The sequence below is a fragment of the Periplaneta americana genome, chromosome 3 (genome assembly GCF_040183065.1).
Source record: "Periplaneta americana isolate PAMFEO1 chromosome 3, P.americana_PAMFEO1_priV1, whole genome shotgun sequence".
Taxonomy (NCBI): domain Eukaryota; kingdom Metazoa; phylum Arthropoda; class Insecta; order Blattodea; family Blattidae; genus Periplaneta; species Periplaneta americana.
The window spans coordinates 53,266,484-53,554,841 of NC_091119.1; the positions used below are offsets into that span (position 1 = coordinate 53,266,484).

The following is a 288,358-nucleotide window of genomic DNA, read 5'->3' on the forward strand; positions in this document are numbered from 1 at the left end:
GAATAATATTAAAATGGATTTGAGGGAGGTGGGATATGACGATAGAGACTGAATTAATCTTGCACAGCATAGGAACCGATAGGGGGCTTATGTGAGGGCGGCAATGAACCTCCGGGTTCCTTAAAAGCCTTTTGTAAGTAATTAAGTTGTGTCATTGAATATGTAAAGTTAACATTATTACTGAAAAATAAACATGATGTTCTGTCTACGTTAGTAATAAGATTTATTAGAGCAACACCATTTTTAAATTAACAAATAGTATTAAGTAATTTTCAGTTTACGTAATACCTATTTGCGAAACAGGAACAAGATGAAGTTAAACTTTTATCAAGATTAACCACACTAATACTTCTATATTATTAATTTATGCAGTGATAGGAGAAGTTGTGAAACAATATAAAGGAAAATTCGTAAAATGAATATAATTTGTTGAAGTAATAACTATAAGATTGATAGAATTCTGAGAAAAAAGTTTTAACTTCAGGTTTTTATATTCACGTGGAGTAGGGGGCACACAGATAGGCATAGGATAATTTCGATTTTTCTACGAGAGCCCTTTGAGTCTTGGTGTCCCTGAGTGAAAATATGTGTAACAGAGCTCACATTTGACGTAAACGAGAAGAAGACTTGTGAAGATTCTTTTATGTGTTGTGCACTTATCTTTGGACTGGCACTAAAGACAGGTAAGCCTACACGTTGCAAGTCTCTTGATGGTCAGCATAACACACAACTACTGCTCAGACACTTCCTATGGGCTATGCTTTGCAGAGTTGTCCAGTATTATATTACACTGTGTAACATGAATACTGGAATGATCTTACTCTCGACTTTCTATATTTGTTGAGCACTCCAGGAAAAGTAGTTAAAATTACAGCACTTTTCATTTCCAAGACATCCATTGAAGTTACACGAAAAAGCTAAGCAGACTGAACAGGAGCTATGAAGAGCGAACAGCCCATCTCAACAAAATCATAATAAAAAAGAAACGCTACGAATTCTCATATATACTGAATGCTTATTTTTCTCGAAATTCTTTCATGAAGCAAGTCTTGATGGGAGTCCACCTGTATGTAGGTAACAGTTTCGCACGGCTGTACACAAGTAGCATATATATAGGGGCTCATATTTACTTTACATGCGTAGTGTGCTGTAAGCGAATCTTATACAATAAAGGAGCTCCAATTTTTTTTCCGTTTCTATACATACCAGTAGATCTGTGGTTAATACTTTTGTACGCGGTTTGTAACAGTTGGTGTTGCCTAAACCCAAAGACACAAAACCTTATACGGAAGAACGTGGTGTTTTATCGTCGTTATAATGAAAGTGGCCGGCCTCTTGAGCAGTGAAAATTTTCTAAGTCCCTTCGGGTGAGCGGCCGCTTTAGTTAACTCCACAATACAAGGCGCTGATTTGGGCTACCTCCACAGCATGCTTCGAATCTCTGTAGAGAATTTTTTGTTTTGTCCTTTCTTTTATTTTTACAACTCGTTTTAGTGTAGGCCCTAATATAATCAAATAATTTTGCTTATGTCACTTCATGTTACTTAGGCCTACAGATAATTATTACAAAATTGGTAAAAGTTTCTCGTTATAATTCTAGGAAATCAGGATATATTTTGTCATCAGAATTATGGTTTTTCTTCTTCACGGATTTAGGTTAGTATAATAATCATATTCCCTGTAGCACAACTTGCAAATTAATTATTGCCAATTATTTAGCTGTCAACATATTTATTGAATGGACCATTCAATAGGCAATAGCGTGCAAAGCAGCAGGGATTAATAAAATAATTAACATAGCACTTGAATATGAAAGCCCCTAATTTTCGTCTTTAGTGTTACTTCTATCTAGCGTCAAATGTTTCTGTTAACATGAAAAAAAAATAATAAAGCGAAAAGTATTCTAAGTATTAAAAAAAACGGAAGCCTGTTATATTTTGACTGATGCATTTAAAAAAAAAGTTTAGTAACTCCACGAATATTTGAACATGCACCCTCATGAATTCTTAGCTATCGCTCTACAAACTACTCTAAGATGTTTACTGCAGTCAGAATGACATTGTAACGAGCAATGGTCATACTCTACTTGAGAACCTGTTATACAGTAGGCCTATGTAGTGTTTGTGTTACAATATTCACTGTTTAAACACTCTGAACGATCCGTCTGTTTTAAATCTCGTATATGAATTATTTTCTCGGAAGATTTTAGTCATGAATAGTTGTGCTTCCTATTATAACTATGAATATACGAAAACTTTCGAACAAAGCCTGGCTGTCCCGAACGCTCACGGAAATACCCGATTTGAACTTGGTATTTCGGACGCCGGCTATTTTCATTTTGACGGAGTATTTCCACACATTCGAACATGCAAGTTATCAAAATCTCTGTATAAGCTAATGGCTGCGTTCAGCCGGGCCAGCGCTGTGGTAGTGCTGAAATAGCGACAGCACTGAACGCCTTGCTGGCCGACAGCGTCGAAATAGCGGCCGCCATTTTTCGTAGCAAAATTTTTTTTCGCTGCAAGCTTGCTGCTAGGTTAAACTATAAAACGTCTTTGGCTGATAGCCAGCGAAAGTGGAGGGGGTAGACATCAACCAATGGTGTCGGAGTAGACAGAACAATGGCGTGTTTCTTTCATAGACTTACTAAATACTTACTAAATAACCACTAGACCGCTCACTGGCGCTAGTGTTATGCTCCCAAATTGAACAGCCGACGGGCGGCCATATGCTTGGTTGAGATGAATAAGTACAGGTTTAGTTCGTGTGCTATTTTTAATTGTAGCAATGCACACAGATGTAAAGATAAAGAAGGAAGGAATGTTACATTTCACTCATTAGTTAATCTTTAATTTCTACAATATTTTTGGCCCGTATTATGTTACAGAAGACAAACTATTGTACTTATACGGCTGTTTGTGCTTCAGATTTCCTCTGAGTAAAGATTCCCTTAACCGAAAATGGATAGGTGCAATCCGCAGAGAGAATTTCTACCCTACAATGAATCATTCAGTGTTTCAACTCATTTCGAAGATAGTTGTTACCTCTCAAACTACGTTATTACCGTATACATTGTTATTGTCCTTCATCCACTCCATATCCTTCCCTTTCTTCAAACAGCTGTTGTTTCAGTTCATACATGAATAATAAAATTATTCGCCGAATTCGAAGATACAGAATTAATAATAATAATAATAATAATAATAATAATAATAATAATAATAATAATAATAATAATAACAATAATAACAATAATAATAATAATAATCCGTGGCGCTACAGTCCGTGAAGGCCCCAGACCGACCAGCCGGCTGCTGGCCTCACGCCCACATGCCGAAGCAGAGGTGGACGATCATCCAACCAGAATAGAGGTATCGTGTGGTTAGCACGATGATCCTCCCAGCCTTTACAGCTGGCTTTCGCAACCGGATTTTGCTACCTATCGTAGCTCCCCAAGTGCATCACGATTCTGGATGGCACCGGTCCCATACAATGGCCGAAATTTCATGACAAAATTTCTTCCCCATGAGGACTCGAACCAGCGCGCATTCCGTAATGCGAGTCCTAGGCAGTATGCCTTAGACCACCACGCCACGGCGCGGGACGGTAGAAATAGATCCTGTTTAAAAAAAAAATATATATATAAACAAATTTCAGAGCCTAAAAGCTGAAACATGTTCATTAATATTGCATGTACTAACCACTCATTAAGTAATGGCATAACACATTTCAAATTCATCTCCCAGAACAAGTATTAGGCCACATAGCCTGTTAGAGGAAGGAATTTTCACACCATCGTTCCTTTGGACAATTCAACAGAAACTGTATAAACTACAAAAAGTTAATTTTTTAATATCCCTGATTGAAAGTAACTCTTGTCTTAGTTACGGATTAATGAAACAGTTTTTATACTACTGCTACTGCTGCTGCTGCTGCTCCTGCTACTTGCTACTACTACTATTACTACTACTACTACTACTACTACTAATAATAATAATAATAATAATAATAATAATAATAATAATAAATAATAATGCTTTTTGATTTTATACAACAGTTTAACCTACAGATTAAATTAAAAAGTAGACATTATTAACCTTGGTTATGAATATTCACATTCGGAGTTCTTATGAAAATGATGCAAGTCTGACAGCCTGGTTGAATCCCGATAAAGCGGATCGAGATTGATAAAAATTCCGATTTGAGGGATAATAGCCTAGAACGCAATTTAAACAAGTTAGTCTGCATTTCCTATTATCCGATATTTTTATTTATATATTGACTCAGATGATTACATTGTAAACATAGAGGTAACCCGCGGAAATTTAGTAAGTCTGTGAGGTAACCCAGCTGATTGCTGTAAGGTAACTCTACTCGCAAGATAATAGTTCCCCTAGTTCTACCACATTGTTGATTAATCCGTTTCGGTACCTAGTTGCTGTTCTCGCAAGTAATCAACATTGTGTATTTTAGGTGCGTTGAGTGCCAAAAAAAAAAAAAAAAAAAAAAAAAGAGCGTTTTGATATCGTATTTTACACTAATAACAGACACATACAATTGCTGCGTTTTGTAGTGCAGTGAACTATGTTTAAACATGGACTCATCGTCGATGTACTGTTGCAGTACCGGTTCCGAAAAAGAAAAGTTGCAAAGTTAATTTAGTAGCGAATGGTTAAAACATATTCATGGTTAATAAAAGAAAAAACGATTAGCCTGTAGTATTCACTGTAGCCTACTGTGTGTCTTTCGTATTTTAGTGTTTCTCAGGGAGGTGAATATTACATTAAAAGCACGCGAATACTACTTTGCAGAAGACAACTATAAATCTCTTTGATAAAGTGATGATAAATATAATGTCTTAAGTTAGCTTCTGATATCCCGATTTCCCTCGCAGAAAACCTAGCAACTCTGCTGACAGGAGAAACACGTTATTAAAGATATATCGCAAAGGAAGTATTGTTCCTTTAAACAAGAACATTTAGCTTTCGGATACGCAATACAACACGTATTCAAATAGCGGTTTCGAAATCCCGCGCGTTTTCTAACAAACAAATGGCGGCTTTCTGCTGCTTCAATTTGGGAACATATTTCTCAGTTCTCCGCTACAGAGTGGTAGGGGCTCGGTTTCTTTGTAATCACAGCGGACATTTTGCAGTCTGGTCGTTCAGCCACTAACAGCTGCTGTAACTCAGCAAAAATGAATCGCTAACCCAGCACTGTTCCGGCTGAACGCAGCCAAATTTCAAGTATTAAGGAGAATTGCCCGTTCAAGACGATCGAAAATGCAATAATTTAACATGAATATTTCTCAAAGCAAAAGCCTTATACAGCATTTCTAGAGGTAAATAATCTTAATCCCTCAGTTTGCTGCTACTGCAATACGCACCAGGAATAGGCCTACTGATGGAGTAATAGTTCATGCTAATTTTTTAGTAGGTTATTTTACGACGCTTTTTCAACAGCTTAGGTTATTTAGCGTCTGAATGAGATGAAAGTGATAATGCCGGTGAAATGAGTCCGGGGTCCAGCACCGAAAGTTACCCAGCATTTGCTCATATTGGGTTGAGGGAAACCCCCGGAAAAAACCTCAACCAGGTAACTTGCCCCGACCGGGAATTGAACCCGGGCCACCTGGTTTCGCGGCCGTTACTCCACAGGTGTGAACTCATGCTAATTCAATTCTTGATGAAAGCCGCAAGGTCTTACCTTGTTAATTCCATTAGGTGTCCCATTCCTTTGGCTGGTATCCTGATGTTCGGCAGGCTCTCACCGCATGGGCTGCATGTCATTCTCTGCGTCGATGCCTTCCCACTGCATGGACTGCTGTTGTTACTACAAAATTTCGGAAATGTGGAATAATAAATGGTAAAATTTTAATGGACTATGGAGAAAATTTAAGGATCATAAATTCCGTAATTTGGCTCACTTTAGAACAAAACTAAGTGGGGTGTCTCATGATGTAGATTGACGCAATTAAATTAGTCTTATTCTTGAATGAGTGGATTCTATTAAAGATTTAGAGTTCATTTTCTCTGTCGCAAGTAGATGTCTCTGTAGACTTACTGTAGGCCTACTGCAAGAAACTTGGATGATCGAATCAGTGAATTACATGTAGGCTAGATTCCTGGAATTATTTCGAAAGTTTTGAAAGACTTGTAAATGGCGCCTAAAATTTTCGAAATGCTTGGAATGTAATTTAACACAGCTAGTGATAACCGGCGTACATGGAGTAGGGAAAGGGACTCGTGTGCTGGGGATGTGAGTTTGATTACACTCCGATTGATTGATTATATGTGCATATATTTTTTCTTTCCACGCTCTGGGAGACAGTGCCGAAAATGCAGTACACAGTGCAGCTTTCCACATTCGAACGTGGAAAGATCAAATGTAAGCACTTTTTTTTCTTTCTGGCAGCTTGTAAGTCTGTTATTTAACGAGGTCACTCAGCGTAAGTGGAGGTAATATTAAGGTAAAATGAATCGATGAAGAGCTATGGGAATCAATATATTTCAGTTTCTTTCAACGTTGAGACTGCTTCGATAATAGGAACATCATAGGAAAGATGAGTTCATGTCAATTTAGCTGTTATTCGAGGGACATGTGATCAGTTCGTGGCCTCTAATATTTTGAATTCATACCGTGGGTGAATGAAAAATTACAAACATTTCGAAGCAGTTGTTAATTCGTATACTACATTACTGTTAAATTATATATAAGTTACATGAAGATTTTCGTAACAGTTACTTGAATTTGAATTAAATTTAATAATAACTGTAAACATATTGTAATACGTTGAGCCAGTGTTTCTCAAACTTCTCCATTCTGATTACTTTTAACACATTGTACAAACTTGGAATTCTTGTAGTCTGTTTTTATATTGTTTTCATTACTATATGATTATTATTATTATTATTATTATTATTATTATTATTATTATTATTAGTATTAGTATTACAGATTATAATTTCAATGAAAGACGGGAAGCAAGTTGGAAATTTATGAAATGGAAAACCAAAATGAGATAGGAACAGATACTAAGAATAAAACATTAGACATTTATATAAGGCATAAAGAATTTAAGAAAGAATATCAGACAAGGGTAGACGCTATCAAGAATGAGAACGGTGACTTGCTTACAAACTCTCATTCCATCCTGAACAAATAGAAAGACTATTTTGGGAAACTACTAAGTCTATATAGGCCAAATAGAAACGATCGAAATGATATTCAAATACAGTATAAACTTCTGAGCCATTTATACCCGATCCCAGATTTTCTGAAGTCTAAATTGCGAAATAAAAGTTGAAAAAGTACAAGTCTCCAGGTATCAATAAAATTGAAGCAGTGAGATCAATAATCACTCAAGTCCATTTCTGGCTATTCATTTTTTGTAAATTTGAAATTAAATTTGAGATATTTCCACAAGTGTTACGACTTTAAAAGTTGGTATACCACTTTGTCTTGACCTCTAAAACAACCAGAAATATTATGTGCAAAAATAATAATTAGGTAAGAAAAAAGTTTTTTTTTTTTTTTTTTTTGCATTTTTCTCGAAACTTGTGTGAATAGACTTGAATGATTATAGATCTCACCGCTTCAATTCCATTGTGCAAAATTAATGGAAGAGGGCGTAACACATTATCTGATGAAATAAGATTCTACTTGCTATTTGGAAAAAGAAAATTGTACCAGAACAAAATAATGGAGGAGTCCATAACTGTACTTTTCTTTAAGACTAACTGTAATAACTTTCTAGGAACACCACATTTATTAACGTCGTACAAAATTGTGTCCAATATTCATTCTTTTGGGAAGATTAAGTCCGTATGTAGATGAAATGACTGGGATCATAAAGTGTGGTTTTAGGCGCAATAGATGGACTACTGATCAGATGATTTTGTATTCGACAGATATTGGAGGAAAAAATGGGAGCATAAGGGCACAGTACATCAGTTAGATATAGCCTAGCTTTAAAAAAAACATATGACTCGGTTAAGAGAGAAGATTTTATATTATATTCTAATTGAATTTTCTATTCCCAAGAAACTATTTCGTTAATTAAAATGTGTCTCAGTGAAACGTACGGCAGGGTCCGTACAGGCCAATAATTGGCCAATTATTTCTGTCTGAGGCTTTTTCAAGTCATTGCGGGCTAAAACAAAGCGCTGCACTGTCACCTTTTCTTTTTAACTTAGCTCTAAAATATGTCATTTGAAAAGTCCAGGAAAACACAGACGGTTCTGAATTGAACGGATTACATTCGCTTCTTGTTTATGCGAATGACATGAATATATTGATAAAAATCCACGAAGTGTTAGGGGAAACATGGGAATTTTACTTGAAGCAAGTAAAGAGATAAGTTTGGAAGTAAATTCCGAAACAATAAAGTAAATGATTATGTATCTTGACCAGAACATAAATTAACACGAAATGGAAATATAAAAATGTATAAAAATTACAAATTTATCCTTTGAGTAGTCGAGCAACAATAACAAATATAAAGACACTCTCGAGAAAATTAAATGCAGAATAAATAATGGAAATGCCTGCTATTATTCGTTTGAGAATATTTTTTCGTGAAGTCTACTTTCAAAAAAACTGAAAGTTTGATTTTATATAGCAGCTATATTGCCGGATGTTCAGTATGGTTGTGAAAATTGGACTCTCACTTTGAGAAAGGAACAGAAGTTAAGTCTGTCATAGAATAAGGTGCTTAGAAAAATATTTGGGGCTAAAAGGGATGAAGTTACAGAGAATGGAGAAAGTTACACAACGCAGAACTGCACGCATTGCATTCTTCACCTAACATAATTGGAACATTAAATCCAGTTGTTAAAGATTGGGAAGGGCATGTAGCACGTATGGGTGAATCCAGAAATGCATATAGAGTGTTAGATGGAAGACCTGAGGGGAAAAAGACCTTTGGGGAGGCTGAGACGTAGATAGGAGGATAATATTAAAATGGATTTGAGGGAGGTGGGATATGATGATAGGGACTGTATTAATCTTGCTCAGGATAGGGACCGATGACGGGCTTATGTGAGGGCGGCAATGAACTTCTGGGTTATCTAAAAGCCATTTTTAATTATTATTATTATTATTATTATTATTATTATTATTATTATTATTATTATTATTATTATTATTATATTGAAATTTAGTAAAATTTAGTAAACTATTTTATGTGGAGCAAATGGAGTTTAAGTACCTATACATTACCGCGAATCACCCAAATATGTAATTAAGTGATAAAATACTTGTATGTTTACCTTACCCTATAATTAATATGTAGCTAGGCTACCATCTGTATATTTGAATCGCACCTTTTAGAAGGGAACTAAGTCAAAATTTGCAATTTTTACTCATGAAGTGATTAATACTTCCATCAAGTATTGATTTGCAAAGAAAGGAATTTAGTCAAACCTTTCCCTGTATCTCTAACATCAAGTGGATATTTATTGTACGCGACTGGTATATTCGTATTTAGCCTATTCATAAAAATAAGTTTCTTTGCTCTCCTGAAAAGTAGAAAATTTTGACTTAGTTCGTTTTCAAAGTGTGCTATTCATTTATAATATTAATACATTTCTCACTTTCATTTGTTTATGAATTAACGCAACGCAAATCTGATAACAGGCCCATGTGTCGTATGGGAGGATTTCGAAGTTTCATTGTTGTTAGAATTATTATTATTATTATTATTATTATTATTATTATTATTATTATTATTATTATTATTATTATCATTATTATTATTACTATTATTATTATCACTATTATTATTATTATTATTATTATTATTATTATTATTATTATTATTTATTATTAGGCCTACACATTTATTCAAATGGGATGTAACTGTAGAATTGAAACTATGTTAATAATGCACATACATTGTCAAAACCTTCCATTTTCAATTGAGTTTAAAGTGCACATGCCCTATAATCCGTAGGCTTACTATGAACTTTTATAAGATCTTTAAAAGAATAAAAAATCAAAATAATATTTGCTATAGGTACAAATGTTAATATAATTTAGTAGTATTTAATAATACTACATACATACGTAATTATATGTAATCTAGTACTTAATTGTTCAGTTGGGTGGGATGAATTATGTTCCTTTTTAAAGGGTACACTTTTTTGTATAATTATCTGGTTTTAAGGCGAAAAACTGTGGCCTCATGTCTGCTTCTGCATTTAGCATATTTCTGTAATTTATTTTCATGGATAAATACGTAGAGAATCCAGGTATGAAACTGATTAAAATTGTGTTTATTTTTAAGTCTTTAATAGTAATAATAATAATAATAATAATAATAATAATAATAATATTTATTATTATTATCATCATTATTATTATTATTATTATTATTATTATTATTATTATGGATAATAATTACACTAGTCTGCGATGAAATTACTGCCTCCAAACTTTGAATGTTGATAGGGTATTTTTAGTATGCTGAAATCAAATTCAAAGCGATAAAGTTCCTATCACGTACCATTTTTTTGTAATTTCAATTTTCTTATTATATAGGCCTATTATGACAATTTATAGGATAATTATTTAAACTGTAATACTTTAACAAGTGTAGTTTTAGTATGTTAGGATATGAAAACCAAATGTATTCAGAATATTTTCAAGGTGTTATATTAAAAACCGAGGCCACCGGATGTTTCTTAGCTAATAGGGGAGCAAGCGCATAAGGAAGTTAGAGCGAAATAACGTGCAGCCTTGGCATTGTGGGAGATAGAAATGTCAGCCACTCCTTGGTGAGAGGCTCAACTCAACTCGTCTAGTTCCTCTCATTTCATTAGTCTGTGTTTCATCTGGAAACAAAACGAAATCAGTTTGAAACTTTATTATGGACTAGGACAGGCGTCCTCAACTGACCGTGGCTCTAGTTACGTGCAACGTTTCGCCTGCTGTGTAGCGGTATCTGTGCAGGCGCACGGACATAGTTCGTTCTCTGTAGTACACAGTGGCGGAACAGAAATGTCAGAAGAAGGGATGTCCGATAGGCCATCCAAGCCATTGATTTTGTTATTATGGGAAGAGTCATTTCTATTTGCTGAAAAGTCGGGAGTGCCCACGTGTTTGGTTTGTGGTAAAATTCTGAATAACAGAAGGAATTTCAACTCACAACGATATTATTCGTCCTATCACTCAAATGATTATGAAAAATATAAGGGAGAAGAACGAACCACTCTCATCCAAAAATTACTAATAACTAATGTGTATAATAATAATAATAATAATAATAATAATAATAATAATAATAATAATAATAATAATAATAATAATCAACTAAACATTACACATTCTTTCCCTAACTCTATCGGTACAAAAATAACTAATTTTTGCAATTCGTTATCTTAAAGTACGTTTAATAAGCTTATTTGGCATTTACTATGTTTCTAGGAAGAAAAAATATTTGTTAGATATAGTGTACAGGAAACAATTCTCTTATATAGGCTGTAGTTTGATGGAGAATAAGTATTGAATATAGTTTATTAATTTTTATTAGTTGTACATATTTGTGGCCTTTATTTTCATGTAATAATTTAGTTTACGGCTGTTGGAAGAAGGAATAATTTAAGTTAAACATAAAATTGAAGAACTGTTTCTATCTTTAGGAACAAAATGAGTCATTAAACTCAATATATTATTTGGCTGATTTCAGTATATTTAATGTGCTCTGTTTGTTTACTAATTTGCCAGAAGAAATTAATGATTGTATGTTTCAATTTCGTTAAGTTTACAGGATAAATATTATTACGTATATTTCAAATAGAAACACATGGAATGGTGCATAACCAATAGCTATAAGAGTATAAGAGATACGGATAACGCTTGAATGACTGAACTACAGCGAACGCAACTGACAAGTTTGTGATTATTTCAAAGTTCTTACTATGTTGCTCGATCAGTAATCTGGTTTTACCAAATTTCCATGCTTTTTATGTCTGTGGGATAGCAGGGCACAAGTTGATCACTGAAGAAGTTGGTGCGCCAAAGCCTTGTGAGTCGTTCTAAATTTGTGTTGCCACCTCTCCACATTAAGCTTGGCTTAACGAAATAGTTTGTAAAGGCTTTAAATAAGGAAGGATACTGTTTCACGCACACATGATAGAGATTTCCACTACTATCTGAAGCAAATTAAAAGAAGGTAGGCTATGTATATTTAATGGTCCTGACATAAGAAAACTGATGTCTGATGCAGCATTTAAAACACTATGGATGAAAAGCAGAAAAGAGCATGGATATCTTTCTGTGAAGTTGTTTCAAAATTTCTTGGTAACAACAAGGATCCTAATTACCGAAACATTGTGGCTAACATGCTTGAAGCATACAAGGAACTTGGTTGTAACATCAGTATCAAAATTCATTTTCTGTTTTCTCATCTAGATTATTTCCCCGAAAATCTAAGACATTTTAGCAAAGAGCAAGGCAAACGATTTCACAAGAATCTGCAGAAGTTCGAAATGAGGTACCAAGGACGCTGGCGCATCAGTATGCTTACTGATTATTTTTGGATGTTAAAGAGTGAAATACCTGAAGACAAACATAAAAGAAAGAGGAGCAGGAGGACTTTCTCAATTAAGGAGCAAGTGGTGTAATTTTTTGTGTGATACATTGTGATAATTTATATATCCAATAGTGAAGTAAACAAGGCAAAACAAAGTAAAAACACTCTAGTGACATGTATGAACAACCACACACATAATTTCAGGAAGTTGTGTTTTTTAAATTTTGTTTTTCCATTTGAAATAAAAAAAGTGAATTGAAAAAGTTTGTGGAGAAATTCACGTAATTATACAATACAATTAAAGTGATTCCACAAACAAACCTGACGTGATGGAAGTAAACTGATTGAAAATTCAGATTCAGCATATAGACATTATATAAAATCATATTATTTACTTTAGGTAACAAACACAAAGTTGAAATTCGCAGGCTAGTATTATTAATATTTATTTGATAATATTATGATTATATCATAATAATAATAATTATTGTGAATGCTCAAGTTTATTCATTCGTATTTTCGTGACTTTGTATACAGTTTGCAGCATTCTCTAAATTTAAAATACTATTTAAATACAACTTACGTTTCACAGAATTCCACACTTTCAGAAGTGCTGCGTTATACGCATTATGCGATTAATATTTTGTATTTATTGATAATAACATAATATTTTAAAACCATAAAACCTCTTTGTCCTCATTAATTTTTAATTGTGTCGCGCGTTAGGTAGTGTTTTTGAATATGTGTGTCCAATCGAGGCTTAATTATCAGCCCAAATATAAACATTTATTCCTAGAATCGTCATTGACCCTACAAAACGTAAATGCTTTTACTCCCTACTTACTGTTGCAGTTTTCAAGTAGGAAGCGTAAAATAACATAGAAAACTTACCTCAGTGGGAAGAGGTTCATCCTGGTTGTCCCATGGGAATCGAACCGAGCTTTTCAATACACATACTCTCCATAAAGCGCTATCTTTGCTTGCTTTAATCGAAATCAAAAATCATCATGGCGGTCCAATATGTCATTTGCATTGTTGAAGACGGCCTTGTTATGCGCACTGCTTACGCAGTCATAAGATGCGATCCAGCAAGCAATGGTTATGCGTCGAGCGATGAACGCGAATTCCATAGAGAATGAAAACATGGATCTAGCTTCAGTGAGTAGAAACTGTGTAGATAAGAAAATTGATAGTACTTGGGTTGAGAACTTTTTAAAATGTAGTGAGTCGGCTGCAAGAGAATTTAAATATTGTCGTTTAACGTATGTTTAAGTTTTCTGAAGAAATTGATAAAACTTAACGGGCATTTTATGATGCAGTTATGTATTGCATTTCTACTACTTGATTTTTATCGGTATGAAAATCACAAATCTTTACTTTTTCCGAGAATATTAATTTCAAAATTCTTTGACTTAGAGATCTTCTTCTTATTCTTATATTAATTTTGTAGCTGAAACTTCATTATATACTATGTTGGTTGCGTTTTTATAATAGTTAGGAGATGGTTTTTAAAATATTAAATTTCTTTGCATGTGTCCCTATTTTCTCTGGAACAAGTGAAAGTAGACAGTTGAAATTTCACACTTTTTTTTCATAGCCTACTACATTATGTCAGTCATGTGGTATATTGATTGAAAATATGTTGTTGTTTTCTAATGCCAATCGTTTGACAATAAATTCATTTGATCTCTTGCACTCCAATATTTTTCAAAGATATTGTCACGGTCAGCCACTGAAGCACAGATTTTGAGGTGTTCTGAATTCATTTCTTGGTTTGAGTTGCACAATGGGCAGTTAGGGGACTGATATATTCCAATTCTATGCAGGAGTGAAAATGGCAAGTTGTAGCCCATTTAAGTGAACACCATTAAAATACGTTTTGGTGGCTACTTCATCCACACACAACCCCCAGAATGTCTGGAGGACCACACCTGCTGTTGGTCGATGGGTCCATTGGACCTAGCTGGGAGATCTTGTTGATCACCAGCTTTCCCTCCTTAAGCCACTGGAGGACGATTTTAGTGCCATAGCAGGTCAGCACTAGGAACAGAAAAGTAGAAAGAGGAGGAAGGAAAGTGAAATGAACCCCTAGGCCTTGAATGCTCTAATGCCATCGGGGTCGAAGAAAGTAAGAGTTCACTCAGAGAACTGGATAGGAAAGGGTAAAGAGGGAATTAGGTATTGAATAGAGGAAAATTATACCAAATTCAGTCATTAACTCATCAAGCTGACCAGTGCTAATTGATGAGTAGCCCCTTCCTTTAGTTCAGCTTATAAAATTATGCTTACTAACAACTGCACCGCGGGAAGGTAGGGATGGGACATTGGGTATTTGTCCAGGTTGGTTTCTTAAAGCCTTCAATGGGAAGGATGAATGGCTCTCCCCCTGTATCTGACAGATACCCTTTTGCAGCCTGATTGAAAATATAGATTAGAAACGTCCACAGAAGTCAAAACTTTTTCAAATAATAATACAATAGAAATAGGTTAATTCGACATTGGATAATTGGAATAAATATCTACTTCCCTAGTAATTACTTTTAAAAATAATGTTGATAATTAAGATTGCATTCTAATTTTCGAAGATTAAGTGTGTGACTGTGGGGCTGTGTTAAATTACGCATTCATCTGAAAACATGGCCTTTGCTTGCTGGGCCATTGTTGGAAATTGTTGCAGCATTACAACATAAGTGTCCACACAACTGTCCATATCAGATTCATTAATTCATTAACTTTCAGTGGACGCAATATTTCACTTGCAGGTCTGATTTCATGTGTTTTTGCATGGCTGAATCTGGTATTACCAACTCAGCAGCACATTTTCGCGTGGGTTTGAGGATTGTTGGACAAATTCAGCTTCACTTGCACAGCATTAAAGCCTTGTGAATGCCTTTCCACTTTTCGCATGTCATGAACACTGTCCATTGCAAAACAATTTTTTTCATATTGCAACATCATCTTCGTTAGTGCTGCCTTCTCAACCTCTCAATGAAATCGTCAAGTCGTCCGTGATATTTTTCAAGAGGTGCCGTTAATTTGACGCCCATGCACTCACACAGCAGCTACCAAGCACTTCTCGATAATGCAATCACTTGTGTCAGACATTGCTTCGCCTTTCATCTGCTGCCACGCATTGAGCTTTGAGTGTCAAGAGGGGGCAGCATCTACGAAAGTAGAACTTAGAGACAGTGGGAAAACACGTGCGAAAGTCGTGCCAATGTTCACCAGCACAAACGTGGTGTGATTACTCACGTCATTTTGTCGTAAATATAGGGGTATACAGACTTTGTGCGCACACTGTATATCTTCTGATGTAACTGAATAGTATTCAGATTTTATGCTACATGCTTCACAGAATACAATTTTCTTTCGTCCATTATAAAATACAGCAATTTATCAACAACTATCATAAAACAGTGAGGTTTCCACGGATTTTATGGTCATGGTGATTCAATGCTTGCGCGTTGGACTTATAAGCCAGGGTGCCCAGGTTCAAATACTGTTCTACACCCTGAATTCAAAACTTATGTTGGGAAACTCCATGGTCCAGGCAACACAGGAATTCTCTGCGACATCCCAACAATTCTCAGTCATTCTTTATGATGTAATGTAGATCCACTGCCTTTGGTGCACTCTGGATAATCTCTGACGAACTAAGTGGTTATGCTTCTCAGCACTAACAACATCTGTGAGCTTGTTCTTAAGAGTCTGGATAATAATGGCTATTGGGTAAAAATAAAAACAAATCGCATTTAAGTTACACTATGTTGCTGTATTAATACTTCATTCCGGATGACGTGAATATGTTAGGAGAAAATCTAAAAACGAATAGGGAAAATGCTGAAATTCTAGTTGAAGCAAGTAAAGCGATTGGGTTGGAAGTAAATCCCGAAAAGACTAATTATATGGTTATGTCTCGTGACCAGAATATAGTACGAAATTGAACTATAAAAATTGGAGATTTATCCTTCGAAGAGGTGGAAAAAATCAAATATCTTGGATCAACAGTAACAAACATAAATGACACTCGGGAGGAAATTAAACGCAGAATAAATATGGGAAATGCCGTTATTATTCGGTTGAGAAGCTTTTGTCATCTAGTCTTCTGTCAAAAAATTTGAAAGTTAGAACTTATAAAACAGTTATATTACCGGTTGTTCTGTATGGTTGTAAAACTTGGACTCTCACTTTGAGAGAGGAACAGAGATTAAGGGTGTTTGAGTATAAGGTTCTTAGGAAAATATTTGGGGCTAAGAGGGATGAAGTTACAGGTGAATGGAAAAAGTTACACAAGACAGAGCTGCACGCATTGTATACTTCACCTGACAATTAGGACCATAAAATCCAGACGTTTGAGATGGGCAGGGCATGTAGCACGTATGGGCGAATCTAGAAATGCATATAGGGTGTTAGTTGGAAGGCCGGAGGGCAAAAGACCTTTGGGGAGGCCGAGACGTAGATGGGAAGATAATATTAAAATAGATTTGAGGGAGGTGGGATATGATGGTAGAGACTGGATTAATCTTGCTCAGGATAGGGACCAATGGCGGGCTTATGTGAGGGCGGCAATGAATCTCCGGGTTCCTTAAAAGCCAGTAAGTAAGTAAGTAAGTAAGTAAGTAAATGTGGAAAATTTAGTTAATTTCAACGAAAATAGTGTCCATTCTGGAATTCAAGAGGATGTTAATGGAATGTCATTACTTTTCCTTTTAGCTATAAAACGTTATCCTTTAGTACAGTAATTCATTTTATTTTTTAAGAAAAGAAATGTAATTTTTATATTGTACTAGCTAAATGCACCCGGCGTTTTCCCGGGTTTTCCGTTTTGCTTCTATTTTTAATTAAATTGGTTGACAGACTTTTTAGAAATCTCGGAAACTCAACTATAGACACCAAAACGAATTGCCTTTACTAAGCTTTTTTCATTCATAAAGATGAATCTTTACATATTTATATTTGTTTGATGTGGTATAGTTAAGCCAACAGGCCGTCTGTTCCACACCACCAGAAATACGAGCGTATAAATAAAATAATAGAAAAAATCAAACTATGAGTATAGCCTAAAAAGTAAAAAGTAGAAAGGCTACAGTCACAAAAACTTTAATTTTTTTTATTAACAAATCACATATACATTTCTAGCTAGACAAATTAATTGGTATAAACAATATACAGTACTGAAAACAATTCACATGTGCATTTCAAGCTAAACAAATAAACTGATATATCAGTATGCAGTACTGAAGACAATTCACATGTACATTTCAAGCTAAAACAAATAAACTGATATAAACAGTATGCAGCACTGAAAAACAATTTCGCATGTATAGTAATGGCAAAAAAAAAAAAAAAAAAAAAAAAAAAAAAAAAAAAAAAAAAAAAAAACCGGACCGACCCTTGTAGCTGATTTCAGACCTTTGTTCACTACAGAGCACGATAGACTGGTAATTAAGACTTTCGTGGTTCGAATCCTGCCCGGGAAGGAAACTTTTTTTTTTTTTGGTTCCTTATTCAGATTTATTCCCAATACTTTTCGATTGCTGGTAAAATTCATGTTCTGGGAATAATCCGTTAATTAAGTAGTAAAATATCGCTGCAATCGAAAAGTATTGAGAATAAATTTGAATAAGGAACAAAAAAAGTTTCCTTCCCAGGCAAGATCGAACCACGAAAGTCTTAGTTACCAGTCTATCGTGCTCTGGAGTGAACAAGGCTCTGAAATCAGCTGCAAGGGTCAATCCGGTTCTTTTTCTTTTTTTTTTTTTTTTGCCACTACTGTACACTTCAAGCTAAGCGAATAAACTGATAGAAACAGTATGCAGTAGTGAAAACAATTTCCATGTATACTTTTTTTTCTGTAAATAAAAATGTTTAACCATGTAAATAAATGTTAACCATATAAATTAAACTGACTTGCATTATTAAAATTAATTCCTTCACTCTATAAACAATACGATAGATACGCATTCATTCAGTAACAAGAAATCATTCACTCCGGGAGGAACCACTCATTTTGTAATCAAAACGAACTTTTATTTTATTAATACAGAGTAAAAAAAAAAATATGTATGTAAATATGCTTGAATTTTCATATTATGGAAAGTTTTGTACTATCAAAATATAACTAATCTAAGTGACAGAGAAAATTCCCAAACAAAAGGTCCCATTTTCGATAGAATTTTCTGTTCCTTCTAGCCTGGTTAATATAGGCTATATAATTTATTTTAAAGGTATTCTCTTGGTTCCGAATAAGAAAGGTTACTGTATGACCTATCAACCATAATGCAGCGTTTTGTCTTTGCTTGGCCTGAAATTGATGACTACTAATTGAAATGTCGTAGGATGAAGAGTGCCTTTGCCAAATATATTATTGTCTTTCACGTACTTTCCAAATTGTTCTCGTATAGAAAGGATCATTGTACAAGTGTTAAGACGATGATGCAAGGAGTCTGTTTGTTGACAATATTATTGTCTGCTCTGTTTATTTTAAATAAACGTTCTTTTGTTGCAATTATGTCATGAATAACTGTATACTACACAGAGCGCATTGTCACTGGAAGTAGGCTACCCGAGAACTAATATTCTTTCAATGTAGGGTGAAATTTGTATTCTCTGGTACAATACGCTGAATGCGTAAAGGAGCAACAGAAACAGTTGGTACTACTGTATTGTAAATCGTCTTTGATAGACCTTTGTGTACTAGGAACTGAAGGGGTTCTAGATAACTCCATTCTTGTATATAAACCCAAAGGTACCTAAGATAACGTGGCACAGCACGTAAATCAGGAGAATTTCGCAAATCACTTGCTGTCGTCCAAAACTATAGCCAGAAGGCGGGAAAACACGATAGAGTATAGGCTACTGTATTTTTCTTCCACGACTTAAAAATAAAATAAATATTTAGTAATCCTATCCCCTCTTCATTGGGTTGGAGATACAGAGTTGACAAGGGCACACGAAAAGTAGTTCCTTCCTATAAAAATCAAGAAACTGCACTCGTTATTTGCCTTGGAGAGGTAATTGTTATTGGAAGCAAGGTACCAACATTTCGATAGTAGAAAAATGTGCACTATCCAACTTCTCCTATAGACAAACTGAGTTCGCGATTAGAGTCCTGCAAAACCGGGTTTCAATAATTTTTATTATAGACTACTGCACAACGACACTGAGCGCCTACGGTGTAGGCAATATGCAAACCTCTTCCACCACGCGGACTGCCTTATTATTCGATTCACCGAAGGCTCGATTTGTTTCGCTCTCTTTGTGGGAAGACAGTTGCGACTTTTGGATATAAAAGGCAGATCATGTCATTGAGCCATCCAGATATTACAATTATCTATCTTCAAAAGCAACAATTTACAAAGTAAAACTACATCCATCAGGAATTATATTCCTTCTTAAAACTGGCATTCTATCTTCAGAAATTACTTCTTAATGACATAATACTGCATGTGTAGTTACAATAGTTAAAAAGCATTATATATGGATAACAACTTCTTTTTAGGTATACATTTTCATTTTACTAATAAACTATGTACAATATAAAGGTTATACAGGACGTATACACCATTGGAACGTAAAACGTACCTAATATATATATATATATATATATATGAGTTGTAAAATTATACATGATAATCGTTACACAACCTATCATCCTAGTATAAGCCATGCACAGAAGGACAAGATGGCCGACTCCATAAACAGCTGACTGTTTGTTTCCTGACTTATTTTTAAAAAAACTTAACTAAATATCTCTTGTAGAGAAAGTCATACAACCGAAATGGAAGATTTAAACGATTATTTAATAAGTACAGAGGACATTGAAGACTCGTTTTATCCATTTAAATTTAATGATAATTTTAGATTCACCAAGAAATTGTTGCTGATATTGTAAAAGAAGATTTGAACCTGATGGATCTATCAGTGGCGGCTCGAAACCTCAAAAGTTGGTGAAGCTCTTTTATTAAGAGACATGATGTAAGACTTACCTAATTTTTGTAGATTAAGTTGATTCGTCTGTCTCTATGGAAGGAGAATTGTCACTGATGTCATGAAATGGCTACTTCTCAATCAGATCATGTAGCAAGTTCTTATGAATGGAGATGCACGCCAATGATGTTAATCTCCCTTGTGCCATTGAATTGCGAAGATTTGCCTTTATGCGGTTGAGTGCAGAAAAACTTCGCTCCACTGAAACGCTTGTTGACGGGTATGTCACAGTAGGCCTAAGGAAAAAGAGCCTATAGGTTTCTTCAATACGTCTTTGTTTTCTCTTACAAGTTTTAGTGCTTGTATCAGGGGAATGTTCTGGTACACATGATCTGCATAGAGAAGCTCTAGTTCTGTTTTCAAACGACTTAAATTGAACAAATTTGAGAAAGTCTTTTGTAGAGTGGTAAAAGCATTAGAAGGAAAAATATTTGAATACTGAAGAAATTTTGAAGTATTGGCAAAAAAGCAAAACTGAAGCTGTTCAATGTCTTGATATCTAGTGTTAATTTTCATAAAAATGACGTCAAGTATTTCAAAAATAAATTGTTTGTACATCTGAAAAAGTTCGCCTTCTGACAGCTTAAAATATTTTCGCTCTGAAAATTCACCCCTTTCTTTAGCCTTTAAAAAAAAAAAAAAAAACTGATAAAAACTTCATCTGTTTTCACAAAATCAATCCGAGTTCCATGCCGATTTTTTATTCCAACTAACAAACAGGGCCAACAAAACAATTTTTCCAAATAAGAACTACCGCACAGCCATTGATATTCACTGTACCACGCACTTTTAAAATGTTTGGTGTAAGATCTTGCACCTTTCCTTTTCAACTTTTTTCCGATATATTAATAAAAAGTGTTGGTTTCCCCGCTAACATTTTTTTTTATATTTTTGTCGGTTATTTAACGACGCTGTATCAACTACGAGGTTATTACCGTCGATGAGATTCGTGATAGTGAGATGGTATTTGGCGAGATGAGGCCGAGGATTCGCCACAGATTACCTGACATTCACCTTACAGTTAGGGAAAACCTCGGAAAAAACCCAACCAGCTAATCAGCCCAAGTGGGGATCGAACCCGCGCCCGAGCGTAATTTCAGACCGGCAGGCGAGCGCCTTAACCGACTGAGCCACGCCGGTGGTTTCCCCGCTAACGGTACATCTCTTTCATCACCTTCAGTCCATCGTGAAAATGGTGTCAGTAACACGTTACACACTATATCGCTTATAGGATACGTTCCTTGTTAATAAAAATATTTGAGTCACCACTTTTAAAAATAATTATAAAACTATCACTAAAAATAAATAACTGCTTAGTTAACTTAATCTTCTAATACCGGTATATCGTTTTAGCAACAAGACATAGCCTAATACAGTCAGTCTATTCACACGTCTCACAAACTGAAATTAACATTTATTATTGATTACAATTGATTACAAATCTCACGGCAAAATAGCCTACATATTACAATTTATTGTATAAATACAATGTAACTGGGTCACACCCAAAAAAGCAAGATGCTTGAGGTCGGGTGTGGCCAAGAATGAAAACTGGACAGAAGAAAAAAATAAAATATAAAATTTTAATAATAATAATAATAATAATAATAATAATAATAATAATAATCACAACTGTGATTAAATTGTTAAATGTAATTACACATAAAGTTTAAAAAGAATAAGAATAAAAACAAAAACAAACCAACGGTACCATAGCCTACAGTGTACATAAACATACCAGGTTAAGGATACAACATTGTTAAAGTGACAAAAAAATAAATGAAGAGTAAGAATTTACATGATTATAATTTTAAAAACAGTTCAAGCACTTGTTTTTTTAATAATTTATTGTTTAATAATTTTAGTTTAGGATTCTAGGATTCCTCTTTATAAAATCATTATATAATCTTGGACCGTAATTATAACTGTGCCTTAGACCTGCTTCAGTCTTACATTTTGGTTCAATGAGCGGGAGCGAAATTTGCATCTTCTCGTGTTGTGGCCATGATCGGATGATATACATTTAGCAGGTACAAAGAAGTGTGACTACTGTGAAAGACAAGGAATTTTATCTCATTCTATTCGCGTGCCGTTATTTTTCTTTCACAAGATCCAAGCTATAAGCTATAAGCTGTTTGCAGCTACAAGAGGAATGTTTTGTCAGCAATTCAAGTACCCTTGCAGACAGGATCTATAGAAATCTTACAAGTGTTCGTTGCCATGGTTACCCGTAAACAAATCCGCAAACTGACAAGCTCTACCTCTGAAAGAGGGATATAGCTGCAATTGTCACCCTTCCCCACTCTGCACCAACCAGTAGTGACAATGAGACTAGTGTTCCATAATGCAGAATACCTACGTGCAGAACATAATACAATGCAGAACGTAAAAGACAAAAGTGAAGTGAAATAAAATAAAATATTAAAATACTTGTAAATAAGTGAAGTTGCGCTTAGTAAACAGGTGAAGTGCCGCTTCACGAGCTTCACCCGAAGAACCGCCCCTGGGATTTATAAGTTCTGAACTGCAAATTTTAATATCACGTCGAAGTCTTCGCACATGGGGAAGAAATGAAGTATTGACTTAATTTTAAATAGGCCTAGATCTATGAATGCGGTTGCTATATTATAATTATATTCTGTGTCCGAATTCGGAAAAATGAATGAGCCATGCCTTTTTTAAATATATTCTTCCCTGTCCTGTTGGGGTAGAGAATGGATTAAAGCACTCTTGACTTTCATTACTAAATGCACTCGCCACTAAATTGAATAATTAAAAATAATTATCATAGATAATTTGAATCAATATTTTTTATAATTCTCTGCGAAAGCTATACCAAAGAAGTCAAAAAAAGGTGTCAAGTTTTCATTAATATAAGAAAGCAGGGCTCTGGCACGAGTGGAAATCTAAGTGCTTATAACTGTAAATTTAGGAGTTGAATATTATAAGTGGTTAAATGTTGTTTCCTTCAGTATAAAGGAAACAAAATTTCTGTTTGCAATAAATTAATAAGAAAAAACTTCTCCCTTTCAGTAACCATTATTTAAACTTATATCTGAAGTTCGACTAGTGTAATATGTAGCTAGTCGGCGATGTATTCAATGGAGGGGGAAAAAGAACTAGCCATCCTACCCCATTATCTCCTGACTTAGTTGCCTTATAAAAGTAGTGCCCTCTTGGTATCACTTGTGAGGTTCGGACATGTCTTCGTACAGTTCATTAAACCATAATCTACAATATCTCATTTTTTCCTTAAAAATAAGAATAAGTACCGCATTTATCTCGTCCTACTTACGACCAAAACATACGTTCATGGTACTGTAACATATTAGCTGAGTATTCTCATGGCTTGTTAATATAATGCCTACCTATTATGAAAGATGTTTATTAATATACATAATGACGTATTAAAGTAGCCTACTGTATATGGTACTTAATTTTTCTGTATTGTCCCAATTTGAAGATCGTATTTTCTTCCCCTTTCCTATTTCTTTCTGTGTGAGATTTGTGCTCTAAACCAGGGGTCGTCAGCACAGAGCACGCTGGGGCTAGCCTCTCTTACCCGCGGAAAACGCAGTGCACTTGTAGTTGCTATTATAGCGGATATGCTCTCTATCTCTCCCTGTTGCACGACAGTGCACACGGGACGGCACCGCGTATACCCATTGCACATTCACTGCTCTAAACCATCCGCAATCTTACATAATATGTAATATCGATTATCGGGTTATACAAATCGAACGAGATTCAGTCGATATGTGACGAGAAAGAGTTACGACATAATAAAATTATGAAGTTAGCTATATACCGTTTATTGGTAACAAAAATACTGGGTGTTCAGTTCAAAGTGTGTCATGGCTTGTTGTATGCCGTCATGTGGCTAGCCGATGAGCCTAGAGAATTCAATCTTCCTACACTTCCGCAGAGGTGTATAACCTATGAGGCAGAGAAGTTGCCTAGCAAGTACGGCGTTCATTCTGAAGAGTACGTACCGATACGTACGGTAACGCCGGTAGTGGCAGGAATGTGAACTGTTTGGAAATACGTACTGTCGGGATATGGGGAGAGGGTTAAGACGATTACTTACGTATTTGTTGACATTAATTTCGACGGTGAACATGGACACGGAGCATTTGATTTGTGTTGTGGAATGTTACCGTACGCAACCGATGATAACAAATACCCTGCGTACGACTTGCCGGCGCAAAACACAGTTCGAAAGAGGTTATGGTAGCACACAGACCGTACAGACCGCCATCTGTTGCTACGACGTTCAAGTTATACCGTACACGTTCTCAAGTTCAGATTGAAGAACGCCTTAAATAATAGGCAACTTCTCTGACATATAAGCTGAAACTCGCTTCAAATCGGTGACCCAACAACAGTAACGTCATGACACACTTTGAAATGAACACCCAGTATACATGGCTTATGCACGTCTTGTTTAGTGTAAAATTATACCGTTGTTTAACACATCTACAAACAACTTTTATTAATAAGATTGTAAAAGTTAAAAATATAAACGATACTTATGACGTTACTGCAAGTTCAAAATAATAAAGAAAATATATGGTGTTATAGTGTCGAATCAACTGTAGAAGTACTTGCAAACACTTTTTCTAAATAAGACAACGTAAATTTCCTTCAATTGTTATTCTGATTGTGTACTCGAAAAAAAGTCAGTTTCATGTATGATTAAGTGCGCCTGGTGTTCTGACTAGCCTGCAATACATCAGGAGTAACCGTTTGAAAGTTGAATGAATATTCGGTCGGACGTTCAACCTAACCGGTTGTAGCTCCAACCAGTCGAATCTAAACCGGTTGTAAGCACTATTTTGCAGCTCTCTGATCACGATAATAAAGTTTTTGAGCGGTAATTTTAATTGTCTGGGAAAAAAATATCCAATTTTGTTGTTGCATTTCGATAATTGATGGTGTGAATAAAATACCTAGGATTTTTAACGATGTAATTGTTCTGAAAGGAGCAACTTGAGATTGAACATCTCAGGGACCAAGAGGTAATATATGTGATTTGTAATAGTTTAGCGTTAGTCCGGACATCGCAGAATATTAGTGTAAAGATTCCTTCATGTGCTGAATAGCCTCGTCATTTGCAAGGACGACGCCACCACAGATAAGTGATAATTATTAAAACATACACCAGTGATATTTTCATTTACCTTCAGTAACAGAGGATTTAGAGCTAAGATAAATAATGTCATGGATGCTGGACAGCCCTGACGAACTAATTTAGAAACAGGAATCTCTGGTGTATGAAAACCATTAATTTGAATGACTGATACAACATGAGTACCGGTATACAAGGTCTGAATATAAGATATAAACTTCACACTAAAACCATACCAACGCAACAGTGAAACAGGTATTTAGAGCTAATATTATCAAATGCCCTCTGAAAATCCAAGGAGGTTATAAGATATTTGGTTCGTGAATGATGAGATCTCTTAAAGAGCACAGGCTATGCCATCAAATATGTTACGTCCTATTATTCCACAGTGTTGTGCTGAATGCAGGAGCTGGCTAAGAAGTGGTTGCATCCTGTTGGTCAGTACCTTAGCTAACAATTTGTAGTCTTAATTGAGGAGACTAATTGGTCTATAATCATTCACATGATCATGTCCGTTTCTCTTTTTAATAAGGACCACCACGCCCTATCACCACGCCATGTATTGTGGGTCCCTGTCACCACGGCATGGCGCATCCTCAGGTTGCGGATAGAGGAGACGGCCTCCAGATACGCAGGGTAACTGCAAATATATTGAATAAGCAGTCGTGGACAGCCGATAAGGGGTAGTCCTCCAGCATGGGGGTGGGCGAAGGGCTAACAACCCATCTCCGTAAAAAACAGCTTGTTACGAAACCATACAATAAGCCTCAGAATAGGACTGATTCTCTAGCACGACCACAGCAAAGGAACAGGATTATGAGATTTGGTACTTGGAATGTAACTAGTCTTTATAGAACAGGAGGGGTAACAATAGTAGCAAAAGAACTAGCTAGATATAGAATAAACTTCGTGGGAGTAGGCCTACAAGAGGTTAGGTTAGATAGGAATGACATATCACAAATAAGAGGAAACGATAATCACAATTAGAAACAGGACCCTTTGTTCATAAAAATAAAATGACACTCGGAAGGAAATTAAACGCAGAATAAATATGGGAAATGCCTGTTATTATTGGGTTGAGAAGCTTTTGTCATCTTGTCTGCTGTCAAAAAATCTGAAAGTTAGGATTTATAAAACAGTAATATTACCAGTTGTTCTGTATGGTTGTGAAACTTGGACTCTCACTTCGAGAGATGAACAGAGATTAATGGTGTTTGAGAACAAGGTTCTTAGGAAAATATCTGGGCTAAGAGGGATGAAGTTACAGGAGAATGGAGAAAGTTACACAACGTAGAACTGCATGCATTTTGTTCTTCACCTGACATTATTAGGAACATTAAATCCAGACATTTGAGATGGGCAGGGCATGTAGCACGTATGGGCGAATCCAGAAATGCATATAGAGTGTTAATTGGGAGGCCGGAGGGGAAATGACCTTTGGGGAGGCCGAGACGTAGATGGGAGGGTAATATTAAAATGGATTTAAGGGAGGTGGGATATGATGATAGAGACTGGATTAATCTTGCACAGGATAGGGACCGATGGCGGGCTTATGTGAGAGTGGCAATGAACCTCCGGGTTCCTTAAAAGCCATTTGTAAGTAAGTAATAAGGACCACTATCCCACGTTGTTAAGATGTACAAAGTCACTGTCTAGTAATAATAACATTTAGAATTTCTGTGCTATCATTGCCTATTAGGTCCCAAAATTTAAGGAAAAATTCATGTGAGATTCCGTTACTGCCAGGTGTCTTGGTTTTTTACCTTGTAAAACTTCTTCCTTAGTGATATGTTGCTTCAAAATTTCGTTTTCCATATCCGAAACTCGACAAGGTACAGGTCCAAAAAAACTGTCTAGGTTAATATGTCGAACTGTTTTGTTATTAAACAAGCGACTATAATGTTCATAAAACACATGACTAATTTTATTAAAGGTTGTGTACTATATTTTTGTCCATCGTCATTATAAATTTTCAGGATCATACTTTTAGAACGACGTTTGTGGTCCGCCAATAGGTGATACAGACTCGTTTTTTCATCTGACACATTTAGGGCCACATGACTGCGTATTTTGATTCCTTCAAGTCTCCTCCGATATAATGCTTGTAAATTTAGCTTTGATGGGACTCATATCAGATCGACTTTTCGCCATAGGCACTTAAAGCTTCTGGATATCTGATAAACATCGGAAGTAAAAGTTTAAATTATTTTCCTCTTTATGATGTTTATTATACGAACATTGTTTGAAAAGATATTTGATTTTGGGTTTTAAAAGTTTTTCCCAACATTCAGCTAGCCTATATCAGGGTATCAGGTTTTTTTAAGAGTCCACACTTACCAAGATTGTAGTAAATGATTTATAAGATCTGTATCATCCATATAACTTACGTTCATTTTCCAATATGTTCGACCCATAGGAATGAAGTAGGCATTCAATGCTATACGAAGTATAACAGCTGCGTGATCAGAAAGGGGGATGGCTAAAGTTTCTACACGACAGTGAGGACAACGTGACACATAGCGCGGTAAACTGCACCTAACAAGAGTTTTGTACTTCAACACGTGGTGTAAGTCGTAAGGATTATTCTCTTGGTTGTTGCATACATTGTCAGAGAAATGTGGAATTGTTTGTTCTGTGTTCTTCTGTAAGGCGTCAGATCTTTCTTCAGATTTTCAAAAGATACAGATAGGTGAGTGAGTAGTCATGTAAACACGAGTAGCCTATTACTTTCCTGCTCCAAAATTATGATTATGATTATTGTTATTATTATTATTATTATTATTATTATTATTATTATTATTATTATTATTATTATTGCAGTAGAGAAGACAGTAGACAGACTTGTCCTGTGGCCTTATCTTGAGTCGTGGCTATATCACCAATGGATATGGAGGGAGAAGATAAATTTTAGTCTGACAAGCAAAACATTCTGATAGTGGCAGATAAAAAGTTAAATTTTTTTTCTTCCACCATGTTAATAATGTCAAAAAAGTGCGTATACTAATTTTGGCCACTCGATCGCGATTACGAGGGCCGTAAAAAAATAAGTTCGCCAGGGGCCATTAACAAAAAGACAACACAATTTTACTGGAAAAATTTATTAGAACAGACACAGCAATTGTTGAGCTATTTTCCAACATATTCCCCACCGAAATTGAGACATTTGTCATATCATGGGATCGACAGAGAGGTGTACGAGTATATGACTGATAAACGGTGACTTCTACTTCTATCAGCTGACTTCTTTAGGGAGAACTACTTCCTCCCAATTCATCACATTCCTACTGTCTGCTGAAGTGCTCAACAAAATCAGACACCTTCCAGTAATTTCTTCATTCCTACAACCAAACTATTACAGGATATTTGAACCATATCTACCCCATGACATTCGAAACGTTCTCTTTCATTGCTATACGAAAATTTAAAAATATATACGTAACAAATAGAAATAGGTAATTTTAAACCTTAAACCTTAAAAATAGGTCTCAAAGGGCAAAACGGCATTTTAAGCACCATAAAACCGATTTCAAACATTAATATTTTATATAAAATGTGAAAATATTTAACTATGACATCCCAAAATATTAAAAATATTTGTTTAAAGAAATCCATAGGCATTTTACATAATAATTTATCTAATGTTTAATATTTAAACTTTCTAAATTGCATATTGTACTATGATTACTACCTATTGTATTGATATATTTCTTATTTGTCTCTATTCTATAGCCTATATGTATTTTTCTGAAATTATTTTCCGGACCTTTATGGCAGGCGGATTTTAAATTATTAGTTTATCCCTACAGAAAAAAAATAGACATTTAATCTAAAATCCGAGGTCTATACCTGTTTTTTTTTTAAAGCTGGGACATGACAGTTAAGCAGCTGAGCTTGGAACTACAGTGCTGTGTTGTAAATATAGACTACCACGCTGCCAGCCGAGAGTGGCGATCGCGCCATCATCTTTGAAACTTTTGAACCTATGTCCGCCATGTTTTAACTGGTCAACAAGTGGGAGTGTTTCCTATAGGATAATACGGAAAGTGACTATAGAACATGTTGCATCTTATGAAACTTATTTAATATCGCATTAACCCATATATTCCATTTTACTAACACTTCTTTATTTTAATAGCTGACAACCATGCAGCAACAGTTTATTCCATACATCTTATGCTAACATCGAAGCTTAAAGATCTGGATACAGTGGACGTGGTTCCTATAGGATGAGTCATTGCCCAGGATGCGCCATAAGAGGCTAGTCTACGCAATGAGATGAGATTATGGAGATTTGCTGAGAACTGGAACTCCCAGAGAAAACCCCTATGTTATCTCGAACACTTAAAAAAACACTATATTTCTATAAAAGATTCAAACTTTTTTTTATACATTTCGTACATCAAAGTAACTAGCCATACGGTGTCAATTTTAATCTAACATTATTTCTTAAAAGTCTATTCGCAGTAAAATAATAAATAATACTAGTAAATTGGCCGGTTAAGGTGTTTTATAAACACTTGTTTCTCTTAATCCTTATATCGTACAGGTTTAACTCAGTGCTCATTTTAAAGCTGAAAAAGAGGATTTCCACGTTATATAATACATATAAGATGCAATGAAATTAAAGAAAAATAAATTTTAGATGTTTTCAACATTAATTTTGAAAATAGGAACTTGAAACAATATGTTAAAAATCTGAAGAAGAAAAAAAATACTAGCGTTTTTCTTGTTATTTGTTCTAATGGCCACCTAAGTTTTAAAGTGGAATTCCTTTTAGAAGTATAATGAAATAAATATTTATCTGAGATGCACCGCTCTGCGCTCCGAAGTAAGGCTTATTGTGTAACGGCAAACTGCTCGTGGCCTGACTCAAAAGGGAGAGACAAAGACCTTGAAGTATTTATGGCCTTCTTGTTGGAAGAGCGAAGGGAATGAAGAATCGGAACTAAGAAAGCTCAGCGTTTCATGCATTGTGTTAAGTTTAAATCTCACTTCGTAGGGTACAGTATTTGTGAATAGGCCTACTCAGAGAAATAAATAAATAACAAGTGACGCAAATAGAAGCCGGTACTAATAAATAATCTGATTAAATACCTTGAAGAAATGTTTGCTGCGGATGATATACGTTAGGGTGACCAGATTTCCAAAATAGAAAAACGGAACACTTCTTGAAGTTGACATTAATCAACATTTTAGCTAAACATTCATTATTACTTGTGTTTATATGTCAGTGAGCAATAAGGACCAGTTTTATTTATTTTAAAGTAATAAATACTACACTGTTTACAATAACTAACCATAATTAACGACGGCTTAGTGTCAAAGGACACTAACTCCAAAAATCGACTTTTTGAGTTATTTATAGTATACTGTTGTATAAAATAGCCTTTATATAGTGTGAAAGTAATATGTCTCTACAAATAATAGTTTTATTTTATTTTCTTTTGGAGATAGTGTTGTGTTAATTTACACATGCTGAGTGTCAAACAACACTATCTAGACTTAGTTTTCTTTGACAATAACAAATTATAGACTAAAAGAATACTAAGTCGAGATAGTGTTATTTGTCTCTAAATTATTTAACATTTCTAAGATTTATTGATGACACTGTCTCAGAACATACAACCAAGAATGTAATACACTCACCATACTGTTCATTGTTAGAGAATTGATAATTTTTTAATTAATAGAACAAGCATTCTTAAATCAATCCAGTTTGTAAGAAGTTTATAGTTTGTAAGAAATGCAGCATGGGATTGCTCTGATAATTTGATACTCTTTTATTAGAGCTAAGAAATACTCAGTTCGAATACTAGGGGCAGGTTAATGGTGAAGTTGGCTTTAGGGACATCTAAAATTTCACAAGGAATGAGTGATGAAGCTAATAAGAGCTAATAAGATACCCGGCCCCGGAACAATTTTTCCCTTGAAATTATTCAAGAGCATAGCTATTAGTGGTCTATATCCAAGGCTGGGTAACAGGGAAAGCCCACAAGTCCTTAAATAAGTTAGTGGAAAGAAATTACTGGTAAAAAAAGTTCTAGACAAAGATTGTACAAAATGTCCCCTTAAATGCAACCTCTCATTTAGTGCTGAATATAGACATGAAATTCTTAAATAATATTGGAATACTGAGAATAACAATTTGAAGCGGCAATTTTTGATGGGCCTTACGGAAGTGAAGGAAATCCAAATCCAAAAAGGATGAATCTAGAAGGCAAAACATCATTTTTTTTCTGATGAAAAATAAAGATAAGATAAGTTGTGGGTATGCAGGGTTTTTTTTCTCGCCGTCTTTGATATATCCAACACAATAACAGAACATATTTTGAAAAAAGTGACAATAACATACCTACTGATCGAAGAGGAAAGCATGAGCCCGGAGTAAAGAAATCTGAAAGTACTCGTGAGTATATAGTGAACCACACTGCTTCATTTTCAAGAGTACTGTCCAACAAGAGTACAAGAAACGACACTGCAAGAGAATATTAGTCTTGTGATTTAAATTTACAAAAAAAAATGTGTGAATTGTACAAAGAAAAATTCAGATTTTGAACCGTGTTCTATATTTGGACTGTATACCTTAATCAAGGTAACAGGACTGATGAATCGGTATTAAATTATAAAACAAAGGTAGCGCAATAAGCCTAAGGCTGCGGTGAGTCCAGAGCAATGACGGTTTTTCAAAAATAATTTTAATATAGCTTTTCATAATCCCAGAAAGGATCAGTGCGATAAATGTTATAAATGTTGTTGTTGTTGTTTTCCAATGCCAGGCATTTGACAACAAAGTCATTTGACCTCTTGCACTCCAATATTTTTCAAAGATATTATCATGGTCAACCACTGAAGCACAGATTTTGAGGTGTTCCGAATCCATTTCTTGGTTTGAGTTGCACAAAGGGCAGTTAGGGGACTGATATATTCCAATTCTATGCAGATGTTATAAATATGATCACGTGTCTGAACGTAAGAAGATAGAGATGGAGGCAGTTCATTAGTCCCAGATTGAAAGAAAGGAAGCAGCTCGTCAAGTAAAAAAAGATTACAAAATTTAGAGCATCACTAAACGATCTTTACTCTTTTAAATTTGATTTCGGAGCTGTGTGCTACAGTCGAAATATTAAAACGGAATGAGTGTTTTATAAACGTAGATTAGCTGTATATAATTTGACCATGTATGATGTAGCCAACAGAACAGCAGAAACTTTTTTATGGAACGAGAGAATTGCAGAAAGGGGAGCTGCAGAGGTACCATCATGTCTCTTTGCTCAAATGAAAAAAAACTGCAGAATGGTAAAAGGTTTTGTTTCAATTCCGATACCTGTGAAGGAATATGCTTATATCAACCATGCTCCTCTATGCTGTGAATGTTTTGGACGTACCACTACCTCAAATTGAACATATTTAAGTAACTGATTAAATGGCGATCTTACTCGTGTTAATTATGTAAGCATGTGTGGCTTACAGCTGTTTCGGTGCTAGTTGACACTATCATCAGAGTCTTCAGGGTCTCGGCTCCATCTCGACATCTCTGCCTGTTGTGTGGGTGCATTCGTGTGATGAAGAGTTGAGTCAAATAGTGTGTGTGTTCTGAAATTGATCTGTGTAAAGGCTCATTCACAATGAAAATTAAACATAACGTAAGTGTTAACTTAATGTTACAGTAAAATCAAGAAGTCATACCATCATTCACGATGGGAACATAACAGCAAACATACTTGGTAACCATGGAAACATAACAACGACGCCATTTCCTCATATTCTGTCGTATACTTCAGTGCTCCACGATTGTGTTCTGTTTGCAAATCATGTAAGCATAAGCATGTTATGTGAATCAATGTGATCCCATTTGGTAGCCTGGGTGCAAACTTCTGTGTCTATGTTACGGTTATGTTTAATTTTCATTGTGAATGGGCCTTAAGATCGCCATTTAATCAATTATTTATATTCAAATGTTAAAAGTAGTGTACGAAAGATTCAAAATGGATGAACATATTTTTTTAACCAGGACATTCACAAATGGACACAGCCCACGCGCACGTTGAAAAAAACAGCAAAATATACAGAAATATTTGATCCATCAGGGTGGTATACTATAGTTAGAGCTGTATCAAAAATAAAAGTGGAACAGAATGATGTAATGATGTAAGAGAAATTCAGAAGACATTAATAAAGAACAAGAAAGTTGACACTAATAGAAACATTGTAAGATGGCTGGATATAGTGTGGCTCCAGTATCGGAAAAGTGACAATGAACACGTATTTTTTAAATGCAACTATGATGAAGAATTCCATAAATTCAAGGTACAGAGGAAGATTACACTTGGATTTAAGCTGGATAATCTTCAGCTTAAACCAAAGCATCATGGGGCACTGAAAATATACAAGATTAGAAAATGAAAAATGTATAGCAACTGTGTAAACAGAACATTATACCAGGAAATTGCCATTTCTTTTACAACAGTTTAAAAATGAAGAACAGGAAATCGTAGTAGAAGATACTCAAAATGAAGAGCAATGAGTGATTATAAAATGAAGGGACATTTTAAATTTTTATATGAGAGGTGTGGATATTGATACTATTCAAAACATAAAATACTGAATTAAATACTATTATAGTCACAATCATGCCATGGTATGAAAGAAAAATTTCACAACCTCGAAAATACTGAATCAAATAAAATATAATATAAGCTTATTCAGATTACAATTTTATTCAATGTCATTTAGGGCATAAATGCTGAGTTAAGTGTGTGTTTTCTTTTCATTACGTGCAGACAGACTTTTAAATCAACTGAATTTGTAGGCTTTACCAATTTTTAAAATACTAAAGTAGTTAAATAACTTTTTCGTCCAAACTCCTCATCAGCTGTGGTACATTAAAGTACCAGTAACATTAGCAACTATTTAAAAATACTGTTGTTCTAAAATGCAATGTAAAAATGAAGATAACTTTGCTCTTTTATTATTTTATAAATGAGGACCATTTTTGCAAAACTTGCTAACTGAAAAAACTAAATTTTACAGGAGACACAAAAAACTGAATGTAGACAAATAGATTATAGGTGCAACCATCACATTTTAACACACTACAATGAAGAGAAATAACTCAATTTTACTAAGATAACTTTAACATCGTGTAGAGGCCTGCTTTACTGTATGTTAACGAATCCACCAAAATCTCAATTTTGCAGTTAGCAAGTTTTGCAAAAACGGTCCTCAATTGCATTGTTAAAATTATTATTTCGAAATTGATCTAATAATGATAATATTATGCTTTTATGCTTTATAAATAATATTAACTGGTACTTTTATAATAATACTGATATGTTCTGAGTTTAGACAATGTTCCTTTATAAAGAAGAAGAAATATGATAATCGCTGCTCACCACAATAAGTTAAATTTATTAATTTGCATTGTCAAATAGATCTATAATTTTTTATTAAAGTGTTTAAATTCAATATTTTGGCATTTATTTTTAACACTATCTATCGGTACTAAATCGTGTTAGTAACAAAGAACATTATCTCCAAAATGTGTTAATTTTTAAGACAATATTAAATATTTCTAGAAAATATGTATTGTATTGTCTTTAGGGTTATATTCTATATATGTGGTTTAAATTTTATCAATATATCTCTTAAATTAAAGCAGTAACATAAGAAAATGTACACAATTAAATGTTTCTTGCCTCTTCTTGGTTTTGGAGTTAGTGTTCTTTGATATTAAGCCGTCGATAATAGAGTAGCATGGATACTTGGCTTAAGTCATTGTTGACAATTTTATATTGCAACTAGTCTGGATTAATTAAGTTAACTTATCTGTTTAAAAATAATTCAGGTTAATTGAACCTTACATCATATCCATGTTACTATATTCTGAACTTATTTCATAACAAAATTTTTTGTCTCATATCACCTTTTTAACATTCTCCATGAAGATCAACAGTACAATCTGCATCATATTTCTTTGATGACTGAATTTTCTCTAAAAGTATTGGCCTTTCCTTCAGGAAAATATAGAAGTCCATGCAGAACACATTTTTAAATTACATTTTGTGATTAATATGGCCTGATTCCTTTCGTCAGAACAAATTGAATTTAATAATGAAAACACTCTTTCTGATGATGCATTACAATTTGAATTTTGTTTGTAAAACTAATATCTTTGTCTCTTATAATTTGTGATGTTTCAGTCCAACTCTCTGTAATTTTAACATCACACTTCTTCCAATGTTCAATTTTTGCGCCATTTATGTTCTTCGCATGATTCACTTCACTGAATAGGTCATTTATCACTGTTAAAATATTAGTGTCAATTTTGGCAATAACTTGAAAACATTTTTGAACTTCAGACCAAAAAACTTTTGATTATCGATCTAAGTTCTGAGGTATCGATTTATCAAATTGAATTCAGTACAGTGACATCTGATGGAAACAGTACAGAATTAAGTAAAATAAAATAAAATGAAATAGTTCAACAATAATTTAGGAAAACGGGATGCCATTTAGAAAAAAAAAAAAAAAAAAAGGACATTTGGCGTCCTAAGCATACTTTTCTCAGAACAAGGGACAAGAAGCTGAAATCTGGACGACAGAGATAAAATACACATTGCTAAACTTAAAGTAGTAGGATTAATATTTGAGGAGAAAAATTCGCTCTGGCGCTGGGGATCGAACCCGGATCCTTGGTTCTACGTACCAAGCGCTCTGACCATCGAGCTACGCCGAATTCAATCCACAGCACCGGATCGAACCCTCCTTCTACAGTGTCCCTTTTGTGGCCTGACTCCTAGTTGGGCATATACGTTGACTTTTTTTTTAAATTTCAAGTCAACTGCCATTATACAAGGAGCGCACTCAGCTGAGTGAATAATGGCCGGGATTCCGCAGTAATGTGCACAGCAATCTGTACAGAATTATGCACGGCTAGCTAGACGAATTTAAAAATGGCAGTTGACTTGAAATATATATAAAAAAAAGTCAACGTATATGCCCAACTAGGAGTCAGGCCACAAAAGGGACACTGTAGAAGGAGGGGTTCGATCCGGTGCTGAGGATTGATTTCGGCGTAGCTCAGTGGTCAGAGCGCTTGGTACGTAGAACCAAGGACCTGGGTTCGATGTCCGGCGCCAGAGCGAATTTTTCTCCTCAAGTATTAATTGTCACTGTAACAGATATATTCTGTTGGACCAATTAATAACATCTTTAATAAATTAAAGTAGTAGGAGCGGCCACTGAATTTCTACATTGCCATTCTGTCAGATCCTAATTATACGTACAGACAATTTCCCTTTCTGTCAAGAACCTAATTTGTTTTAACTTCAAACATTTAAGAACAGGTTCTACAAACTGCGACAAATTCGACAAGTGAATCAGGTGACTGATGTGAACTGGCTGAATGACACCACTGGATAAATGCCCTATTCTCTACCAATAAGAATTCAAGTCTTCTGAACTTGTGCACAGAGTACGTCGATATCCAGAGTATCACATTTATGCCGGAAATGCCGACAAATTATCCATTTGTATTCCAATGCATGCTATTTGCTGTACACAGTTGTATAGGGAATGAATGTGGCCTAAATTGAGTTTTACTTCAAATGCTACTATCCCAAGCGTGTTGAAATGGAATAACAATGACGGCCGACTAGCTTATTGCACTACTCTGAGTATCCACGGATTCTGCTTGTGTACAGCTGAAAGCGCCACTAGCTTAGAATTTAAAGAGCTACTGTACTTCTGTATTTCGGGGTTCCGGTAAGAAAGATGAACCTCTAGCTCCCCATCTTCCTCTGCCACTGCTTCATGGTACTCGTCTCCCACTCGGCGTACTGGCTGCTGGGTTGCTGCTCGAGGTCTGGGTGGCTGCATGTACCATCATCGGCTTTGCCCGCTTACATGCAGTTGATTTATGTCGACCTAAAAGACAGTGTAATTCTGAGTTGAAATCTTCACAATACATTGATTGCTAACTATGAAGAGGATAAATAGGTAGGCTACTGCCCAGGTGAATGGTTATGTCGCATCCTGGTTTGTCCCACTCGTTTCTCCTGTCATATCTGCAAGGGCTAATGGCTAAACATACTGGCACCTACATAATATTGCAATATTGTAAATTTGTAATAGTAATTAATGTATCACTGTCTGGTGGATGCTGACTACCAAACTTTTTATATCATTTATATCATTTTATGTATATCTCAATAATGTATATGTTAAAGGCAAAAGACATTCATGTCTTGATACTTTTCAATGAAGTGAAGTATATGAAAAAAAAAAACCTCAATGATCCATGAATGAATTACATGTAGATTTCCCGAATTGTTTCGAAAGTTCTGAAAGATGTGTAAAGCTGCCTAAAATTTTCAGAACGCTTGGAATTTAATTTAACACAGCTAGTGATAACCAGTATGGATGGAGTAGGGAAATGGGACTCGTGTGCTGGGGATGAGTTTGATTACACTCCGGCTCATTGATTATATGTGCATATATTTTTCTTTCCATGCTCTCGGAGACAGTGCCGATAAATGTAGTATACACAGTGCAGCTTTCCACATTCTAACGTGGAAAGATAAAATGTATGCACGTTCTTTTTCTTTCCGGTAACTTGTAAGTCTGTTGTTTAACGAGGTCACTCAGCGTCGACTGAATTGGAGAAATGGAGGTGGTATTAAGCAAAATGAATTCATGATGAGCTACGATATTATGCGACCCAAACAAGTGATCAGACCAAGTGGGCTCAAGCAGTTATGGGAGTCAATACATTTCAATTTCTTTCAACGTTGAGACCACTTCGATAATAATAGGAGCAGAAGCGAAGAAAGATGAGTTCATGTCAATTTAGCTGTTATTCGAGGGACCTGTGATCACTTCGTGGTCACCTGTAAGACCTCTGACATTGTGAGTTCGTAACATGGATGAAAAATTACAAACATTTCGAAGAAGTTGTTCATTCGTACAATATAGTTCTCTTAAATTAGAGATAGATGAAGATGTTCGTAACAGTTCCTTGAATTTGAATTAAATTTTATAATAACTGTAAACATATTATTGTAATACATCTTGCCAAAGTTTTACAACTTTTTTTCATGGGGGATCACTTTTAACGTATTGTATAAACTTGGAATTCTTGTAGTTCATTTTTATTTTGCTTATTATTATTATTATTATTATTATTATTATTATTATTATTATTATTATTATTATTACACATTTCTTGATGTGTGTGTAACTGTAGAATTGAATAATGGAATGGAGAAAAATTCTCTCCGGCGCCGGGATTTGAACCCCGGTTTTCAGCTCTACGTGCTGATGCTTTATCCACTAAGCCACACCGGATACCAGCCTGGAGTCGGACAGAATCGTCTCAGATATATATATATATATATATATATATATATATATATATATATATATATATATGTAGAATTGAAACTATGTTAATAATACACATACATTGTCAAAAACTTGCATTTTCAATTTAGTGTAAAGTGCACATTCTCTGTAATCAGTAGACCTTACTTACTTACTTACAAATGACTTTTAAGGAACCCGAAGGTTCATTGCCACCCTCATATAAGCCCGCCATCAGTCCCTATCCTGTGTAAGATTAATTCACTCTCTATCATCATATCCCACCTCCCTCAAATCCATTTTAATATTATCCTCCCATCTACGTCTCGGCCTCCCCAAAGGTCTTTTTCCCTCCGATCTCCCAACTAATACTCTATGTGCATTTCTGGATTCGCCCATACGTGCTACATGCCCTACCCACCTCAAACGCCTGGATTTAATGTTCCTAATTATGTCAGGTGAAGAATACAATGCGTGCAGTTCTGCGTTGTGTAACGTTCTCCATTCTCCTGTAACTTCATCCCTCTTAGCCCCAAATATTTTCCTAAGAACCTTATTCTCAAACACCCTTAATGTAATAAGTAGTACTAGAATGTTTATAAGATCTTTAAAAGAATTTAAAATAATAATAATAATAATAATAATAATAATAATAATAATAATAATAATAAAAACACTCCTCGATTGAGGTTATGGCTGTCAGGCAGTATATTTCACTTGATGATATGAGTCAAGAGGAAGAACAATTGTTTGTATGTATCTGAAGTCTGACTGGTGTAATGTAGCTAGTCGGCAATGTATGCAATGGAGAGGAAAGAAACTGGCCACCTTACCCCATTATCTCCTGGCTAGTTGCCTCATAAGTGATGCCTTCTTGATATCACTTATAAGGTTCAGACCTATCTTCGGATAATTGACTAAACAGTAACAGTAATAATTCTTGCAATCCAAATGTTAATATATATATTAATAGGAGTTAATAATCAACACACGTAATTATATAAAATTTAGCACTTAATTGTTCTGGTGGGTAGCATGAATATGTTGTTCCTTTTTAAAGGCTACAAATGTTTTGTATAATTATTTGGTTTCAGTGTGGAAAGCTGTAGATTCATTTCTGCTTCTGCATTTAGTTTACGAGTATTTCGGTAATTTGTTTTCATGAATAAATATGCAGAGAATCCAGATATTAAAACGATAAATATCATATTTCTTTTTAGATTTTTAATAGTATTAATGATATTAATAATTATTATTGGTGATGTTTAATGTTTTATTGATTCTTATTTTCGTGGCTTTGTATACATTATGCAGTAATTATTCTTCAAATTTAAAATACAATTTAGGATTCACAGAATTCGAAACTTTCAGAAGCATTGCATAATACGACTTATTTTGTTTGTATTTATTGATAAGGAAGGATGGACATAAAACAATGTAATGTATTAAAACAATAAAACCTTATTGTCCTCAATAATTTTTAAATTGCCTCGCACGTTCGGTAGTGTTTTTAAACGTACCTGCTTATCAGCCCCCAATATACACAATTATTCCTAGAATCGCATTGACGCTACAAAACGTAAATTGTTTTACTCCCTACTTATTATTGCAGTTTTCAAGCAGGAATCGTAATATCTAACTTAGAAAGCTTACCTCATTGGGAAGAGGATCATCCTGGTTGTCCCATGGGAATCGAACCGAGCTCCTCAATACATATACCACTGCACATACTCTCCATAAAGCGCTATATTTGCTTGTCTTAATTGAAAACGAAAATCATAATGGCGGTCCAATATGTCATTTGCATTGTTGAAGACGGCATTGTTACGCACTAGACAATGAAAGCAAAGTCCATAGAGAATGAAAAAATGGAACTACTGTTAGTGAGTAGAAGAAGCACAGTCCGATATTGTGAAAAATGTTCAGACCGAAATTGTTATAATTTTAACAAATCACAAAAGAATTAAACGTTTATAACTATTTGATTGTCCATTTTGAATCTTGCGTACACCACTTTTAACACTTGAATATAATTAATTGATGAACTAGTGGACTTACTCGTGTTAAATATGTAATATTTGTCCGGCTTACAGCTGTTTCAGTGCTTCACGCACCTACTAGTTGACTCGTAGAAAGGTCTTGATAATCCATTTTGAATCTTGCGTGCACCACTTTTAACACTTGAATATAATTAATTGATGAACTAGTGGACTTAGTACTCGTGTGAAATATGTAATATTTGTCCGGCTTACAGCTGTTTCAGTGCTTCTATTAACTTAGGAAAATAAAAGCAATAATTATTGTAAGACACAACAAATCCTCAACTTTCAATAATATGAAAGACACTCTCAGTTTTCCCAATAACGGGACTGCCTCGTTGGACAAAGCATAACTAACACGCAGAGTGAAAACAAAACTGATCACAAAAGAGAAATCTAGGAAACGAACAAAAAAGGGAAAATTAAGGACAGGAAGGATAATAGCATACATATAACAGGCCTAAACATAGTAAACAAACAGATTAGACATTCAAACAAAAGTTCTTCCTTTTCAGAAAACAAAGTACAGGTGGTATTTTAAAATGACAAGTGATCCTCAGATAGCAGTAAGGAAAACACCACGAATGAAGTCGTTGTTCAGCTGGAACTTTTTGCAGAAACTGACAAAGTGACGGAAGTATTGTGCCTCTAGCGCCAACCATTAGCCCAACTACTTCAATGGAGATGAGGTGATATTTCTCCAAATAGAATGGAACTGTGGGCTCATAAATTCTGCATTTTTCTGCGTGGACTTCAGAGGACTGTTGTTCCTGTGCCTCGAACCTGACTATCGGGTCGATAATGTAGGCGGAGGAAGAGCCTGGCGGAGTGGCAAGCATATTCTCTTGAGAGAATTCGAATTTCGCGGTTGCCAACAATGAACTCCCCGATTCTTTTCAAGCTTTTTATTACAGTGTTGCCAACAATTGTCACCTCAAAGTCGCCAAGTAAAGTCTCAAATGACGCTAAATTCAATTTTACAAGTAAAGAAAAAGGCGTATCTTCGTATCTAGAGAAACGGGAGACTGACAATAGCAAAAATATATCGTAACTCGTAGTCACAAATCATCCACAATGCTGGGTAACTTTCGGTGCTGGACCCCGGACTCATTTCACCAATTGAAAAAAGAAGTGAAGTAGACTCTGAAATATGAATTTATGGTTAATAATTGTCAGCGACAAATATGTTGTGCTAGATGCTGGTAAGGTAGCATTACACGAAATGTTAATTTGTATGTAGAAAGTAAATTATATTATATGTGTGGATATAATTATTTGACTAAATCGTTATGGGTAATAGCTATGTATGTTGAATTTATTATAACACCAAGCTATAAGTATGCGTCATAACCACAGAATGCTTGTGGAATGATGTTTGGGTTTGATTCAACCAGGAGAAATGTTTTCTTGTTAATGTAAATGGGGAAAATTTCGGATCTCAATTTTATTTAGTGTAATGTGTGTATAAGACCCCTTCACACTTCTTATTGCATAATATGTTGCAGAAATAATTACAAAACTGTGTTATTTTAATATGAACGGAGTTTTACATGGTAACATAACCTGGTTGCATCAACATTTTAAGTTTGGAATGGAAGCTATTTAGAGATTTAATAAAGAAGAATTATTTTTATTGTGATTTTAATTTAGCACATCTACCTTCCTTACTTGTAGGTACAAAATTTACCACAGTCCCTCCTATGAAAATAGTGTATGTACAGTTGTGTGTTAATCTGGTAGGTTAGATCAATATAATTCATTACAACCCAGCATAGTAGGGAACAAATAAATAATACAATTAAATTTTTATCCAATGTAATATGTGCATAAGTTCCATTTATTTGTTGCATAATGTGGCAGGAACAATAAATAAAACTGTGTTATTTTTAGAGAATTTACCATGTTAACATAACCTATCTGCGTCAACATTTTAGGCTTAAGTTGAGAACGAAAACGGTTTTGAGATTTAATAAAGAAGAATATATTTTTAGGATAAACTTCAGAACACGGTTACCGTCCTTACTTATAGGTAGAAAATTCACCACAGTCCCTCCTATGAAATGTACATACGTTATATTACTTAGTAGCGCTGAGGTATAGTTCCGGTAATTTCTGAACTGAAAACAGTTGAATTTATTTTTTGTGGAGATGCATTTGATCCTATAAGCAAGGCATATTAAAATCCTGAACGAACCGAACTAATTTGTATGTGCAAGATGTATGAATACGAAGGGAACTACCTCAGCGCTAGTTTAGCCCTAGTAACATATTAAACTAATCAGACTTCAGACTGGAGTACCGTATGAAACGAATAAATACAATTGAAGTGTAGACAAATTGCATTTATGAGTTATACGTAGCGTTATGCTTAATTATAATGCATAATTGCGAATATGGAAATAAGGCAAGTACTGATAGAATAAACATAACCTATAACTTCAACACATTAAAATATGCGTGCGATGCAACTGAAAATTGTTGAAACGTGCATAAATGAATGTGCAAGAATTTCGTAATGAAGCATGAGTGCTTTATTTCAACCAATTACAATTCCAGATACTGTAACAGTAATGGAAACTATAGGGTATAATTTTTTTCTAATATACTATATGTATCTGGAATAACTCTTCTCGGGTTCTCAGCCAGGTGAGTTCGTCCCTGAAGAAGATGGCAGAGCTAGCCGTCGAAAGCTTGGAAGCTAATCTCCAACTCACCTGGCTGAGAACCCGAGAAGAGTTATTCTACATCAAACGCCGGGAAAGCCTCAAGTCATATATGTATCTCGTTTTTAGTTCAAATTGTGTATATTATCAAACGTCGTATTATTTACTCGTATAATGTAGGTTATTCACAAATAAAAAGGGCGCAATAATTTAAATTTAATAAGACAAATACGGTAAACTAACAATAATGGATTAGACAAGAGTAACATCGGTAACGCTGCACTTAGGCCTAATCACAACTTACTTTACATGCCAGTCAATGTTTCACTTTCACGTATATATTATTACACATATTTAACCTACTGTTTATAAGACCAAAATTTCACTTAACCACATAAGGGCGCAATATTTAATCGAAATAAAGGCAGGTATTACACATACGAACTTTGCCTGCAACAACGAAATTTTCACACCAAAAATAATATTATACCTTAAATTGCAAGTAAATTGTGTCTCAAGCGTCTCACAATCACTGTTTAAAATTTTACTGACGCAATTACACTGCATTTCAGAGAAATATATGTTATTCTTCATGCACTGCAACTAATTCATATGGTTGAAAGACCGCCTTTCGCGATCAGCTGTTAAGCGAGTCACGTGGTCTGCCTTACGGCCTGTATTAGATCACGATGGCAGTGATGTGTAAGGTACATATCCTATTTAAGGCGGGTTGGATGGGCGTACAGCTGTCCCAGTGATCACATCAATTTCTAATAATCAATACTATAAATCCAAGGAATTTTAGCAAGTTGTTATAGTGACCGGGACATATTTATAATTTACTTGATAGTTTGAGTTACTGTAACAGCATGGCGGAAAAAGAAGAAGCAGAAAAGGTAAAGGTGGAGGCACCTGCACCCTCGGTGATCTCGGACCACGAAAAGGACTGGGCACAGGCAGCCCTAACGGACTTTAACAGAGCCAGCTATGCGTCTTGTCTGCAGTTGCTAACAAAGCTTGAGACGGCACGCCCCCAGGACACCAAAGTGGCTCACAACAAGGCCATTGCTGAGTACTACAAGAGTGACCTTAAGAAGACAGACCAGTTCCGCAAGAACATGAACCTCGTCTGCAGCGAGGTGATACATTGAAAAAATATGGGAATAGGCCTACTTTTCTTTCTGATTGTCACCCTATTTAGATAGCACTATAACCATTGGTCGGAAAAAAATTTTACACTCATCCCTTCCATCACTAACTTATGCAGTCGTAACAATTTAGCATTCATACTGTAAAGAAACGTGGCATGTAGCAACTATTTAACATTATGCTACTGTCTAAAGTAGGCATTTGTGAAGTGGAAAAATAACGCAAGTGAAACACATTGAAGTAAGGGTGATTACATTGAAATCAAAGTAGGAAGATTGTCCTTATCTAAGTGGCATGCTGTTTTCAGTGTGTCCAGAATTCATGATAGCTCGACTTTTTTTCTCGCTTTCTCAAAATTTCACAACCTCTAGAAATTTGCCACCCTCAGCCCAGGCCCATGTGTAGGGCGTATCGAAAAAAAAATTCCGAAATTCAAAACATAAGGTTGTAAAAAAGTTGCTTCGTATTCTCTATTACAAGCAGTAAAAAACTAGATCTCTGATTACATTTTTCACTGAGCCGCAGGAAGTCTAAAGATTAGCATAGCCTATAAAGTAAAATTTGTATTTATTTATTTTTTTTTTTTTTTCATAATTCTATGGTGCATAGTCAATGGGGCTGAAGTCACTTGTTTTTTTACAACTTTTAGTTCTGAAAAGCTATTAAAAAGAAAAATTTCAGTTTTCGTTGGTATTATGGGCTTGTGTCTGTGTGGAATACAAGTCATAATACAGTAAAATGATCAATTTGCCTTTAGTCTTATTTTCTAACATTTTGTCGGCATTAACGGTTTATGTTAGTATTATCGCTATATGATGTACTGGAGAAATATTATGTTCACTATTTAAGATTTTTATGCCTCTGTATTTAAAGTAACATGTGTCAACAGTGTATTAATGAGGAAGCTTATAAGATTTTTTGTTTCCAGTGTTGTTACTTTTTAGAATATGAAAGTATAGTAACTTATTAATATTAACAGGTTATTGAAAATGTTAAGATGTTCTATACATACATACGTGTTCTTTCACTGCAAACCCAGTATTCTCCAATCTTTCCTATTTTCTGCTGTCCTTTTAGTCTCTGCATATGATCTACTTAATATCGTCTATCATTTGATATCTTCTTCTGCTTCGAACTCTTCTCCTGTTCACCATTCCTTCCAGTGCATCATTCAGTAGGCAGTTTTTCCTCAGCCAGTGACCCAATCAATTCCTTTTTCTCTTTCTGATCAGTTTCTGCATCATTCTTCCTTCACTCATTCTTTCCAACACAGCTTCGTTTCCTATTCTGTCTGTCCATTTCACACGCTCCATTCTTCTCCATATCCACATTTCAAATGCTTCTATTCGCTTCTCTTCACTTCATTGTAATGCCCATGTTTCTGCCCCATGCAATACCACACTCCACACAAAGCACTTCACCTGTCTCTTCCTTGGTTCTTTCTCCAGAGGTCCGCAGAAGATGCTCCTTTTTCTATTAAAAGCTTCCTTTGCCATTGCTATCCTCCTTTTGACTTCCTGGCTGCAGCTCATGTTACTGCTTATAGTACATCCCAAGTATTTGAAGCTGTCTACTTGCTCTACTGCCTCATTTAGAATTCGCAAGTTTATCTTCTGTATTTTCTTCCTATGACCATGGTCTTCGTCTTATTTGCATTTATCTTCATTCCATACTCCTCACAGCTGTCATTTAGCTCCAGTACCATATCCCTTAGTATCATCTCCTCTTCTGCTAACAACACCATATTATCAGCAAATCTCATGCACTTTATTCTTCTTCCTCCTATATCACTCCTCCCATGTTCTGAAAACAGTTCTTCACCAAATCCTTCAAGTAGGTAGATGATAAAGGGCATCCTTTATTTTCTTTGCTGTGTTTTTAACTTAGGCGATGAAGCAGGTAGCCCAGTTATCCACATTGGGGAAAGAGAAATTATTGCAAACATAATCAAGTAATGTGAGGATATAATGTTTGTCTCTTGATAAAATGTGTCAAATAGCTGCTAGATATTCTGTCAAATAACTACTAAATATTCTGTCAAAAGCATTAGCTCTGTGAAGAAAATAAAAAAAGGTTAAATTACAATCAAATGAAGCTCGCACTACTTCAGAAAGAGAGGTTTGATAAAAAGTAAAGTCGACCTGGTTGGCGAGTTGGTATAGCGCTGGGCTTCTATGCCCAAGGTTGTGGGTTCGATCCCGGGCCAGGTCGATGACATTTAAGTGTGCTTAAATGCGACAGGCTCATGTCAGTACATTTACTGGCATGTAAAAGAACTCCTGCGGGACAAAATTCCGGCACATCCGGCGACGCTGATATAACCTCTGCAGTTGCGAGCATCGTTAAATAAAACATAACATTTAAAAAGTAAATGTATATATTCTAAAGTACACACACCTTCATCTCAAACAGCAGTAATAACTAAAATGCTCTCTCAATTAATAACACTCAATAAAAGAATTGTATTCCAATGGATACCATCCCATTGTGGAATCCTGGGAAACTAGAATGCGGATGCTTTAGCAAAGAAGGGCAACACTGCTACTTACAGACCTGTTACTAAATCTACATATTACTCTGTGAAAAGATTTATTAAATTTACATACTTAGACTTCAACAAACAAAATTTGATAAAACAACCTTAAGGGAAAAAATGAAACCCTCTGCATTATAAATCACAGTTAATTCCCGATTTACCACGCAAATCGTCTGTAGCTGCATGACTGTTTGGCCAAACACCTGCATAGAATTGGAATATATCAGTCCCCTAACTGCCCATTGTGCAACTCAAATCAAGAAATGGATTCGGAACACCTCAAAATCTGTGCTTCGGTGGCTGACCATGACAATATCTTTGAAAACTATTGAAATGCAAGAGGTCAAATGCCTGGCATTAAAAAACAACAACAACAACATATTCTAAAATTAGAAGTTACAAATGTGATTGTTTTTTTCGAATGTAGGCTTTTCTTTGAATGTAGGCTTTCACGGACAGTGTCAGTGGGGTTAGAGTTTTCCGGGCTAATAGGCCGTGGTCTACTGGCGATGTAATGACCAGACATTTCGTCTAAAACTGCAACAGACATCATCAGTGGTGAGGTACTCCAGGGCGTAGCATTCTCTTCAGCATGCCAGGCATACCAGTTGTTCCTGGCATGCTGAAGAGAACACTACACCCCAGAGTGCCTCACCACTAATGATGTCTGCCGCAGTTGTAGACGAAACATGTGGTCATAACATCGCCAGTAGACCACGGCCTATTAGCCCGAAAAACTCTAACCTCTGTGATTGTTTTGTTCGGTATTTTATTCTCTGAAATAAAATGTATAATGTGAGTAGCATAATGGTTATTGCTGTTAATTATTATTTTGTCATTTCTTCTTCAAAACGGGATCCGAACCCATGACAGAGTTGAAGTAGATGTGTTTGAGCAGCACGTTATTTGGGATACCAGTGATACCATAGCAGAATTCTATCTTGTTAAAAAGATGGTAGGGGATTCGTAGAATCTCTATGATTGCGAGAAAAGTGGCTGCTCAAGCCTTTAGTAAAATCTTGAATGTAATACCTGTACAATGCGATGATATTCAAACTTCATTAATTTTTCGAATAATGAGATGCTGTGGGATATTTTTCTCGAACACGTGCCCACTTAAATGTTCCACATTAAAAAAAAAAGTTATTTTGACCATTAAAATGTGGTACCAGTAGCTTAAAGTAATTTGCCATACCCAGAATGAGAGTTGTGAGTACATGAATACATACCATAGTGCTCATTGTAGATTAATTAAAATCTATTGCAAAACTGTATTTTTCTGTCAAAATGGTAATGCAATGAGAAATAACACAATTTCATATCTTTAAAGTATAAAACTAGTTAGGAAAAGGAAATAATGTTTTCTGGTGTAACCTTGAGGAGTGACATGTATGTCTGCATGTCATTCTGTTACATTGACATGCTGTGAGAAGCCATTTGAGAGATAGGACTAGGAGATGAAGGTTTCAATAAAACTTGTGGTTGCAGCAAATGTATGGCCACTAGAGATGAACAACGATCGAGGAAGCAAGACTAACAGGTCCCACAAAGCCGAAAACCCGCACAACTATGTTGTATATATCACGTCATTGATGTAAAGACTGCTTGTTGAGTGTTTCGAGACATCGAGATTGATCACTCCTGAAGTCCTGAACATCAAGCAGCCTTGAATCGCCACAGTTGTTTATACCTGACAGAACTTTTATCCACTTATATATGTATAAACAATCAACTAGCCTATTTGAAACATCATCTCTACCTTTTACTGTATAATAATCTGTTCTCCAGTCTTTATTTAATTACTAGGCCCTTACTAAAAGGCTAGGAATTTTCTTTTCATATGTTTAAGATCAAGTGTGCAATCTCAAGTAAAATGATATTAACATTATATTTTATATTTCTTAGAAATGCAAATTTATTCAAGAATTGTTATTTTTTTCTATTTATATAACCATTGTAGCTCAGTTGGTAGAGCAGCTGGCTACAGACTGGAAGGTCCGGGGTTCGATCCTAGGTGGTGACAGGATTTTTTCTCGTTGCCAAACTTTCAGAACGGCCCCGAGGTTCACTCAGCCTCCTATAAAATTGAGTACCGGGTCTTTCCCGGGGGTAAAAGGCGGTCAGAGCATGGTGCCGACCACACCACCTCATTCTAGTGCCGAGGTCATGGAAAGCATGGGGCTCTACCTCTGTACTCCCCAAATGCCTTCATGGCATGTTACGGGGCTACCTTTACCTTTTACCTTTTTATAGGTAATATCATATAATAGAACTAGAACATTTTGATAACTAAGATACTGTTCTGTTTTGTCTTTTTGTCTCACTTAAACATTTATAATGTTATTTATTTCAATGATGTATGTTATTCAAAGTTACGAAATCTTTCCACGTGGACCAAATGCTATTTCGAAAATGATGAGCGAGACTCGAAGTGCACGAAAATGACGAGACGAGACTCAAAAGACAAACGCAACGAACACAGCGAGCGAGAGCGGCAGTTAGTTTTGTTCATCTCTAATGGCCACTTGTATTTTCATATTTATTCTTCAATTTTACATTACCAGATGGCATGTAATTTAGCTATAGTTCATGACAATGGACTTTGGCACTGACAACTGATAATAAAGTTAAGTCTCAAAATGAAATGTATTGTAGAGATGATTTTGATTTGCGTGCTTTGTTCAGGCCCATGTGAACATCGAGGACTTGGATGCACTTGAGGATGTGGAGCATTGTGTCATCTACTACAACCAGGCCGTGCTTCTGTATCATTTAAGCAGTACAGCACAGCCCTTAAAATCATGCAGAAGATTTTCTCCTTCATTGAACCCATGGGTGAGCATATTAAAAAATGAAGGGGTGAGAATGAGAATGTCCAAAACCACACTTTTAACAAAAATTTTTTATTATTTTTTTTTTTTGTGAGTTCATTTCTAACACGTATGAGGAGGTTGCTAGTAAAGTATTGTAAAAATTACTCAAAAAATGACGTAAGTATACACTGAAGAAATTATGATACCACACCTAATGGCATTCGACTCTAAAGCTTTAATAAACTCCTCTAAAATTTTGTCTGTGTGGCTTAGGACTATATCATTCTCATCCCTTCAAATAATAATCATCTATTAAGCCTTCAGGCTTTCTTCTAGTCCCATGAAATTGCTATATTTTGAAATTGTTCCAACATCTTTCCATTGATTCTCGTCTCTTCTTATTTTGTCCCTTAATGCAAACATTTTTAGTTTCTTCATGATATCTTCACATTTATTTGTCTCCTAATGTTGTAGCCCTCAACATGTCGTAAAAATCTAATTTCTTATTTCTTCACTTTTGGTCATGGATATCTTGGTTCAGAAGCTAGAAGCATATAATAATATAGTGGAACCCCTATTTTATACATATACTATAATTTTACATCATCCATTGGAACCATATGATTTCACAGTACTGCTGATTACTTGACAAATAATATATTAAGAATGTCGTTATAAAACCAGTAATAATTTGTAGTATCCTATATGTTGTTACTTTTAAATGCCAATTTTAATAAATGACAAAATAATACTACATTAGAAGTTATTACAATATGTTGTTGTTTTCTAATGCCAGGCGTTTGACAATAAAGTCATTTGACCTCTTGCACTCCATTATTTTTCAAAGATATTATCATGGCCAGCCACTGAAGCACAGATTTTGAGGTGTTCCGAATCCATTTCTTGGTTTGAGTTGCACAATGGGCAGTTAGGGGACTGATATATTCCAATTCTATGCAGGTGTTTAGCCAAACAATCATGGCCTGTTGCCAATCTAAATGCAGCTACAGACGATTTTCGTGGTAAATCGGGAATTAGGGGAGAGTAGGGTAGTATCGGACATCGGGTAGTATTGGACAGTGCGTTTCTTTCATCTACCACCATATGGTAGTACCTGAATGACATGGTTACGTTTCTCTATGCGACATCACAGAAACGTAACCATGTCAATCAGGTACTATCATCGTGTGGTAGATGAAAGAAACTCACTGTCCGATACTACCCGACTCTCCCCTAACTGTGGATTTTGATGCAGAGAGTTCCATTTTTTCCTTTGGGATTGAGTTATCAAATTTTGTTTGTTGAAGTCTAAGTATGTAGATTTAATAAATCTCTTCACAGAGTAATACGTAGATATAGTAACAGGTCTGTAAGTAGCAGTGCTGCCCTTCTTTGCTAAAGCATCCGCATTCTCGTTTCCCAGGATTCCACAATGGGATGGTATCCATTGGAATACAATTCTTTTATTGAGTGATATTAATTGAGAGAGCATTTTAGTTATTTCTGCAGTTATTACAATATACCAAATTTTCTCGAATACCCTGTGCTCTTAAATATGCCGTAAACCCCACTTTTGAAAGGGGGGAAAAGAAAAAAAATACAAATATAAAACTTTCAACAAATGTTTTTACGATAAATTAAAAACAATTACGCACAAATACAGTTCAGTTAACAATAAATTTTATCCTGGAACAGGACACATTTCAGACTCATCCTATGTGCGTGCACTGCATGAGTCAGTTGTTTTGCTTAATCGGCCGTTTACATGATATCTTGCAACATTAATAGCACATGTCATTAAATGAACTACCTTTATTTTGTACGATACATATGTGGTTTGTTATAATAAATACGTACCTGTCTTCACGATTAACTTCTTCATTCTGCGCTGTTTTCATCATCATTCCTGGTTGAGTGTAAGAGAGGGCCCTACGGCCTTTAACTCTACTCTGTCAGGTTAAATATAGCCATTATTATTATTATTATTATTATTATTATTATTATTATTATTATTGTCTGGGCATTTGTCTTCACTTTCACTTCTCCATACACAATCATACTCTGTTCCTTCTAGCTGATTGAAGATGCACAAGAGGGAATGATATGCATGCCCACACATAACGAATCCATTGAAAATATAAGACCCACAAACCATACGCTTATCACTAGGGGGCGGATGTTGATGACCTAAAATTCTAATGCCTTTAAAGTGATGGAAAAAGGACATAAATTTAAAAGAAAACGACATTTAAATATTATTCGAAGTAGGTACTTGCACTACAACTTCTTAAAAATTGGTCACCTTGTTTGAATGAGTGCATATTGAGTTTTAATTTTAAAGAAATAGTTAACTCTTAAATTCATGGGGTTCAATGAAGGAGAAAATCTTCTGCATGATCTTAAAGATTTGTGTTAGTGGAGTATTTGAACTAGATTATCACATCATCAGCGGGACTGATGTGTTGTTATAAGAAAAAATAAAGAAGTAAATACAATAAATGAAATGTAAAGAAATGCAATCAGAATATTACGTATTTTGTACACTATTGTAATTTGTAATTTTAGATAGGCCTACAGTACTACAGCTTTTTAAAATTCTTTACACATTCTTGTTTTTATTATTATTATTATTATTATTATTATTATTATTATTATTATTATTATTATTATTATTATTATTATAAAAGTACTCTGCTGAGTTGTAGAAAATAGTGAAATTCTGAGTAAAATACAGTAAAATCCCTCATAACCGGCAATATCAAAACAACAGCACTTTTAGCTAGGCCAAAAAGTAATAATACTAAAGTTTAAATCTGCCACATTGCATAGTCTAGGCCATCAGTTTTGCCACATTAGAAAGTTCACATGAACTTTCATTTTCAGTGAAATATTCGAAGCTAAAATTAGTGAATTATTTGTGTTATGTGATGTGTTGTAATAAAGTAAATCCACACAGTTTTTATGTTTATTTAGTTATGTTCGGGCCGTCAGTGTTGCCACATGAGGTAGTTCGCACGAACTTTAATTTTTAGTGGTTATTCGAACCTAAAATTAGTGTATTATTTGTGTTGTGTGATGTGTTTTAATAAAGAAAATCCACACAGTTTTTATATTTATTTAGTTACATTCAGGCCATCAGTTTTGCCTACATTAGGAAGTTCGCACAAACTTTAATTTTCATATATATCTTGATTACACAACTTTTAACACTATATCACTTCAGAATATGTATTATATGTCTTTCTTGTGTTAAATTCTATTGTACCTGGTTAACATGTTTCGGTCTGTTAACCAGGTATGATAGAATTTAACACAAGAAAAACATAATATGATACGTATTCCGAATTTAAAATTTTCAGTGAATATTCGAACCTAGAATTAGTGTATTATTTGTGTTGTGTGATGTGTTTTAATAAGGAAAATTCAAACCGTTTTTATTGTTATTTAGTTATGAGTAAGTAATAGAGAAATAACTTTTTTTTTTGTATACACCTGTATTTATTCAATTATCCGGCAAAATCTCGTATCTGGAATTAGCCTGGTCCCTTTGGTGCCGTATAAGAGGGATTCTACTATACTATAATGTACTTAAAGTAATTAAAGTACCTACATACCTTACACACAATTAAGAAGGTGGTTGGAAGAAATCTGTAATTTAATTTTTTGCTGCTTCTATTTTGCAAAATACTGCACCTACAAATCATTCTCCATTCTTCCTTAAACAAACCAAATTCACGACACACATTACCCTTCTTGATTTGTTTTGTCTTTATCTTCCTTGCTCTATTGTACTGTATGTAACACCTGTTTGCAAATTGAATGTCTGAAGTTACAGTCTGAACCAAATGTTTGGATTACAGTATGGTATACACCTTAGTCTGCTATTGTTTGTAAAGAGTCGTTGACATGACAGAAGAAAGAGTTTTGGCTACTCCACAGTTTATCCTCTTTTCTTAGAATTTTAGTTCTTAACCCATAAAATGCTTTTGTCACAGTAACTGAAAATGATATTGGTCACTAATGACTAGAGACGAGAATTCCATCAAATGTATATATAGGAACACAGGAGATAGCTCAAACTTAGTACTTATCCATTTCATTACTTTCTGGTTCCAAATATGTGTACTTTTTCCGTGCATATTTGCATGTTTTGGCCTTTTTGGGGATAAAAACATCCATAATGCATATTTAAGCAATTTTTAGCTTAATAATGCATTTAATATACATTATCATCATCATCATCATCATATCCCTCACGTATTAGATCCTACAGGATCTGTTACGGTCTCATGCCAGCGCTTGCGTGGTCTTCCCAATTTCCTCTTTCCTCTTGGTACATAAGTAAGAATCTGTTTAGGCCATCTTGTGCGATCCATCCTTTCGACATGTTTTTTCCACTGAAGTCGATGTTGTTGAACAAAATTAACTATAGGATCCATGTTTAGTTCCTGCAATATGTCCACATTTTTACGGTGTTCCATCAAAGAGCATCCCGCTGTTCGTCGCATGAACCTCATTTCAGCTGTCGTCAGCCTTTGCTCATCAGCTTTTCTGATTGTCCATGCCTCGCTACCGTAAGTGAGGACCGGTCGAGCTAGTGTTTTATATACCTTTAGTCTTGTATGTTTCTGAACATGGGAGGATTTGAAGACGGTGTTAATTACGCCAGTGATTTTTATAAATTTAGATATTTTGTTTGACATATCTTCATCAGTGATGTAAGAGAGGTTATAACGTAAATAGTTAAATGAATTAACACGTTCAATTAAAGCATTATTTATCATGATCTTACTTGGAATTGGGTTCTTTCCCGAAAATGCCATGACTTTCGTTTTCTCTTTTGAGATTTCCATATTGAAATCTGGGGTGATTATTTGCAAATTATAAATGGCTCTTTGTAAAGCTTCCTCTGTTTGAGCGATAATAATCTGATCGTCGGCAAACATTAGTGTATCGAGACTGTGTTTCGATTAATTTGAATTCCAGCATGATGACTTTGTCTCCAAATGTATAAAATATGGTTCATATATATAATAAACAACAGAGGGGAAAGACCGCATCCTTGTCTAACACCCTGGTTGATGGAAGTCCAGCTAGTAGTTCTGCGTTCAGTTCTTATGGCAATTTCATTTTGTTGATATAAATTATAAATGGAGAGAATGATTTGGTTTGGCACATTATCATAGCGTAAAATCTCTAAAAGTTTATTTCTATCAACTCTATCAAAAGCTTTTATGAAATCAATAAAAGCTAAGTGGGTTGGAATATTAAATTCTCTGTGCTTTTCAATTAAAATCTTCATGATGAAATAGCTGTCACAACATGATCTTCCTTTTCGGAATCCATTCTGTTCTTCAGTGATTTTGTCTTCGTAAAGATGTGATAGTTTATTTTTGATTATGGCTGTATAGATCTTGTATCCAGAATTGAGAAGACTTATACTCCTGTAATTTTCACATAATTTTTTGTTTCCTTTCTTATAAATAGGTACTACAATGGCTTTTTGCCAACTTTCTGGGGGTTGTGATCCTGCCCATATATTGTTTAAGAAATATAAAAATCTATAGGTAAATTCTCCAGCGTATTTAAAAAGCTCGAAATTTAAATTATCTTCGCCTGGGGCTTTCCCGTTTTTAAAACGTTTATATACTTCAATGAGTTCATCATAAGTAATAATATCTGTTGTGTTGTTGTTGGAAGTCTTTAATGTAAGAGAGATGTTTTTGTGAAACCATATATTTTTAAAGTAATCAAGTAGAAATCCGTTAGGAATAGGGTTTAAAACAACATTTTCTTTTATCTCCGAATTTATTTTCTTTAAAATTTTGAAAGCTTTGGGTCTTGGTAATGTTGAATCTCTTTCTAATCTTGAGACGAAATCATTCCATTTCTCTCTATGAGTATGTCGCTTTCTTGTTTCCTGTTTTGCAATTGCTCTCTTTCTTTTATAATCAATTTCATCTTCAAGTTTTTGTGTTTGTAAAAATCGGAGATATGCTTCTCGCTTATCATTTATCACCTTCTTGATATCCTCATCCCATTTCAGTATGCCTCTTTTTCTCTTCTGCTTAATAGTTTTTACGCCAATACTTTCAAATGCAGCCTTTTTTAAAATATCTGTTAAGTTGTTCATTCTTCCTCTATATCATCCGAGATTTCGATTTTTTGAAGATATTTCTTTATTCTACATTCATATAGCCATTTAATACTATCATCTCTCAATAAGTCTACTTTAAAAATAAGCCTATTACTTTCTTGCTTGGAATTTTTTATATTTCTTTTATGCCATGGTGCTGGTATTCTAATAGGGGATACAATTAAATAATGATCTGTCTCTAATTCAGGACCTCTACAAGCTTTGACATCTAAAACGAAGCTAAACAATTTTTGATTACAAATGACATAGTCAATAATAGATTGTGATCCTCTTGCTTGCCATGTATATGTGTGTATATTTTTGTGTTTAAAGAAAGATTCATTACTTTTAGATCATTGTAAATCACAAAATCTCGTAGTCTTTGTCAATTATTATTACAAGGTGTTTCGCCGTGTTTTCCAATGTGCCCTCTAACTTCATTATTACCAATTCTTGCATTGAAATCCCCTAATAAATGTAACATGTCTGATTTATTAACATTATATTCAGTTTAAATGCATGTTTTAATGGTTTTGACTCATAAGTTCCTCGATTTTTATATCCCTTATTGTAGCTTCAGAAATAGAATTGAAGGAGGGAAAGAAAAAAAACTAAATAACAGAAAAAGGTTCATTCAAGTTTGCACCCATAACTTCTTGCGATGTAGAGAGGTCATTCTCTGCCTACAAAAACATACGTATTGACTGACAAGCACAGGAACCTCAAGAAACCAATTTAGAAATTATTGTTAGTTGTTAACTGTGCAAAAAAAGTGAAATGAAAAGAAATTTGAAAAAAAAAAATGAAAGTGCTTATTTTAATGTATTTTTTGCTTGATCGTGCATGTTTCATAGTTTTATAGTGCATGAATGCATGCATATTTTGGGATTTTATAGTGCATGAAATTCTCGTCTCTATTAATGACATTACTGGTTACCAGCAAATTCCTCTCAATGACAATCTCCGTTACTGTATGTAGAACATGATTTTTTTTTTTAAGTATTTACGCTTCTGCTAAATGTCGCTATAAACGAGTTATTTATTAAAAATTCGTCGTTTCAGAAGTAATGAATCACATTTGTTTAATACAGATAAAAACCATACTTTTAATGACTGTCGCTGTAGCTGAGATGTCGGATACAAATTGCAGTTGCTATAACCAAGTTTGGTAAATTTTAAGATGCGATGGAAAGGTATGATGTCATTGATGATGTCAGAAGGTAGTTATATTAGTTATATACTGCCATGGGTTTTTAATTCACGATTTGGTTATATAATATAGAGTTAATGCAATTAAATTAAATGTATATAATATTTAGTACTCACCATTCTATTTATTCAACATTCACTTTGACTTTTCGAGTAGTATAAACTTTTGAACTTAATTTCTGCTTGTCATATCTTGGGTACACTTTGGCAATATCTTGTAAGAAACACATATTCATACGGTAACTATGCTTAAGTTACTTTCACTACTAGTTATTAGTAAATAAATTTCATGAAGGCAACAATATATAAGAACGATGTTCTGCAAAATTGAAAATTTACACTCTTCAAACCAAGTATTTCTTGACGATCGTTGTGAATTTTAACTTTCAGTTGTTTTTCACAATGCACATAATTCTTTGGTTCTTCTGATGGAAGTAAGTTACATTCTCTACAAAACTGAACACTTTTTTTTTACACTTTCTAGTGATGATATAATATCTATCCACGTTAATCTATTGTATATTTTCCTCGCGTTGAACTATTATTGGCTTTGGCTTCCATAGTCGAACTAATGTGTTACGAATTTATAACCTGTCAACGTATTTAGTTTCCACTAGGGATCTTATTGAAGAGAGAAAAACATGTTTAAATAGCCTTAAATTAACTCCTGCTAAATCTTTTTTAAATAATCGTGAACATTTTGTGGACTCTCGAAAATTTAGAGACGCTTTAAGAGAAAAAGAATTTGAAAATTGGTGTACATTGCAACAAAAGGGTAAAGGAGTGATTCTTAACAAAGAGTTCCCTCCAGCAAACAGCTGGATAAGAAATCACAAAGGTCTAACCCTCTCGGAATGGATAGATGCCCTTAAAATGGTAGGCTATGTCGCTCCGGTCCGAGCTGTACCAGGTAGAAGCCGGGATTGTACCCGCTGTAGGCACTGTCTCAGCGAGATTGAAACTCTTCCCTATATCTTTGGCTTCTGACCCTATAATGAGGCCCTTCGCAACATCTGTCACCATGCTGTACATTCTATGCTGGCCGAGGCAATGAAGGAAGTAGGGTTTACAGTCCATCAAGAGGTGCAGGGACTAGCCACACAAGGAAGTGTTCGGCGAATTGATACCATTGCCATTAAGAACAACTCGGCATACATTCTCGATCCCACCATCAGATTTGAGACACATGCAGATCAACTGCATGAGGTGGACAGTGAAAAGAAACGAATCTATGAACCAACAATCCCGTTCTATAAAGATAAATATAGCCTGTCCCACATTGATGTAATAGGTCTGATGGTGGGAGCACGAGGTACCTTACCCTCCTTCTTTGCAAACAAATGTAAAAACCTGGGGCTAACACACAATATTGTGAAGGAAATAGCCGTTAGTGCCCTCAAAGGATCGGTTCAGATATTGAGAAATCACTTGTACGGGAGTGATAATGGAAATTTCAAGTTATCTTAACCGATGGCTGTTGATTGGTTTAGATATCAATGCTAATAAATCGGTACTATTTTTTTTCTCGCGGTATATGGCATTCAAATCATTCTAACCTATCTGATGATATTTTTTTCCCCTTTCTTAACTGTAAATGAGGACAAACGCTACTTCGGTATAAATTTTTCTGACATTTTGTATATTCGATTCCCTAACCGTTTCAAATGTAAATCATTTTATCTCTTAGGTGTGTTTCCAAATTATATGTAATACGCTTTGTCAAATCTGGCAACCTTTTCATAAGGAAAGCTAAATTTATTATTATCATTATGTTATGCCATCTATTGTTTTGTTTATAGACTATTATCATAGAAATAGTCGTTACAATTCTACAGATAGTTGATTTTGATGGTTGATTTGTAACTTGTCTTATTGGCTTAATGGCTAAGGCGTTGGATAAATAATTAGATGTGAAGGTTCCTCGATTGAATCCCAAGGTCGACAATGGTGAGTAAGTAAATTGTAAAATTGTAATATATAGTGGAACTCCACAAATAGACGCTCATTCTCGTATACTTCACGATACAAGGTTAGTCAACGCACCCTGTCCCACACTGCACAGGGCTAACCAGTTGAACCAGTGCAGTAGTGTGCAGGAAACAAAAAATGTGTACTTACGTTGAAGCAGAAGTTACAAATATTGGAAGGGTTTAAAAAAGGTGAATCAATCAGAACCATCGCTCAAGAATTTGACATTTCGATCAGAACAGTGCATGCGATAAAACAAAATTCATCTAAATACGAGGCATTCTGTAGTATTTATAAGAAGCTTTGTTATTATCAGTTGACTGTGGGATGAAAACACAGTTTATTTTGTGTAATTTCCGAAATTTAATCAAAAGGGATGATTTATGTTCTCTCTTGAACGGTACATACCATTTTAAAATAATTTAATACACAAACACAGCTATTACAAGAAATGCTCAATAAGTTTTTGTAGCTTTATTCTCTTCAGCTCTAATCAACAATAACAATAATCTAGGTTGCCAGGCGATGATATAAAAGAAAGATGCGAAAACAAATGAACGTGGTGTATATTTAACAATTGAATGTTCTTTCATGTTTAAATATAAAAATATAGGGGTGCCATTTGAAATTTCAAAGTGGGAGTGGCTGGGGGTGGGAGGTGAACTCTAAAATGCAATTGAACTGGGTTTAAGACTTCCCTCCCAATATCTAAATTTACGTGTTTTTTTGTTTAAATTGAATTCACTTTAATTAACTAGTTATTTAGAGTGGGAAGTTTTGAAATGAAAGCCCTGTATGTAGATACATTTAGAGAGTTTTTCCTCCAGAAGTTTGTTTTATGTTTCAGATGTATCACGTATATATATTACACTTAATCTATATTTTGCATATACTACAATATATTATTTAGAATTATGTACGTTAATTATTTATGTTTCGGTCCGCGTGCCATAAAAACATTGTACAGCCCTTATGTTTATCAATGTCCACAGTACTCCGTAGAAAGACAGAGTTCGTACTTCGTCTCACACATGGACCATTGCTGTGTCTATTTGTGGAGCTCCACTGTAATGTATGTGATATATATAAGATTAGAGTGTAATTGTCGATATGTAAAGATAGAGAAGAGAAAGATAGAAGTAAAGGGAAGAAAGTAAGTAAGTAGAGAAGGACGAGGGAGAGAGGAGATAAGAATAATTTTAATTAAGTACTTATATTTCGGTAGTAGTGACATCATCAGTGACATCATACCTTTCCATTGTATCTTTAAAATTACCACAAGTTCAACTGTAGTTACCTTTTGGATGTGTGCATGAAGAAATGAACTATAATTAAAATGATTTCAGAGGAGAGCCTAGCACACTGTGTATGCCTGCAGCTGTGTATGTACCAGCCTGACAAGACACTGGCACTCATTGCCTACATAGAGAACCAGTTTGTCGTCTCCACTGAGTCAGTCATCTCATCTGAGAAGGACATGAAGCCTCTGGAGAAGGAGCACAAAGAAAAGAAGGTGAACTTTATTTATTTACTTATGAATGGCTTTTAAGGAACCTGCAGGTTCATTGCCATCCTCACATAAGCCTGCCATCGGTCCCTATCCTTTACAAGATTAATCCAGTCTCTTATCATCATATCCTACCTCCCTCAAATCCATTTTAATATTATTCTTCCATCTACGTCTCGGCCTCCCCAAAGGTCTTTTTCCCCTCTGGTCTCCCAACTAACACTCTATATGTATTTCTGGATTTGCCCATACGTGCTACATGTCCAGCCCATTTCAAACGTCTGGATTTAATGTTCTTAATTATGTTAATTATGTCAGATGAAGAATACAATGCGTGCAGTTCTGCGTTGTGTAACTTTCTACATTCTCCTGTAACTTCATCCCTCTTAGCCCCAAATATTTTCCTAAGAACCTTATTCTCAAACACCCTTAATCTCTGTTCCTCTCTCTAAGTGAGAGTCCAAGTTTCACAACCATACAGAACAACCAGTAATATAACTGTTTTATAAATTCTAACTTTCAGATTTTTTGACAGCAGACTAGATGACAAAAGCTTCTCATCCGAATAATAACACGCATTTCCCATATTTATTCTGTGTTTAATTTCCTCCTGAGTGTCATTTATATTTGTGACTGTTGCTCCAATATATTTGAATTTTTCCACCTCTTCGAAAGAGAAATCTCCAATTTTTATATTTCCATTTCGTGGAATATTCTGGTCACAAGACATAATCATATACTTCGTCTTTTTGGGGTTTACTTCCAAACCTATCGCTTTACTTGCTTCAAGTAAGATTTCCGTGTTTTCCCTAATTGTTCGTGGATTTTCTTCTAACATATTCACGTCATCCGCATAGACAAGAAGCAGATGTAACCTGTTCAGTTCCAAACCCTCTATGTTATCCTGAACTTTCCTAATAATATATTCTGGAGCGAAGTTATACAGTAAAGGTGATACTGCATCTCCTTGCTTTAGCCCGCAGTGAGTTGGAAAAGCATCAGACAGAAGCTGGCCTATACAGACTCTGCTGTAAGTTTCATTGAGACACATTTTAATTAATTGAACTAGTTTCTTGGGAATACCGAATTCAATAAGAATGTTATATAACTTCTCTCTTAACCGAATCATATGCCTTTTTGAAATCTATGAATAACTGATGTACTGTACGCTTATACTCCCACTTTTACTCCAATATCTGTCAAATACAAAAACTCTAATACCAACAGAAGCAGAAATAGGAATTAAGTACTAAAATAGTACTGCTCGATCCAGCTGACCGCTTGAAAATAGCAATGGTACATTTAGCAATATTGAATATTTTATTTTGAATGATGTGGTGTTTGTACTTGGTGTTTTGGCTTTCGTCTTATATTCTTTCTTTCAATAGAGGATCCAAGTTGCCCATAAGTTCCAAAAGTTCAACACAATTTTCCTTATTTTGCTGCTTTTAGATTCATTGTGGCCTCTTTGAGCTATACCTTGTAACGCTGTGTAACGTAAAGCTTCAATATCAGTGCCAAATGCAGTTTATTTTCTATTACTTGAGCTGCATAAGTTTCACCAGTGATGATGGGCACTGAAGCTTCTCCTTCCATATTTCATGGCTTGAATGATTCCCATGATACCTGGATAGTTTTTTGTGTGTGGCTGTTGTCATGTTTCCAGAAACCAGAGTCCTTGTCCAGAGCTTTTCTCCATTATGCCCTGCTTTGGTGAATGTAGGGGCAAGTAATCTTTCTCTATATTATATTCTAATCAAGAAAATATTTTGTGTCGGTCGACTTGAAAGCTTCTTTTCAGATTTCCAAACGATGTCTGTGAAAGAGATGCAACATAGATTGTTTCTGTCCATCACTTGGTGTTGAAATCATAATACATTGTGTTTGTTCTTGTTTTATATCACACTCACTGTCTTCATATGGATGTGTATCAACTGGGTTATCTATTGAAACCGCAGTACTGTGATCATATTATTCACTAACGTCACTGTGATATTCTTCCTGCCCTATTATGATCATCCACTTCTAGGCACACTACTGAACATTTTTCACTCTCTTAGGTTTCACTTTGTAATTTGATACCCCTGTTTAGCAAACATGAATCCAACACATTACCACACATATTACTACTTTTTTTTTCCTATGGTTGTGGAAAGTAATCTGATATGGAGCATATACCAAACATGACACTGCAGCTATTATAAATTTAATTTCACCTCATATGGCAGTATTTTGGAAAGAGAGAAGACTCTTCAGTAATCATTATATGAAACTGGTCAAAGTCAGGATAGAAGAAGAAATGTCAGAATGAAGTGAAATTGGGAGAGGAGTATGTCAAGGTTGCCCTTTATCATCTACCCCCTGTTCAAAATCTATTTGGAGGATTTGATGAAGAACTGTTTTCAGAACATGAGAGGAGTGATATAGGAGGAAGAAGAATAAAGTGCATGAGATTTGCTGATGATATGGTGTTGTTAGCAGAAGAGGAGATGATACTAAGGGATATGCTACTGGAGCTAAATGACAGCTGTGACCAGTATGGGATGAAGGTAAATGCAAACAAGACGAAGAGCATGGTCATAGAAAAATACAGAAGATAAACTTGCGAATTCTAAATGAGGCAGTAGAGCAAGTGGAGAGCTTTAAATACTTGGGGTGTACTGTAAGAAGTAACATGAGATGCTGCCAGGAAGTCAAAAGGAGGATAGCAATAGCAAAGGAAGCTTTTAATAGAATAAGGAGCATCTACTGTAAAGTGCTTTGTATGGAGTGTGGCATTTTAGGGGCAGAAACATGGACATTACGACGAAGTGAAGAGAAGCAAATATAAGCATTTGACATGTGAATATGGAGAAGAATGTAGCATGTGAAATGGACAGACAGAATAAGAAATGAAGCTGTGTTGAAAAGAGTGGATGAAAAAAGAATGATGCTGAATCTGATCAGGAAGAGAAAAAGGAATTGGCTGGGTCACTGGCTGAGAAGAAACTGGCTACTGACGGATGTACTGAAAGAAATGGTGAACGGGAGAAAAGTTTGGGGCAGAAGAAGATATCAGATGATAGACGACATTAAGATAGCTATATGGATCATATGAGGAGATAAAGAGGAAGGCAAAAAATAGAAAAGATTGGAGAAAGCTGGGTTTGCAGTGAAAGACCTGTCCTTGTACAGATCACTAAGTGAATGTATGAACGGCAGTATTAATGTGTAATTTTAAATGTCACATTTGTAATTTTATTATAATTATAATATAAATACAAGTACTGTACTGTAAACATGCGATTCAAAGCTTAAAAATAAACTGTCAGAATGTCAGCAGTTGTGCTGCTGACCACTAAATAAAACGACTTATGACAAACGCAGCTCATAATTTCAAACGAAATTAGTAAAAGAGACTGTATTTGTGGCAGGCATGGAAGTGTCGAGTTGCAATAATACAGTCGGCTTTACTGGAAGAGAGGCGATATAAACTGACTCAATGCCTTTTAAATATGTTCTTTTAGATTGAATCAGAAAGATTCTTAACAGAGACATACTCTTGGAAAGTTCATTACGGAGTCATTATGCACTATTTTAAACAAATATTTTGCCACGAAATTGATGAACAATATATAATAATTCATATGACATTCATTTTCTTATTGGGTGGGGTTAAGGGTGGGCTTATTAATTTTGGGTGGGTTTCAGCCCATCAAAGCTCTCCTGCGGTGCTTTCTCTGCATCTACTTGGAGGAGTTAGCGAAGAACTGTTCTCGAAACATGGGCGGGGTGATAGTAGGAGGAAGAGGAATAAAGTGCATAAAATTTGCTGATGATATGGCGTTGTTAGGAGAAGAAGACATGATACTAGGGGATATGCTATTGGTGCGAAATGATAGCTGTATGCAGTATGGGATGAAGATAAATGCAAATAAGAACAAGAAGTTAGTGAAACACGTGGACAGCTTTAGATATTTGGGGTGTACTATAACTAGTACCATGAGCTGCTGTCAGGAAGTCAAAAGAAGGATAACAATGGCAAAGAAAGCTTTTACAGGAAAAGGAGTACTTTCTGCGGACCTTTGAAAAAATAACTAAGGAAGAGACTAGTGAAATGCTTTGTGTGAAGTGTGGCATTGTATGGAGCAGAAACATGGACATTCCGCGGTATTGTGCACCTATTGCTCAGAAACGCTAAACAAGAACCTTATCTGTTGTTACGTGCAGTCTCTAGACTGCTGAGTGCTGCCCAGTACTGTGCCACATGCATTCTTACCATGAGTTGACAGACCATGGTATAAAGTAAATTATTAAGTGAAGTATGATATAAACTATAAAATAAAGTGTAATGCAAAATATAAAGTGAATTACAATGTAAAGTATAAATTGTATGAATGTGTCCCCTATACACGCCATGAAGGCATTTTTGGTTGCATGGAAATAGACCTCCATGATTTCATGACCTCTGCACTAGGATGAGGTGGTGTGTAGCACCATGCTCCGATCACCTTTCACTCTCTCTAAAGACCCAGTACTCAATTGAATAGGAGGCAGATTGAACCTCCAGGCCATTCTGGAAGGTTTGGCAACGAGAAAAATCCCATCACCACCTGGAATTGAACCTGAGACTTTCCAATCCATAGCCAGTTGCTGTGCCAACTGAGCTATCCGTCCACCATAAAGTGTGTGAAGCAGGCATCGCAAAATGTCACAAATTCATGATGCAGTATAAATACTACACACAAAGTGGGCAGCATCGGTCGCAGTAAGCTAGAGAGCATAGGCAGTTTGTGTTCATCACTACCTTCCTCATTCACATGTTTAATTTTGAAAAAAATTGTTGACAAATACATGTAGAACCGAACATAGATGCAATTGTGGCAACAAATGATGTAAGACATGGATATTTAGAGAAGTCAGTATTTTTAAATACATCTAAACCAACACAATGCTTGTGCTTGCTTTCACAAAGGTGTCATTTTGTAGAGAGATTAAAGCAAGAATTAATCAAGGAAATAAATACTATAAAGCACTGGCACATCTCTTTAGAAAAAAGATATTTGTTACAGATATTAAAAGAAAGATTATATAAAACAATTATAAAACCTAGTGTAACATATGGATCAGAGTCATGGACTTTAACAGACAAGTCAAAAAAGCAACTAATGACTTGGGAAAGGAAAATACTTCGAAGAATTTGCAGTCCAATATATGAAAATGGCATATGGAGAATTCGTACAAACTCTGAAATTATGAACAAATATAATACATCAGGCATTGTGGCAACATTAAGATCAAGAAGATTGAGATGGATGGGACATGTACAGCTGTCAAAAGAAAAAGTGGCCGCTCTTCTGGAACAAAGTTCCCTTCGGGTATCTTCGCTACAATTCGGAGACAGGCGATGTTACATGTTGTTGGATCACGTTGCCTGATATCTACAGTTATAATTGAAGTATACTGTGTGTTATTCAATAGCATAAGGGTAGCGTTCAGGCCTCTTATTCATGAGGTCCTGCGTTCGACTACAACCTCGTGCTTTTTATGTCCTTTTTTGTTCTGTTTTTGAGAGTGACAAACTAGACATAATGGCTCCTTTCTCTTTTATGATTATTTTAGTAATTAACATCAGGTTCATTAATATATTATGCCATGACTTTATCATTATCATTATGATATTGTGGCTGCAAATGGAAAGAAAAAAGATTTTATTCTCAATAAAATATCTTTCATGGCATAAACATAACAAATTTACTGGCATCGGCCTTAAAACATTCAAACAATTAAGCGTTCAAAAAACAAAACAAAAAGCCACAATTCAATATTTAGTCTATCTTCCTCTTATCTCGATCATCTTGCAGTCGAGTGGGCATGGAATTGACTAGTCTTTGCAAATAGCGACTGTTCTTAGACACGATATTCCAGGCATTCTGAACATACACACATAAATGTTCTGTCCATGGGCAGGTCTTTCATTGCAAACCCAGCAATCTCCAATCTTTCCTATTTTCTGCCTTCCTCTTAGTCTCCGCATATGATCCACGTATCCTAATGTCGTCTATTATTCTTTTCAACCAGAGACCCAACCAATTCCTTTTTCTCTTTCTAATCAGTTTCAGCATCATTCTTTCTTCACTCACTTTTTCAAACACAATTTTATTTCTTATTCTGTCTGTCCACTTTACACGCACCATTCTTCTCCACATCCACATTTCAAATGCTTCAATTCGTTTCTCTTCATTTTGTCGTAATGTCCATGTTCTTTCCCCATACAATGCCACACTCCACACAAAGCACTTCACTAGTCTCTTCCTTAGTTCTTTTTCCAGAGGTCCGCAGAAGATCCTTCTTCTTCTATTAAAAGCTTCCTTTGTTCATGTTTGCAGTTTTCTTGGGAAGGATAGGCCTAAATGCGGTAACATCCCGTTGCTTTCCGCACACCACTATCTCTTTCGCATCCTATTAAATTCCAGGGGGCCCAAACGTGGAGATGAGGAGAGTGGATTTGACTAATTGGGCCCTCCAGACTTCACCGAAAGTCACGGCAAGGGTTAAATATTAATTCTATCAGGATGTTTGACCCGGTCAGAGACTGGGAAATCTCAATTAGCCTTTGCCCCCCGCATCCTGGACTAGCTTCTACGAATCATCAGAAAATCTTAGAGTGTGATTGAGCCAATTTTTCCGAAAATGTTTCCACACTTTTGCTCTCGTAGCTCAGCGGACGAACGTCAGAATTTAGATGTCAACGTCTCAGGTTCAATTCCTCGTTACTCCTTTTCATTTTATTGTGGTTCAAGATAGTATGATGTAATAATACAAAAAGAAAAACTAATACCAGTATTATGCAACTGGATTTTTCCAAACCTAATATTAAATTTATGTTATTTATATCGCTAAATAACGGTTACAATATAAATAACTTGAATATTATTTATACACTATCACTAAAGAACGATAACAGAATATAAATGATAAATATCGGTTTGTTTAATTAATATATTGCGAAAGAACAATAACAATATAAATAACTTGAATATTGTTTTATAATGCTAATGAAGGAAAACAGAATATAAATGATAACTTGAATATTATTTAAATCGCTAAGAACGATAACAATATAAAAAACGTGAATATTATTCATATCAGAATTTTACAGATTTATTACAGATGTATTTAAGAAATTGTAGAAGAATAGTAATTAGTAACAGTGTCCTATTTATTCTTCTTGGAGCCAAATTTGTAACTTTTAAAAGTGTGGTTACTATGTTGAAGTGTATGTGTTGTAACGGATGCTTGATTTGTTATGTATGTGAGTCAGTTATGGGATGCTTGATGTCGTCGCAATGTCGTAATTATAGTTTAATTGTGTTTGTGTGACTATTGTGTATTAATTTATGATGTATGGTACGGAAAGCTGCATATTTGTGTTATAGAAGTGTTACGTATGTGTGTTGTTAATGTTTTTGTATGTTTCAAATTGATACCTGATATTTGCTTTGCAATCGCAATGCCTAATTTACGGATTGTTTATGTTTTGTTTACATCGCGTAAGTTAATTTAATTTTCTTTTCCATTTCTCTTTATGCTTATCTTTTTTGTGTATAAAACTACAGCCCTAACATACATATGTAAAATAGGGCTATCCCCCATTGGAGATACAATAATAATAATTATTATTCATATCGTTATAATACGATAACAGAATACAAATGATGACCTGAATTTTATTCATATCTCTAAAGAACGATAACAAAATATAAATAACGTGATATCCATAAAGAACGATAACTGGATATAAATGATAATTTGAATATTATTTACATCGCTAAAGAACGATTAAAAAATAAAATGAAAACTTGAAGAAGGCCCGAACCCACGACCTTTGAATCATTAAACAAGCACTCTACCGCTGGTCTACGAGGCGCAGATATGGAACACTTTCATAGTTCCGGAACTGCTTGTACAAGCACATGCATTGTGTAACATCGCCGCGACCCGAAGTGGACTTTGAAAATATTTGCTGTTCACGAGTGCGGCCACTTTTTTTTTTGGCAGCTGTACAAGGAATGAGCCAGGACAGAGTGGTGAAGAAGATTTTAGAAGGAAAGATGGGAGGCAGTAGAAAGAGAGGAAGACCCAAGTTTAGACGGAGTGATGATGTGGAAAATGATTTGAGACAGCTGGGATTAAGAAGGTGGAGACATATGGGCATCTATCACAAAGGAAGCCGAGGCTAAACTTAAAGGGCCATACAGCTATAGGATGATGATGATGATGATGATGATGATGATGATGATGTCATTTTGGAGATAAGCAACCTCAAATTGTAAGTCTGGCCGTACCTTCAGAATGGATGTGTTAAAAAGATTTGCAAATAGAGAGAAATCATTTTCCATATGTTTAAAATCACAAAGCCTTCTAGTGGGTGTTCATTTCAAAGTGTGTCATGACGTCACTGTTGATGAGGCAGCGATTTGAAGTGAGTTTCAGCTTTTGTGTCAGAGAAGTTGCCTATTAATCAAGGCGTTCAATCTGAACTTGAGAACGTGTAAGGTATAACTTGAACGTCGTAGCAACAGATGGCGGTCTGTACGGTCTGTGTGCTACCATAAACTCTTTCGAACTGTGTTTTGCGTGGGCAAGTCGTACGCAGGGTATTTGTTATCATCGGTTGCGTACGGCAACATTCCACAACACAAATCAAATTCTCCGTGTTCATGTTGACTGTCGAAATTAATATCAATAAATACGTAAGTAATCGTCTTAACCCTCTCCCCACATCTCGACAGTAAGATAAAAACTCACCTCAATACATGTTTCGAAACAGTTCACATTTCTGCCACTACCGGCGTTACCGCACATATCGGTAAGTACAATTCAGAATGAACACCGTATTTTCTAGGCAACTTCTCTGGCACATAGGTAATACACCTCTGTGGAAGTGTAGGAAGATTGAATTCTCTAGGCTCATCGACTAGCCACATGACAGCATACAGCGAGCCATGACACACTTTGAACTGAACACCCATTATCTCTAAATTCTGAAAGTAATCTTTCTAGGATGTCACAGTATTTATCTATTTTTGAATCAGAAACATTTGAAAGTGACTTCAGACAAAAAAAATGATGAAACTCATTTTCTTTCGATTGCACTTTCCAAACATTTATCATCACAGAAAAAAATTTCATGCATCATACATGTCAACTATGTTTTGATTACGTCCTTGAAGTTGGCAGTTTAGTTTGTTCAGCTGTTATGAACGCCAAATCACGATTCAGATAGTATAGGATAAAAGAATGGTGTTGACAGTACAGACGATACTAGAGGAAATGGTTCAGCGCGAAGAGAGGTGTTGTCACGTGGAACTTACGTCAGAGTTCAGGCGCTGTTTCACGAAACACAATTTTGTGATGCCTGGTATAAAGTAAAGTGTAATATAAACTAAGAAGTAATGTAAAGTCTAAAGTATGAAATGAAATATAAAATCAAGTAAATAACCATGTCTGGTGAAAATGGAAATGAACAATATTATTGTGGTGTTACAGCCAGTGGTGGGTGATGCAGCAACAGACACATTTCGACTGAACTGCTGCAGTACTGCGCACGCTGCTACCTCATGACACATGCCCTCAAGGCATGCAAACGTGAGATCAAGAATCTGATAACAACACTCTTACGTCAGTGCTGCTGAAGGGCAACCTAGAGTACCAGCATGGCAATTACAGGAAAGCTATCAAAGTGCTCAATTCCATCCCTCAGAGCAGCTTGTCATTCAAGTGAGTTTGCAGGTACTAAGTCCTTTCGCAGAAATTTCCTTTTCCTTCACTAAATTTCTCATTTATCCACCTGTCACTTAAATTAGATGTAGACTGGTTGAGTCCCTTTTTATAGAAGTGTTCATTAATATTCCAGGTCGAAGTCAATATCTATTTGAATTTTCATCTTATGAAGATATGAGGACTTTGGTTGCGAAACAAAAGACATACTGATATACAGAAGGCATTGTAAACCCTACTATTGTTGTGTAATTATAAAGCAGTCAGCTTCTTTATCTAGATGAAGGATGTACTTCGGTACATCGTAATAATATGATATGTGTAAGTAATCACTTAGTGATTCAAGAAGTGGAACCCGTCGGAACCCGGCCACTTAGTCACTCGTAATGAGTGCACCTACGTACATAGTGCTTTGGACATTGTGACACAGTAGTACATGAGGGTAGGCCACCAAAGGGAAAACTGAGAGGTAGAACTTAAACTGAGGGGATTCGATCTGGCATTGGAGAAGGAATCAGGTGTGGCTTAGTGGATAAAATGTCAGCACGTAGAGCTGAAAACCTGGATTCGAGTCTTGTGCCAGAGAGAATTTTTCTCTATCCTATTAATCCTTCATCATATGATAACTCAGAATTTCTGCACAGAAATATCATATGAACTTCAGTACATCATAATAATATTGTTTGTGTAGGCTTTGAATAAACAATTTGTTGAGAATAAATTTTAGAAAATCTCATGCCTTATACATCTAAAGTGATGGATGGACACATCGTAGGAATGTGGGCAGCACGGTATAAATCAGATACTAGGTACCATCCAGTGAGACGCAAGGACTGTATCGATTGTGACAATGAAAACATCCACGGATAATAAAGAAGGTCGTGGTTGTTGTTTAAGGCACTCACTTACTGGAAAAAATTCGTTTATTGCATTCGGATTTTTATTATAGCATTGCTCACTTGTCCGCATTTCTGAATGAATCATCTAATAGTGTTGTAATTTATCGCTAGAGCACATTATTTCATTCTAGTGTTCTGAACTGAATCTGGAAATAAAATGAATATCTTGTAATTTAAATAAACTATGAACAACATACCTGGTTAATTTAGTATTTTCCTAATCTCATCCCACATGTTCTTTCTCTATATTACATTGCTATATAATTCTAATTCCATAAATTATAAAGCTCTTCATACTGTTGGACTTCATAAAATAAGCTTCACGTCATTCATTTCATTATATCTTCAATATCACCGTGATTGGAGGTCTTGCAGTCAATTTATTTGCAATGACATTCCGTATTTCGATCTCGGACTGTACAGAAATCCATTTAGAATTCTCTGGCAAGAATTCTGATCGGAATCCAGTCATGCGGACAGAGGCGATACGGCCAAGTGAGCAACGCTCCATTTAAAATAATGCAAAGAATAAAAATCCGAACGTGCCGTATGGATCAATTCCGATAAGTGGGCGCCTACTTTTAGTGAACTGTCTGAAGACAGGTTTGTACCTCATAAGTGACACTATTAAGGCATCACTTATGAGGCAACTAAGCCAGGAGGTAATGGGGTCGGATATAAAGTGAAGTAAGGTTAACTTACTATTTTAGCTTATTATTATTATTATTATTATTATTATTATTATTATTGTTATAAAATATTATATGAATAGAAGTGTCATTTTATGGTGATTGTTTTGCCCTGATTTTAGTGATTAAAATGGTGTAAATTGGATGAATATTTCATAAAAGAAGAGCAATTTTGCGCATATTTCACACCATAAAGAAGCAAAAAATAATAAAACATTTTTTTTTAATTATTATTGAAACAATCCCTTTTAAACTAACAGAAAATTGTTTCCATCATTAATTAAATTCATAATTCAATTCCAGTGTACTGTGAGAGGATCACGGCACTGCCTTCTGATCTCACGCAGGCAGTTGTTGCAGGAAAGAAAAATAACTGTTGTCAGCTTGTGCTTCTCCCTGGAAGTAGTCCCTGAAACTATGCGATTTATAGGTTGTGATATTTCAGATAACTGAGCAGCTTTGTTGAATGCTGCGTGATAAATTGACAAAAAAGTCATTTTCCAATATGACATTTCATGACTGATACAACATATTCCACCATGCATGAATTGAAAAAAATAACTAAGATTCTTCCTCATCCCCCGTACAGCCCGGATTTGGCACTGCTAGACTCCTACTCTTAGGTTTCGTCAAGGAAGACTGGTGCAGGAAGTGGTACATCATAGGTTGTATATTGCTGGAACAGACTTCTACTGACCAGGCATATTAAAATTGACAAAGTACTTGCAAAAATGTGTTGATGGAGCTGGAGGATATGTAGGAAAATAAAGAATCTTTGAGAAGTAATTTGATGTATACATTTTTCTTTTGGGCCTCTGCAAAAAAATAGCTATCATAACTTTGATACAATCTTCATATCTTGAAAAATGCTTTCGACTTCAGAGAATATAAAGGGTTTTAAATTATAGTTTATTTTTACTTCTGGACTCTGTTTAATCCTTGTGAATGTATCAAAGGCCTAAGTGCTTCAGACCATCCCAGGAGGAGGACAAGAAGAAAAAGAGAAGATGATGCAGATTGTTGATAGTGTTGAGTGTGCAGAGTTTGATAAGGGTCATTGTGTTTCAGGGACACAGGTGAGTCTCCTCCTGTGTTATACTACAACAACATGGGTTGCATCCACTACTACATGAGCAAGCCCCACCTCGCATGCTACTATCTGCAACGAGCCCTCCAGGAGAATCAGGCTGCTATGAGGAGCCTTCCTAGAGCAGATGCAGGTGAATTGCATGCTCCATGTTTTTCACGAACCTTAGCAAGTGGCATGGTTCATCATCAACAATAACTTTATGGCATAGGTCCTGTGTCTGTCTCCAAGATGATTATGCGAGAAATTCATATTTCCAGAGTTTCATTAGTCGTTCAATAGATTCCTATCTTTAGAGCTTTAATTATTGCGTATTTTTTAGGTATTCTAGTGGTATTCAATCTCATTATGTCTTTAATTAGTGTATCTATAGTCCCGTTGCTTTTATTTCCGGCAGCCAATCACATTGCATAGCAACTACATTTAAACGTGTGCGTCTTGTCATTCGCTGCTGATGATGTTATGCACTTCCTAAGGCTCGATAAATACTTAATATAATCGCCCGCCATTTTGGTTCTTTCGTTGACATTCGCAGAAAGCACACGAGGATGTTATTTGCCACTCAATTATTTGCTCAATTACAGTGTGTTTGATTTGTTATCATAGGATCTACGACATGATAATGTGTAATTATTCAAACCTGCTTCACAGGGAGCTACTACCTGAAAGCCAGATTTGCATAATACATTCGTTACTGCAGGTACGTTAACAGAAAGTCACAATTTAAGTCACACAGCATTTGTGTGCACTCATAGTTGAGATCTGGCATCTTGTCGAAGGAATTCCAAATTTTACTTTTCTGAATGCAGGATTTCAGGATTTGAACTCGACTTGACATTGGCACCACTGGCAATAGCTGCCTGAAATCACCACCGAAAAGAATAACTTTCCCACCCATTGGACTATTACCTAATGATTGATCATTACATTTCATCATGTCTCTTAGCAAACGGTCCACACAGTTAACTGCTACAGCAGAGTTCATCGATGCTTCATCAATGAGAATAATAGATGCTTCACGTAAAACCTTAGCTCTTTCAGTGTTAGCCTTGATGCAAGAAACTGACGAAGATGTTATAGGAACAGGAAGATTACCTGATCAATTATAGTTGGAGAAAATCTCGGAAAAAACCCAACCAGTTAATCAGCCCGAGCGCAACTCCAGATCGGCAGTCAAGCACCTCAGCAGACTGAGCCACACTGGTGGCCAACAATGTTGTTAACTTTTATACAATATACAGTACATTGTTCATTGTTGGTAACGAGAAAGCAGATATGTTAGCAAAGAAAGGAACTTATATCAACTTAAAAACAAATTTCAAGTTCCCATATGAATCAATAAAGCGAGTCATAAAAAGAATAAGTTACAGCGAACAGGCAAATCATCAAAATTCAAAATGGAAAGAATCATTCAAAGATCCAAAACTAATTCCTGATCTACCTCGAAAATCTGCCGTGGCCATGTTTAGATTGATTACTGGTCATGATTGCCTCAGTAAACACCTCCATCGTATTGGAGTACTGAATTCACCTAAATGCTTACTGTGCACCAGAGAAGAGGACATGGAGATGGAGCACCTGGCTAATTGTGAAACTCTTAGGACATTTGTGGACCTTCCATCAAAATATTGGGAAGCAAGAAGGATGATGACTTCATTGTTAAATCCAGAGCATTAGATACACACACACACATACACACACACACACACACACACATTGTTCATTTTTTCATATTTTTTTTAAGAAAATTTCAATATTCCATAATTTTGTTATTACAATTTCATTTTTTTTTTCATTTCATTTATTATATTCCATAGATCTTACATGAGCAATGAAGCTTTAATATGTGGAACAAGTCAAAATTTTACATATTACAATTACAATTTTTGCAAATTTTTACAATTTTTACAGTTTTACAATTTTGTAATTTTCTACAATTTTTTACAATATTTTGGGGAGCTGTAGTGAGATGATGTGAGGCCCAGGGATTCGCCAAAAGATTACCCAGCATTTGCCTTATGGTTGGGGAAAACCTCGGTAAAAACCCAACCAGGTAATCAGACCAAAGGGGGTGAAATGAAGTGAGGCTGAGGACTCGCCATAGACCATCCGGCTTCAGTCCCACAGCTGGGGAAGAAATAGTTATTACTATCAGTGCAATAGTTTCTGATGCAACGTTAATTTCTATTACCTTCTGCTTCAGTTAGAAGCAGAGAATGTTATCTCCGAAAAGTACAAATTTTTGCTAAGAAAATCAATGCTTTTCTGAATCACACTGAAATGTCTGTAAGAATAAATTTTCTACATATAGTAAAAATATAAAAAGTTTATCTTCATAAACAAATGAGCAATCATTAAATAAACAACAGAATTCACCCTTTTTCCTTCCTTCTGTAAAGTTGCGTTTTTGGAGTTAATGTTGTCTTACTCTAAGCCCTCGATCTATTCTCAAAATGTTGTCGGTCTCTCACATTTTGAAATGAATTATGCACTAAACTTAAAAAAAAAAAAAAAAAATACCAAAAAAACTGATGTGAAACAATCACATGACCTTCTTTATCCCTCTGCTTTACTTAAACTTAAATGAGATTTGAAAGTACCCTCCAATTAAAAAAATGCTTGAAATAAAAGTTATTTAGGTGAAAGTAACAAACTCTTTTCACTTCACATTGCAATCTTGGTTGTGAACAACAGTTGAACATCGTGAAACATAAGGTGCAAAGCATACTTTCATTATTTGAACCACAGCCTTTTCTATAGGCCTACACAAAACCCCCCCATTACTGACACCATTCAGGACCTCTAACCTTCTAATGAAACTATATTACAATTTTCTAATATACACAGAGGTGCCAACTATTACGGATTTTTCATAATTATTACGAATTTCTCCCTACTATTACAGCCAAAGGGAAAATTATAACAGAGAAGCAAAATGATCACAGTGGATATATTTATTTCTTCTGAAAAGATTAGAAGAAATGTGTAAAGACATTTCCAGTTGAGACTGAGTTTCTTAAACATGTAGGAGTGTCGATATTTCACACAGAAATAATTTCTTAAATATTTTATTCAAAGATTTCCAAATTTGGTTAATGAAGATAAACATGATAGACTCGAAGAGCAATGTATAGCTTACCAATACAGTATTTTTCCTGAATACATTATAAATAGATCTAGAATAGATGCAAACAAGGTCAAAATTGTAGATTTCAGAAATGAACATGAGTACAAAACATTAAATAAACTTGTGTTTGCAGTGTGTCTCACAGTGACTCTTCTACGGAAAGAGTCTTCTTTGTCATGAGAAAAAATAAGGCAAAATTCATGCCTATCAACACTGGAACCAATATGACTTCACAAGTAGAAATATGCTTCAAAAATAAATTTGCAGAAAAGCAGCTGCTAAGTAAAAAGACATACCACAAAGCATTTTTTTTTTTCGCAGAAGAAGTGAGAAGTAGTGTGTACTTACTTACTTACAAATGGCTTTTAAGGAACCCGAAGGTTCATTGCCGCCCTCACATAAGCCCGCCATCGGTCCCTATCCTGTGCAAGATTAATCCAGTCTCTATCATCATACCCCAACTCCCTGAAATCCATTTTAATATTATCCTCCCATCTACGTCTCGGCCTCCCTAAAGGTCTTTTTCCCTCCGGTCTCCCAACTAACACTCTATATGCATTTCTGGATTCGCCCATATGTGCTACATGCCCTGCCCATCTCAAACGTCTGGATTTAATGTTCCTAATTATGTCAGGTGAAGAATACAATGCGTGCAGTTCTGTGTTGTGTAACTTTCTCCATTCTCCTGTAACTTCATCCCTCTTAGCCCCAAATATTTTCCTAAGCACCTTATTCTCAAACACCCTTAACCTATGTTCCTCTCTCAGAGTGAGAGTCCAAGTTTCACAACCGTACAGAAGAACCGGTGAAGTAGTGTGTACTAATTATACATAATATGCTTTACATATGACGTTGACATATTTACTTTTGGATTAATGATAACCGAGTTGAAAGGTTGGCACCTCTGTATCTGTGTTGTAGATTCCACAAATAGATCAGTAAATATTTCTTTTGTGTTACGTGATCAGTCAACAATTGTATTACTTGAATACATGTAGCTCCTACTAAAATATAAGTTTATTATGTGTGGCATACTGATTTTAAAACTTGTGGATTTACGGGGAAAATGCTGTCTGTTCATTCCTCTGCAGGACAATGAGAGTGACTTCAACATCCATGCACGACGCAAGGACCTGGTGCAGGGTGTGGTGGGTGCAGGCTCGCACCGAAAGATCAACCTTACACCACAGCTCTCCAAGGACACCAAATACAGTTGTGAGGGCCAGTCCTTTGCAATACCTGTGGCCACGGTGGAGTTTGCATCATTGTGCCTGCGCAATGCTTTGCTACTGCTACCTGACTGCCAGCCTGAGGAGGCAGCACCTGACACAGCTGACGTGACTGCACCTGGCAGCCATTATGTGTATGCGGCACCATCCAATCCCCTAGGTGCCCACGAGGCAGCGAGCCTCAAATGCTCTGTGCTGGCAATGAGTGTGTATGTGGCACTATGCCTGGGTGACTACATCGTGGCACTGGACCATACGCAGATGTTGCTGGTGCAGCCCACACTCTCTGGAGTACACAGGTCAGACTCAGGGGCTCTCATTGTGTTTCTGTTGGTTTTCAAACTGTGTGTATGTGTCTGTTTACATGTGTGTGTGGTTGGGTAGGTGGGATGTATGTGGGCATGATAAAAAGAGAGGAGTCAGAGAGAAAGAGAGAGGGAGGGGGGAAAGAGGGGGAGATAGAGAGAGGGAGCGAGAGAGGCTAACCTGTGTCTTGAATATAACATATTTATTTATTTATTTCTCATCAATCTTGTCTGAACATGGTAGATTTGATGCATTCTAATTCAAATCCGTCATTCCCATATCAAATACAAAGTAAATATAACGTAATAGTTTCACCACTACTAACCTATGAACTACTTTTTAATTTAATTTAATTGAACTGTTAGACTATCATCTTATTTGCACACAAGACACCTAAATTTAAATCATTTCGAGTCCAATTGAAATTTTTGGTGAAGAGAGATGGTATCTAGGGCAGGTTTTCCAGAGCAGTTTGTTTCCTCTGTCACAACTCGCCATTTATCCAATAACTATGATCATCATTGTTCTGATGTAATGTATATCAACAGGCTGCAAAAGGGTATCTGTCGGATACAGGGGGGAGAGCCATTAATCCTTCCCATTGAAGGCTTTAAGGAACCAACCTGGACAAATACCCAATGTCCCATCTCTACCTTCCCATGGTGCAGTTGTTAGTAAGCATAATTTTACAAGCTGAACTAAAGGGAGGGGCTACTCATCAATTAGCACTGGTCAGCTTGATGAGTTAATGACTGAATTTGGTATAATTTTCCTCTATTCAATACCTAATTCCCTCTTTATCCTTTCCTATCCAGTCCTCTGACTGAACTCTTACTTTCTTCGACCCCGACGGCATTAGAGCATTCGAGGCCTAGGGTTCATTTCCCTTTCCTTCCTCCTCTTTCTACTTCTCTGTTCCTAGTGCTGACCTGCTATGGCACTAAAATCGTCCTCCAGTGGCTTAATGAGGGAAAGCTGGTGATCAACAAGATCTCCCAGCTAGGTCCAATGGACCCGTCGACCAACAGCAGGTGTGGTCCTCCAGACATTCTGGGGGTTGTGTGTGAATGAAGTTGCCACCAAAACGTTAAAATATGGTGTTCACTTAAATCGGCTACAACTTGCCATTTTCACCTCAAAATCTGTGCTTCAGTGGCTGGCCATGATAATATCTTTGAAAAATATTGGAGTTCAAGAGGTCAAATGACTTTATTGTCAAACGCCTGGCATTAGAAAACAACAACAACTTTTTAATTTTTCAGCTCTGCTAATTACAGTATAGTACTATTTAATATTTGTATATCTACCACACTATACTATACAGCACAACACTAATGCAGTAATAATAATCATATATAAGTTATTTCAAGAAATAGTCTGCCCAGGCATCCTGGGTTGCCAAAAACACAGAATAACACACATATAAGAATAGTAATGATTACAGTAAGATAGATGAGCCAAATTTAAATGTGAACTAGGAGCTTAAGTTTAAGAAATAATAAATTTGTACATATATTTGTAACAATCACACACTAACGAATAGAAAAGGGGAGGGGGTATTATGATATTCCGTATAAATGATTTTTCAGAATTGCCACAGACCCTTTAATGGTTGAAGTAATTATTTTTGGAATGATGTCATGGATTCCAAATGTTTTGATAGTGTTTACAGTTGATCGTGGGATGGTGCCCCTCGCTCCGATCATTAAACCATGTACTTCCCAGGTGCCTTCCATCTGATATTTTTCTCGAAAATACGGAATAGTAGGCTCATAAATTTGTTGTTTTTCTTTGTTGACCTCGGATGGTTGGGTCTGGCTCATCTCAAATCTAACAGTTGGGTCCAGTATAATGCCTTTACTATTAGTCTTGTCTATAGCCATGATGTCCGCTCTTCTAATTCCGCCGCCTTCAGACGCAACGCAGTGCACCTCTTCATGGACCTCGAAGGATTTGTTTCTAAGGGCTTGTGCTATTAGTTTTCGGATGTTATGATGGCGTGAATTTCTCAGGAGTTCTCCATGCTGACAGGATCCTAGGACGTGTGCTAAGGTTTCAATCTCGTTGCAGTATCTGCAACGGAAACCATCCAAGGATCTCCCATGAAGATTTCTCACTGGTGCTACGTTAGCATTCATCTTAATTGCGTCCCGCCATTCAGAGGAAGATAGACCCTCCTTAGAAAAAATCCATTTATTTCCGGGAGTATATTCTTGAAATAAAATAACACCTTTTCCTTTATGTGGAAGCGCACACCATTTGTCGTACTCTTGTTTCCTAAGATTTTGTCGTAGTTTATGGACATTGATGTTACTTATATCCAGATCTTCAGGTGGAATTTTTAACTTCCTGGAACATACTTTCTTTTCTGCTGCTATGTTCCTTGTAGAAACGACAAGAGAATTCGAGGTTCTCAATAATGTGTTGCAAATATTGAGATGCTGTAAATATGCTTCCCATTGAGCTTTGAAAAGGCTGAGACCCTTATATTTACGTTCGGTGTACAACATCGCATCGGGCGTGTCTCCTGGCAAACATGAAATTTCCTTCACCGAACTTTTAATTAACTTATCCACATCTTCAGGTACAGGAGTAACGTGTGATTCAATGCAATGCAGAACTGTTGACCTCACGGCCACATTTCAGGCAGACGTGATCAACCATCCATCAGGTACAGGAGTAACGTGTGATCCAATGCAATACAGAACTGTTGACCTCACGGCCACATTTCAGGCAGACGTGATCAACCATCCATCAGGTACAGGAGTAACGTGTGATCCAATGCAATGCAGAACTGTTGACCTCACGGCCACATTTCAGGCAGACGTGATCAACCATCCATCAGGTACAGGAGTAACGTGTGATCCAATGCAATGCAGAACTGTTGACCTCACGGCCACATTTCAGGCAGACGTGATCAACCATCCATCAGGTACAGGAGTAACGTGTGATCCAATGCAATACAGAACTGTTGACCTCACGGCCACATTTCAGGCAGACGTGATCAACCATCCATCAGGTACAGGAGTAACGTGTGATCCAATGCAATACAGAAAACTGTTGACCTCACGGCCACATTTCAGGCAGACGTGATCAACCATCCATCAGGTACAGGAGTAACGTGTGATCCAATGCAATACAGAACTGTTGACCTCACGGCCACATTTCAGGCAGACGTGATCAACCATCCATAGGTACAGGAGTAACGTGTGATCCAATGCAATACAGAACTGTTGACCTCACGGCCACATTTCAGGCAGACGTGATCAACCATCCATCAGGTACAGGAGTAACGTGTGATCCAATGCAATGCAGAACTGTTGACCTCACGGCCACATTTCAGGCAGACGTGATCAACCATCCATCAGGTACAGGAGTAACGTGTGATCCAATGCAATGCAGAACTGTTGACCTCACGGCCACATTTCAGGCAGACGTGATCAACCATCCATAGGTACAGGAGTAACGTGTGATCCAATGCAATACAGAACTGTTGACCTCACGGCCACATTTCAGGCAGACATGATCAACCATCCATCAGGTACAGGAGTAACGTGTGATCCAATGCAATACAGAACTGTTGACCTCACGGCCACATTTCAGGCAGACGTGATCAACCATCCATCAGGTACAGGAGTAACGTGTGATCCAATGCAATACAGAACTGTCTTCCTCTACAAATGACTTGCTTATATACACGAACAAATGTTGGAAAAGCTTCGATAATACCAATCGATTACAAATTCCGCGAGTATACACGCGTATTTGCTTTCCAATTATTTGAAACATTGAACATTAACATACAGGCCTACGAGAATATTATCACATTTCCAAAGTATACTTGAATTGTACCAACTCTGAAATCTACTCCTCGACATCTACATACTTATATACTTTCTTAAACATTACACATTGCATTCCATTAACATTTCATTAAAATTTAGAACGTCCAGGATTAATAAAATTATTGCATACCGTACATCTCTTTGATTTCATTTCCTTCATAACAATATTTTTTTTCTCTCAATTTTTTTCAAGCTCATTGTGGTTGTCGCATTTTTGCACATAGCCTACACATTGAATATCAAGAAATTCCAAAACAAAATGTGACAAATGCGACTGTAGCTTAAACATTACTTTGAACAAATATTAATTGTGAAATTGAGTTTAATATTCTAAATGTAAAAAAAAAAATGTGGTCATAACTTTGTGAAACTCAAACGATCTCATAAAGGGAGCGGATGTTTTTAAGTTGGTTATTTAACGACGCTGTATCAACTGCTAGGTTATCTTGCGTCGATGAGATTGGTGATAGCGAGATGGTATTTGGCGAGATGAGGCCGAGGATTCGCCACAGATTACCTGGCATTCACCTTACGGTTGGGGAAAACCCAACCAGGTAATCAGCCCGAGCACAACTTCAGACCGGCAGGCAAGCGCCTTACAGCGGTCAGGGTGGATGTTGGTGATAATTAAGATGCCCTTAAAGTAATGTAAAAATGACATAAAATGAAAAGCAAAGACATTTAAATATTATACAATCAGGGGTGGTCCATGTCAGTGCCTTCATTCTCAGTCTCTTCCTCCCGCTCTTTACTTTTGTCACCAATCCTTCTAGATGAGGGAGTATGAATGACATAACAAAAGCGGGAGCAGCGTGCATTCTTGCAATCTTTATGTTAAAAATACTGTCTACTACAGTACATCCCTTCCGAACCATAATTGGGACACAACGTCTTGTTGTGCAGGAAACGATAAAATTTTCTCCCTTTTCAAACATAAATTCTAAAGACATCGGCGTACCGACACAAGAACAATAGCGGTCAAAGTCCTTGCTGCCTAGCAGTTATATTACTTCTGTTGTGTTAGATGAAGCCTTTAGGGGAATGAGGGGTGGACTTAGAATTTGTTCCAAACTAAAAAACTCAAACTTCACTGTTGTTCACTTAGTCAGTAGGTAATTACTACTGACCTGTTTGCTTAGACAAAAGTAAAATGCTTTCCTAATGATCCAAAAGTTCTTCGAACTATTAAAAGTTAACAAAAAAGCCGAAAAAAATATAAAAATGACCTATTAGTTAAAAAAACGTCAAAATGCAAAAAAAAAAATGCAATATAACAAATTAATTGTTACGTTGATATTAACATAGAAAGGATTTCTATATTAACAGACATAGGCCTACTACCAGTGTGAAAAATAAGATGACTTGTCATCAACATCCACCCCTACGTCATTACGTTCAGCTGTAATTTTCTGAAATCCAGATCAGCTGATATATGGTCACAACTTTTAATAAGGAATTTATTAGTTTTGAGCACTATGATAAATATTGTGTTCTCTGCTAATACAGTACGACGCTCTCTGTATACAGCATGAGGCCCCGACTACACAACAGCAACGACATTAATGAAATGAGTGTTTGCAAATAAAGAGTGGCACACGCAGGGGGAGGGAGGATAGGTGGGCTCCATTTAATAAAATGAGTGTTTTGCAAATAAAGAGTGGCACACGCAGGGGGATGGAGGAGAAGTGGGCTCCATTTAATAAAATGAGTGTTTTGCAAATAAAGAGTGGCACATGCAGGGGGATGGAGGAGAAGTGGGCTCCATTTAATAAAATGAGTTTTTTGCAAATAAAGAGTGGCACACGCAGGGAGAAGGGAGGAGAAGTGGGCTCCATTTAATAAAATGAGTGTTTTGCAAATAAAGAGTGGCACACGCAGGGGGCTGGAGGAGAAGTGGGCTCCATTTAATAAAATTAGTGTTTTTCAAATAAAGAGTGGCACACGCAGGGGGATGGAGGAGAAGTGGGCTCCATTTAATAAAATGAGTGTTTTGCAAATAAAGAGTGGCACACGCAGGGGGATGGAGGAGAAGTGGGCTCCATTTAATAAAATGAGTGTTTTGCAAATAAAGAGTGGCACACGCAGGGGGATGGAGGATAGGTGGGCTCCATTTAATACAATGAGTGTTTTGCAAATAAAGAGTGGCACTCGCAGGGGGGAGGGAGGAGAAGTTGGCTCCATTTAATAAAATGAGTGTTTTGCAAATAAAGAGTGGCACACGCAGGGGGATGGAGGAGAAGTGGGCTCCATTTAATAATATGAGTGTTTTGCAAATAAAGAGTGGCACACGCAGGGGGATGGAGGATAGGTGGGCTCCATTTAATACAATGAGTGTTTTGCAAATAAAGAGTGGCACACGCAGGGGGGAGGGAGGAGAAGTGGGCTCCATTTAATAAAATGAGTGTTTTGCAAATAAAGAGTGGCACACGCAGGGGGATGGAGGAGAATTGGGCTCCATTTAATAAAATGAGTGTTTTGCAAATAAAGAGTGGCACACGCAGGGGGGAGGGAGGAGAAGTGGGCTCCATTTAATAAAATGAGTGTTTTGCAAATAAAGAGTGGCACACGCAGGGGGATGGAGGAGAAGTGGGCTCCATTTAATAAAATGAGTGTTTTGCAAATAAAGAGTGGCACACGCAGGGGGATGGAGGAGAAGTGGGCTCCATTTAATAAAATGAGTGTTTTGCAAATAAAGAGTGGCACACGCAGGGGGATGGAGAAGTGGGCTCCATTTAATAAAATGAGTGTTTTGCAAATAAAGAGTGGCACACGCAGGGGGATGGAGGAGAAGTGGGCTCCATTTAATAATATGAGTGTTTTGCAAATAAAGAGTGGCACACGCAGGGGGATGGAGGATAGGTGGGCTCCATTTAATACAATGAGTGTTTTGCAAATAAAGAGTGGCACACGCAGGGGGGAGGGAGGAGAAGTGGGCTCCATTTAATAAAATGAGTGTTTTGCAAATAAAGAGTGGCACACGCAGGGGGATGGAGGAGAATTGGGCTCCATTTAATAAAATGAGTGTTTTGCAAATAAAGAGTGGCACACGCAGGGGGGAGGGAGGAGAAGTGGGCTCCATTTAATAAAATGAGTGTTTTGCAAATAAAGAGTGGCACACGCAGGGGGATGGAGGAGAAGTGGGCTCCATTTAATAAAATGAGTGTTTTGCAAATAAAGAGTGGCACACGCAGGGGGATGGAGGAGAAGTGGGCTCCATTTAATAAAATGAGTGTTTTGCAAATAAAGAGTGGCACACGCAGGGGGATGGAGGAGAATTGGGCTCCATTTAATAAAATGAGTGTTTTGCAAATAAAGAGTGGCACACGCAGGGGGATGGAGAAGTGGGCTCCATTTAATAAAATGAGTGTTTGCAAATAAAGAGTGGCACACGCAGGGGGATGGAGGAGAAGTGGGCTCCATTTAATAAAATGAGTGTTTTGCAAATAAAGAGTGGCACACGCAGGGGGATGGAGGAGAATTGGGCTCCATTTAATAAAATGAGTGTTTTGCAAATAAAGAGTGGCACACGGAGGGGGGAGGGAGGAGAAGTGGGCTCCATTTAATAAAATGAGTGTTTTGCAAATAAAGAGTGGCACACGCAGGGGGGAGGAAGGAGAAGTGGGCTCATGCATTCACAAAAAAGAAAAGATAATAGAAAGAAAAGGAAATGTTTGTAATATTGGATTGACGTGTATAATTGCGGGAATTGTGTGATGATTAAAGCATTGAATTTTAAATAGGCATCAATGTGAATCGATCTTCACGATTTGTAACGTTTATTTGGACTGTGTTTAATAGCCCCAACCATTCCGGCCAGCGAATCGCTTTCAACGCTGTCTGTACGGCTCAGTCGATAGAGATAGTTCTTCAGATTCAGTTGATTGTGGATAGCCCCATCCGCAAACTATGCGGCACTCGAAACAGGGAAAGAAATTAACTCATTTGTTTGCAATGTCCGGGAAATGCGTTGTTTTGAGTGTTCTAAAGGGAAAAAGTGACAACATATAGGCCTAATAGAATTCTAGTCATTAGATAATTAACTAATAATAATTAGGTGGTATATCTTTGTTGAGGTGTTATGTGTTATATCTGGATATGATAACCTCATCTTGCGGTTCTATAAGGAAATGAACTGAATATCTGTAATGCGGGTCAAATGATTAACAATTTCCTTAAAACCTAGTAGGCCTAGGTAAGAGATGCAGCCACATAATATAATATAAATATTACGTTTTGTTGAATTTTCGTTTTTGATACCTGCTTTTGAAGCATTAGAAGTATTTGGCGAAGATCTAGCTACTTAAATAGGCTAACACTAATTAGAAATACTTTTCAGAATCCGAATCGTGCTGAAGATGAAATTAAGAAACGCATACGTAAAAAAAAGATCTCATCATCACGTAAATAAATAAATGATATGTTTACAATGATTATTAATTGATCACTAGTGTAGAAAATGACTTCGAATTGTATAGCTAGTCAATAAGTAAAGTAGTTAATAATCTGAATTGTTTCTTTTGAATCACTGTACTGCTGCTACATCACTGTCTATGTACTATGTAGCACAGCTATTTGTATATATTAAGACATTAATAGTAATCTATGCGCGACAGCCCATGTAGCGTCCTCCTGGAAACTCGGCATTCTGTCTATCTGGCTGAGTGTCCACCTAAAAAAAGCGTATTTGCAAGGGTTACGGAAACCCAACAAACCAAACATAACATGTCACTGATCGTTTATTTTTCTGTCAAAATATTGGCAGCACTGCTACACTAATTTCTAAAGCCCTCTGATAGATATCTATCTTAATTAAAACTCACAATATGTAACGGATTGACATTTCTGTCAGTAAAAGGCAAAATGTGACATCATTTTTGTAGTTTTTCAGGAGCGAAATGTTAGAGATTGAACGACTGCTTAAAATGGTAATAATTATCATGTTTCATAACAAAAACTAATAGAAATACATATGCATGTCATACGTTACGGCAATAAAGATACTATAGGGATACACCAGATTTGAGGGTTGCCAACTAGCCGAAAGTTTGGCGAGTCTCAACACGAGGCCGTTGGCCGGTATCAAGCTTTAAAGACTCAATTTGTGGCCGGCCGGTAATTTCATCCAGTAAGTTTAAGAACTTACATTAAGAGCTTTTATTGAATAGGCTGAAAGAGATTTTCCTGTATTTCGTGTAACATTTTCCACTCAGAGCAGCTAAAGATAAGGGAATTTCCAGTTTTACTTGATGGTTGCAACTAGATGCAGATACTCCCCGTGCTCATTGAATGCAGTGGCTTCCTCCTTTGTGAAATATGAATATTTGGGGGAACGGTGTAAATATGTTCAGGATAAAATTGCCTCTGAGGAATCTCCACGGATAATAATCGTGTTTCTGAAGCGTGTATTTAGTGTCATGAATAACATAGTATGTAATGATGAAGGGAATCGTTTAAGTGTGGAAATACTAAAACAGACTTGCAGAAATTGGCGATAATTGTGGCAGACGTCACAAGCCGGAATTCGTCAATCACCCTTTCTTCCGCCCCACTCGTCATAAACATGGTAGGGTAGAGGGGATTTGGCTATGTTCAGTGTCTGTGCTCCATCCCTCTCTTACTCAGTTCTGCATCCCTGTACTAAAAGCTGAGCATTGTAACATGGAAAACCTTAAATTTAGTTGTGCAGAATTATATCGCTTTATAGCAGAAGAAAAATAAGTTCTTAAAGGTGTGACAGCGAGCTCAAATAGGAATTATAAAAGTGAATTTGAAGCACTGATGCAAGATTTCTCACATAACATGATAATTAAAAGAAATTTATTCATTAGTTGAAACTGTATTTAGTATATTCATATACTTTTATTCATGGAAACTTGCAGGTGTAAAATGACCGGTATTTTTATTTACTAGAGTCGACAACTCCTAACCACATCGGAAAATTTCAATTTCGCCAAAAATTGACATATAACCTTTTGCTTAGAACTATAGATTTTTATGTGCGAATTGTTTGTTGAGTGGAATTGTGTAAATGCAGTGTGTTAAATGTGACATATTTACTTAATTTGTGACTTGTGTACATTCATAAAGTTATTCCATTTCTAAGTTTCATATGATGAGTTAAACACAAAGAAAATCAGATGCAATAAATGTTGTGAGTAGCAGGATCGAAGAGTCAATTCATCGGGTATTGTATGACTCTATAAGGATTGAGACATCACTATTGTTAATTGTTTTTATTCATAGCAGTAAGTGGGCCTTTACTGGCCGGGTATGCCCGGTGGAATTGAAATAATCCTGCGAATAGCCCATGTTGTATGTAACAGAAAAGTGTAATAATGTATTGGTGGAGAGTTCATAGTTTTCTCAGAGAATGTTTTTCCCAAATGTTTAACACCTTCTTATTTGGTAACTATTGAGACTAGGGTAGTGATTTTTATCCATATCGATAGAAAATCTGATAAATAGTCATTTATTTTTTTATTTTATTGGGTTATTTTACGACGCTTTATCAACATCTAGGTTATTTAGCGTCTGAATGAAATGAAGGTGATAATGCCGGTGAAATGAGTCCGAGGTCCAACACCGAAAGTTACCCAGCATTTGCTGGTATTGGGTTGAGGGAAAACCCCGGAAAAAACCTCAACCAGGTAACTTGCCCCGACCGGGATTCGAACCCGGGCCACCTGGTTTCGCGGCCAGACGCGCTGACCGTTACTCCACATGTGTGGACATCATTTATTCCTCTAGCGTATTTCAGTAGCGTGGACGGTTTTCATGTAAGTTTAGTTTTAAAACCACTGGACTATGCGAACAGATTGCAACGTTGTGTCAGAGTGAGGTGGGAGGTAGCTCCCTCGGGACACAGATCTAAGCTCGTTGACCTCTTACATCTGTAGTACGAAAAGAAAGGAGAGCGTGTTAGCGGCGATGTTGCCGAAACTTCCAAATTGATTTTCTAATTAACCGTGCATTTAATCACAAAACGTAATATGTGTTTTCTTTTCATTTCAGTGTACCCTATCGTCTCTTTCAATCTGCAGGATTATTTCAATGCCACCTTGTATAAAAATTGGCGCCCTAAGGAATAGAGGCAGGGGTTCGGGATGACCTACAAGCCACAAGTCGTGCTAAAGATGTTTAGGTTTAGTGTAAAACTGGTCTATGCGAATTATCCGAACATTAAATTGATGTAACAGTAGAGGTATAAGTTCCATGGCAGATGCATCTTCGGATGTATCAAACAATATTCGATACTAGTCAAAGTTGGGATTGTGAATATCCTGCACTATGAGTCTGATACTTCTTCTGCATGCGAGTCATCATTCCACATGCCTCTGAAATTATCACGTATTGCAATTCTCCTTTATTTATAGTCGCTAATTTGCACCTGATTTAATATTTTTATATTTTAATAATTCTGAAAATTATGGTAATATGCAAAGAGAAAGGATTGTTAAGAAGACTATTATGACACCACTGCTATCAGAGCGGAGCTTCAAACTGGGCTGGGGAGGACATTTTTATATAGACTACTTGGTTTTTTATGTATGATTTTCTTATAATAATGCGACATTTCTATTAGACAATAAATTTGAAACTGTTCCAGAAAAAAATTTGTTTTCGCTACTTTATTCATTATACGCATGTACACTACTTACTATTTCTATTTTAAAACCACGCCAGACTAGAACCGCCTTTAATGAATTGATGATTAACGTGGTGAACAGCAAATGAAAACATTTAGTTACTTTACTGTTCAAGTAAATTACACATATTTTAATATTTATTGTTTATCAATTTGAGGTTCTTTTATATTATTATGGTCACTGATAGGATACTGTCTGGGGTTTGTATAATGTTACGAATGTCAGAATTATAAACGCAATCCGGTCGGCTCTGTACAGAAGCATCTATTGTATTCCTTGATCAACAGACTCCTAGTGTTGTAAATCTTTGGTCTCCAGATTTCTTCTAATTGTGATGCAGAGGTGTTTGCACGTGCCTCAGCTTTATTCTGGGGGCTGTGTACTGTCTGTTCAAAAAAGGTACAGGCTTGGATTATTCTTCAGTGCAATATTTTTTAAGATGCGAGTACAACATAGTTTTATTTTTCATGTTGGCTTGGTCAGTTTTGATAACTAGATATGTTTATGCAATTTCTCGAAGTAGGCTCTCCTAGTCCCGAGGTAGAAATTTTACATGGAAATTTTTTACTCCGCCGGGAATCAACCCAGGCAGACGCGCTCCACAGAGTTAACTCGGTGGACGACTTCATTGAAATAATGATAGAGAAGACGTCCCCTCCTATTTGCTTCTATAAAACATCCTACAACGAAAATAAATAAAAACAAGTGCACATTAGGGAGAATCAAAGGTGTTCACAGGCCTTTCTGACTCTCCTATACTGAAGCTCGTCTACCCAAGTTTTCAGCCAGTAAAAAGGACCTCACGTCATGTTGTGCTGAAGAATCTCATACAGAATGGGCGTCATTTCTTATATTACGGCTTGCACGCAGAAATTAATACAACTTATTTAAAATGTGCTTACAGTCTGGCTTTGTATGTAATTTAACTTTTTTAGTGTAAAATGCAACTTGGTTATTTGTTCATTGTTAAGTAAATGGAAGTAAGGAATGAAATGACTGCTGGACATTTTCATCTAAAATCTGTAATATTCATGTAAATTGCCTATATATAACATTGAAATAAGCTCTACTATATATAAACCGAAAACTAAATATCATTTAAATTATTTTGGTAAAATTGTCAGTGCAGAATCACGTCATTTCAAATTGAACTCCATTTACAATTCGCAATAACAAAATTTTAAACTTTTGAAAGGAAGGTAATAATAATAATAATAATAAACTGTTCATTATAACTCAAGAATATCCAATAACTAAAATTTTCTATGTAATTTTCAAGTTCGTAAACTATAATAAATAATGGTAAACCTTTAAACAGCAATTTCTCAATAATGATTTTCGTACATGTAATAGTTTTACACTAGTACGGTGATCTCTTTCAGTTAATTTTGCACTAATTTCTGTCATTTTGGTGCTTTTTATTATTTAAAATTTCATTTCCTTTGCATAATACAGCAGGCTATTAAATGTGATTATCTATGTTTGTAAGTGTAATTTATTTTTAAATCTACTGCACTATGGAATGTTAAAAACCTGGCAATGTATGGTACTTTGTGTCCTAGATAAAATTTGTATGTTTTGTAAACTTGTTTTTGAGTTCAATTTCTCATCTCCCTTCGGATGTAGCAAAAATGTTCTAGCCAAGTTCCATGATCTCGCCTGCTATCTGTATCAATTATTGCGATACCACCAACAATGTTGCAGTTCTGTTGAAGACTCGGAAAGCCTGCTATATGTCAGAACCATCTATAATTTGTAGACGTACACACTCACTCTACTGATTTTCAAAGTTTGTTTATTATTATTATTATTATTATTATTATTATTATTATTATTATTATTATCACTCTTAATTAGGTATAAAATGTTTTTCACTTCGTATTTACAAGATTTAAAGTTCGCTGAGTTTAGGCTAATGCGCACATACTTAATAGATGTTGTGTTTTATTACATACTACAAAAAATTATTGTTTATGTACTTTTTCGTAGAACTTTATACTTGGCCCAACCGTATTTACACCCTCATACTTTGTTATATGTCTATAGTTTTATTTGTTTATATTTTTTTTTGCACAGTTTACATTCTTAACTTGTCTTCTACAGTTATATTTATTTAAAATTATATTCAAAAATGTTAACAACAAATAATTCAGGAGAACAGTAATGTTATGGTGACCGGCAGTTTGAAACCAAAACTGGCTTTCTATGCATCTTAAATATTTATAGAAAAGATAATCGCATGATATTAAAATGTGTACGATATCCTAGATCTTTCACACCATAAAGCGGCAAAACATTGTCGATTGCTATCTACAAATAGGCTAATTGAACTCATCAGAATACTGCTGAAGTACGTTGTTATTGGATTAATGGATTATTTATTTTTGTTACAATTGACATCTGCTTTATGTATTTATTTATTTACTTTTATCCCGTAATAAAAACATAAATGCTTTTATAATTATTTTAAGTGGCACAGTCATTGTATATAAGTGCCTACACGGAAGTCTGAAATTCAAATAAAAAAACTTTGAATTCCGTAATAAATTACATACATCAATACGCCTACTCTGAATTTTGATATCCACTTACTTTTGTACAAATTAATATCGAAAAAGTACACGTGACAACCAAACCAAAGCACTATTATGCCAAGTTGTCAATACCGTTTTCAAACATCGTGCTCTATTTCGCATCCGCTTTGACCTCCGCTCAGCGTTGCCAAACGTAAGAAAGCTCCGGCTGTAACTCTGTGTAAGTACGTATTACCACTGTCTACTACACAACTCATATGCCTACATTTGACAGTAGCGCTCCAGCGGCAGGCAAGTTAAATGATAACACAGAAGATAAATGATACCGTATTTCACGCAGTAATGGGGATGCCAAGTAACGCAGATGTAACATTCCACAGAAGTTGCGTGCTGTCAGCACCTACACTTTTCAAAATGAAGCGAATACAATGCGCTATTATTGTTAACCTACACATAAAATTAATCGAAACTTTTGTTCATTAAATCTAATCTTCTAAAACTTATCAGTATTTTCTACTCCTGAAAGAAAAAAATTAATGCAAGACGTAAGGTGCGCAAGTAGGCCTAAAGGCAAATAACTTGTATTACTTTAAAAATAATAATACATCGATTGTACGTCATTTTCCACATGTATTTAAACTATTCTTTCTGACATACGAATAGGTAACTGATAACCAATAAGTGTTTTATATAGCATAATTACCACAGTCTGGTATATACACTCACGAAGCTTGAGTTGCGAGGGTACTAGGAACAATAGACTGTGTCGGTACTATTTCGCATTGTCTGTAATGAGGCGATAGTAGCGATCCTAGTGGTTAGCAACTATCTATGGATGCATATTTACTACGTGTTGAGCTTCATGACTATGATAATACTAACGTGTTGGTTATGATTACGTTATAACTTTATGACCTGTCCTGGTCTTAGGAATTCTGAATAACTACAGACTCGGAGAGATTTTAGTTTTTTGTTACTACAGTTTACAGCACTGCACACCTTTATTTTATTCAGAGACATTATTAACAACCCACGCCCTTTTCATAAGAACATGCTGGCATTAGCGATATTGGTCTATGCTAGCAATCCTATGATCTTTTGTTAAAATTTATTTGTTAATTGAAATTAAAATTTCTTCATGAAACCTGTGTACTCATTTGTTCGCACATACGTCATATTAGCAGTAAGTGCAGGTAAATATCGTATAAGTAGGATAAGTTGAAAGCAGGCCTACGTGTGGAAACTGGAAATGTGTTGCAAACTGCGGTAAACTCACCATAAGAGAACCAAAATACCTCTATTGTGACTTAAAATAATAAAAAATGCCGGTGCTTAAGGAAATAAAAAAGTGAACTTCGAAATATATTCAGTGCATCTCGTATGCGTTAAATATAGTTTTTTGTTATCACGTTTAAATCAGCTGTCGACGTTACCCCAATTTATGGTATGGAAAATAATTATTTTCTAGGAAATAGTGTGGAGTGCGCCACTCAGTAAGATCTGCAACGAAGCAATATTGCTGCAACCGGCTAAGACTGAAATGACGTCCTTGTTTTTGAGGCTACTAATATTGATTTTTTTCACAGAAAATACGTACAGAGTTCAGAAATAAACTGAATTTGCCATCGAAAAATTATATATCTCAAACTACGATTCACTTGCAGGTAAGAAGCAGAAGGATTTAAGTTTATTCTCATTTTCTCGAACTTATAACTTTGTTTCTGATTAATTGGGTGAAAAAGTCTTTAGGGTTCTAAAATAGAATTAATAAGAACCATATACAGTTACTGTATGGGATAAAAGTATCAAGTATAATTTCTTTGCTCTGTTATGTATATTCTACAATATTTAACTTGCCTGCCATTGGAGCGCTACTGTCGCATCAGCAGTCACGAGTTGGCAAAAAAAAGTGTCCAAATTGCGCGACTACATGTGTTAGACTGGCATTGCTGTGGATTAATGGCTGCACTGAATCGTGCCTTGCGCAGTCTCTCTCGGTTTATGGAGTGCAATTCCATTTCTCTCAGGAAATGTCATACAACGTCCCTACTGTAAAATATGTGAGTTGTATTTACCTGTTCAATTTCACATCACATTCAAAACTAAAACTGAAATTTAATTTCGCTACAGATTTATTAAGGCTGCTTACTTCACCACATTATAGTGGAACACGTTTGTGGGCTTAAATTATGTAAAACATTTTAGGCGGTCCGTCAAAATGAAATATGAAACTCAGGGTGTCTGGGACATTCAAAAGGCTGGAGCCTCTGGTCTAGTAACAGAGATGAGATGGAGACAGGAATTCATAAGTCGAATGTGTGAGCTCATACCTTAATTTTGGTGGGGGGGAGGAGGGGGCGAGGACGGCCGCTGGCCCTGTTGTTCGGGGTCTCCCCCCCCTAGCGCAGGGGTGTTGGGCACTTCGGCCGGCGGCAGCTCCTCGTACTCTGTGTAGTCAGTCACCTCCATTACCTCCTCTGATGGTGACCTGAGGTTCTCCTCCCTGGGGTGCATGAACTTTCTGCTTCTCTTGAGGAGGACTTCGGTGAGTGTCGACGTCGGCTCTGCTCCCTCCAGGTCGCCGCTGTAGGTCTTGTAGCGGTAGGCGGCGTAGGCCAGGCCCGCCACCCCAAACACCCGCATGCCGTTGGAGAGGAGCCTTCCTGGCCTCACAGACTCCCTCACCCTGGGATGGTCGCTAATTCGATTCAATAACCCTTACTCTAGCAAACATTTTCTTGCTCCTAGTTCAGAATTCACGTAACACAGCAACGCATTGCTATTGTTGGCATGTCTTTCCTCTCTCTCCATAGACATTTCGGTTGTCGTTTCCCTGGATACCATTCATGTAACGTAAACCCTTCCTCTTTTTATAACATCCATACTAGTGTTGATGCCGTTGCTTACGGGATTATACAAGCTGGCGCATAGCACGATCGAGAATAGGTCTCTGTGAGTCATGACAATTTCTGCCGCTAGGTTCGCCTCTCTGCCCTATGAAATGATGAATAGTACCATTACAAAGCATTGTGCATCATGAAAATAGTTCGATTAATTGTGCATTACTGATTGAGTACGAATATTATAAATATGCCAAGCATATTACAGTGTTATTTGAAGTTTATTCTGCTAAGTTATATTCGAAAATTGTCTGTGTTTTGCTATGTGAAGAACTCTGTACCAACAGGTCGTATCTTTATAGGTTAAGGTAAATGTCAAAGTTCTCTCATATAACAAGCAATACTATGTTAAAAGTGGCGAATTGCATTTTCCGACTCTCGAATGATGTGACCCGAAATGTAAAATAATTTCATGCATTGTTTCACTTACCAAGCATTACTGATATAGGCCTAATGAAAATGTGAACGACGTGATGTAAACATTGAAGATAATGTTGTTACTGTTTTCCCTTTCTCTTTTAGAAAATACCGACAAAAGTAATTAATTATCTTCATGCTGTACTTATTAGGTAATTAATGTGTATTTGTCTGTATTTTAGACCTGTGTATTGTTACGTAATTCGCGGGTGCTCGTGTAAAGGGGGTTAAGTATGATTTCGCTAAACTGCGATAAGTACAGATTTCAACCCTCCACAATTACTTTTTTCTTGTGTTAAAGGGGTTAAATCATTCTTCCATCCTTGATGCAGTTACAGTACTCCTTATTTTGTGACAAAGGGGTTTTGTTCAGTACCAAATGAGAGAAGTTTGCATACCTTGCAATTTGACTTAACCCCCTTTACACGAGCACCCGCGAATTATCAGTGAATTAGGTTAGAGAACTTAACAAGGTTAGTATGAGATTAGGTAATGCACCTCAAACTGTAACTAATAATGGCTGCTGCCGAAATAGGCTGAGATGGTTATCGTGTGAAACAAATTATATCTGGAATATCTAGTTTTATTATATACGGATACGTAAAGTTTCTTTCTTTTTTTTTTTTTTTTTATTTTAGCATGTGTTTGTAATTTTGTGAGGTTATGTCTAGCCTAATTTCTTTTTATTCTTGTATCATTACCAATACATTAATTTATTTTATATTCATTTCAGGTGTTACATCTATGGTCGCAACTCTACTTATTTTAGGATATGAAGTAACAGTATATATTCAACTTCATCATTTGCTAAAAATTAAAGAAAACTGTATGTGTTCGACTCATTCCATCGTCATTTCTTCTTATGTATGTGAACCACGTTCGTTCTAAAAGTGCTACAATAAATGAACACTATAGACAACGTGATGGAACAATTTATAAGTTACTGTTAAAATGCTCAACATTTTCAAGTGGTGCTATACCCATTGTTTCAAAATGTACATACATATTTTTACATTTCTATAAGAGGTGTCATAAATTATTTCAGCATATTTGTAAATTCTTCAAAATTAATTCTTCTAATTAATACCATAAAGTAATGAAATAGGCCTAATATAGCCTAGGCCTATATGTGATTTTATACTACCGGTATTGATGTTGATCTTGGTAAATTAATCCAATTTCACAGTGTTGTCTTTTGTATTGTGGTTCATAACAATTATAACAGTATGTACGTGGAAATGTTTTTAAAATAATAAATTCTAGCTCATGATTTTAAGTGGTCGTTTCAATGGGAGGTTATATTGGAAAGATGATCACAAATGGATAATTTACTGCAAGATACAAGAACTGGATATAAGTGAGTGTTCCGTTGAAAGTGAAAGTGAACATTTCGTTTTACAAGAGCTAAGTAGGCGTACACGCACTAAAATACTACAGCGTTTACTATTACTATGCTCAATAGATTAATCAGTAGGCCTATAGAAATGTTTTCACCACTGCAAGAAAAAATCGCGCAATAATTATACTTCTCAGTTATTGTGACGTCCGTATTTTTTTTAAAAAGAGAGGGAAAAGTTAGGCCTTCTTGCAAATGCGTAATTATGAATTCAAGGAAATTAAAGATAATGCAGTACCTTAATTAGTTGCAATATCTTATTTAATAACAATATTAATAATATTAGGTGAAAAGGGTAGGCTATAGTGCGTATATATAAGATGTCAAGTTAATTTATTTCCGGAAATGTTTGATGTATGAACTGAAGTACAGAGCAGACAGTCCCTCAGTTTATATGTAATATGTTTTAATATCAAGAATGACAGCCTTTTATTGTAATATAATTGAGGAGTAGAAGTTTGCAAATTACGTCTATTGTCCATAAAATATTGTACGAAGCATTTAATAAGCAATGATGAGTCCTTTAAATGTCCCAAATGTCAATGTCTTTTAAGTGTTCTGCTATGAATATATAGGGCAGAACAGCGCTCCGAGCGGCGGAATTGGCATTACGAGGGAACCACTTCAGACTCGTTTTTCAAGCTCTATGCGCCAGCTTGTATAATATCGTAAGCAACGGTTGATGCAGTCCTATGGTCGGCCTGGTATAGCGCTGGCCTTCTCTGCTCGAGGTTGCGGGTTCAATCCCGGCCCAGGTCGATGACATTAAAGTGTGTTTAAATGCGACAGGCTCCTGTCAGTAGATTTACTGGCATGTAAAAGAACTCTTCCGGCACAACGGCAACGCTGATATAACCTTTGCAGTTGCGAGTGTCGTTAAATAAACCATAATATTTTTATGGCCCTATGTTTTGCCTGTGCTGCAGGCATCACAGAACTTGAATGTTATGAATCCATTAATATATTGTAACGTGTAACGGCTTGGATTCCACAGCAGGCCGCACATTAATGAGCAGTTTGTTACTCCGCGAAGATGACTTGTTCAATTCTGTGGATATCGATTTATTTTTTTTATTTACTCATCCACTACTTTATTTATTAATAAGTCATTCATTCAGTCATTTCTTTTCTCATTTATATACACATTCATTTATATACGTATCCATATATATGTATGTATTCATTTGCTCATTTATGTATTTAGACATTTAAATATTTATTAAGAAATTTACATATTTACTTACAAATTTACATAATATTTCCTCATTCATTCATATATTTAATCATATTTTTATATTTACTCCTACTCGAATTTATTCATCCATTTATGTATTTATTCATCCACTTATATATTTACCCATCTACTTATATATTTATTCATCCACTTTTATACATATTCATCCACTTATAGGCCTATTTTATTTCATCAAATCATAAATTTATTCTTCCATATATACATTTATATACTTATTTATTCATTCATTGTTATATTTTTCATTCATTTTCACATTCATACCTTCATTTTTAAATTATTCATTCATGTAGACATTTATTCATTTATGTATATAATGTATTTATTCACTCGGGGTTTTTCCGGGGTTTTCCCTGAACCAACTGAAGCAGAATTGCCGGGTAACTTTTGGCGTTGGACTTCGGATTCATTTCGCCATCATTAATCCACATACAGTATAACAACAACTATAATAATAATAATAATAATAATAATAATAATCATCATCATCATCATCGATACCACAGCCCGGGTTAAGTTCACGGTGCAGCGTGCTGTACTTGTACAAGAGCGCGGCCTATCTGCTACCCAACCAATCACAGAATAGGAGTGGTAAGCACAATAACACTCAGGCTGCAGTGTAAGCCTTCGGGTCCCTCCCCCGTACAAGAGGAAAAAAGAAAAATCGTTTAGAATTTCCAGTGAATTTAAATTAAATAGCTTACACATTCATCGTACTCCGATATGAAAACAAAGCAATTTTTTTACGTCTGTAAATTGAATTTCAACAAAACAAAAGTTGTGAAACTAGACCTCCTCAGTTTCACGTACTTTTTCAAGTAATAATGAATTGAAAGCAGGAGTCGTTACACACTGCCTGTTCACAAAGTTCTCTGCCCTTTATAGGGCTATACTACATCTGGATTTCACATGTTTCATTCGTGAGGAGAACTGTTCACAGATGCGGCACACGGCGCGATTCACGAGGACTTGCCGCCACTTACAGGGCCTATTTCCGAAGACATTCTGAGCAAAAAATATCACATAAACATTTGCCCTAATCTCAATACTTTCAAAATTACACAAATTTGAAGTTCTTTGTAAAATACCTTTTTTCTTTAGTTTTAAGGTTAACAGAATATTACAAATAGAGAATGAACTAGTCAGAAATATCATTATTTAATTGGCTAGTGTTCTGAAGCAAAAATGTGTTCTCAGTTGCTTTGCACAAATTTTGTTTTTCAATTTTTAACTAAAATGACATTATTCTTACGCACTTATCACAAAAACTGTTACAAATCATACGCCTTTATGAACTTAATTCTTTACAGTTTAATTATGGATCCTAATCTACAGTCTTGAAGAATTTACTAGAGTGGCGTGATTTGTAACAATTCTTGTGAGAAATGCGTAAGAAAGTGTAATTTTATAGTTAAAAATCGAACAAAAAATTTGTACGATGCAACTATGGAATTCACAATACACTTTTAGCTTCAGAATATTAGCTACCGGTAATTAAAGAAATGATACTCCTGAATAGTTCATTGTTTATCTGTAATATTCCTTTACCCTTAAAACTCAAGAATAAGAATAATGGGATTTTGCAAACAACTTCAAACTAGTGTAACTCTGAAAATATTGAGATTAGGACAAATGTTTATATGACAATAAATCTTGTCATAAATTGTTATTTAGTAAATTGTCCGAAGACAGGTTTGAACCTCATAAGTGACACCAATGAGGCATCACCATGAAGCAACTAAGCCAGGAGATAACGATACGGTTGCCATCTCATTTCCCCCTCCATTGCATTCATCGATGACTAGTAACATATTTCAACTAATCAGATGTGTACAAACAATTGTTCTTCCTCTGACATATAAGGGATGTATTGCTGTTTATATATATACGTATCAGCCAGAACCTCAATCAGAAATAATCTGGTAACTATAAATATAAAAAAGTATAATTGGTACTTGTCTACTTCATTTCTAAGTCTGCTTGTCTATTTTCTAAATTCAAATTACGTTAAATAAATCCTATTCTGTTAACGGGCTAGGGTCTCTATATCCAGGAAAAATAAAGTAGCCCTATACGTCACTTCTTTGTTAGTCTTACGTATGCTGCACAATATTTCACCATCATAACGGCAAAATTAAAGGAATATAATATATATATATATATATATATATATATATATATATATATATATATATATATACATATATATACATACACTTCTTTCAACAAAAGAACCATTTCCCATGTGCGTTAGAAAGAGAGAGAGATACGCCTCAGGTGTGCCAATAGTACGGAAGTTACAAGTCACGTTTTTTTCACATTTCTCTACAGGAGTTGTGTATCCAGTTTATAATGTTGAGATCACTGGCTCTCAAATTGAACAGCCGACGAGTGGCCATTTGTTTGGTAGAGCTGAATAAGTATGGTTCTTTCCTGTGCTGCTTTTAATTGTTGAAATGCACACGGATGTAACGATAAAGAAGGAAGGAATGTTATATTTCACTGGTTAGTTAATCCATAATTTCTGCGACGAATTTTTCTCCATATTATATCCATATATTTTTCTAACAGAGGAAACTTGAAGCATGAAGAGTCACATGCCAAGTACAATAGTTGTCTTCTGTAACATAATATGGAGAAAAATTCGTCGTAGAAATTAAGGATTAACTAACCAGTAAAATATAACAATCCTTCCTTCTTTATCTTTACATCCGTGTGCATTGCTTCTGAGTAAAGATTAACCGAAAGTGGATAGGTGCAAACCGCAGATAGAACTTCTACTCTACAATGAATCATTCAAAGTAGTTGTTACCTTTCAAACTACGTTATTACACATTGTTATTGGCCTTCATTCACTCCATATCATTCATTTTCTTCAAACAGCTGTTGTTTCAGTGCATACATGAACATTATTCACCGAATTTAAAGATACCGAAACTGCATAAATTATAAAATGGTATTTTTTTTTTAATATAAATAATTGAAAGTAATTCTTGTGTTAGTTACGGATTAATGAAACCTTTTCTTCTGCTGCTGTTGTTGCTACTGCTACTACTGCTGCTGGTAATAATAATAATAATAATAATAATAATAATAATAATAATAATAATAATAATAACAATAATAATAATACTTTTTTAACTTCATACAGCAGTTTAACTTACAGACTGAATTAAAAAGTTGACATATTAATTATTTTATTAACCGTGGTTATGAATATTCACATTCAGAGTTCCTATGAAAATGATGCAAGTCTGACAGCCAGGATTGCCGGGTATCCCTATTTAGGCGGGATTCTCCCAATTCCCTGTTGAATCCCGATTAAAGCGAGTCGGGATTGACAAAAATCCCGATTTTACAGATATCAGTCTACAACATATTTAAACTATTTCTATTTCCCATTAACTGATATTTTTATTTATATATTGACTCAGATGGTAACATTCTAAACATAGAGATAACCCGCGGATATTTAGTAAGTCTGATTGCCGTAAAGCAACTAAACTCGCAACATAATACTTCTCTTAGTTCTACCGCATTGTTTATTATTCCGTTTCGATCCCTAGTCATTGCTCTCGCAATTAGTAAACATTGTGTCCTTTAAGTGTGTTGAGTGGCAAGAATGACAGCGTTTTGATATCATATTTTTCGCTAATAACAGACACATACAATTGCTGCGTTTTATAGTTTAGTGATGTTTAAACATGGATTCATCGTCAGATACTGAGAATGTTGCAGTACCGGTTCCGCAAAAGAAAAGTTAATCAATGACTAAATGAAATGTTACAAAAATTGCTCGAAGTGTATTCCCTATTAATTACATCAATCTTTTGTTTGTTTGTTGGTACAGTACTAATTTCTTTGTTTGTCAACAGATAACGATAAAAGTCAGTTTCCCATAAAGATCTGATTGAATGAAAGGTTATGAGTACACAATCTCAATTTCACCGATTTTGTCAGTTACAACCTTGTCAAACCAAGCTCGCGAAGTCTGTTGTTGCTGTCTGAATTTTAATCTCAGTTTGTGTTATCTGACTATCCTGTCAGACCTCCAGTAAAAATTTCTTAATTCTTGTTCGCTGCCAGTTAGCCAAATGTTTCTCTTGCACCTGAAGCAACTTGTTACAAACTGCATCCCAGCAAACTTACTGCCAAAAATTAAGCTTATTGTTTGAGGATAATGTAAAATTATGCGGCGAAATTTTTTTTTTTTTCAGATAAGTTAAGGTAAGTTAATTATAACTTCATTGTTTGATTTTTAATGTCCGCAGTAAGCCGCTGCAGTTACATGGGTGTGCTTGGCAGGCAGGCGAATTATTCCTGTGATAAGTAGGCACAAGTGATTGGCTAGACAACTCACTGTGATACATTTTAAGTTTCCGGTAAGATAATTTTGCCAGTCAGTCAGAAGTCGGGTTGTTTATTTGTCAACCTGTACCAGGCAGGTACCAGCTGGTAGTTACCATTCTACTACTTTATTCACTCTGATATCCGTACAGATGGAAAAACAACATTGACGTTATTGTGGTCAAATGATAGGCAATTCACATAAAATTTCCCTTGTTACTATTTTCAGTTTAATGTATTTTGAAACATCCTGTGAATTCGAATGTGTATTGGTAAACTGACATCAACGCCATCTGTACACAGAGACTTTCTAGCTTACAGTATTTCATCTGTCGCACAACTTCAGTGCTTTCCTGCGTTCGATTGAAGTATCTGCCGTAATATAAATCTTATTTTCGTATATTATGCTAGGCCTACTGAGTTTATTTCAAGATTAGGAAGAGTTTTAAATTTCTTTAAGAAGTTACGCTGAAGCGCTGAAATCAAGACGATCTCTCTTCAAGATCGAGTTCCCCAGTATTATTGTGTAGTGCGTGGTTTTCCTTGACAGTGTTCGTTCGTTGGAATCTGTTTGTGTGCACGTAAATAGTTTCTGTGGACTGAGTTTAATTAAAGTTCGGTGTAAACCTGAAGATAAAGGAACAGATTACGAAGGGAACGGTGCAACATAACGGTGAGTTACATACTGATGATTTACAGCAGAAGCAGTTCAGATACTTAAAATAGTTATGCATATAAAAAAGTTTTGTTTTTTATCACGTTTAACCTCCAAATTACAAAAATATATATTTTTTATTGTAGTATGTTTGTCATTATAATACTTCAAGCTACTGGCTGTGTATTATGTTCCTTTATGTTATTTTAAGAAAAGTGTCATACTCAGACCTCGGTCTATTTATTTACGACAGGGGCAAAAATACTTACGCATTATGTAAGAAATATTTACTATATGTGTGCGATTCATGCGTTACAAATAACTGATTTAGTTCATATTTCTAACGTGAATTCGGACTATTCCAGAGAATTCTTCCTTATGTCAAAGTAAATGTTGAGTTTTTGTTTTATATTTTTTAGTATAAGGTAGGGTTCTTGGTCCGATATTACTCTTATTGTAGAACTGCATCGTTGTGATATTACAGCCATTCTTAAAGACTACTTTAACACTGCTTTAATCACGCGGTCCCTTCCCTACTGATGTGGATCTGTGTTTTCGATAACCGCTTCGGTTTGTTTTCTCAAGTTTTCCCGAACTGTAAGCAGAATGTCAGATGATCACATGGCGAATCTTCAAAATAAACGTGAAACGCTCATTATACTTCACTTAGTATATACAAGGCATACAAAAGGCCTAACCTAACCCAACCTAACCTGTCACAGATTCATATACACAAGGCATAGGAAGAGCATAAACAAAGCTAATGTAACCTAACGTGTCACAGATTCCTGCACCGAAGAACTTACAAAATATTCGAGTAGGAAGTTTGAGTGTTGCGTGCTATAGAAAAGCCTTCTTCGTGTCCACGGTGACGTCCGCTAGCTTTGTCGAAATTGCGGCCATGACTTATTAAGCAAAACGCACTAGCTTTGCGCAATACGTAATCGCATTGTGGAATATGCTTTTATACATTTACAGCTGTGGAAAGGCAGTCCAGTATGTGCGAATATTTATTTTATTACCGCGTAACAATCCCACTGCTGGTCTGTTCTTCATTTAATTATAAGGAAGGACAGAATTTGGTCGGAAAGGTGGACACAGGTCCCACAGTGCCTTTCACAGTTTGTTGGAGTGATCACGTGACATTTCCCGTGTGACGCGTTGGTGATTACAAGTATTCCTACTTATTGCAATTCCACTTTTATTATTTTTGAATGAATTCTCTCTTTTAAGAATTAAATTGCCGAGTCTTTCATTTATGTTTTCAGTAAACTGTTTAAATTATATAAACATAAAAATGAACACGAATGAAAGGTAATTTTAAAGATATGATGGAAACACCTTGCGTACACGAATCTGTAACAGGTTAGGTTTGTTTAGTTTAGGCTAATGTTATGCCTTGCACATATCAATTGCAATTCCACAAAAAAATACCTTATAAATTCAAGAATATTTATTTCCGAAACCACCGGAAGTACTTCAGTCTTAGTTTCACCACAATTTAGTATATACAGTTGCGAAGCTCAATACTTACTAAATATGCAAATATAGACAGTTGAAATATGCATCCATAGATAGTTGCTAGCCACCAGGATCGCTACTATCGCCTCGTCACAGACTCTTTCCCTAGCAGACGATAAAATGTATTGTACTTTTGATATCATGTTGTTTTGAAAAATTAACACCTTCCTTCCACTATTGAAATACGAAATACATAAGGTTTATATATTATTTTCATAAAGTATATATGTTATATTTTATAAACTCACCTTCCTGGATCTTTCGGAAGAAGGATAACTCTGACCTCTTTTTCTTACAATATTTATAGTACCACAAACGTCTCCTTGTCCCATATTATTATTCAAATTATTGTATTTTAGCCATTTACAGATATTACAACCGATAACGAACATTTCACAGTTTACACAACTTTTCACAACAATGCGAAATACGGCACAGTCAATGCCTTTTCGATCTAGACCAGGCCGTAATATATGTTCTGCTTTCTATTTTACTGTATGGAGCTCAGTGAATTATTATATTATGACTTCATTGCGTATCATAGCTAAGTTTTATTTAGTGTAATGTGTCCATAAGTTCCCTTTACTTCTTGTTGCATAATATGTTGCAGAAATAATTACATAACTGTGTTATTTTAATGTGGAGAGAATTTTACATGTTAACATAATCTTTTCGCATCAACATTTTAAGTTTAGAATGCAAGCTATTTAGAAGTTTAATAAAAAAGAATTTATTTTGTGATTTTAATATAGCACATCTACCTTCCTTGATAAAGACAGAAAATTTATCATACCACCCTTATGAAATTAGTGTACGTACGATTGTTACTTCGTCTCTTAGGTAGTAGATAAATACAGTAATCCAATACTCAATTGTAGTATTAAAATACAGACAAATTGAATGTGCGAAGTATTATACATGACATTATGCTTAATTATAATGTATAATTGCGAATTTAGGAATATAAGCTATAGTAAACATAACCTATAATATTTCCATATGAATGGCAGAGCATTGGAGACCACTAAAATTAGACAGAAAGGGGAAACTGGGACAGTAAACATAACCTATAATTTCAATATATCTAAATATTCGTGTGGTGCAACTGAAAATTATTGCATCGTGCATAAATGTACAATAATTTCGCAATATTTAATCGAAATAAAGGCAGGTAGGTCTATTACACATACGAACAACGTAATTTTCACACCAAAAATAATATTACACCTTAACTCGCAAGGAATTATGTCTGAAGTGTCTCCTAATCATTGTTTTAAAGCCACCGGCGTGGTTCAGTCGGTTAAGGCGCTTGCCTGCCGGTCTGAAGTTACGTTCGGGCGCGGGTTCGATCCCCGCTTGGGCTGATTACCTGGTTGGGTTTTTTCCGAGGTTTTCCCCAACCGTAATGTGAATGCAAGGTAATCTATGGCGAATCCTCGGCCTCATCTCGCCAAATATCATCTCGCTATCACCAATCTCATCGACGCTAAATAACCTAGTAGTTGATACAGCGTCGTTAAATAACCAACTAAAATAAAAAAAATCATTGTTTTAAATTGTATTAATGCAATTACACTACATTTTAGAGAAATATATGTTACTTTTGATGCATTCCAATTAATTTATATGGTTGAAACGCCGCCCTTCGTGACCGGGTTAAGCGAGTCACATGGTCTGCCTTACGGCTTGTATTAGATCACGATGGCAGTGACACAGTCTATTGTTCCTAGTACACACAGCGCTCCAAGCGGCTAGCAACTATCGCAAGAAGTGCAAAAAATCACCCCAAGCTTCTCTACTGTATATAGTAGACTGTGGTTTCACCAATCATACCATTCCATCATACATTTAAAATTGCCGAATACAATTTTAACCTACTGTACTTCAGTGGATAATTATTACAAAACGAACACAGAAAAATTAATAAAATACAGCGCGTCAACATTGATTCAACTTGTCATGACAGACTTTCCATACCGCTTGCAGCAATGCATCAATGCCGATGGAGGTCATTTGCGTAATGTTATATGCAAGACATAAAATGGCAATTCATGTAGCTACATCTGACTGCCATAAATACAATTTCGTAGTTATGCATATGTTTTGATAATTGTATTTTTATTTTGTAGCCTACTATTTCCTAAGGCCGCCTTGTATTTAAAATAATAATAATAATAATAATAATAATAATAATAATAATAATAATAATAATAATAATCTATACTAACAATAAATCTGTAGCCGAAATTTTTCTGGTAATTTTCGATTTTCCAAAAATAATTGGTGTCAACATCATCCTGAAACCGGAAAATCGCTTTTTTTTAATTTTTGTTTGTATGTCTGGATGTTTGTTACCTTTTCACGCGATAATGGCTGAACCGATTTATATGAAAATTAGAATATAAATTAAGTTCGTTGTAACTTAGATTATAGGCTATATAGCATTTAACATACTTTATTTAAAAGGGAGGTTATAAGGGGGCCTTAATTGAATAAATCGAAATATCTCTCTTATTATTGATTTTTATGAAAAATATTACATAACAAAAGTTTCTTAAAAAACGATTTGCCATAAGTTTTATTCTATGCAAAATATTGATAGGACTAATATTACTATGATGTACTCAAGTACATAATATTTCTGTGCAGGAATTCTGCATTACCATATGGCGAGATATATCCGTTTTGAAATAAGAATGCTTTTTATATCATGGCCAGGTCAGATTAAAATACGGGTAATAAAGATGAAACAAATGAGTCTGCATTTATTTAAGGCGGCCTTGGAATTCTTGGACAACAATCGAATTATTATACGGATGATATGATATATGTGTTTATAATATACTATAGTCCCGTCGCTCTAATTTCCGGCAGCCAATCACGTTGCAGGTCGGCTACATTTAAACGTGTGCGTCTTCTGATTCGCTGATGAAGTTGTTAAGCATTTCCTAAGGCTGGATAAATACTTAATATAATCGCCCGCCATTTTGGCTCTTTCGTTGGCGTCCGCAGAAAGCACACGAGAACGTTATTTGCTGCTTAATTATTTGCTGAATTACAGTGCGTTTGATTTATTATCATAGGAGCTACGACATGATGATGTTTAACTGTGTGGCAAATAGATCCCTCGTCTGGTAGCTCGGCAACGAAAGAACAAAAATGGCGAACATTACTACCTACCTAGACTTTATAGAGCCTTCACTTCCTAAGACGTAAGCAAAGAGGAGGAGTCACGCCGGGAATAACAGCGTCGCGACTATAAATGTTATTATATTATAAAGAGAGAGAAATTGTGTGTTTGTATGAGGCAATCTCAGGAAACTATTTAATAGATTTAAATAATTCTTTCATCATTGGAAAGTGTAGTTCCTTTAGATGGACGTAGGCTTTATGTCATTACAGAAGCTCATGTGTGAATCAATGACTGGGCACAAATGCATATAAGGTAGGACTAAACAGAACCTTAGGCACAGCAAATTTTGTATAGTGTCGAAACTAATAATTCATGAAGAGGTCCACTGTACTTCTGAAGACGACTCTCACAGAAGAGCGGATATAATAGCAATAAACAGGCAACAACAAAAGGCTATTATCATAGATCCAACTATACGCATGGAGAGAGATCTAAACCAAGCTCATCAGGTTGATCAGGAAAAGAGGGCCGTTTATGAACCTTGTATTCCCTACCTTAGTGCCAAGTATAACATCCCTCTCTTCAATTGGTCAGTGACAGGTTTATTTTTTGGTGCTCGGAGTTCTTTACCAAAATTTACATATCATTTTTTAAAACAATTATCAATATCATCTTTTGAAATTCAAAAAATCATCTCGCAAATTCTCAAAGATTCCCTGCAGATTATGCAATTTCATTTATACCACTCAGAAGGCCTTAATTAAGGATATGCTCATTTTAAATAAAATCTTTTTTTATCAGTATAATTTAGTCATCTTCTAAGATTTTATTTTGCAATTGATAATCAATGGTGCTTAATTGTTACACTTTATTTTTATAACACTATTCATATTTAATTAATTGTATTTGTTTGCTATTCATTTCCGGATCCTCGTGGTCATCCTTGATTAAGGCCGGATGAGTTTCTCTCTCTCTCCACTGCAGTTAAAGTTAATGCTATTTGGAGGTGCCGTACTGAAATTTGATGCCTGATTTGCGTTGCGTTTTTTATGAAAGAATGAAAGCCAGAGATGGAATAATTTTACAAATATACACGTGGCACATATTAAGTATTAATTATTCAATAACATAACGTACATATTGCTTAATTACGTATTTGGGTGAGCTGTGGCAATGTATACTTAATAGGTATCTGTTGTATGTAGTGCACAATACTCCATATTGACTAATCAACAAACCAACATCTTTAGCATGACTTGTGGTTTGTAGGCCATCTCAAACCCCAAACTCCACCCCTCTGAGCGCGAGATCTTATATACTCGGTCAGTTACGGGCGAATGTTACAATAAAAACAATTAACAACATAGGTGCCTCAGTCATAACATCATACCAGATGAAACTATGAAGTAATTACATAATTGAAATACGGCTATTTGGTCTAGGGAGCATCCGTTTCCGTTGCAAGAGTAATTCGCTTAACATGTTTGTAAATTATTTTTGAATACGTTGCGCTGCTGGAAAAGTTTTTCTTCCTGAGATTCAAGAGTCCTCGCAACCAATTAGAAACTTAGGTAGGTACTTACAGCAGAACATCTGTTATCAACACACGTTTTAAATAATATAGGGCAGTACAACACCTTATTTCAAATGGTATCGTTCGGTGACAAAACTTCTTCCAACTGAGAGTAACAACCCTCAGTTCTTACAAATATACTCTATTTCAGACGCTGTTAGGTCTAACATAATACCAAGCTTAAAAGTAGAATTAATCGAAAAACTCCGAAACCCATTGCATGGTAATAACAGTTACATTCATAGTTCTAAATACAACTTTGAACGTAATTCAGGAGAAAATTATTTGTTAACTAACAATAACAAAGCTGTATTTGGAAGTATAACACATTTAAGTCAATGATATTTATTTATAACAAGTGCAGCGAAGCGCGCGGGCACGGTTAATAATAATAATAATAATAATAATAATAATAATAATAATAATAATAACAATAATAATAATAATAATAATAATAATATCATCGTTGTCATTATCTATGCCATTTCAGTAACTTTGGTGTCGATGATAATGAAAATGTCTTTAAAACCTTTGAATATCCTGCAGTTTTAAAAACTACGTTGTATTCTATATCATTGTACTAATCAAAGGAGCAAGAGGACGCGTGCCCTCGAGAAACTCAAAGCAGAGTAAGCTGCCTCATGCGTGAAGCAGTAAGCCTATACCAGTGCTGTTGTGCGGTCTCTCCCTCGTGTGTGCAGGGAAGCTCCACGTGCTGAAGTCAGCTTTGTCCGCATCGCTGTAGGCTAGATATTGTACAGTTGGTGTTATGATATTTCTAATTCGTCTGCTGTCATTGTTCCTCTTCTGATCCAGAAGACTACAGCCAGCAGTTTTTCGTACAAGTCTCATTTCTGCAGCGGTCAATCGTCGGACATCTTAGAGTCGAATAGTCCAGGCTTCACTGCCATAGCAGAGAACTGGTCTTGACAAAAAAAATTTATATTTCAAGTATTGTACAGGGATATTTTTACTTAAATTTTTATTGTGCCTGAGTTTTTTTAATATACTTCACTCCCACCCCTTCTACTAATAATGAACTTCCAACTGTCCTCCACACAGAACCAAGGCCGCATTCAGTAAACAGTACTGAGTTAGTAAGTATAATACGTTCCAGAAATATGTTCGCGTTTTTCAGTGACGAAAGAGCTTTTAATATTGAAACATATTTTCGCACAGGTACTGTCGTCCGTTTTACTACATCGCATCGCGATTTCCCTCACCCGCTTCTGCTCGCCCCTCTATAAAGGCTAGTGGCTGGGCTGTCTTAGCTCTTTTCTGAAAACATCAATTTCTTCTAGGAATTGGACGTCTACGTAATATTATACAACTGTTTAAAATAACTGAAATAAAAGCGCCTCGTTAAGTAATTAACTGTCACGTGATTCCCCCCCCTTTCTACGATCCTGCGACATAACCACTTGGACGGACAGTAGATAGCATGTCTGAGTAATTTTATCTGTGCGGGTCGGGCAGAAGTGAAGATTGAATTTACAGTACGTAAGGTACTCTTTTATAGAGTAGGTACAGAATTATTTCAACATGAGTTACTAGTACGAAGGACGAAACTCGCAATTGGAATTAGATGCAATAGTCTACAGTGCGATAATATACACAAAAGAACTGAAACCTCTATCGAAATGAACGGCCACCATTTTCAAAAATGTGTTTAAATATCCATATTATGATTATTTTTTAGTTTAACTTTTCTATATTGTACGCTAATCTGTTGTAGGCAGTATATTATACACGGTTAATGAATACGTTCGCATGGATAGCTCAGTTCGTAAGTAAAAACACTCATTGTTAATACTGTACTATATTTTGATTAAACAAAAACCTAATGAAAATTATCAAACTCAAAATTGCGATATTTCCTAGTTTACGTAAATGGATGAATTACTTTTCTTCCCTCCTATAACTAGTAAATTTGCTTACATTTTACGTGAGTATCATCGAACTCCAGTCGTGGAAGGGGATAGCAAACGGTGTTTCCGGTTCTCAATCGTTAATCTAAAGGTATAGTCAGGTTGATATTTAAAATGTTAGTAAAAATAAAATGATGTGCCTGTATGTCTTTGTACTTTTGAGACTGTAAAGACTTGGTTAATGATTCTCTAAGATTTATTATAATTTTGGATTTTATTAGAAATGTCACTCTTCATTGTACGTTAGGGTGTAACCTAAATATCTGAAGGAGTTGATCTGATCCAGTATGAAATTATCGATGTAAATCTTGAATAATTTCAAGGGAAAAATTGTTCTGGGGCCGAGTATCGAATCCTGGACCTTTGGTTAAACGTATCAACGCTCTATCAGGGAACTCTACCAGACACCGATCCAATTTTCCCCTCTATATCCACATACCTCAAAGTGGGCTGACAACCGTCAAGCAACCAACATTGAGTGCACACTAACTCTGACTTAATTGTGGATTTCTGCTAACGAACAGAGACGTGTATAATGCAAATTATATTATCAGATCAACTTTACAGGGAGTTATACCTGAAAGCTTGATTTGCATAATAAGTACACGTCACTGTTCGTTAACAGAAAGCCACAATTTAAGTCATACAGAGTTAATGTGCACTCAGTGTTGGTTGCTTGACGGTTGTCAGCTCACTTTCAGGTCTGTGGATATAGAGGGATCGTCCGTTTAACCAAAGGTCCCGGATTCGATACCCGGCTCCGGAACAATTTTTCCCTCGAAATTATTCAAATCAACTGTATAGGGAGTTATACCAGAAAGCTTAATTTGCGATGTAAATCTTACTTCTCACTGGTTGTCTACCCTTAAAAGCCATTATTTTTGTTGAACTTTCTAAATTGTAAGTTTTTGTTATAAGATTTAGATGGTGGTTATAGTATCTTCGGTATCGCCAAAAGGAACTTGATCAAGAGTATCAAGAGCAGGCCCGGGCACTCACAACTCGATTGAAACTGCAGATCCCCACTCCACCGACGAGCACACGGGAAAGTAAGCATTGTACAGGGACATCATTTTATTTTACTTTATTGTACCTGAGTTTTTTAATGTACTTCACTCCCACCCCTTCTACTAATGAAGTTCAACCGTCCTCCACACAGATCCATAGTAGCCTTACGGTCACAGTAAACAGTACGTTCCAAAAATATGTTCACGTTTTCCAGTGACGAAAGAGCTTTCAATATTGAATCATTTTCGCACAGGTACTGTCGTCCATTTGCCTACGTCGTATCCCGGTTTCCCCCACCAGCTTTTATTCGCCAGCTAGTGGCTGGGCTGTCTTAGCTCTTTTCTGAGAACATTAATTTCTGTTACGAATTGGACGTCTACGTAATATTATACAACTGTTTAAAATGACTTAAATAAAAGGGCCTCGTTAAGTAATTGTCACGTGATTTCCTCCCTTTCTACGACCCTACGACATAACCACTTGGACGGATAGTAGATAATATGTCTGAGTAATTTTATCTTTTCGGATTGGGCAGAAGTGAAGATTGAATTTACAGTACGTAAGATACTCTTTTATAGAGTAGGTACATAATTATTTCAACATGGGTCAATCCATGAAAATTGGACATAAAACTGAAAAAATAAATTTTGTTTTTTTGCAAGAAATTTGGTGTCGCCTGGTTGGCAATACTTCAAAATATATCGCAATGTAATTTAAAATGAAAAACAAGCGAGGGTTTGCTGTAGAATCCTCTTTCAAAACCGCTGTAGATGTTACAGAGTTGGACTGCTAAAACACTGCGTAATTTCGAGTCTTTTTTGTATAACATACTAGATTCTACAACAAGTATTTTTATGTCATTGGAAAAAGGATATTTCGGTAAGTAGTTTAGTGTATTAGTATGAAATATTGGTGTATAAAACTGTACAAAAATTAATTTTATAAAAGACGCTTCTTTGTTGTAACGTGAGTCACGAAAACGTGAAAAAGTTTTATATTATCTCAAAAGCAAAAGTATCACTACGTAAAAACTTGTTTTCCTGTTTCTTTGTGATTATCTGAACACATTAATGACCAAAATATGCATATTCCTTCGCTTCAACAAGATGAGATCTGAAAATAAAAGTTGTAACGTGAGTCACATGTACTGGCCAACATGGCGTCGAACTTATAATATTATGTGCTATAAACTAAATCACACTCTGAACTTTAGCAAATACTTTCTGCTAGAGGATTTCACATTTTAGACTCATGAAACAGCAATATTTTAACATTTGAAATTAATAATTAAGACTAATAATGACATTAGGGCCTAAGTAATATGTAAACTAATACTCATAACCTCACTTTTAGGACAGCAATAACATACGCACCATGGTTATGTCAGCTGCAGAACGTCAAAGGAGAAGAAGGGAGAAGCTAAGAAAAGAAGGAAAATATGAAGAATACAAATTAAAACATAAGGAGGAAGTAAAGAAACATCGAGTAAAACTGGCTGAAAAACTTAAAAAACTGCCGAAAGTAGAGAGGGAGAGAAGAGAGCAACAAGAGCAACAAAGACGACAAGAAGTAAGAAAAAGAGTGGCTAAGTGTAGGGCTATGAAAAAAATAGTCAAAACAGCAGATACAGTTCAGTCTGTTGATACTGAGCCTGTTTATAGAAGTGCACAAGCTTTGGGCAAAGCAGTGTCTCGAGTAAGACAATCACTACCATCAACCCCGCGCCGCCGCAAAGTTGTGAGGAAACTATTTCATGACCATTGCGATGCAAGTTCTTCAAAAGATGAGTTGCCTTGTCGTGTTATGCATGGATATGCAATAACTGAAGAAACTGCCACAGAGGTAAGAAACTTTTATTGTCAGGATGACATCAGCAGAATGGCTCCAGGAAGAAAAGATTCAATAAAAGTTACTGGCTCAAATAATGAAAAATCAACTCTGCAAGTGCGCCATTTGATGTATACCATCTCAGAATTACATCAGATGTTCAAAGAGCAGTTTCCACGCATGGCAATAGGGCGTAGTAAATTTGCAGAGCTTCGGCCGAAGAATGTTTTACTTAGCAGCAAACTACCACATAATGTTTGCCTTTGCAAGTACCACGAGAACTTTCGTCTTGCAATGGAAGGTCTTAGGAGTGTCATCAGAAATATTCCATTGCATACGAATGACATCGTGAAGAAAATTATATGTGAATACAATAATTCTGAAGACTGCTGGCTAAACAAATGTTCAACCTGCAGTGATGGCAAAGGCTTCACGAAATTTATTGGAGATATAGAAGAAAAGGAAGTGACGTGGTATACATGGAAAAACAACAGTGAAGATCACATCCACAAAGTTGTGGAGGAAGGTACAACTACTGAGCTTGTTGAATTTGTGTGTAGCATTCTTCCTCAATTTCTTGAACACTCTTACATAAAGATGAAACAAGCAGAAAGTTACAAACAAATGAAGGCAGAGGCAGAGAAGGAAACTTTTAAATCAAAGGCATTAATTCAGATTGACTTTGCAGAAAATTATACTTGTGTCTCTCAAGATGAAGTTCAGAGCGCCCACTGGCTACAGGCACAAGTAAGTTTATTTACTTCTGTAATGTGGCATTCTGAACAAATGCATTCTTTTGTGTTATGTAGTGACAATCTGTCTCACTCAAAAGAAACTGTGCCTGCATACGTTGATCTTCTTCTTGAGAATCTACCAAAGGACACAACAGAGGTACTTATTTGGTCTGATGGTCCTGCGTCTCAGTTCAAGAATCGCTGCATAGCAGCAATTCTTCCCGAATTGTGCAGAAAACATAAATTGCGTAAGATTCATTGGAATTTCTTTGCAACGTCGCATGGAAAAGGTCCAGTTGATGGTATCGGTGGCGCTGTAAAGAGAAAAGTTTGGAGAGCTGTTAAACAACGAAAGTGTTTTGTCGGTTGTGCCTCTGACTTTGCTAAGGTTTACATGGATGGTCCTGTGAAAGTTGTGTCTGTATCATCTGCAGACATTCAAAGCAGAAATGTAAGTCTTCATCTAAAAGATGTAATAAAAAATGCTATAACCATTGCTGGTATATCAAAGGTACACTGCATCACAGCAAATGCTACTTCATTTTCCACCTCATTTTTGTCAGAAAAGAGAGGGAAGAAGGCTGACGTGAAAATTGGTGAGTGGTATTTTGTAGAATATGAAGGTAAGCACTATCCAGGTGAGGTACGGGGAATTGCAAATGACGAGTACCTTATCAGTACCATGGAGCCAGCTGGAAGTAACTGGAAGTGGCCTACTCGTCCAGATGAGATTTACTACACTGAAGAGCAGCTGATAAGGAAGATAGGAGGGCCTACAGTTGTAAATTCTCGAGGACATTACAGTTTTTAATAAATTGGACAAATTTGTAACGAGAGTCACATTTATCTGTAATGTGAGTCACAGTGAATAAGTGATAAATTATATAATTTCTTGTACATAATTATGTTTGATCTTCATGTGTGTTTGTTAATTAATGTTTTCACTTGATTACAACAAAATATCAGCTTCATATAGACATTAGGATCGCAGAATTATGAAAATACTTAAAGTGTTGCATATAGAGTGTCCATTTCTATGTAACGAGAGTCACAACACTTCAATAATTAATTTAAAATTCTGAAAAAGTAATTACTACACTGTAACAGTTTTCACCTGATGACCTACTCATAAGGTAAGTAAAAATAAATAAATGAGTCTTCTGTAACTATAAGTTAATGTTGTACAGTATGTTATTCACAAAAGAAAAGCTCTTCAAATGTAACGTGAGTCACATGGAATTACCCACATGAGTTACTAGTACGAAGGACAAAACTGGTAATTGGGATTAGGTACAATAATCTATAGTGCGATAATATACACATTAGAACTGAAGCCTGTATCGAAATGAACGGCCACCATTTTAAAAAATGTGTTTAAATATCCATATTATAATTATTTTTCAATTTAACTTCATTCTCTATATTGTACGCTAATATGCTGGAGACAGTATAATATACACTGCATAATGAATACGTCCACATGGACAGCTCAGTTCGTGAGTAAAAACACTCATTGTTAATACTGTACTATATTTTGATTAAACAAAAACGTAATGAAAATAATCAAACGCAAAAGCGCAATATTTCCTAGTTTACGTAAATGGATTAACTACTTTTCTTCCCTCCTATACCTAGTAAAGTGATTGTTTGTATATTACGCCAGTATCATCGAACTCCATTCGAGGACGGAGGTAGCAAACGGCGTTGATCCAGAGGTATAGGCAAGTTAATATTAAAAATGTTAGTAAAAATAAAATGGTGTCCCTGTATAAGGATTTCACCAACTTTCAGCTTTTGCTGGTTGCCTGAAATCCTTCACTGGTGCACAGTGCCTGCTGTCCGTTGTTTATAAGGCAGTGTAATCGAAAAGCACATGGGGTGGACTGGGAGTTATGAGTTCCTTTTTACTTCTACTTTGTGCCCAGGGCTGATCTAGAATATTATTTCCTTGGAGTGTGATGGATCCTAATACTGTCAAACGCCAACGTCGAGTGATTGAACTGATACTGTATATAATAATAATAATAATAATAATAATAATAATAATAATAATAATAATAAAAATTGCAAGAAAAAATAACAAAATTCGATTTCGGTACCCTACTTTGTTTTTATTAGAGTTAGTGATGAAAACCCTTTCTCACACAGATACTGTACATGGAAGCAAACTGAATTACAGTCTCTAAAGCACCATTGTACAGTTCACTGTATTCTCTTTTCACTTGTGATGAGGTCCAGAAATTGACCATACCTTTCATTTGGAATTTAATTTTAAGTCCGGGCTCATTCGAGAGTTCAATTAACTGTTCTCTTTCACTCAATGAAAGTTTCTTAGTTTCAATATCGCAATGAAAGTGATCAAGAACCTATGAAAATTCGTCATATTTACTTGGAAAATAAGTTTCAAATTGTGACCTCAGAGTTGTATTATTGGTGTACGTGACCATTTCAATGTGCAGACGGGTGTCGGCAGAACTATTAAGAAAGCCATCAATACATGAAAAGATTCGGTCCTCTGTTACGAATTTGGGTGGTCCCTGGCTAGGTTGCAGGGGCGGCGCCAGATGGCGAGAAACACCATGTTCATAATGCTTTAAATCCCTCTTTTGTTGTTTAGTGTAGAGTGGGAAGTCGGTAGACGGATAGGGTAATAAATTTCATAAAATGTCAGTACTAGGAGAAAAAGTGAAAGGTGATTGCCATGTGTCATTTCCAAACTCTAAAATTTTCAGCTATGGAGTGATACTCAGTTCGTTTGAATTTTATTGTTTCTTCTGTCTTTTTTGAAGGACCACAAGGGCAGACCTCGAGGACCACAGGTGGTGCGCGGACCATAGTTTGAGAAACGCTGCAATATAGCATATCAAAATTTAAATGTATACAATAAATACTGTAAGATCTTAAAAAGATTGGTTGGTAAAAATAACACTACTCAACAAGGTTTTCATAACATGGACAAGAATAATTATTTTTACGTAATTTGTATGTCCTGATTACGAATATGGCATTGAAAAAGTGCCTACACGTCACATTTTTTTCAGAAACGTACATTTTTAGTTAGTGAATCGTATAAAAATGTGTTAAAATCTAGCCACTTTGAAAGAGGTTCTTTTCTTTAACATAGATCTTTTACACAATTATATATTATTTCCGTTCTTTTAAGGTACCATCTGAAACATACTTTCACTTTTGTGGGTTGAATGAGTGTTACCCTTAGCGATGGTTTATTGTTTTATTACCCTTATCATGCAGCTGCACATCTGGCTAGAACTGACTAAGGGAGGAGTGAAGGCTCTTCAGTTCACAGCTCGAGAGCGCTGTTCGAAATCCCTGGGGTATTGGGTAAAGAGAGCAAGGAAGCCTGCACCTCCGTGCATGCTTCGAGGAATGGAAAGGAAGGAATCTGGCCTTAGTTGATGCGGACGATCAGTGGAGACTAGAGTAGTAAGTACTATACACTTGTGGGTGGTTTGTGTACGTACACGATAGCAGAAAGTTCATATAGTGATTCAAGTAGATCTTCCACCCCTATGTTGTTTAATCCTTCATGGGAGGAGGCATTTTTTTTACAGAGTTTGAAAATGTAACAATATGTTTAATTTGCAGTAAGATACACCATGTGATAAATAAGAAAATACAACCTGCAGCGTCACTATGACAACTGTCATGCTAATGAATACGACAAATTAAAGACGGCGAAAGAATCGAAATGGTGGAGCAGTTAAAAACACCAATATATGACAAGCATTATTATTATTATTATTATTATTATTATTATTATTATTATTATTATTATTATTCCGATACTGATGTGCAGTTAGTCAGACAAGGTTTCCCTAGGCCCGCAGAATACTGCATCGGACATAGTGTCTTGGACGAGACAGTTTCGTCTCGGACCATCTGATACTGGACAAGACTGTTTCGGACTTTCTAGAACTGTCGACAGTTTCGAACAGAGTTTCGCCACGACGTAAGTAGTTTCTTTTCATACATTGCTATTCTCAATTGCGACTTGATAGCAACCGACGACAAAATCGTAGCAACGATCGATTATTTTATGCGTTTAAAAGAAGAAAATCACGTAAATAGAAGTTTGTTCGATTCATCTTCAAAACCCAAAAATTTATATACTTGGTTTCATAAGTACATAAATTTCTTTCAAAACTTCTTTCCGTACTTTATATATTACATTTCTCCTAGTGATATTTTTTTCAACGTATAATAAAAAGTGGGGGTCCTTGCATGCACATAACAAGTCTATCTGCGTCTGTATCCATTTTTAATCCAATTGGAAAATGCTCGTAAATACAATGTAACAATAACATTATATTATTGAACATAACCCACGCTGGACATACAGCAAATCACGTGAATGAGTGAGTGTACAGCAGAGTTCACGCATGCGAAGAATGAAATGTGCGATCTTGTCCGCTAGTGGACGAAACTTTAGGTGACATCACAGGTCGATACCGTCCGAGACGGTCCGTGGTTGACCGAGGAATTTCCATGCAGTATGCTGCCGGCCTTGCTCACATTAGCGTTCATGAGGATTTTTTAGTACTTAGTGTTATTCACAGGAAGACATTCATGAAGATGATGTCAGTGTTCGAGTTAGTTACAAAATTGCTCTGCGTCTTGGAAGAAAATTCCGACCATTCACGGATGGTGATTTATTGAAAGAATGTATAATAAACACTACCGAAGAACTCTGTCTTGAACAGCTACCCACCATTAGAATAATACATTGTCATAGAATTTAGTCCGGAGAAATTATTTCCTCACATTCCAGTGAAATATCAGGATTTGTGGCTTGTCTCCTCCTTTGATTCGACTTTAGAATTTCAGAGGTGATTTTTTTTAAGTTATTTGACATTAAAAACGTAAATCCTGAGTATTTATTAACTATGTAAAATATGCTTACTTAGATACGCATGTGAACATTGGGTGCTTCATGACACTATTAGTACTATTGAATTCCACTGGGTTAGGCTTACGTAATTTATGGTACGAACAAAAAGCCGCCACTGAAATATTACTTACCCGTCCGTTCCCATAAATGCACTAGAGGGCTAGAGGGTAAGAGACGCTAGCACGAGCGTGCACTCCGCTGACGACCGCTGACTTAATGCATTAACAGATGGAACAATAGTCTTGTTCCAGCAAGTAATTCAGTAATTCAGAACGAGTTATGAACCAATAGCGAACTTCTTTCGACGCAGGCGCTAGTTGAGTACGTTCTCAGAACTACTTCGGGATTTTACGTTGTTGGAACGTTTCTTGAATAAAATTGTTCTTTCACGGCCTTCGGAGTTTCTTCTCATATTAAAATTATATTCATCTTTCGAAATTAATTCGTCATAAAATATATCGCATTTCATTTCAAATCACTCAGATCGACTATTTTTCTATTTTAACCTGCCCAGTCTCGAAGAATTTTAACCTCAACCTCAGATTAAGTCATCTGAGCATGCGTCAGCAGAATTCCCAGTTCCTGCTCTTAATCGAGAACCAATTTCAAAGTGCGACTTCAGGAACAGTTCAGAATCAGTTCAAGTCTTGTTGGAACGCAAGAGATACTGCACATGACCAGTTAGTTCAGAATCAATTCTGAACTGTGCTGGAACAAATCTTATTTATAAAGTAATTACATAATACAAATATGATCGTTTGGTCCAGGCAGCATCCGATTTTGCACAAGGATAAATCCTTCACCATGTTTCTGAATTGAATTAGTATCTTAACAATAAAGTACCATAATTTTAGTCCAGGGAGCATACATATGGAGCAAGAATAATTCCTTTAACATGTTTCTAAATCAGTCTTGGATATTGTCCTTAATAAATCACTTCAAACTAATTTCAATAGCGTGGATTGTGTAACCTATGAATGTAATTTTTTGTGTTGGTTCTATTGTGCATAATTGTTTACGTTGTAGGCAAACACAAATAAAAATTAACGTGGAACATAAATATTATTTTAAGGAAAACAAGAAAAATGTGGGTAAATGAAGAGCACAGAAAAGCCATTTCGTAGCACTTTGTTTTCTTAACCATTAGGATAACCTAGAGCAGTGGTTACCAAAGTGGGGGTCGCGGCTTCCTGGCGGGTCGTGTAAAGAGCTGAGGGAGGGTTGCGAGATGATAAACAAAATGAAACAAAATACTCCTTATTAACATAAATTTATGTTGCATTTAAAAACATAACGCTGAACATAAAAATAAAAAACGTTTCGGTAGTTATAAAGTAAAAATAATAAAATGCGATAAATGTGCCCTTCTTTAAGACAGTAGCTTCTCAAATTAATCTGAACTCCATAAAAACTGTACGATGAAAGAATAATGGAACGGAGAAAAAAATTCTCTCTGGCATCGGGATTTGAACCCGAGTTTTCAGCTCTATGTGTCAACTCGACCGAAAATGGGCAAGGGCGCTCATCATTGCTTCCGTACGGGGCAAGCGTGCATTACCTCGTGCTCGGCATTATACAACCCTATCTCCCGTTCAGTAGCGGCTCTTGGCAGAAGCTAGCTGCAATGTTGGATAGAAGTAGTATGTCTCAATAGTCGTCAGGAATTTCATTCACAGTTTCAAGACTTGAACGTATGATGTCAGATTTTAAGATTTTCATAGCCTAGCATTGGGAAAAATCGTTCTTTTTCTGGAACTTTTCCAAGAAAGTACTAGTTCCAAAGATCAGTTCCGAAATAACAGCAAGCGCCTGACATAACGTAATAATTACCAACATTTTATATTGTTTCGGAACTAGTTCCGTTTTAAAAAATCTTATACCATAATGCAATTCGAACCACGACAGCTGTTACAGTCAGATGTAACAGTAATTTATACAAACTATAAAACATCGCAATGGTTTGATCATTCCTCCTGTTAACTAAGGGATACTACTACTACGTGATATTAGTCTCTATTAAAGCTTCATAATTTATTTGTAATAATTAGGGAACGGAATTTGTAGCAGTAAAAGCTAGTATTGGCATCTACACAGCCATTTGTTTACAACCCTTTATACCAAGTCCTCCCCTCCATGACATACTCGCAGATCTCTGCACGTCAACAACAGGTGAACGGGAAAGTTGTCGCATAAGAACGTCAACATGCAGGTTTGCAGTTCAGAGTAGTGAAGTGCAGGTACAATGCCGAAAGTGAAACCAACTAACAACACAAAATTGAAAGACTAGCCTATATTTGTAAAAGCTCCAGATTGAGTATCAAAATTCAGGAAACAGTTCCCTAAATTGTCGCTTCCCCTATGTTCAGTTCTTAAGAGATGGGGATCATGGTTAGAAGCTTGCAATTATTATGCATATCACCTCAAATCTGTGAAGAAAGTGGTCCAGTCTTTCGATCCCGATGACGCGGCTGCGATTCAAATACGCCAGAAACTGCTAAATTATAGAACAATCGAAAAAGAAGTCACGGATATTAAGTCAATTTTTTATATTTACCGGATGCCATTATTCGATTAGAATAGTCAGGAGTAGAACTAGTTAAGCAAATAAATATTATGAGGACTATTGTAAATAAACTGAGTATAGTAGAAGGTGAAGTAGGAAAACGTGTTGGTGAAAAAAATGAACAGAGTTTTGATTAAAAGTGATGGGTACAATATTCTTAGTCGAATTTCAGATGCACTAACAAAGACGTGTCCCAATGACATCATTCAACATGTGAATTTAATTGACGTATCTTGTTTCAAGTACTCTCCAATTGTCTCTGCAGATGTTAAAAAATGTCCCTCCTTGGAACAGAGCAAAGTTGTATTTTGAAAATTTGACAATGATATTTACAATTTATTATAACAAGGCACAGCAGGAATAATTGTTTCATCAACAAAACATAGCATTAATTGAAAATGTCATTTCGTTTGCTTCTACATTTTGTTCAACATTTAATGATACTATATTAGGGTATGTTGTAAACATTGTAGTATATTGCATATATTGTAAATACTGTAATATACGTTATATACATATTATCATATTTCATGATATTGTAAATAAATGTTTTAATTTAACACACTCCTGACAGAAAAACATACATATTCGGAGGCGAGTTCCATGCAGAAGACAACTGCCTGTCAGCCATCAAGTTTCCACTGATACGCTAGGACGCAGAGATTGATATTTAATTATGTATATTTGTAATGTTTATTGGTGTCTTGTGGTTGCCAAGAAAAACACATGTAGTTCAAAATGAAATGCAGATTATGTATGTAGGCCACTATACGTCATTAAATTATTACAATTGTTTATTCTGAAATACGTTTACAGCACGTTACGTGTAAGTTTGTATCAAGTCCATGCAGCTCGCTTGACAGTCACTGAGCTACGAATATCTATATTACGTTTCGCCATTCGTTATAATACTCCAAATCCCTTTCCCTGGTAATAAACATTGAGATTAGCTGGGTTACATTTGCACTGTCATTCATTCATAGTGTTCTGTCCAAGGGAAAGTATTTCACTCCAAATCCAGCATTATCCAGTCTTTCTATTTTCTGCCTTCCTCTTAGTCTCCGCATATAATCTATATAATATCTTAATGTCGTCTATCATCTTCTTCTGTCCCAAAATATTCTCCCGTTCATCATCCCTTCCTTCAGAAGGCAGATATGTTACAATATACAAATTTTATAACACAATACCGTGCGGCATATAAATTTGTATAATTGTTTTCTTCATTTGATATAGTAAAAGAGTGACTTTGAAATAGTAATAGTAATAATAATAATAATAATAATAATAATAATAATAATAATAATAATAATAGGCACAATATCACAATTTGATTTTTTTTACTCTTATTGCTATATTAGTAGCAAACAATGGCGAATCAGAGTGATCATTTAATATTGAAACGCGCCCCGCAAATTCATTGTAGTAAAAAATTTCGCTCTCCTTCCAACATATTCAATTCTGAAGGAACTACTGTACATCCAAGGAGAACATTTAGGCTGGAACTGTTATGGTCTCAGAGAGTACCTGGAGTGTTCCAGACAAGATAGTTGGACGGTACGTTACACAGTACTCCAGTTCCTATGAGTAAGAGTCTGTCATAAACTCCTACTGTTATTTTGGAACAGAGTGTTCCGACCTATAGTTCTTTCTTTGGAACGGTTATTTTCTCGGAACTCTTCCGAAAGTACTGTTATATTATTTTTCCCTCTCTATCATACACCGATCTACTGTGGATATAGATTGTGCTCCTGCTTAGCTTCAGCTAGAAAGGACAGACTGATAATGTGATGATATACGTACTGTATAAAAGCAGGAAAAAGTCTGTGTGATTTTTATTCACATTTTCCATTAGTCAGATTTCTCAGGCTTCATCAGCAGCTTTCGACAGACTGTGCATGTTCGGATCCACATACACATACAAACATTGTTTTCTTTAATGAAAATAAGTAAATCCCATCACAGAACTAGCTAAGTTAATTCATTTGACTACAATCTACAAAATTTTCTCAGTTCATGCACTGGCCAGATCATAGTGTATAATATTGAGCAATCAGTACGCAGCAAAGAGGCTAAAAATGTCGTAAAATTAGCATTACAGAAGATCAGGAAATATTCTTACTAATGGTCATGCATTAAGAAAATGAAAAGAAAAAGTAGAAATCTAAAATGCAGTACAGTATTTAGTTTTATTCAGCTTTCATTTCATCCCTAACTTAACATAAATGTAAATACTAGTATTAGGCATTATTCACATTACTTTAAGTTTAATTTGATCAGAATGAGAAATATTTATTATCACGAAAAAGCAGCCACCATCGCAAGCCTCCGCTGTGCCCGCGGCAGCGAAACACGAGCGCAGCTGGCTTCAGAGCTGGCTGAGATGACGTCACAGGGCATCGAGTTGATGACCACTGTAACAAAGCATGGGAGACATTTTTATTAACTACATAGCTTCTCCAAAAAGTAGACCACTTTTCAATTGAAACTCTCTTTCACAAATCTATGTCTCTTTTATGGCCTAGTGCTGTTCGGTATGAAAATGTGTTGCTCCATACATTGTTAAGGCAGGCGAAATACTACAAAACTATTATACTGGGTTAGTTAAAAGTCCCGTACCATCTAAATAACTTTTGAAGCATACGGTTCAGTGATATGAAACTTGGTATGTGAGGATAACCATATACTAAGATCTCAATAATGATATTACTGAGTTTTTTCTACTTCCGGTTTAACCGGAAGTACCTCCAACTCCAACTATTATTTTAAATGGAACACCCAATATATTTTGTAATTTTTGAATAGTGCTCATTAAGAGCTTTTCAAAAAGCACCCACACTTGATACTTCTGTACAAATTCAGTGTTTCTAAGTCAAGGAAAACAGAAAAGTGTCTCGAATATTAAAATAATAAAATACTCCTTCCTTAACAAAAACAAAACAAATCTAGCTCACCTTCTAAATTAGGTGTTCAAATTGGTATCCCTCAGCTGCTTGACAATGTGTCAGTCGATCATAGAAACCATTTAAGGAATGATTTAACCAGTTTTAGGAATATCTTGCACCACTTCCATTATTTGATGCTCCAGATTTCTAAGTTGTTGGGTCCTTCTCGATACCACAATCTAGTATATACAGTCACGAAGCTTGTGTTGTGAGGGTACTAGGAACAATAGACTGTGCCGATACTATTTCGCATTGTCTGTAATGAGGCGATATTAGCGATCCTAGTGATTAGCAACTATCTATGGATGTATAATTACTACGTAGGCCTATTGAGCTTCGTGACTGTATATACTAGACTGTGATAATACAGTGAAACCTCTCATTTACGGATATCGAAGGGACGTAACAATCTGTCCGCATGTGAGAGGTGCCCTTTATTATGGAGGGAGGCTCATCAATCTAACAGTAAATTTATAATAGGCCTATGCATTATGTATCCTTTCACGCTTTAAATGAAATGTATTACTGTAGTTTAATTTTAAATACAGTATACAGTACTTACTTACTTACTTAGTTACAAATGGCTTTTAAGGAACCCGAAGGTTCATTGCCGCCCTCACATAAGCCCGCCATCGGTCCCTATCCTGTGCAAGATTAATCCAGTCTCTGTCATCACAACCCACCTCCCTCAAATCCATTTTAATATTATCCTCCCATCTACGTCTCGACCTCCCTAAAGGTCTTTTTCCCTCCGGTCTCCCAACTAACATTCTATATGCATTTCTGGATTCGCCCATACGTGCTACATGCCCTGCCCATCTCAAACGTCTGGATTTTAAGTTCCTAATTATGTTAGGTGAAGAATACAATACGTGCAGTTCTGTGTTGTGTAACTTTCTCCATTCTCCTGTAACTTCATCCCGCTTAGCCCCAAATATTTTCCTAAGCACCTTATTCTCAAACACCCTTAACCTATGTTCCTCTCTCAGAGTGAGAGTCCAAGTTTCACAACCATACAGAAGAACCGGCAATATAACTGTTTTATAAATTCTAACTTTAAGATTTTTGGACAGCAGACTGGACGATAAGAGCTTCTCAACCGAATAATAACACGCATTTCCCATATTTATTCTGCGTTTAATTTGCTCCCGAGTGTCATTTATATTTGTTACTGTTGCTCCAAGATATTTGAAATTTTCCGCCTCTTCGAAGGACAAATCTCCAATTTTTATATCTCCATTTCGTACAATATTCTGGTCACGAGACATAATCATCTTACTTTGTCTTTTCGGGATTTACTTCCAAACCGATCGCTTTACTTTCTTCAAGTAAAATTTCCGTGTTTTCCCTAATCGTTTGTGTATTTTTTCCTAACATATTCACGTCATCTGCATAGACAAGAAGCTGATGTAACCCGTTCAATTCCAAACCCTGCCTGTTATCCTGAACTTTCCTAATGGCATATTCTAGAGCGAAGTTAAAAAGTAAAGGTGATAGTGCATCTCCCTGCTTCAGCCCGCAGTGAATTGGAAAAGCATCAGATAGAAACAGCATACAGTACTATAGTAAATTCTTTGGGACTTTGAACTACAATAGATAATACCGAAAGAGGAAAATACAGTACTGTGCCATGCAATTTATTCTACGTCTACAGTTATGCAGTACTGTAATTTACAGTTTTCAACTCAACCTGTACGTTAAGGTGCCATATCTCTAGAAACAGAACAACTGATTGAAGTGAAGAGAATAATCCTACTAACCCTCTCATGTGTTGAATACAATTTCACGATCACGGAAACCTTGGACTCATCAGACAGGTTGTTTATCCACCTGCTTCCAGCTAACAAGGGGTAGCCGGCAGTGGCGAAGCTACATTCATGTAACTGGGTATTCTAAAGTTCATAACTTATATTTTTTGTAGATAAATTCCAGTCGGCGTGTTTTTCGCTCTGCAAAGATGTCAATGATGCGTTCTTTGAAAATGTCGTCCCTGGAAAGACTGTTCAACAAACCCTTCTCAATAGCCAGAATACTCAAATTGCTCAGTCTAGAATCTGACATGGAGTTCCTTAAAAATGTCTTAACTCTCTTCAGTGCACTCGTACTTCGTTCACTCGACGCAGCAGATACAGGAAAGGTGAGAATCAGTCTTATGAGCCGCACTGTTTCTTGATAGATTTGTTCTAGGCCATTGTTAAAAAAATATTTCAGAAAGAAACCTGCAGGCAAATGCTTTGTTTGGTCAGAATAAACGTTCGTTAGTTCATTTCGAAGCTGTTCACTGTCAAAGTATGGATACTTTTTACCAATGCACTCAACTTAAGTGACGGAAACACTGATCTATAAGCAGGGAACTGTTTTTCATTGAGTAATTCAACAAAATTAAAGTTTTTAAGATCTTCAAATCTCGATTCCATTCGTATCACTATGGTATCAATTATTTCAAAAGCTAGGACTTGTAGTGTCATAAATTATCCTGATCCTGCCTGAGTGTCTTGGCATCTTTGATGCACTCCTCAACAGTTTCCTGATTTCTAAGAGATTTTACATTTGTTACATACAGCAAGTTTTACTTCATGATTGCAATGCTGATATTTGATGTACACTTTATTTACAACATTATGTATAAGTGGTGAATGTAAACAATATTTTCCGCAGTTGCGAGCGTCGTTAAATAAACCATAATTTAATTTTCTACGGGGAAGATAACTATATACATAGAAGTCACAATGATAAGAGGATAGATAGGGTGGAGATCATAGTAATAACAAATTACAATGAAAGCAGTAGTGATGGTGTAGTGGCAAAATTTTCTAACAATAACAATAAACGCACAGTCTGTAACGTTTTATTAGATTTGGTTTTCTTAACTTATCGGCATTATAGGTCTATTTACACGAGTTCTGTGTGTACTTCTACTGTCATGGCGTTTAGCAGCATGATATCTGTAGGGGGCTGCAGCTGGTTGGGAGATATGCAAGTTGGATAGTGACTCGCTTCTTTGCTTAACATTTAACATTTCAGGGGCCAAAAAGATCTGCGATACTTTTTTTTAATACCATAATTTCTCACACACTGACAGATTGCAGCATTGCCAACCGTGGCCAAATTGGGCTATACGTAGCTTTTAGCAGAATGGTCGTAGTCGAATGGCAAAGTGTAGCCGAATGAGATTCGATCTAATGACCACTTGTGAATACTCAATTTTATGTGCAAACACGTTCTTCTATCAAATGTTATTTTCTCACACTCTAATACCCATAAGAAGTTTCTCGCTTCCTCAAAAAAATTACGAAAACATAATAGAAAATTTAAGGTAGAACTGAATTCCGGACACTGCGACTATTATTTATGGCAAGGAAAGCTTTGGTATTTTCAGTTTTCTTTTCCTGTTATGTGAATAGTGCCCATTGTTTAACGGTCAATTCCTGGATTCGTGAATTCGCCGACACCTGACAGTGTCTTTATTGGGAGTCGACTATGCAACAAAAATGAATTGGCCCTAAATTAATGAATGACATATCCAACACATCCGCTTTCCAACAATGTAACTATAGCATAGGTCATGGATTCTGTTTCTGAATGTGTGTGGCTTCATTTTGGTATTTGTAGTTAAATTTCGGGACGTTTGTAGCAGACTCGCTAGTATTGAGGTTGGTAACGCTGAATGACACTTTTTTTTTTTCGTGACCCTTTCTATTACCTTTTTATGTTTTTCAGCTTTCTTAAACTAGTACGTACTCAACACCCATGCCCAAGGCGGGACTCGAATCCACAACCTTTCGGACCAAGCGATAGAGACATGCAGTGCCTCTCCCGCTTGAGCCTTCCAGGTCGGCAAAATGTTCAGAGTCTAGGCTCTTCACAGAGCTGTCTAGCATTAGTGACGTATGCAACACTCCGGTTGGCGCATGCGCATGTGCTTTCTCTATCTGCTGCAGAGAGCCTGATTTGAAACAGTTTCATTCACTCACAGTGAGTAGCCACAATGTCGTTATGCGCCTGTTCCGCGCCGAGGAGCTGGCGTCAATCCTTCCGTAACTAGAGAGCGTAATACTAGAGAGATTTCATTTACCTATACCAATGAAAACAGGAAAATGTAAATGCGCTTATTTCTTGAAAATCCAATGGGTATTCTAAGGCTCACAGATTCCCCTTCAGCTTCGCCCCTGGTAGCCGGCTGGGCTAGTGGTAGCCTACGAGACCCTTATTGTCTTCTTTCATGTTAAGGAATTTCTGTACTAATTTTCCATTTTTGTAACACATTAGATCTTGAAATCCAAGTTCTGTCCGCAGTCAGGAGGTAAAACAAGCTTTAGGACTGTGAAACAGCTGTCCGTGTCCGTGTCTGAGAGTGTGCGTAAACGAGAGTTAAATTTATCATTATTTCTATATTATTTTAGTTGGGACATAAAAATCTGTCCGTATATGAGGAGTGTCCGTATCTTGGGGGTGTCCATAAGGAGAGGTTTCACTGTACTGTGAATAGTCTATGAAGAAAACCATGATTCCAGCATATATATTCAAATCTCTCAAGTGTATAGACTCAGGGTTGCCAGATGTCCCGATTTGGCGGGACATGTCCCGATTTTCATGTAAAAGTCCCGAGTCCCGCTTCGATTCGAGGCGGGACACAAAAAGTCTCGCCTTTAGAAAATTAACATCACTTGTATAATTTTATCGCTACGTAGCAACGTTTTCTTCTAGGCGCAAATAATTACATTAAATTTAAATTAAGTTTCTTAATAATGTAGGTTCGCACATTGAAAAAATGAATATTTTGGCAAGTGTAAGGTTTGTAACAACGAATTCAGTGGTAAATATGATATTTTTAAACGTTTAAAAAGAGACATTCATCAGAAATGCATGGCACAGAGAATTGAAAAAGCTTCTTGAAAATACTGAAGTCCAGTGACAAATATATGAGAAGCTCTAAAAATGTATACTTTATGTTAAATGATGGGTTTGGAGCAGCAATATGCTAAATCCATGGCGCTACAGCCCTGAAGAGTCCGGTCCGACCAGCCGGCTGCTGGCCTCAGGCCCACATACCGGAGCTGAGGTGGACGATCATCTAACCAGAATGGAGGTATCGTGTGGTTAGCACGATGATCCTCCCAGCCGTTATAGCTGGTTTGTTAAACCGGATTTTCGCTACCTATCGTAGCTCCCCAAGTGCATCACGATGCTGGGTGGACACCGGTCCCATACACAGACCGAAATTTCATGAGAAAATTTCTGCCCCCATGAGGACTCGAACCAGCGCGCATTCCGTAACGCGAGTCCTAGGCAGGATGCCTTAGATCGCGACGCCACGGTGCGGGACAGCAATATGCTAAGACACAAACTAAATATGAATTTAGGTATCAATAAATTTTATGTCAATGTTATCAACATTAAAATTGGAATATTTTGTCACATGTGATGACAGTCCTTAAGTTAATTTGGCATAACATTATTGCCACAAGCCCTTCAGAAAGACGCCAGACAAACATGATGTAACTTACGGCCAGATGTTTTGTACTTGGAAAACTGTATCCACAATAAGTCTTTTATTTAAATTGCATTTTTGAGATTCATATTACTTTCTTCAGCGGCGGGATAATTGTTTATTTTATTTTGTTTTACTTATACACAAACATGAAAATGTCTATTCCGCCCATAGGGTAAACTAGGGTCTGTTGGACAGTCGGGCATGTTGGACACTCTGTACTTTAACGTGTTACCTCGTCACTTGTGGGCACCACATTCTGCTAATAGTCAAGTAGCCCCACTCGTGGCTACTTCCGTCATTGACTGTTAGCAGAATGTGGTGCCCACAAGTGACGAGGTAACACGTTAAAGTACAGAGTGTCCAACATGCCCAACTGTCCAACAGACCCTAGTTTACCCTATTCATATCACTCTTTCTTTAAGACAAAACATAAGCCTATATCAACGGCGGGCATTGCCGCAGTGATGTCAGACCTCAGCGAAGCATCAAACTTACCCCCTACCTTCCCCTTCCCCCACTCCATGAAAATACTGCGCGTGTACGTGGCGGATTATACTGGATTGCTGCATTTTGTTACTGCAGAAAAAGGCAGTTCGTATTTTAAAAATGTCACCACCCAGACTATCATGTAGATCTCTTTTCAAAAATTAAAAGATTATGACAATCTACAATCTATATATTTTTGAACTTTTAATGTATGTAAACAAGAATATTACTAATTATACAAGTATAGCTGATCTGCATCGCTATGAAACCAGAAATAATGATCAATTAAACGTACCACATGTCAGGTTGCAAAAAACACAATCAAGCTATATAATTACTGCAATAAAAGTATATAGTAAGATACCAACAAATATAAAGGCACTTAATGAAACACAATTTAAACTTCAGCTTAAGAGATGGCTACAAAATAATCCCTTTTATAGTATGAATGAATTTTTGGAAAACGATGTAGTATTTTAGTTATAAATTTTATTATTTTTACTCTTTTAATATTTTAAATATTGACATATTGTTTTTCATATTATTAAATTGACGAGGCCTCTTGTATTCTTGTACTTACAGGCAAATAAAGAATATGAATATGAATTCGGAGCTTCATTAGTGATACAATGTCTTTCGCAGAATCATATGAATCGAGAGGATATCACATTTACAAGAAAGGCGGTTCTTTCATTTCTCATGTTTAGGATCAGTTACAAATATTCAGGACGCGAACTTAAATATGTAATTCTTAAAATAGATCACCTGTTATGCGAGTTCAATGAACACAGATTCAGTGATTTTCAAGGGATGGGGAAAGATTTAAATATTTTTGCCACTCCTTTTCATGTTTAAATTGAAAATCTTATCCCAGAATTGCAGTTAGAGGTACTGATTTTGCAGAATGATAGCCTCTTGAAAGCAGAATATGAAGGTCTGCTGGGGGTTAAAATTTTTTAAAAGATGTCCAGTACTACATATCTACTAGTTAGACAGTTTGCTTCAAAAATAATGAGTACCGTCATTTCCAATAACTATGGTCCTGGAACATAACTATTGTCCACGATGCAACTATTCAAATTTTGTACTCCATAGCGTAGTACCTCGTTTATCTATATTTCTGCTGCACTGTAGTTTGAATTCAAGTCACTGCAACTATCTACGAACTATATACTGTATGTTACTTCTACAATGATCTTTGAATGGTTGTATCGTGAACCATAGTTGTGTTCCAGGACCATAGTTATGGAAAATGCCGGTATGTATTCATCAACTTACCAGTGCGAACAGCTGTTTTCTAAAATGAAGTTTATGAAGTCCAGCCACAGATCCCGCTTAAGCGATGCTCATCTCCTTGCGCAACTGAAAATAGCATACACAGATATAAATCCCAATTTCGAGGAAATTGCTTTGAAAAATGACTAAATATAACGTGAATGAACTCTTCTAATTACATATGGTAGGTAGTGGCGCAACTGTCTGTAAATCCGTCACAGCACTGTAGAGTGCAACCCCTCCCACAGTATGTAGTTGCCATTTAAATCCTGTCTTGTGGGTTGCGTTCATTTTGCCCACCACTGGCCTATATGATGAAAAAGGATGTCCCTCCTTGGTAGATTTAAAATCTGGAAACCCTGTGTATAGTTTACAAGTCAGCTAGTTGCTAGTCACTAACATGTAGTATAGACTTGAGCTTTGAGACACGCCTCAGTAAGCCTACTATGAACTTTTATAAAATCTTTAAAATAATAAAGAAAACAAAATAATCCTTACGATGCAAATGTTAATATATTTTAATAGTATCTAATAGTTAACACGCATAATGATATAAAATCTAGTACGTAGTTGTTCTGTTCGGTGTGATGAATATGTTCCATTTATACATGGCTACAAAATGTTGTATAATCATTTGGTTTTAGGGCGGAAACCTGTAGCCTCATTTCTGCGTCTGCATTTAGCCTATTTCGGTAATTTGTTTTCAGAATAAATACGTATAGAATCCAGATATGAAACTGATAAATATTATATTCATTTTTAAATCTTTAATAATATTAATGATATTAATAATAAATAAATATAATAATAGTTAATATCTTAGGCCTATTTTATAATAATTGCTATTATGTAATAATAATAATTATTATTGGTGATTTTGAGTTCATTTTTTAAAATTCCAATAAGTGCAGTATGAATTCGAAACGAATGATATTCAATCATATAACTTATTTTAATGTAAATTATACAATTGAAGAGTTCACTGCAAGAATGATGGATGTCACTTTCTTGTCGGAAATGAACCAAGACTGTCATTGCATAGCTTAAGACATATAGAATGTACATAGAGAGTTATATGGCATTAACACTGATAGTCGTTGTCCAGTAATGATCGGAAAATCATAGTTAAGCTTTGAGCGCTAAGCATTTCAAACTTTCAATTGCTTCTCCTGAAAAATGTACTCCAAATGACATCCATCATTCTTGCAGTGGACTCTTCAATTATAAATTTACATTATATTTTAAAATTGTTAACGTTTTCGCCATTCAGTATGGGATCTTCAGACACTGATATTTCTTTTGAAAAATACATTGCATTAAAATTGTAGTGAAGATTTTTACATAATATTGAAGTATAGATTGTTGATGTCAATAAAAAAATACATTTAAAAACACTTAAGTGTACCAATTAAAATCAAAATGTCAAAAATGCATATTTAATCGAAATTAAGTTAAGTAACGATATCATATTACGTTAAAATGAATAGATATATGAACATTGTTAATCAAATGCGTATGTCACTTGTATTACCTTTTAAATTATAATTAGGCCTATTTTATTTACATTAAAATAAGTTATATGATTGAATATAAATATTTTTGGATTATTGGTGATGTTTAATGTCTTTATTGATTCGTATTTTTGTGGCTTTGCATACATTTTCCACTATTCTCCAAATTTAAAATACTATTTAAATACAATTTACGATTCACAGAATTCCAAACTTTCAGAAACGCTGCATTATACGATTTATTTGGTTTGCATTTATTGATAAGATAGTCATAAAACAATGTACTAATGTATTAAAACCAAAAACCTCATTGTCATCAGTAATTTTTAAATTGCATCGCGCGTGTTCGGTAGTGTTTTTAAATATACCTGTCCAGTCGAGGCTTACTTATCAGCCCTTAATATACACATTTATTCCTAGAATCGCGATTGACACTACAAAACGTAAATGTTTTCATTCCCTACTTACTGTTGCAGTTTTCAATCAGGAATCTTAATATAACTTAGAAAACTTACCTCAGTGGGAAGAGGTCCATCCTGGTTGTCCCATGGGAATCGAACCGAGCTCCTGAACACACATATTCTCCATAAACCGCTATCTTTGCTTGATTTAAACGAAATCATATATCATAATGGCGATCCAATACGTAATTTTCATTGTTGAAGACGGCGTTGTTATCGGTTGCTATGTAGAGCGATGAACGCAATTCCATAGAGATTGAAAAAATGGAACTAGCATCAGTGAGTAGAAGATGCAGGCAGCATAGAGTATATTCGCTGATGTAGGTAAGAAAAAAATTGTAGTACTTGGGTTGAGAGGCTCTGGTTGAGAACTTTCGATGTTATATGTAGTCAACCGGCAGCAAGGGGATTTAAATATTGTCGTTTTTATATTTAAAACGTATTTTTAAAGGTATGCACCAACTTACCGGAATTGATCCGTACGCCGCGTTCGGATTTTTATTCTTTTCATTATTTTAAATGGAGCATCGCTCACTTGACCGTATTGCCTCTGTCCGCATGACTGGATTCCGATCAGAACTACAGTAAAAGAAATTTTAAATCTTCCATCCGACACGCCAGACAATATGCTTTACTCGCCTAAGAAATACAAAGGACTTCGTCTTTATAAAGCAAGCTGGGAAGCTTTTCTAGACTTTATCAACGGTTTCAAATTGCTTGCAAAGACAAACAACATATATGTTTCAAATACACGTGATTTGACCAATGAAATACAAGCAAGTCTGGATAAACTTGGATTGGCAAATATTGACTCCTCTGATCAGATAAACGTACCATCTTTACGAAAACTCCTACGAGACAAATAATTTGATTCCTGGTGCTATTCCTATTAGAGTGCTTTATTTCTTCTAACCTTCATATACTTTCTTCTGTTTTATCACCTTCCTGCCATATGTTTCTTTGTTTGCCAACATTTCAAACTAAAAATTCTTTACGGTATTATAAAACATGCTTTGCTTTCGTCATTTGTTTACCGCATAGATAGTGAACTGAAAATGGCGGTTTCGCTCAAACGTTTTGAAGCTAACATTGGTTGAAATAGAATTTTAGTAAGTCAATATTTTGTATTGTATTAGAGACCGGAGGGAAAAAGACCTTTAAGAAGGCCGAGACGTAGGTGGGATGATAATATTAAAATGGATTTGAGGGAGGTGGGATATGATGATAGAGAATGAATTAATCTTGCTCAGGATAGGGACCAATGGGGGGCTTATGTGAGGGCGGCAATGAACCTCCGGGTTCTTTAAAAGCCAGTAAGTAAGTAAGTAGACTAGTTTATTTCTTCTAATCGTGTAATAGTCAATTAAATCCCACTCGAGTTTTGATTTTTCTCTAGTCAGATAATTGTTGATTTTATTTTAGTTGATTATTTAACGACGCTGTATCAACTACGAGGTTATTTAGCGTCGATAAGATTGGTGATAGCGAGATGAGGCCGAGGATTCGCCATAGTTACCTGGCATTCACCTTACGGTTTGGGAAAACCTCGGAAAAAACCCAACCAGGTGATCAGCCCAAGCGGGGATCGAACCCGCGCCCGAGCGCAACTTCAGACCGGCAGGCAAACGCCTTAACCGACTGAGCCACGCCGGTGGTTTTTACTGTTGATAAAGACTGATACTACATGACTTTTCCTACAATTTAAATTATTTATTAATCTATTCAATTGATTTATTTTTACTGGTAGAGTTAAGGCCATAAGATCTTTTCTTCCAATCAACCAATATAAAAATATATACTTTCTTCTTCTTCTTCTTCTTCTTCTTCTTCTTCTTCCATGGCGTTACATCTCATGGCTGAGACCCGGCCTCCTCAAGAATCTTGAGGTTTCGTAGCATGGTTCTTTTTACGACGGGGGGTCGCTAGCCCCTCGGTCACCCCCATCCTGGAGGGCCAGGGAACCTTCTGTTAGGGTTACCTTTCCTTAGCCGAGTAAGTCTCTTTTTAAAGCGCCAGATACTCGCTCTCACCCCTCCCCTTACGGGGCTAGGATTTGCTAGTCGTGTAGGCAGGTGAAACCTGCCAACTTGAACATTTCTCGATATTTAGTAGAGGCCCTTGCTCGGCATAGGGACGTCCATCGAGACTCAATGACCAGCCATTCACCCTCCCCATTTTCTGCCTTGGGACCGGCATAGAGTGGGACTAAAATGGCCCACTCCATGGTTGGGTTTACTTACTTATTTACAAATGCCTTTTAAGGAACCCGCAGGTTTATTGCCGCCCTCACATAAGCCCGCTATCAGCCCCTATCCTGTGCAAGATTAATCCAGTCTCTATCATCATATCACACCTCCCTCAAATCCATTTTAATATCATCCTCCCATCTACGTCTCGGTCTCCCCAAAGGTCTTTTTCCCTCCTGCCTCCCAACTAACACTCTATATGCATTTCTCGATTCGCCCATACGTGCTACATGCCCTGCCCATCTCAAAGTCTGGATTTAATATAAAAATACATAGCAAATATGAATAACAACAATATGGAAAACAATGAAAGAATAATAATAATAATAATAATAATAATAATAATAATAATAATAATGATGATGATGATGACAATAAGAACAAAATGTAGATGTGTTTTGTTACAAGTAATTCTAAGAGTTAAACAGTTACAATTTAGAGTTAAATAAGACAATTTGGACCAAAGGAATGATTAACATAATGAAGAAAAATTGTTAGGCTATATTAAAAATAAAAATCATATTCTATAAAAGTAATATTTGAAGACAGATCATATTCTAGAAACGAAAGCACTCTTTTTGACAATCAGCTTTTAATGTAGTCATGTCTGACGGCTTCTTTACACTTTGTAAACTAGAATAAGCTATTTTTATATTTACATTATCATAAAGAATGTAGGCTTACATCAATTGAATATATTTACATTATTATATACTATTTACAAAATAAGTAGGCTATAGTATTATGAAATAAAATACCTTGCATTAAAATACGCAACACTGCACATGAGCTTAATACTGTAAATCATGTTGATCAATGTCGATCTACAATCTTCATTACAGTATAAATAGTAAAAATAGCGTATTTTAGTGTACATAGTGTAAATATTAGTGTAACTATTAAAATGGTCCACGTTTTGTTTTGCCCAACTTCACCAAACAGAAATGCGATGAGCAATCAGTCAAACACTTCGCTTGCGAGATTCACTCTCGTCGTGGACTTAAGGTATCTGCACACCTTCACATACAAACAATTTTGTTTTGCATAATTTTGCTCTGTAAAATTTTTATGCAATTGAGAATGGTACCAGAAAGAGAATGAAGTGAACAGATCCCTTGAAATTGTATCTAAATTGTTTATAAAAATTATTTTGTTAATAATTTTGACATGCAACTTGAAACATGATAGCTCATGCAGTTTTTAAGATAGAGACATTTTTTCACTGTTTTATAGCTAAAACTATTCTTTAGTGCCTGACATAGAGCTATTTTTTTTATTTTCATTTACATTAATTAAATATTACCATATATGTAACTTATACTAATATATTATTTTATGTTGCATAAATCATGTAAAAAATTCATAGATAATTATTAACTAATATTAACGTTATTTTACTCATTGTCAGACACTAGGAGACAGTTCAAGCTTCAAAATGACACCAATATCTTCTTGGTATCAGCATATTTGGCTGAGATATCATGTTTAAAAGAATTAAATATTCTAAAATTACTATTTACAGGAAATGAGCCACAAACTTTCAGAGCCTAGAAGACTCCATTATCATATGTCACCCCTTAAGCAGCTTCATGTCGGTCCAGTTTCAGCTTCTTTCTGCCTCTCAAATACTTCTTCCTTGTTTTACCTTCAGGTGATAAATGTTTTTTTTTTTGGCATTTTTGTCCTTATTTTTCATTGATACAACAAATCCTGCGATGGTGCTTGTCCCAGGGTTTATGTCCATCCTCCTCAGAATTTTAATTTCTACTTTTGGACTCTTATTAAAATGACGTACAACATCACTGACACACACATTTACAGTTTTGTGACTAACAGTGAAAGATTATAAATTACTTCATTATGTAAAAACGTGTTTTCAATCTAATGATCATGCCCTGATATCTATGCATCTATTTTGGGACTAGAAAGAAGTTTATTTTACAAGCAATGCTGGACGAGGGGATTGACAGCTACGAGGATCACTCCAAAAGTAATCCACAATATTTATTTAAAAATTACATTTTTATCCTATAGATTTGCTATTTTCATAGAATGTAGATACATCCTTCAGGAAGAATACGTCACTTTTCCACATAATCCCGGCACCACTCATCTGCCTTACGCCACCTTGGAATGAGGTCCTGTATACCTGCACGATAAAAGTCTGGACCAACACATCTGAGCCACTCTTTAGTAGCGTGCACGAGGGAACGACTTAAATTTGAATACAAGGGGGAAGGATGTATCTATGACCTCCATAAATTGCAAAGGTTTAGAATAAAAAATAAATTTAAAAAAATGTTGTATATTACTTTTGGAGTGATCTTCGTGTAAGTGACCGTGGCTGATGACGCAGAATTTTTGAAAATGGGACTTATATGAAAAACCATAAGACATAAATCGAAAATTCTTATATCAAATTAAAGAGGAGAAAATTCTCTATCAAAATACTTATATTTTGAAAATTCTAATTTTTCACCATTTTTTGCGTTTTGTGGGTGTACTTCAGTAATACTTAATCTTGTAGCTCTGTGGAAAAAAAAGTACAGTCCCTAGTAATAACTATTAATTAGCTTATTTTATCGTCCTATTGTGCCCCCTCCAAGGAAATCGTTCCATCTCCGCCTATGGCAGCGGTGACCAAAACTCGAGCTGCAGTGATTACATGCGACAGACAACCTATTAAGTAAGGAGACGAAGCTAAGGTACTTGGCATGAAAACTACAATCAGTGGTGGTTCCTTTACTAACATCTTGATCAATCCCGCGGATAAAAATCTCAAGCTTTGCTGTATCAGTAATGTCACTGCTGTCATCAAGAGCCAGTGAATAATATACGATTTTTCTTGCTCCTTTTTTTAATCTTCCTCTTGAATATAATCAGGAATTTTCTAAATTCTTCTCTCGATACTTGGTCGAGAAATTCGTAGTTTTTCAAAATTAAAAGCTTCCTATGGTCAGGGCATTTAAGCTATTGTAATCATTACTCTTTTGAGAAATTCTATTCTATTAAAAGCCTTTAGTGCACGAGATATTTCAAACCCCGTTAGGTAGCTGATTTCCTCACATTTATTTATATCATCTTTCTCTTCCTGGCTATAATTTAAGACATGTCAATTCCTGGCGTTTAACAGTTCGTTGGCACATAATATTGAATCAGTTTTTCTACAATATTATTATTAAATGAACAACTAATAAATAGTTACCCTCATCTAAAGATTAAGAAGATTAAAATTGATATAAAACTTAATAATTTTATCCTTCTAGGGAAAAGATCTAAAGTACACCCGCTTTGGTCACCGCTAGCCTACAGCGAGTGATTTCTACAGCTGCGACGTACACTCTCTGTGTAACCTACCAGAGACCTTGCAGCGTCGCCTCGGACCGATTCGTCCTGACAGATTTGTGCGAGGCTTCTTTAAATAGTTTATCTCAGGTGAGAAAAAGACGGGGTGAGAAGTACAGCCTACTCGTTGGGGTCGTTACAAACAGCTATTCTACTTGACTGTTCAACGATAGATTGCGGAGAACGGAATATAATATACGCAAAGTATTGGAGGTCAATATAAGGGTTCACAAGAACAGATTATGAAGAAAATAATAAAGTATTCAGGATAATAAAAAAACAGAATTTAAATACGTGGAGTAGCAAAGACGGTCTACTGGTCGTAAATAACCTTGCATCTAGCAGTAAAACAGTAACCATACATTCATTATTTTCTGTCCAAGAGCAGGCCTTTCACTGCAAACATAGCATTCTCCAATTTTGTCTAATTTCTTCTTCATCATTAGCTTCCTCTTCCAAAAGTAGCAAACAGACGGCGAGATCCATTGGTCACAACATGCGTTCAGCTACTGATGCACACGAATTCGCAGCGTGAGAACCCATAAGCCTCTTCTCCCACTGCGGTGGATGAGTAGTCAGATCTTCAGCCTGTTACGCAGGCGGTCCGGGTTCGAGTCCCCGTCAGATCTGGAATGACCTGCTCGAAACTTGGGTACGCAGCGAACCTTAATGTAGTCAGCCGGTGTGGGTTTGAGAGTGCACCAAAGCGTGAGGGTTAGCACAATAGATCGTGAAAGGTAGCAGTGCTGGATCATAGTGCCCCCCTCTCGAAAATTTCATTCCATATCATAAGCCTCGCTACGTCATTGCGAAGCTGGTACGCAGCCTAGGCCGGTTTACATTATGATAGTAAGTGGTAGATTACACTAGCCTACTTTTTCTCCAGACAACTCTACTCTACCACTTTTGTTAGTGGTTTGGGAGGGAGATTAACAATGAACGTTGCACGCTGTCGAACAGTCCAAGCAGCTAGCCGGCCAAAATCATATTTCACAATCCTGTCTTTAATGCTCAGTTCTTGGATAGGGGTGTTTATAACACTCTACAAAATATAATATCGAAGTGGTAAATTACTTTTTCGGAGAAATGCAACCTTCGTTCTCTTGTGAGGGTCCTATATCAAATGTAAACATATATCTACACTTGTACAGGGACATCATTTTATTCTTACTAACATTTCTAATATTAACTTGGCTATACCTTTGGATCAACGATTAAGAACCGGAAACACCGTTTGCTACCCCCTTCCACGACTGGAGTTCGATGATACTGGCGTAATATACAAACAAAGTAGTTCATCCATTTACGTAAACTAGGAAATATCGCGATTTTGAGTTTGATAATTTTTATTAGGTTTTGTTTAATCAAAATACAGTGCAGTATTAACAATGTGTTTTTACTCACGAACTGAGCTTTTCATGTGGACGTATTCATTATCCAGTGTATATTATACTGTCTACAGCACATTAGCGTACACTATAGACAATGAAGTTAAATTGAAAAATAATCATAATATGGATATTTAAACACAATTTTGAAAATGGTGGCCCTTCATTTCGATACAGACTTTAGTTCTAATGTGCATATTATCGCGCTATAGACTATTGTACGTAATTCCAATTACCAGGTTCGTACTTCGTATCAGTAACTCATGTTGAAATAATTCTGTACCTACTCTAGAGTACCTTACGTACTGTAAATTCAATCTTCACTTCTGCTCGATCCGAAAAGATAAAATTACTCAGACATGCTATCTACTGTCCGTCCAAGTGGTTACGTCGCAGCATCGTAGAAAGGGAGGAAATCACGTGACAGTTACCTAATTACTTAATGAGGCCCTTTTATGTAAGTTATTTTAAACAATTGTATGGATATAATATTACGTAGACGTCCAATTCCTAACAGAAATTAATGTTCTCAGTAAAGAGCTAAGACAGCCCAGCCACTAGCATTTACAGAGAGGCGAATAGAAGCAGGTGGGGGAAACCGGGATGCGACGTAGGCAAATGGAGAGTGATGCAATATTGAAAGCTCTTTCGTCACAGGAAAACGCGAATATATTTTTGGAACGTACTGTTTACTATGACCGTAAGGCTACTATGACTGTTTATGCGGTATTGGATCTGTGTGGAGGACGGTTAAACTTCTTTAGTAGAAGGGGTGGGAGTGAAGTACAGGGACATCATTTTATTTTTACTTGCATTTTTATTGTACCTGCATTTCTGAATGTACTTCACTCTCACCCCTTCACTAATGTCCTTGCTCCCGTCAGACACACAAACTTACGGCCGCTGTTGCAGTCGAAGTCTTCAAGCAGTGGAGTAAACACTGCAGTGTATAGTGTGTTTCATAAATATGGTTGCGTTTTCTATAGAAGAAAGAACCTATATTAATAATATAGTTCTAAAAATTTATATTCAAGAAACGATAAATTCAATTTCAGAGAATATGCTTCAAAATGTTTTTAATAATATGCGTACTGAATTGAAGCCTGCATTGTAATGAACGGCAACCATTTTCAGCAACTTGTTTAAAAATTCAGATTAGCCTTTTTTGAATTGAGGTGGCTAGAAGCAAAGGAATGCTAGTGACATTTGTAATAACATGAGTTAAGTGCATCCAGTGTAAGCAAAAGTATCTAAAATTTTATTGGCAAAGGGATATTTTAATCGCATCACACATTAAAATTTAAATAAAAAATTTCACAGATTATACGAAAGCTTAAATATTTAAACCCCATTTTCTCAAAAGTAACTTAAGTGCACTTACAGCCCTTTACTTATGACCCCCTCAATTTAAATGCACTCTCTATATTGTATGATAACATCAATAATTAATATGCTAAATAAAGTAGACATTACATAACGAACATAGCCGCCTGAAAAGTTGAGTTTTTGAAAAAAAAAAATGTTACTACTCTACTGTATTTTGATAAATTCCGTAAAAGTGATGATCAAACTGAAAATCGTAATATCGTATTTCCCTACAACATAAATGGATACACTACTTTTCTCTCCTCCTATACCTAGTAAAATGATTTGTTTACATATTGCACTAGTAACATCAAACTCCTGTAATGGAAGGGGGTAACAGTGTTTCCGAGTATAGCCAGGTTAATGTTAAAAATGTTGGTAAACATAAAGTGATGTCCCTGTACATTAAAAAACTCAAGCACAATAAAAATTGAAGTAAAAATAAAATGATGTCCCTGTACAAATGCTATCATATTCATGCAACCCTTCACAAACTCTTGCCTTATGGAGAGAAGATCATAGGACACTCTATTATACCTATTGGTCAACTACATATTATCTGAGGAAGCCCAGAAGACGAGAAAGAATAATAATAAACGTTTCAGAGAAGTCTTGACGAAAAAACATCAAGAAAGACACAAATACCGATATTTTCCATAGGCTACTTATTTCTTCGGACCCTTATATCACACTTATGGAAATTAAGGGGAGAAAATCGCGGTCGATTTCAAGAGGAGCAACACTCTCCGAGCCTACATTACCCGGTGTTGTCGAACGAGAAACTGACAGCGAGGATTCAGATTGTGATGGCGACGCATGTTACTTCTGAACGAGTATGGTAGCCTACATAGGAAGATTCCTTCCTCTTACTCTTTCAATTTTAGGTGCATATCACATTATGAATATTAATTTACTTTTTCATTCAAATCGAAAAAAAATATTCTTTTACAATAATTGCTATTTTTTATAGAATTAATTGTTATTTTGTTTAAAAACTTTACTCACTGTCATTAATTGAAGCTGCATACCAAATTTTATGAAAATTGAGCAATTAGTTTTCGAGAAATGACTTTTGGCCAGCTAGACTATCTAAATACACTGTACGTCGTCGTATTGCTGTATTGTCCTGACTATTAACCGGCGATTATACTTTTTTTCCCCATAAAACGAGTCCCTCGGTGCAAACCACTATATGCTGGGAGCGTACACAATAGCCGAGTCACTCCCAGACTTATTGGATGTCCCCCCCCCCCATTTTTAAAACCTCTTGGTTATAAGTGCACCTCATTTTTTTTTTATATTTCAGTTCAACAACACTCAAGTCTTTTTTGTCATCTTTCAACGTGAAACGTTTTATGTACTTGACATTCGAGAAATCTGGTCACACCACAGTATAATTTCTTTCTTTGAAGTTATTTAAAGTCCAGAGTGTATCAGGATAAACCATAGGCGGAGTTATGGGGGGCATAGGGGGGCACTGCCGCCCAAAACTTGTCTGAACTCTTTTGTTTTCTATAAAATATTGAATGCAAAAGATTTTTCTTGCTTTTCTTTATAATTAAGTTATGTTTCTGTTGTTTTCAGATCATGTGTCTGGACTGTAATAGGCCTACTGTATTTAGTTTAAATTTCTGAATGTGTAAGAATTTCTATACTCATTTGAGAAATGGAAGCATTGCAATTTTTTTTTGTAACAGCCTATAATCAAATGTTAGAAGTCTGCAGATGTTCAGGCCGCCACTTGGAGAAATATGAATGACATACTGCAGAACAATGCAGAAAAAAGAAAAGTAATCCTGGTATAATGTGTAAACTTAAAAACGAGAGATTAAGTAAAATAATTAGAGATTACAATAAGCTTCAGATAAAAAAGTTTCTGTTAGCACCGTTACGTAGTGTTATCGATGTAGCTATACATGTGTTTGTGTATGAGAGAGAAAAATAGGGAGATTGTTTTAAGTGATACTCTATTAAAATTTGTAGTAGATCTACAGTTCAAGCCCTATACAACTCGGTCCAAAACATCGCGGATATGGATGTAACACTGTAAGAGATATGCCCCTCGAAATAGTACATTATGCAACGAGGCTATAATGGTAGTAATTAAGACGCGAGTATGTTTCTTTATGAAACGAGCGCAAGCGAGTTTCATAATTTTTATACGAGCGTCTTAATTGTCATTATAGGCAAGTTTCATACGACATTTTATGCTCGACCATATTTCTAACTTGAAATTATTCATAAGTATTCATGTTATGGTTATCGAAGTGAGGAGCGTAACTGACCTTCTAAATTGTGAGATGTTCGCAGACGCGAAAGTATTGATTTTTTCCGAGGAACGAATGTCATTGACCTTGATATAAACTAGAGAATAACATGAACATTAATCTTGATATAACCTGGAAATTGATTTAGAATTGAAAAACGAGATGACAAATTAAATTTATTTGAATATTATTTACACTTAACGCTAATTATTATAGTAACAGAACATAACCTTCTGCGACAGTATTGGATTTCCAGCCTCCGTGACGTTTCGCTAGTTGTCTTTCGATTGCATATCCGAGAATAATCGATACTTGCGGTTTTATAATGCTACAATGATGATTTCTCATTGGCTGAACAACTGAACTATAATGAATAGGTGTACTTTAATAAGGTGCATTAAAGGGCTACTTCCAGGTGTATAATTACTACATTTCGGCATGATCGAGCATAAATACCTTTATTAAATGATTATATTCCGATATATTCTACCACGGCCAAGCTATAACGGGGGGAGAAGGTAAATAATGTCCCCCATAACCTTGTTATATCGGGATTCTATGGTTTTGGTTCTCCCCTCCCCCCAAGGAAACTATTCTCTCTTCGCCTATGGCAGGGGTCGTCAGCACAGAGCACGCTGGGGCTAGCTCTCTTACCCGCGGAAAACGCAGTGCACTATAGTGCTCTCGTAGCTGCTAGCGGGTATGCTCTCTATCTCTCCCTTTGCACATAGGACGACACCGCGTACCCATTGCACATTCCAGCGAATGCTGACGACCACTGGCCTATGGGATAAACCGAAAAATACTGAAGACCTAAAGAAATAATTATAATATGAGATGGAACAGGTCAGTCATGTAACTGTGAGGAAGACAATGGACTGTTTTCGTGATAGACATTGTTTAGCTGTGAATGATTCTCATTTTCAGTATCTCTTGCAAAGTTTGGTTAATGATAGTGTTTTGTTTTTATGGTCTACTCAACATGATTTTGCATACTTAAATTTGTCTCAAGTTTGATGACCATGAAACAAGTAAATGAGTAAAATTTATACATATTCATACATAAAATTTAATGGAGATTCGTAATATGTAAATCTTAAAATAGAATACCATTTAAAAAAGTAAAGTTTACTGTCACATTCTATATGCCTGAATAACTTTTCTCGAACACTAGTATCATATTGTATGGTTTATCTTCAACAGCTTTTGTATAACACAAATAAAATTTAAGAAGTTATGAGTGATATTCCATACTTAATGAACACGCTGTATAAAAATGATATTGTTTATGAAATTCATTAATACGAGTAGCCATTCTCCTCTTTGTATAGCGAAAAAAAATATAAACTATTCTTTCTTTTTGCAAACATAATATCTATGTCAGGTTCTAAATATTAAAGTCAGTATAAATTTTGTTCTTGACCGGCGCGACAGCAGATATTTCATGTCAATAAATGCAACAGACAATAATTATATCAAATTAATCCTCAAGCAGTCGACTCAAACTCGACACCGCTATAATGTCGGCGCGTTGTAAAAGACTTCCATTGTTGAACATACTTTGATGTAACCGCGGTGTACATAAAACCTATAGCTCAAGATGATAAATTATGACTTACATGGTAAGTGTACTCACGATATAGATTTTCAAAGCATCTTTTTCCCCTTTAAAAATATGTTTCTTTCATATTGTAAGCCAACGACATGCTGAACGAAAAATAAACCTAGCCTAAATGGAACGAATTAACCGTTAATTTTATTTTAATTGTAGACCAACATTATTCTTTCTTTCTTTCCCTTAGTTTAACCTCTCCCTTTTATAGTCGCGACGCTGTTATTCCCGGCGTGACTCCTCCTCTTTGCTTACGTCTTAGGAAGTGAAGGCTCTATAAAGTCTAGGTAGGTAGTATCGTTCGCCATTTTTGTTCTTTCGTTGCTGAGCTACCATACGACGAATCTATTTGCCACACCGTTAAACATTATCATGTCGTAGCTCCTATGATAATAAATCAAATGCACTGTAATTCAGCAAATAATTGAGTGGCAAATAACGTCTTCGTGTGCTTTCTGCGAACGCCAACGAAAGAGCCAAAATGTCGGGCGATTATATTAAGTATTTATCGAGCCTTAACCCATTTGATCCCAAGACACTTTCAATGATTGGAATATAAATATTTCAGAATTGCCCAAATTATTTATCCCAAATTATTTTTTATTAAAAATGTTGGTGTTTCTTATATATTCCTACTTATTGACACATAAGAAACAAAATAAGATGATTATTGGTCCTCTCAAATCATTTACGCCGTAAATAATGCATGTTCCCATTTGGGAACAGTGGGAGTAAAGGGGTTAAGAAATGAATAACGTCTTCATAAGCGAATCACAAGACGCACACGTTTAAATGTAGCCGACCTGCAACGCGATTGGCTGCCGGAAATTAGAGCGACGGGACTATAGGTTCATTTACACGACCCACGCCACACGGGCCTTACAGGGCCGCGACCTACCGGGAGAGGAATTACTCTATTGGATCACATACATACTTTTTTGACCACACAAGGACATGGAGGGCCTCCCTGGATGAGGGATCAGTTCAATGCCAGGGCCACCTCCGATACAACACAAACATTTAAGACATAACACATCATTCACTCATACATATGAAAGGATTAAGGGAAGGATCGGCGTCCATGGCCGGACTTTCAAGAGGTACAATCCCGGCATTTGTCTGGAAATAACTGAGGAAACCATGAAAAACCTCAGGATTATCGGCCACTGGGATCGAACTCCGGACCTCCCGAATGCAAGGCCAGCCCTCTACCACACCGCTAGCCCGCTCGGTGACCAACATTATAAGTTCCAAAATATTATGTTCCATAGGCGCTGATTTGAGAGGACAAGGCACTTTCTGTCCCCTCAACTTTCATAAAACCAGGGGCGTTGCCCCCATTGACATTAATAGTGGGGTCTCGCCCCTCAAAATAATAATTGGAAGAGAGAGATTCTTCATTTAAAAAATAATTAACTTGTTTGAAAGATAAACTAATACATAAGCCAAAAATGGTTATTTCAAATCCATAGAGAGGGCCAGCCATCGCTGTGAACATGTTAGTGACGAAACTCACATTGCTCCTTCCTTTCTTTCTTCTTGCATTTGGATAAGCTAAATGCTATGTTTTATTTAACGACGCTCGCAACTGCAGAGGTTATATCAGCGTCGCAGGATGTATCGGAATTTTGTCCCTCAGGAGTTATTTTACATGCCAGTAAATCTACTGACATGAGCCTGTCGCATTTAAGCACATTTAAATACCGTCGACCTAGCCCGGGATCGAACCCGCAACCTTGGGCATAGAAGGCCAGCGCTATACCAACTTGCCAACCAGGTCGATTGCATTTGGATAAGCGAATCCCCACACGATGCAATGGTGCCCTCATTTCTTTTTCTATGATTATCATTTTTTCAGTTCAATTAAAGTTTATCAACTATTGCGTACCTCTGATTGAGGTTCTGGCTGATATGTAGGCCTACCTACTATCAGGCAATACATCTCACTTGACGATAGGCTATGTGTTAGATGAAGAACAATAATTGTTTGTACACATCTGAAGTCTGATTACTGGAATAATGTTACTAGTCAGCGATGTATGCAATGGAAAGGAAAGGAACTGGCCACCATACTTCATTATCTCCTGGTTTAGTTGCCTCATTAGTAAAGCCCAATATTTGGTCACATTAAACAAAACTTAGGTATGCAGTGACTATACCTACGCTCAAGACTACGGAAAGAAGTGCTAGGTACTTCCGTTTCTCTGGTGTATCTTATATGGAGGTACAATAAATAAAATTGTGTACAACTGCAAACAATTCTTTCAGTAAATGTTTGACATACGAAATAATTCTACATAATATAGTCTAGGCCTATACAACAGAGTATTATTGTAACAAAAGAGCTCCAAAAATTAAATGACAACAAAAACTTAAAAACAGAATTTAAAACAAACACAAAATTTTATGGAATTACAGTGGACCTTTATATTTTGGTTTTTATGTAATATACATTTGATGATCATGTTGTAGTGTTTCCAATTAAACATTTCTCCCCTTCATTAGAAAATGCTTGTATATAGAAAAACTCCTATCAACCTCAAAAATTAGCTAGTACAAACTGAAAATGTGAAATATCAGGTATGTCTACATCCTTATAATATTATATGGCAATGTTCCGCGGTAACATGACCTACGAATCTCCCAGTTACATCTGTTGTTTCGTATGGCGAAACGAACCTTAGTTATCACTTGACGATATGTGTCAGAGGAAGAACAATAGTTGTTTGTATACATCTGAAGTCTGATTAGTGTAATATGTAGCTAGTCGGCGATGTATGCAATGAAGGGGAACGAAACTGACCACCCTACCCCATTATCTCCTGGCCTAGTTGCCTCATAAGTGGTCTCTTCTTGGTATCACTTGTGAGATTCAGACCTGTCTTCGGACAGTTCACTAAACAACTATAGTTCAATAATATTAACAAATTATTTGACTGTAATAACAAATTATTATTATTGTTTAGTCAACTGTCTGAAGACAGGTTTGAACCTCATAAGTGACACCAAAAGGTCTGCACACACACACACACACGCACGCACGCACACACAGTATGATCAGTAGGGCTATGAAAAGGGAGTATAGTGATGGTACCGAGTATAGTTGCGGCTGGTGGAATGGGGTCACCCGCCGCAGCTATACTCGGTATCATCATTAGCTTTAACTGTAACCTTTTCATTGCCCTAATGATCAGGCAGCTCATGTTCATCATCGCTGCAAGGATCAACGAAGGATGAAAGTGAAAGGGAAAAAGTGTCGTAGTTTTCAACTAGTTATCTTGGGTTAAGCAATTTCCATGGATATTACATGAAAAATCATACGATGTTATTTTCTGTAAAATATATAAGGACATTTTTTTTGTGGCGCGTCCGTTCGGCTACCCAATAATTCACAGAATAGGAGTGGTAAACACAATAAGCCTCAGGCTACAGTGTAAGCCTTCGGGCCCCTTCGGACCACTGTTGATCTGATCCGATCTCAAATCAGATGTCGAGGAGTGTCTTCAATGGTCTTCCTTGGTATCTTTGTGCCTGATGGGGTGTAGTGTTTAAGTAATCTAGGCAATCTATTGCGTGGCATGTCAATAATAATTGAATGTGATTGCATTCAATTATTATTGAAGAACTCTTGTTATATTTTTTCTACTGGTTTAACTATTTGTTATTCATTTCGTTTATTTTATTATACTTTATGTGGCGAGTTTATTGCGTTTTTTTTATAATTTTAATTACTTTTTCTGTATTTAATTATAAATGGATTTCTTTCAGTAAATAGTTGTATAAAATTGCGTGGAGTTCGGTCGAACCTCATACGATCATGTACAGTTTCCCTGAAAAAGGATGAGACGATTGAATATTCCTAAGTCTCAGATGTGAGACACTGCGCATGATCGGAGACCAGAGCACCGATACACAAGATAACGAATATTGAGTTACTTAAATTCAGACTATTTGGTTTGTTACTAGCATCGTTCCGAAATTCACTTCGAAAAATGCAAAAAATATGATAATATTACGTAAATGAAAGATAAATATATACATAAATCGTGTAGTTAAATCGACAATGGACCTTCATGACTAGATCGACACTCCGCACAGAAAGGAAAGCTTTCATGTCGTTTCAATAGCTCAGACGGTAAGACTTCTGCGTGTTGTGTAGAAGAGTGCGAGTTCGATTCTTAGTCTATACAACGATTTTTTTTTGTGTAAATAACGTTGAAATAGCTAAGTAACGTTGAAATAGAGTTTTACAAAGTCCTGAGATTAAGTGTTAATGATCGCAAACAATACAAAATTACAAGTTATATTATTATAAACGTTAATCTAATGAATGCATTTATACACACACATATACAATGTAAATGCATATATATTAAAAACTAACAATTAAAATGAAATTATAAAAATATATATAATAATAGACAAACTTTTACAAAGGTTTAGAGTCCTTAGGCTATGTAATTTGTTGAGTAATTATTACAATATTTTATTAATACCTTTCTCATATGTGTAAGAAATGCACTCGCACAAAACAATTTTTGTTAAAAGTATGGCTTTGGATTATTTCATTCTCACATCTTCAGTTAATTTTAACTATTTTATCTACGTGTTTGCAATAGTGTTTAATTTAGTATGCATTCAATTTTATTCATGTTATGATTGAATGGAAAAGCACTGTTGCAGTTATTGACTAATTACATATATTAATACTAATTATTAAATGCATCTGTTAAGTAACCAATTGCAGTATCTTTTGCAAAATCTTGAATGTTTAAGTTGTCAATAATATTTCTGTACTATATACTATAATACGTTAAAAGAATTTGCAATAGATTTGGGATCCTCTACTTTATAATCATTGGTTTTTAGTGAAAAAATATTTTCTTTCTTAGGATATCTACAAGTTTAAATTTAATAATATCCCGAATAGATTTAATTGCATTATCTGAATTTTGTACTTTTCTATTCAAATATATTCTATTTCCTCTTTCATAATTTTTGATAAATTACACTGTACTCCTTGCAGTATTTAAGAACATGAGGATCATTACATTGCAACTCATTACATATAGATTCTTCTTTTTAATACATGAGATTTTGAAGTCCCTGCGTTATCTACATGTTTTTACTTTTGAATTTTTTCACAACATTGAGTGGAGAAAATCCACTGAAGTAATTATGAAATTAAGTGAAAAATGCAATACATTAACTCTTAATATCAGTAGTACCAGTATCATATACGTTTTTCCAAGATTCATTTTGTAGACATAAATGTAAATAATCATTAGATACAACATTTACGATCCTTTCTTAGTTTTTAAATTAATATTTTGAAATTGTTCAGTGACATTGGAAACACTTAGGATTTGTTTATCATGTTCAGACAAGCCATTCATTATAGGTTCTGTCGAATACTAATTCAGTCTAATTCTGTGTACAAAACATTTATCAATGGCTGTGCTACTTCAGCTTAGATTTAATTTGATTAGTTTCGCAACAGTTGGACTTCCTGTTATATCCTGTTATTTAGATATTTAATTTAGGGTTGATTTATTAACTCTTACTATGCAAGATGCCTCTTATTTCAATAATTCTACATCACGTTAAATAGTCATTGTCTACACTAAAGTATTATCGTCATCCCTCATTTCTCATCGTAATGGCGAACCGACGTGACATGAGACAGCGAGTTATAGCTCTAGTTGAGGCTGGATATGGGGCTAGATCTGCTGGCCGTTTGGTCGGTGTTCCTGGAAGTACAGCCGCGAGGTGGCTTATCGTTACCAAAATTTAGGGGAGGTCGAAAATCGCCCTATTCCTGGGTGTCCGCGGATTTCTTCATTGGAAGAGGATGCTCTCTTATTCGAGACAGTTCGACAGGACCCCTTTCTGACTGCTAACGAAATAAGAGCAGTATCTAACTTTCCCGGCTCTTCACAGGCTGTGATCAGCAGGTTGAGGAACCGCGGTATTAGGAGCCGGAGGGCTGCGCAAATGGAAATATTGGGGGAAGCACAAGCTGTCGACCGTCTTGCCTTCGCTACCAATCGAGTGGATTTCGATTGGAGAAATGTAATTTTCTCCGACGAAACAACCATCTCGAGTGATTACGAAGGTCCTGTCCGTGTCTATCGTGAGGATGGTCTCCGACATGACCAGCGCTATGTGCACCGACGTGAAAGATCGGGGCGCTTTAGCATATCGTGTTGGGGGGTGGATGTCTTACGATGGACCTGGCGTTATAGAAGCATCTATGGCCGGTTTAATGCGGGAACTTACGAGCACATTCTGGAAAATATATTCCTTCCCTCCGCCCGAGAAAGTTTTCCCGAAGGAACATTGCTCTTCCAGCAGGATAGCCATCCCGTGCACTATGCTGCAAGCATTCAAAGATGGTTTCAAAGGAGACTCGAGATCGAAATCATTAATTGGCCTCCGAAGTCACCTGATTTGAATGTCATCGAAAATTTATGGGTGGAATTGAAAAAGAGAAGGATAGTCCCTATGCCCACCGACGCCCTCGAAATCGAGACGAATTGTGGGATCAAGTTGTTGACACCTGGGAAGATCTCGCCGGGGATCAGAACTTATTTCACAATCTCGTGACATCCATGCCGGATCGACTTAGATCTGTAATAGAAGCTGATGGCATGTGGACAAGATTTTAAGTTAACAGGTCTATTTTTGTTTCTTATGATTTTTGTTTCAGGAAGAATACTTTTAACTTCCAAGTAAGTTTTATTATTTTTTTTTTTGACGAGGTTCAGCCAACTTGTAAAACCCAGAAATTGGGCATAAATTATTCCATATTTTTCGACAAATTAGACAGTCGAGGAACTCTGAACAAGTTAATTACACCTCAAAAAAAAAGTTTTACCCGGGATCGAACACGAGACGTTTCGGTTATACAGCGGAACCAACACGCTACTATATGAGCTACCGAGACAAGACAGTGACAGCAGCAGTCCAGAATGTAGATCCCTTAGCAGGCATTTGCCATTCGGTACAGTGAAGCAATGATATTTTGTGACTCGAGCTATGTTGTGAAATCCTGGCCTTAAATGGCAGTCTTCTTCGTGATCCTTATTCTGGTCCTTGTCCTTGTTGTGGTCCTTATAACAATTCTTGTACTATTTCTCATGTTATGTATCGTTACGTCGATATCGAGTGAACCGCGCTGTAGAACTTTAACTTCCGACGACCAAGAATCGTCTCATTCTTTTTAAGGGTAACTGTACATACTGTATGCTGTGAACAGACATTTTCTGTTACAAAACTTCTAAAAAATCAACAAGATTGAGGATGAGTGACAATCTGAGAAACATTTTGCGTATATCTGTTGCTAATAACGTATTCATCCCGACTTCAAGGGCATAGTAAAATCGAAATGAATCAAGAAACTGAAAGTGGCAGGAACGTTAACATCACTGCTGTATTTGAATTAGAGAGCTTCAGAACAGCGCTTAAAACCGGTTTATATTTGACCGGTCACACAACAACCGGCGAGGTTGAGCATCCAACCGAATATCCGCCTTTCAAGAGGTTGCGCCTGATGTCTTGCTGGCTAGACAGAACCACAGATATATAGGACAGAACACCAATTGCACTTCATCTTACAGGAACACTGATGACATTTTCAAACTACACTAATGGAGTAAAAATTGAAGGAAATATACTTTTCCTAATTAAAAAAGTGTTAGATTGGAATAAGATCATCATTGATTGGACAGTTTGGCACATTTATTTTCATAACTAATATATAAATCAACTAATGGACACGGTAACAAAGGAAATAAGCATAAAGCTTAGATAAAATCTCACATGTAAACAAATACAAGAATAAAATAAATTGCAGTCACTTACAAAATAGAGGAGCAAATAAGTACTCACTATTTTAACGTTCATACTTTAAACTCAAAACGCATTGGCTACCTCTGGAAGAGTAGGTGTTAATATAGCCAATATATAGTCTTTTAATTAGATTTTTAAGTGGAGTATTATTATTTTACTAATAAATTATTTTTAAGGAGATAAAGTTGTTAATAAAAATAAAAGCACCCTCAAGCTCTAATGAGTGCAGCTTCATGATGAGTGCTGTTCAATTCCTGGATTGCTGAATGAATGAATGAATGAATTAATTAATTAATTAATTAATGAAGTCGGCCTGGTTGGCTCAGCTGCTATAGCGCTGCCATTCTATGCCCGAGGTTTTGGGTTCGATCGCGGGCCAGGTGGCTTGTAAAAGATCTCCTGCGGGACAAAGTTCCGGCGCACCAGCGACGCTGATATAACCTCGGCTTTTGCGAGCGTGGTTTAAAACATAATATTTTGGATGGATGGATTAATTAATAAATTAATGCAATCAATCAACCAACCAATGCGGAGAGATTCGGAAATATCAACTGAAACGTACACGATGATAATCGCGTCCTTCCAACAATTCTTGGAACTCAATATTATCTGTCTTTCATGATCCAGAATCGTCCATCCGAGAAAGAATCGGACATTATTACGCCGAACATTGGACTACTCTGCGAGACGGAAGAGCTTCGCGTACTGTCTATAGCGTCAGGCGTTCAGTAGCAATATATCATTCCTACGTTTCGTAACTGGTTGTGCACGACTCTAATTTGAATGTCTTCGACCTCATGTGGAGCTTCTCCAACCGCCCTCCAGTATCTCACTGCATCTGTACTGAGAATAATAACACATTAAAAAGATGGTTTTCTTGCCGCTGCTTTGTGGCACAGAAGTTCTAACTCACTCATTTATATTGCGTAACACAACTTCGGAATTCAGCGTAATGGATGTACCGAGGACTGACGTTCTTCTGCTTAAGTAGTAAAGTCTCGTGGTGTGATTTGTAAATTTTATTTATATGTACCCGAACGGCTCTATAGATGATCCTGATCATAACCCAGATACAGGCTATGTTTTTTTTTTTTTTTTTTTTTAACAACATCTTAGGTTATTTAGCGTCTGAATCAGATGACGATGATAATGCCGGTGAAATGATTCGGGGTCCAGCACCGATAGTTAGTCAGCATTTGCTCATATTGGGTTGAGGGAAAACGCCAGAAAAACCTCAACCAGGTAACTTACCCCGACCGGAAATCGAACCCGGGCCACCTGGTTTCGCGGCCAGACACGCTAACAATTACTCCACAGGTGTCGATGTTACGAACAGCGATCGACAGGTATGTTTTAATTAGTATGTGATTAGGAAACATCGTGTGTTGTGCATCATGGAATGTGTGTGCATAAAGTAGAAACACATAAGCCTCCTCTCTTTCAGTTTTCAGGATTAAGTCTTTCACGGGGAGATGAACTCTCGCCTGAAAAACGAGACAGGATTCGAAAGAGAGAGGGAGAGGGAGAGAGAGAGGGGGGGGAGTGTGAGAGAAAGAGAGAAATGAAAATAATAGAAATAAAAGAAAATGAAAAGTGAATTTAGGCCTTGAACATAAGAGAGCTCATAGAGAAAATGCGATTCCAAGAATACAACTTTGGCCACCAGGTGAGAGCCAAACCAGTACTGGAATACGTTAAATCAGAGGCTGAATTCTTTTTGGGATATGGGAAGCCATCTTGTCCACAACACGCACTTGTTTCAGGCAATAAAAATGTAAGCAATAAAGAAATCGTAAGTAAACATTGTTCAGACTTACATGTAGGGTTATTTCTAATACTGTGGTCTTAGAAATTTCTAAGACTATTCTATTATTTTTGTATCTTCCAATACAGGTACGTGAAGAAAAGGAAATCGCGACGAATTGTGTTCTTTATGCATACGGTGAAAGTAAAAGGAGTTCAAACAAATGTATGAAAACGTATGTTCGCTTCTTCAAAGACTACATATTAGCTGTAGTGGAATATAGACTATCCAGAAGCAGATTAAAGATGGCAGCACAGCGTCGCGTAGTGACCAACGCAACAAGAGAGACAACAAATATTGAACAGAATCTGTAGAAACTTTGATAGATCAACTATCATAAATGTCAAAGCCACTAAAGTAGGCAACAGATTTCACATACATTATATTTAGATTGTGATGTTACCATTAAGGCCCTCTTCTCGGGGCACTATCGTAAGTGGTGTGAAGGAAAGTGAAACCACAAGAGAATTCCGACAAATTCCGGCGAAAATTTTAATATTGCTTTTAAGTTACAGAACTCAGATAAATTTGTCACTTGCAATAGAATCAATATTCATACAGGCCTACAAAAAGTAAACCAGAGATGTATGAGTTCTATCTGCACTTCAGACACAAAGACAAGTACATCTATAAAAGACAATTAAAGCCCGAAACAAAAATTAAGAAACTATCTCGAGACGCTCTGCATAAATCTGAAAAATATGAAGTAATGCATTGATATGATTCCATTAATTTGTAACACTCAACGTAAATATTGCATAATATTTTGTTTCAAAGTAAAAGTATCGGTATAAGATCTTCAACCAAATATAAAACCTCACCGTTTCTATAAGATCACCAGTCTTTTACAAATATTCTACTCCCTGATAGAATACTGTTCAAATTTAATATTGGTAGAGACAGTAGTAGCAATATCAGTACTTCAATTATTACAGCACTCACTTCCAACCCAATACTCTGTGACGTCATAGCGAGCTTCTCGCGTTCTCCGTAGCAATCCAGATAGACTCTCAAGTCCTGACCTGATCGAAGCAGTGGTGTGTGGCAAACCAGTTTAACTTAGCGTTTACAGTACCTAATAAGTAATAATAGGAACGAGACAGGTACACGCTACTATACTTAAATAATTTTGGTATCTTTCTGATATATTTAATGTACCTAAATTCATGTAGACTTATTTTTAAACTAAACTATAGTCCTGGGCGGCTTGGCATTTGATTAAAAACCCTTTGAGTAAACCCAAGCTAAATGCAGTTATTTAGTAGACAGGCATATTTTACTTATGTAGAAAGTCACCTGATATAACTTAGATAACAGAACTACATGTCTTTAAATAATTTTATATCTTATTTTCTAGGTTGAAATTTCTGCAGTGTCTCCCAAAATAACTATTTCTGTTCCAAGTGAAGTTGATTTATCAGCTCACAATCCTAGGAAAGAAAGATGGAGGAAATTGAAGTGACTTAAAAAACAAAGTGAAGTATCCTCATTGTCATCTGTAGGAGAAAACAGTCGTGATTCTCAGCTTGCGGGTGGAAATAGCGACAAATTAAAAATTTATGTGATATGTTTCTATCTACCGCAAAGATTGTGAAAATTCAAGTGGATTTACGGGATCGTAGCAAGAAAGGAATGTGCTACCCAAAGGAACTGAAAACCGTGGCCCTAAGGAAGTTTTTAAGTCCTAATGTTTATAAATGTATGGAGTACTACAGTTGTCTACAACGTGCTTAAGACAAATGACAGAAAAATGGCAGTACTCTTCTGCCCTAAATGAATTTATATTTTCTGATGTAAAGTTGAAAGTGAGTAATTTAAGTGAGATAGAGAAATATTGCCTTAATTTCAGATGAAATGTCATTTTTTACTTCATGACGTAGATGGGAGGATAATATTAAAATGGATTTAAGAGAGGTGGGATATGATAGAGACTGCATTAATCTTGCACAGGATAGGGACCGATGGCGGGCTTATGTGAGGGCGGTAATGAACCTTTGGGTTCTTTAAAGCCATTTGTAAGTAAGTATCGGATGAAATAGTAGGGTTAAGTAATACAGGTACTGTACAATGAAATGTGTAGACTAATCTATGTTTGGCATGAACTGGTAGGTCTACAACGTAGATTCTACATATTTGTAGTTTCTTCATAAATTAATGGGAATTAAAAAAAAAAAAGAGAGACAAAAGACACTGCCCGTTTAAGTATGGTATTCCTTGCATACCGTGTATAATATGAAAATATGTACATATAATTAGTATCATTATTACGCTATTACTATTACCACCACCACCACCACCACTGTATTTTTCTATTATGTATAATAACTATAATTTTGTACCTAATATCTTTTCATTTTCGAATTTCTTTGTATTACTGGTATGTATACCCAGATCTGATTTCAATACGGCTTCATAATAATCGAAGGAACCGATATCTACTTTCCTTTCAGTAGCCTATATTACTCATTCTCTACGTTACACTATTAGACCTATACATTCAACCAGAGCTAGTAGCTCTGACAATCCACGATCCGCCACAGCTCCGAGATCGACTCTGACTATTTCTCCGAGAGGAAAAGCGTACTCCGACGTCACAACTCGACCAGTTGGTAATGACTGCATTACAGAGACCTTCTCTATTGCAGAGGCTATTCAGTGTCCAATTTCAATGTATATGCCCAAAGTACTCTGACAGGTACAGATTTCTTTTACATGTCGGAAATCTTCTGCACGGACGTCCCAGCCTTACTTCCCTCTCAGAGGAAACCATGCTGCAGGCTTCAAGCATCGGTCGGATCTGCATATTTTTCATTTCATTTCTTTTCACTTACTGTATTCCATATAACTTACTTTAGCATTTGAGCTTTAAGATGTGAAACAAGTCAAGATTTCACAAGATTGTAATTTTTTTTTTCGCAAGTTGAAGTGAGCCGAGGATTCGCCGTAGATTACCTGGTATTTGCATTATGATTGGGTAATACCTAGGAAAAAACCCAATCAGGTAATCAGCCCAAACTGGAATCTAACCCAAGCCCTAGCGCAGCTCCAGATCACCAGGCTAGCGAGTCTGCCGACTGAGCTACGTTGGTGGCTCTACAAAAAATATACAGAAGGCCTACATAGCATAAAAACCTCAAAAATGATTCATCTTTTGAGCTAAACATGTATATATTAATGGGTAAACTTCAATAAATTCGGTAGGCTAGTTAATGTACTAGAAGCAGAATTAATTATTATACTGCAAAACGTGCTAATCTGCAAATATCAATTCAATCTTTAGTGTCAACTTGAAATATTTCTCTCCATTCTTACAAAGATACTGAAAGTTAGATCTATCCAAAGAAATTATTATATTTACCCTATATGGAAAATTTCTGCAGACAACGAAAGGCCGTTAATAAAAAACTTATTCGCAACACACACTTCCCTTTCCCCACTCTTTCTCTTCTACTAACACAAAGAACTTGCTAATTTCTTAGATAACAAACCTGTATTATGATAATAGGGGAAAATAATTATACTGTAAGTTCACAGGGCTAACGGCTTCGAAGCTGGGTACCTGGTTCTAATGAAGTGCACTGGAAGCAATTTAAACATGGGGGCATGAAATAGTTACTCTGCCTGCCATAAAAATTCACTTCAATTAATCCCCAAGGTAAAAAAAAAACCACGTGGGCCAGTTGAGTAGATTAATCACAACATAGATGTAATATTAGTATTCCTACACATCTGTATAGTCTGTATTTGTTCCCATAGCATCATCATCATCATCATCATCATCACAAAGTGATGGTATGGTCAAGTCACTGTCATTTAATATTAAATGTAGGCGTCATTTAGAATGATGGGTGAACGGCTGTATCTTCGTAGTCAGTGCACTGTTTACTTGTATGTGTTTATTAGAACACGTGATGGCACTGAAGACATAATTACACAGAATAATTACATTTAATAATAATAATAATAATAATAATAATAATAATAATAATAATAATAATATTTTAAAGTAAAAGTAATTTGCCTTTACAACTTGCATAGACATTACATACATACATACATACATACATACACACATACATACATATTATAATTTACATTCATTCAATTATTTATTAATTCATAATTTTCATATTAATTCACAACTGTCTCTAATCTTTCCTACACCCTGCCTTCTCTCAGTCCCCGCACATGATGCATATTATCCTGATGTCGTCTATCAACTGATAGTTTCTTCTTCTCCGAACTCTTCTCCCGTTCACCATTCCTTCCAGTGTATCCTTCAGTAGGCAGTTTCTTCTCAGCCAGTGACCCAACCAATTCCTTTTATTTCTCTTCCTGACAAGTTTCAACATTATTCTCTCTTCACTTACTCTTTCCAACACAGCCTCACTTCTTCTTCTGTCTGTCCATTTCGCACGCTCCATTCTTCTCTTTGGCACTGATATCTTTCACCTCACTCACTACACTGGCACTATGGCACACTTCACTGACGCTATACGAGTAGAACACATTTCACTGACACTACAAACTTTTCACTGATCAAAAAATTTCACTATCACTATATATTGTGATCATTGCAATCACTTTAATGATTACAGACCAACTAACCAGATAAAAAGGTTATCCAGACGATTTTACGGCGGGATTTTAATATCTCTCAGATGGTAGTTTCAGTCACAACTGAATGCGGAAATTTCATACGAATTTTAATACCAGAATATCAACACTGTTGACTACAAAAATCCAGAAAAGGATTTTTTTGAAGAAGGCTACTGCAACAGACAGATTGCGGCTCGATTTACGAGCTACGTCGTTCTACATAATAATAGTAGGCCTATGGTAAGTTCTAAGACGCTGTTTTTCTGAATGTCACGTGTTACGGTAATCAAGTGATACGTCAGCACTTTTCTCATACGGTTCGTAGTTTCTTCCATCGAAAAGGAAGAATTATACATCCCGTGATGATAGAGTATCTCGAAATACTTTTTTTAATTACTATGTTCGTTGTACTTGTTGAAAGACATTCATCTCTAAACAGATTTCCCACAGGAACGTACCCAGTCAATACTTAAAAAAAACTTACCTTGCAGTCGACGTCGACAGAGCTGGCTCATGATGGGGACGCTTACCTGCAAAAAACAAAACAAAACATCTCACATTAGTCTTATACGACAATATACTACCACTGCCACCACCATTATTATTATTATTATTATTATTATTATTATTATTATTATTATTATTATTATTAATATTAGTATTATTATTAATATTAGTATTATCATCATTATTATTATCATTATTATTATTATCATTATTATTATTATTATTATGTTTCTAATGCTTTGTTATTCGAGCTATAACGCATTTTTTGGAGTAATGACGCAATTATTATTATCAGCTACCCCATGTCGCCGAAATTACACCAACTTGCACACACGTAGACAGCGTGCTCAACATCACGAATCACTCATTGTATATATTTTAATATTTAATTGTATTGAATTGCAGAATTGACTGAACATGACTTGGAAATCATGAGTCTGACAGTGACGATAGCGTGAAAGATAAAGCATACGTACCTGGTGAAAACGACAATGGCATTTCCTCAGAAAATGATTCTGATGAGGTTTGTATTTCAAAATTATACATATTATGTATTAAAAATGGGTAGGTCAAGTAGTTATTACTGTTTTATACCTCCAATTGGTTATACTCTTATACCGTAGTTTCAAACACCGTAAGACGCAAAAATATGACGTGGTGACATCCCAGTGGCTGGTGCAAAATAGATAAAGCAACGTGGAAGAGGAGCATTAGCAAGGAGCGAGTAGGGGTACAGTAAAAATGAACCTGGTAAGTGGAAATGCAACAAAGACAGTGGAAAACGACAAGTGAAGCCAACATTTTAAATATTTCCACTCTACGACGAATAAAATCAGAGGATGTCCAGAGATACTACAACAGAAATACGCCATAGATAATACACGTTGCATTATCATTTTTTAATTAATGATAAAATGATTCATGTTCGTAAGACCATATTTCTTAACACACTCTGAATTGGAGAATGGCGTGTAAGGAGTTGGGTGAAAATTGGATACGGGATAAGTCCACTCTCTGGTTCTCATAACTAGGCAGAGTGCAATTAATTATTACCGCTTTAAACTCCAGTTTTATTTTTGTTTCATATTTCATGTATTTTTTGTCTATATAGATGTTATAATTTGTTTTTACTTATTAGGCCTACATTATTATATGATTTTCAATAAATATAATGTTAATAAACAAGAGAATTGTGTTTAGAATTATTAGCAGTATAATAATGCTCCCACCAATTTCCTTTCAAAACCTAGTAAGTCCATTTTTGGTTGGGAAGTTAAGAAACAAAATCACGCAGCCTAATTCCATTTATGGCTCAAAATGAAACAGCAATAGAAAATCAGATACCTCATCATCAAGAAGACTGATTTTATTGCAACATCGCAGTGTTTCGTTAAGAATGAGTAAAAGCCTCGTTATCTAGTTTCTTGCTTCCTTGTAAAATTTTGTTTCTAGGAGTTATGAAGTTCTGATCATCATGCGACATGCAAGACATTCAGTCTAAACTAACCGGCCTGTCGCAGATTCGTAAATTCAAAGCATGCGAAAAGCTTAAGCTAACCTAACTTAACCTGTTTCAACTTCCTGCACTTCTCCGCCAGCCTCCACTTTCACAGCAATTTCCGACCCTCATTTTCAGTGTGAAATTGGCATCGGATTTTTTTTATAATAGCTATGACTCGACTAGAAGCCAAGAATGTATATACAATTGCACCTTAACGTGATACGCAATAATTCAGAAAACCCTAAACTAACCAAACTTAATCTAATCTAATCTAACCTAATCTAAGCTGTAACCTAACAAAACATAACTTTAAAAAATCCAGTGTACACTGGCGTGAAACTTTCCTAATGTCACGCTTAGTTATGTTGGTAAGGCTGAAGAAGCAGCTGTACAACAATAGAGGTTTATTGACGGAGTACGATTGGAACTATCTCTGCGCTAGTTTAGCCAAAATTAATTGACCTGGAAACCTACTCGCCCTCAAATTATTATTGTTATTGTTTAGTCAATTGTCCGAAGACAGGTCTGAACCTCAAGTGATACCAGCAAGACACCACTTATGAGACAACTAGGCCAGGAGATAATGAGGTAGGATGGTCAGTTCCCTTCCCTCTCCATTACATACATCACCGATTAGCTACAAGTACACTAATCAGACTTGAGATGCATACAAACAATTTTTATTTCTCTGACAGAAATCGTCAAGTGAGATGTACTGCCTGTTAATAGATGTACATAGCCAATCAGCCAGAACCTCAATCAGAGGCAAAATTAGTATTGCTGGTATTAAAAGGAAAATGTAAAAAATTACATTATTGACCCTCCTATAGTTTATATACCTACCCCATTATCTCGTGGCTTAGTTTCCTCTTGAGTGATTCCTGATTGGTGTCACTCATGAGGTTCAGACCTGTCTTCGGAGAGTTGCCCAAGTAACTACAACTACAACTACTAAGCTGATAATGGAAACCCAAGCTTATGGTGTGTTTATACCCTTCGATAAATTACAGCAAGTTTTCTGTCGACAGACGCTGCGAATATTAATCAAAATTAGCCTAAGCTATGGAACCTACGTGCCTTAACATCACATTGAATGGATCATTAATAATAATTTGTTGCAATATTCTCAGACCGAAAAAGTTGCTTTGATTTTTTGTACTATGTTAATCTAACAATAAGTAAAACTTAGCATAGTGACAAAACATACTGAAAGCATATGGACATACTTAAATAAGAGTGTTCACTAGGATGTAATAAAGGCGTTCCATTCTAAAGCTATAAATTGACATATAAACACACACATGCACCACAACCATTCATTTTGCGATGCTGCTAACGAATTAAAGTTGGAAATCGAGTCTATGCCTTTTGTATCACACGACAGAATGATGCATTGCGTCTATACTTCGTTCCATAATGTCTGAGAGGAGCAGTAAACATTGCCAACAGAGCAGGAGGGATGTATATTGTTACACAACCAATGGAATGAGATCTATGCCATTGGTTGAATAGCAGTTATACTTCTCTCCACCTCTGCCGGTAACTTTCACATCTAGTGTCAGACATTATGGAACGGAGTATACTCAAAGAATAAAGTTCTATGACGGCGCAGAGTGGAGAAGGTGAGTTACACAGTAGACTACATAAAGCACTGGACACACCTGCTGAATTCCCAGCAGAGCTTCATGTCTGCAACACGTTTTTGGAGTTTTAGAAAATATTATGCATCATTGAAAGCATCTATCGGTAAACGACAGTCAACACGCAACGCACTTCTGCACCGGTACACAACAACTAACTACACTGCTGTCCGCAGAGTCTCTAGACAACTCGAGCGCCCCCAGCAGCTGGCGAGGTAAGTGGAAGGTGCGAGAGGTCAACAATCATAGTTACGTCATACAAAAATTCATATTCATTCAGTCATTCTGAAATGAAGTACATAATCTTGCTATTCTATTTACGTTATGAATATGTTATATTCATGTATTAATTTAGATAAATTCATACGTATTAAGGTTCGTTTAATGTCTCTAGATTGTTATGCAGCTACAGACGGTTTGTTTCCTCTGTCCTGTGCACTCATAAGCCTAACACGGGCAGAGTGAACATGACTCCGATTATAATATGAAATGGTCATTAATCCGCGTTCTTTTCATATAGAGTAGCTTACGTACATATTTACGTAACAAAAATGTTATAATTATTGTGATACAGACAAAGTTGCTCTCTGTCAGCCCTATTATACATCTGTTGAATCATTCGACGCTGGCGTTTGACAGTACATGGATCCATCACACTCCAAGGAAATAACGCTCTGTATCAGCCCTGCACACAACGGAGAAGTGAAAAGTAACTCAGAAGTGCTTTTCGATTACACTGCCTTATAAACAAACGGACATTAGGCACTGTGCACCGGTGATAGATTTCAGGCGACCAGCGAAAGCCGAAATTTCGTAAAAGCCTTATACAGGGACATCATTTTATTTTTACTAACATTTTTAATATTAACTTGACTATACCTCTGGATCAACGCTGTTTGCTATCCCCTTCCACGACTGGAGTTCGATGATACTGAAGTAATATACAAACAAATCACTTTACTAGGTATAGGAGGGAAGAAAAGTAGTTCATCCATTTACGTAAACTAGGAAATATTGCGCTTTTGAGTTTAATCATTTTCATTAGGTTTTTGTTTAATCAAAATACAGTACACTATTAACAATGAGTGTTTTTACTCACGAACTGAGCTGTCCATGTGGACGTATTCATTATGCAGTGTACATTATACTGTCTACAGCACATCAGCGTACAATGTATAGAATGAAGTTAAATTGAAAAATAATCATAATATGGATATTAAACACATTTCGATACAGGCTTCAGTTCTAATGTGCATATTATCGCACTATAGCATATTGTACTTATTTCCAATTACCAGTTCTTCGTACTAGTAACTCATGTTGAAATAATTCTGTACCTACTCTATAAAAGAGTACCTTGCGTACTGTAAATTCAATCTTCACTTCTGACCGATCCGAAAAGATAAAATTACTCAGACATACTACCTACTGTCCGTCCAAGTGGTTATGTCGTAGGGTCGTAGAAAGGAGGGAACTCACGTGACAGTTAATTACTTAACGAGGCCCTTTTATTTAAGTTATTTTAAACAGTTGTATAATATTACGTAGACGTCCAATTCCTAACAGAAATTAATGTTCTCAGAAAAGAGCTAAGACAGCCCAGCCACTAGCTGGCGAATAAAAGCTGGTGGGGGAAACCGGGATACGACGTAGGTAAATGGACGACAGTACCTATGCGAAAATGATTCAATATTGAAAGCTCTTTCGTCACTGGAAAATGCGAACATATTTTTGGAACGTACTGTGGCTACTATGACTGTATATGCGGTCTTGGATCTGTGTGGAAAACGGTTGAAGGGGTGGGAGTGAAGTACATTCAAAAATTCAGGTACAATAAAAATTGAAGTAAAAATAAAATGATGTCCCTGTACAATCCGTCATTGAACAATGCTTACTTTCCTGTGTACTCTCTCAGCCGGGGAAGGTGGAGTGTAGACTTAAGGGGAAATCTGCAGCGTGTCAAATGAGTTACTAGTGCCCAGGCCTGCTCTAGATGCTCTGTTATATGCTAACCAACAAGTCCTTTTTGACAATAATCAAGATGAATTCAATACTCTATTCACCACCTAAATCTTATGACAAAAACTTAAAATTTAGAAATTTCAACAAGAAAAAAAGTCTTTTAAGAGTAAACACCCGTGAGATGTAAGGTGTACATCGATAATTTCATACTGGAGCAGGTCAACCAACTCCTTCAGATATTTAGGTTACACCCTAAGATTCCTTGAAGAATGTGATATGTCTAATAAAATCCAAACTTATAATAAATCTTTGAGAATCATTAACCAAGTCTTTTCAGTCACAAAAGTACAAAGACAAAGAAGACTTAAATCATATAAAATTTTGGCATAATCAGTTCTCAGCTATTCGACTCCAAGGTGACCAACGATTGCAGAAATAAGATTTCTACGAAGAACTGCTGGCTATAGTCTTCTAGATTACAGAAGAACACTGACACTGCAGAGAATTAGAAATAACACCAACTGTACAATATATATAAGAATGCGGACACAATTGGCTTCAACATGTACAAAAAATGGAGCGCCCAGACTACCTAGACAGATGCTTCACTACACATCATGAGGGATAAGACTTATTGGAAGACCTCACGAAAGATATTCGAGGCTAACAGGTCCTAGGCTTACTATTTGAGAAGATGATAATTTTATCATGCAAGCGGCAGCTTACTCAAGTGTTATAAATAATTTATTATTATTATTATTATTATTATTATTATTATTATTATATATACTTAGGATAATTTAGGTGCAAAATAACTTCTTTCCGTAGTCGTGTGGACTTGGCGCTGCCCAAAGTGGACTTGGACAAATTCACGCTATACGAGATCGTTTTTCTTTTTGTGTATCGAACACTGCACATGACCTACAAAACATAATTTTAAAAATTTAAAATAAATTTTAATATTAAATGGCACTCGCAAATCCTTCATTATCAATGTTGACTCTTTCTATTTTATTTATTTTTGTGTGTTCATTTTGTAATAACTACCGATTTAAGTTGGTTAAAATTTTAATCGGTAATTTTAAAGATATAATGGAAAGTTATGATTGGTGAAACTAGGGTTGAAGTACTTCCGGTGATTTAGGAAGTGAAAATCATTGTGAATTTGTGTGTGTGTGTGTGTGTGTTTTTTTTTTTTTTTTTTTTTTTTTTTGAGTTGCAATTGATCATTGTGCACGGCATAATATTAACCTAAAGTAACCAAACCTAAGCTCTTACAGATTCGTATATGCAAGGTGTTTCAATCATATCTTTAAAATTATCATTTATTCCTGTTAATTTTTATTTTTATATTATTTAAACAGTTTACTGAAAACATAAAAATGAAATAATGCAAACACATGGAAAGACTCGGTAATTTAATTATTACAAAAGATAATTCATCCAATAATAATAACATGGAAGTTCAATACGTAGGCCTACGTGTAATCACCAACGCGGCACACGGAAAATGTCACGTAATCACTCCAACAAACTGTGAAAGGCACTGTGGGACCTGTGTCCACCTTTCCGACCAAAGTCTGTCCTTCCTTATAATTAAATGAAGAACAGACCAGCAGGGAGATTGTTACGCGGTAATAAAAATATTCTCTCATTCTGGGCTGTCTTTCCACAGCTAGTGTGTTAAAATAATCCGTGGCGCTACAGCCCGTGAAGGGCCTAGACCGACCAGCCGGCTGCTGGCCTCACGCCCACATGTCGAAGCAGAGGTGGACGATCATCCAAACAGAATGGAGGTATCGTGTGGTTAGCACGATGATCCCCCCAGCCGTTATAGCTGGTATTCGCAACCGGATTTCGCTACCTATCGTAGCTCCCCAAGTGCATCACGATGCTGGGTGGGCACCGGTCCCATACACTGGCCGAAATTTCATGAGAAAATTTCTTCCCCCATGAGGACTCGAACCAGCGCGCATTCCGTAACGCGGGTCCTAGGCGGGATGCCTTAAGGTTGACGCTCACTGGCACGAACCGACCGGAACGGAACGAACCGGAAATATTCTGCGAGAGACGTATGCTTGTATTTTAAACGGCAAACGCTCATGGTGGAAACATAGTAGAGGTGTGGGACAAGCTGTGCGTGTTTTCGTTCAGTCTGCGCATGACGTCACCTTTACTGCAGGCACCACTCGAATGACACAGTCAACATAACAGATTGTTGATGGTTAGATCTGCGTCCATAGATTTAAATGAATAAATAAAACTCACGGTTTGTGTATTCAGTAAATATTGACAGTATAGGCTATAATAGGGTCTATCTTGAAGTGATAACATTATAAAATAGTGAACAATAAATTAAATTCAAGAGTCAAGAAATAATGTAATATGGTAGTGCAACGTTAATAATTGCCTTCTGTAATATACACGTACTTTTATAATAATTATAATACATTATGCTACAAATATGCACAAAATTAGGCCCATATATCACACAAATTATATTACACATGAATTCAAGTACAATAGGAACTACCTTGAATTGATAACGTAATAAAATTATGATCTATTACATATTAAACTCAAGTTTCAAGAAACAATGTGATATGGCAGTGTGTCATTAATAATATTGACTTCTGTAATATAGGCCTACACGTGGTTTTATAATAATTACAATACAATGTGTAATAAATATATACATACTTAGATCTATACAGTTATTTATAACGTACATTATTTTGTATATGAATTCAAATACTTTTGAAACCTTCATTAACATATGTATATGAATTTCTTGGAATAATTTGTCATTATAGTAAACAAATATTTTTATATATTCAGGCTATTGGAGACATAATATAGCCTACTACATTATTTACCTTATTATTCCACACACGACATAATATAATTTCACCATTATAAATCCCACTCTGTTAAGTAAATACTTATTCTTATGCAATCTTTTTCATTTTCTTTATAATATTTCTCTATGAAATTCCAGATATTTTTATTACTTTATTAATTTCTTTAATTCTAATAAATGTTCTTGTTCTAACCAATGTCGTAATTACTTCTGGCGGAAGAGGAGAACTGATTTCTGCTTCGTTTTTCATGGCAGAATTAACCAAATTTACAGTCTTTTTTATTATAAATTTCTCATGAGAAACAGAATCTCCGTGCACATCTGAGAATATACTTCAATAAGCATGGCAACCAATTGTAGATCCTTAGAAGGGAGAATTAAGTTTCCACGGGACACTGTAGTAATCCAGTGTTTTTGATTAGCAGAAGTTGACAATTTTGTGGGAATTCCAAGATTCGGGTATTGCTCCATATGGTTTGATGCAGCATATCCTGCAATATATTTTAATCCTTCCTGGGATATCCGCTGTCTTGCAGAGATTTCATATATTTTTTCTGGGAGGCCTATATTTTCTTCAGGATCTCGATCGTTGGTAAATTTAACCGGTTTCAGAATGCCTTTAAGAAGTTCTGCCGTTGCACATAGTTCTTTCTGCAGATTATCATTGACTTCTGATTGGCTTGTACTAGGACCCACTATTAATGCCTCTTCTTCCGAAAGCAAATCGGAGGTGTTTTTGTTCTCACAAAACTGAGATAATGATTTCGACCTAGTATGTACCACTTCAGTCTATGTTTAAAATCTAAAGCAGAGGGATGATCGTTTGTTCTACCCATGCTTCTAATTTCCGAAAAAAAGTTTTCTACCAGATCTTGGTTAAGTTTTCTTGTGATGATGTATTCAATTTTGTACTTGTACCTCATTGCCTCATACAACAATGTTAATGATTTATTATTTATTATAATCCCCTCCTGATAAGGTAATTCCCTGTTTGCTTCTCCTACTTTAACTGTGGTCATGACGTCATTCATTTCTGAGAGTATAATATTCTGATCTTGAAGGTTTATTCCGTAACTATGCATCCCACGGTGGGTACCGAATTTAGAAACGGTATTAAATAAATCAAACCAATCATTAGTTAATTTTATTGCCTTTGAAGTTTCTTTCTATTCATCTGATCTCAACAGCTCGTTTTCACCACACCATTTCAAAGCCTTTGCAACTCTGTTGGAAAATAATTGTGCTGCCAAACTAACTTTTTGTCTTTGGGTACCACGGACACTTACGTGTAACGGAGTTAACTTGTAAGCTAATTTTGTATCAGAGGACGAGGATGCACGTAAAAGTTCATGAATTGGTTCTGATGAAATGTTCAATCCGTTCAAGTTGAAACCATGATCTAGAAAGTGATTCCTGTGTAATTTCAATAAATGTGGAGCGTCTGAAAAAAACAAATATTTCTCGAGTTGAATCATTTGGATTAGGAAAACTGCAATTTAGTTTGGTAGAAATTTTGAAATCACGCCACAATTTTCTGTTACTTCCACCTAAATCGCTAACTGTGGCCACAACTTGAAAACCACTGCCTTCTAACTGGCAAATTATGTCTGTTAAGATTTCTTTTGTCATTGTCTGATCATATTTATAGTATACGGGCTGCCTCTACCTTGCAAACAAACGACGTGCAAAAACAACCTGCACTGCTTTATGAGGTCCAATTATTTGTTCTTCCCTACTGTCAAAATAAACCTCCTCATTTAAATACATTTCATCAAATGCTAATACTGTTACACGATCTAACTCCGACATATTTGTAGCTCTCGCCTTCATTAATTTTAAGACATCATGAAGTACCCCTTCCTCAAGCGACAATTGTTTTACTGCCCATTTTCTCAGAGTTGACAAATCAGGTAACGGGTAATTTAATTTTGTTCTTAAGTATCGGTATGTTTTTAGACTTAGGTTTCGAAGTGTTATTGCAGTACCGTAATCTTCTACAGACCATTTCACCCTATGCTTTTTATTCAAAAGAGCATCAATTTGCCCAATAGTGAAAAATGGTTTCAAAATTTCAGCCACTTTAGATTTAACTTCTGTTTGTCTAATGTTTTCAATGAAATTACATCCTCATGTAATTTTCTTTTTTCTTCTTCATGTTTCCTGTTGGCAGCTGTCAATTCCTTAATCCTCGTTTCTAGAGAGTAATTCTTCTCTTCTAATTCTTGAATTCTTTGTATTAGTATTTGGCATTCCTCTGTGACAGTAGACTCAGTGGCTCCGCGATTTTCCATTGTTACATTAGTGCTGGATGCTCCTGTTGCGCTGAAGTGAAAGAAAGTTAATAGGTACAGTAGCCTACATGCAATCAGGGGCGTATTTAGGCCTCGGCAGACTAAGCAGCTGTCTAGGACGGCAGATTTGAGGGAGCGACTTTTAAGCTATTATTGTTAATTTTTTATATGTTTTTTAAATTTTATTCATAATTCTTTAAAGAGTACATGAACTTAAACGCACAATGAAAAGGATATGAATAACATTGGCAACAATCAGTTCAAATTATGTATTGTAATTAATGTCTAGTTAGGTTTATTAAAGAAAATGTACTCAACGCAATGAGCTGCGATCGCTGTCTGCAGTAAAGATGACGTCACACGCCTCGGCCGCTATCGCAACAGCATGCGCAGTCCCACACCTTTACTATGTTTCCACCATGGCAAACGCTCACTTGTCCGAACGGAAGCATCGGCTGCTTTCGTATGTCTTCGCTGGTCTTCGGAGAAAAGTGTGTTGGCTGTTCTCAGTACTTTCCCACTCAACATGTGCTGGTGCGTTGTCCAGACAGATTATTCTTAAAATGGGTGATGAAAAGTTAATTTTAACAGTGCTAATCGCGCTTCTGTGCTGATTGGCCTTCGAAATGTGATGTTTCCCTTCATTATTTGAGATGCTAATAATAGATGAAATTTTAAACATTTTTCTTCGCTCATACGGAAGTACTAAAAAAACCATTACTCGATCTTTACACAAATGTGGGCAAAGATGGTTAAATTAATCAAAACACTTTTTTATATTGTTATGACTATAGCCCGGATTGTATGTAATTACATATTCCGTTCCTACATATGTAGCTATAAGGAAAGCTAAAAGTCCGCGAATCGTATTAAATTTAAATTTAAATTTAAATATACAGAATAAAGAATATAATTACAAACAAACAAGACAAATAGAAATAAAATAATACCATCAATATAAAAAGGAGATACAGTAGTATTAACAAAATTTGAGACCGAATGAGCAGCGCTCGTGTTCGATCGCAGTTAAGATATAATATTAATAGGCCTGTAAGAGAATATAAAATAAAATAGGAAATAAAATTAAAATTACAGTTACAGAAATTATATAATACAATATTAATATAAGAGAAATACAGAAAAAATAATAAAAATAAATAAGTAAAATAAAATAGGAACTAAAATTTAAATTATAGCGGCAATGGAATTATATAATATAATATTAACACTAGAGAAGAATAATATCGCACGTGAAAAGTAGGACAATATGTGTGTGTGTGTGTGTGTGTGTGTATATATATATATATATATATATATATATATATATATATATATATATATATATATCAAAATTATAGAATACAAATATAATATAGGTTGATTAATTAATACACATAGGCTATAAATTTATTTAATCAAATTGAAGATATTAACACGTTTCTAATTTTCTTGTTATATGTTAGTGGGTTACATGTTAGAAGTTCTGGGTGTAATTTAGTTAAAGCATTGTACAACCGAGGGCCAAAATTAATGCTATGCTTTAGACCAGCAGATGTGAGACATTTAGGTTCTATTAATGTTGAATTAATATTTCGTCTTGTGTCATAATTATGTGTCTGTAATACAAACTTATTACGATTTTTATGATAAAATTTTAACCGCGTATGCTTATAAACTTGTTCAATATTAAATACATTAAATTCAGAATAAATTAATTTAGTTGGATAATCGAAACGTTTCTTCAAACAAATTTTAATTATTCGTTTTTGTAGTAAATTTAACGAACTAAGATTAATGTTTGTACTTCCACCCCAAACAATTATACCATATTGAATGGTAGACTGAATAATGGCCAAATAAACATTTCGTAGAATTCTAATGGGTAAGTAGCATCGAAGATTAACGAAAGGGATCATTATTTCGAAGTTTTAAATGTTTTTACATATTTTGGTGCATAATAAATATTTTGGCATATATTATATACTTTAAAATATTTTGAAGGATATTGCATATTTTGAAAGAATATATACATTTTTTCACTAATTTTCTCTCTACGTAATGATTAAGTTATTTTTAAAATTGTTTATAAAGCTTATCCCTTCGTCTCTAGTGCATAAATATAATTTGATAATTGAAAATAACGTATTCTGTCAAAAAATGGACATCTCTTTGCAATGCTAATAGTTTGTATCCCTTGAGAAGTAACGATAAAGTAGGTACAAATACCAATGCGAATGGTAGTAGTGAAGGAAAGAATGAATCAGTTGCTCTAAAAGAAAACAATAGTTTTTTTCTGTTTTTTTTTAAGAAACTTATTTTGACATCAGGTAATATAATAGCAAGCCTACTGCCATTCGCATCCAAGTTAAAAGACTGGATTTCAATTGACGATTCCTTTACTAAAGTGGTAAAATCGTGCAGTCCAAAGTGTGTGACAAACGCATTGGGTGCTCCATGAAGTCACAATTAGAATAGCATTTAAAAATTGAACTTCATGTGAGAAATAAAAAACGTGCTCCGTCGAAAAGAAAAAGTTCTTCTTACACAAGTGGTGCTGAAACATTCGTCTTCTACAAGTGAATTTAATAAAAATTTGTGCATGGCAATGGTTGCTGCAAACATATACAGTGGTATAAACTTGGAGTTCCAAAGTTCCAAGCATTCCTACGCAAATACTGCAACTTCAATATTTCTCATGAATCAACACTCCGGAAAAAATATTTGAACTCCTGCTACACTGACACAATGGAAACGATTAGAGATGGACTTGATGATTCCTACGTATGGGTTGCCGTTGACGAGACGATCAATAACCGTAGAAAATATGTAAAAATATTCAATTATTAATTGCGCCTCCAAACAATGAGGTTCAATCACATGTGCACCTGTAATTTTTTATTAGTGTGCACAAATACATCTAATAAAGCTTAGATTTTAAATTACCAACTTTTTTTATTTATTACATATTTATCTACATACTTTTTTAGCTTCATATTTATGTAGTCTACATAGTTCTCATTTTCACATTACATAAAATCCGGGCTCTAGTTATGGACCCATATTTTCTTTTTCTTTTCTTTTTTCCTTCCTCATCAGCTAAAGACTCAGTAAAATAAAATAATCTTCGGAACTACTATCCCACTCCATGTTTAAAACAGACTACCTGTCGACTGTACCGGAATATTCCGAGCAGTGAGCGTCAGAGCTTCCGCGGAAGACGGACTGCTGTAGATTTCCGTTCCGGTCGGTTCGTGCCAGTGAGCGTCAACCTTTACAGTCCATGAGGATTTACTTGTCTAGTCCCTTTTAGAAAGAGAGAGAATGCTCACCATCTCTCTCGACCCTCATTTATAATGGTCGACACTCCTTCAAACGACCACGAGTTACCAGTGGCGGCATTCTCTTCCTCTTCAAATTCTGACTCCACTCCGCCAGAAAGTTCGTCCATGTCGTCCAAATTGATTACGAACGAATAATAAATTTCCATCTACAAGTCCATCCTTCGCCCAATAACATTTTTCAACTTTTTCTACGTGTTTACAGGCCTTCCTCTAAGTTTCTCCCGTCACTTTTGCAAGTGCGCTCATTTTTAACCTGTTACACACGTTTTTTAAGAATCCTATTCGGGGGTTTCTTTCCTGGAGATCGCAGCACGCTTCCAATTCCGCTTCCGCTTTATTTTGTTTTTTTTTTTTGTTTTTGTTTTTGTTTTGTTTTTTTTTATATTTTAATCCTGTTAAAACCACGAGATGATATATCTGTCGCTGCAGCAGTTCTTTCGTTAAAACTCGGCACAGATATTGTTTGTTTTCCGCATTTCAGTGCCTCATATTCTCCAGTAAAGAATTTATATGCATTAATAACCATGTTCATACCGTCCGACTTCAAGGCTTTCCCGCGTTTTCCCATATTGCCTACCATTATTATTAAATACAAGAGCACAACACTCATTACAATATTTAAGGTAACAGTGAAACCATGCATCTCCGAAAACATTTTAATTTGTGAATTATATTATATTAAATTTGTACAACAAGATACAAACTCGTCCACACCTGTGGAGTAACGGTCAGCGCGTCTGGCCGCGAAATCAGGTGACCGTGTTCGAATCCCGGTCGGGGAAAGTTACCTGGTTGAGGTTTTTTCCGAGGTTTTCCCTCAACCCAAAACGAGCAAATGCTGGGTAACTTTCGCTGGTGGACCCCGGACTCATTTCACCGGTATTATCACCTTCATTTCATTCAGACGCTAAATAACCTGAGCTGTTGATACAGCGTCGTAAATTAACCCAATAAAAAAAAGACACAAACTCACTTCACTATTCACAAAATACTACTATAGTAGGGAGCAAAGATATTGGCGGGTCGTACTTAGCACATCTTTGCACGTACCACCCCCTCTCTTCTGACCTGTCCATTGGGATGACTGACTGGCAGTGTGTCGATGCGTTCGGGTGTAGTTGCTTGCAAGCCAATCGTTGGGTATTGAGAGAGTAGTCATCGTAGCTGTTGTCTGTTCACTGTGTACATATTCAAACAGTAATTTTCAATACTAACACTGGAATTGCTTCTGTGCCTAGTTGAGCGACATGTCTGGAAAGGGAGCGGATGCGCGGAGCCAAGCGAAAGGAATTATTTGTATTGTTTACGAATACTTAAAAAAAACTTTAATTAATACAACAAATTAAAATTTTCGTAATATGATTGAAATTCTGGTTATTAAGAGAATGAGGAAAACAGGAATTAGGTCACTATAAGTTTAAGTGAAATATTTTAAGATCTGATAGTATATTAGCAATATACTCATTGCAGTGAAGTAAATCGTTAAAAACCATTGTGTTATTATTATTATTATTATTATTATTATTATTATTATTATTATTATTATTATTAAATTTGCACTGATGGATTTCATTTAATGTAGTATTACTAGCCATTGTTAAGTCAATTATATTATATAAAATAAAACCTGGGTACCGACACAGTACTATTTACAAATTATTTACATCGTCAACAACAGTGATTTTACTCACGGGACTGCCCTTCATCTTTTCTTGCAACCCTTGTCTTGTTCAAAAGGTCTCTGGTCACTGCTGTCAGTTGGTCACCTGCTGTGATTCTTCCTGCCGGAAGGTCCCTGTTGACTTCCTTTGTCGCAATCCCAGGACCGCTGCCATCATTTTTGGCCTCATTTCTGAACAGCTGGAGCCATTCATCACGACTTCTACTCTTTGTGAAGTGGATGACAATAGGACGCGTCTTCCCTGGCCTGGATGGTATGCGATGTGCTACGCTTACATCATGTTGCACCAATTCATTACCGCCTATGACTTCCGATATTTGGTCAATGACTTCATAAGTTGATTGTTCATCGATCTCCGGAACTCCAAATAGCATTATATTGTCTCTGCGTGTGTAATGCTGCAGATCACTCACTTCCTGTTTGAGATGGTCATTTTTTTGCACTAGCCTCTACATCTCCTCCTGCGTTCATGTCTTGTGTGCACCAATTCTTCTCTAAGACTGTCGAACTTGGAAGATATGAATTCAACTGATTTTCTTAGTTCATTCACCTCAAAATACAAATGCTATTCGATATCAGTATAGTAGTTATAAAATCATGTCGCATATTGTATACCAGTAGTTTGTATTATAACAAATGAAGTGTTCACATGTGCTGTTGTTTAATGAAATAATTATAATGCTGCGCACAGAAATTACACTAAATATTGACACACAGACAGTGTTTATATATAAACACTATTTCGATGTTACAGATTTTAGGTTACGTAGCGAGGAGTGAAAGATGTTTCGGAAGCGACCCTTCGAAGAACGTTTACAGCTAAAGTAGGGGTGGAACGTGGGTTGGGTTAGTATGTAGGGGTATACCTCCATCCGCCAATATTCCTGCTCCCTACTATAACTAATGAACTCAAACAACCCCGAGACGCCACTGAGAGATCCACTAATTGGGTTTGCAAAAGTGTGAAGGGAGAAGGGAGGAGAAAGGGAATTCCAAGAATTGTACAAAAGGAAACCTCTTGCCCGTCACATCTGGTGGCAATCGGTAGACAAGGACCTCAGACAAGGACAGTAGAAATCACGCCATAGACCGCGACGCCACGGCGCGGGACTACAGCTAGTGCGTTTTGCGTAATAATTCATGGCCACAATTTAGACAAAGCTAGCAAACATGTCACTGTGACCACGAAAAAGGCTTTTCTATAACACGCAACACTGAAACTTCCATCTTGAATATTTCTAGGTTCTCCGCTGCAGGAATCTGTGACAGGTTAGGTTACATTAGCTTACTTTAGGCTTTTCGTATACGTTGTGTAGGTTAGGTTGGGTTAGTTTATACCTTCTGTATGCCTTGCTTATACTAAGTGAAATATAATGTGCGTTTCACGTTTACTTTTAAATGTTCTTCCTCTTCATTGCACGTATTAAATAATCAGTTTTAGGTTATCTGTTCCGATCAATTATTTCTACATTTTACCTACTTTCTAGTGTTTAACTGTCTTCCTACTAAAAATTAGACTATTTTGTTTCACAATTTTGCATCCATAAAATCTTCAGTGTCGAATGCTATAGAAAATTCCTTGACAAATGAAGACGAAATGCCTCTACATATAGGCCGTACAGAAATTTTGTGATTCCAAGCAAATATGATGGATCAATTTTGGGCAAAAAAAAAAAAAAAAAAAAAATTTTGCTGTATGTTTTGCATCCTAATGTTATCTTTATTGTGGCAAAATATGACTTGCATATTTTATTTCTATGATTTTCTCTCTAACCAATTGGTGTGAAACACGATACTATGATTTTATACAGTCGTTAAAACTTTAAATTCTCGCTCCTGAAAGAATGAGAAAATTACATCATATTTGGCTTGGAGCAACAGGATTCGTGTCTAAGGAAATGTATTTGTAACGTAACTTATTATATTCCCTGGCTGATATAAGACGTTTGCAGCCGGTTATTTAACGACGTTGTATTAGCTACAAGCTTATTTAACGTCGATGGGATTAGTCATAATGAGATGTTTTTTGAAGAGTATGAGGTCGAAGATTCGCCATGTGATTATCTGACATTCTGCTTACAGTTCGGGAAAACTTGAGAAAACAAAGCCAGTTGATCAGCCGAAGCGGGGATCGAAACCACGCTCAAGCGCAGCTCCACATCAGTAGGGAAGGGAACGTGTGCTTGAAGCAGTGTTATAGTAGTCTCTAAGATGGATGTAATACTCCTGCAGATCACAATGATGCAGTTCTACAATAAGAGTGTAACCACCTGACCAAGATCCCTACCTAAGGAAGTCAAAGATAGCCTAGACCTACAGGTTGTGTTAACGTTAAATTGCGTTATTTAATCGAACTATATCCTTGGCAATACCAAATTCAGTAAGAATATTATATAGAACTTCTCTCTTAACCGAGTCATATGCCTTTTTGAAATCTATGAACAACTGATGTACTGTATCCTTATACTCCCATTTTTTCTCCAATACCTGTCGAATACAAAAAATCTGATCAATAATCGATCTATTAACTCTGCCAGTTAAAATAAACCATCATCATCATCATCATCATCATCATCATTATTATTATTACTATTATTATTATTATTATACGTTCATGTTCTATAAGCGCAATAAAGACAAACAAAATTGAGAGACGTTGTGTGACATTTGGCTGTTCAGAAGACCAAAGAATGAGAAGTGGTATCCATTTCCATAGTTAGGCCTAAGTTTATTCTGCTTTTGTTACGAGAAAACCGAAGGTAAAACGAAGTGATACTGTAAGCCTAGGCTAGAATCTTGATATATATATTAATTTTGCATTCTTGTCCTGAAATCCTAAAACAATGGATCCAAGCAATACGAAGAGAGAATTAGTTTGTTGTCTTCCAACACAGTTATGCTAGCAGACATTGCACAAATAAATGTTGTCACGTTCGCCCTGGAATGCAAGTAAAATTACTGTTTCCTGTTCCATGCTCACTTGCAGAAGAAAATTTCAGTAAGGGGGAAACTTGTACGTTGTTTTCCTCTGCTCTAGCAGGTTTCATTGTATTGTTTCTATTAATTATTTTTTGGTATTTTAGTGATTATTACTAGCACTTCTCTTATGTACTGATAAATTCTACTGCATGTATATGATCAATAGTGTAAGTAAATAAACTAAACTATGTAAGTTTGATTTATTATGTTTTGTAAGTATTCAGTGCGCGCATTGTATCTACCAATTACACTACTCAACAAATTTTGGAAAACAGACGTAGGAAAACTAGAATAACATCATTGTATAGAGCACATCTAGGTCAGAAAGCATGGGTAGACATAACGGCTCGGTTAGAAAAGCCAACGTACTATGGTAGGAACGATCATGATTTTAAAATCAAATGTAGGAAACAGAAAACGGATGTAGGTAAATTCTCATTTTTAAATAGAACTATAAATGATTGGAATGACCTACCTGCAGCGGTCTTTGAGGGCTGTCCTTCCTTAAGGAGATTCAAGAATAATTTAAAAAGTTGTATATAAAGTGAAAATTAAAATTAAGGTGACATTCAACATTTAATTTTTTAAGGTGACATGTATTTATCTAGGCTGACGAGTTTATTTCCTTGGTTTGAATTGTAAATTATTTAAAACTAGCGTGTAAGAGGGCCTTAGACTAGAAATGTTTAGTTTAAATGTAGTTCTGTTTATAAGTATGCATAAGGATGTAATTATTTGACTTATTTGAACTGTATCAGTGAAGCGAGGTGAGTCAGTGAAGTTATGGTTTTACAGTGCAGTGAACAGTTCCGATCAGTGATAATTTATAGCGTCAATGAAATGTGTTCTATAGTGTCAGTGAAATGTGTTACAGAGTGTCAGTGAAATGTGTGCTAAAGTGTCAGTGAAATGCGTCATAGTGCCACTACAGGGAATGAGATGAGAGTAAAGTGAAAGACTATTGAAACTTATGTAGGACCTATAGATAATTATGTAGGTTGTATTTTATTTTATGTTTTATTATTATTGTGTTAAATTGTATTGTGTATTATTATTGTATTGTGTGTAAAATTGTATATGTGTTGTAAAATTGTATTGTGTATTGTAAATTTTATTGTGTATTGGTTATCATTTTATTGTGTATTGTTAATATTGTATATACCACTGCCACCGGGTGCTTGCCCACTTGCAGTGTAAATAAATACATATATACAAATTTGAACTTTTTTTCCATAACATTGATAAAATAGGCTGATCTTAACTAATTCGCATGCGCTGAACACGAAAATGATAGCGAAAGGTTCGTAACACGTCACATTCTTGTGTTATAGATACTTACTTGATACATTGAAAAATCAGGATTTTTGACCTATTACAAATTATTTTGTTCTCATTTCTTGTGTGAAAATTTCCAAGGGCAGCTTAGATATGATAAAACTGATACAGTAATAACGGAACAGCTATTACGACTTATAAAAGCCACTCTTCATGCAATAAAATAAAAAAAAGATAAAAAAAAACTACCTTAATTTTTTCTCTTATGAGAACTGGAATCTTCTCTTTTCAAAAACTAGCAATAATTGCCCATCATCGCTTGATCCCATCTTTCTTGATACCATTGCTCCATTGTAGCAATGTCTTGGTGAAATCGCTCTCCGTGCTCATCACTTACAGTCCCCAAGCTCTCAGGAAAGAAGTTCAAATGTGAATGTAAGAAGTGGATCTTCAGTAACATACTGCAGGCCATTTTTTTTTAGTTTCTTAGAAACGTCTCTATTAATTGGCGATAATTTTCTGCCTTATGATTCTCTAAAAACCTTTGATGCAAAATATTTCCATGCTGGTAATTCCTTGGGGTTAAGTCTTTTCTCAAAAATGCTGTCCTTCAAAAGTTTTCTAATTTATGGACCAACAAATATGCCTTCTTTTAATTTAGCATCACTGATTTTAGGGAACAGAGTCTTTAAGCACTGAAAGGCTTCTCCACCCTTATCTAGAAAAGGTAAAGGTAAAGGCATCCCCGTAACATGCCCTGAAGGCACTTGGGCATGGAGGTAGAGTCCCATGCTTTCCATGACCTCGGCACTAGAATGAGGTGGTGTGGTCGGCACCACGCTCTGATCACCTTTTACCCCCGGGAAAGACCCGGTACTCAATTTTATAGGAGGCTGAGTGAACCTTGTAGCGGTTGGGGGTCGTCGTCGTCCTCGGCTGCCAGCTCAGTCGTATATGGAAAGTATCTCGAGGAGGCACGTCGATGTCAATAATTAACTATGTACACAGATTAATTTGGGCGCCAGCCTCCTCGAGATTACTCCGGTAGAGGTATGAGATTCCCAGGTCAGTTGCAAAAACGGTCGGGACATGGGGTTTTGGGAGACGTGCTCGTAGGTTGAAATGTTGTAGGCGCACACCAGAAGTTGTTGGTAAGAACTATGAAAACGTTTATTATTATTATTAAGTGTTCGTTTCAGGTTAGCAGAAATGCGCGTCCAAGTGTATAATATCTCGCTCTCACTTCCCGCAAGTTGGTATACTAATTTCTGAGTTCACGTAATTATATCTTTTGTACTATAAAACACCAGTAATATAACGGACAGTTGATAACGTGATGAGAGGAAAGAATTCAGACTTATAATAATAATGCAACACACGACTTCTTACTACACCCACTAAAAAATTCTAAGTCCGTAAATTGTTAAACTTCCGAGTTAGGTTTGCCGAGAATATGTGGAGTGCAACTTCTCCGTACGCGTTCTATATGCCTTCTGTCTATCTGCCAAATCTATCCCCTACTTTCAACCACCAAACATAGAATTTCGCCCTCCTATCTATATATCACGTGTCTCTATTAAGAATCCTGATTGGCCATGATTACACTTACGTCACTTAAGACGCGTTCTTCAAAAATTGTTCGTTAACTAGAACATCCCCTTACTTCCGGGGTTCTGACAATTCTCTGACATATACCAGATCATCTCTTTTGGAACTTGGCTTGGCGTCATCTTACTGACCACCCGCAGGCAAAGTCCATACATTCCCTCATCAGTCAACTCCACGCCTGGACACATGTTTCCTGTCCGCCTAGCTTCCTTTCGGCCTTCCTGTCCACCTGTTACTTCCGTCTCAGATTTTGAAACTAACTTACACGTCCGCGCATCCTATCCATATAAGAATATTAACACGAAATACTAATCTAATGAAAATCTCCTCATCCTATACGAGGAACCGTCTCAACCTCGGGGCCGTTCTGAAAGTTTGGCAACGAAGAAATATCCTGTCACCACCTGGGATCGAACCCCGGACCTTCCAGTCCGTAGCCAGCTGCTCTACCAACTGAGTTACCTGGCCGCCCATTCTTATCACTCTTATCTAGAGCTTTCAAAAAATTGTTCATTAGCCCTAGTTTTATATGCAGTGGAGGAAGAAGCACTTTTTCACGTTGCATTAGCGGAGGATATTTAATATTACGCTCACCAGGAATATAACCTTGTCTGATAGATCAGTTCTTCACCACATAATGTTGTGCTGTTGCTCGACTGCCCCACAAACATAAAAAACAACATAACCTAGTAAACCCTCCTTGTAATCCAAGCAAAAAAGCTATTACTTTCAAATCCCCACAAATTGCCCAGCGATGTTCATTACAATTTACTGCATTCAATATTAGTGGCATGTTTTCATAAGTTTCTTTCATAGTGACTGAATGAGCCACTGATGGAAGGTTCTGTATTGCCATTGTGCAATAAAACTGCTTTTAAGCTTAGTTTTTACAAATCGATGAACAGTCTCCATTCTTCTCAATTATATTCAATATCTAATTCATTCATAAGCCCGTTCACATTTTTGCAGGCACAAACAGAATTTTCCATTACAAAATAACTAGTCAGTTTATTGTTTCGTTTTCTGAACACGGACATCTTGATATCTTTTGCTAATAAATCCCATTTTTATAATCTAGAACCTAATAGTTCAGCGTGTTGCTTGGAAAGACCTAAATCCCAAACAGGTGGCGTATGCTACTACTAGTAAAAGCAAATGCGAAGTTATTATGTGGGAATACGACTATCCGATGAACTACTCATAGTAGTGGCCTACGGGAAAGAAATATATACTAACGTGTGAGACGATAGAAAAGGTGAACCACACAACAATGGCAACTGTATTTTCTAATGCCATGGATATTTTGTAGCCTAATGGTATCAGGTATAATAATGTAATTCTTTAAGCTCAGATGCTGCGCCCTTATGATAAAGGCGGCCAAGGACACAAAAATAATGTACCCTAAGTTGGTTCACCTAGCTTGACTAGCACATGGACTCCATAGGGTGGCGGAAGTAATTCATTCTTCTATAGTGACGTCGATAGCTTTATAGGTAATGTTAAGAAAATTTTTCTGAAAACACCTTCCCGAACACAAAAATTCAAGGAAATCGCTCCCGGGGCTCCCCTTGCACCAAACCCCATAATAACAAGATGGGGTGGTTGGCTGGACGCTGTCTTCTATTGTGCGACATATTATGTTCAAATTGTGAAAGTGATCAATAGTTTAGATTCTACAGAGGCACATGCAATTGAAAATCCCTAATTTCAGTTGATCTTTCGAGAAGTTTAGATTTCATACAGAATAACTTTTGTCACTTACCGAAAGCCATAACGTTGTTACAAACATTTGATTTACACATGCCAAAGACTATAAACATAGTGGAAGAAGTGTCTTTAAAACTTAAGGAAACCAAAGCCGGAGAAGTTACGAAAAAAGTGAACGAGAAACTTTAGAATGTGTTAAAAAAAAAAAAAAAGTTTTTTTTTTTTTCAATCATGTGTGTTGTGCGAGATGTGTTGCTGCAGAAACAAACAGAACCCTCCAGATCAAAAAGTGAAAGAAATATATCAGATATTGATATAAATTAGTATATTATTCGTATTCACCTATTACGTCTTGCGATGTCGAAGGGAGTTTATCACGATATAATTTTTGTTTAACTAAGATACGCAGAAACGTTCACTTTCGACAATCTCCGCATGTACATTATTGTCCACTGCGATGCACAGACTACGTAGTATTCACTTTACACGTAAGTACAATGTAGTGTTTTATAACGGAGTACAAATTCACAGCCGTCATGTACAGCACAGTGTACGCATTCTTTTGATACAACTGTACGGACATTGCAGGTACGCGTCCGTTGTTTACTTCTGCAGTCACCGTCTCTGCTTCAACATAAACAGACTATAGTAAATGGTGAGTAAACTTGTAAGAACAATCACTCTGATCCGTCCTTTGATCATTACGTTCTGCCTGTCGTATCAGATGTGGTGTTCTACGATGTTCAGGAATGTGGATGGCATCAGCGGAAATTGAAGAGTAGTCTGAAGATTCTGATAGTTCGTGTTCCTCTGGAATGACATAATCTTACCCACTGGGTGGAGGGATAGGGACAAAGTTCAGGAGAATGTGGCACGGGTCTTATGGCTGGTGGGAGATTGGGATACACAATTTTATATTTAGTTTTCTTTGAAAATTCCTCTGTTTTGGTAATACAGAAGTAACAATCTTCCATAAGACTGGTAGGCTGTCGCAAAATCATTGGAATAGCAAAAGACATGTTATTTTCCCCCCGCAGCCACTCTGTTAACTTCACGTAACACGCTACACAACACACGTGTGGTGCCAAATTTTTGTCTTGCTCATCCAGTTTACAGCCAAAATACAAGTAATATGTCTCTTTTACATTGTCTGTAATTGATCGATGTTGTGATTTCAAAGTTAATTCCCCATAAACAGAGCAGAAACTATTTGGAAAAAATTTCACATGAACGACGACCGCGATCCATTTAATAATATTACAGAATAACTAGTACCGCTCACAACACTTCCACAATCAGAACTAATCGCTGAATTGTTCATTTCTTGTCTAACGATACAACAGCGACCGTATTTCACACACGACCCAATCTGCAGGGTCCGATTTGCAGGGCGGTTGGGTCGGACGAATTGGTTCTGCTCTCCACACGACCCAACTTGCAGTAGGCTGATCCGCTCCGTTGTGAAAAGATATATCATGGCTCGTTCACTTTCCAAGTTTCAAAAAGTTGGAATTGCATTGAGTTTGTTGTTACAGAACGATGAACAGGTACTATATGAAGAAAATTTTTTCCGATTAAAAAATATTTAGGCATATATATATATATATATATATATATATATATATATATATATATATTTTTTTCAAGATTAAAAATGTTGAGAGTTCACTGTGCAGTGATGAAGCGTTTCCCTCAGAACTTAAAAACTTGTTAACTTTTCATGTCTCTCTCTTTTTTTATTTTATTGCTGAAACTCATGTTTACAATATCATGCTCTTTCAACTACAGTCCTTAATAAACAATAGTTTTTTTTTATTTTGTGTAATAGAAAATACTGATGTTTGACCACTTTTAAAATGAATTTATTTTTTATCAGACAATCTATTAACGGTAGAGAAGTGATCTTGCATCATATTGTAGATATGACGTGCATAAATACACACAACAAAAATTCCTTCACAGAATGTTAGATAGTTTTTGAGTTATGAGGGAAACGCATCATCACTGCACAATGAACTGAATTAAAAAAAAAAAAAGTAAATCATTTTTAACCGTAAAAATTTATATATATATATATATTTTTTTTTCACAGAGAAGGACAGTTGTCTATGCGGATGACGTGAATTTGTTAGGAGAAAATCCACAAACGATTAGGGAAAACACGGAAATTTTACTTGAAGCAAGTAAAGAGATAGGTTTGGAAGTAAATCCCGAAAAGACAAAGTATATGATTATGACTCGTGACCAGAATATTGTACGAAATGCAAATATAAATATTGGAAATTTATCTTTTGAAGAGGCGGAAAAATTCAAATACCTGGGAGCAAAAGTAACAAATATAAATGATACTCGGGAGGAAATTAAACACAGAATAAATATGCGAAATGCCTGTTATTATTCGGTTGAGAAGCATTTATCATCCAGTCTGCTGTCAAAAATGTGAAAGTTAGAATTTAGAAAACAGTTATATTACCAGTTGTTCTTTATGGTTGCGAAACGTGGACTCTTACTTTGAGAGAGGAATATAGGTTAAGGGTGTTTGAGAATAAAGTGTTTAGCAAAATATTTGGGACTAAGAGGGATGAAGTTACAGGAGAATGGAGAAAGTTACACAACTGCATGCATTGTATTCTTCACCTGACATAATTAGGAACATTAAATCCAGACGTTTGAGATGGGCAGGGCATGTAGCACGTATGGGCGAATCCAGAAATTAACTTAGAAAGCATGCTGTAAATATTCAGATTGTCAATGTTAATACAGATAATACAATATAATATTTGTTTTTTCAGTCTTATGACAAATCAATTATTAAAACAATGACTTATATTTCATAACATGTAGTCATTGAGTTTTATACAAATAAGTTACGAACGTTTTCGCCCATTCAGGCATCTTCAAGTTCAGTGTACAATATCTCATTATTAAAGTTTAATAATGAGATATTGTACACTGAACCTGAAGATGCCTGAATGGGCTAAAACGTTCGTAACTTGTTCAGTGTACAATATCTCATTATTAAAGTTTAATAATGAGATATTGTACACTGAACCTGAAGATGCCTGAATGGGCTAAAACGTTCGTAACTTATTTGTATAAAACTCAGTGACTACATGTTATGAAATATAAGTCATTGTTTTAATAATTGATTTGTCATAAGATTGAATAAAACAAATATTATATTGCATTATCTGAATCCAGAAATGCATATAAAGTGTTAGTTGGGAGGCCGGAGAGAAAAAGGCCTTTGGGGAGGCCGAGACGTAGATGGGAAGATAATATTAAAATGGATTTGACGGAGGTGGGATTTGATGATAGAGACGATTTATCTTGCTCAGGATAGGGACCAATGGCGGGTTTAAGTGAGGGCGGCAATGAACCTCCGGGTTCCTTAAAAGCCAGTAAGTAAGTAAGTAAGCAGAAGGACAGTATTTTATACATATTAATTTTCATTATTGTACAAGATACAGTAATGGAGGAAAAAAAATGTTTAATATTTCCAAATTTTACTGCTGTAAGCTGTGCCTAACCTCTTAAAAATAAGAAAACATTTAAACTCTTCTCTTATTTTCGACAAAGCATAGGTGTGCATATTGATAACGTTGATCCTATTGTGTTGGCATGCTGTGCACTACATAATTTGTATTTTTCGAGAAGAATTTATAGAGCCTGATTACGCATATCTCTGTTCAGATAATTTGCGTTTGAAATGTCCCATAAAAAGGCATATCTTTATACAGTACAAAAATATCCTTCCAGACTTTTCTCCTTTTCCTTCATTTCACGTGGAATTCACTGTCACTGCCCTCAGTTCTTCATAAACGCCACTTCTGCAAGCTGCAACTGACAAGAAATCGGCCCGATCGTGCTACACACGACCCAACTTGCAGGGTTGTTGGAGTGGGGGAGTCGGCAGATTGGGTGGCTGCCCGAACCAACCACCCGACAAGAGGTTTGTTGTCCTTGCAAGCCTACACACCACCCGATCGGCAGGGTCCGATTTGCAGGGCGGTTGGGTCGGACGAATTGGTTCTGCTCTCCACACGACCCAACTTGCAGTAGGCTGATCCGCTCCGTTGTGAAAAGATATATCATGGCTCGCTCACTTTCCAAGTTTCAAAAAGTTGGAATTGCATTGAGTTTGTTGTTACAGAACGATAAACAGATACTATATGAAAAAAAAAATTTCCGATTAAAAAAATATTTAGGCATATATATATATATATATATATATATATATATATATATATATATTGTTTTTCAAGATTAAGAATGTTGAGAGTTCACTGTGCAGTGATGAAGCGTTTCCCTCATAACTTAAAAACTTGTTAACTTTTCATGTTCTCTCTTTTTTTATTTTATTGCTGAAACTCATGTTTACAATATCATGCTCTTTCAACTACAGTCCTTAATAAACAATAGTTTCTTTATTTTGTGTAATAGAAAATACTGATGTTTGACTACTTTTTAAAATGAATTTATTTTTATCAGACAACCTATTAACGGTAGAGAAGTGATATTGCATCATATTGTAGATATGACATGCATAAATACACACAACAAAAATTCCTTCACAGAATGTTGGATAGTTTTTGAGTTATGTGGGAAACGCATCATCACTGCACACTGAACTGAATAAAAAAAATAATTTTTTAACCGTAAAATATATATATATATATATATATTTTTTTTTTTCACAGAGAAGGAGGACAGTTGTCTATGCGGATGACGTGAATTTGTTAGGAGAAAATCCACAAACGATTAGGAAAAACACGGAAATTTTACTTGAAGCAAGTAAAGAGATAGGTTTGGAAGTAAATCCCGAAAAGAAAAAGTATATGATTATGACTCGTGACCAGAATATTGTACGAAATGGAAATATAAATATTGGAAATTTATCTCTTGAAGAGGCGGAAAAATTCAAATACCTGGGAGCAAAAGTAACAAATATAAATGATACTCGGGAGGAAATTAAACACAGACTAAATATGCGAAATGCCTGTTATTATTCGGTTGAGAAGCTTTTATCATCCAGTCTGCTGTCAAAAAATCTGAAAGTTAGAATTTATAAAACAGTTATATTACCAGTTGTTCTTTATGGTTGTGAAACGTGGACTCTTACTTTGAGAGAGGAACATAGGTTAAGGGTGTTTGAGAATAAAGTGTTTAGCAAAATATTTGGGGCTAATAGGGTTGAAGTTACAGGAGAATGGAGAATGTTACACAACCGCATGCATTGTATTCTTCACCTGACATAATTAGGAACATTAAATCCAGACGTTTGAGATGGGCAGGGCATGTAGCACGTAGGCTATGGGCGAATCCAGAAATTAACTTAGAAAGCATGTTGTAAATATTCAGATTGTCAATGTTAATACAGATAATACAATATAATATTTGTTTTATTCAGTCTTATGACAAATCAATTATTAAAACAATGACTTATATTTCATAACATGTAGTCATTGAGTTTTATACAAATAAGTTACGAACGTTTTCGCCCATTCAGGAATCTTCAGGTTCAGTGTACAATATCTCATTATTAAACTTTAATACTGAATCCAGAAATTCATATAAAGTGTTAGTTGGGAGGCCGGAGAGAAAAAGGCCTTTGGGGAGGCCGAGACGTAGATGGGAAGATAATATTAAAATGGATTTGAGGGAGGTGGGATTTGATGATAGAGACGATTTATCTTGCTCAGGATAGGGACCAATGGCGGGCTTAAGTGAGGGCAGCAATGAACCTCCGGGTTCCTTAAAAGCCAGCAAGTAAGTAAGCAGAAGTACAGTGTTTTATACATATTAATTTTCATTGTTGTACAAGATACAGTAATGGAGGAAAAAATGTTTAATATTTCCAAAATTTTACTGCTGTAAGCTGTATCTAACCTCTTAAAAATAAGAAAACATTTAAACTCTTCTCATATTTTCGACAAAGCATAGGTGTGCATATTGATAACGTTGATCCTATTGTGTTGGCATGCTGTGCACTACATAATTTGTATTTTTCGAGAAGAATTTCTAAAGCCTGATTACGCATATCTCTGTTCAGATAATTTGCGTTTGAAATGTCCCATAAACAAGGCATATCTTTATACTGTTCAAAAATATCCTTCCAGACTTCTTTCTCCTTTTCCGTCATTTCATCACTGTCACTGCTCTCAGTTCTTCATAAACGCCACTTCTGCAAGCTGCAACTGACAAGAAATCGGCCCGATCGTGCTACACACGACCCAACTTGCAGGGCGTTGGAGTGGGGGAGTCGGCAGATTGGGTGGCTGCGGAACCAACCACCCGACACGAGGTTTGTTGTCCCTGCAAGCCTACACACCACCCGATCGGCAGGGTCCCTGCAAATCGGACCCTGCAGATTGGGTCGTGTGTAGGCGCTTTAAAAGCGGCTACACACGACCCAATCTGCAGGGTCCGATTTGCAGGGCGGTTGGGTCGGACGAATTGGTTCTGCTCTCCACACGACCCAACTTGCAGTAGGCTGATCCGCTCCGTTGTGAAAAGATATATCATGGCTCGTTCACTTTCCAAGTTTCAAAAAGTTGGAATTGCATTGAGTTTGTTGTTACAGAACGATGAACAGGTACTATATGAAGAAATTTTTTTCCGATTAAAAAATATTTAGGCATATATATATATATATATATTTTTTTTTTTTTTTTTTCAAGATTAAAAATGTTGAGAGTTCACTGTGCAGTGATGAAGCGTTTCCCTCATAACTTAAAAACTTGTTAACTTTTCATGTTCTCTCTTTTTTTATTTTATTGCTGAAACTCATGTTTACAATATCATGCTCTTTCAACTACAGTCCTTAATAAACAATAGTTTTTTTTTTTATTTTGTGTAATAGAAAATACTGATGTTTGACCACTTTTAAAATGAATTTATTTTTTATCAGACAATCTATTAACGGTAGAGAAGTGATCTTGCATCATATTGTAGATATGACGTGCATAAATACACACAACAAAAATTCCTTCACAGAATGTTAGATAGTTTTTGAGTTATGAGGGAAACGCATCATCACTGCACAATGAACTGAATTAAAAAAAAAAAAAAGTAAATCATTTTTAACCGTAAAAATTTATATATATATATTTTTTTTCACAGAGAAGGACACTTGTCTATGCGGATGACGTGAATTTGTTAGGAGAAAATCCACAAACGATTAGGGAAAACACGGAAATTTTACTTGAAGCAAGTAAAGAGATAGGTTTGGAAGTAAATCCCGAAAAGACAAAGTATATGATTATGACTCGTGACCAGAATATTGTACGAAATGCAAATATAAATATTGGAAATTTATCTATTGAAGAGGCGGAAAAATTCAAATACCTGGGAGCAAAAGTAACAAATATAAATGATACTCGGGAGGAAATTAAACACAGAATAAATATGCGAAATGCCTGTTATTATTCGGTTGAGAAGCATTTATCATCCAGTCTGCTGTCAAAAATGTGAAAGTTAGAATTTAGAAAACAGTTATATTACCAGTTGTTCTTTATGGTTGCGAAACGTGGACTCTTACTTTGAGAGAGGAACATAGGTTAAGGGTGTTTGAGAATAAAGTGTTTAGCAAAATATTTGGGACTAAGAGGGATGAAGTTACAGGAGAATGGAGAAAGTTACACAACTGCATGCATTGTATTCTTCACCTGACATAATTAGGAACATTAAATCCAGGCGTTTGAGATGGGCAGGGCATGTAGCACGTATGGGCGAATCCAGAAATTAACTTAGAAAGCATGCTGTAAATATTCAGATTGTCAATGTTAATACAGATAATACAATATAATATTTGTTTTTTCAGTCTTATGACAAATCAATTATTAAAACAATGACTTATATTTCATAACATGTAGTCATTGAGTTTTATACAAATAAGTTACGAACGTTTTCGCCCATTCAGGCATCTTCAAGTTCAGTGTACAATATCTCATTATTAAAGTTTAATAATGAGATATTGTACACTGAACCTGAAGATGCCTGAATGGGCTAAAACGTTCGTAACTTGTTCAGTGTACAATATCTCATTATTAAAGTTTAATAATGAGATATTGTACACTGAACCTGAAGATGCCTGAATGGGCTAAAACGTTCGTAACTTATTTGTATAAAACTCAGTGACTACATGTTATGAAATATAAGTCATTGTTTTAATAATTGATTTGTCATAAGATTGAATAAAACAAATATTATATTGCATTATCTGAATCCAGAAATGCATATAAAGTGTTAGTTGGGAGGCCGGAGAGAAAAAGGCCTTTGGGGAGGCCGAGACGTAGATGGGAAGATAATATTAAAATGGATTTGAGGGAGGTGGGATTTGATGATAGAGACGATTTATCTTGCTCAGGATAGGGACCAATGGCGGGTTTAAGTGAGGGCGGCAATGAACCTCCGGGTTCCTTAAAAGCCAGTAAGTAAGTAAGTAAGCAGAAGGACAGTATTTTATACATATTAATTTTCATTATTGTACAAGATACAGTAATGGAGGAAAAAAAATGTTTAATATTTCCAAAATTTTACTGCTGTAAGCTGTGCCTAACCTCTTAAAAATAAGAAAACATTTAAACTCTTCTCATATTTTCGACAAAGCATAGGTGTGCATATTGATAACGTTGATCCTATTGTGTTGGCATGCTGTGCACTACATAATTTGTATTTTTCGAGAAGAATTTATAAAGCCTGATTACGCATATCTCTGTTCAGATAATTTGCGTTTGAAATGTCCCATAAAAAGGCATATCTTTATACAGTACAAAAATATCCTTCCAGACTTTTCTCCTTTTCCTTCATTTCACGTGGCATTCACTGTCACTGCCCTCAGTTCTTCATAAACGCCACTTCTGCAAGCTGCAACTGACAAGAAATCGGCCCGATCGTGCTACACACGACCCAACTTGCAGGGTTGTTGGAGTGGGGGAGTCGGCAGATTGGGTGGCTGCCCGAACCAACCACCCGACAAGAGGTTTGTTGTCCCTGCAAGCCTACACACCACCCGATCGGCAGGGTCCGATTTGCAGGGCGGTTGGGTCGGACGAATTGGTTCTGCTCTCCACATGACCCAACTTGCAGTAGGCTGATCCGCTCCGTTGTAAAAAGATATATCATGGCTCGCTCACTTTCCAAGTTTCAAAAAGTTGGAATTGCATTGAGTTTGTTGTTACAGAACGATAAACAGATACTATATGAAAAAAAAAATTTCCGATTAAAAAAATATTTAGGCATATATATATATATATATATATATATATATATATATATATATATATATATATATTGTTTTTCAAGATTAAGAATGTTGAGAGTTCACTGTGCAGTGATGAAGCGTTTCCCTCATAACTTAAAAACTTGTTAACTTTTCGTGTTCTCTCTCTTTTTATTTTATTGCTGAAACTCATGTTTACAATATCATGCTCTTTCAACTACAGTCCTTAATAAACAATAGTTTCTTTATTTTGTGTAATAGAAAATACTGATGTTTGACTACTTTTTAAAATGAATTTATTTTTATCAGACAACCTATTAACGGTAGAGAAGTGATATTGCATCATATTGTAGATATGACATGCATAAATACACACAACAAAAATTCCTTCACAGAATGTTGGATAGTTTTTGAGTTATGTGGGAAACGCATCATCACTGCACACTGAACTGAATAAAAAAAAAAATAATTTTTTAACCGTAAAATATATATATATATATATATATATATTTTTTTTTTTTTTTTTCACAGAGAAGGAGGACAGTTGTCTATGCGGATGACGTGAATTTGTTAGGAGAAAATCCACAAACGATTAGGAAAAACACGGAAATTTTACTTGAAGCAAGTAAAGAGATAGGTTTGGAAGTAAATCCCGAAAAGAAAAAGTATATGATTATGACTCGTGACCAGAATATTGTACGAAATGGAAATATAAATATTGGAAATTTATCTCTTGAAGAGGCGGAAAAATTCAAATACCTGGGAGCAAAAGTAACAAATATAAATGATACTCGGGAGGAAATTAAACACAGACTAAATATGCGAAATGCCTGTTATTATTCGGTTGAGAAGCTTTTATCATCCAGTCTGCTGTCAAAAAATCTGAAAGTTAGAATTTATAAAACAGTTATATTACCAGTTGTTCTTTATGGTTGTGAAACGTGGACTCTTACTTTGAGAGAGGAACATAGGTTAAGGGTGTTTGAGAATAAAGTGTTTAGCAAAATATTTGGGGCTAATAGGGATGAAGTTACAGGAGAATGGAGAATGTTACACAACCGCATGCATTGTATTCTTCACCTGACATAATTAGGAACATTAAATCCAGACGTTTGAGATGGGCAGGGCATGTAGCACGTAGGCTATGGGCGAATCCAGAAATTAACTTAGAAAGCATGTTGTAAATATTCAGATTGTCAATGTTAATACAGATAATACAATATAATATTTGTTTTATTCAGTCTTATGACAAATCAATTATTAAAACAATGACTTATATTTCATAACATGTAGTCATTGAGTTTTATACAAATAAGTTACGAACGTTTTCGCCCATTCAGGAATCTTCAGGTTCAGTGTACAATATCTCATTATTAAACTTTAATAATGAATCCAGAAATTCATATAAAGTGTTAGTTGGGAGGCCGGAGAGAAAAAGGCCTTTGGGGAGGCCGAGACGTAGATGGGAAGATAATATTAAAATGGATTTGAGGGAGGTGGGATTTGATGATAGAGACGATTTATCTTGCTCAGGATAGGGACCAATGGCGGGCTTAAGTGAGGGCAGCAATGAACCTCCGGGTTCCTTAAAAGCCAGCAAGTAAGTAAGCAGAAGGACAGTGTTTTATACATATTAATTTTCATTGTTGTACAAGATACAGTAATGGAGGAAAAAAATGTTTAATATTTCCAAAATTTTACTGCTGTAAGCTGTATCTAACCTCTTAAAAATAAGAAAACATTTAAACTCTTCTCATATTTTCGACAAAGCATAGGTGTGCATATTGATAACGTTGATCCTATTGTGTTGGCATGCTGTGCACTACATAATTTGTATTTTTCGAGAAGAATTTCTAAAGCCTGATTACGCATATCTCTGTTCAGATAATTTGCGTTTGAAATGTCCCATAAACAAGGCATATCTTTATACTGTTCAAAAATATCCTTCCAGACTTCTTTCTCCTTTTCCGTCATTTCATCACTGTCACTGCTCTCAGTTCTTCATAAACGCCACTTCTGCAAGCTGCAACTGACAAGAAATCGGCCCGATCGTGCTACACACGACCCAACTTGCAGGGCGTTGGAGTGGGGGAGTCGGCAGATTGGGTGGCTGCCCGAACCAACCACCCGACACGAGGTTTGTTGTCCCTGCAAGCCTACACACCACCCGATCGGCAGGGTCCCTGCAAATCGGACCCTGCAGATTGGGTCGTGTGTAGGCGCTTAGTTAGAAAGAGAGAGATATAGAGTGGTCATTGCGCCGCCATGTTTGAAGAAAATTGAACGACCGTCGGTAATGAACTTATGCGCCCAAAACAAAGTGGGCGTGGTGATAACTGACATTAGAATCGTCAGCTGTCTTAATTTCGTTTGCATAAATCAGTTAAACTGAAGTGGAAAAACCTAGTATTTCGTCAAATACGTGCTAGGAACTTAATCTAAACTTATGCACGCTAAATTTAAAACACTTGAGCTATTCCTAGAAGGAATGCTTAAAAGAATAACCTAAGCAAAATTGTCATGTAGTATGGCAAGAAGTCCTAGCAAATAGACTGAAGAAAATGTTAATATTCCTATGTTCTTTTAAATGCGACCTGCAAGATTGCCTATAAAATGAACGAGTATGATTCGGATGATTTTATTAAATTGTTTTCCCAGTCTCTACACGTTGCAAAACTATTTACTATACCATAAGATACAGAATGAAAGTAGGCCCTAACTGTAGTAAACAACCTTTACTCCAAGCTTGTAACGTGGGTGAAACATGACAAAACACGCTTTCAGTTTTTTTGTTACAGTAAAGTATAATTATTATCGAAATGTGAACGTGAGGCCAACAGCCGGCTGGTCTGTCTGAGCCTTTCAAGGGCTGTGGCACCACAGATAATTATTAGTGTATAATTGAGCACCCACGTACAATAATGGGGTAAGTAATTACGAAATATATTCATACTTACCCCATTATTGCACGTGGGTGCTCAATTATGTTATTTCATGTCCTTCCAGTGAAAATACAACAATGCGACCTACCCCAGAGTTTTGCGTTATTTTGGATGCGAGCGTCGAAATACAACTTTAATATTTTATTGCTATTACTAGGTTTGAAAGGGAATTGTAGCGGTTTTATCCGTATTTAGTTTAACTTTATTACTAGTAAACCATTTATTTGATTAATCGTTTGTCTTCGAAATAGGCCTACTTCTTATAAGCTACAACTCATCGTCTTCTTGTATAAGCAGTAAGGACAGAAGGAGCAGAAATAAAGGATGCCGGTGTCGAAATACAGTTTTAATATTGTATTGCTATTTGTTTTTCACTGGGTCTGAAACTGAATTGTATTGGTTTTATCCGTATTTAGTTTAAGAACATTACCAGTGAACCATTTATTTTGTTTATGCCGGGCGTTGTTACACATTTATGCATGAAAAAATTTGCTGCTAATTAACAAAACTATGGACTTAACTTCATAAAATTTACATGAAATATGATATATCAGTTGTCTTTTTCCTTTTGACATTGCAGTTATATGCAGCACACACAATAGGCATGTTTTTTCTTAGTTTTTTTGTACTCCTTACCTCCGTTAAACAACATTGTAAGCAGACGAATTTTTACAAAGGTGGGCGCTTAGCTCAGATCTGCCGTGTTTCGCGGTGGCACCGCAAAGAGCGCTGTACAGGACAACATGGCCACTCTATAGTCTTCTCTTTCTATCTCGTTGGGTTCAACACAGGTAGCAGGCAGACCGGGAGAATGATCGTAAACAAAATCGAAACTACTAAAGCGGCGCCTGGTACTTAGATAATTTTTATACATCTTACTAATTTTTAGGAGCTCATTTTAGATTTTCGCTTGAAAACTTTGATGAACGAAGAATGTAGGTCTACATGAGGCTGGATGGATGAATGGATGAATGGATGGATGGATGGATGGATGGATGATTATAATAATAATAATAATAATAATAATAATAATAATAATAATAATAATATCGTTTTATCTACTGGATCATTCATGAATGTTGTTCGTTAGTGGCAGAAATAAATCATCATAATAATGTTGCTAATTCATGTTTAAAATATAGACTTTATGTGTATGTTGTAGCAGTGCAAGTTCAAAAACGTAAACTGTTTTGATGTACAAAATTAATTAATCTTATTATGATTTGAAATTTGTTCATAGTTTTTGTTACAGATTCAAAAATATCTTCTCGAGTTCAATCCTTTAGTAAAATGACATCTATAAGATCTTAATGAAGATTGAAATCTGAATCGACATCCCTTATGCATATAGCTAGCTGCGCCGTATCTTTGCGGTCGGTACTTTCATCAAGAGCTAGTGCATAACAAGTAAAAGTTTTCATTCTTGCTATCAGTTATCCATCTAAGTTATCTCCCATTTCTGTCATGCGCTCAGCAACAATATTACGGGACAAACTTAGAGATTTAAAAACATTCTAGACATATCTCTTTTGCCTTTTCACGAGCGGAACCGAATAATTTTTCTGCTCCATAAGCTTCAGCATGCATTGAATTAAAATGCATTTTAATATTATTATGGCTTATGTATCAAATTTCTTCCTACATATTAAGCAACGCTCCTTTCCGCCCTTTAAGATAAAGAAATGTTTATCTATCCATTCACTATTGAAACATCGTTCCGTATCCATGCCAGCCGCCATAGTTGCGTACAGAACACTGCTACAGTAAGGGTACACTGGCCTCACCGCTCCAGCTCAGGTAGTAAGCAGTACCTAATCGTTTCACAGCTTGAGAGCGCTGTTCGACATCCCTGCAATATCCATTTCAGCGAGTGCTGACGACCACTGCATTAAGTCATTTTGACAAAGATACCTATTGTTATTACTCGACCAAGGCCAGTGGAGTCCTGCAGTCCGGAGCCGTGGCGCTACTGCTCCTGCGTTCGTAATACCGCATCGCGATAGTTCACATTACGCTCGCGACTTCACTCTTCTCGATCTAGTTATAATTGTTTTATTTGCCATAAATGACCGAGTGTATAAGGACTCGCATTAAGAGGGGTGGAGGTAGGGTCGGGTGAGTTTGGGATGGCCCACAAGGCACACGTTGCGACGCTACGCGTCGTGCTAAAGATGTTGCTTTGCTAATTATCCTATATGGAGGGTTGTGCTTTATGGATCTTTTTCCTAGGTACTAATATAACTTTGTTGGTGAAGACATAGGGTCGATTTCTAAAACACGGACGAAATCATGGTTCCAAACCTCGGTTTTTAAACCGCGATCGAGGTCTGAATCCTTATGCGATTTCTAAAACAAAGTCGAGATGCGGCTTGAGAAGAAACCGAGATTCGTGGATTTTATATATGGGAACGGAGCTTAGAATCGATTTTTATTCTTGTAAACAGTCGATATTAGAAATAAATGAACATCGGGATTAATATTTTTATTGAATTGCAGTAATGCCCTGCTAAGGGTAAGTGCCGTATCTACAAAAGCAAAGTATCGAGAAAAATGAGTTTAAACTTTTCTGTACAGCCCCTTTCGATTTTTAAGTATGATTACATAATTTATGTGGTTTCCAGCTATATACGACATTACAAAATTACTGAAAGAAACAAAAATTATATTAATTCAGCCATTTAATAGAAACTGCAGATACCGCTCTTTAACACAGCATGACTTAATATATAAATATCTGCCTTAAATGCGGTATGTTGCCGCCCTGCTATGGAAAAGTGCGGTATCTGCATAAAATTAAGAAATGAAGGAATAGGCATCCAGAACCATAAGGGCCCAAAGTACGGAATCGAAGTTCTGAGAAAAATTCACATTAATTTATGATATTCAAATTATTATTCAGATTTTTAATATGTTAGGTTTTGATTTGTTCATGGTACAATCGTATACGTCCCACGACATCTATTAAAATATATAAGAACATGCATATATGCTAAAATATACAAATTCACCAGAGTGTGCTTCAGGCCCATATGATTCTAGGCGTCTCTTATGTTGAAGTTCTGAAGTTGACGATTCTCTATTTTAATTAATAATGCTACATGAATAATATGCAATAGCAAATATGCAGAAATCCATTAGTAACAAAAATTGAATACATATGATAAATCCTTTCTAATTATTTCACAACATGACATTATGAGTTGCAAAAAATCACAATTTATGTAATTCATGAACAAAATTATAGTATTAACAATGTAATATTGTTAATAATAATCAATCTTTAAACATAAGTATGCACAAAATATTTACTGTATTAGTAAATCTCGTCAGAATTTAAGTCTGTTTTCTGGAATGCCTTCTTTCAAGGTCTTCTCAAGGTCAAATCCACAGGGCTTATTCAGATGTTCCGGGAATTGCATGCCATGTTTTTTCTGTGTTTTGTAACTTTCGGTTTCATTATACAGTATGTTGTTTTGTACTCCAATACATAGTTACCTCTCACTTATTTCACTTGAACGATATCCTTGAGGTAAGATAGTTTGCAGTTTTTTTTTCTGATGGGCAGTGTAATCTTTCCTTTGTGGAAGTTTGTGTGATCTATCTTTATTAGTTCCATTTTTCCATTATTTTCATCTTGACAAGCATCTACAAAATCGTCAAAGTCGTATGTTCTTTTCTGCTTTTTGAGAGACATTTTGACCTTGGTGTTGAATACTGTAAGCAGAATAAATGTGTGTCCTGGTTCAAAATGGAAAAGGTTGATTTCTTGGGCAGCTATTTCCTTGGAATTCACCATGAAGACCAAGAAAGAATACAGACACCAATTCTTGTTCTACCCAAATTACCATATTTTGACATTTCTGAGTCTTTCAGGAACATGTAAAACGTACCTATAATACTTTCCTTATTTCTTCCTGTAATATAACTTCATTCCATACAAATGGAAAAAGGTTTCAATTTAGATTTCTTTCCCAATGAAGCGAATGTTTCATGATAAGCTAGAATTCATAAGTTAACTTGCAACACTTGAATTAACATTTTAATTTTCTATCATGTTGGATAAAGAACATTTTTCCAAAGCTAATTTCACTAATTGTTTAGATCTAGAAGAAGTAGACATAATATTATAATTGTTTTTAACACAGATTGTTGTTTAATATAACACTGACAGGTGCAAAGCAGAAAGCGGCATGTGGATAAAAAGAGTGTGACAATGCTAAGAAAGACCGCGGTATATGCTTGGTACTAAGCAACAATGCAGTATCTGCAACTCACATACCGCACTTTTGCGTAGCTGAAACACATACTGCAGTCTTGCTTAGTTTACTAGCGATTTTGTGCAAATACGGCAAAATGAAAAGCTTATATTTCATTTGTCATTAGAGATACCGCATTTTTACTTAGTCCAATGAATTTCTGACAGCACAAAACCCTATAAAGTGCGAAAACCCCATTTTTCAATTTTCCTGCAGATACGGCACTTTTGCTTAGCAGGGCAGAGTAAGTTGCAATACATTCTTTTGTTCTCAGCTAAGGTATTGTTATATTTTTACTAATTTACAGAATATAGCCTATGTGAGTTTAAAATATTAGGTTTATTTAGTATTTAATAGGGAACGGATTTTTAGGTACCAGAATGATATTGCCCAAATAATTAGCACAAATCGAGTTGTAGTTTATCATTTGTTCATAACTACTACCAACATTAACTACCTGAAAACGCGGTTCTAAGGAATTAATAACCTAATATTAATTGGATTAAAATTTCAATTGAAACTATATGTAGTATGGTTCTATTTTCGCATATACTAGACTAGTACTGCGTGGAAAGCCCCAGTAGCATAAAACGTAAAATAAGAAGACAAAATAACATTTATTTCATATTCTTATAGGCCCACATCAATTTCGAGTATTAAATAAAATGTCCAAAACCACTGTAAAGACTAAGAATTAAGTTATATCGTCTTATAGGCATAAAGGTATACTTGAGGGGTTTCCCGGAAAAAGGGCGTATACGTCAATATGGCGAATTGAGATACATGCAATCTAAGATTTTAAAACGCACCTGAATAAAATGTTATACACGCATGCAGCCCTGTCCTGTAGGTATGTACAGTAAATCAAAACAAAATTTCGCTACTATAATATTATTCACTACATTTTAAACCGTTTTCCCGAAGAAGGGCGTATAGGTCTATCTGCCTTTCTTCCGGCAAAGCCCTCAATTAGTATAAAATATATCTTACTTCCTTGAAATCAAAGGTGTAAAAAAAATTATCAACCCTCCGCCTCTTGCATTTCGTTGCAGATTATTATTTAGTATTCTTGCTAAATTTTGCGTTGATTCCTTCGAAAATAGAAATATTCGCCTGAAATTATCGTCGTTATAAAGTTACAAAGGATTATTCCAGTCTCTCATCACTCTAATTCGGGAAACTAATACCGTAGATACAAATTTTCCTTTGATAATTATCCAGCTGATCTACTATCTCAATCTTGTATAGCCTACATGAAGCCGTGGTTTTAAACCTACCCCAGCCATGGTCTCTGCTTCAGACCATGGTTTTGAGCTATGGCTCAGATAAATGAAAAAGTTCTCGTTTCAAAAATCTAAACGGGGTTTAAAGCCATGGCCGTGGTCTAGACTTCGTTTTAGAAATCTACCCATAGTGTCTCTAGAAAGGTATGTTACAATATTCAAATTATTTTCAATGATTTAAGTACGTTTTTCCTCCAGAGTGTGGTGAACAAGTTTCATGAAGTAATAATAATAATAATAATAATAATAATAATAATAATAATAATAAATTACAAATGACTTTTAGAGACCCCGGAGATTCATTGCTGTCCTCACATAAACCCGAATCGGTCCCTGTTCTGAGCAAAATTAATCCAGTCTCTTATCATCATATCTCATCCATTTTACTATTATCCTCTCATCTACATCTCGGCCTCCCCTCAGGTCTTCAAACTAACACTCTATATGAATTTCTGGATTCACCCATAGGCCTACGTGTTACATGCTCAACGCATATGAAATGTTTGAATTTAATGTTTCAGTTATGTTAGGCGAAGAATGCAAGGCGTGCACTTCTGCGTTATGTAACTTTCTTCATTTTCCTGTAACGTCATCCCTCTTAGCCTCAAATATTTTCCTAAGCACCTTATTCTCGCCGACCACACCACCTCATTCTAGTGCCGAGGTCATGGAAAGCATGGTGCTCTACCTCCATGCCCCTCAAATGCCTTCATGGCATGTTACGGGGATACCTTTACCTTTTACCTTTTACCTTATTCTCAAACATCCTTAATCTCTGTTCCTCTCTCGAAGTGAGAGTTCAATTTTCACACCATACTGAAAAACCGATAATATAGCTGTTTTATAAATTCTACTTTTCAGTTTTTTTTAAGTAGACTTGATGAAAAGATTCTCAACCGAATAATAGCAGACATTTCCCGATTTATTCTGCGTTTAACTTCCTCCCCGATTATCATTTATATTTGTTACTGTTGCTCCAAGATATTTGAATTTTTCCAGCTCTTCAAAGGATAAATGTCCAATTCTATTTTTATATTCCCATTTCGTGCTAATTTATGTTCTGGTCACGATACATATTCATTTACTTTATTTTCTCGGGATTTACTTCCAGACCTATCCCATTACTCGCTTCAAGTGAAATTCCCGTGTTTTCCCTAATAGTTCGTGGATTTTATCCTAACATATTCATGCCATTCGCATAAACAAGCAGCTGATGTAACTCGTTCAATTCCGAACCCTCTGTGTTTTCCTGTACTTTCCTAATGACATATTCTAGAGCTAAGTTAAAAATCAAAGGCGGTAGTGCATCTCTTTGCTTTAACCCGCAGTGAATTGAAAAAGCCTCAGACAGAAATTGGCCTATACGGACCCTGCCATACGTTTTACTGAGACACATTTTAATTAATCGAACTAGTTTCTTGGGAATACCAAACTCAATAAGAATGTTACACAAAACTTTTCTCTTAAACGAATCATATGCCTTTTTGAAATCTATGCTTTTGAAATTTTTTTGCTCTAGAATATGTCATTAGGAAAGTCCACGATAACAGAGAGGGTTTGGAATTGAACGGGTTACATCAGCTTCTTGTCTATGCGGATGACGTGAATATGTTAGGAGAAAATCCACAAACGATTAGGGAAAACACGGGAATTTTACTGGAAGCAAGTAAAGAGATAGGTTTGGAAGTAAATCCCGAAAAGACAAAGTATATGATTATATCTCGTGACGAGAATATTGTACGAAATGGAAATATAAAAATTGTAAATTTATCTTTTGAAGAGGTGGAGAAGTTCAAATATCTGGGAGCAACAGTAACAAATATAAATGATACTCGGGAGGAAATTAAACACAGAATAAATATGGGAAATGCCTATTATTATTCGGTTGAGAAGCTTTCATCATCCAATCTGCTGTGAAAAAATGTGAAAGTTAGAATTTATAAAACAGTTATATTACCGGTTGCTCTGTATGGTTGTGAAACTTGGACTCTCACTTTGAGAGAGGAACAGAGATTGAGGGTGTTTGAGAATAAGGTTCTTAGAAAAATATTTGGGGCTAAGAGGGATGAAGTTACAGGAGAATGGAGAAAGTTACACAACACAGAACTGCACTCGTTGTGTTCTTCACCTGACATAATTAGGAACATTAAATGAGATGGATAGGGGATGTAGCACGTATGGGCGGATCCAGAAATGCATATAGAGTGTTAGTTGGGAGGCCGGAGGGAAAAAGACCTTTAGGGAGGCCGAGACGTAGATGGGAAGATAATACTAAAATGGATTTGAGGGAGGTGGAATATGATGATAGAGAATGGATTAATCTTGCTCAGGATAGGGACCAATGGCGGGCTTATGTGAGGGCGGCAATGAACCTCCGGGTTCCTTAAAAGCCAGCAAGTAAGTATAAATAACTGATGTACTGTACCCTTATACTCCCATTTTTCTCCAATATCTGTCGAATATAAAAAAAAAACCTGATCAGTAGTCGATTTTTTCGCCTAAAACCTCACTGATGATCTCCGATAATTTTATCTGTATGGGTATATGGAGTTAATTTCCTCAAAAGAATATTGGACAAAATTTTGTACGTCAACAAAAGTGATATTCCTCGAAAGTTACTACAGTTAGATACTGTACAGCAGTGGTCGTCAGTACTCGCTGAAATGGGTAAAGGGATTTGGTGCAACCTCAAATGCCCCGTTGCGCAGCAGGCAGAGAAGGAGAGAGCATACCCACCAGCAGCTACGGATGCACCATAGTGCAGTCTCTTATCCGCGGGTAAGAGACGCTAGCCCGAGGGTTCTCTGTGCTGATGACCGCTGCTGTTCAGTTATGGACTCCTACTTGTTTTGGTACAATTTCCTTTTCCCAAATAGCAAGTACAAGCTTATTTCACCGGATAATGTGTTAACACTCTCTTGTATTAATTTTACGCACTAGAATGTGATCGATACCTGGAGACATACTTTTTCAGATTTTCTATCGCAATTTCGACTTCAGAAAGTGTGGGTTCGGGTATAAATGACTCAGCAGTTTGTACTTGAATATCGTCCCAATCATTGCTATTTGGCATATGTAAATTTAGTAGTTGTCTAAAATAGTTTTTTTTTATATTTGTTCAGGATGAAATGAGAGTTTGTAAGGAAGTCACAATTCTCATTCTTGATCGCGTTTACCCTTGCTGATATCCTTTCTTAAATACCTTTACACTCTTATACAGGGTGAATAATAAGCATGGAATATTGTTAATAATTTCTTAAATTTTAATTTCGCGAAAAAAGTTTTATACAAAAACTATTGGAGATAAACTATACAAAATTATGCCAATGTTCGAAAAGAATTTGTTATTCAGGGCCGGTTTCACCAAGCTTCAGGGGAGAGGATGGTATTTTTTAGTGAAAAATGAGCAAATTAAAAAAAAAAATCTTTAAAATACTCTGTGATGTGTGGAATGCATAGCATAATATTTTGTGGGTATTTGTGTCCTTATCAGATGTTGAGACGCCACTGTTAAACTTTCTGCGTTATGGATTTTTAAATCACTCGCCCCATTTTATTGTTGTTTCCGGTTTAATTGAATTTTCAAAAAAAAAAAAAAATCTTTAAAATACTCTTTGATATATGTGGAATGCATTGCAGAACATTTCGTGGGTATTTGTGCCCTTATCGGATGTTGAGACGCAATTTTTAAACTTCCTGCGCTATGGATTTTTAAATCACTTGCCCCTTTTATCGGTTTACGTTAACTTCAATTTTTTGCTGCATTGCCAGACAAAAATGGATATAATTTCTGAACTATTAAAGATACATGCATGAGATTTAGAACACACATTCTTTAGACTATTAGGAAACTTTTCTCTGTAACAGAATGTTGTTAATTGATTTCATTTTAAAACTACGTCCGTTTGTTTGCAAGAAAGAAATTCAGAAAAGTGTTTTAAATTTTAATTGTTTATTTTACAAACGCAGGGAGTAATATCAAAATTTTGTCACAAACAGTTTGTAGAGCATGCTATTTCAAGTACATTTAAAAAACCTGGATGAATCTACCTTTAAAAATGGTTTAGATATATCGGTTAAACCGGAAGTACAAAAAACTCGGTAGTACCATTATTGAGTTCTTAGTATATGGTTATCCTCGCATACCAAATATCATGCCACTGAACCGTATGCTTCAAAAGTTATTTAGGTGGTGCGGGACTTTTAACTAACCCTGTATATTTAATTTGAACTGTAGCGGAAAATTTTATGAAAATTATACATTCTGTGAGATTGTGTGATGTCTCAATCGAAAGCTAATAATATTAATATTGCGGGAAAATCTAAATGGTTTGTAGCGAAGTTCATAAAAAGCTTTGAAATTTAAAAAAGAAATGTACGACCGTCGCAGTAAAGTGTATACCGTAAGAGGAAATCTTACAGTTCGTTTTGTAGTGTTGTGCAGAGGGCCGTGATTCATGTAATGTACTTTATCTTCATTTAAGTTTTTAATACAGCTTTTTGAGGTGTCAGTAATGTGGGGCTTTGTGCATAGGAAAGGCTACGTTTCAAATAATGAAATTTCAAACAACAAAACATCGTGTTTCCTTAAAACGTTCATAAATGTAGTTATCGAAGCCTTCTGTACATGCGAGATGTTGACGTCACAATATCATGCTTTTCGAGACATCGATAATAATTGTTTACCGATCATCTTTCAACTGTCATGTATTTTTTTCGTGCTTCAATATTGTACGTATGTTTTTTATCTGGTGTTACTAAAAAAGTAATAGTGTTCTTAAGTTGTGAATTTAGTTCTTCTTCATGAGTTCATTAATATGAGTGTAGCTGGTCGACCAAGAAAATGTGGTAGGACGTTTAGAAATGCAACTGCATTAAGAACTCATAAACGAATAGCCTATGTGGAAAATGATGTTTGTAACAACGTTTCAAGACGTGAAATTTTGCATGAAGACAGTATTACATATTACGATGTGAAATAATTTTAAAAATATGTGCGTCCATCGCATCTTGCAGTTCATTTCGTAGTGTTGTGGAGAGAGCAGTGCTTCACGTACCGGTAATGTACTTCATCTCCATTTGAGTTATTAATACAGCTGTGTTAGGTTTTTTGAAGGTCATGAATAGTATGATTAATGTGGGACTTTGTGTATAGGAATTTTATTGTGATTTTAAATTTTTATCAAGCAGCAGTTGCTGCTACAAGCCACTAGTATTAATTTATAACCGTTCATTAATAACACTGGTCAACAAAATTAAACATTTTTTTTGTTAAAAGATAAAGAATGGGTGATTATTATATCATTTTTCGTGCTGATTTCAAATCTGTTTTCAGGGCTTTTGAATAATTATATGAAATGAAGAGTCCACTGCAAGAGTGATGGATGTCATTTGGAATACATTTTTCAGGAGAAAGAATTGAAAGTTTGAAATGCTTAGCGCTCAAAGCTTAACTGTGATTTTCCGATCATTACTGGACAACGACTATCAGTGTTAATGCCATATAACTCTCTATGTACATTCGGTAATTTCATAGAAGACGGGCACCTGGTTGGATGTACTAAGTATTACCAACCTTTTTACTTTAGAGTTAAATGTTAGTGATTTTTAGTGACTTTTATATGTTAGTTCTAGGTTTTTATACGAGGTGTCGCATTGATGTTTCAATTTGATTGGTTATAGTTGTCATTTGTTCTAGAATTTTCGTTAATTTTGAATGGGTAATGACGTTGTTAATTGTTCTTGGTTGTTTGAAGTGAGTGGTGTTATACTGTTTTGCTGGCTAAAGCTATTGGAAGTTTGTCATTTTATGATTTTCCTTCGATTTGATTGGTTATAGTTATCATGTGTTCTAGAATTTTCGTTAATTTTGAATGGATAATGACGTCAGTAAGTTGTTCTTGGTTGTTTGATGTGAGTGGTGTTATATTGTGTCTGATGGGTAAACCTATTGAAAGTTTGTCATTTTATGATATTTGTGAAAGCTGTGTGAACATAGAACAGAGCATTAAATTTTATGTCGATTTTGGTTCAGTTCTTTCGCTGGTGAATAAAAATTGTATCGATTGTTGACGAGAAAACTGTTCCTGTGATTCCAAGCAATTGTTCATTGAATTCTCCGTACAAGTTAAGGTGTAATAAGAGTTCAAAGAGAATTTCATTTTGTGTAAATACATGGTTTAGTTATGTGAACTTGACTGTACGACAAAGTGGTGGTTTAGTTCTTTGTTGGCTGCATGCTTTAAGTTTAGATTGCCTTGAAGCCTGTGTCATAAAGCAAGTGAAGTGATTGTCTTTGAAGACGTCAATGAGGATTGAATTTTGTTTGATTAGGTGATAAATTATTGTTTTGTTTTGTGTTTTAGTGATTTGTAGGGGTAAAGTGCGGACGAAAACTGCCAGAAAAGTACTACCAACTATGAAGTTCAAATGCCACCAAACACCATAAAAATCAGAGGTGAAAAATTAAACATATTTTCATTTTTTGAAAGTCTTTTTCTTTGTTAAAAATATGAATATATGTTTGATTTTGTAATGTTTGGTGACATTTGAACTTCATAGTTGGCAGAACGTTTTGGTAGTTTTCGTCAGCCATGTTGGATTTTGCCCGTCTTCTAGGAAATTACCTAGGTAATTTCATAGAAGACGGGCACTTGGTTGAATATAGTACGTATTACCAACTTTTTTATTTCAGAGTTAAATGTTAGTGATCTTTTAGTGACTTTTACATGTTAGTACTAGGTTTTTTATACTAGGTGTCGCCGTGATTTTCTTTTAATTTGATTGGTTATAGTTGTCATTTGTTCTAGAATTTTCGTTAATCTTGAATGGATAATGACGTTATCAGTTGTTCTTGGTTGTTTGACGTGAGTGGTGTTATGTTGTGTCTGATGGCTAAAGCTATTGAAAGTTTGTCATTTTATGATTTTCTTTCGATTTGATTGGTTATAGTTGTAATTTATTCTAGAATTTTCATTAATTTTGAATGGATAATGACGTCAGTTGTTCCTGGTTGTTTGACGTGAGTGATGTTACATTGTAGATTTGTCTGCATTTGTCGAATGAGCATCATCATGCTTACGAAAAGGCACTTTTCAGTGTCAATAATTTATTTTGTGTGCACAAGGTTGGAATTTTGAAGTAAGAGGGAAAGGAAGGAATCCGTGTTCTGAAATTATTGATTAAATTTTGTGTCGATTTTGGTTTAGTTCTTTCGCTGGTGATTAAGGATTGTGTTGAATGTTGAGGAGAAAACTGTTTTTTCTGTGGTTTAAAGAAATTACTTACAGAATTTTCTGTAGATGTTATGGTGTAATAAGTGTTCGAAGAGAATTTCATTTAGTGTAAAGACGTGGTTTATTTATGCACAGTTGACTGTACGACAAAGTGTTAGTTTAGTTCTTTGTTACTTGCATGGTTTAAGTTTAGTTTGCCTTAAAGTCTGTGTCATTTATATTGGAAGTGAAGTGGTTGTCGATGAAGACGTCAATAAGAATTGAATTTTATTTGATAAGGTGATAAATTATTATGTTTTGTTTTGTGTTTTTGTGATTTTTGGGGATAAAGTGCGGACGAAAACTACCAGAAAAGTACTACCAACTATGAAGTTCGAATGCCACGAAACGCCAAAAAAAAAAAAATGAAAGGCGAAAAATTAAATATATTTTCATTTTTTGGAGGGCTTGTTCTTCTTTAAAAATACGAATATATATTTGATTTTTCATCTTTGATTTTGCGATGTTTGGTGACATTTGGACTTCATAGTTGGCAGAACGGTTTTGGTAGTTTTCGTCAGCCATGTTGGATTTTGCCCGTCTTCTAGGAAATTACCAAATATATTAACATTTGCACCGTGAGGATTATTTTGTTTTCTTTATTATTTTAAAGATTTTATAAAATTCATAGTAGGCTTACTGAGGCGTGTCTCAAAGCTCAAGTCTGTTAGTGGCTAGCAACTAGCTGACTTGTGAACTATACACAGGGTTGCCAGATTTTACATCTACCAAGGAGGGACATCCTTTTTCATCATATAGGCTATAGTACTTATAATAATTGATTAAATGGCGATCTTACTCGTGTTAATTGTGTAAGCATGTGCGGCTTACAGCTGTTTCGGTGCTTCTTCACACCATCCTCAGAGCCTACTAGATCTCGGCGTCATCTCGAACTTCGCTGCCTGTTGTGTGGGTGCGTTTGATTGTTGAAAAGTGTTGAAATGTGGTGTCAAATAGTGTGTGTGTTCTGAAATTGATCTGTGTGTTGAGAATTTGATGAGTGTGTGTTTTAGTGTGTCTGTATATTTCATATTGTTCTAGTGTATTGAGTTTTTGGTTTTTGGGTTGTGTGTGTATGTGTAGGATTTCCATGTCTGTATTTATGTTATTGTATGTGTGGTTAGCATTAGTTATGTGTTCGGCATATGTAGATGTATTGTGTCCTCTGATTATTGCTTTAATATGTTCTTTGTATAGAGTTTGGAATGATCTGCCTGTCTGTCCAATGTAGAAACTGTCGCAACTATTGCATGCGAGTTTGTATACGTCTGTGTGGTTTTATTCATTTGTTTGTGTGTTGAGATGTCTTTGTAGTGTATTTTCTGTTCTGTATGCTATGTTGTATTTCTGTTTTCTGAATGAGGATGCGATCTTGTGTGTGGTTTTGTTGTCGTATGTTAGTGTGATGTATTTCTTGTGTTCTTGTGTTTGTGTTGTGTTTTGTGTGTTTTTGTGTTTGTTGAGTTTTTGATTTGTCTTCCTTATGATGTCTATTATGTTTGGGTTGTAACCATTTCGAGAAGTTCGAGATGACGCCGAGATCTAGTAGGCTTTAAGGATGGTGTGAAGAAGCACCGAAACAGCTGTAAGCCGCACATGCTTACACAATTAACACGAATAAGATTGCCACTTAATCAAGTATTTATATTCAAGTGTTAAAAGTAGTGTCCGAAAGATTCAACATGGATTATAGTACTTAAATGTTTTGTGTTAAAGAAAGAGTGATATCAATATGGGCAGAATAGACATTTTCATGTCTGTATATAAATAAAATAAAATAAAAAAATTATACCGCAGCTGAAGAAAGTAATATGAATCTCAAAAATGCAATTTAAATAAAAGACTTATTGTGGATACAGTTTTCCAAGTACAAAACATCTGGCCATAAGTTACATCATGTTTGTCTGACGTCTTTCTGAAGGGCTTGTGGCAATAATGTTATGCCAAATTAATTAAGGACTGTCATCACATGTGACAAAATATTCCAATTTTAATGTTTATTAATTGATAACATTGACATAAAATTTATTGATACCTAAATTCATATTTAGTTTGTGTCTTAGCATATTGCTGTCCCGCACCGTGGCGTCGCGATCTAAGGCATCCTGCCTAGGACTCGCGTTACGGAATGCGCGCTGGTTCGAGTCCTCATGGGGGCAGAAATTTTCTCATGAAATTTCGGTCTGTGTATGGGACCGGTGTCCACCCAGCATCGTGATGCACTTGGGGAGCTACGATAGGTAGCGAAAATCCGGTTTAACAAACCAGCTATAACGGCTGGGAGGATCATCGTGCTAACCACACGATACCTCCATTCTGGTTAGATGATCGTCCACCTCTGCTCCGGTATGTGGGCCTGAGGCCAGCAGCCGGCTGGTCGGACCGGGCTCTTCAGGGCTGTAGCGCCATGGATTTAGCATATTGCTGCTCCAAACCCATCATTTAACATAAAGTATACATTTTTAGAGCTTCTCGTATATTTATCACTGGACTTCAGTATTTTCAAGAAGCTTTTTCAATTCTCTGTGCCATGCATTTCTGATGAATGTCTCTTTTTAAATGTTTAAAAATATCATATTTACAAACCTTACACTTGCTAAAATATTCATTTTTTCAATGTGCGAACCTACATTACTAAGAAACTTAATTTAAATTTAATGTAATTATTTGGGCCTAGAAGAAAACGTTGCTACGTAGCGATAAAATTATACAAGTGATGTTAATTTTCTAAATGCGAGACTTTTTGTGTCCCGCCTCGAATCGAAGCGGGACTCGGGACTTTTACATGAAAATCGGGACATGTCCCGCCAAATCGGGACATCTGGCAACCCTGAGTCTATACACTAGAGAGATTTGAATATATGTGCTGGAATCATGGTTTTCTTCATAGACTATTCACAGTACAGTGAAACCTCTCCTTACGGACACCCCCAAGATACGGACACTCCTCATATACGGACAGATTTTTATGTCCCAACTGAAATAATATAGAAATAATGATAAATTTAACTCTCGTTTACGGACACTCTCAGACACGGACACGGACAGCTGTTTCACAGTCCTAAAGCTTGTTTTACCTCCTGACTGCGGACAGAACTTGGATTTCAAGATCTAATGTGTTACAAAAATGGAAAATTTAGTACAGAAATTCCTTAACATGAAAGAAGACAATAAGGGTCTCGTAGGCTACCACTAGCCCAGCCGGCTACCCCTTGTTAGCTGGAAGCAGGTGGATAAACAAACTGTCTGATGAGTCCAAGGTTTCCGTGATCGTGAAATTGTATTCAACACATGAGAGGGTTAGTAGGATTATTCTCTTCACTTCAATCAGTTGTTCTGTTTCTAGAGATATGGTACCTTAACGTACAGGTTGAGTTGAAAACTGTAAATTACAGTACTGCATAACTGTAGACGTAGAATAAAATTGCATGGCACAGTACTGTATTTTCCTCTTTCGGTATTATCTACTGTAGTTCAAAGTCCCAAAGAATTTACTATAGTACTCTATACTATATTTAAAATTAAACTACAGTAATACATTTCATTTAAAGCGTGAAAGGATACATAATGCATAGGCCTATTATAAATTTACTGTTAATTGATGAGCCTCCCTCCATAATAAAGGACACCTCTCACATGCGTCAGATTGTTACGTCCCTTCGATAACCGTAAATGAGAGGTTTCACTGTATTATCACAGTCTAGTATATACAGTCACGAAGCTCAATAGGCCTACGTAGTAATTATACATCCATAGATAGTTGCTAATCACTAGGATCGCTAATATCGCCTCATTACAGACAATGCGAAATAATACCGGCACAGTCTATTGTCCCTAGTACCCTCACAACACAAGCTTCGTGACTGTATATACTGGACTGTGGTATTATCTTCTTTATACTGTGGACTATTTTTCTAAAAGCCATAAAATTATGATATGCTGTACCACGAAATTAAGAATGCAGTGTCCTAATGCAGTTTAATACGAGTTATCAGCTGTTATTTTTTGAAAATTCAAATTCTGTGTTTATAAACAGTTTTCCAGTAAACAGTTCATGAAACTTGGCTCTTAGGTTTATGAACTGAATAGCAATTTCCTCAGAGACTATAAAATTACGTTTAGCTATCAACAATCGAAATATATGTGAATAAAGACCTGAAATATTACAATATTGAAAACATGTAACGCAGATACTAACGATATCAATGTTCCACGTTAACGTGTTATTCTACATTGAACTCACATTTTATTTCCAAAGTATCATCAGTAGACAGTGGATGCGGGATGACATCGTTGAATGTAGGTGCACATTTACTATATGTTCCATTTTTTTTCATTCAGACCATTGCCTCATCAGGTTTTAAACGTAAACAGACGACTTCAACATGCTACTGTATCTCCGTACAGTCAGAAGGAAAAGAAAAATGACGTACTGTAGTACATATCTTGCAAGGTTCAGACCTCGTCATCATTGATGGAATTACCAGCGTTGCAGTAAACGACGATATATTATCATAAGTTGTCAAAGCTGAATCGCCTTCGCCTATCGCTTAAATCAGTCATGTCAATTGATGCTCATAGGAACAAGCGCGCGCTTTAGAGCTCAGGAGAGCCTGAGCGCTTTACAGCGGAAAGGAAAGAGACAGACGAAAGAAGTAGTATATGTCGCTTGGTCGAGCTATATTCAGGGATGGCCAGCACTGATTCAATAGATAAAGGGAAGAGAACTTATTAAAACTGTATCCATGGTAATTTTTAGATTTGCCTGAGAAGTTTAAGTGCATTATACGAATGAAAGCTTTAATTTTAATGCTCATTTTTCACAAGTTTGATTTTCTTTATTCAAAAGAAATATTTTCTCAACTTTTTAAATAGAAAAGTGAAATTTTCAGATATAGGCCTATTTATTTAGTAGCCTTACAGAATGTTTTCGTAAATCTAATAAACCGTAAATACGTATTACTGAAGATAGTGTATTGAAAATTTTGAAAATATTCATATGGAAATTGTTTGTAAGGAAATTAATTAACAAAGCAACTACTGTTACATCGTAAGAAAAAGATACGTGCCCATGTGTTGTAAAAATGTCAGCTCTATAGCTTCAGCATATTTCGAAAAAATAATTTATTGTATTTTACGCCAGTATCATCGAACTCCAGTCGTGGAAGGGGGTAGCAAACGGTGTTTGCGGTTCTGAATCTTGATCCAATGATATAGCCAGGTTAATATTAAAAATGTTAGTAAAAATAAAATGATGTCCCTGTAGTATTTTGCCTGCCTTAACAATGTATGGAGCAGCGTACGTAACAAAAAGCAACACATTTTCATACCGAACTCCACTAGGCCATAAAAGAGACATACTTAGATTTGTGAAAGAGAGTTTCAATTGAAGAGTGCTCTACTTTTTGGAGAAGATATGTAGTTAATAAAAATGTCTCCCATGCTTTGTTACAGTGGTCATCAACTCGATGCCCTGTGACGTCACCTCAGCCAGCTCTGAAGCCCGCTGCGCTCGTGTTTCGCTGCCGCGGGCACAGCGGAGGCTTGCGATGGTGGCTGCTTTTTCGTGATAATAAATATTTCTCATTCTGATCAAATTAAACTTAAAGTAATGTGAATAATGCCTAATACTAGTATTTACATTTATGTTAAGTTAGGGATGAAATGAAAGCTAAATAAAACTAAATACTGTACTGCATTTTAGATTTCTACTTTTTCTTTTCATTTTCTTAATGCATGACCATTAGTAAGAATATTTCCTGATCTTCTGTAATGCTAATTTTACGACATTTTTAGCCTCTTTGCTGCGTACTGATTGCTCAATATTATACACTATGATCTGGCCAGTGCATGAACTGAGAAAATTTTGTAGATTGTAGTCAAATGAATTAACTTAGCTAGTTCTGTGATGGGATTTACTTATTTTCATTAAAGAAAACAATGTTTGTATGTGTATGTGGATCCGAACATGCACAGTCTGTCGAAAGCTGCTGATGAAGCCTGAGAAATATGACTAATGGAAAATGTGAATAAAAATCACACAGACTTTTTCCTGCTTTTATACAGTACGTATATCACCTTCAGTTCATTAGCACACTATCAGTCTGTCCTTTCTAGCTGAAACTAAGCAGGAGCACAATCTACATCCACAGTCTATGATAGAGAGAGGGAAAAATAATATAGCAGTACTTTCGGAACAGTTCCGAGAAAATAACCGTTCCAAAAAAAGAACTGTAGGTCTTGGTCGGAACACTCTGTTCCAAAATAACAGTAGGAGTTTCTGACAGACTCTTAAGGGGCCTTTACACCGAGGCAACTAGTTGCCTACAGCATGCTGTCGTTGGTTGCCACGCAGCATGCTGTCGCGTCGGGAGCAATCATTGCAGCATGCTGCCGACTCATTTACGCCCATTGCGATTGGTTGCTTTAATTTCTGAGCGAGTTTATGCAGAGATGTCGGTGCAGACAGATGCTGGTGCTGCCTACCTACTTTTGAACAGGAGGAGGAAACTTATTTAGAGAAAGATGTGGCGCAGGCAGATCTTCATAAATAGTGATATACATCGCAATGACTTTTTAAATAAACTCCTTGCTGATGACGCTTACCTGTTCACAAATTTATCTGAATTAGTAAAGAGGACTTCGATTACCTTCTCATTTCAAAATCCAATACAAATTATTTATCGAGGTAGTATACCAGCTGAAAAAACTACATTGCACATTTTTAATGTGTTCGGTATTTTGTGTATTCCAAAAACATTACTTTTGAATGTAGAGAACACAAAACGGGTCAGGAAGTTTCGAGTGTGAAAGACAGGATGAAACAATTATCCCGGGGCATGGCGACAGGCATTCTAGACCTTCAGAGACTTCCTAGAAGACCGAAAGAAGCAACAAAGGTTATCAGGGATGAGTTTAAAGCCTACTTCGTGTCGAGTGAAGGAAGTGTCCCATGGCAAGGCACTTATATTTAGACGTGTTTACCCTGTTAAAATTTGGCATAAAACTGAAGATTTGTGCTAAAAGTTAAAGTATTTATGGAAAATCCCCATTGCTACATGTATTATTGTGTACAATAAAACATTGAAATAATTAAACCGGCTCTTTATTATTTTCCTGACAATGCATTTATTTCATAACAGGTATCCTATTATTGTAATTTTACGTAAAAATGCGTTTGATCACTAATATAGTGATTTTATGTACACTAAATACAAACATTTGCCTCGGAATCAATATTCTCATCAGTTGAAAGTCACTTTCTTGGCGCGTCAACATCAAGAAGAAAGCACAGTGAAGCGAAATGCACCCACTGATCACCCTGAGCTGACCAGCTTTTTTTCTTCCTGTAACTGTGGAATGTTGTTCTCAAGTTTTTTTATTTTGTCTTTAGCTTCCTTTACTGCCACAATCGAACTTTAAAGCTATTTTTTTCCCCATAACTTCAATTTCTTTCTATTATCTTTGTAATTGGGATCTCGCAAGCCCCACAAAATGTGATTTTCATGGTATTCTGCAATTAGGAGCTTTGTTTTATTTTTGTCTCTATCGCTTGGTCCGAAAGGTTGTGGGTTCGAGTACCGCCTCGGGAATGGGTGTTGTGTACGTACTAGTTTAAGAAAAGCGGAAAAACAGAAAAAATAGAAACGAAAAAAAAAAAATATCCCAACATATCGTGCCGCATGCGACTGGACTACTGAACCCATCAGCGGTGGATAACAGCGTTGCCAACCTGAACACGAGCGAGTCGGCTACAAACATCCCGAAATTCAGCTACAAAGACTGAAATTAAGCTACGCTCAAAACTTGAAGAATTTGCGTATGTGTTGTTCAATGTGCTGCGTTTAACGATGATTTCATTGCCCGTTATATTAATTTAATAAAAATAATTCGAAAGAGCTACGGATACAATTATTATTATTATTATTATTATTATTATTATTATTATTATTATTATTATTATTAATGGGGTTATTAATGTTAATATTTATAATAATCATTATTATTTCTTACAAACCGAAAAATCAATACATAGGCCTAAGCATCAACACACTTCTATAGATTTAGTAAAGCGTTGCTCAACCCAATCTACAAACCATGCAGCAATATAAAAGCGGGAAAGTATTTATTAACTCACCTAATGAAATCCAGTTGATCCTTCTGATAACACTTGCTAACATAAGTATACAAAAAAGTCACAGTCCCATGTGTTTATACATATTTGTCTACGTATTTATAGGTACAGTTATTGAGTAATAAATAGGATCGACGATCAATGTTATGATGTTTACAATGTTTTCGACAACGTGTCCCAGCAAGTGGACAATGGGATAGATTTGCGTGGGAAGGGCCAGTTTTTTAAATCTAAGAGGCTTAAGTTTCATTGTTATTTTGAAGTCGGAGCACGGTTATTTTTGCGGAGTAGGCGACCCCTAATAAAAACCCTGCTGTGTGCCGGGAAGTTCACAAACAGAGGAACTGTCAGGTTACTGGTTTACTTTTGTTGGGTAGGCGACCCCTAATAAACCGCCTGACGGGTGTCTGCAAATTCACGAGTACAGAAATTGTGAGTTAGGTAATAGGCGCTATTCACATAATAGGAGAATAAAACTGAAAACAGCAATGCTATTCTTGCCATAATGCGGGTCACATTGTTCAGAATTCAGTCTGTGACACAAAGTTTCTACCGGTATGTTTTCGTAATTTTAATGAGGAAGTGAGGAAATTCTGGTGGGTATTAGTATGAGAAAATACATTTGTTAAAAGAAAGTGTTTACACATAAAATTTGAGTATTCACAGATGGTCGCTCGATCGAATCTCAATTCGGCTGCATTTTGACATTCGGCTACGACCATTATGCTACAAGCTACATGACTAAAAATTAAGCTACGTTTAGCCGAATTCGGCCACGGTTGGCAACGCTGGTGGATAAGCTTGCGAACTGAAGCAACCGGCGGATTGGCGCCGCAAGCCGTATGCGACTGTGCTGCCACCCTAAACAAGTGAGCTACCTGCAGCATGCTGCGTGATTGCCTATGGTTGCTTCAGTGTAAAGCAGTGTTGCCAGGTCTCCGGAAATTTCCGGAGATCTTCGGAATTTTTTAACTTCCCGGAAAAATAGGAAATAATGTTGTAATCTCCGGATTTTTTAATGTAGGAAATTATTTACTTTTTTAGAAAAATCAATCTCTGGCATATATTAAAACTGATAGATGAACATTATATAGTTAAAGTTTTGTTAATATTTTATAACTTGACTATTAAAGTTTCCCTAAATATAAAATATGTAACACGTAAAAATGAACATATCTGGTCTGGAGAAACATCTATGAGGAGAAGAAGGTGGTAACTACTAATCAAATTGGTGATTAAAAAAATTAAAGTAGAAATCTTTTTATTATAGGTTCATGTTATGTAATAGAAGGTCAAAATAACCTTTTATGTGATTTTCGAAAGTGCCTCCGGAAATTGTGGACAAATCTCCGGATTTTTTCATTACAACCTCCGGAAATATTTTTTAAAGATCTGACAACACTGGTGTAAAGCCGCCTTTACTCATAGGAACTGGAGTACTGTGTAACGTACCGTCCAACTATCTTGTCTGGAACACTCCAGGTACTCTCCGAGATCATAACAGTTCCAGCCTAAATGTTCTCCTTGGATGTACAGTACTTCCTTCAGAATTGAATATGTTGGAAGGAGAGCGAAATTGTTTACTACAATGAATTTGCGGGCGCGTTTCAATATTAGATGATCAATCTGATTGGCCAATCAGCTTCAGTTACATTGTTTGCTACTAATAAAGCAATAACAATTTAAAAAATCAAATTGTGAGATTGTGTCTATTATTATTATTATTATTATTATTATTATTATTATTATTATTATCATCATTTCAAAGTCACTGTTTTACTATATCAAATGAAGAAAACATTATACAAATTTATATACCGCACTGTATTGCGTTATAAAATTTGTATATTGTAACATATCTGCCTTCTAAAGGAAGGAAAGATCAACGGGAGAATATTTTGGGACAGAAGAAGATATCAGATGATAGACGACATTAAGATATTATATAGATCATATGCGGAGACTAAAAGGAAGGCAGAAAATAGAAAGACTGGAGAACGCTGGATTTGCAGTGAAATATCTGCCCTTGGACAGAACACTATGAATGAATGACTATGGTAACATAACAGTGCAAATGTAGCCCAACTAATCTCAATGTTTATTACCAAGCTGCGGATTTTTAGGCACTAAAAACAGTTGAAATAGGCAGGCAAAATAGGCATTCAACATTCTAAAATAGGCATTTAAAAAGGCACTAACAAATTTCTAATTCTCAATGGCTAACACGAGCGTAGCGTAGCATTACAGACTACTTTCTATAGGAATATCATTATGGCAGTGAATAATTAAATATTCGTCCAAATGTATTGAGGACTGATGTCTATTGTCTGTAAGAATGTTCTTAAATTGGGAGAAATTCCCACTTCACGTGAAGTGATGGGGCAATACTTCAGGGATCCAGTTTCAGCTGGGGACCAAACCAGTGGGAACGAGGTAATGTCAATGTATTTTCCAGTCAGTGCTTCTGATGACTTTTGCTTTGGCATATCTCCACGGTATACTTCACGTATTACAGCAGAAAACTCAACTGCATACTCAAATCACAATCTCACAAAACGGATACACAGTTTAAAACAACTACCCAAGTCAATTAACACAGTGATTCATGCGGTTTTCGAAATACATTTTTTCTTATTGGTTGATTTTAAATTATTCGAATTTCTCCGCGCTCTGCTGGCAGGAAAACGCAACACTCATAATAAAATTATCGATAGTGCTATATCACTTCCCTCAGCTAGATAAAAAAAAAAACAAGTTACAGATTCAAAATATGTCGATAGAATGGACAGTAAATTCAAGTATAATATATAATACGGATATTTAGGCAACTTTTAGGAATTTATAAGAAAATAAGCATTTACTAGTGAAATAGGCAATTATAGGCACTATAGAATTCGCATATAATACTCACAATGTCTTAAAATGTATATGTAACCTAAAACCTTCCGCCTTCAGGTTAAGGATTAAAATAGGCATATAGGCATAAATCCGCAGCTTAGTAATTACAAATAAATTATGAAGCTTCAATAGAGATTACTATCACGTAGTAGTAATATCCCTTATTTAACAGGAGGAATGGTCAAACCATTGCAACGTTTTATGGTTTGTATAAATTACTGTTACACCTGACTGTATAGTCGTGGTTCAAATTGCATTATGGTATAAGATTTTTTAAAACGGAACGAGTTCCGAAACAATATAAAATTTTGATGATTATTACGTTAAGTCAGGCGCTTGCTGCTATTTCGGAACTGTTCTTTGGAATTAGTACTTTCTTGAAAACGGAACTCTTGGAAAAGTTCCAGAAAAAGAACGATTTTTCCCAACGCTAGGTTATGAAAATCTTGAAATCTGACATCATACGTTCAAGTGTTGAAACTGTGAATGAAATTCCTGACGACTGTTGAGACATACTACTTCTATTCAACATTGCAGTTAGCTTCTACCAAGAGCCGCTACTGAACGGGAGACAGGGTTGTATAATGCCGAGCACGAGGTAATGCACGCTTGCCCCGCACGGAAGCAGTGATGAGCGCCCATGCCCATGGATGGGCAACTCGTGTGCTAAAAAACCTTGAAAGAGAGAAAGACAGACGGAGCCAGCCGCAGCAGTTACAAGTTGTTTGTAGTTTCGCTGCAAAAGCCACGGTGCGCTCTGGCGGCTCATGCAGGTGATCGTGATATCTATTCTATGATTTGAATTTCAGAATGACGCATGGTACAATAATTATAGTAATTTTAGACAGACTATACCTAAACACATAACAAAATTATATTATTTTCTAGCTTTGTAAATTAGTTTAGTACTGGAAACACAAACTGAATACAACCTTTTGAAGATACAACAAATATAACTGCAACACTTATTTATTATTACACTATTTGTTAATATTTCTTATTATATGTCCTATTTGAAACGTAGAACGCGAGAATTTACAAGTCTTTATACATTAAAGAGGATTCCTCTGTTCTCAGAAAGGTAATAGTCTATATACGCAAACAATAACAAATTCAAGGAACTATTTTTTACATGTCACGGCAGATGAAATAAGCTTACTTCTGATTTCTTTATTTACTTTGAGTGCTTTTACACTTCTTTCTTGTATTAAACTCTGCCTCAAGCACATATAGTAGGCCTATATATGGAAGCAAAGAGTATATTTGGAAATTCTTACTTAGGCAACATTATAAACAGTTCGATTCCTGATTTTGCTGGAATCTGAGTGGCGTGCTGTTCTGTAGATTTATTAATTCAAGCTATAAATTTTCAGGATTTTCTATCGGCGGCGTAAGCCAAAAATATTTCAGAAAAATTTCGATTCCTTGTAAATTGTCACTGTTTCTCCAAACTTAGCAGTAGGTCTTGAAGTAGGGTCTTATATTGATAAGAAGATTTTCTTATCACTCTTCAAGATAGTTTATAGTCAAAGAAAATGAAGTTGTCTATATTCTACATGATACTACCACATTTCAAATTTATCCATAAACGTTATTAGCTAGTGGATTATATGTCGTGCAATTCTGTAACTCGCACGCACAACGTGCTAATAATATTTGATTTCAGTCTCACCTTGTTTATATCTCATTTTTACCTTTAGCTGTTCTAAAGGACAGTATTTCTTTACTAAAACCTTCACTGTTTATTTGTAACATAAAATGTCATGCGTAAGAAAGTGTAATAGAATACAAGCTTTACCGCTCTTCTTAATAAAAAAAAATGCTCTTTTTACTCGTAACTAAAGGGAAATGATCTAAGGATTATATTGTTTTTCACTTAAAACGAGCCGCCACTCACTGCAGACGCAATCGAACTTGTGTCTTGAAAGAACCGCACACAGACAGTACAGCTAGTACAGAGTCCGTTGTACCTGCACTGAGATTGTGTTGACACTTTGAGAGCACGAGTTGCCCACCCATGCCCATGCCCGTTTTCAGTCGAGTTGACGATCTCTGCTTTATTAGGTGACAAAACACCTACAACCGCATTAGCCACACGTTTTCCTAAAACATCACTAGTCTCATCAATTGAAACACATATTTTGTTGTCACTTACATGTTATTTAATTCTGTTCATGCCGTCGTTATAACACTGGGTTACATATTTTTTACGTAGCTAGCACGGATTCGCTCGTAATCTGCTGATGTGTGTATTTCTGAAGAAAACCTCTAAAATCGGGATCACTCAATTTCTTTAGAGCAGCTGTGACTCATGAGCACATTGTGGCTCGCAATGATAGCTGTGCATTTCTCTTGCTTCCTACCTCCTCCAACCCCCACCCTCTCACTCACTGGAGTCAAAGTCCGTTCCATTTGTATTTGTCTCTGACCTGCGAGTGGCGTCGTCGCAATGTCTCTCTCGAAACCATGTACCTCTACAAAACGAAAGTTTCAAGTAGGATGGGAGGACGCATTTTTTTGCTGCTAATATGATGAGAATATTAAATGTATGATTGTTCACAAGTATTGCGAGGAAAACGGTTGTATAACATAAAACGGCATTATATACATGTCACTCATGAAACATTAAAAGGTTAAGTATTATTATTATTATTATTATTATTATTATTATTATTATTATTATATCATCATCATCATAATCTCTGTACGTCGATTATTTTTCAGCACATGTACGAATAATGCGGTTAGATCTTCAATTTAAACGCACAGATTTACAATGTGATATTAAATGAAAGTTAGATGTGAGGACTTGACAAATGTTAAACTTTTCAAAACTTTGCCAAAAAATAAATATCCGAAGCTTCGTTCTTTCGCTTGCTTGTTGAAGCCATGTTCGCTACAACTTACGTTTGTGAAAAATTATTTTCAACAATGAAAATAGTAGAAACCAAATTTAGATCACGACTTACAGACAAATACCTTCGTGATCTACTACGACTGGCAGTAAGTGACATAATTCCTGATTTTGAAACTCTGTCGCAGAAACATTCTGAAGTCAGTTAATAGGTTGTGATAATCTATGTTTTCTTGTTCATTTCTTTCTTTGTTACACATACTAAACATTAGTTTGTAACCTTGTACTGTATGAAATTATATTCAAGTACTTGACGTAAAGAAAATGAAAATCCGTTAATAAGTCAGATAGTTGCTTCACTTCCCCTTCGAGTATCCGCCTCCCTCCATAGATGCTATGCACGTTGCAGGTCACACAGTGGCTCGGCGCACGATCACATTTTCGCCACGGCTGCTTTAGAGGCATATTTGCACTGAGCATCATGTTGCACATGTCTTTGAAAAACGTTTCGTTTAGACTCGAACAACTAGATGATGATGATGATGATGATGATGATGATGATGATGATGATGATGATGATGTAGATGGTGCCTCAGATTTCATTCCAACGCATTTCCTGTGCGATGTACTGTTGCAATGTTTCTCTATAGCCGAGTTCTGGTTTTTATTTCAATTTTACATACATTACACACGATAATATTGTCTTCGTTAATATACATAAAATGTCACTCCTATACTTCATTGCACTTCGTATCTCTGAGCGAATTGAACGTTTTGCCTTCGACATTATGAATGGGTCAGCACAACACTATTCAACGCGTACTAAATACTAGAGCAGTATAACACAACTGCCCACATTACGTTGCAATGTTACTATGAACGGACCGGGTTCCTTCGTTCTGTTTGCTGCTGTACTCGCCAAGAACACAAAAGACGGAAAACTCGGCACGTGCCATATAGCCTACTCTGATACGAAACAACTTAACTTTTCCTTAAGTCATCCCGCATACACTGTCTGTGACAGATTTCATAACCCCAATTTTATTGTTAATGAGGTATCCATGTTTGTTTAGTACAGGCCTACAAGTCAACAATCAAGCAAGAATTTTCGTTTACTGACTACTATGGATTTGATTGCTATTCACTACGCAGCTTTGGATCGTAAATTCTGATGTCACATCCGGCTATTTAGTCAACAATCTAGTACACTTCAGCTGAAAATGTAGCTTTGTGACACGGCCTGTATAGCGAATGTGTAATTTAAACTAAATTTAAAATGCAAATTTTTGATATTGTATATGCATTATTAACATAGTTTCAATTCTACAGTTACACCTCTTCAATAAATGTGTAGTAGTAGTAATAATAATAATAATAATAATAATAATAATAATAATAATAATAATAACAATAATAATAATAATAATCATATTTTTGCGAGCGTTGTCAAGGACGGGTATTTTCCCTGGACCAAAAAGTAAAATACAAATTAAGTAAAATTAGTATATTACCATGGACCTAGTGGAGCTGGTCATTTTCATTCTCTAGGTCAGTGGTTCCCAAACTTTTTGAAGACGCGACCCATTTTTGGCAGAGGCATTTGTTTGCGACACCTCCCCCAACTGCCGTACTTGTACTTAACTCCATTCAAAAATACAAATTCCTGTAAACTCTAAAAAGACAATTTTACTCTAAAACCAGTAAATACCATCCAACTTTTTACTTACCGATATCTGCAAGATGAGAAATCGGATTATGTAAACCTATGTTCCAATACCCTTTGGCTTCTTGACTGGTCTATCTTATTGATATGTATTTTTCGAAACGTAAACGCTTCGAATAGTAGCTTTCAAGACCAAGATGTCGATAGAGAAGTTATAAGGAAACTTGATTTCTAGTCGATATTACTTGAAAAAAAGAAATTTGGTTCATACCAGTGCACTAAAAAACTCGTGAAAAATGTAGTTGTGTGCCGTATGATACGACAAATATAGAGTTTGTTTTTTGTGGATATGCAATTATGTTTCCATAATTTTAAACAGCTTTTTGAGTATTTTCATGGAACAAACGCAAAACAATTATGACAGTCATCGATGGATATTGAATCTGTATTTAGACAGTTGCGTTCAACTGGGTGTAATTTAAAAAAATGTTAAGGAAATACTTACCGGTATTGAAATATATATGAACTGATGGAATATTGAAACTATACTTTTTTCGCCGAGCGTAGATCAGTTTTTGCTTTATATTTTGATATCGCAAAATGAGCAACTAAATTTTTTATAGCATTTGCAAATTCGTATTTATGCAAAATAAGTTTCTAGTCTATGATTGCCATCAAAAGAAAATCGAGCAATTGAAAATGATAACAGTTTGTATGGATATATTACTTTAATGTACCGAAATACATAAGAAGTTTCCATGCAGATATTCTCGGTCATCATACGATGAAAGAGTAGTGGAACGGAGAAAATTTCTCTCCGACACCCGGATTTGAACCCGAGTTTTCAGCTCTACGTGCTGATGCTTTAACCACTAAGCCACACCGGATTCTCATCCCGGTGTCGGATCGAATGGTCTCAGTTTAAGTTCCACCTTTTGGATTCCTTCTAGTGGCGTAGTGCAAAGGGCAGGCCACTAGAGGGGACCCATTTACACACAAAAATCACTGCAAGATATTCGAAAATACCTCAATAGACCCGTATAGTACACAAAGGTTTCAATCTGCGGGACATGGATTGTCTAACGCGGTGAAAGATTGTCGTTTATTTCCCCTGTTGCAGCAAATATCCGAGTAAAAATCTCTTGGAAGATCAATTTTCTTCCCGAAATAAAACAAATATAAACAAAAAAATTAAAGAAAAATAAAAAAATACACATGTGGATCTAATACTTTGTCCACATGCCACCGGCGTCTATCACTGCCTGGCATCTTTGGGCATTGAGTCCACCAGATCCCGGAAATAGTTCTGGTCTTCAGTGAGATCTTCCAAGGGGTTACAGGTCATTTTTCCGAAATCAACTTTTCGAATGCCAGTTTTTCCGAATGTCCTTTTTTCCGAGTGAACATTTTTCCGAATGCCTCCTTTTCGAATGACCATTTTTCATAGGATCTGTTTTCCGAAATCAAGAATATTAAATGAAATAATTGATAAAGTTACGAGAACATTAAATTTATTGTGATTTTACAATTAAAATTGAATGTATTAGATGGCCAGTATTTCTTGCCTTTTCAGAACCTTAAATTGTACCCAATTATTCTCAAGTACTGAAGACGGCGGTTTTCTTCCTTGTATGTTTCGTATTCCAATGTTATTGCCCTGATTCTGTTTTGTACTGCTATCCAACGCTTTCTTGGCTGTGCTTTTACCTTCCTTCCCAATCTCATTTCTACTTTTCACCAACTCTGCTTGTGCTTCCTCTCTATTCGGAGCATACAGTGAGGCGACACATCAACACTTTTAAGAATGACTATTTCTTCATTATTTCTATCTGTTATGGCTCTTGCTGAACACTCCTTCCGTCTCAGTCTTACACATTCCCAATATATATTTCCACCAGGACCATTTTTACCTTTATAATCTATACTGGCTTAGTTAAAAGTCCCGCACCATCTAAATAACTTTTGAAGCATACGGTTCAGTGACATGAAACTTGGTATGTGAGGATAACCATATACTAAGAAATCAATAATGGTATTACCGAGTTTTTTATACTTCCGGTTTAAACGGAAGTAACTCCAACTCTATTATTTTAAATGGAACGCCCAATATATTAGTATTGTCCAAAAATCTGAAAGTTATAATTTATAAAACAGTTATATTATCGGTTCTTCTGTATGGTTGTGAAACGTGGACTCTCACTCTGAGAGAGGAACATAGGTTAAGGGTGTTTGAGAATAAGGTGCTTAGGAAAATATTTGGGGCTAAGCGGGATGAAGTTACAGGAGAATGGAGAAAGTTACACAACGCAGAACTGCACTCATTGTATTCTTCACCTGACATAATTTAGAACATTAAATCCAGGCGTTTGAGATGGGCAGGGCATGTAGCACGTATGGGCGAATCCAGAAATGCATATAGAGTGTTAGTTGGGAGACCGAAGGAAAAAAGACCTTTAGGGAGGCCGGGACGTAGATGGGAGGATAATATTAAAATGGATTTGAGGGAGGTGGGATATGATGATAGAGACTGGATTAATCTTGCACAGGATAGGGACCGATGGCGGGCTTATGTGAGGGCGGCAATGAACCTTCGAGTTCCTTAAAAGTCATTTGTAAGTAAGTAAGTAATATATTAGTATTAGTATTTATTTATTTAACCTGGTAAAGATAAGGCCGTCAGGCCTTCTCTGCCCCTCTACCAGGGGATTACAACTATAATATGAACAATAAAATTATAATTAATATTAAATTTACAATTACAATTACAATAAAAATTAAAGTACGACAAGATTACCTGATTAATGAAAGCTAGACATTTTATCATAGAAGTTAAGAACAAATTATATTTTTGTATTTACTGTATTACAAATTAAACCTACAATAACAAAAATCTATAGTGATGTAATTACCGGATATTGAAATATTTCGTGACATATTAAGAGAACTATTTACAAGAAACCATGTCTGAACGAGTCTCAATTACTGACCAACTGCCTAGTAAGTTTGCGTTTGAATTCAATTTTATTTCGACAGTCCCTGATGCTAGCAGGTAACGAATTCCAGAGTCATGGCAGGGCTATTGTGAAAGAGGATGAGTATGAGGAGGTGCGATGGGATGGTATTGTTAGTATTGTTTCATGGCTAGAGCGTGCGTTCAGATTGTGGTGGGAAGAAAGGTAAGTGAAGCGAGAAGACAGGCACGAAGTAATAGAAGAGTTCAAGATTTCGAAGAGAAGTGGTCATTAAGAGGTTTTCGAAAAGTACTCGCACTCGATACTTCTGTACAGATTCATGCCCGTGTGCACCATTCTCGATTAAAATTTGACAATGGTTAAGTCGGCACTTGACCATCTTCAACGCCAATTTGCTGAGTATCAATCTCGATCAAAGTTAAACAAGCGAGTTGATGATGATCAAATTTGATCACGGGTGTGGGACCGATTATCTTGAATTGAACATGGTCAAGTCGAGAAAACCAAAATGGCGGCACGATTTGACGTGCTTGATGGAATTGAAGATGAAATTATGTATCTTGAACACGCAAATCACTGCGGAAATAACAGAATTGGTGTTATTGTAGAAAGAGTAAGTTTGTAGATGAATAATAAAAATGTTTTTTTTTCTCAAAATAGACTAATGTTTTATATATGCTTCTGCTTTGGAAGATCGTGACTTTACTTGAGGACAAAATATTATTTAGGCCTAACTGTCCAATTTTGTTAACATAATAATAAAGTAGTTATTCTATGCCGGTAATAATATAGCAAAACTAAATGACCATTTTGTAGAATCCGAGATTATCACTTATTAGCTATAGGTTTGCCGTTTGAAACTATTAGGACCTACATGACGTTTTGGATAATTAGGCTGTTTACACTTGAATTAAGAGAAATTACACGGATACTTTCCTTTCCCTCTTACTCCAAAATTTCAACCCTGTGAACACAAAATAAATGGATAAATTTCAGAACAAGGATACTTTCCTTTCCCTCTTAACCTACTCCAAAATTCCAACCTTGTGCACACAAAATAAATTGGCACTAAAAACTTCCTTTTCGTATGCATGATGATGCGTATTCGACATACACAGACGAACTGTTTTTTTTTTTAATAATTGTTAGCGAGGTATCCGTATACTGAAATTTTCCCAAATAAATTATTGGCACTGAAATGTGTCTTTTCGTAAGCAAGATGATGAGCATTCGACAAACACATACAAATCTGCTCTTTTTAGTAGCCTGTTTCAAGATAATTGTCAGTGCGGTATCCGTATACTGAAATTTTCCCAAATAATTATTGGCACTGAAATGTGTCTTTTCGTAAGCAAGATGATGAGCATTCGACAAACACATACAAATCTGCTCTTTTTAGTAGCCTATTTCAAGACAATTGTCAGTGAGGTATCCGTATACTGAAATTTTCCCAAATAATTATTGGCACTTAAATGTGTCCTTTCGTAAGCAAGATGATGAGCATTCGACAAACACATACAAATCTGCTCTTTTTAGTAGCCTATTTCAAGATAATTGTCAGTGAGGTATCCGTATACTGAAATTTTCCCAATTATTATCAATAATATGAAATAACCACTGTATAAATTACGTTACAAATTATGTGGAATTATGTAAACACGTATAACTCATGTGAATTGTGAGGTTAAATCCAACCAGGTAGCCTGCTTTTCTCTTAGAGAACTTCCGTCAGTAGGCTACTTTTATTCTGTAATATGGATGCATAATTGCTGACGAGTTCTAAAGGAATTCCCACTTCAAACTGTGAGAAGTTCGGTGCTCATTTTTTTTTTCTTCCATGATTATTGGAACTTGTTATTTGAAAACTGCGAGGATGTTTGAAAGCAGTCCGACAAACAAAAACGAAGCGATAATTGACAGCGTGCGTTCGTTCGCTATTTTATACGCGGTAACCTAGCGCTCAGATGATTCTTCTCAAGCGAGCGTACCGTCAGCTGACGGTACTGAGTTGATCGAGGGAAAATGTCGGTGCACCGCATCTGTAACTTGATCATTGTCAAGAATTAACCATGTTTCCGTGATTGCTGATAAACGGGCTAGATGATCGAGAATGGTGTACACGGCCATCAGTGTTGCTAAGTCAAGAAAACAGAAAAGTGTATCGAATATTAAAATAATAAACGCACCACCTAAATAACTTTTTAAGCATACGGTTCAGTGATATGAACTTGGTATGTGAGGATAACCATATGCTAAGAACTCAATAATGGTATTACCGAGTTTTTTATACTTCCGGTTTAAACGGAAGTAACTCCAACTCTATTATTTTAAATGGAACACCCAATATGTTTTTTTATTTTTTAATAAAGCTCATTAAGAGCTTTTCAAAAAGTACCCCCACTTGATACTTTTGTATAAATTCAGTGTTGCTAAATAAAAATGGAAGTGGTGCAAGATATTCCTAAAGCCTGGTTAAATCATTCCTTAAATGGTTTCTATGATCGAATGACACATTGTAAAGCAGCTGAGGGCTATCAATTTGAACACATAATTTAGAAGGTGAGCTAGCTTTGTTTTGTTTTTGTTAAGGAAGGAGTATTTTATTATTTGAATATTCGATACACTTTTCTGTTTTCTTGACTTAGCAACACTGAATTTGTACAGAAGTATCGACTGTGGGTACTTTTTGAAAAGCTCTTAATGAGCACTATACAAAAATATATATATTTTTGTATAGTGCTCATATATATATATATATATATATATATATATATTGGGTGTTCCATTGAAAATAAGAAAGTTGGAGTTACTTCCGGTTAAACCGGAAGTAGAAAAACTCGGTAATACCATTATTGAGTTTTTAGCATATGGTTATCCTCACATACCAAGTTTCATATCACTGAACCGTATGCTTCAAAAGTTATTTAAGTGGTGCGTTTATTATTTTAATATTCGATACACTTTTCTGTTTTCTTGACTTAGCAACATTGAATTTGTATGGAAGTATCAAGTGTGGGTACTTTTTGAAAAGCTCTTAATGAGCACTATTCAAAAATAAAAATATATATTGGGTGTTCCATTTAAAATAAGAGATTTGGAGTTACTTCCGGTTAAACCGGAAGCAGAAAAAAACTCGGTAATACCATTATTTTCTTCGTATATGGTTATCCTCACATACCAAATTCCATGCCACTGAACCGTATGCTTCAAAAGTTATTTAGGTAGTGCGGGACTTTTAACTAATCCTGTATATTTAATTTGAACTGTGACGGGAAATTTTATGAAAACTATACATTCTGTAAGATTGTGTGATGTCTCAATCGAAAGCTAATAATATTAATATTGCGGGAAAATCTAAATGGTTTGTAGCGAAGTTCATAAAAAGCTTTGAAATTAAAAAAAAAAAAATGTACGCCCGTAGCAGTAAACCGTATGCCGTAAGTGGGACATCTTACATTTCGTTTTGTAGTGCTGTGCAGAGGGCCGTGTTCATGTAATTTACTTTATCTTCATTTGAGTTTTAATTTAGAAATCTTCTCACTATTTGTGAGCTGTCACAAGGAACAAAGAGTACTTAACCACATAAATATTTACAAGTTCAGTGAACCATACAGCTTTTTGAGGTTTTTTGAAGGTCGTGAATGGTGTCAGTAATGTGGGGCTTTGTATATAGGAAAGGCTGCATTTCAAATACCGGTAATGAAATTTCAAACAATAAAACATCGTGTTTCCTTAAAACGTTCATAAATGTAGTTATCGAAGCCTTCTGTACATGCGAGATGTTGACGTCACAATATCATGCTTTTCGATACATCGATAATAATTGTTTACCGATCATCTTTCAACTGTTACGTATTTTTTTCGTGCTTCAATATTGTACGTATGATTTTTATCTGGTGTTACTAAAAAAGTAATAGTGTTGTTAAGTTGTGAATTTAGTTCTTCATGAGTTCATTAATATGAGTGTAGCTGGTCCATCAAGAAAATGTGGTTGGACGTTTAGAAATGTAACTGCATTAAGAACTCATAAACGAATAGCCTATGTAGAAAATTATGTTTGTAACAACGTTTCAAGAAGTGAAATTTTGCATGAAGAAAGTATTACATATTACGATGTGAAATAATTTAAAAAATAAGTACGTCCATCGCAGCAAACATGTATACCGTAGGACATCTTGCAGTTCATTTCGTAGTGTTGTGCAGTGGGCAGTGCTTCAAGTAATGTACTTCATCTTCATTTGAGTTATTAATACAGCTGTGTTAGATTTTTTAAGGTCATGAATAGTATGATTAATGTGGGACTTTGTGTATAGGAATTTTATTGTGATTTTCCATTTTTATCAAGCAGCAGTTGCTGCTACAAGCCACTAGTATTAATTTATAACCATTCATTAATAACACTGGTCAACAAAATTAAACATATTTTTTTGTTAAAAGATAAAGAATGGATCATTATTATAGCATTTTTCGTGCTGATTTCAAATCTGTTTTCAGGGCTTTTGAATAATTAGGCTATATGAAATGAAGAGTCCACTGCAAGAATGATGGATGTCATTTGGAATATATTTTTCAGGAGAAGCAATTGAAAGTTTGAAATGCTTAGCGCTCAAAGCTTAACTGTGATTTTCCGATCATTACTGGACAATGACTATCAGTGTTAATGCCATATAACTCTCTATGTACATTCTATATGTCTTAAGCTATGCATTGACAGTCTTGGTTCATTTTCGACAAGAAAGTGAATTAAATGTGAAGCACAGGAACGCCATTTCATAATTTCAATTAAGAAACACGCCAAACGAATTATCTTTACACCAAAAAGCGGATGCTCCCTGGACCAAAAATACACAAATTCAATCTTCTAACACGATTTTTTTTAATACTTTCGTTTTAAGTTTATTTCAGTGATTTTGAAAAAGGTAAGAAGTGGTGTTCCTGTAATTCACAATCATCCATCATTCTTGCAGTGGACTCTTCAAATATAATTCAAACCTTTCTAGTATTGAAATCTTGTAACATTTTATCCAAAATCATATTTATTTATCTAAAATATGTGTGAAATATGTTTTAGACTATACTTCGCTTGAGAAATATCTCTTTTGAGTGTCCAGCAGTAGTCTGACAGAATATTTGGGCTCCATTTTTTCTGGGATTGCTTGTCCAATTCAGAAAAATCCTGATGAAAACGCTCCACATGTTCTTCGCTCACTACCGAAGGTTTTGAGAAAAGAAAAAAATAGATGAGCATCCAAAAAGTTATTTTGAGAGATATGACATCCCATCACATTACAGTTCTGAATCATCTCGCTGACAAGTTCTCTGTAATCTTCTGATCTGTGGTTTCTAGAAAGTAACAGTCTGTTGAATGATCCTAGGTACTCGGCATACCATTGGAACTGGAAAAGGCATATGACGGGATCTTTTTAGCCAACCAGTTAATAGAATCACATGGAGCGCAACAGATTTCAGGGGACCTGTTCATGTTATCTATTTTGCAATCAAAAAAATACTCGTAAGCTCTTTTAACTAGTGTAGTAAAATTCAAAGTGAACTAATCACAAACTTAACAAAAATTGTTTATCATTTATACACTATTTCGAGGTATGTTTCACTTTATAAGATACTTTTATCACACTCAAAATTAGGACAAACTAAAGACAGGTTATGAAACTTGTTTCATGAATGTAAGTTCCAACTCAACTCAGAATTAATACTAACTCACATAGTCTTAAATAAATTTATTTTTATGAATTCTGACTTCACAGGCAACAATGATCTAAAGTTATGAGTGAATTGTTAAAGCAATAAAATGAAATATTCCAAATATTTTCTTTTTCATTAGCATGTTAAGGACTGTATATAGCAATAAAAATATAAACGATTTTTCTAAAGTGACAGAAAAATGGTGGGTGGTAGAAAAATTCTGATTTCATTTTTGCAATTAGCAGATGAAATTATATAAGAAACAGCATAAATTTTACATTTAACAAAATCACTATTAACCAGGGTAATTTCATAGCCCGTTTACCTGAAGTAATAATTTGTACATCCATTGCGACTTGGTAATTTCAAGATATTAATGAATACTAATAATTTGGAGAAATGTCCATTCGGAATAATGGTCATTCGAAAAAATGATCATTCGGAAAAGAGGGTTTCGGAAAAATGGTCAGTCGGAAATTTGATTTCGGAAAAATGGGTGCAAATCCTTCCCAAGTAGCCAGAACTTGATCCCACAACTGATCTGCATTTTGAGTGGGTTGTTTCGATATTTGTCAATCTCTTTTTCAGGCCTTCCCGTGTATCATCTTTGAATGTTTATGGCGGTGTACGCGGAGTGTTATTCTGCTGAAAAACTAAATTTCCTTGGGAAAGAAAACGATTATAAATTTCATGAATCCTGTTTTTGTGCTTCTGTTTTAAAGCCAGCGCAAACAATAACAATCCCTCTGGATCCATCTTCTTGACCATTTTGTAGAAAATGTCTATTATGAACCATTATTATAGCATCTAGTGTGCCCATGTTCATATCTTATCGCTAGCTATAATAATGCACAAAAGCATAGCGCTGTATAATAATAATAATAATAATAATAATAATAATAATGTTTTATTTTCGCTGGCAGAGTTAAGGCCATAAGGCCTTCTCTTCCACTCAACCAGCCTTAATCAATACAATACATAAATTTAAATTACAAATATTTTCACTACACTTAAAAGGTTCTCCAGCAGTAATCTTCACTACACATTTATTTAAATTTAGATAAATCTATAAGGTAAAGTAGTAACTTAATTTATGAGCTAATTTAATTCAATGAATTATAATTAATTTAATATAAGCTTACTAGGACTATGTTACAGGAAGAATATATATATATATATATATATATATATATATATATTTATATTTCTATAATGAGAATATTAATGTAATTGCCATTAGAGGTTTTGTAAATCTATTTAGAGAAATTAAAGATAATAATAATAAGAATGGACAGATGTTACTTTCATTATAAGTAACAAATATTAATCAGCAATTCATCTGTTAAGTAAGAATTTATGTAATTTTGACCTAAATGAAGCAATTGTCCAACAACCCCTTATATCACTCGGAAGCGAGTTCCAATTTCTAGCAACTGAAACTGTATAGGATGAAGAATATAAAGATGTCTTGTGGTAGGGTATAATGAGTAAATTGTTATAATGAGATCTTGTACTTAGCTGATGATATGCGGATAAATTTTGAAAACGAGAAGCCAAATATATTGGGGTAGCGGTGCGCACAATTTGAAATAAGAGAACAAGAGAATGCAGGGCTCGTCGATCGCTTAGCCTTAGCGTCCGGTGTAGACTATTAAGCATAATAAAATATTAAATGGTAATTAAGATTTAAGTTACATATAGTTAAGGAATAACGATTTTCACACCCAATTTCTTTATTTATAAGTCACAGGGCAAAACATATTTCCACAACTAATGCGAACCATGTCTAATTAATTTCAAGTAGGCCTAAATCAAGTTAAGCCCGGTTCAGACGGTGCGTGTTTCTGTGATGGATTCCAAGGTGGCTGCGCGGATGGGTAACTTGCATGGTCACTTGCCGGAAGTAATGCGGTCTGGTGGCTCCGTGGATGGCTAGCTTGCTGGATTTCGAGGGTAGGTTCCTTGCGATTTTTCGTGATGGTTTGCAGGCTGGAACCAAAGATGATCATATAATATCACCTCTGAAACCATGTCGCCATGTTCGTTGTTTTCCAACTAAACATGTTTTTTCTATATTCTATAGTTTCTAAGAAACAAGAATTAAATATCGCACTTTAGCTATTTTGTACTTATGGCTTAATTACTTTATTACGACATTTACTACGGTTAATGTAGGACTTTAGTTGTTTTTCACTCACGGTTTAGTTTCTTTCTGACCATGAGTGTTGGCAACAGATGAAACACCAGATGATTTTCCAATTTGAACTGTGAAAAGAGCCAGCTCCGTGTGAACAACTTCCATCACCGTAGCCAACACGGGAGCCACCAAGTGAGCACGCAGGGCAGCCATCAGCGCAGCCACCTTGGAATCCATCACAGAAACTTGCACCACAGTCTAATACTTACAGTCGCGCAACTTCAACACTTTTTTTGCCAACATTCGCGACACTAGCGCCCAAGCGGCAGGCAAGGCACTGGTCATAGGGTTGATACAACCAGCACGTGCTTTAAAGGGATGCGAGATGTTATAATAACGTTTTAATCATGCGTCGGAATAAAGGCAATGTGTGCAATGACGAAAATTGCAGTAACAACAAGTTTAAATCTCCGAATTTGTCGTTCTTCAGATTCCCTAAAGACCAAGAGAAAAGCATAACTCAGTCATAACCAATAATCCACGTTGTAGGTAGCCTACGTATTGTGTTCTATAAAACATTTATTACTTATCAGTTACCTATTTGTATGTCAGGAAGGACAGTTTAAATAAAAACAAAGTAAATACCTGTTACAGTATATTATTTTTTTGCAGAGATCATATGTGTAAATAATATATCTACAGTTTTTAATGCAAGTAATTTCATAATTTTTGTATTCGTGTTTTTTTCTTTATATTTTTCAAGAATGTTATATAGCATTCAAGTAGGTATCATGGTGATAATTTTGCAAGAATTCATGGAGTATAGTAATCCTTTTGCAAAATATTCACTTCTTGAATAAATCCAGACTATGTCGATAAATTTCTGATGTGTTGGTGTAGATTCATGTGCCAGACTTATTAAGTTCTCAAGAAATAAAAGAGGCTTTTTAAATTTAATATAAAAAGCAATCTTTTCTGTAATAATTTGCATGACTGTTAGTGGTGTTGATTTTACATTCCCAGTGATTATTTGAGCCGTTCAGTGCAGAAGTGGTGTAAGTCAAAATCAGGTAATGAGGTTTAAAGTAAAAATTCTGTAAAATACAGCGCAAAGTAGCAATTAATATATCCTTCGTGCTATTCACTGACAATTAATAGTTTAAATACATTCAATATTAACTGCCACTTTGCGCTCTATTTTATAGAATGTTTACTTTAACCCCTCATTACCCATTTTTGACTTACACCACTTCTGCTCTGAAAATAAAATTAGGCCTACATTTTCTGAGTTAATTGAAGTTACAATTTTTTCAACAAAATTGTGTGTTCATTTATTTGTTCTCACCTACATCATATTAACAGTAAGTGCATGTAAATTACGTATTATATAGGTAGGATAAGTTAAAATTAGGCATTATGTGTGAAAACTGGAAATGTAATGTAAAAAGCGGTAAAATTACCATACAAATTTAAGCCATAACATCAGCACTATTTGTGACTCAAAATAATAAAGATAATACCGGTTCTTAAGAAATGGAAAAATAATGAACTTCATATTAATATTTAAATCCTCCCCTTTTCTTTATTTTCAAGTTTACCTCAGCGGCCGAGTTTACCCCAATTTGCGGTATGCAAAATCGATAATTTCTCAGGAAATAGGGAGAGCGTTCACCACGCGATGTACCCTACGAGATATGCCCTACAATTTTGAAGATACTAATTTTTACTCTTCTCACAGGAAATACAAAGTTCCAATGATTCATAAATATATTTAGGAATGAATTGAATTAACCGACCACGCACGAACAATTATATTATTTCAAACCATGATACGTGATCAGGGTCATGATTCAGAGCAGAAAGAATTACGTTTATTCCCAGCTTCTGAATCTTGTAGATTAACTGCGTGTGAAATTCTTCCAGGATTCTAAAGTAGAATTAATAAGAACCATATACACTTATTGTACAGCATAAACATATAAAATAAATTACGCAAAACCCGTTTTCTGATGTATCATATGTCGTGTGCACACTTTTAACTTGCCTGTCGCTAGAGGGCTACTGTCGCGCCAGCTGTCAAATGTTGGCATATTTTATACGTATGAGTTGCGCGACTGTAAGTATTAGACTGTGCTTGCACCGTCTGAACCAGGCTTTAATGTCCACTTTCGAGATATAGTCATATCCTGGAGTATTGCATTTGTTAATATGGAATGTTTTCACGGATGGCTTTATTCTAGCGGACAGAGTGCCTGTTTCGGAATCAGTCGGTCGTATGTTCAACATCGCTGTCATGCATTCCTTTATTTTTATTTATTTTTTTTATTTTTGTTAAATTAATTTACTTGCGTGGTAGCTGGTGGCTAGCCGACGGAAGAGGAGGCCTACACCTCACACCGTTGGGGAGACAGGGGCTGTTGGGGTGGAATGGTACACGGATTTGGAAGGACGGCAGGACTGGTCGTTAGAGTGTTAGCGGTTAGGTCGGTTCGGCGTAGGTGTAGTCGGTGGACTTGCAACATATCCCAGGGTGCATAATAGGTCGCGGTGCACAGGGATATTCCCCTCCAGTCCTCATAGAGAGAAAAAAAATTAATTTACTTATTTATTTGTTAGTCAATTATTGGGGATCGTCAGTGTGGTTTTAGGCGTAATAGATAAACTATTGACCAGATATTTTGTATTCGACAGATAATGGAGAAAAAATGGGAGTATAAGGGTACAGTGCATCAGTTATCCATAGACTTCAAAAAAGCATATGACTCGGTTAAGAGAGAAGTTTTACATGATATTCTTATTGAATTTGGTATTCCCAAGAAACTAGTTCGATTAATTAAAATGTGTCTCAGTGAAACGTACATCAGAGTTCGTATAGGTCAGTTTCTATCAGATGCGTTTCCAATTCACTGTGGGCTAAAGCAAGGAGATGCACTATCACTTTTACTTTTTAACTTTGCTCTAGAGTATGCCATTAGGAAAGTTCAGGATAACAGAGAGGGTTTGGAATTGAACGGTTTACATCAGCTGCTTGTTTATGCGGATGACGTGAATATGTTAGGAGAAAATCCACAAACGATTAGGGAAAACACGGGAATTTTACTGGAAGCAAGTAAAGAGATAGGTTTAGAAGTAAATCCCGAAAAGACGAAGTATATGATTATGTCTCGTGACCAGAATATTGTACGAAATAGAAATATAAAAATTGGAAATTTATCTTTTGAAGAGGTGGAAAAAGTCATATACCTCAGAGCAACAGTGACAAATATAAATGATACTCGGGAGGAAATTAAACACAGAATAAATATGGGAAATGCCTGTTATTATTGGGTTGAGAAGCTTTTATCATCCAGTCCGCTGTCAAAAAATCTGAAAGTTAGAATTAATAAAACAGTTGTATTACCGGTTGTCCTTTATGGTTGTGAAACTTGGACTCTCACTTTGAGAGAGGAACATAGGTTAAGGGTATTTGAGAATAAGGTGCTTAGGAAAATATTTGAGGCTAAGAGGGATGAAGTTACAGGAGAATGGAGAAAGTTACACAACACAGAACTGCATGCATTGTATTCTTCACCTGACATAATTAGGAAGATAAAATCCAGACGTTTGAGATGGGCAGGCATGTAGCACGTATGGGCGAATCCAGAAATGCATATAGAGTGTTAGTTGAGAGGCCGGAAGGAAAAAGCCCTTTGGGGAGGCCGAGACGTAGATGGGAAGATAATATTAAAATGGATTTGAGGGAGGTGGGATATGATGATAGAGAATGGATTAATCTTGCTCAGGATAGGGACTAATGGCGGGCTTATGTGAGGGCGGCAATGAACCTCCGGGTTCCTTAAAAGCCAGTAAGTAAGTAAGTAAGTAAGTATTTGTTAGTCCCGCGCCGTGACGTCGTGGTCTAAGGCATCCTGCCTAGGACTCGCGTTACGGAATGCGCGCTGGTTCGAATCCTCAGGGGGGGAAGAAATTTTCTCATGGAATTTCGGCCAGTGTATGGGACCGGTGCCCACCCAGCATCGTGATGCACTTGGGGAGCTACGATAGGTAGCGAAATCCGGTTGCGAATGCCAGCTATAACGCCTGGGGGGGATCATCGTGCTAACCACACGATACCTCCATTCTGGTTGGATGATCGTCCACCTCTGCTTCGGCATGTGGGCGTGAGGCCAGCAGCCGGCTGGTCGGTCTAGGCTCTTCACGGGCTGTAGCACCACGGATTTTATTTATTTGTTAACAGTCTTTACCGCACATTTACGCTGAATTCTTTTCCCTGGCACTAGTTCTAACTACTAAGGGACGACATACAACTGCACATTGTCTCCTTTCTGGGACTATACGACAGAACGTTTTTTCTAAGACAGTACCTGCTACATCATTTGCGTGCAGGCCAACAATGAAGCAACGCGGTTACAAAATAATAGTGAATGGAGAAAAAAGTACTATTATTATTATTATTATTATTATTATTATTATTATTATTATTATTATTATTATTATTATTATTATTATTATTATTATTTTCGCCATAATTATAGCTTTGTAATCATTGCATTCCTGATTACAGTGGTGACTCATTTGAGGCAGGATGATATTTTGTATACAATAACTACAGAGTTGGGCAGATAAAACCGGCCCGTGTTATGACATTGGTAAGTACTAATGATTTGAAACAAACTTCAAATGGAATGAAAATAAAACGCATTTACCTTAATAATAAATGTTGGAAGTGCCCTCCATCTGCATCTAGACACGTCTGTGCACGTTTTAACAGGTTCATGAAAACACGTGTCAATTCCTCATGGGTGATATATTAATTAATTCGCGCCGTAAGTTGAGGAGTCCGGACAGAAGGAGTTCTGTTCCTTGTTACATTTTTTTATGGATCCAGTCGTACGCCATTTTCGCACCAAATCTTGAATGCTGCTTTTCGCTGGTACTGAGCGAAGCGGATATTTGTCTCTGAATAATTGTTGTGTTCCCTTAATAGAGCTGATCTGTACGTACGCCTCCACAATGAATATTCGCTCTGGTATTGAATAAGTCATGCTTATTTAAAGAACAACTCTTTACATGTGTTTAGAACGTCTGACTTTTAAACAGCAACCAGAAGAGGTTATAAGCAACAATGGCGCAACAACAATGACACAAAACACGCGAAAGATACAGTATAGCCAACATAATTACATTTTCAAGAAAAAAGAAAGAAAAGAAAACAATACTCTATATAATTTATTTTCCAAATCATATGACATGAGATGGGGCCGGTTTTATCTGCCCAACCCTGTACAATTTAGGTATTTTAATATACAGAGTTAGATAAAGTCCCGCACCACCTAAATAACTTTTGAAGCATACGGTTTAGTGACATGAAACTTGGTATGTGAGGATAACCATATACTAAGAACTCAATAATGGTATTACCGAGTTTATTCTACTTCCGGTTTAACCGGGAGTAACTCCAACTCTCTTATTTTAAATGGAACACCCAATATATTATTTTATTTTTGAATAGTACTCATTAAGAGATTTTCAAGAATTACCCACACTTGATACTTTTGTACAAATTCAGTGTTGCTAAGTCAAGAAAACAGAAAAGTGTATCAAATATTAAAATAATAAATGCACTACCTAAATAACTTTTGAAGCATACGGTTCAGTGATATGAAACTTGGTATGTGAGGATAAGCATATACGAGTACTAAGAACTTAATAATTGTATTACCGAGTTTTTTCTAAGTAACTCCAACTCTCCTATTTTAAATGGAACACCCAAAATATATTTTTTTATTTTTGAATAGTGCTCATTAAGAGCTTTTCAAAAAGTACCCACACTCGATACTTCAGTACAAATTCAGTGTTGCTAAGCAACTTCAATTTCAGTGCGACTAGCATTTGTAATGGTCATCTTAATATATAAAATTGAATGTGGGTATGTATGTGTGTGTGTGTGTGTGTGTGTGTGTGTGTATGTTCTCTATACAAATCTACACGCTTCGACCGACATGTGCCAAAGTTTGCACATTTTTTAATCTTCATAACCAGGAGAAGAACATAGGCTACATTAAAATTGTGCAAATGGAAATTAAATTCATTAAAATTATAAAAAAATAAATATAAATAGATCAAATCTTCATGTATAATATTAAAACGCAAAATCTGCTACAGTCAATTGTTCTTTATTATTGTCTGATATATTCAACATCGACTTTCACGAGGCCATGGAAATTTTAACACGAAATTAAATTACATTGTTGTTACAGATCATGAAGGCTAAAACTAGATAATTCATTCAATAAATATCTTTACGCAGTCCAGGACCGTATTATGAATTCCTCGAAGCAGTTTTGTAGATAGTGAGCAAATTGTTTTATACAACTGAATTCTAGAATTCTTTGAAAGTACAAGGATTGCTACTACATAATTTACTTAATATTGAATAACCAATAGTACTATTGTGAAATATTGACCCACCAAAATTATGCACGAATAAGAATTGGTGTGAAAAACTCATAAGAAACGTAATAGATTTGGCAATATTAACTGCAAAAATAAAAGGAGATGTTTTTATTTCACGTATTGCTAGGATACTCATTCAACTGCAATTTCAATGCCACAAGCATTTGTAATGGTCATATTAAAATGAAGCTCAAGGACAGTTGCTCAAAGTTGCAGACATTAACTTAAAAACTGCGTGTTTTTCACATCCTCAACTATATATTATACAAAGAAGTGAAAAAAAAAAGATTTTACACATATCAATAAGCAATTCAATGATACTTTTGCCATGTTGCTAATGTGGTATGTGAATGTACATAAGCCTACTGAAAATACATTGTATTAATTCTCAAAATATTGTTATTCACGTTGAAAATTTAGTATGTTAAGCGTTGTGGAAATAAAAATCTCTTAATTTCTAAAATACCGGTAGGCCTATACTTTTCTCAGAATATTACTCTTTATGTTAAAAATGACTTATTGCGAGTTTATATTGTATCTGTATTCTGTGTGTAAAATTAGAATTAATATAATATGAATAATTTCAAGGGAAAAATTGTTCCGGGGCCGGGTATTGATCCCGAGACCTCTGGTTGAACGTACCAGCGCTCTACCAACTGAGCTACCCAGGAACTCCACCTGACACAGTCTCAACTTTTCCCTTTATATCCACATAACTCGCGTGGGCTGACGAAACGCCAGAGAACCGATGCACTCGATGTGGGTCTCTGGCGTTTCGTCAGCCCACGCGAGATATGTGGATATAAAGGGAAAAGTTGAGACTGTGTCAGGTGGAGTTCCCGGGTAGCTCAGTTGGTAGAGCGCTGGTACGTTCAACCAGAGGTCCCGGGATCAATACCCGGCCCCGGAACAATTTTTCCCTTGAAATTATTCAAAATCTGCTTTACAGGGAGCTTTACCTGAAAGACTAGATTTGCATAATATATACGTCACTGTGTACGTTAACAGAAAACCACAATTCCAAGTCACACAGAGATTGTGTGCACTCGATGTGGGTCTCTGGCGTTTCGTCAGCCCACGCGAGTTATGTGGATATAAAGGAAAAAGTTGAGACTGTGTCAGTTGGAGTTCCCGGGTAGCTCAGTTGGTAGAGCGCTGGTACGTTCAACCAGAGGTCCCGGGATCGATACCCGGCCCCGGAACAATTTTTCCCTTGAAATTATTCAAAATCTGCTTTACAGGGAGCTTTACCTGAAAGACTAGATTTGCTTAATATAATATGTTCTGAATTTATGAGATATAGTTTCAAGTTATATAAAAAAAACTGGATATGATATAAGTGGGTGTACAGCGTTCAAGAGGTAAAAAAATCTTCCAATATAAATTAAATTATATATGTATATATTGATTCAATGCTGAAACTGATCAGAAAGAGGAAAAGGAATTATATTTTCGTTGGGTTTTACTTTGTTTATAGTTTGATTTTTCTATTACTTTATTTGTATTTCTGGCGGTGCGGAAGAGAAGACCTAATGGCCTTACTTACCCCAGAATAAATAAGTAAATAAATAAATAAATAAACAAAAACAAATAAAAACAAATAAATAAATTTAAAACAACAGTTTAACGTCAGGCACATGATGAAATGTTTTCTTTTCGGTGCCTGATTTACAACTGTTTTAAATTGAGTTAATCCTGGCAGGCATTTGGCTAAGGAGTTTATTAATTAATGTAAGTGACGTTAAGTAAAGAATCATCTTTTTGGGCGAGGAAAGCTTAGTAAAGACAATTCGTTTTGGTTGTGTATAGTTAGGCTTCCGAGATTTCCGAAAATTTAATAACCAGTTTAATTAAAAATATAAGCAGAAAGGAAAACCCGGGCAACGCCGGGTGCTTTCAGCTAGTATTAAAATAAAGCTCAAGGATAGTCGCTCAAAGTTGCAGACATTAACTTAAAAACTGCGTGTTTTTCACATTCTCAACTATATTTTATACAAAGGACTGGAAAAATAAAAGAAGAAAATTTTACACATAGGCCTATCAAAAAGCAAATCAATGATACTTTTGTCATGTCGCTAACGTAATATGTAAACGTACGAAAGCCGACTGAAAATTACACTGTATTAATTTTAAAATATAAGTTTCTCAAAATACAGAGTGTATCTATATATGTGTCCTGTACTGATATTCATGTACGAAAATGTGTTACTGCGAAATTCTATCTGTATAATCATGTTGTCAATGTAGTATGTTATGCGTTGTGAAATAATAATTTTTCAATTTCTAAAATACCGGTATACGTCTCTCAGAATATTATTATTTATGTTAAAAATGACTTACTGCGAGTTTATATTACATCTGTATTCTGTATATAAAATAAGAGTTAATATACTGTAATTAATATGATTTATTTGTTGGATAATTATAATTTCTCAAATCATATAAGAAAAACTATGTATGATGTAAGCAGGCGTACAGCGGTCAAGGGGCAAAAAGTCTTGCAGCCAGAAACTTGCTAATGAGTGGACATAAAGTAATACTAGGTGTGTGTATAAGCAGTGTATATTAAAAAGTGATGTTTATGGACGTTGTAAAAATAGTGTTGTTGAATGTATTGTAAAGTAATAGTAATATAATAAATTGAACTATTTAAGTAGTTTTTGCAGACTTTTCCATTGCTCTGTATACTAAATACCCAAAGAATACAATCCCAATTATCTAACCGTTGGCTTTATTTTCTGTCTCTGTTTCTTTATATTTTAATTGTGTAGTGTAAAATAGATCTTTTTCACTCTCTACACTCTCTATAAACTTTCTAATTCGTTGGTTAACATCAACGAATTGGTTAAAATACTTCGTTCCAGTACTAGTACAAGACCACCGTATAGGGAATTTTAAGTTTGGACACTTGATGTAGCATAACTGATTTCAAACCTTCAAACCAGTTTGAGCATGAGAGTCTGCTTTTTCCTTATAGTTGGCGCTGACATTACACCAGCTAGCAGTCGACACAGTGGAAATAGAACATATACAATTAATACATCTAGGTACATTATGTACTCAAAGAAAATAAATTAGACTGATGAAATAATAAATCCGTAATTAACTGAAATGTCTGGACTCTATAGAGTTCATTTATAATGAGAGTTGAGACGTTGACCTCAACAACAATTAAAACATGTAATGATTTGATAGCGCTGAAAATGGATAAACAAATCTCCTATGAGAAGTAAAATCATATAGCTATATATTGCATACAAATATTAAACGAATATGATACATAATTTTGTAGTATATTACAGTATTTTATAATATAATTTTACACTGGTCAACAGTCATTTTGCGCAAGACATAAAACTAACAAATTCTTACCTAATTTCGACTTCTTGAATTCAAAAATAACAATCAAAATGTTCCATCAGTTCGGGTTTTCGAGATGCACAATATAATTCATTTTATATGCATTCTATTTTAAAAAATCACCGTATTTTGTGTGTAACTATTTTGTTTTAGAAATATGACGACCCATTATGTGAAAACAATATTAGTATAAGTAGCCACCATGTTAGAAGCACTTGTAGAAACGGAAATTATTTTATTGCCCTTTTACAAGTCTATTTGGAGGGGGTGGGGGAACAGGTTCGCGGTATGAATTCGCTGGAGTTTACCTGATTTTACTTGAGCTGTGCATTTCTATTACTGTGAGCTTGAATGACATTACTGTAGTTTATATTTTGCAACAGACCACCTTAAGAAATACGACTTTTAAAAGCGGAAATTCTTTTATTGGGAGGGGGAGACACAGATTCACTATATGAAACCGCTTCAGTTTACCAGGAGATTTCCGTGGTGTTAGTATTCTTTGTTAAGACGTGTATTTCTTTAAAGTGTGCTTTAATGGTAATATTCAAATTACGAATAGTTTATATGTGCGGATTTGAAAGTTATAGCATTGCTTTTTGGAATGCAATTAGGCTAGCCTACACAAAATTTTGCTGTTTTCTGTGCGAATGGGACAGTCACGCTCGAGATAAGCATGATAAAATAAAACGACAATCACTAAACGACATTTCATACAAGTTGAGAGGATGCGAAGGCATTTCTTTCCCCTTCTACTAGCCCTGAGTTCGTGAGTAACAAACACTACGGTAGCTGTTATTGTCGGACCATCGAATCTATGCCCCTTCAGCGCTGTCGTCGTTCTTGGAAAAGTTAACGGCTCTTCTCACCCCATTTCACCCGTTTCTCTCCCACTACATCAAATAGCAGGCCAAGAACCTTGCCGAATAGGGATGTTGCCAAACTTCCGTCAAACAGTATCATATCTCTTGAATATTGCTTATAATACTGTAAGGTTAATTATTACTTATTCATAATTTAATTTAAGTAGGTCTGATGACGCTGATTGACTTATGCAAAATGCTATTACTTGCTTAATAATATTTCTTTCACCACTCCGTGCTACAGTATTCATGTTGAGTTGACAACACTGGACTGCAAGTGCAAATAAACTGTCCCGCAAGAAGGCTCAATATTGTGAGTAGTGGGGGAGAGGAAGAGAGAGGAGTACAATAGAGAGAAATAGGAATACAGGGGGAGAAATGAATTACCGAGGCTGAAAAGGAATTAAGGTTCAGTTCGCATATCTTACGGAGGCACAGATCCGATGGTAGGACTATACCTCTTATACCTTTTAACTTTACACACAAGAAAATAAAATATTAAATAAGGTACTTAAGTGAATATAAAATACGACACAGATGTTTGACAATTACGTGTTTAAGTATATTTTAGTGTCGTTATTACAATATTTTCAACTAATAATTAATTAAATTAAGGAATGTTAGTTTGTATTATGAAGTCGGAGGCAGCGACACAGTGCAGATTGTCCCATTGTGTATGCTAGAGTACGAACTAGCTGTGAAGAAAACATTTATCTTCTCCTGTCAGTAGCTCTTTAATGTGCCAGTTGATAAAAACAACAATAAAATGAAATACAAACGCTTAGTATAGGCTTTCGAAATATAGATTATCGGTAAACATTTTCAATAATAAGAATTTTCACTATGTTCGAAGTCAATTAGTCGAACGTCAGCAAGATGTATAGTAGCATATTCCCCTTCAGGGATGGTAAAGAGTGTGAGTAGAGGGGAAGGCCTATCAACCAAACTGAAATGGGGATTAGAGCCAGGGAAGAAATATATTATACATCAACCCCTTGTACCTCAAAGTAAAGTAATTTTACTCCCTTCACACATTAAGTTAGGGTTAATAAAGAATTTTGTTAAAGGGATGAATCATAAAACTGAAGCATTTAAACATATCCAGGAAAAATTTCCTGCTATTAGTGAGTCGAAAATAAAAGAGGGAGTTTTCAATGGACCACAAATTAGAGAAATAATGGACAATCACTTCGAATCTTTGTTGGAAGGAAAAGAGAAAGCCGCCTGGATTGCATTCAAGGAGGTTATATTAAATTTTCTGGGTAACCGTAGTAGTGAGAACTATGCAGAACTAGTGCAAAATTTACTGTTGGCGTATGAAACTATGGGTTGTAACATATGCCTGAAAATTCACATCTTTCACTCCCATCTTGACTTTTTTCCCGAGAATTGTGACGATTTCAGTGATGAGCATGTTGAGCGCTTTCATCAAGAAATTTCAACTATGGAAAAAAGATACCAAGACAGTGGAGTAGGCCTACCAATATGCTAGAAAAGTATTGTTAAACTTTATCTCGTGATTTACCTGATGCCCGTATGAAAGAAAATGCAGAAAAAGAAATCTGTAATCTTCTGATTATCATTATATAAGGCAATATTTTGAATAGATATAAATTCCAAAATTTCTCAAAAATCGTAACCGATAACTGCTTTTTATTGCATATTCGTATTCAGAAGGCTCAAATTATATAGAAAACATGTATCACATGCCCAGAGCAAAAAGAGGTTAAAATTTGTTACGCAGTGTTATATGTAAAACATAATAGTACATTATGCAACGAGCCTATAATGATACTAATTAAGACGCGAGGATGTTTATGAAACGCGCGCAAGCGAGTTTCATAATTTTCATACGAGGGTCTTAATTATCATTATAGGCAAGTTTCATACGACTTTTTATGCTCGACCATATTTCTAACTTGAAATTATTCGTAAGTATTCATGTTATTGTTATGTGAGTGAATGCAATAGCCTACCTCATGAATTGTAAGATGTGCGCAGACGCGAAAGTATTGATTTTTTCCGGGAAACGAATATCGACGACCTTGATAATAGTAAGATAAACATTAGTCCTGATATAACCTTGAAATTGAATTCGACATTGAAAAACGAGATGAGAAATTGAATTTATTTGAATATTATTTACAATTAACGCTAATTATTATAGTAACAGAACATAACCTTCTGCGACAGTATTGGATTTCCAGCCTCCGTGACCTTTCGATAGTTGTATTTCGATTGCATATCCGAGAATAATCGAAAACCTGAACTTTAATGAATAGGTGTAGTTTAATGACATGCATTAAAGGACGCTACCAGGTGTATAATTACTACATTTCGGCATGGTCGAGCATAAACATTATTAAGTTATAACAGTTAGGTTATCATTAAGAAATAAGGAAAAGCTGTTAATTTGAATTTCTTCAAAGCAAAGCCTTTATTGGATTATGCAACAAGGTAGGCGATGTTTGGATCCTGTGTCTCAACTCGTGTATTCAATTATTGAGGAACTTTTGGCTGTGCTCGATTACACTAACATCTAGCGCTTGAAAGTGGAACTAACGCCGACGGAGCTAGAGCTGGAGACGGAGCGAGTAGAACTGTTGAGTAACTCTGTTCTAGCGATTTAATGTGCTATACTAAAAGCAGTGGCGGCTCGTGAACTTAGTAAACTAGCGTGCTACAAAAATAATTATTATTGACTTACCCATCAAAGGCGAAAGTTAAACTCCACTCTCCGGCTTTCTTTGCTGGCAAACTTTTCTATCACTTTGGTATTGAAATCTCCCATATTATTAATAAGTTTTTTCTCTATTGAAAGCATAGCAAGAGCTGTTAACCGTTTGTGGTGCATAGAATTTCTGACAAAAGTTTTAATCCTGTTTAAAGTTGAAAAACATCTTTCGGGTTCGGCTGTTTTCATGGGTATTGTCACTATTATTTTAAGGAGGTTTGTGATTTCGCTAAATGTATTCTGAAGATTGCTACTATAAATAAGCTGAAGAAGAGGGACGGCGCCATTAATATTCTTAAAGTCTGGTCTTTCATACAGCACAGAGAGTTCGGTATGTAGTATTTCTTTGTTTAACATAGGGTAGTTCTCTACTGTCAGATTAAGGATATTTTGAGGAAATTTCTTAGAAAATTCTTCGAAGTTCGCAGAATCCAGAAGTTTTGCTGCATCAAGATGACTTGTTTTCTCAAAACGATTGCGTGTTTCTGTAGTAATGCGATCACAGACTTCCTTTGCATCCGGTACACGGCATGGTTCAATTCGTCGACGCTTGCTTTCACTATCCGTTTTTCCCGTCATGATGTCATTCACTTCATTTCGAACATGTTGAACTGCAGTGATACAATTTTTTACATTATGTTTTACTTTTAAGGTGTCGATTTGCCTAGACTGAATTTGGTTGTAGAGAATATCGACATGGTACATAACTTTATGGAAGAACTGCAACCAGAACAGAAATTCACTATCTTCTAAATTACGGCGAAGAGCTTAGGCTTCATGAACTGTGTTCTTGGAGAAGGATTTTTCTAGCTCAGAAAAACACTCTTTCAATGGTTCCAAATTCTCATACACAGAATTGACGGTTCTCGACTTGAAATTCCACCTAGTAGCCGAACTACCTCATGCGTCGCGATGTCAATTTTCTAATGCAGCTACACGTTGTGGCGACCGTGAGAAAAAAGCTGGGAATGCAGAGAGATTGCAAAAAAAATATTCTTGCCGACTGGTTTTGTGACGCAGCTCTTTCCATTATCAAGTTGGATTGGTGAGCGTAACAGTAGACATAATGTGCCAAAGGAAAATGTTCTTTTAATTTTGGACTGTACCCCATTAACTAAACCCCGCATAACTGATGCTCCATCATATGTCTGAGCAATTATTTTATTACGGGCGGCATCGGTGTCAAAAACTTCTAATTCCTTAAGGATGCATTCAGAAATTTCTGTGGCTCCTTGGCCTTCAGGATTGAAAAAAACCCAAAATCGCTCGTATACTTTTCCTTCGAGTTCCTATCTGAACACTAAAACTGTTTGTAAATGCTCAGAAACGTCTGTAGTGTCATATGCCATGAGAGCTATGAAGTCAGATTGATGCAGTTATTTCTTGATTTTGTCATGACACACTTCTAACATGCATTCCAACAGCTCGTTCTGAATAATTTTAGAGGTGCCTTTGGATACGGTACTGCTCCTTCACAGCACTGTCAATGATACCGACTAAGTCAACAAGACCACGAAATATTCCCGGATTTTCGGAACTTTCTGTTTCATCGTGGCCGCGCAATGCCAGTTCAAAAACACCACAGAACTTTATGCAATCTATAATTCTAGATAAAATATATCTATTTCTTTCTACAGAGTGCGTCAGAAAGAACGGATGGATTTCACATGGCAAGAAAATTGTAAAGATTCATCAAATCAAAAATTTATTGTTATCAACATATTCACCAATACATGCAGTTTATTTATGGAAAACAACATTATCCATATGATGTCCTTGGCTCTCAATACAGGCATCGAGGCGTTTTCTGATGTTCGCCATCACTTTCACAGTCATAGCTGGTGCAATTGCCACGATTTCTTCACGAATCGCTGTCTTCAGTTCGTCCAGTGTATGTGATCGATGTTTACAAACTTACGCCTTCAAATGGTCCCAAAGAAAGAAGTCGCAGGGCGCGAGATCTTACCGTAGCCTCGGACAATCTCAGTGCAATAGAATTTCGTCCAGGTGATTTCTTCTTTAATGTTGAACCTGTGATACGAAATGATGCCACCCACCGCAAAATTGTATTCAGAGTTGGAATCCTAGCGTGAAATCCGATGTCGAAATGAGTCCTGAGTGGCGATCACAGACTCTTCATTTTTCAAAAATGTCTCTACGATGAAAGCACGTTGTACACCAGACCAACACCATATTCTCAACTGAAACTGCATTCTATGGCTGACCCAACAGTCGTGGTCCCCCTCACTATATCTCTCTCCTCGTTGCGTATCGATAGTTTGAAATCCATATGTTCTTTCTGACGCACCCTTTACTTGTTGATTATGCTTCTCTATGGATTCCTGGTATGCGCGACTAAGCCTAACTGCAATGTTTACTCTGCCTAGGGCACTGAGATCGACGGCATTATTAATGTGCTTCTTACTCTGTGAATGTTTCTTAGCATATTCATACAAGTGTCCAAGATCCTTCACGCCACCTCTCGACCAGGAATTAGTACTCCCAAACAGTAAGCAAGGGAAACAAAATAAAGCGTTTCGAATTTCACATCCACACAACCATTCATATCGTTCGTATATTTCTCTTTTAAATTGTCTATTATAAGAACGAGATTTACTATCGCTTGCTGAACAATGGTTAAGTAAGGCGTGGGTCTACCTAAATTCTTAACTTCAACCCTCTCCTCTAACGTTCTAGAAGAGAACGGTTTCTTTAATGAAGAATCAACGGAATTCATGTCAAATATTCGCACGTTGAGCAGCTCTCACTAATGCTTTTACACAGATTTAATATTTCACATTACACATTCACTAATTTACCAGATTGTTCTGTAACAGTCACTATTTACAATAACGAAATCACACTGTTTTCCAACACCTGCTGTACTAGGAGCGCTTTCAGAATAAGAAGGCATATAAGGCGGAGCTAGTTGACGCCGGTCTATGTCGACTAGCCAATGCTAGTGAGGCGGTGTTGCCCAGTTAAATCGTCGCGAAGCCTCGCTGAAGTGTCGCGTATTTCTTTCTTTCATGCGCACACAATAGTTATACCCAGGATTGTATTTTAAGCTGTATCATTCGATAGAGCTTCGAAATCTGAATCTGACGGTACAAGAACGGAATTCGTACGTCACCTGGTTCGCATGTTATCGCTTAAACTGGTAATATGCTGTGAAGTCTCTCCCTGTAAACAGAGATCGATTTGTTTCTTTTCAAATTCAGACGTGGACTATTTCCTGTGTGTACTGAAGAGCCTTTATTGAACAATAATAATTACATATAGTAGCAATGTCTCTTGAAAGGATTCAAGTGGATCTAGTGTTTCGTATGTTACACGCAAAAGGAAAATTCTACACTCACAGTCGAAGGTAGGCTATGGTAGAATTTATACTTTCCACCGTAATATTACACAAAGCGTAAGAAGAAATATCGCAAAAAGTATGAGGTAATTGGTTGATATTGTAAAGATCAACACCCTCCTCCCTTTTTCAATTATTAATTATAAGAAAGAGTATTGACAAGCTCCCTTAAGAACAATGGAACCTTTCAAGATGAAACAATAATTAATTACATTTCCAGTGGCACAACTATGGGGGTGGTGAGAGGTTAAGATTTACCCCCAAAAAAATTAGAGATGTAAATAATACAATTTTTAGATTCCTAAAATATTAGAAAGCTTTATAGTATAGTTTTTACCTTTCTTTGTGGCCAAAATTTAAAGTTTATAATTTTTATTTTATTTTAATGACATAGAAAATTTTTTTTTATTTTATTGGGTTATTTTACGACGCTCTATCAACATCTAGGTTATTTAGCGTCTGAATGAAATGAAGGTGATAATGCCGGTGAAATGAGTCCGGGATCCAGCACCGAAAGTTACCCAGCATTTGCTCGTATTGGGTTGAGGGAAAACTCCGGAAAAAACCTCAACCAGATAACTTGCCCCGACCGGGATTCGAACCCGGGCCACCTGGTTTCGCGGCCAGACGCGTTGACCGTTACTCGACATAGAAGAACTTGAAAGTCATTTTACTATAGTAACAAAAATAACAAAATTCGAACTATTGCATTGAGGCGATGGCACGAAGTTAATGTTCTTTTTGTCTGTTCAATACATCACAACAATGAATTGGACGGAGTTACGCAATAAGAGACTAAGCGACAGACACCTGTTTTCGAAATATTGGCCATTAAAGTAAATATGGTTATTTATTAAACATTTTACACAAGAACTATTGTAACAGTCATACTATTAAAAAATAGCACAAATAATAATAAGAAAAAGCTAACCGATTTTTAATATCAGACCAACAGCTGAGTTTTTATAAGTGCTAGGTTTTGGTTTTTTCTATTTATCGATCGAAGTATTATTAATATTAAGCTGTTGTTATGAAGCGGTCTGTCGCTAAATTATTTCAAGATCGCAATAAAAACGACAAATGGAAGAGAACGGTAAAAACATACAGTAATATGTTTACTGTATATATTCTGTATAATCTTCACTTTGTTCTTATCAGAAGTGGACATTTTGTAATTGATTACACGATTACAGTCACAATTACTAAAACTATTATTTATCAGAAGTGCGAAGGAGGTAAAAATATGAGGTAAAAATCATGTGTTAAATTTATTTTTCTTTATTGTTTACTATAAACTTTATAAACATAGCATTATAAATCCCCTCCCATCACAATGATGGAAAGAATTGTCATGAAAATTGCACATGACAGAATTCTTACATCTCCCCCCAAACAAACTACGTTGTTGCGCCACTGCACATTTCACTTATAAAATATATATTGCCATGCTAGGGTCGAGGAGATTTTACAATTCCAAAATTCAATTGGCATATTAAAAACTTTGAGTTACGATGCATTTATTTTATTCTATACAGTGTACACTTTTACTTAATAGGCTATAGAATGTTTACCGTCAATATTTCCAATACGGTATTATTGGGTTGCGGTTTTACATTCACTTGTTTACATACTGCATTATACTTATATTGCCATAGACCATAGTGATAAAATATAGAACCATGGACCTCTAGGTAGGTTGATGCGGGTCGCCGTCGTCGTTGTTGGTCGTCGTCGCCCTCGGCTGCCAGCTCCGTCATATATGGAAAGTATCTCGAGGAAGCACGTCGATGTCAATAATTAATTATATACACTGATTAATTTGGGCGCCAGCCTCCTCGAGATTACTCCGGTAGAGGATGAGGTTCCCAGGTCAGCTGCAAAACGGTCGGGACATGGGGTTTGGGAGACGTGCTCGTAGGTTGTAATGATGTAGGCGCACACCAGAAGTTGTTGGTAAGAACTATGAAAACGTTTATTATTATTAAGTGTTCGTTTCAGATTAGCAGAAATGCGCGTCCAAGTGTATAATATCTCGCTCTCACTTCCCGCAAGTTGGTATACTAATTTCTGAGTTCACGTAATTATATATTTTGTACTATAAAACACCAGTAATATAACGGACAGTTGATAACGTGATGAGAGGAAAGAATTCAGACTTATAATAATAATGCAACACACGACTTCTTACTACACCCACTAAAAAATTCTAAGTCCGTAAATTGTTATACTTCCGAGTTAGGTTTGCCGAGAATATGTGGAGTGCAACTTCTCCGTACGCGTTCTATATGCCTTCTGTCTCTCTGCCAAATCTACCCTCTACTTTCAACCACCAAACATAGAATTTCACCCTCCTATCTATATATCACGTGTCTCTATTAAGAATCCTGATTGGCCATGATTACACTTACGTCACTTAAGACGCGTTCTTCAAAAATTGTTCATTAACTAGAACATCTCCTACTTCCGGCGTCCTGACAATTCTCTGACATATACCAGATCATCTCTTTTGGAACCTGGCTTGGCGTCATCTTACTGACCACCCGCAGGCAAAGTCCATACATTCCCTCATCAGTCAACTCCACGCCTGGACACATGTTTCCTGTCCCCCTAGCTTCCTTTCGGTCTTCCTGTCCACCTGTTACTTCCGTCTCAGATTTTGAAACTAACTTACACGTCCGCGCATCCTATCCATATAAGAATATTAACACGAAATACTAATCTAATGAAAATCTCCTTATCCTATACGAGGAACCGTCTCAGACTTTATATTTCCTTATAATATGATTGCATAATTACTCTAGTCCAGTAAATCAGTCAGCTCTGTTACACCATTCTGTTCCTATGGGTACACAGTTGAAAAAGAAATCCACCAATGTCAGCACAAGCCAAGATGATGCACAAAAAACCATCTTGATTGTACTGCTATGTTCACCCATTTTGATTTGTTTGTGTGTCATACTCTTGCTTTATGTTTTAGTCTAAGCATTAATTTTTACTCTGTCAGATCTGTTAGTGTTGTGTTTTCCACAAATAACAAGATATAAAGTCAAGATCAAGAGGACATAATAATACACGTGTGCAGTAGTTAAGTTGCTATTTTGGAGATTTTTAAGCCAAAAAAAAAAAAAAAAACTTTAGGTTCGCACATGCTTATTTGCTTTGTCATGTCTGTTACCTGTCAGATCTGTTACTCCATGTCATGTCTGTTACATCATTCAAAACAGAGCCTCAATTTTTTTCTAATTATCTATCATTAAAGAAATTAAAGCTCAAATATCTTCGCCTTAAGGGCAATCTACTAAGATAATTGTTACTGAAAGAATGGTTCGGAGACTTGAAAGCATATAAATGTCCTACTAATCGGTTGCTAGCCGAGGAGTAGTAAGTTCAGTGGTGGGGTTGCCACCTTATAGCCTTTGGACCGGCTTTGGGACTCCGTTCCAGACTCCCAAGACAAATTCTCCACTATATACCACATGGAAGACGATCTTTGGGACGCCCCCTGAAAAGATGGACAGAGACCATAACAGGCCACTAGGCCTAATACCTGCAATGACGATGATGATGATGACGATGATGACGATGATGATGATGTTGATGATGATGATGATGATGATGATGATGATGATGATGATGGTTTCTGTTAATTACTGAACAAGTTATTATTTTATATTAGGTCAAAGATTTGATATTAAGATATTTAATATACTAATTGTTCATTTTTGATCTGAAGTTAGTTCTGTTACTATTCTAAGAACTATGCACTGTTTGAAGAATATCTGATATAAAAACAAAGGAATTCTATTTCTATAAAGATCCACTGTCTTGTCCCATAACACTCCTGACATTTCGTCGTGCCATCAAAGATTCATCGATGCTTGTAGAGAATGCTGTAAAGCAAGGTCAGTGTACAGTGGCTGATTACTATGGCAGAGACATTGCACTATATTAATACATGCAGAATATGCACTAAATAATACTTTAATTTTGACGTTCTCAATCGTCCATTTGTTATACAAATTTCGCAAATGACCCAGAAATGTATTGTAGTTCTTGAAAACAAAGAACTGTAATTGTTCAGCTGCAACATTGGCTTCCATTATTGCAAACATATCAATGTCTTTATCTATTAGAATTTTATGTATTTTAGTTTTCTTGGCTTGATTAAGGCCCCCAGCATTCCACTGTAAGACCTTCAGCTGAGGTAGAATCATATTGTGTTTTGTCTTCTTATGTGATGCTAAAATATTCCCCGTCCGGAGATCCGAATGAGGGGACTTTTTTACCTCCGAAATATTTTACTTCGGATTGTATTTGTCATTGGAGCATGTTGGATGGTCGTTTTTTTTCTATGTTCATTAAACATAGTTCAGGGGGTACCACGAGAAGGCGACCATCATCACCCCCAGAACACCAATATAGCGCGACATATTATTTTGGCAGAAGGCTAGCCTTGTTTCATACTGAGATGTAGTGAATTGATATCTCCTCTCTTGTCCCCTTCAAGCTTCCGAGTCAAGGTCGTAGCCATGCCTTTTTAGAGGTTTAGAGACTTTGCCACAAATCTCGCACCAAACTCTGCATCCTGGAATGACTGTCAACAGTGAAGGATGTGAGTGAAAACCAAGTCTTACGATACATCATTATTGCAAACGTATAGACCTATTGTTACTAGGTATAATAACTCAATTTTTTTGGGTCTGCTAAGAATCAAAATCTATTAATTTGAGAAAAAAAAATTCCGGCACCTGGAATCGAACCCGGAACCTCTCAGCTGTGCGCGCTGAATGCTCTTTCCATCTGACCCACACCGGGACATGATCCATGGTGACGGCCGAACTTCTCTCATTGTATTATCAATAGCCTACTACCTGCAATTAAGACATTCAAGCCATGTATGCAGGAGCGCATATTTAAATGGCTTCATGGTCATTTTCAACAACAGTTCATGAGTTACTGTTAACATTGATATATACATATATATTTTTATATGAGGTCTCGCCATCCTCATTGAATAATCAATGGCTATAAGTAGCCATCAGAGGTCTGCATCGACGTTTTCGCTCGAGCGCTAAGTAGTTCATAGCATAATCGATAGGTAGCGCACATGCATGATGGGTAAAATTGTCATGAGCGATAAATCCTCAAACGGTATAAGCCGAGCGTTAGACATTCGTTCTTGTTACAGTGATGAACTGTGTAGTAACATCAAAGATGTTTATCATTTCAAAACTTTGCAGTGTTTAACTAACCTCTCCATAGTACAATTACAAAACTTCCATTAAAATGTAATATAAATATTGTAGGTAAATGTTCTTTTTTTTTTTTTTTTTCCACGCAGGAATGATTCTGTTTTTGCCATATCTGATAGATGTTATTGGATGTAAATGTAATTATTATAAACGGAGAACACAATCACGATAATGCAAGAACTGTATCAAGTTTTCTAGTAATAATAATAATAATAATAATAATAATAATAATAATAATAATAATAATAATCTCTAATAATTAGTGTATCAATCTTTGCGTCTGTAACAGTTGTGCAGCTTGATTATTCGTTTTATTATATTTTCTGTGACGTTATCTCTGTACTAATATTGTTATTAATCTACTGCTATATCAATAATATTTTGTAAAACGTTTCTACATTGTCGCAGTATATAGGCGGAACACTATGTATGGACCTATCAAATTATATATGTGGTAAATCAAATATTGAATAATTATGAATTAGCAATAATAACTGTATATCGAAGTTTTTCATACTATTTTATTGATAACTTCATGTTCCTGTTTTGGTACGTTCCACTGACTGTTCCATTAAACGTTTGTCATAAACGCAGAAAATAAAGCCTTATTTTTACCGTGTGAGCAAAAATGTGTATCTTATTTGTCGCCTTCCATACAAGATAAGACATGTTGGTGAGGTGACCTTGTACTGTGCTTCTATTTATTACGAGCGTATCACGACCGATCTTACCTCACTCAAGGGTGCGACACTCGACCAAGTTCAAGCGAGCGATTTAACTCCAATGCAGCATTCTGATAGCTATACTGTAAATATCTATTAATTTGAGAAAAATTCGTTCCAGCACCTGGAATCGATTCATTGATTATTCAATGAGGATGGCGAGACCTCATATATGAATATATATGTACCGGTATATGAGCCTCAAAAGCCTCTTAAGAGCTTAGTCACTGACAGATATTCCCCTCAGAATTTGTCATTTGAGCTCAGCACGTGGAACGGCCAGGCGCTACATGCCCAGCAGAGTAGGCGAACTGTCTGGTCTTGCCTAGGCTCTCTGCCCTGATCATGGAACCTGTATGTAGTTTCGAAACGTTAGAAATGTTAGCTCCAGGACATAGTGCAATATCCAAATAACATTCACCGTTAAAACCTAAAAAACACATATAATTTAAGGTTATATAGAAGGTCTAACTCCAAACTTGTTAGCAGAATTTTTGTAATGTGACATTGTTTATGCATTGCCAAGTAGAGACAAATGATACTTTGGAGAAATTGCATTAATGCAATCTAAAGCATAAATGAATTCAGAACTGTGTTTTGTACATGTCGAAATGGAAATTAAATAAAACTTGGTTTAATGTAACATAGTAGCAGCAGCAGTATCTATTGCCCAGACACTTGGAAGTTCTCCATTCACCTTCTAACTTTGCAGTATAATTTAGAGTCCGAATCCAAAAAATCTGATGCCAAAGCTGGACATTTTCGTAAATGTTCTTGATTCATCAAAGAGTCTTCTAGATTACACAGGATGCATTTTGGTGAACAAAAAATTTCAATTTTAAACAGGGTGCTGCAAACAGTCATGACCAGTTAGCATCCGAAATTTTGCTACTGAATCATGTCGAAAAGAATCAGATACCTTATATATTCTTTTTCAGTAAGTAATACTGACCAAGATTTATTATTGCTGTTTTCTTAAAATTTCTTCAGAATTTTCATTTGAAATTTAATTTTAATGTAACATAACATGACTTAAAATACAGATTAGCCCAAAAAAAGTATACACTGTTTGTTTATAAATAACTTAAGAACAAATTCAGATAAAATTCTCATTTTCGGGGAAATTGTAGCTTAATGGATAGGTCGAAGAGGTGCTGTCGAGTACCCAGCACAGTCCCCCAAACCTAACACCAATTTCTACATATGGGGGACCCTAAAGGATGTTGTTTATTGGGAAACGCCAGCTACACTGGATGTGCTACGAGAACAAATCAAAATTTAACGTCATGTGCAGCTGTGACACTGGACACATTACGGAACTTAGTTCGTGGAGCAGTTCGGCGGCATCAATAGTGTTTGGATGCTGATGGTGGTCACTTTGAACAATTTCATGAAAAACGAGAATTTTTTCTCAATTTGTTTCACTGTTTTAGGACCCCATCTTCTTTCATTCAGAGCAGAACTAAGTACAGATCTAATACTTTTCTTCTTAGGCATAATTGACAACTTATCCAACTAAATATAACAACGATAAATAAACTGAACACTACAACTATACTTATTTCACTATTTTTAGGTCTATGTAAATGTTTCTGTGTAAATGAGGCACTCAGCAAACGAATATAAACCCACAACACAAAACTAAACACTCAACTAACGATTATAAATGCACAAAACAAACCAAATAAGGCTGCAGGCCGAGTTGATAACCAGTCTACTATTGTAATATGAAGTTACGACATGTGTACCGTACAAAGTTTCATCTGCTTTGATAAAAAAAATAATGTAAAATTGAATATTGTCTAAATGTAAAATTTTTATTGCCAGCTATATACATTTGCTTTGTAGGTGATCGATTCATATAGAGGGCCTTGTACGAGAAACATTTGAAGCTATATACATTTGCTTTGTAGGTGATCGATTCATATAGAGGGCCATGTACAAGAAACATTTGAAGAATGTTATTATTGTCGGTACTGTCACCATGACTATTTATAAATATAAGTGTCAATGGTATTGCATTAACAGCTGTACTGATTTATTAATTCCAACAAAATCGTGACAGAGGTATGAAGAGGAATATAAGAAGTTTTAAGAGTGTGTAAAAAAAAAGTAGAAAATATTTCTGAAAAGTTTATGCTTGAATATTGTTAAATGAAAAGTGAAAAGAAGAAATCAAGTTCTCTGTGGATTCATTATTCTATGCTGCGGTGTACGGAATCACTGAAGAAAAACGTGGACATCAATCAGTAAGTAGACACAATAATTGTTAGCTTTTTAAAGCAAAAAAGTGAATTGTGAAAATGTTACCATTAATGTGTATAACAAATAAAAAGCTTACAAGGACAAGGATCCTGCTGATCCAAAGTTGCACTCGGGCATGGGTTCAATTCCAGCTTGTGCTCATTACTGGTAGTTTTTCCGAGGTTTTCTCCAACCATAAGACGAATGCGAATGTCAGGTAATCTATGACGAACCCTCAGCCTCATCTTCCCAAATACCATCACGCTATTACCAATACAATCAATGCCAAATATCCTACTAGTTAATACAGGGTCGTTAAATAACCAACTAAAAAAATTGCAGAGAGCAATCAGAGTAGTATAATGAAGCATTAATGGTTGAAGTGTTGATCAAAACTTTTTAGTGGTTGTGGTAGCAGTATGTGTAAGAAAAGTAAATAGTTGGTGTACTATGGTTGATGTTTAAGAAAGTGCGAAGTTAATACAGTGCTAATAGTACCTCCATCCATGCCAACAACTCTGCTACAGAAAAGAATAATAAAGTTATGCCTTAATAAACTCTTGATAACCCTTCAGAACTGTTGTATTCAGGATTTAAAGTATTTGACTTCCATCAAATTTATAACAATGTATTATTGAATTTCGTACATAAAAACCGAAATATATTTAATTTATATTCACATAAATCAGTGATGTCAATTGATGCCCATAGGAGCAAGTGCGTGCTTTAGAGCTCAGGAGAGCCTGTTCAGGGATGGTCAGCACTGATTCAATAGATAAAGGGAAGAGAACTTATTAAAACTGTATCCATGTTAAATTTTAGATTTGTCTGGAAGTATTGCATTATAAGAATGTAAGTTTTAATTTTAATGTTCATTTTTCACAAGTTTGATTTTTTTGTTCAAAAGAAATATTTTCTCAACTTTCTTTATAGACAAGTGAAATTTTCAGATACAGGCCTATGTATTTAGTAGCCTTACAGAATGTTTTCGTTAATTTACTATACCGTAAATGCATATTACTGAAGATAGTGTATTGAAAGTTTTGAAAATATTCGCATGGAAATGAATGACTAACAAAGCAACTACTGTTACATCATAAGCAAAAGATACATCCCCATGTGTTGTAAAAATGTCAGCTCTATAGCTTCAGCACATTTCGAGAAAATAATTTAATATTCTGATGATAGGAAGTTGCTCACCAATATCACCTTAAAAGCATAATGTGATAAGAGTTTTGTTATGGAATATTAGTTACACTTAAAACATATACAGCACCTAGGTAACTTTGCTTTGTACTGTAATATTTTCTTGATTAGTTGATTGATTATTTTTATAGGGCTAAAGGTATCATCAATATCAATTACAACTTGTCATGTCATACTCAATCTCTTTTTTGGGGATATTTAGTACAGTATAGTTGTACTACTATGGAATTTATGTGAATATTCCTTCTTAACTCTTAATTATGTTATTAACATTTAAAAACAACTGCAATATTAAGAAATTGGTATTAGTACTTTTGTTTTACAGACAATATAGATAATATCAAACAGAAAGAAGCCATATAAAAATAACGACATAAAATGTCACGTTCCGTTTGAAGTTTGTGCACCACTGTTTTCTTAATCCTACAGGCTGCTTACTCATATACACAACCCTTCCTCTTTCCATACTTAGCGCTTGATGCCCGCGCACGACGTCAAGGTCAGAAAAATGCGCTTGCTTTGACATCACTGACATAAATATAAAACCAAAAGATCAGAAAACATATATTATGCTTAACAGAACCTAAATGTATCATAACTGTAGCATATAATCACAGTAGCAATTTCGGTGCAAGGCTTTATAACATGGTAACTTAATAGCTAAATTCCCAAATATACACTATCTACAAAAAAGTAATTGGGCACTATTTTTGCCCCTTTAGAACCTCGTGGTACCACCTCTTGTTGCTATAACAGCAGCCACCCTTTCAGGCATGTTTTCCACTAGTTTGTGTGGGATATCCACTGGAATGCGTCGCCATTCCTCTTGCAATATGGCACTCAGTTGGACAATGGAAGTTGGCCGAATTTCCCGAAACCTCAATCGCCGGTCCAATTCGTCTTAAAGGTGCTCAATGTGATTGAGATCAGGACTCTGTGCAGGCCAGTTCAACTGGTCACCTTATTGTCTGCATACCACTGCACAGTAGAAACATGACTTCTAGCAATTACTTTTTGGTAGATAGTGTACAATTTACTAATGCTCCTTATTTTAAAAAATCAATTAAAAATTCCTGTCTAGAGAGAAAATTTAAAGTTCAATTATTCTGATATGTTTTTCTTCTTCTTTTTTCTTTTTCTTTTTTCTTTTTCTTTTTTTACTTTTTACTCTGTTATTTAATAAAATATCTTAACATTATGTGCAATGCCCTCTGAGCACGAGTACGTAACTTACTCTTTCTGGGGATGCTAGAATGTTTTTATATAAAAAAGCAATATGTATCTTTGTTCTACGAGGGCTATTCATAAAGTAGCCATTTATTTTTTACAAACCTGTGAATGACGTTACAGAATTGGGTTACAATACGTTTGAAATTGTACACTCTAATTTATTTTTCCACACATTTTCCAGTCACATTGAGACACTTGTCGTAGCATTTGACGAGCTTTGAAATTCCACAATCGTAGAATTCGGCCAACCTACGACGCTGATTCTCAACTCTTCGTCATTGTCAAAGCACTTCGAGCCAAGTCACGTCTTCATGTGCATGAAGAGATGGTAATCGCTAGGTACCAAATGTGGGCTATAGGGAGGGCGATCCAATACTTCCCAGTTGAACTTTCGGAGTTTGGTCACAGTATGACAAGCTGTATACGGCCGGGTGTTGTCATACAGGAAAATCACCCCAGAGCTCAACATTTGTTGTGACGTTTGTTTTAAATTGCGCTTTTCAAGTTTGTTAGTGTGTTACAGTAACGCTCAGCGTTAATTGTGGTATTCCTCTCCAAGAACTCCATTAGCAAAATTCCTTTTCTGTCCCAGAAGACAGTTGCCACAAGTTTCCTCGTGGAAAGTGTTTGACGACACTTTGTGGAATTTTTCAGGGAGTGAGTATGGCCCCACTGCATTGATTGAAGCTTTGTTTCTGCATTCACATACCGCACCCAAGTCTCATCTCCTTTCATAATCTGATCGAGAAAAGCATCACCTTCTCTTTCGTAATGCTCAAGAAAGGACAGTGCTGCTCCCATCGGCTGAGCCTTTTGTTCCTCAGAAAGGAGTTTAGGAACCCATCTGGCAGAAAGTTTCCAGTAGCCCAAATCTTCGGTAATCACTTTGTACACAAGAGTACGACTAATCTGTGGAAAATCCTCACTATGCTCTGACATGGTAAACCTGCGGTTTACTCTAACCTTTTTGTCAACCAAACAAATCAGATCTGCATTCACGATACTCGGTCGAGGTTCTCTCTTCATCATGGACATTGGTTCGCCCATTTTTGAACATACGGCACCATCCAATTTTTAACAGTCTCCCGACTTCCGCATTTCTCTTCTCTTCAAACTTTTTCCTACCTTAGTTTTGCATAATGTAAAAATTAATTGAAACATTTAATTTTTACGTGGTTGAAGGTGATTTATATGATGGATTCTCTTGTTCCAGAGATGCCCTGGAATGTGCAGCTAAGCTTATACAAAGAGTGTTTTCTGTTATGAACATTAAGTAATCAGATATATACATACATTCGTATATATGGTCTCGCATCCACATTGAATAATCAAGACTACTATTTTTTGTTAGTAGTCAACATGTAGATACCTATTAATTTTGAGAAAAATTCGTTCCAGCACCGGGAATCGAACCCAGGACGTCTCAACTCTGCGTGCTGAGCGCTCTTTCCAACTGAGCTATGCTGGGACACGATGCACGGTGCCAGCCGAACTCTCCTCATTATATCATCAATGGCCTACTACCTGCAATTTAGACATATACCGGTAAGTCATATATGCAGGAGCACATATTTAAATGACTTATGGCCAATTTTAACAAGCTTGTTAACATTGATATATACCTATACTCACATATGAAGTCTCGCAGTCCTCAGATGTTCGAAAAAGGAGCACGACACTTTAATCAAATCAGAACTGCAAATCACAGTCAACTTCAATTACTCATGTAGGAAATTTTTACAATTTGTTTGAAACTATTACACTAGATAAAATGTCTCAAAATACTTTAATTTAAGCCTAACTGCCAAAATGTACAATAAAATTGTTTTTAGTGCCGCTAACTGAATTTAATAATTTTTCAATTTTTTATGTGAAATATTGTAGACCACTTAGTCTCCCATATTTTCTTCAAAAATAGTTGGCAACCCTAGCACCAACACTATTTCTACCCAAGTCTGAAATCAGAGTGAAAAGTCCATGTGCTTGTGTAATACTCATACATGTTTTCCATCTATTAGGAATATTCACAGTTTGCTGTATCTTCAAATGATTCTTTGGACATTCTGTAATATTCTGTGAATTTGTCTGGATGCTGTTCTAACTCCACCAATAAAACACTACAAGCACCATGATTTTCAACGTTTTGAACCAATGAATCCGAAACCTATGCCTTTATCTTCGCATTCTTATTATTGACAATAGCAGAAGATCTCCATCTGATGACTCCACACTGAATGACTCATTAGATCAAATAACATGGCGTTATGTGTCACGCTCCATGTGCCATGCATCATGTTTCTTGCATCATCCGGTGTGTTAACATGCAGGGTCGAATCTAGCTACTTGACGCCTCTAGGCAGAGAAAAATATTTCTGCCCCTTATTTCGCCCTATATGCGTCATTTGGATCAAATGAAATAATTGATTCTGCGTCATTATTACTGTTTCTAATATCAGAAACGCCTGACTAAAATGAACCACACGCTGCACTATTTTCGGTAACTGCTGTTCACCACATTATTACACTCTGATGTACCTGGACTCGAACTGGAACAAGCTGGCTATGTTTGTTTTTTAAATAACACATATTTTTGCACTTTTTCTCACCATTTCCTCTCTTTTTATTGCCTTGTCTTTCTCGAGTTTCCGGTATTGTTGTTTAGTCAACTGTCCGAAGACAGGTCTGGAACCCACAAGTGACACCATCAAGGCATCACTCATAAGGCAACTAGGCCAGGAGATAATGGGGTAGGGTGACCAGTTCCTTTCCCCCTCCATTGCATACAACGCTAACTAGCTACATATTACACTAATGAGATTTTAGATGCAGTTCATCCTCTGACACATATCGTCAAATGAGATGTACTGTCTGGTAATAGATTTACATATCAGCCAGAACCTCAATAAGAGGTGTTTCTAGTATTGAGAACCACTGAGATTTTTCCGACTTTCACTCATTATAATGAATATTAAAATATAAATCACCTAGGTACAAAACAACTGCACCCTTTACCGTTTGAAATTAAACTGAACTCCCAAGCGTCCGGCTGATACAATGACTGGCGGTATTTTCTTTGAATTTAAGTCTGAATGGGGATTGCTGAGTGTTGATACTGGCTACTCTTATGACAGAGTTAGCGGCGTTCTCATCAGTTCATCACAAAGCTTGTGATTGCGAGCAACGAGATTTGCCTTCCTAACTTATCATAATATAATACCATAAGTTCTTTAATGTTATTATGTGACACTCTCACAGTGAGAGGGCATAACACTTTTTCTGTGCGTTTTCTGACCATTAGTTAATGGAGAAAATGGTGTTAAAAGATAGAGAGAAAGACTCTGCGCTACACTACTACATTTCCAGAAAACTTTAATTTTTCTCTCTGAGTAAAGAACACGTCTGCTTGTCATGTGGTTCTGAAAATGGGTATATTTCCTGCTTTTGTTGTGTTTATTTAATTTGTGGGATAACGTAATAGTGTATTTGTGTATTACGCTGTGCTAAGTAGGCCTCCTTGAACTTATATTTTTGTAGTGAGTTATAGCGAGGCAATTACCACTTTGGCATCTGCCGAGTGCACAGGTAATGTGTCAGAAGTCTACAGGTAGGTGTTCTTATTTTCTACCAATATATAAAAGGTTAAGTAACACCATAAAACACTATTTTTAAAAATGAAGAGAGCCTGAAAATTCATATCCACATCTTGCCAATTGGACGTACTTGATGCTAGAAAAATTTGAGCTTTAATTGAGTGTAATCAGTGCAGTGCTTGACAAGGTCAGGAGAATTGAAGGAACTCTCTTAATATGGTAACAGGCATTGTGATGGATGAACATTACAGTACAATGTTGAGAACAATGTATACGGTAAACTGTAGAAAGAACTGTTTATAATAGCATTTGGACTTTGCTCTGTGTTATGGATGAACATTTCTACGTCTTTTAGCTAAAAATTTCCCGAAGATCTGGCATTCATCCTCTTCATGTTGCCTTGCTGCAGATGCCATCAGAATTTCAAATATGCCATATTGAGCCTCTATTCCTCGATTCTTCGCTTTTTAGACATGAAGGGCGGATATAAGGCGTATTGTCTTTATTATTGTTGTTCTTTCTGTTTCTTTTTTAGAAGTAATGGAAACCAGGAAAGTTCGAGGGGTCCACTCTGTATTATTCTATCTGTGGCATTTGAAGAGTCAACTTAAAAAAAAAAAAACTTTTATTCATTTGGAACAACTGGATAATGCATACCATACAGCAGTGCCAAATATGCTCGCCATTGGGGCTCATGACAGGAAGAACTTGGCTCTGAGATCAAACTGCGCATGCACAGACTTCTCTTGTAGTGTCACCGTGATCCTTATCTGGATTTATTTTCGCGTGTACATTCCTAATCAAATGAAGTTCCCTTTGTACTCCAGTTACACATCTTGTATATACGAAGATTAGGTTTGGTTAGTTTAGGTTTTTATTAACCCATTAACGCCCAAATTATTTTTATTAAAAAAAAAACGAAAATAATATATCTATTTCATAAATTTCATCCATAAGATGCCAAGAATATGTTTTGTTTATTCTGCCGTGCACCAAGTAGCTGAAAATCACCCGGTCTATAAATAGACCGCTGGGCACTTATGATATCTGCGTATTCATTTGCAATAAAGTAAATATATTTTTTTGTGTATTTAATGTAGTATAACCAGAAACATTTACACCAATATAAATAAATTTATTTATGACATTTTAGTATTTAATGCAACAATACAATGCTGCAGCAATAATGAAACATTTATTTTCGGAATGTCTGTCTTTACCGAGTGTGGTAAGGCTCAAAGCATTTTTGACAGAGGGTTTAATCACACTTCTTGCGGAATGTTACTGGTCTGCATTTACACCATTCCATCTGGCAGTGTTTCTGAGAGGGTCGTTTTGCCATGAAATGACCTCTACTATCTATCCTCATACCAAATTTCACTCATCGAGGTGATGGAATAGGGCACTCCATTCTCTTGCAGTTCGAAAACATCTAGAGATATTGAATTCAAGTAGGTCCAGGGAGTCTCGTCCATGTATTTCTCTGTAGACAATCCAACCATTTACTATAGCCATATCCAGCATTCTGACAAAGAGATCTCAGTACCACTTTTTTCCATGAATTGAAGTGGCATATTTCCCTGCTAACCAATCATGATGGTCCACTCCACCCATGTACTTACCGTATTTCTTGAGATTTTTCCGGAGTTTTCTCTCAACCCAATATAAGCAAATGCTGGGTAACTTTCGGTGCTGGACCCCGGACTCATTTCACTGGCATTATTATCTTCATCTCAAACAGACGCTAAATAACCTAAGATGTTGATAAAGTGTCATAAAATAACCTACTAAAAAAATATGACCTGTTGTTGCTGCACACTTATATTCTGTCTTATATTTCTGTCCCACCTGCTTGCAGAAGCCCCTACATCAAAGTTTGATCCTACAGGTACACATCTGTTGTCATCCCACTTCACGAACAGAATTTCACTATTAGTGTCAAATGTATAATCGCAGGACTCTCGTACTGCATTCTGTAGTAATTTCGTATCCTGAAGAGTAAAGGCATCCATTCTGTTTTCTCTCACAGTTTCTGTAATCCGGAAACCAAGATCCTGAAGGTGGAGCAAAAGGTCTCTACTTATAAAAAAAATTATCAAATTATGTGTCGTGAGCATGAGGATGTACAATGCAATCGAGCACATTCAGCACAACTCTGCTGCCTAAGACAAAGTCGTGCCTATTATTGACGTCATTTCAGCTGTGTCCTTACCAGAGATTTTTTACACAGGGAATAGAAAACCTCAATGTGATGTTGGCCACAGAAGAAATTAGTCAAAAGTGATACCATCTGACATAATATTACGAAAGAAAACGAAGCAATATGTCGTAAAAAAGTAAATCCTTGGTGCTACAGCCCATGAAGGGCTAAGACCAACCAGCCGGCTACTGACCTCACGTCCACGTGCCGAAGCAGAGGTGGACGATCATCCAATCAGAATAGAAGTATCATGTGGTTAGCACGATGATCCTCCCAGCCATTGTAGCTAGTTTGTCAAACCGGATTTTTGCTACCTATCGTAGCTCCCTAAGTGCATCACGATGCTGGGTGGGCACTGGTCCCATACACTGGCCGAAATTTCATGACAAAATTTCTTCCCCCATGAGGACTCGAACCACGTTCATTCCGTAACGCGAGTCCTAGACAGGATGCCTTAGACCATGATGCCACAGCACAGGACAGCAATATATCGTACCATCACAATATTGAATTTTTTTCTGTTTACTGTTATAATATGTTGGTGAAAATAGGATGCATGGTTTTCTTTATTGGTCGAGAAATATTATTGCATATTTTATAGACCTCTGTACTTCGAAGAAAGAAGGAATATATCCATTGTTCAAAAATGTATACACTGCAGACGTACACCGTATCACATTTATTTCCAATTTAGGGCATACAATAACATGTTCTGGGGATCGAATAGGTGCTAATCATCTTTCAGATGCTAATCTACTTGCAATAGCACAGTCCTACTGCCGACAGTCACTTGCTGATATCAACCGTTGTGGTACAGAATGCAATGACACACCTTTCTCCACTGTTATTTTCACGTGATATCATAAGTGCCCAGCGGTCTATTTATAGACCGCATCCGTTTCAGTTCATATTCCTCCAATCATTTTACATAAATTTGTGTTTTTCTTTTGTGATGCAATAGTAATAACCTTGACACTACTAAATCACAAATCAATAACAATATCGACACATTATAATACGGAAAATTAATTATATTCCTTACACAGTGCGACATTATTTTATACCTAAATAATTCGAACTAAGATACCTTAATGAATTCTTATTTTTGAAGGAGGATAAAATGTTGGCAAGTTTAGTTAACATCTTACATGATATATTTATGATGATCATTAATATTGAATCAGTGGGGCGCCAATAAAAAAATCTAATGTAGTCGAGTGTGCAAGGGTCAATAAATAGACCATTGGGCGTTAATGGATTAATCAAGTCCGCGCATGCGTAGTTTGATCTCAAAGTAAGTTCTTTCTGTCGTGAGCTGCATGTGTCATTAGTGACCAGACCATACTAAGCCATGTGAAACAAAAGAGAATCGAAATGTTGCTAGTAAAATTGGTGATGATATTCTTTAACACTAAATCCCTGCACTTTTAAGTGCAAGATCTATGGAGTATAATGACGACTTTTTTAATACACTAAAAGAAGATATCATAACACTTTAACACGGCGAAATTAATGAGAAATATGATGTGGTCCAGGGAATATCGTTCAAATCAACAGTGTGTGTAACTGACATTAATACATTATCTCCTCGTCAAACCCCAGCCAACCTTATCACTGGCAAAGTGTGTAATTAACACTAATGTACTTCTCTCCTTATCTAAACTTGTTGCTACAGTCAATTTTATATCATGGAGTGCAGTTTGGTGGTTCCTTTGAACACCCCCTTACAGATTTATGACTTTCTACACAAACACCTCTGACCAGTCCATCGCCCCAACATTGCAAAGTTGCCACAATCTTGGCGACCTTCGAAATGAGAGGATTAGTGGCCGTCATCCTCATCTGGACACCACGTGTTTTGAAAAAAAAGCAACGTAATATCACGAGCTCACCGCTCAATGAATACTACAGAATACACTCTCAATTATACTTTCATGTTAACTGATGGGATTCTTAGAATTCAGAAAATCTTTGGCAACTCTGCCTCCACGTGGATTTGACAGGATCCTGTCAATTCTTCTGAACGAGGGTTGTGATTGGTTACTAACAGGCAAAGACAAGATTTTCATCACAGTAAGAACACATTTATTTATGACAACCAATTAGTAGGGGCAGAAGAAGGTCTGTCGGCAAAGTCCTTTCTACGAAACTGCACTCCATGGACTATAATAGTGAAGCTCTCTCTCAGTAATGTTGAGAATGAGGGAATGAATGAGAAAAAAATAAATTTCTCCTCGTAATGACGTCATGCCCTTATGTTGGCAACATTGTATACTTGATTATCATTGCAATGCCACGTTGAAAGCTGCGGTACCTAATTCTCCAGTTTAGTGATTTATTTTTTTCTCTGGTGCTTTAAAATTATTCAGTCAGTTATTTGAGAAACTACACATGTTCCTTTCTGCTAGTTTTGAGAAAAGTGAATAAAACTGTCAGCTATATATGATTTGCAGTATTCTTGACATTCTTAAGAAGCTTACCTTGTAATATGAAGGCGCAATGGGGCCCAAAATGTCCAGTGCATGTGTGATTTCTCAAATGAAATATTAGTAGCAAAAAAATCTGTATATTTTGCTTTAAGTACAATACAGTGTTGTTAAATTACATTTATATGTCATAATTGAATTATATATTTAAAATTTTCCTTTACAATGCAAAAATGAAAGGCAAAATTGTATACTTTTTGTAGCTACAAACATTCATATATTAAAGCTCTTCAGGTGCTGTAAAATATTTTGATTTCATGCTCATTGGGAAAATACTTTGTAACTTTTTTACATCATTTCCAACACAACATATTTTACATTAGCATATGAATAATTTTGCAACCAGCATACATGTGCTTACCTTTGTCATTATCCCAGTGAATGTACGCATGTTACTTTAATTTACTGTACATTATGTTATCTCAAAACCCGAAATCCATCAAAACCAGTTTCAAATAGGCCTGTAAAGACTAGTTTAAGCAAACAAAGGCATAAACAAAAAGCGTATATGCAAAGCGAGTTTTCATAAGGTCTAGCCCAGCTCTGGGCACAACAGGGAATTGAAACGGAACTCTGAAACCCCCACCCATGTCTTTTTCGCTTACACTGCCTTATAAACAAACACACAATAGGCTCTATGCATCGTGATGGATTGCAGGTAACCAGCGAGAGCTGAAAGTTTGTAAAAACTATGATGCCTGCCTTATACAATCTGTCACTCAGCAATGCTTACCTTCCTGTCTACTCGTCTCAGCCAGGGAAGGTGGAGTGGGGAGTTAAGGGGAAATCAGCAGTGACTCGATTGAGTTACTAGTGCCCAGGCCTGGTCTAGCCTAAACAAACCAAACCGAACCTGTCACTGATTCTAGATCTTACGAAAACTCGCTTTTTATCTATGTACATTTGTTTAAGCAGGTCTGCCAAGTTAGCTCTGTGGCAGCACGTCTGCCTCCAGACTAGCCGGTGGGTTCGATTCCCAGTGGGATCAGAGATTTTCATGTAAAATTTGTGGTGGTGCAGAACTAAATTGTGCACCAATATGCCTGGGTTAAATCCCAAATCTCTCTGCAGTGCATATGAAGAGACGGCATATGTCACTGTTGATAGTGATTAGACCATTGGATGAGGACGTTAAGCCTGGTGGCCCCCTTGTTGCTATTCGACAGGAGTAGGCTATGTGCCGGCACCATATTTCCCCTTCTCCCTTCCTCTTCATTATCATCCTCACCCATTCCCTACACTACACTTACACGAACACTTACACATACACTCACCCTAGTACACGACATAACTCTTCACATGATACACATCATGTACAGCGTGGTCTGCCGAAGTGGTGTACAATTCAAAATGGATCATAGTCCTGCCATCTATCCGATATATGCGGAATCTGAATCACGCAAGTGCACAGTGGGCCAGACTGAATAAAAAATGGGACAAAATTGAAAAAATGAACTTTCTTTTACAATACTTTTGACAGTGTATATTCATAGTAGGGATCCTGGTGAGCACTAAACTCATTCGTTTGGCTGTATGATCTAACAGACTCTGTAACTTCACTTCTGCACTTATTTCTGTCAGAGTAATATCACATGGATAGCAATGCAGCTTTGCTTCTCGAACTTCATTGTACGCTGGATATAAATCTACATTTCTACATTTTCTTGTAGTCTCAATAAAGTGTACTGGTACTTAGATAATTTCGTACCCATTATCAGGGCTAAAACGTCATCACCACTATATTTTGCAACATTTTTTGCAGGAACCACTATGCTCGTTATATGCAGTTGGAATTTTTGCCACACAGGTTGGTGTACTTACAGCATTTTCCATTAGTTTAGCTGCTTCTCTTTACCAGAAGCCTTCATACTTATCCGAGTAGCAAGAACAAGCGCAGCAGGATCAGCAGCTTCTCTGAGATGTTCAGTTTTCCTCCTCTTGGTCTTCTTAGATGATTCAGAGAACAATTTTCTTGGATGAGCAGAATGACTATACAACTATGAACATCCAGCCACATGTTCAACATGAAATTTATTACAGGGGGCAGGTTAAATTCTTGATCCAGTGAACTGCCAATTTTTCTTCCTATTTATTTTTCATTCTGTAGCAATACTGCTATCTTTTATTCTAATTACTGCAGAATGAACTATTTTTTTTCTTTAGTTCTGAAGAAAAATCTTGTTGACAATTTTCACGTTATCCTAATTATGAAATAACAAACTCATGAACAGCTGTCTTATCATTATTATTTGCAGCAAGGCTTCCATGATTTTACAGTGTAAAAAACAGCAGTGGAATAGTAATTAATACGAGAGGGATCCAGGAAATAACGACCGTTTTGTTGTAATAATTAAAAAAATACATATTTATTTGAAAAAACAAAGTCTGTTACATAACTGAAGCTTCCTTTACTTCTCTACATAATCACCACCTACATTTAAACATTTGTCGTATCTGTTCACTAGCTTTAGAATTCCTGTGTTATACTCCTCTGCCACCAGTTCATTAAGCCAGGTGTTCACTGTCTTCTTCAACTCTTCATCACTTCCAAAACGCGTACCACCCAGAAAGTCTTTCAGCTTAGTGAAAAGATGAAAATCGCTAGGAGCAAGGTCTGGACTATAGGGCAGATGATCAAAGATTTCCCAACCGAATTGATCCAGCAATTCTCGAGTTGAAGCAGCAGTGTGCGGGCGGGCGTTGTCGTGAAGAAGCACAACTCCTCTCGAAAGCATTCCTCGCCTCTTGTTTTGGATGGCTCGCAGTAGTTTTCGTAAAGTCTCACAATAACGATTTGCATTCATCGTAGTGCCTTTTGGCATGAAATCCAGCAAAAGAACACCTTTGCGATCCCAAAAGACAGTAGCCATGACTTTTTGTGTTGAGAGAGTCTGTTTGAATTTTTTCGGTTTCTTGGGTGATGAGGGATGATGCCATTGACGTGATTGGCGCTTGGTCTCTGGGGTGTTGTCAGACACCCAGGTCTCATCACCAGTCACAATTTGATCAAGAAAGGCGTCTCCATCTGTGTGATATCGCATCAAGAATGTCAATGCTGAGGCCATTCTCTGAGTTTTGTGTTGGTCACTCAGTTGCTGTGGAACCCATCGTGCACAGATTTTGTGGTAGCCAAGATGTTGTGACACAATTTCACCAAGCAAAGAACGAGAAATGTCAGGAAAGGCAATATGCAATTCGTCGAGTGATGTGCGCCTGTCTTGCAAGATTCTGTCGTTCACTTTAGTCTTCAGATCTTCTGTGATGAGTGATGGGCGTTCGGGTCGAGTTTCATCGTGGACATTTGTTCGCCCATTGTTGAACATTTCGCACCATTTTCTCACATTTCTTTCACTCATTACAGTATCACCATACACTTCTTTCAATTGCCGGTAAATTTCTGCAGGTTTCAAATGTCGGGCATGCAAAAATCGAATCACACTCCTCACCTCACAGTCGGCGGGATTATCAATCGCATCGTTCATTTTGAAGTAACACAAAATGCACAATGGCGACTTGTTGCAACCAGTACTCACAACATTATGAGAACACATGTTAAGGAAGCCAGTTGACCTTCAAACAAGGAAGGGGGGTCAGCTGCGCGGCTGGTATGCGTGAACGGTCGTTATTTCCTGGATCCCCCTCATAATACTGTACGTAGGTATCTGAATTTTCGCATATTAATCAGAAAAGTGCAAGTAGCTGCAGCTGAATACGACTTTTCTGCAATCTATAGGATCTGTTTAAACCATCGACACAAAAGTTTTCGTAACATCGAGTGACACGCACTTTATAACCCTCTTTAAATATTGAAAACTAAAATATATTAGCTTAAATTGCATTCCTCCAAGTTATCACAAATATTTACACTCTATATAAACCAATTCAAAATTACATGTATTCCTAATAAAACCTACCCTTTGTTCTAACATTCTCAGCCATTGTTATTTCCTTATTCACGAATATGACCACGTAACACACACCACTGTCTGAAGCGCACGGCCTAGGACTGACTGGTGCGCTATCGCCTTGGTTACAATGGGAGATATTAATAATTTTGAGTTGTTATTTATCACTCGACAATTCCGAGTTCTAACTCGCATGTGTATTAATAAACATACTTATCTCTCAAGCAGTCTGGCACTGACCTTTGATCCTTGAGTTACAACTCTCGATGACGCAACAGACGAGAGACAAGTCACTATTCCATATTAATGAACGTTACTACTCACTCATATAATTGACTTTATACTATCAACTTTCTGAGTTAACTGAATAGGTGACTCAAAGCGGTTGAGTGAAGTTAAAAAATCGTAATGACGAGGTATATTATTGTTGTATAACGCAGAAGAAAAGGTATAAACATCGTAGACAAGCTTGTAAACATAGTTACAAACATTTGTACAAATTTAAGAAGGAGAACGTACAGTGACTAGCGCGGAATTTCTTGCAAGATTCAAATGGCAGAAGAGGAAGAGCTCTCGATAATGAAATGAAAATGAGCATTTTCTTACTATTTGTGGGCGATCCAGGTTTTCAAATGGGCGTTCAAGAGGATATGGATATTTCCCATGGTACCATGTCACTTTTCATTTCATTGTATTCCATAGATCTTGTGTTAGCATTAAAGCTTCAAGATACGAAACAAGAGTTAAACAATTTTTTTGTGAGATGAAGTGAGGCCGAGGATTCGCTATAGTTTATTTGGCATTTGCCTTACGTTTGGGGAAACCTCGGAAAAAAAAAAACTCAACCAGGTAATCAGTCCAAGGAAAAATCTAACCCAAGCCCGAGTGCAGTTCCTGATCAGCAGCTAGCGAGTTTGCCGACTAACGTAAGTTACCCTGGAGTAGGTTATTTTACGACGCTGTATCAACATCTCAGGTTATTTAGCGTCTGAATGAGATGAGATGTGATAATGCCAGTGAAATGAGTCCGGGGTCCAGCATCGAATGTTACCCAGCTTTTGCTCAAATTTGGGTTGAGGGAAAACCTCTGAAAAAACCTCAACTTGGTAACTTACCCTGACCAAGATTCGAACCCGGGCCACCTGGTTTCGCGGCCAGACGCACTAGCCATTACTCCACAGGTGTGAACTCAGTGAAAGAGTGTAGACCTACTCACAATGTACAAATTTTGGAATATCTTTTTACATGATGTCCTTCTATGTACCCTAGTCATTATCCTTATAGCTTTCTTTTATAAAACAAATTCTAACTGCTGGGAAGTTGCAGATTCTTTGAAATTAAAAGCATTTATTTGCTTTCAATTTCCAACAACTGTCCAAGAGTTACAGAATGCAAAAAGGAAGTATTCATTTCCTGACGTCATTGAAGCTGTGAATTATACCAATATTTTTATTTTAAAAAATCAACATGCCAATGAGTATTTTAGCAAAACAAAAAGGTATTGCGAGCTTTAATGTACGAGCTACCTGCAATGTCAAGGAAGAATTCACAAGCGTGGATAATTATTTCTATATTAGGCCTATATGGAGAAATTCGGTTGTTTCTAGAGTAATGATTGGCAATAATGCCAATGCACTTCTTCTAGGTGATATGGGCTATGGAATTATGTGGTTCCAAGGCAAAACATGATATTTAAATTTTTGTTGAAAATGAGATTTTGTGATAATGTGTGCATCCTGCTGGTATCTTTATTGTGGCAAAAGATAACATGTATATCTCTATTATTTTTTTGTCTAATCCATTGTTATGAAACACAATTCCTACGATTTTATAAGGTTATTCAAATTATATCTGTACATGCTCGCTCTGAAAAGTGAAAGAAATGACATAGAGGCCTAACACATTTTGCCTTGGAGCCACAGAATTGCTCCTTGGCTTATTACTTTACCATCACTCCACAGCAAAGAGCCTACAATAAATATATACCGGTAACGAAAGAACGTGCGATTATAGAGGTGTTTCGGCCAAGTGAAGCAACAATTTCCAATTTTCCGTAGCAAAATAAGAGTTACAATGGAAATTGTCTTTGATCATATTGTGCTGCCTTATATCGCACGATGTAACTAAACACCTATTTGAAGATTATGAAGTTTCATTACTGTAGGACGAAGTGAAGGAAGATAGAGTAGAATTACCGAACAGGTTGTATCACTCAGACGAGTCATTAGACATGAAATACTAAAAATATACAGCGTATACATATAGGTAAATTTATCATCACATTATATTGTTACACATTCATAAGATTTTTTTTTTTTTTTGTGAAGAGGAAAAGACTTCCTATTTCTCATTTCCAGTAACTGATTTAGTGAATAATATGTGGTGTTGTTTCAAAATATTAACAAATGAAGTTTGAAACTGCACACTTTCCTCCTCTATGATAGAAACAAAAGTATATTTACAAATCGAATGTGACTAAGACTTCACTCTGCAAGGAGCTCTAGTCTAAACATTGATAACTTGCACAGCTATGTCTAGGCGATAAAATGCGAGTAACAACTCAGAGTCACGAGTGAGATATGTCCAGGAGGGGAAAATATTTATTAATATGAAATTCAGACTAATCACTCACTCGACCCTTTACCACTCACTGAGTTGTCCGATACATCTCACTCACTCTCAAGCAGTTTTATTAATATCTGCCATTAGCTCTCTTTCAAGGCTGTAGCCACAGCTGTTAAAACATGTTGAATAGGAGATAGGAAGAAATTCAGAGTCGGTTTCCAAATGAGATGGGACTTCTTGTGGACAAACCTAAACCAGGAGAGAGTGGAACCTCAAACAACGGAATACTCCTAGAAGATTCTTCTCAAATCCCGAATTAACATATTCATCACTGGGATAGATAAAGACTTAATTATACGTTTTGCAGTTGTTCTTCGAGTAATTTCTAACGGAAGATATATTAAAATTGATTCTTTGGATCAATATACGCTAGAAAATGCAAAATTGTTCATTCAGAAGTATCCCTAGTTTAACCTCCGAGCTAGCATACACAAAATTCTCATCCATGAGTCTCAGATTATTAACTCAGCTCTGCTTCCAATTTCACAGTTATCTGAGGAGGTTCAGGAGGCTCATAATAAAGATATCAAAATATATCGAGAGCCCCACACAAGGAAAAGTACTCGTAAAAATACAATGACAGATTTAGTCAACAACCTTCTCATATCTTCCTATCTTCTCATTTCAAATATCAAGAAAGTCACATAAAAAATACAAAACTTCCTTGTGGAAGGAAGGATTACAACTATTGAAAGACTCTAGTGAGGAAGAAGAAGAAAGTGCCATTCATGAAGAAAATGTCAGTAATGAAAATGTAATGATGAGGAATCAGATATTGAATAAAAAACTATTATGTTGTGAAAGTGCTTTTAACTTAAAGAAAAAGTGAAAACTATTGAATAACTATTGATTTTATGCATCCAAGAAAACAATAGAGACATAAAATAATTTTGTCCCATTTTGGGTCGATTCTGGCCCACTGTGAAGTGAAGTGAGTAGGCATTAGATACACGCACACATTTAAGCTAGTTTTTACTAGATGAAACTGGTTTTGACGGATTTCGGGTTTTAACGGTATTACCGGTAACATATAAATTTTCAAATTAACATACACATACAGCCTACACAGCATAGATTTACCTTTAATAAATATGGTTTCTTTGCAGGTAGATGAATGAAAGTTATTTAGAATCATATATTGATTTCCTGCTGCCTCTAACTTTTTGCTTTCATTGCCAGACTCTTTCAACCTTCCCTTCTTAATAACTGGTTCAGGAATTTGAAACAATATTATTATACGCAAGTACCTAGTTATACTCGCTAAGCTATAACACCAAATACAGCAGACCAGCTGTTACAATATGTTGAAGGAGGGCAATGCACATGAAAATCATTGCTACTTGACACATTTGTAAGGAAACTGGCGTGGTTAACTGGGTTGTGACGTCATTGAAGCCATTTGATGCTCATACATCACTTCTACTTGAGATACGCTACTAGTTAGACGTGTGCAAGTGGTTCTATATTTTTGTGTAATAGTTTGTAGTCGAGAAGTGTCTAGATTCAGTGACAGTGTTTCAGTGTTTTTATTAAGCCTTTTTTTTCACGCTTTCATATTATTTATTCTTTGTTCGATAATCTAGAGCCCCTTCGGGGGTCTCTTACTACTCATACATGGAAAACATTCCGGAAATCATGGAGGAAGCTCTGCCCATTACATCATTTCCGATTGAGCAACAATCACTAACCAGTACCAAGCCCCTTTCATCACTTAGATCTAACGAAAACCAGGATAGGTCTGATATAATGAAACCTCAGTTATCTTATCAATATATATTTTCAGATTCTGGACCCTTCTTTGTCACTATTAGAAGCAAGACTGTGAACATCAATAAGATGCATCCGATGAAGTTCGGTAAATGGCTATACACTAATAATTATGACGTTTTGCAAATTTTCAAGTCAGGATTTAATCAACTTGAAATACACTTTACTTCAGCCGACCAGGCTAACAAATTCCTTGATTCTGATTTCGATGAGCTGTTTCAGACGAAGTCATTCATACCCAATTACAATATCATGGTGCATGGGATCATTGGTGGAGTTGACCCAGACATTTCAATCACGGATATTATAACCAATATTTCGGTATCTGAAGGATTTATGGTCACAAACGCTTACCGCCTGAATTATAAATCCACGGACGAGAATGGAAAAACGATTTACAAACCTTCCTCTAAAGTTAAACTTATATTTCGATCACAGAAACTCCCTCAATACGTGGTCTTATATTATCAGAGACGTGTAGTGCATGTATATAAGGAGCAAATTATACAATGCAATAATTGTGGATTATTAAATCACAAGTCCAAGTTTTGTCACAACGCTATTCATTGCATGAAATGCGGAGGCCCTCATACCACAGCTGAATGTCAATCAGAGAAACCTTGTTGTGTAAATTGCAAACAGGCCCATTATAATACGGAGTTGGATAAATGCCCGAATTATAACCTAGAAAAAAATATTGTCGATACCATACAAAGTCTCCCAGTATCCAAATATCAGGCGAAACAAATATTTAAAGGGCACACTACTTATGCCACTATCCTTAGAACGAACAATAACACTCAGGGTAGCCCAGCAGCTAACTTTCCGCCCCTTCAGACATCAGCACCAATCTCGCCAAATAGTAAACCATCATCTCACAACCCGTGCAATGCTAACAGTACCCCGAACCCCCATACATCTGACAAGAGAGGGTAACGAAAACTGCCTTACAATACTACAGGCTACAATGTTGCTGAATATAAACGGGCACTCAAAGACAACTTTGATCATCCAAGATCTAAAAATCTAACATAGGCGTCAGGAGGGGTAAATATGAGACAAAATCAAAACTTTAATGTTTTTAAACAGAAAGCAAATAGTTAAAATTTTGGTAAATTATTAAAATGATGGTAAACTGCATGTTGAATTCAATTTTATAAGTAATATTGCTTCAATTTATATATTTTTTCATCAATAAAATAAAAAGTGTCTTTTTTTTTTACCCACCAAATGGGGTAAAAAGAAGACAGTTGGGGGTAAATAAAAGACAGCATTCAATCTCCATACCTAAGAGAGCTACAGGAATGGGAGTGCAAAAATAAGACACAGCAGTTTTTTTTTAAGTATAGTATGCTGAACAAACTTTTAATTTTCATTAAAAAAATACATTTTTATAAGAAATAAACAAACCCATGAGGCATTTTAGACGCTGATTTATGTTTATCTTAGTTTAGTTCAGATAGTATTAGTATTAAACAAAAATGATTGAAAAACATTCCAGACAACCTGCACATATTAGGCCTACTTTTCACACACATCATCTGGCTGTGCGAAGCAATATTGCATATGTTGTCCAGTGCAAGACATAAATGGTACTGGAAGTATGCCTATAATATCATTTTTGTGAATTAGTGACACATCTGCTTCATTCAACTTGAAAAGAGTCTTTTTTCCAGATATCATATTCATACACATTACATCATACTCATCAGTTACAGGATATGTTTTCTGCACAACACAAACATATTTATAAATAACTGTTTTTCTTTTACCGCCTTTAAACTGAACTAACACATAATCTCCAATCTTCACTTCATTTGGCTCAATCACCTCACATATTTCTGCAGGTTCATCTTCTAAGAGATCAATGTCCTGTAAACTATCACCGCTTTCCAGCCATTCTTCATCCTCAGAAGTTTCAGGATCTTTTGGTATGTTTCTCTTCTGCTTTCCTAACTTAGTTTTTCTGTTTCCTACAGGTTTAGGTCTACCATTTTTCAGTTTACCACACTTGTTCTTTATCAAAGTCATATCCTCTTCTGACGTAACAACTTCACTATGTTGTTTTGTTTCAGGAATGGGAGTAGTCTTTTTAACTTGTAACAGCAAATCTGCAAAAGTGACACTGCTCTTTCCACAGTTTTGCTCAAGAGAACTGATAGGTTCAGGCCCATCTGATGTATTTGAAGGTCCTGGAAGAGGCTGTGACTTGCTAATGAGTGATGCAATTGTGATAGGAGGCCTATTTGATATATTCGAAGGCCCTGCAAGAGACTCTTTTCCAACAGGAGATACCGTTATGGTAAGAGTTCCAGGCTCTGATGCATTTGAAGGTCCTGCCATAGGCTCTGACTCTCTAACAGGTAATGGAGTTGTGGTAGGACTAACTACCTCATTTGTATGGCCTGTTTGTATAGTCATTGCATAATATTTTTCTAATTTACCAGGATCTAAACGATGTTTCGGATATTTCTCTCTGTTACAAGCAAATATCCCTGTTGAATTAAACCCTGCTGGGATAGTTTTTTGTGAAATGCTTTCCTCCCATATTCCACACAACAAATCCACCATTTCAGATCGAGATGTTTTCCTCATATTAAGGCGCTGCCACTCTTGTAGTCTTTCATTCCACATATCCTTCAGAGGTTTGAAGCATGCTTTGTCCAGTGGCTGAAGGGTTTCTGTTGTGTGTGGAGGAAGCTTTAATATGGTAATATGTTGCTCTCTAGCTTTTTCTAGAGTTGTCAGGTCCAAATGTGATAGATATCCATCAAATATTAATAGCAAAGGCCTTTCTTTAACCAGACTACATAATTTTATAAACCAATCTTGAAAAATGACTGAAGTCATATACCCTTTGTCAAAACTTGCATAAAAAGTTCCTTTTATGTCATGTTTTCCTTTCCTAGTTGTCCACAAGTGCTGACCAGTAAAAATTATTAATGGAGGAAGCACTTTTCCATCTGCTGAACAACAAGCAAGAATGCTAGTGTTGTCTTTGCCGGATCCTTGTACATTCTGATGTGCCTTCTGACCTTTACCAGCAACACATTTCAATCTTACAGGATTACTGCAAATGTAAGTCTCATCCAAATTATAAATATGAGATGGCTTACCCCCAATGCCTAATGAAGCAGTGACTTCTTCTAATCTATCATAAAATTAATATATGATAAATGGATCGGCAGTGGTTGTTCTTCTGTTCATCTATAATTTCTCCAAATTTCTAATGCTTAGGTTATGTCTTCGTAAGAAATTAGTCATCCAATCCTTTCCTGGCCTTCCTGTGTTGCTATTAAAGGGTGTACTGATGTTATTTTGGGAAACATAGTCAGCTACTACATTTTTTATTTCCTTAGTGGTTAAAGCAAATCCCCACTGAGCCATATCCCTTAAATGCGAAGCCAGCTTTCCTTCAGCCTCTAAACTTATTGCTGTCTTTCTTCCACGTTTCTGCAACATCTGTCCAGAAATACGCCTACTTAATAATGATTTATCTAAATTGTACTTTTTTGCAATGTTTCTCAGTGAATCTTTCTTTTCTTTCCACTCTCCCACAGCACTCTGTGCATCATCTTCATTGATTTTATTCTTTTTCGCATAAGACCTAGGCATTTTTATAGGTTAGACCTAGGCAGTACACAATGCTAGTCAACCTGCAACAAATGATGCAGCCAAAATAGCAATGGTTCCAAAAGCACCAATAACAATATCACTGCGAATAATTGCACATGCTCTTACCTGACTGTCTTCTTTTTCCCCCTCTTCAATATTTTCTTTTGAAACTGAATTTCAAATCTTCAAACAACACCATTTCTCTATCAACTCTGCAGCAAACTAACCAGAAAGCACTATGACTGCTGTAAAGCCTGGTAACAGCTCACCCAACCATGTAGATACAAAATAACTAGGAAAGTTTGGAGGGAAAATTTGAATTTGTTCTACGAAAATTAGTATGCATGCATTTCCCCCTAGCCCCCCAAATTCATTAAATATTTTTTTACATTCTTTATCTTGTGAAGGATGTTTCTATACTTACTGAAGAGTGTTGTAAATTAAATATATATTTTTGTCTACTAAAATATACGCATAATAAACTTGTTTTACCCCACTTTCTCTGTGTCTCATATTTACCTCTCCTGACCCCTATGTGACTAATCCCACATCACCTAAGCCTTCTCAATCTAATTCTAGGACAACTGCATACCACAGCGAAGAGATAGAACACAATTCACAGGAATTGTCAACTACTCAAAAAGAGGTTCAATCTCAAAAACGAGTCTCTACTAAGCTAAATAAAACTCCATTCATTGCCTTTATTAATAACATTATACAGGAAGCACCTGACTATATCAGACCCTAGTTGGAAGATTTGAAAACTACTTTTGCATGGATAGACTCCAAATCCTATATTGGAATGCCAGAAGTCTAAACAACAAGATTCATGACATATCATACTTGGTATCCAAAAAATTTTATCATATAATCATTATTACAGAGACTTGGTTTCAAAATTATCGACAACAGAACATTAAATCCTACCATTTAATCTCAGCCAACCAGGAACATATTGGAGGTGGTGTCGCAATGTATATCCACAAGTCTGTTCACCTTACTAAGAAATATGAAATGTTTAATATTAATAATAAAATACAAATCATCTCTATCACAGTCAACAATATAAGTATCATGGGTGTATACTGAAAACCCAGGGAGAATATATCATTACACCAATGGAATCATATTTTAACAAACGTTTCTACTCTTTCAATACTAATATGTGGCGATTTTAATATAGCCAACTTTCATATGCATAGACGATGGCAGCAAATCCATCATCCTCTCATAGAATTTGCTATATTACATGATTGGCAACTTGCATCTGAACATATTTTAACTAGAAAAGGAAGATGGAGTCAGGATGATTCTCAACCAGACTTAATTTGGTCATCCGAAGACTTACTACAGCATATTAATATTAATACAATTTTGGATACTATGAATAGTGGTCACTATCCACTTGATATAGATTTATACTTAAACCAAGCCATTTTCCTCAATCAACCTAATCCAGCACAACCCAGACATATTAATAGTAACAGGGTGGATGAGATAATATCTAAATTACAGAGTTTTCAGGATACAATAAAGGATTTTGACGACATACATAACTTGTTAATAGAAGAATGCCGGAAATGTCCTCTCTCTAAACAATCTGCTAGAAATAAAACTCCTCCCAAACCACCTTGGGGGAATGAAGCCTGCAACAGAGCAGTCGCCAAACAAGAGGGCTTGATATATGAGAGGAGTTCATAAGCCGGATTAAGTGTAATCTGTCAAGAAGCTTCTCTCAACTACCAGAGGAGCGCCACAAGCAAGCAAAAAATTGCGGGAATTTCAAAAGACTTCTCTTCACCTGCCCTTTATAGCCTATTATTATTTACAATTTATTACTTATAAATACTCTGCACCTCTCTGTTATATTAATATTTATATCAATGTTTGAAATATAACCATCCCTATTAATATTTTGATTTTTTGTCGTTGGAATGAAGATCTCGAGCCAACACCATCAGCATTTTCAGATCGTGATATGCCAGGAAGTGAAGGAAGGAAAAGGATTGTGAAATATGAAATGAATTAGACATGACCTACCAAATCTGTCGTGGTTAGAATGCATTAAATTTATTTAGGTAACAATATTTTTTTCATAAACATACAATATTATATTTTGTTACAATTAACTTCTACAGTCTTATTGCAATACAGAAAGATTTCATGATCCTATTAGTGCAATAATAATTACAATTAACAACATCACAGGGAAGTGTTGTATAAAAAAATCATATGTATACTTGTCTATTGGAAATCGGAGATTATTTCATAAAAAATGTAAAGGCAGTTTATTTAATTTTCTTCAATTTCTAGATATATTATTAGAGTTATTGTGTTATCATCCTCAGTAGAAATCGAAGTCTGCAATGCTGTATTCTTAAAGTCTTATACAAATATATATTGATGTTGCAAATAAGCAGTTACAATGTGTGTGTGTTTTGCCTTGTGATAACATAGAAGGCTAGTGTAACTGTCATTGTGTTTAAATTATATGAAATGTTAAATATGATATATGCAGTACCTTTCACAAGCTTTGTTTAGTGTGTCGAGAAGATAGCTCCTGTGTTTTATATACAACCCTGGCCACAATGTGTATTACACAATAGCGTATTACCAGGATCACTTTCTGCATCCAGTTTCACAAGCACATGTAAAGTCCAAAAGGCACACAGCTCTTCAAATCTTCGTAATGAAATTTTTATTCTGATACACCATCAGTGCTAAGAGGAACACCTAGATGAAGAAGCTTGACATTGCCCCAGAAGTTTCTCCACTTAGAATGCAGACAGAAATAGTTGAACAACATTCACTCCCGTTCTCTTCTGGAAAGACAGTAACACCAAAAAGGAGGAAAATTCGAAGTCTTCGCATCCAACTGTACCGCTAGAGTATGGAAAGGGAAAACAAGGTACGAGAAGAACTGAAGACAGAACAAGCCCTGTGCACAATGAGGCAAGTTGTGCCTAAGCAATTACATGAACCAATAAAGAAATTGTACAGCTCTTGTTCACAATTTGCTCAGGGATGTCACTGCTCATCAGAATTGAAATGTAAAACCCTTAATATTTACTTACAAAGTCCAAGTGCAACAGAATTTTCAGAAAGTCATTGAAATTTCCTTCTGAAGCCATACTTCTACATAAGTTTGCTAAATATACAAATGATGCTGATTTTGTGAGAAAATATTATATGAGCTAAAATATGCTTGTGACAAAATGACTGCCAGGTGAGCCGCGCTGTCACATATGCAATGAAATGCCACTAAATATCAGTTTAACTTGTAGCAATAATAATGAGGATACTGTTGATGGGTTTGGAAACACTCATTATCAGGTAAAACTGCAAATCAGGTGCTTGTGTGTGTTTACGGCAACTGGTCTTTGTCATAATTACAAGCAGGTACAGAATTAGTTTTTAACAAATTCCGGTACTCCTGATACATATCTAGTAGACTTCATTTTCAATGCAATTCAGACATTACAGAATGTTGGCCTTAAGGTAATAGCAACTGTATATGAGCATAGGCTTAATAATCAAAAAGCTTACATCTTGCTTGGGGTAAAGCCAGATCAACCATTCTATTCAGCAAATGGTCAGATAAGAATTGTTTAATTTTTTTACACAAACCATCTCTTAAAATGTACACGAAATATGTCGAAAAAGTATAATGCAATAGTTCAAGACCAATATAGGAAAATGGAAACACGGACATTAAGCCATGCAGTAGCTGCAGACATTTCCTGCTAGCCAAGACTGGCAGTACATGCAGGAGATGCAACACATAGAGCAGAATTTGTAGGCAACATGGACAAGACATTTGATTCACTGAATGGAAGTACAGTTTTCGAGAATAGGAAGACAGTATGTGCGGCTGTGGAAGAAAAGTCTATGCATGTATTCACCTGGAATGAAATGTTGAATTTTTAGTAGTGTCAATTTTATAAATAGTGACAAACTGTGCATGTGCCATCCACATCTCGTTGAATTTATGACTTAAATGGAGCAAAATTACTATGGGAAGTTGTTAAAAATTTACACTGATATGCACTCGCTCTAAATTTGGAGTATTAATCAAGATTATTTAGAGATTTACTTTTGCATAATTAGAAATAAGGATGGTAGAACAAGCCAGATAACTCTTCCTGCAATGATATTCAGTACAGTAATCGGGCATTGCTGCTTAAAATAATGTTATGTTCTAGTAACAAATGAAATTGTGAAAGAGGTTAATAGCTGGTGAGGGAATCTTTTAATTTCTCCGATGTTGATAATGAGATCGTGAATGCAAATGCATTATAATATATTCCTGATTATATTGGTAAGAAGGCATGTGATGCTAAACAGTGTGTTTATTGTCGTGCAGCTCTTTCAGACAATGAAAAATACTTACAAGAGGGCATAACATTCATGTTCAAAGAATATGAAAAAGTAAATGAAGATCCTCAGTTGCCCTCAACGCATTTATTAGAATGTGTAACACTGATGACCAAAATGTTTTATAACAGCTTAGAAAATCTGCTGTCAGACAATGATATAATAAAGCAATTTAATGAGCTTTATTCATGATAGTGTTAATTTTGATTTCCTTTCACACTGTAACTTCGAATGCAAAAATTATTTTTTTTCTCACTATAATGTTAAATCAATGCAAGACTCAGAAAACTGAATGAAAATATGTCTTCTGATAATATCAAAAAAAAAAAACAAACAAAAAAACAAAATTCATCTTGCACCAATAAATTGCTAACATTAAATAGCATAAATGTAATATAATCTGAAATTATATTACATAAAACTCCATTTTATTGATGCAGGACTTTTTTCATTTTCTTTCCTTCCTTTCTGTAATCATCACTTGACAGATTTTCATTCATTCGCCGTAATCTTGCATGAATCAGCACTCTTGTGAACAACGAAACCAAATATCTTTTACAATCAGAATTACAATTAGGTGCAAGGAAATCAAAACAAACTTCATCCTGAATGAGGCTAGTAAATCTCTGTACTACATCAGACATAGAAATCAGGTTTTTGAAGTTATTATCAAACTTATGTGTCATATCTTCAACACATTTAAGTAAATTCGCTGA

General features: G+C 35.9%; 1 protein-coding gene and 1 long non-coding RNA gene across 9 annotated transcripts; one reads left to right on the forward strand and one right to left on the reverse strand.

The window, feature by feature from the left end:
• Positions 1-42,009: 42,009 nt before the first annotated feature.
• Positions 42,010-162,650, forward strand: LOC138696037 (CCR4-NOT transcription complex subunit 10-like). Of its 8 annotated transcripts, none has more exons than XM_069820538.1 (8): positions 42,010-42,249; positions 44,561-44,849; positions 50,081-50,230; positions 60,868-61,034; positions 70,560-70,790; positions 73,447-73,598; positions 77,684-78,120; positions 156,455-157,684. In XM_069820538.1, exons 6-8 carry the CDS (start codon positions 73,593-73,595, stop codon positions 156,534-156,536), a joined length of 525 nt encoding a protein of 174 aa, XP_069676639.1. In that variant the 5' UTR covers positions 42,010-42,249; positions 44,561-44,849; positions 50,081-50,230; positions 60,868-61,034; positions 70,560-70,790; positions 73,447-73,592; the 3' UTR covers positions 156,537-157,684. The 8 variants fall into 8 exon arrangements, 6 of the variants coding, with proteins under 6 accessions (XP_069676639.1, XP_069676642.1, XP_069676641.1 ...); XR_011331216.1 differs by lacking the exons at positions 42,010-42,249; positions 156,455-157,684 and adding exons at positions 161,877-161,994; positions 162,095-162,648 and having other exon boundaries at positions 44,407-44,849; XR_011331217.1 differs by lacking the exon at positions 42,010-42,249 and adding an exon at positions 156,228-156,335 and having other exon boundaries at positions 44,407-44,849; positions 156,455-157,685.
• Positions 124,264-161,495, reverse strand: LOC138696038 (uncharacterized). The gene is made up of 3 exons (XR_011331218.1): positions 161,449-161,495; positions 132,519-132,602; positions 124,264-124,729 (listed from the first exon to the last, which is right to left on the reverse strand). It is a non-coding gene; the product is annotated as an uncharacterized lncRNA (long non-coding RNA).
• Positions 162,651-288,358: the final 125,708 nt, after the last annotated feature.

Excerpts from the sequence above, each read along its gene's own strand:
- LOC138696037 (XM_069820538.1), top strand. Across the intron at positions 78,121-156,454 it reads ACACTCTCTGGAGTACACAG|GTACGTGAAGAAAAGGAAAT; the intron begins GTCAGACTCAGG and ends CTTCCAATACAG.